Source organism: Hemitrygon akajei, chromosome 14 (genome assembly GCF_048418815.1).
Source record: "Hemitrygon akajei chromosome 14, sHemAka1.3, whole genome shotgun sequence".
Lineage (NCBI taxonomy): Eukaryota > Metazoa > Chordata > Chondrichthyes > Myliobatiformes > Dasyatidae > Hemitrygon > Hemitrygon akajei.
In genome coordinates, this window is record NC_133137.1 from 42,131,836 (window position 1) to 42,403,424 (window position 271,589).

General features: G+C 40.9%; 1 protein-coding gene and 2 long non-coding RNA genes across 7 annotated transcripts; 1 reads left to right on the top strand and 2 right to left on the bottom strand.

The window, feature by feature from the left end:
- Positions 1-265: 265 nt before the first annotated feature.
- On the bottom strand, positions 266-5,265 carry LOC140738524 (uncharacterized). Its single transcript, XR_012101388.1, has 3 exons — positions 4,871-5,265; positions 1,323-1,560; positions 266-1,105 (listed from the first exon to the last, which is right to left on the bottom strand). It is a non-coding gene; the product is annotated as an uncharacterized lncRNA (long non-coding RNA).
- A 253-nt stretch (positions 5,266-5,518) lies between these two features.
- On the top strand, positions 5,519-236,636 carry cdk17 (cyclin dependent kinase 17). Of its 5 annotated transcripts, none has more exons than XM_073065901.1 (18): positions 5,520-5,921; positions 83,995-84,187; positions 128,568-128,716; positions 155,926-156,093; positions 162,489-162,622; positions 180,314-180,439; positions 194,769-194,825; positions 201,652-201,766; positions 201,860-201,954; positions 202,067-202,129; positions 202,217-202,340; positions 204,273-204,393; positions 216,624-216,721; positions 229,698-229,803; positions 231,095-231,137; positions 231,252-231,342; positions 233,296-233,373; positions 234,988-236,636. In XM_073065901.1, the coding sequence occupies exons 3-18, from the start codon at positions 128,590-128,592 to the stop codon at positions 235,023-235,025; spliced, it is 1,584 nt and encodes a 527-aa protein (XP_072922002.1). In that variant the 5' UTR covers positions 5,520-5,921; positions 83,995-84,187; positions 128,568-128,589; the 3' UTR covers positions 235,026-236,636. The 5 variants fall into 5 exon arrangements, with proteins under 5 accessions (XP_072922004.1, XP_072922002.1, XP_072922006.1 ...); XM_073065902.1 differs by lacking the exon at positions 5,520-5,921 and adding an exon at positions 6,211-6,364; XM_073065903.1 differs by lacking the exon at positions 83,995-84,187 and having other exon boundaries at positions 5,519-5,921.
- LOC140738523 (uncharacterized) lies at positions 205,538-215,275 on the bottom strand. The gene is made up of 3 exons (XR_012101387.1): positions 215,142-215,275; positions 206,534-206,745; positions 205,538-206,125 (listed from the first exon to the last, which is right to left on the bottom strand). It is a non-coding gene; the product is annotated as an uncharacterized lncRNA (long non-coding RNA).
- Positions 236,637-271,589: the final 34,953 nt, after the last annotated feature.

Consider the following 271,589-nt stretch of genomic DNA (forward strand, 5'->3'; position numbering starts at 1 on the left):
TCCATCATCCAGGATTCCCTACCTCTTCCAGCCTTACCCATTACTCTAACAGGAATTTGCAGATCCTGAACTTTCAATATAAAAATTTGTCAGTTGTCTCTTTGCTTGTGAAACACTCTGGTTCTGTCAGCTGTGTAAATCTAAGGAAGACAAAATGTGTGAGATTGAGATGTGAGCCCACCCCAAACCCCTGTTTGTGTGGATGCTGTGTGATTTATTACCCTGTTACAAATCAGTACCATGAAATAACAGACATTACACTGCATACAATTAAACGATTCAGTTTATAATTCTTAATTTGACTACAGGGTTAGTGAAGAAAAGGCAAAATAAGAAAAGTACCAATTTTAATGAAACAGTCTAATGTGCACAAGTTGGAGTTCACAATTTCCCCTTTGCCGATCCTCCTTTGATCACCCCAGCCTTCGTTGGATCATGGCTCTGCTCCGGGTCGAGTCCTACGACCTCTTCTCTCCGGTGTCTTCTCTCTTCATCTCCCGCCAAACAAAAGACCCAGATCACCCCAGTGTCAGGCACACGGCACAAAAACACACTCCCGTCATTGGATGGCTCACACTCCAAAGCACCCATTATCTCTAACCATAATCCGAACACAGCTTCTACAAGAGCATTACATCAGCAGTGAAATCTTTCTTCAGGATGTTACACCTGCATACAACCTATTCTAATCTACTTTTGTCAGTTGCTATAGAACTTTAACTTGTGACCCAGTTACGTCCCTTTCCAACATTAATTTAACACTAATAGAACAATGGCTACTGATCCCAAAGTGCTCCTGCACTGACATCTGTCACTTGTCCTGTCCCAGTTCCCAAGAGCAGGTGAAGCTTTGCATGAGACTTTCAATGTAAAACCATAAGACAAAGAAGCAGAGTTAGGCCATTCAGTCCATCAAGTCTGCTCTGCCATTCTATCATGGCTGATTTATTTTCCCTCTCAGCCCCATTCTCCCCACTACATTTGACACCCTTACTAATCAAGAAACTTAACAACCTCCACTAAATAAAAAGTGAATAAAAATGTATCCAATGACTTCACATTCCACATTCATCATTCTTTTTGAGATTTTGATCTAGAGTAGTAACTGTTGAGAAAAAACAGAAGAGAAGAAAATAAATTTGTAAATATGCTTGTAAATGAAATTTATGCTTGTAAATGAAATATTTGTAAATGAAATTTTGCTTTTACCATGAATCAAATGCTTTTCCCAGCATTCTTGCACACCAACAGAAAGATTATTTTCTAATCAGATTCTAGTGTTAAAAGGACAGCTATTTAAAAACAATTGAAGTAATTCTTACATGTTAAGATATGTCAGTTCCACTTCTCAATGAAAAAAAACAATTCTCCCAATCAGAATTGATCCTTTCCTCAGCTTGAAAGTACTTAATCTTCCTCTGTCCTGAAAACAACAGATTCGGCAGATGCTGGAATTCCAGAGTAACACATGCAAAATGCTGGAGGAACTTGCAGGTCAGGCAGCATCTATGAAAATGAATAAACAGTCGAGATGTTTTCGGCCAAGACCCTTCATCAGGACTGGAAAGGAAGGGGAAATGGGCCAGAATAAGGTAATGTGTAAAGAAACTTTCCTGAATACACTTAACAGCTTCCACCCCATCTAAGCTCTTATCAATATGTCAGCCCCAGTCTATACTAGGAATATTATACAGTACTATGACATAAAGGAGCCTGAAGACACACTCTCAATGATTCAGGAACAGCTTCTTCCCCTCTGCCATCAGATTTCTGAATGGACATTGAACCCATGAACACTTCCTCATTACTGTTTATAGTGTTCATGGGTTCAATGTCCGTTCAGAAATCTGATGGCAGAGGGGAAGAAGCTGTTCCTGAATCATTGAAAGTGTGTCTTCAGGCTCCACTACCTCCTTCCTGAAGGTAAATATGAAAACAAGGCATGTCCTGGCTGTTAAGGGTCCCTAATGATGGATACCACCATTTTGAGGCATTGCACCTTGAAGATACCCTGGATACTACAGAGGCTAGTGCCCATGATGGAGCTGACTAAGTTTTCAAGTCTCCACAGCATATTTTAATCTTGTGCAGTAGCAACCCCCTTCCCCGTACTAGACAGTTAGAATGCTCTCCATGTTACATCTGTATAAATTTGAGTGACATACCAAATTTCTGCAGACTCCTAATAATTTCTTTGTAGCTGCACCCAGGAATTTGAAATTGTTCACTCTTTCCACTTCTGAACCCTTTATGAGGACTGCTGTGTGTTCCCTTGTCTTCCCCTTTCTGAAATTCATTATTTGGTCTTACTGAAGTTGTGCTTAAGGTTGTTGCTGCACACGCACACACACACACAGTACTGTATATGTATTATAATTAACATTTTCTCTCTTTTATTATGTATTGTATTGTACTGCCACTATAAAGACAATAAATTTCATGATATATGCTGGTGATAGTAAACCCAATTCTGATTATTTCTCAGTTCCGCCCATAAATCTTCACTGGATGATCCTTCTGTAATTTCTTGTTCTCCTTAATCAGAAATGCAACTCTCCATCCTCTCTTTTCTTCATCTCTATCCTGTAATATTTGGCTGCTAGTTATGTCCCTCCCTTAGCCATGCTTCTGTAAAACTATAACATCTCAGTCCCACAGAGCTATCCATCCCTTGAATTCATTCACCTTACCCATTAGACCTCTTGCATCAAAATAAATGCATTTTAATCTAACAGTTTTCCCTCATTGACCTGCCATTGAATTCTGTTTCAACTTCCAGCCTTCCATCTGCCTCATCTCTGCTCTCAATCCCAACCCACTGCTAATCAAGTTAAAATCCTCCCAGGTAACACTGGCAAATCTGTCCAATAAGATATTGGTCCCACTCCAGTTCAGGTGCAACTTGTCCCTTGTGTAGGTCTCTACTATCACAGAAGTTAACTCAATGGTACACAAATTTGAATCACTGCCCTCTGCACCAGCTCTTTGGCAGCATAATCTCCTATTCTTATCCTCACTAGCACATGGCACTGGGAGTAATCTAGAAATTACAATCCTCAATGCTCTGCTTCTTAACTTTCCTAACTCCTCTTACTCACTGCACAGGACCTCAGCCCTATTGCTGTCTATGTCTACAATGACTTCTGGCAGCTCAACCTCTCCTTGAGAATGTTCTGCAAACACTCAGAGACATCACTGACCCTGGCATCCTAGAGTTCCTTTTGCAGCCACAGAATCTCCTAGCTGTCCACATAATTATCAAGCATCCTATCATTATAGTCTCTTCTGCCTTCATCCTTTCCTAAGAGCCAGTGCTTGTCCCACAGACCTGGCTGCTGCTTTTGCCCTGTTAAACCCTAACAGTATGCAAAATGGTACAATTGTTTTAAAAGAGAATGACCACAGGAGAATACTGTACTGTTTACCTCTCCACCTTTCCTGTTGAACATCCTAATTTCTACAAACCTGTACTCTGGTTGTGACCACCCACTGAAACTCTTATCCATGTTGCTCTTAGTATCACAGATAATTTTAAATGCATCCAGTTCCATCTCCTTAATATATTCAGTTAGGAGCTACAGATGGATACACTTCCCACAGATGTAGTCCTCTGGGACAATGGTCACTGATATCCCACATCCTATAGGATGAGCGTACCACTGTCCTAGCTATAATTACACAGAGCCTTGGTGAGAACATAATTGGAATACTGCATGCTGTAATTGCATGCCTGCTTTCATTGAGTTGTGTACAAGAATATTTATGTCTCATGAAAATATAGAACAGGAACTTCTGCCTTCTGTGGTAAACAATTCCACAGGTTCACCACCTGAAGGAATTTCTCACACGGAGTATTAATCTCCTTAGCAATGAAAGGACAAGAGATTCACCCGATTGATCCATAGAAAAGCAGGATTGTCCTATGAGGAGAGGTTGACTTGGTTTGTAGTTAGAAGAATGAAAGGAAATTAACAAAGTTCTGACAGGGGTAAGAGTGGATGCAGGGAACCTTTCCCTGGTGTGGGTATGGAAGTGGGTCCAAATCCAAAGATCACTATGTAAGAACGATAAAGGCATTTAGGACTGAGTTATGAAGAAACTTCATGCATTAGGCATGAAATTTTCTACTACAAAAGGCAGTGGATCTCAAATCATGAATGTTATTTAAAGAAATAGATTGGTTGACTTCAAGAGTTATGGTGAAAGAGCAAGAATATAGTGCTGAGAGAAAAGGTTAACTGTGAATTCATTGAAAAGCTGAGCAGGCTCAAAGGTGTAAATGGCTTGCTATTCCTGCAAGTTTCAAAGAGATTGAATGTCCTTGTACATAATATGCAGGCACACATATTGCAAGATCATTGTACTATATTTACGTAGGACTTTAGTGAGACAGCACCAGAATATTGTATACCATTTTGGTCAAAAATAATACAACTTCTTAGAAAGGTATTGTTAATTCACCAAGTTGGTCCTTTGCATTTCTGCCTGCCACATTATTACTCTAAATAGAATCAGCCTCTATTCTCCAGTAGTTAGAAAAGTGAAACATGATATTTAGATACCACAAAATTGGTGTATGGAAGATATTTCCCAGGGATAATGAGTCATAAGACTATAGACTCACAATAGTACATCATTTAAGACACAAAAGCTATTTCTTAAAAATGTGAAGATTTGATACTTTCTACCTGGAGGCCTAAGGGGTTTTGGTAATTGACTGAAAACAGAGAGATCTATTGATTTCTGAATATTTATCAGGGGCTATTGATTCAGGGAAGAATACTGGCCATTATATTTTTGAGAAATAGACCTGGGTCAGGGAGCCAAATGGCATTTTCCTTTTCCTGTTTCCTGTGTTCTCAGTCCTTACCACCAAAAGCTTCAAAATGTTGACAAAAGGCTTTCAATGCATTCTACTGATCAAAGGCGACAATTCCTCTTTCCTCGTTGACTGCTCCAAGCTGGCAACTATCCATGGATGTGGAACAGCTTGGAGACCGCCGCCTCTTCCTGTGCGTGAGACTGCGGAACTGCTGTTCTTCATCATAGTCCCAACTGGGGGTAGAGGGGTAAGGGGTAACAGGAGGAGGGTCGAGGAAGGGGTGAATAGGGGCAGGGGAGGGGGTGCCGGGAGAGGGAGGGGTTTGAGTAGGGTGCCGGCAGGATGGGCGGCCAGGAGGGGGAGTGGGGGGCCCGGGAAGGAGGGTGGCTGAGAGAGTGGGGGCCGGGAGGGAGGGTGGGGTTCAGGTAGGGGGAAAAGGGGTAAGGATAGTTGTAGGGGAGGTGGATTATGGAGGGGATGAAAGCGAAGGGACTGTGGTAGGGGAAAGGGTAGGTGCCGAGGTGAGTTTGCAGGTAAAAAGCGGAGGTGACGAGGAAGCGGCAATGGAGTTGGAAGAGGTTGCGATTAGCGTTGTGGGACGCGAGAAGTTTGGGGGTGGGGGACGCAAGGTAAAGCTGGCGGGGGTGGGGCCGTCCGGCTGGCTTCTGCGCACTACAGTGCAGCTATTGTCCCGTGCCGACGCCGTAGCTCTGTGCAGCAGGGGGAGCCTCACCACCCTCTCGACGTTAGTCATCGAAGTCTATGGCGGCCTTTACTCCGGCCTAGGGAATTCTCACGCCTCTCCGCCGCTCTCCAGCATCTCTGAGCGCCCTCGCAGTCTGACGTGTTCCCTTCTGTTTGCTGGCGCCGTCACTAGCGGTTTCCGAGCAGCCGGCGTCGCCGGGAAACGTAGCGGCTCGCGCCCCGCACCACGCCGAGGACTCTGGGATAGAAACGGCCGGAGACCCGCTCGAGACCGGTAACCTGGGAGACGGGCGCGTGGCGACGAGGTCGGCTGCGGTAGCTCCTGTCTCCGATAACGGGCGGGCAGCCCCGGCGCGGTACCAGCCGAGCTCGTTAACGCCATTATCCTACACAGGTAAGGTCTCAGGTTTCGGTTTACAGACGGGGAGTTTGGGGGTGTGGTGAAATGTGGCAGAGTCTGTTTTGTTGCCCTTGGCCTTGGCCTTTTTTTTGATAAGTTGTTTACTTGGCGGGGTTGGGTTTAATGACGGGAAGTGGAGGGTCTGGACTGGCGTGGGCGGTTGGGGTAGGAGTGTGTTACCGGGCGGATGTTCATGTCTCGGCCACTGAGATCAACCGACAACACCGTGGGAGGAGGCAGCTGCCGTAAGATTCCTGGCCAATGATCTCATCCCCGGTGAAGGAGCTCCAGCCCTGTTCAGACTCATCAGTAGTCCCTACCACCCTGGGGCTCAGCCGGTGCCGGGGCACCTCCGAAACACTTGGATCTATGGCACTGCTAGCGGTGTCGAAGTACTTTATGTAAAAACCACAAGGATTCGTCCATTACACCACCAGGTACAAGTGAGAGCTTTGTGTGGATCCCCCTGAGGAATCTTGTAGATCACCATCTTCTCCAAATTGTATTTTAAAATAAGTTGCTTAAACGCTCTATCGTTTAAGATTCGTTAGTTATTTCCATCCAGTGCGTATTTCTTGGAAAACCCTGAATAGTTATCTCTGCAGCCGATGGATTCCAGTGTCACCGATTTATATTTTTAGTACATTTGTCCTTGCATCTTCCTTTATCTTTTGTCAATCACTTTATAATGGTAGATCCTGATCCTTCAACGAGTTGTAAATATTCTGTCTGCTCAGTCCAAAGCCACAGGGATCTTGTTCACCTTTATCAAACTTCCCCCTAGCTTTTTTGTTCAAAGGAAAATAGGCCCAGTTTCTCTCATTTAGCTTGGAGTGAAAATCTCTCAGCTGTGGAATCTTTCCTGGTTCTATGTGGACTTTTCTCAGTTTGTTAATTGATAATTATTATTACTGAAGAATGGGCACCAAAGTTGAGTTTACACCCCCAGTTTTTTCTGAACGTCCATTTTCATTTTCCCTTTTTTTGTTGTATTCCTTTACTTAAGAAACTCAAGATTTGTATATTTCACTTTCATTACTTGAGAGAGCTGCTAGGCTTCAACAGCTAATACTACAAAAGCTGCTGTTCATTCAGTTATATCTTTTGTCAGAAACTTAATGAGTTTGAACTTGGATTCCATTTCAAAATATTAATCAATGGCAGTATGATGTGAATTGTATACAATAACCTGCTGACACTACTGTTGACTGAATCAAAGATTCAGGGAGATTAAAAATCTGGGTGAATGGTGCCACAGCAACCACCTCTAACTCAATGTCAGCAAAACTAGAGAGCTGGTTATGACTACACGAGAAGGAAAGCAGAAATCTCTGACCTATTCCTTAGACAGCACCATGGGAAGAGGCAGCTGCCATAAGATTCCTGGCCCATAATCTCATCCCCAGTGAAGGAGCTCCAGCCCTGTTCAGATTCATCAGCAGTACCACCTAAAGGCTGAGCTGTCAGTACCAGGGTTGCTCTGAAAGACCTGGATTTCTGTGGCACTGTTAGTGATGTCAGGTGTTCCTTCGGACCCTATGAAAGGTGTGCAGAAATTGCCAGGGTCTTAGCAGAGATATTTAAGTCATCCTTAGCGATAGGAAAGGTATTGGAGGATAGCCAATGTTGTTCTGCTGTTTCAAAAAAGCTCTAAAGAAAACCAGGAAAATATAGTTCAGTGATCTGACATCATTTGTGGGAAAATTACTGTATATATGAGTATTTGGATAGACACGGACTGATTAAGGATAGTCAGCATGGCTTCGTGCATGGTAGGTCATGTCTAACCAATCTTATGTAATATTTTGAGGAAGTTACCAGGAAAGTGAATAAAGGCAAGGCAGTGGATGTTGTCTACATGGACTTTAATAAGGCATTTGACAGGATCTCACATGGGAGGTTTGTCAAGAAGGTTCAGTCGCTCGGCATTCAAGATGAGGTAGTAAATTGGATTAGACACTGGCTTTGTGGGAGAAGCCAGAGGGTGGTAGTAGATGGTTGCCTGTTTGACTGGATGCCTGTGACTGGTGGAGTGTTGCAGGGATTGGTGCTGAGTCTGTTGTTTGTCATCTATATCAACGATCTGGATGATAATATGGTTTACTGAGTTGGCAAATTTGCAGATGAAACCAAGATTGGGCATAGTGGATAGCAGGGAAGGCTATCAGGCTTGCAAAGGGATTTGCATCAGCTAGAAAAATGGACTGAAAAACGGCAGATGGAACTTAATGCAGGTAAGTGCGAGATTTTGCACTTTGGTAGGACCAACCAGTGTAGGTCTTACACAGTGAACAGTAGGGCACTGAGGAGTGTGGTAGAATAAAGGGATCTGGGAATATAGGTCCATAATTTGTTGAAAGTGGCATCATAGGTAGATGGGGTCGTGAAGAAAGCTTTTGGCACATTGCCCTTAATAGATCAATGTATTGAGTACAGGAGATGGGATTTTATGATGAAGTTGTATAAGACATTGGTAAGGTCTAATTTGGAGTACTGTGTCATCTCCTATACCGTCTGGGTAGTCTCCAGCCCCTTGGTATGAACATCGAATTCTCCAACTTCCAGTAATTCCCTTCCTCCCCCTTCCCCATCCCACCTCTACTCTTGTTTCCTCTTCTAGCTGCCTATCACCTCTCATGACTCTGCCTTCTACTACCCATAATGCTTTCCCCTTAGATTCCTTCTTCACCTCTCCTGCCTATCCCCTCCCTGCTTCCCCTCCCCCACCCCTTGATCTTTCCTCTGATTGGTTTTCCACCCTCTCCCCACCTTCTTTATAGGGCCCCTGCCCCCTCCTTCTTTAGTCCTGACGAAGGGTTTTGACCCGAAACGTTGACTGCTCCTTTCAATGGATGCTGCCCGACCTGCTGAATTCATCCAGCTTTTTTGTACATCTTGCTAAGTTGTGCATGAGAGCTTGATTTCAATGCTTAAGAGAAGTTTAGATAGCTATGTGGATGGTAGGGTTATGGAGGCCCATGTCCCAGTGCAGGTTGATGGGAGTAGGCAGTTTAAGTTGTTTCAGTATGGCCTGAAGGGCCTGTTTCTGTGTTGCACCTCTGATTCATCAGAGGTGGAGGGGGTCAGTCATTTTAAATTCCACGGTGTTATCATCTCAGAAGATCTGTCGTAGGTCCAGCATGTAAGTGCCACCACAAAGAAAACACAGCATCATCTCTACTTTCCTAGAAGTTTGTGAAGATTTGGCAAGTCATCTAAAACTGACTAATTTCTGTCGTCACGGCCTGGTATGGAAACACTAATGCTCTTGAGCGGAAAAGCCTACAAAAAATGGTGGATACAGCTCAGTCCCTCACAGGTAAAGCCCTCCTCACTATTATGTACATCTACAAGGAGCACTGTCCCAGGAAAGCAGCATCCACCATCAAGGAACCCCACCATCCAGACAATGCTCTCTTCTCGTTGCTGCCATCAAGAAGAAGGTCCCTTACTACCAGGTCCTGGGACAGTTATTACCCTGCACCTGTCATGAACCAGAGTGGATTTCTTCAAGCACCCCAACACTGAACTGATTCTACAAACAATAGGCTCACTTTCAAGGACTCTACAATTCATGTTCTCAATATTAATTACTTATTTATCTCAGTATTTTTCTATTTTTTAGTACCTGTACAGTTTGTTGCCTTTCAGATTTTGGTGGTTTGTCCGTCTTTGTTGTGTGCAGTTCTTCGTTGATTCTGCTGTGCATCTTTGTATTTACTGTGTATGCCCACAAGAAAATTAATCTCAGAGTTGTATATGGGGACGTACATGTACTTTGATAATACATTTACTTTGAACTTTTATGACCAAGGCACCAAAATATGGCCTTTATCACAAAGAGTTACAGTATCATTACACTGGAATTTTGGCCTTGTATTAGTTATTTCTACATGTCCTTTACAGATAGATAGATAGATACTTTATTCATCCCCATGGGGAAATTCAACATTTTTTCCAATGTCCCATACACTTGTTGTAGCAAAACTAATTACATACAATACTTAACTCAGTAAAAAATATGATATGCATCTAAATCATAATAAAGGTGATAGGAAGACAGTAACCTGAATTACAGTTTATATCCCAGAACTGGTCAAGTCAATATTGATCAGTTCATTTAAGGATAAGAAGGCAGCTTAATCAGTTGAGATCCAGTTGTGTGTATATAATGGTTAGTCTTTTTTTAGGAAAAATATGAATTATAGGGCTTGTTTCTTTGGAGGTAGAATTGAAATGCTTTGTTGAGATGCGTTATATAAGAGCAACACTGACCTGCGTTGATCAGATTGAAGAAAGATGATGTATTTATAATTACGAAAGGGCACAATAGATTCAACTTAACAGCAAATAGTTAAAATATTAGATGTTCTACTGGGAGCTGTGGAGGCAAGTAATCTGTTGATTAGTTATTGTGTCATCAGTACTTCATAGCAGCTAATATTGTAATTGTGAATAGGAAAACAAAGACGGTATGTCAGATTTCCTTCATAAATATTATTTTCAAAATCTAAATGCCAAGGTGTTTGATGTGTGACTTTACAAATTATGTAATCAGTAGGTCAGGCTGATCAGCAGCAATAAGACTGACCAGTTTAGTGATACTTTTATTTCTGATGACTGGAAATGTGAGGGTGCAGTTTATTTACTGTAGCTGAGAAATCACATCGACTCGAATGGCATTTGCTTGTGGTTTCATGCTTTTCTTGTCATGTTAGTGGATACATTTGTATGTTTTAAATAGGTTTATTTAAAACAACAGAGTAACTGCAATTGAATACATTGGTGCATCACTATAACACGACAAATTTCAGGGCCTGAAAAGTAGTAAGGTATGATTCCATGCAGTTGATTATTGTACAGTACATTACTATACAATAAAAAATAATAAATTACGATAAGTGTATATAAAGTAAATTAAATACAGTATTTAGTGCAAAGTGAGAGGGGAAAAATAGTATGGTAGTTTTCATGGTGGAGGGGAAGAAGCTGTTCCTGAAGCATTGAGTGTGTGTCTTCAGGCTCCTGTACCACCACCTTAATGGTGGCAATGGGAAGTGGGCACTTCCTGGGTGATGTGACCCCTTAAAGATGGATGCCACCTATTTGAGTCATCGCCTTTTGTATGTGTCCTTGGTGCTGGGGAAGCTAGTGCCCATGATGGAGCTGGCTGAATTAACAACTTTCTACAGCTTTTTCCAATTGTGTACAGTGGTCCCTCCATATCAGGTGGTGATCCAACCAGTTAGAATGCTTTCCACAGTACATCTGTTGAAATTAGTAACATGTTGTAATTAGTGACATACCAAATCTCCTCAAGCTCCTAATGAAATATCGCCATTGTTGTGCCTTCTTTGTAATTGCATCAGTGTCTTGGGCCTTTTCCACTTCTGATCTGTCAAGGAGGACTGGTGTGAATTCCCTTGACTTTCCCCTTCCTAAAGTTCACAATCAATTGCTTGGTTGTGCTGATGTTGAGATCTATCTTGCTCCTGTATGGCTCCTCATTGCCATCTAAAATTCTGCCAACAGTAGTTATTATTTTAATTTTTTTAAATGCTGGAAAATAATCAGAAGATAATGTCGTATCAGTAGAAAGATACAGTGTAAAGAGGTGAAAGGTTTCTGCAATTTTACTTGCTATTTGTTGTTCCGTTGTGGAAGTTTAAGTTAAATTCAATAAATCTAGTCAGGTAATGTTTGGCCTAGAGAGGACTAGGAGAAAAAAATGACTGAGGTCACAATGGATTTTTAAATTAAAACCTCACTGGTTCAGTTATATCTTTCAAAGAGGGGAACTTGCTTAGTCCTGGGCTGGTGAAATTGTTTTTCCAAAAAAATCACATTTCCAAGAGAGTCTATTATCTTTGGTAAACTGGAAATGAGCAATAAATTGCTTTGATATCCGCATCCTGACAACGTTCACATTTAAAGAATTTCAGCTGCTTTTATTTCTGAGAAAAAATGGTGGTGGACATTACAATTCTAATATTTATCTTCCTATTACTGTTAATCAGTAGTCCACTAATTTGGTTTTGATCTTGATCTTTGATTACCTCTTGGTATTCTTTCCATGACCACTGTTTTCTCTAGAGAACATAAGAGCAAAATTTAGGAAATTCAGCCCATCAAGTCTGCTCTGCCATTCATTCATGATGTTCAACACATTATTTTCCCTTCTTGAGTTTGGTGGAACATGTTGGTGACAAATTATGTGACAAACCCTCCCATAATGCAGGGGTCACTTGTTTTATCGTTTGTTATGTAGTGGAATCTATATTAATTGGTGTCGTAGTAACTGTTAATCATGTCCAAACAATGTGAATAGTAATAGTGAATGTATATAATTTAGCTGTATCCAAACCTTGGCTAAATATTAATTATTCTGCAATGTCAGTTTACTGCTATGCACTTTGCATGTGTGCCATATGCTTCTGTAACACCAAAATAACTAATTGATCTTCTTAATATAACGACTGCATATATAAATTGACGGCCGGTGGTGTAATGGCATCAGACTGGACTTCAAAGCGAATAGTCCCAGGTTCAAATCCGACTGGCCCCTTGCAGCTGCTGCTGGGTTGAGCATCGAGCTAGCAACTTGGCCTCGTAAAAAAACAAATGCTAAGGAAATGAAAAAACTGCCACCCAATATGCCTCAAGGTGCGATAAGGAACAACAATATATAAATTGGCAGAAAGAAGTCATACATGCACCCTACTTTTCACTACTTTGTCAAAGTATGATTGAGTAAACCAGCACTTCAAGGTTACAGTACATACAAGCTAATATCTTGGCTTTTATTGTATATGGCATATAGAATGGAACTGCATTGGTTTTAAATCAGTGACGTTTTTGCTGCCATATGTAACTTAATTGCCAAGTGTCTAATGAATTTTGCCTCATGTCTCCTAATTTTTAAAGACAATTATGCTGCTTCATTTAATGAGACAGGTGCTCCCTAAATGCCACAAAAACAAAGGAGCTGGTTGTGGACTAAGGAGAAATGGAGACAGGCTAACGCCTATTGACATCAATGGATCTGAGGCTGAGAGGGTGAACAGCTTTAAGATCCTTGTCATACACATCACCGAAGATCTTACGTGGTCTGTACGTACCAGCTGTATGATGAAAAAAGCACAGCAGTGCCTCTTTCGCCTCAGGCGGTTGAAGAAGTTTGGTATGGGCCACCATATCCTATGAACTTTCTGCTGGGGCGTAATTAAGAGCATCACTGCCTGCTGTAGGAACTGTACTTCCCTCAGTCGTGGGACTCTGGAGAGTGTGGTGCAGACAGACCAGCGTATCTGTAGATGTGAACTTCCCACTATTCAGAGTATTTATAAAGACAGGTGTTTAAAAAGGGCCCGAAGGACCATCCCAACCACAAACTGTTCCACTTGCTATCATCTGGGAAATGGTATTACAGCATAAAAGCCAGGATCAACAGGCTCTGGGACAGCTTCTTCCACCAGACCATCAGACTGATTAATTCATGCTGATACAGTTGTATTTCTGTGTTATATTGACTGTCCTGTTGTACATACTATTTATTACAAATTACTATGAATTGCACATTTAGATGGAGACATAACAAAGATTTTTACTCATGTATGTATTTAAGGATGTATGTAATAAAGTCAATTCAATTCGATTTATTTTGATTAACTTAGTATCATGCAAGAGGAAATTACTGAGGATTTTGGAATGTTCAGTAACAATAGCAGATCAGGCAGCTTTTTGGAAGAAGTGGGTAACATTTCAAATCAGAAGCTGGCCAACGAGTGGTCCTGTGTTTGAATCCAGCTAGTTCCTTGCATGGTTTCATCTGTGCTGGGTTGAGCGTTGATTTTTAAAAAAACAGATAAAAATGCTAAAGAAAAGGCAAGGTTGCTACCCGATGCACCACAAGGCACGGAAAGGAACAACCTTTGTCAAGTCAGTGACTTTTCATCAAATCATTTTGAGAAAAGATCCCTAATCTAAAACAAAAAAAAATATTTTTGTTTCAACTGCTGTAGCCTGGCCTTAACCTTTTTGTTTTATTGCACTATACTTCATTCTACTCTTGTCCTGTGCATTTTGAAGCAAACATGCTTTTTCCTCACAGGAGAATATGAAAAAGACCGGAGGCTACAATTAGGGCTGCTGTTGCAGGTGTCTTTTCCCATTCCTTCACAAGCAAAATCCTCATTTATTTTGTCTCCACACATTTCCATTGTTTAGCTCACTAAATATGCTGACTACCTCTTACTCTCCTGTACAGATGATATTAAACCTGTTGCTGTTAGAGCTAATCTTACTGGTTAGTCTGAATTTGGATGATACACTTTCTTGTAATGTGCGCTGCTTGTTGATGTTAATTTGCCCTATACTTTCATACTATTTTGGCAAATTAGCAGTTCTTTGTCACTGTAGCTGATCGCTCAGAATAATTTTTTGCAGTATGCTGAGAAGAGATTGCTATCAATTGAGAGTTATATTCAATAGCTCGCAAACTACAAATATAAATTTATTGTGATGACAATTAACACTTCTGCTTTAGCCACATGCTCCAGGCATTCCAAAATCATGGACTAAAAGAAGAAAACACTCAGGTGGTCACAAGGCAGTGAGAGATATAATTAACATTTCTAGTTGATGACCTCAGTTATAGGTTTTAAGGAGAGATGGAGAGTATGAAAGGGCAGGGCTATGCGTGGAGGAAAGGAGGTATTGAATGGTGTACATGGTGGTACCACTGGTTGAAGGAAAGTAGTAGAGATGTACAGTGGATGTACAGTTAATTGGGACACTTCAGGACCAGTACTTTTTGACTGAATTAAGCAACTGTCCCAATTAGCTGAAGTTTCATGGAAATACTTAAAAAGGTATATAAAAAGACAAATTATCATTTAACAGAGTAACATATTCTGCATTCATACAAAACACTGTACTGAACAAATTAGAACATTACCAATTCTACTACATTACTATGCAAAAGTCTTAGGCACATACTGTCTATATAGCTAAGGTGCCTAAGGTTTTTGCACAATACTGTATTTGTCAATGTGGACTGGAGAGCAAGTTTGTAAATCTAATAGGAGCAAGAATGTTGGGAATGGTGAGGGTGGAGTGCCATGGAAGGGGTGTAGGACAGGTAGCGGAGGAGTGCCGGGGCAAGAGGAAGTGGCATAGGGATTTGACATGGGTGCAGACACACCCATCCCTGGGTCACCAGGCAAGGTCATTTAATTCCAAACAATTGGTTTATTGGTCATTACAGAATATCTTTCTGGAGCTTCCCGTCTCCCTTCCTCTTTTCTCAACCATGGTTCTACTCTCCCTGACCTCTTCACATTCTCAATCCATAACAGAGATCCATATCAGGATCAGGTTTATCATTGCTTACATATGTCATGAAATTTATTGTTTTTTTGTAGCAGCAGTATAGTGCAATACATAAAATTTGAGTACTGTTCAAAAGTCTTGGGCTCTCTAGCTATATGTATGTGCTTAAGATTTTTGCACAGTACTGAAGTTCCTCATTGTTATTTACAGAGGAACATAAGAAATAGGAGTAGGAGTGGACCGTCTGGCCCATCAAGCCTGCTCCGCCATTCAATAAGATCATGGCTGATGTGACCATGAAATCATATAATGTATGCTGCCATGTGTTTTTGATTGACTGTAAATAACAAAATCAGTGCAGGTACCTAGTACAGACAACGTATTCATTTGACAATTGCATCGTCCAAATCATAATTTTCATTGTAACATTCAAGATGATTGTCAATACCTTCAAATTTTTCATGTCCCTAACTTGTTGGGTAGTGAAATAGTTTCATTTTCACTTCCAGTTGTTTCTATTATATCCACGTGAGCAACACAGTTCTAAATTGTTCTACTACTTATTTCTTGACTTGTAAGAGTAATCAATACTTTTTGAACACAAACACAGAAGCAACTGACGCTATTTAAAAACTGTCTGTTCTAAGCTCAGTGTGGTATCTAATGCCAATACAGAAATCAATTTTCAATAACTTTGAAAATTATGCAGATTCAATTGGCAAATAATCTTATGACTGACAAAAGCTTCATAACAGGTAGGGTAAAAAGTTCACACAGGGAAATTTGGTTTGCTCATACATTGGTAAGTGTAGGCAAAATTTAGTTTTCTCTGCCTTTTTTGATTTTTAAAACATGTAAATAATGACTGCTTTTAGAAAATTACAGTAATGCATGTACTGCTGGTAATCAGAATTTTTATTTAAAAAAGGGCTATTTAGGGAGAAAAGGCAGTTGTTTACTTCCTCTTTAGGACATATCATTATTTCTGCATAAGTTGGTGGAATTGATGAGCATTTTTGTCCTTTACCATAGTTCAAGTTTTAATAAAATGAGGGGGGGTGGTTAAAATGAAAATTTAAGTCCCATTTATGAAAGAAGAATAAGGGAGAATCTCATTGAAACCTACCAAATATTGAAAGGCCTAGATAGAGAGGATGTGGAGAGCACATTTTCAATAGTGGGAGATTTTAGGACCAGAGAGCACAGCCTCCGAATAGAAAGTCATCCATTTAGAACAGATGAGGAATTTCTTAGATTGATTAGTATTTAGATTGTCAGTACTTAATGAAGTGATTGATAAAAAAATAGAATAAATGAATAGTATAAGAAGATGGGAAATTAAAAACTACTTCTTTGCACCCAAGGTAAATGTTTCTGTGGCCTATGTTTATCTTCTACAATTGATCACGAGTTTATTGTAATCTTATATTAATCTTTTTTGTCTCTATATTTATATCAAATCCTCCATATTCCACCACTTACACTAGTGGTCACCAACCTGTCGATCGCGATTGACTGGCCGATCTTTGAGACTTTCCCAGTAGATCCCAAAAAAAAGAAAAATAAATATACAAATACTGTTAAGAGATTATTTCCGGGTTGTGGGGTTTTAGTTCAGTTCTTTCTGCCCAGTGTGCATGTGTGTAGCTCCCCCGCCACACACTACACTGTACTTCAGTGGTCCCCAACCACCGTGCCACGAGGAAATGATATAATTTGGTGATATGAAATTATATGAGTCAGGTGCACCTTTCCTCATTCGCTGTCACGCCCACTGTTGAACTTGAACCCACGCGAGGTCATCAGTTGCCTAAATGTAGTGATACCCTTGTGCCAGGGATCTCTGGTTGGCCTTGGGTAACCGGCCGCCTCACGTAGCCAGCGGGAAGTGCTGATGCTACTGGCCTGGAGTGCAGACAGACGGGCGCTGCCTCTAAACCTGTTTAGCACACTGATTGTTCATGGAGAACCCGGTGCTAAAATATTCGCAGACGACCTAATTTGGACTCAGGGTTCTGTAAGTAGCAGAGCAGCTACCTTGCTGCGATCTGCTGAAGGTCATCCCTCGAGCCAAACTTGTCAGCGGATAGATTCTACGGGGGGGGGGGGGGGGCATGCGCCCTGTCGCACTCCTTGCTTGTTTGGTCACTCTCTTTTTCTTTCTCAATCTTTTTATTATTGTTATTAATATCAACAAAATAAAATTAATACATAGATAATGGGATTACAAACATACACATTTTGACTAAACATGAAAGAATACATAAGCAGTGATTACAGTATAAATGAGTATTCCCAAATCATGGACGATACAATATACAAATAAACAAGACAAACCTAGGTATATCATAGTATATATAAAAAAGACAGAAAAAAGAAAAAGAAAAAAACTATGTAAAAGAAAACTTATCTAATAACTAATAAAGAAAAAAAACAAAAAATGGGAAAAAAAGGGCTGTTTATAATATCTCACAAAAATACAAAATCATCAGTGTCGTCAACTCCGATCCTCTCAAAAACAAATAGGCTTGGAACAGGGTCATGATGAGTCCATCATTGGTAAACCAAAAATTGCAGTAATAGGATGTGGTTGTAAATCAATGTTCAATACCGCAGAAATAATACCAAAAATATCTTTCCAATATTTTTTCAAAAGCGGACACGACCAGAACATATGAGTTAAAGACGCTATCTCAAAATGACATCTGTCACAAATAGGATTTATATAGGAATAAAAATGAGCCAATTTATCCTTGGACATATGAGCCCTGTGCACAACTTTAAACTGTATTAATGAATGTTTAGCACATATAGATGATGTATTAACTAATTGAAAAATTTTATCCCAATTCTCAATAGGGATAGTAAGGTTAAGTTCTCTTTCCCAATCATTTTTAGTCTTATAAAAAGGGCTCTGAACGTATCTTCATAATTATATTGTAAAGTTTTGATATTAGCCCTTTCTGAAAAGGATTAAGTTCAAACAAATTCTCCAGAATACCTGAAGACACAAAATTTGGAAAGGTAGGAAGTACAGTATTTAAGAAATTCCTAATCTGTAAATATCTAAAAAAAATGAAATCTAGGCAAATTATATTTATTAGATAATTGCTCAAAAGACATAAAACAATTATCCAAAAATAAATCGGAAAATCGTAGTAATCCTTTAGTCTTCCAAGCTGAATGAGCTTGGTCTATAATAGAAGGATAAAAAAAGCAATTGGATACAATAGGAATATTTAAAACAAACTGAGTCAACCCAAAAAATTTCCGAAATTGAAACCATATACGTAAGGTATGTTTAACTATTGGGTTATCAATTCGTTTCGGCAATTTAGAACGAGCAAACGGAAGAGAAGTCCCTAAAATAGAACCCAATGCAAATCCTTGTACAGATTTAATTTCCAGGTTCACCCAATGAGGGCTAAAAGATATATCCCAATTCTTCAACCAACATATCAAATATCGGATATTAACTGCCCAATAATAAAATCTAAAATTAGGCAATGCCAATCCACCTTCCTTCCTTGCCTTCTGTAAATAAATTTTACCTAACCTAGGATTTTTATTCTGCCATGTATATGAGGAAATTTTTGAATCAACATTAGCAAAGAAAGATTTCGGAATAAAAATAGGTACCGCTTGAACTATATATAAAAACTTGGGTAAAATAACCATCTTAATAGCATTAATCCGACCTATCAGAGATAAAGATAGTGGTGACCACTTAGTAAACAAACATTTAATCTGATCGATTAAGGGTAAAAAATTAACCTTAAATAAGTCTTTATAGTTTTTTGTGATTTTAATCCCTAAGTAAATAAAAGAGTCATTAACTAATTTAAAAGGTAAATTTCCATGAATTGGAACCTGTCTATTTAAAGGAAACAATTCACTCTTATTAAGATTTAATTTATACCCGGAAAAATCACTAAATTGAGCCAACAATGATAAAACTGCAGGAATGGATTTCTCAGGATCAGAAATAAATAATAATAAATCATCTGCATATAATGATAACTTATGTATATCTGTCCCACGATTAATGCCATAAATGTTCTGTGATTTTCTGATAGCAATTGCCAAGGGTTCTAAAGCAATATCAAATAATAATGGACTAAGAGGACAGCCTTGTCTAGTACCCCGAAATAAACGAAAAAAGGGAGATCTTTGATTGTTAGTGTGATATATCAGTTTAATCCAAGAAATAAATGTCGGACTAAAATTAAACTTCTCAAGCACATTAAATAAGTATGGCCATTCAACTCTATCAAATGCTTTCTCCGCATCTAATGAAATGACACATTCTGAGGTGCTATGTGAAGGGGTATAAACAATATTCAATAATCTCCTAACATTGAAAAAAGAATAGCGATTTTTAATAAAACTGGTTTGATCTTCCGAAATAATTTGGGGTAATACCTTCTCCAGCCTGGATGCCAGTAACTTGGAAAAGATCTTGGAATCTACATTCAATAAAGATATTGGTCTATAGGATGCACAGTCAGTAGGGTCTTTATCTTTCTTCAATATTAAAGAATTGAAATCATTGATTTATTATTATTTATTTCGGATCCTGAGAAATCAATATTAAACAATCTATAAAAAGATTGCGGCAAATTGCCCAATCTAATTGCTTCTTCAAAAACCCTGCATAACCAAGGAGAAAGAGTAGCGGAAAAACATTTTAAAAATTCTACTGTATACCCATCTGGACCTGGTGCTTTCCCAGAATTCATAGAGGAAATAACCCCTTTAATTTCTGCATCCGTAATAGGAGTTTCTAATATTGAAAGATCATCTGATGATAATTTTGGAAAATTCAGTTTCCCAAGAAAATCACGCATGGTATTACGATCATGAGAGAATTCGGAATGATACAGGGAGGTATAAAAATCTTGAAATGATTTATTTATCTCATCATGGTTAACTGTCAGATCCCCATTCTGCTGACGGATCTTAATAATTTGACATTTAACCAAAGCATTCTTCAATTGACTAGCTAACAGTTTACCCGATTTATCACTATGTATATAAAAATCAGATCTGGTTTTCATTAATTGATTTTCAATCGAAGATGTAAGTAATAAACTATGTTCCGTTTGAAGTTCAACCCTTTGTTTGTAAAGCTCCTTACTAGGAGTAATCGAATATTTCTTGTCAATCTCTTTAATTTTATCAACCAATAAAAGAGTTTCCTTCTTGATGCATTTTCTCAGACCAACAGAGTAGGAGATAATCTGTCCACGTATATATGCTTTAAAAGTGTCCCAAAGTGTTCCGCAAGAAATATCATCCGTGGAATTAGTTGAAAAGAAGAAATCGATCTGTTCCTTCATAAATTTAATAAAATCCGGATCTTGCAGTAAGGTAGAATCAAATCGCCATTGTCTAGCACTAGAAGCTGTATCCGTAAATTTAATAGAAAGTTTTAATGGAGCATGGTCAGAGATGGCTATAATATCATAATTACAACCAATTACCGATGGAATAAAACAAGAGTCAATAAAAAAATAATCAATTCTCGAGTAGGAATGACAAACATGTGAGAAAAATGAAAACTCTTTGTCCTTAGAATGCCGAAATCTCCAAATATCAAAAATTCCATTATCAGACAAAAAAGAGTTAATACAAGTGGCCGACTTATTAGGTAAAGTCTGAGTAGATATAGATTTGTCCATCAAAGGATTTAAACCACAATTAAAGTCACCACCCATTATTAACTTATATTCATTTAGATTAGGTAGAGAAGTAAATAAGGACTTAAAAAAATCCGGACAATCCACATTTGGAGCATAAACATTAACCATAGCAAACTTTTTGTTAAAAAGTAAGCCAATAATTAACAAAAATCTACCATTTGAATCCGAAAAGATATCATGTTGGACAAATGCAATAGAGGAGTCAATAAAAATTGAAACTCCCTTTACTTTGGCATTCGAATTCGAATGATACTATTGATCCCTCCAAAACCTAAAAAAATGATAATTGTCCTCTTTCCTCACATGAGTTTCTTGTACAAAAATAATATGAGCATTAAGTCTTTGGAATACTTTGAAAATCTTTTTCCATTTAATCGGATGGTTTAAGCTATTAGTATTCCAAGAGACAAAATTAATGGTCTGAGCCATATTTCTGAAATCAACCCTTTGGTATATAAAGAGTTAACCAAATTATAAACTCATGCACCCGGAAGAGGAACAAAAATAAGGGGAGGACCCGGAAGTGATGACATCGCAGACATTTTTGTAGTTTAAAATCCGCCCCAATGAAAAAACTAAAAAAAACTGATAAAAGAAACATAAGATTTAGAAAAAGACCTCTCACCCCCCCCCACCCAAGAGGAAAAAAAACAAGACTACCCCACCCAGGGATAGGCTGGGAAAAAGAAAAGATGAAACTAAATCTACCCCCATATCAGCAGAAGACAACTCCGTATATAAAGGATAAAAAAAGATCCACCCAAACTCTAAAGAAATAATGATCACTATACTAAAACCAAACCACTTAATATAATTGGTAGTAAAAAAAAACAAAAAGAGTATAATCACTAGTAACTTATAAATCGGGTTAAAACCCAAACAAACTAAAAAAAATTTAAACTGTGATAAGAGATGCATTATAGGAAGAAGACGAGAGAAAATAAAATGGCAAAATCAAAAAAAAAGCCAAAAATATTTTAGAGAAGAAACCGCCATCTTAGTAAAAAAAAAATTCACCTTCGAAGGATTAATAATAATGACCAAAGATAAAGTACAGTGGTTGAAGTAAGTAAAATAAAAAGATTAGCATGTTGAGAAAAAAACAACTTTAACTAGAGTATAAAATATAGAGTAAACCTACACCAACAGCCAGAAACAAAATCTGGTTTTGGAAATAAAAACCATCTTGCACGATCAAAATCACTCATTTATTAGAGATGAGAATCCGTAGCAGTAGGGAAGTTCTCATCCAGAAAGCTTCTCGCTTCAGATGTAGAAAGGAAAACACGCCTTGGTGCATTCGGAGGCGATATTCTGAACTTCGCTGGGTATAAGAGCGCAGGTTTTAGATTTTTCTCATAACATTCAGACATCAGAGGTTTAAAAAGAAGCCTTGCCTTCATTACTTCTGGACTAAAATCTTCTACTAAACGAAAATTGTGATCTTGAAATTTGACCATCCCTACACGCCGAGCCACAAGAATAAGTTGCTCTTTAACATGCACATAGTGAAATCGGACAATTACAACTGGTGGTTTAGCTGAAGCACTTGGTGATCGACGCATAATTCTGTGAGCGCGATCAAGTAACGGAGGACTGTCTGGGAATACTGAAGGGAACGCATCCTTTAAAAGTTGAGCATAGTACTGCGAGGGGTCCCCTTGTTCAATACCTTCCGGGAGACCAAGTACGCGTAGGTTCTGTCTTCTGGACCGATTCTCAAAGTCGACACTCTTGGCTTTAAGTGTTTAATCGTCGAAAGTAAGTTCTGCTCCAATTTTTCAATTATCAAATCTCGCTTCCGAGCGTCGTCTTGCAGAGTTGCGATTAGAACTTGCTGCTGGTTAACTACTGAATCCGTCTTATCCATATAATCTTGAAAAGCCTTTATATCTTGTTTAAAAATTTGTCGTCGTTCTTCAAATTTTTGATTTAAAACCTCCAATAACATTTCATAAGTCAATTCAGTGCCCTTAGGATCAGTTGTCTTCTTCTTCCCGTTGCCGTTAGGATCCTTCCCGAGTTCTCGCCCTTTAGATCTAAGAGCCATTTCTGTATTCCTTTCTTCAAAAATTCACAATAAACCCTTAAAGATAAGTCCAAAAAAGTAACAAGAATCTTTTGGTGTAGGTAAAAATAAGGGTGATCATAGGTTTAAAAAAAGTAAAGGTTATGGAGCGAATCTGAAACAGTGCTCACTCCATGAGCGTCTCCTGCTGACTCCCGCTTGGTCACTCTCTCCGGACTGCAACTGTCACGGCCCTGGTACGGGGACCTCCGGACCTCATCCTGTCCCCTCACCCCACCCACAACCAGCCGCACCTGGCCAAGGTGTCTGGGGGTGGGAGGCTGGAGTTGGGGCCCGGAGGTTGTCTAATGAGGCAATGAAGCCCTCAAAACTGCTTCGGTATCTTGAGTCTAAGCACCCTGTACTTAAAGACAAACCCGCTGAGTTTTTTTGAGTGAAAAAAACGTGAGCAAGCAGGACAGAAGCTAAGTGCTGAGAGCCACGTAAACTAAATTGCGGAATAGACTGAACAGAAGGAACCCCCTTCGAGTATCGCTGTATTCCGGTCGTGTTTAACTCCCCCCCCCCCAGTTGGCCGGTCCACAAGAATATTGTCAATATTAAACCATGGTGCAAAAAAGGGTGGTGACCCCTGGTGTACATACATTATTTCTACTTCTGGGTTGCGGGGTTTTACTTCCAGTCTTTTCTGCCTGGTGTGCATGTGTGTGACTAAACAATTTAGTAGGTCGATCTTGCCTTTCACTAAGGCCGAGGTAGGGGATCTTGGGCTTAAAAAGGTTGGTGACCACTAACTTACACACTAGGGTGGCCACTAATAATCTTCAAGTTGAAGTGCCAAATTTTAACATTTGCTTTCTTTAGGATAAATCACTTTCCTACTTTTTTACTTATAAAGCATCACTTTTAAATATTTCTTTTGACCAGATTTTTCAACTTATTCTTAACCCTTTTGTCTGGTTTAGTGTCCATATGTGCTCCTTAATGCATATAGGTGTTTTGCATGAGCTGTATTAATGTTGGTTCATTGTTACATCATAGATATCAGTGAGTACATCAGATGTTCTTGGCAAGGACACTGCTGCACTTAAATATGTTAGCATGAAGGTGCTTCCTTAATGTTGGCATCACATTAACTGAACAGACTCCTGTGTGTACAAAGAAGGGAAGAATTTCTTGAAATCACCGTGAGATTTAAGTAGGCAAGTCTCAAACTGATATAATGAAATAAGGACATTCCATCAATCTTGAGAATACAAATGTGGCAAGCAAAAGACTATATTCTAACTTTTAGTCCTGCCACTGCTGAAATGCTTGAAGGCATGTTGAAAATCAAACCAGTGTAGGGATTGAGTGAGCACTATGATTAGCATTGACTTGTTGGACTAAAGGTCCTATACTCATGCTGCATTGACTCTGTACTTATTAATAGAAAAAAATATAACTTTGGATTGAGTAAAACAACACAAAAAAAGGACCACTTAGACCATCTCGTCCATGCTGACCACGATGCCAATCTAAGCTAGTCCCATTTCATGTTCTCAATATTTATTGGTTATTTATTTGTTATAAAATGCCCTGGTTTTCTCAGCTGCATGTCTAGGGAAGACAATCTCCAGCCCTGCCAAATGTGTGAGATTGAGGTGTGGGCCCACCCCAAACCCCCTGTTTGTGTGGATGCTGTGTAATTCGTTACCCTGTTACAAATGAGTGCTATGAAATAACAGACAGTACACCGCATACAATTAAAAGATTTAGCTTTATAATTCTTAATTTGACTAAAGGGTTAGTAAAGAAAAGAACAAAAAAAGATAAGGGCCCATTTTAGTAAAACAGTCTAATGTGCACAAGTTGGAGCTCATAGTTTCTCTCAGGCGTCTTCTCTTTTCATCCTTCATGAACCCAAAAAAAAGCCCAAGCCCACAACCTTAGTGTCCCTCACCAGAGAAACCTCCCCTTCAGTTCATCCATCCTAATTGGATGGCAGACATTTCACCTCATCTCTTGTCTTCAACAGTAACCTTGAATGCATAAGCTGAAAACAAGCAGCTCGCACAGAACAGCACAAAATTAAATACCTACAACATAACAGTAAAAAATATGAACCAGGGCATTACAATTAATATTATTGTGTTCTTATAGAGAAAAAGGGTACAGCACAGGAAAAGGACATTCAGCCCACAATATTGTGCCGAACTAGCTAAAAAGCAAATCAAAAATACCAAACACTAATCTCTCCTACCTACACCATGTCTATATCACTCCATCTTTTTTACGTCCATTTGCTTATCCAAACATTTCTTAAAAGTGTCTAATGTATTTGCCTCTACCACCGTACCAGGCAGTCACAAGAGTAAAAGAACTTGCCTCTCACATCCCCCTTGAACCTACCCCCTCTCACCTTCAATGTATGCCCTCTGGTATTAGACATTTCAACCCTGAGAATCTGATGCTGTCTATCCACTATATCTATGCCTCTCCCATCAGCCTCTGATGTTCCAGAGAAAACAACCCAAGTTTATCCAGCCTCTAGTGATAGCACATGCCCTTTCAACCAGGCGGCATCCTGGTGAACCTCTGTTGCACCCTTTTATAAAGTTGCAACATTACCTGACTTTTGAACTCAATGCCTTGATTAATAAAATAAGGGCATTAATAAAAACATTATCGACCTGTGTAGCCACTTTCAAGGAGCTATGAACTTGGATCCCAAGGTCTCTCTGCTCAGCAACATTGTTAAGGACCTTGCCCTGAACAGTGTACTGACACCTTGCATTTGCCCTACAGAAGTGCAACACCTCACATTTACCTAGGTTAAATTACATCTGCCAATTCTCAGCCCGTATCTGCAGCTGGTCTATATTGTGCAGTATTCTTTACCAGTCTTCAACACTATCCACAACTCCACCAATCGTGGTATCATTTGCAAATTTACTAATCCACCCATCTACATTTTCATCTGGGTCATTTATATACATCACGAACAGCAGAGGTCCCAGCATACATCTCCGTGGAACTCCACTAATTACAGACCCAGCTCGAATAAATCCCTTCAGCAGGACTAGAGGAAAAAAAAGCTGAGGAGTAGATTTAAAAGGTCGGCCGAGGGGGAAGAGAAGCACCAGGTGGTAGTGAAACCTGGAGGGGGAGGGATGAAGTAAGGAGCTGGGAAGTTGATTGGTGAAAGAGACAGAGGACATGGAAGCAAGAAAAAGGGGGAGAACCAGAGGGAGGTGATGGGTGGACTCACCTTATCTCCTTGCCGATCCATTGCCTCCCTCTTCAACTTCCTAGCTCTTTACTTTATCCCTCCCCCTCCAGGTTTCACCTATCACCTGGTGTTTCTCTCTCCCCTCCTTTTAAATCTACTCAGCTTTTTTTTTTATCCGCAGTCCTGCCAAAGTGTTTCAGTCCAAAATATCAACTACTTTTTTCCCATAGATACTGCCTGGCCTGCTGAGTTCCTCCAGAATTTGTGTGTGTAATGTATAGGTTGATAATGTGTTCTATAACTATCATGGAGAGATCATCTTGACATTTTCCAAAGCAAACAGTGTTGATATACAGAGGGATCCTATGGTCCAAGTCCATAGCTCCCTGGAAGTGGCCTCACAAGTTGATTGGGTAGTAAAGAAGACATATAGAATTCCTCCTTTTATTAGTTGAGGCATTGAGTTCAAGAATCAGGAGGTTGTATTGAAGCTTTATTAAACTCTGGTTGGGCCTCATCTGGAGGATCGTATTCATGTCTGGACAACCATTATAAGAAAGATGTGGAGCCTTTAGAGAGGATATAGGCAAGGTTTATCAGGATGCTGCCTGGATTAGAGGACAAATGCTATATGGAGAATTTGGACAAACTAGGGTCATTTTTCCCTGAGACTGCAGAGGCTGAGGGGAGATTTCCTAGTAATTTATAGGAAGGGCACAAATGGACAGCCAGTATCTTGCACAGGGTCGAAATGTCTAATGTGAGAAGGCATGTGTATGAGGTGAGAGGGTCTAAGTTCAAAGCAATATGCAGGGCAAATTTATTATTAGCAGTGGGTACCTGGAATACGTTGCCAATGGTGGTGGTGAAGGAGTTTAAGAGACTCTTAGATAAGTACATTGATATGTAAAGAATAGTAGGGATTAGTGTATTTAGACACTTTTAATCTCTTTTAAGTGCCTCCTTGCTGTGAGTCTGCAGCCTGTTGTCATTGTCCTAGGTAAACCAATTCACTTCTCTGTGCACTTTATGTTTCAATTTTCCCCTCTCAAATTCTGTAAGCAACTTTTTATTGTGTATCTCAATTTTCCAGTAGTGATTTATGTGCTCTGTAGGAGCAAATTTTTGTCACCTGAAATGCCAAAATGCAGTGGTATACTGTTTATTTTCCAATTTGCCCTTGAATGAGTAAACAACCTTTCCTATCCTTTTATGAAGCATTTCCTGCTTCCTGAGTTTAACAAAACATAGTTTCCTCTAATCACACTCTAGCTTCTCAATGACTGTTTTAAATTTATTTGATGCCTTATTCCCAAATCAAAGAAGTAGAGATCTTGCATTTCTATAGCTAAGCAAAGCCCCAAAATAATTTAAGGAACCTTTTTACCTTTCTTTACCATGGTGCTGATAGTCCTGGTGGTAAAACTTCCCATTGTAACAATTGTGTCAGTGAAACTACTGTTCATATAGATCCAGAAGACATAGTACATAGTACCAAATGTAAATGTGCAATTAACAAAAGCAAACAGTAGATTCGTATTTATTGTATTAGGATTTCAGTAAAAGAATAATGACTTCTGAATGGAATTGTAATGGATGCTGAAGAGTCTATATCTGGAACCCATATACATGTCTGATCTAATGTATAAAATGATACACTAGTTCACCAGATTGATCCCTGAGTAAAAGGTCTGTCCTCATTGAGTAATGAGGTTTTCTCTTGATGGGGCTTGACATGCAAAGATGCTATTTTCCCGGGCTGTGCTGTCTGGAACTAGGTGTTGGGCATGTTGGACTAAACTAACGAGAAGTTATCACACTGAAGGGGTAGTAAAGCTGAAACATTTTGGAACTTTCTAGCCAAAGGAAGATAGGTGCACTTTTTGGAGTTATCTGGCAGATGAAAGTAGCAAATTAACAGGTGTAGTTTCAAATGCTGCAGGTAAATACTCATAGTGGTATATCAGAACACCCATGTGATTTCCCTATGCAATGGATTCTACGAGGCAGCTGCTTATGTGGGATAACTCTGAAAGAACAAAAACATATTGAGAAAATAGCCGCGTTTCCTTTCATTTATTTGGGACACTATGCTGCCTAATTGGACCAAGAGACTGTTGTCAAACAGTTCCTTATTAGTGGTGTGCACTTGCATGACTGTTGGACAGGAGACAGTTGTTGAACAGTTTTTAACTAGCATCAGTTGCGTGCTTAGAGCAAACAAATTTTAAATAGCATCAGTTGCATGTGTTTGTGTTCAAAAAGGCCATGGTTTTTGTCACTGTTAGTGAGATGTAAGCATTAGGACAATTCAGAACTGTTTTATTCATTGAGCTTTCTTTTTCTTTTTAATTATTTTTATTGATTTCTTACGTAAAAGAATAGAGTACAGTAGGATATATAATATGTATTGATTACAATATATGGGAATCACAAATAGTCTTATTACCCCATATCCATGTAAATTAAATTTAAACATAGTACTGAAAAAAGATAATTTTATTATACAAAAAACATCTAAACCCACTACAAGAACAAAAAACGGCTGTTTGGTTAAAAAAGAAGAAAAGGAAAATAATCCTTATCATATAGTAAAACACATTATTAGCCAACATTTGTGCTTAATAGCAAATCAAAGATTTTGAAAATAATTCAAAATAAGTCCCCAGAATGTTAAAAAAAAATCTTGTTTAGGTTCAGAAATTGAACAGTGAATCGTCTCTAAATTTAAACATGACATCATTTAACCAATGAGTATGAGTAGGCGGAGTGGCATCCTTCCACTTAAGCAACAATGCCCTCCTGGCTATAAGAGAAATAAAAGCCAAAATGTGCAAGTCACGTGTCTCCAAAATAATATAATTTCCTCCAACAATACCAAATAAGACAGTCAAAGGATTAGGTTTAAAATTTACTTTAAAAAGCACTGAAAAAGTTTGGAATACTTCCAATATTTTTCAAGACTCGGACAAGTCCAAAACATATGAATAAGTGAAGCTTCTCCTTTGTTACATCTATCACAACAGATAAAGCTTATCTTTAGCCATTTGGGCCCTATGAACCACTTTAATTTGTAGAAGAGAATGATGGGCACGTATTGATGAGGTATTAACCAATTTAAAAATTTCTTTCCAAGTATTCTCAGTAATTGGAATCTGTAAATCTTGTTCCCAGAGATTTTTAATTATGTCTAAAGGAATATTCCTCTTTCCCAACAACATACCATAAATATTAGATACAGATCCATTATGGAAGGGTTTCAAATTAAAAATTGTATCAAGTAAATTCTTATCTGGACTTTTAGGAAATGTATGTACTTGAGAACGCAAGTCTCTAATTTGTAAATATCGAAAAAAGTGGGTTTTGGGTAGGCTATACTTAGCTGACAGTTGTTCAAATGAAGAGAGACTATCTCCAACAAACAAATCCTGAAAACATTTAATACCCAATCTATTCCACTCTTTAAAAACTACATCAGTCATTGAAGGTTTAAAAAAAATTTAAGAAAAAAGTGGAACTTGAAAGTGAAAAACTCAATAACCCAAAATATTTTCTAAATTGTACCCAAATCCTAAAAGTGTGTTTAACTACAAAATGATCAGTTAAATTACTTAAAGATAGAGGAATTGAGGATCCGAGAAGAGAAATTATAGAAAATTTATTAACAGAATTAAGTTCTAAAGAAACCCAGACTGGACAGTCTCACTGAGTTTTCAAGCATTCAGATTTGGAAACGCCAGAAACAGTCGAGAGTGAAAATGAAATGATTTCACTACTTTGTTAGGAAATGCAAAGAATTCAAATGTATTGACAATCATCTTTAATGTTACCTTTGGTCTCCACCAGAGACTCAGCTCTCATCTGTGGCTCCAAGTGACTGTTTGTATGCAACAATGGCCACACTCTTGTACACCACTTTGACAGGCAAGCTAAACCAGGTGAGGGTAGCCAGCAGGTCATATACCTCAGTGAGATAGGGATGTGCCTGTCCTAGCATCTAAAGTCAGCTCCGGTGGACTGGACAGATGAGATGTACTGTGAGATCCAAAGGTCAGGAAGGCAGTTCTGCAACTCTGTCGAGAATAAAGGGCATGATGAAGTACAGAAGAAGTCATGGTCATCCACTACAACCAGGGAAGACCCCAGTTATGATGCCTACTTGTCCTACTGGATCCAGATGTCCAAGGTCCAGAGGGTGGAACTGTCCCAGAGCATAGTCTTTTCCACTTTAAAAACTCCCACACAGGTTTCCTGTCATTGCCAGATACAACAGACAACCACCAGTACTATTGTTAATGTTCTAATTTGTTCTGTATTTTATTTAAATACCGTAGATGTCGGATTATAAGCCGCTACTTTTTTCCCACATTTTGAACAGCTTTGAACTCTGCGGCCTTTAATACGGTGCGGCTAATGCATGGTTTTTTTCATGCCGCCAAAAACATTTTGCCTCGTAACAGTAGACCAATAAAATTGATGAGTAGTTCACAGAGGTCCAATGAAATTGTACGATAAATCAAGCGCACTTTCACAATTAAATTATTGTAAATCAGTCATTTGTACTCACCCTCATCAACATGGAAAACACTCGAAGAAAAGCATTGTGCTGCCTTTATGGCAGTTATTTAGTTTATAATATTTTCGCTTAGTAATTCATTTGTTAGTTAAAGTTAGAAGTGTTTTAACTATATTTGTTTTCTGTACTACATCGCGGGATGCTATGACGTCACACCCGGTTTCGCCGCGTCTTGTGGGAAATATGCCGTTTGCGATAAACGGGAAGGAGGGGGGGAGCGGCATTACGCGAGCGGCATTGGATCTGAGCGAACGCTGCTTTTAAGTTAAAGGCGATCAATAACTTTTCCTGGTAGGCTGCAGTATATATATTTTTTACCAGTCGTTAGGAGATATTGGAATGTTGTTCAGTAAAAAAGTATACGCAACGTATATTTAAAAGTAGCCGCGTTACAGGCACGGTTCGAAAAAAAGCATTTGCAATATGTATTTGTTTATGTTACCATATGGATTTAATTAAAAGTTAAAAAATCCTCACGTGTAATATCTTTCTGTGTAAATATCTCATATTACAACGTGGGACACCTGCGGCCGAAAATCCGGTGCGGCCTGTACAAGTAAAAAATTGATTTTCTTTCTAAAATTAGAGCCAGCGGCTTTTAATCAGGTGCGCTCTGTAGTCCGGAATCTACGGTACATGATTTGTTAAATTTGTCTTTTTTTAATATCTTTTTAAGTATTTACATGAAATTTCAACTAATTGGGTCAGCTGCTGAATTGGGCCAAAATGTACTGGTCCCAATGTGTCCCAATCAACTGGAATCCATTGTACTCACTAAAAATGAATAATAAAAATATTACAATACATTTAGTGACTAATTTATCTTTGATTTCTCAATGTATTTGAGGAACTTTCACCTGTCTAGTGCTAGATAATGGCTTTTAGTGTATCATTTCAAATTTCAGGATCATTTCTCAACTAGTCTGAAGTGCTGATAAAGCTATGACTTTGTACCCAATAGTTTGAAAATGGCTCACCTTAACTATGGTTCACAGTGTCTTAAAAATGTCCACTGGCATTCAGGTTACTAACTTGAATTTTGTTCTATGATGTTGTTTCAAAGGAATCCAACAATGAAAGGAAAAATAGTTCATTTCTGATGTTTACTTAGTTCTCTATTATATCTAATTGTATCCCACTGGTTCTGGAAACTTGGTACTTGTAAATTGGCTGCCCTATTTCCTACATTAAACTGAATGTAGGACAATGAAAAGTTTTTTTTTCTTTTGCAGTGGTCTGTGTAATTGGAAATTATTAATTCATTCTGTGATTAAAGTACCAATACTCTGTGTTGCATGGATAAAGTTTATGCCCCAGATACAGCTATCTTTACTTTCTGTTTCTCTATTGTTCGCTATTATAACCTCTAAATAGGACGATTATTCTGTTGGATGATGTCAGACTTGTTAAATCAGATTCTATATTTGATACTAATCGGTGTTGTTATCCCTGCTTAACGGATTACTTATCATCTGCTACCATTAATGAATTAGCACTTTATAGATCAAATTCACAGTGAAGCAAACAGGTTTTTGGCACACACGTTCTCTTCGAAAGGGTTTATGAATATGTTACATTTACTGCTACATAGCTTATTAAATGATATCAAAAATAAAAGTGGCCTGAAGTGCAGAAGCCATAATTGGGAATTATTTAATGTGATGGAACTAGAATAAAACACTCATGATTTTCCACTGATGTAGACTGAGTCATCTTTGGTAAGGGCATTTGCAAACTATTTATCCCAGATAGTCACTGATAAAGGGGGAATCATGGTCTAAACTCTTGATACTTTGTAAAACAAAAACTGCCTGGAGTGCTGTTTTATTGCACAGCACTTTGTTGTGGCTTTGTCCAGCACTTGTCCATCTAGCTTTGTATCCTCAGTTGTTAGTATGAGTAGTCTCTCTGAAAAATACAGTAGTCTCAGTATATTTGATGTTTTGTTTTCCATACCACAGTGTGTGTGGGCAAGAATTCAAAACCATCTTGAGGCATATTGTAGCATTCTTTTATAATTTTATTATAACACTAATTTTTCAGTGTTCTTATTTATAAATAATCATGTTTCTAAAGTTAGCTACTCACTACTCATATTGTAATTTTAAATATTTTTATAAGCCATGTCTAATGTATTCTGGCATTGTATTATTCCCAAGAAATCAAAGAATGTGTTGTGATACCTATTTTGCTATTTACAATATATTTTAAGAAATTCTTTAATAAACTTAACACTTTTTCATTTTTAGATATAGTTGTGCTAACTAGAAAGAAAGAGAAAATATAAATTCTACACAACATTATAGTGCCTTGAACATAGCTCTTTTTGTCTTTGTGTCCATTTGGTTGGCTCTTAAACTTCACTCCTGAGAGTGGATTCTTTTTCCTGATACGATACTGTAATCCCTAATTCTGATTAGGGACGGTGGGGGACATTCACTGTCTCACAACTGTTTTTCTCTCCACTTATAACCAATTCTCTTTTCTCTCCCAATCTATGATCCCACCATAGAGTGTCATGCCATTATTTTCCCACTGGATATCTCCCCTCCCCAGCACTCGTTAAATTCTCCAACTGAGCATTGATTGTTTTTATCTCCTCACAAAGATCCGTAACAACGGCTTTTAAATTTGACCCATCATTTTGATCTGTACTTTCATCATTCTAACCAATGTCAACTGCCTTTCATATTTTGTATGGTTTTATTTCACATACATCTGTGCCACTTTTTATTTATGTTTTCAACATTCCTACTTGTTCATTTAATTTCATATTGAAATTTGTAGGTAACACCACCACTTTTATCACTTAATCTTTTCTAGTCTCTACAGATATACTCTAGTTGTTTCCACCTTCCTTCTAACAACTTGAAACTTGTTTAATTTCCAGCTTTTCTTAGTAAGTAAAGAGGTTCCACAATGACATATCTTTATAAGCATTACATTTAAAAATATGTGCTGATATAACTGAAGAGAATATTGATGGAGTCCAACTGGTTGTTGACTGTACAGTTTTTAAGTAAAGAAAGGGACTGAGTTGAGTTAAGGGAAGCTTCGGCAGCAGTTGTGGTTACACACAATTAGATTGCACAGAATGTGTCAAATAAAGATCAAAGGAGTGTGAAACGGTGGAAGAAGTAAGTGATTCTGTTACAAAATGCATGAGACAAAAGAGAAGAATAACGGGACAAGTTAAAAGATAAAATGTGTTCTGTGGAAGTTTTAGTGATTATTGTGGATTTCCTCTGGGTGCTCCAGTTTCCTCCCCTAATCAAAAGACTTGGTAAGTTGTCTTTGTCTTGTGAAAAAGGTCTTTGTCCTGTGATTGGGCCAAGGTTAAATCCGTGGGTTGTTAGGTGGCGTAGCTCGGTGGGCCGGAAGAGCCTGTTACACACTGTATCTCTAAATAAGAAATAAAATAAGAATTAAATATGGCAGGGTGAAAGGAAGTTCGAGAAAATCTCAAAGATGTATTTTGTATCTCAAGACTTCTATGAAACTGTTATCGTGAAGCAATCAAAATGTTTAGAACTTCTTAATTGATCAATCAAGCATTAGTAGATCAAATTATGCAAATATTTTTAGTTCCTGTGGCATAAAAGAACTATTTTAACTAGTATATAATTTCCATTTTTTGTTATTTGATCTCAGCCATCAGAGATTCCCTTTATAAGCTTGTTTCCTTTCTCTCTCTGCCATTTCTGGTGAGGGGGCCTGGATCTGAAATGGTAACGTTCTCTTTTCTAAGCAGCAGCCTGACCTGCTGACTGTTTCTGGCATATTCTGTTTTTATTTCAGATTTCCAGCTTCTTTTATTTTTATTTTCAAGGCTATTTAAATATTTCCCTTTATTGCAAAGGATATGAATGTCCTGTTCATATTATTTATGTTCTTGTTGAAATAACACATACAGTTGCAAGAAAAAGTTCATGAATTCTTTGCAAATACCTGGTTTTCTGCATTAATTACTTGTAAAATGTGGTCTGATTTTCATCTGTCAAACACAAATACAATCTCCCTCAACTAATAACACAAATATTTGTACTTTTCATGTCTTTATTGAACATATTGCTTAATCATTCACAGTCCAGACAGAAGAAAAGTATGTGAAACTTTGTGTTTAATAACTGGTAGAATTTTAGCAGCAATAACCTCCACCAAGCCTTTACTGTAGCTGGTGACTGAACTTGCACAATGGCGAGAAGGAATTTTAGACCATTCCTCCATACAAAACTGTTTCAGTTCATCAATATTTCTGGGATACCTTGCATGAACAGCCCTCTTCAGGTCATGCCACAGCATCTCAATTGGGTTAAAGTGTAGACTCTGACTTGGCCATTCCAAAACACAAATTTCTTCTTTTTAAACCATTCTGTTGTTGATTTACCCTTGTGTTATATATCATTATCTTGTTGCATCATCCAACTTCTATTAAGCTTCAGGTGACGGACTGCTGCCCTGACATTCTCCTGTAAAATGTCTTGATACTATTTTAAATTCATTGGTTCCTCAACGGTTGCAAGCTGTTCAGGTCCTGAGGCAGCAAAGCAGCCCCAATCCATGATCACAAACAAAAGAAAATCTGCAAATGCTGAAAATCTGTGCAACACACAAAATGCTGGCGGAACTCAGCAGGCCAGGCCAGGAAGGGTTTTGGCTTGAAACCTCGACTGCTCTTTTTTCCATAGATGCTGCCTGGCCTGCTGAGTTCTGCCAGCATTTTGTATGTGTTGCCCAAACCATGATGCTCCATCCGCTGTGCTTCAAAGTTGGGATGAGGTTTTGGTGGTGGTGTGCAGTGCCTCTTTTCCTCCAAACAACTGCCAGAAAGTTCAACTTTTGTCTCATCTCTCCATAGAATGTTGTCCCAGAAGTAGTGTGGAACATCCAGGTAGTCTTTTGCAAATTTGAGATATGCAGCAATGTTTTCGTTGGAAAGCAGTGGTTTCCTTCGTGGTGTCCTTCCATGGGCACTATTCTTGTTCAGTGTTTTTTCTTATAATGGACACATGAACAGAGACTTTAGCAAGTTCTAGAGATTTCTGCAAGTCTTTTGCTGTTACGCTTGGGTTCTTTTTCACCACCTTCAGCATTACTCAGTTGTGATTCTGGTGTGATCTTTGTAGGATGCTCACGCCTAGGGAGAGTAGCAATAGTACTGAGTTTCCTCCATTTGTAGACAATTTCTCTTACTGTGGACTGATGAACACTCAGGTCTTCAGAAATAGTTGGTAGCCTTTTTGAGCTTCATGCATTTCTACAATTCTTCTGTGGTCCTCTGAAAGATGTTTTGATCGAGGCATGGTGCACATGAACAGATCTTTCTTGAGAAGAGCAGGATCTGTCAGTAACCTGACTATGTGTCTTTTTTTATATAGGGCGGGCACCTCTATAACCCACACCTCCAATCTCATGTCATTGATTGGAACACCTGACTCCAAATAACTTTTGTAGAAGGCATTACCCCGGAGGTTCACATACTTTTTTTGGACCTAGACTGTGATTGTTCTACAGTTCTTCTACAATGGAGAGCATTCTGACAGGCTGCATCACTGCCTGGTATGGAGGGGCTACTGCACAGGACCAAAAGAAGCTGTAGAAGGTTGTAAATCTAGTCTGCTCCATCCTGGGTCTAGCCTACAAAGTACCCAGGACCTCTTTAGGGAGCATTGTCTCAGAAAGGCAGCGTCGATTATTAAGGACCTTCAGCACCCAGGGCATGCCCTTTTCTCACTGTCACCATCAGGTAGGAGGTACAGAAGCCTGAAGGCAGTGATTTAGGGACAGCTCCTTCCCCTCTCCCATCCAATTCCTAAATGAACATTGAAGCTTTGGATACTCACTCACTTTTTTTTAAAAGTACAGTTTCTGTTTTTGTACATTTTTTAATCTATTCAATATACGTAATTGATTTGTTTATTATTATTTTCTAAAATGTTATTTATTATTACTACTTTTTCTCTGCTAAATTATGTATTGCATTGAACTGTTGTTGCTATGTTAACAAATTTCATTTCACATGCCGATGATAATAAATCTGATTCTGATTTAAGAAGTTATTATTTAGGCAGATTGTGTTTGTCTATTATTGTGACTTAGATGATGATCAGACCACATCTTATGAGTAATTCATACAGAAAACCAGGGTTCACAAACCTCTTCTTGCATCTGTATTCTTATGAGCAGAAGGGGGAGAGTAAATTAATTCTTCAAAGTATAGGAATTATTTTATACAACTTTGTTGGCAAATTAGAAGTAGTGTGTGAGAATATGTTAAGGATGGTGCAGAAAGAGAAGTTTTTATTTGAAAATTATGATGACTACTTAGGGATAATGTAGTCTTTTGGAAACTTACTGAGTTTCTGTAAATATCAATGAAATTAAGTTCCATTATCAGTTTGAAAAATGGCAGTGCCCTAATCTAGAGCAATTTATGGGAGTTTGAGCTAACTGTGCTCCTGAGCTTTTATTAATCTATCATTTTGGCATTTTAACCCATTGCATGCTTATAAAGACATTTGTGACGCAGAGGTTGAAAACACCTTCCTTCTTGGGTTCATTCAATAGCTGGCCATGCAAGTAGTTGAGGAAGGCTTTGTGTTTATTGATGATAAACTATCACAGCAGTGTTGGAACTGATGTGGCATGCATTTATGTTTGAAAAGGGGGAATTGATTTCAAGTTTAGTGGTCACTTCTATAAATGTGTATACATGCTTATTTGGAGAAGTAGAAGGTTAACTTGAAGGCTTGCTGATTCTTCCTGATCATGCTCACATTCAAATAATTGTTCCTTTTTGTAATTACTGGAGTATGACTGGTGTTAAACCATGCTTCAGGAAAGAATACACACAAAATGCTGGAGGAACTCAGCATCTATGGAAATGAATATCGGGCAGTGGGGTGCGATGATAAACAGGCATCGAGAAGAGGGGGACATAGTGGGGATTTGAAGTAGAGGAAAGGGGGCCCTCTACTTGCTGCCCCTCCTTCTTCCCTTTCCCCATGGTCCATTCTCCTCTCCCATCAGATTCCTCTTTTTTCAACCCCTTATCTTTTCCACCTGTCACCTCCCAGCTTCTTACTTATCCTCCCCTATCATCTATCATCTTCTAGCTTGTACTGCTTCCTCCCCCCACCTTATTTGGCTCATTTCTCCTTCCTTTCCAGTCCTGATGAAGGGTCTTGGCCCAAAACATCTCAACTGCTTATTCATTTCCATATATGCTGCCTGACCTAAGTTCCTACAGCATTTTATGTGTTCTGGAATTCCAGCATCTGTGGAATCTGTTGTGTTCAGGAAAGAATAAATACTTTTAGGCTGAGGAAAGGATCAATTCTGATTGGGAGATATTTTTTTCATTGAGGAGTGGGACTAATAAATTTTTAATATATACGAATTAATTCAATTGTTTTTAAATAACTCCTTTTAACACTAGAATCTGATTAGAAAATAATTTTTTGTTGATGTTGATGAATGCTGGGAAAAGCATTTAATCCATGGTAAAAGCAAAATTTCATTTTTGCATGCATATTTGCAAATTATTTATTTCATTCTCCTGTTTTTCTCAAGGTACTACTCTTGTTCAGAATCTCCTTTTTTAGTTATTTCTCTTTACTGCCCTATTTCTCTTTATTACTCTTTGCTGTTGATTTTTCTCTTCCTCCTTTCTCAAATGAAGATGTAACAGTTTGCTGGCTCTTACTGTTTTGTGTTCACTCTGAAGGCTCAATCCCTGTACCTCATTCCCCATGAGGATTGCTGAAGACCCTTTGCTGCTTATTTCATGAAAGTTGGCAGTTCAAAGATAGGGCTAACAGAGAAAGTGGATGACTAGAATTGAGTGCTTCCAGGAAGCTGGAGTGTAGAAGTGTATTTAACTTGGCTATGGATAAGAACTTGCACAGAAATTCTGAATTTGTCTTCTAATCTAGAGGGTTATTTCAAAAAAAATTCTTAACTTGCTCTTGCAGTTCTTACCACACTGTTTTAGCAGCTTTATGGCCTCAGAATAGAAGGGTGTATGTTTAGAACATTGATGAGGAGGAGTTTCTTTGGCCAGAGAGAGGATTGTGAATCTGGAATGTCAAATCATTGGATACATTTTTTTCAATTTTTATTTAGTGGAGGTTGTTAAGGTTCTTGATTATTAAGGGTGTCAAAGGTTATGGGGAGAATGAGGCTGAGAGGGAAAATAAATCAGCCATGATAGAATGGCAGAGCAGACTTAATGGGCTGAATGACCTAATTCTGCTTCTTTGTTTTATTTTACTGTTCTAAATTTCTGTGCAGGCTGTCTCAGGAAACTGCTGCACAAACAGAAACTTGTTGCCTTTGGGACTTGACTTCCTGAGCGTATTGGTAAATCTGCTCAAAGACAGTGAGGGAGTGACCAAAATGTGGCTTTACCAACAATGTTCACATCCTGTATGAATTTAGGAATGGTACATCATTCTTATTACCACATCTTGCAACATATTCCTGTACTTTGTGCATTTGTTTACTTACTGTACTTACAGGTATACAAATAATTCAAGATTCAATATCATAATGCTCTCCATTTTGTTTTTGTTGATGATCATCAGTTTTACCAGTTGTTTTTATTTTAACCACCTGCTCAACTTCCTGATCTCTTGTTTCTATTATATTCTTTTATCTTCATGTTTATTTTTTGTGGTCAAGAAAATTCAGTGCCTCAATTATGTTTTCACCTGATTCTCATCAGATTCAAAGAATCTCTTAATATCAGCCTTCAAGGATTTTGAAAACTGAGTATCCACATTCCTCTGAGGTAAAGAATTCCAAAGATTTACAATTCCTTTTCATAATTAAAAAAAAAACATTCTCAGCATAGTTTTCCCCTGCTATTGAAGGTGGAGCGTTCCTGTGAAACCGTTTGTAAGCTGAAATGTTGTAAAATGAAGAAGCAGTTACCATTAATTTATATGGGAAAAAATTTTGAGCGTTCCCAGACCCTAAAAAAACCTACCAAATCAAACCAAATAATACATAAAACCTAAAATAACATGAACATATAATAAAAGCAGGAATTATATGATAAATATACAGCCTATATAAAATAGAAATATTGTATGTACAGTGTAGTTTCACTTATCAAAATCAGGAAGACAGCGAGTCAAAATCAATGTGGAGAAAAAAAATCAGCATGTACACGCCTATGCGCGTTCATGGATACGCATGTACTCGCATGCGTGCATAACTGCCCACACAAAGCCTCACGGTCATGGTAGTCTTTCTCAGGGTAAACACATGTATAAAGCGGGCATCTTTTTCTTGTAAAAGCGAAAATCCTCTTTGGTTAGCGAAAACAGGTCTACAGGTCTTTCGTAACAGCGAGCTGTCGTAAAGCGAATATTCAAAAAATGGGGGCCACCTGTACTAGCTCCTGGCTCTCTAGTTAGAATGATCAATTTGTTAATCCCTGTCAGAAGCTTGAAAATGCTTTTCATTTGTTTAAGTTCCCAATACTAAGGTTCTTCTCCACATGAGCCTCATTCTCACCGTAGTATATAGGTCCAATGGAGGTCAGCAGGAGACGCTCATGGAGTGAGCATTGTTTCAGATTCGCTCCATAACCTTTACTTTTTTTAACCTATGATCATATAACCATATAACCATATAATATCACCCTTATTTAACTTACTTTTACCTACACCAAAAGATTCTTGCTACTTTCTTGGACTTATCTTTAAGAGTTTATTGTGAATTTTGAAGAAATGAATACAGAAATGGCGCTTAGATCTAAAGGGCGAGAACCTGGGAAAGATCCTAACGGGAACGGGAAGAAGAAAAAGACCGATCCTAAGCGCACTGAATTGACTTATGAAATATTATTGGAGGTTTTAAATGAAAAATTTGAAGAACAACGACAAATTTTCAAACAAGATATAAAGGCTTTACAAGATTATATGGATAAGACGGATTCAGTAGTTAACCAGCAGCAAGTTCTAATCGCAACTTTGCAAGAGGACGCTCGGAAGCGAGACTTGATAATTGAAAAACTGGAGCAGAAATTACTTTAGAAGATTAAACAGGTGGAAACACTTAAAGCCAAGAGTGTCGACTTTGAGAATCGGTCCAGAAGACAGAACCTACGCATACTTGGTCTCCCGGAAGGTATTGAACAAGGGGACCCCTTGAAGTACTTTGCTCAACTTTTAAAGGATGCGTTCCCTTCTGTATTCCCAGACAGTCCTCCGTTACTCACAGAATTATGCGTCGAACACCAAGTGCTTCAGCTAAACCACCGGTTGTAATTGTCCGATTTCATTATGTGCATGTTAAAGAGCAACTTATTCGTGTGGCTCGGCGTGTAGGGATGGTCAAATTTCAAGAATTCAATTTTCGATTAGTGGAAGATTTTAGTCCAGAAGTAATGAAGGCAAGGCTTCTTTTTAAACCTCTGATGTCCGAATGTTATGAGAAAAATTTAAAACCTGCGCTCTTATACCCTGCGAAGCTCAGGATATCGTTTCCCAATGCATCACGGCGTGTTTTCTTTTCTACATCTGAAGCGAGAAGCTTTCTGAATGAGAACTTCCCTACTGCTACGGATTCTCATCTCTAATAAATGAGTGATTTTGATCGTTGCAAGATGGTTTTTGTTTCCAAAACCAGATTTTGTTTCTGGCTATTGGTGTAGGTTTACTCTATATTTTATACTCTAGTTAAAGTTTTTTTTTGATGTACTAATCTTTTTATTTTACTTATTTCAATCACTGTATTTTAGCTTTGGTCATTTTTATTAATCCTTCGAAGGTGAATTTTTTTTTACTAAGATGGCGGTTTCTTTAAAATATTTTTGGCTTTTTTTTTGATTTTGCCATTTTTTTCTCTCGTCTTCTTCCTATAATGCATTTCTTATCACAGTTTAATTTTTTTTTTGGTTTGTTTGGGTTTTAACCCAATTTATAAGTTACTAGTGATTATATTCTTTTTGGTTTTTTTACTACCAATTATATTAAGAAGTTTGGTTTTAGTATAGTGATTATTATTTCTTCAGAGTTTGGGTGGATCTTTTTTTATCCTTTATATACGGAGTTGCCTTCTGCTGATATGGGGGTAGATTGAGTTTCATCTCTCCTTTTTCCCAGCCTTCTCCTGGCTGGGGAGGTCTTTTCTCTTCTTGGGTGGGGGGTGTTTTTCTAAATCTTATGTTCTTTACATCAGTTTTTTTTAGTTTCTTCATTTGGGCTGATTTTAAACTACTAAAATGTCGGCAATGTCGTCACTTCCGGGTCCGCCTCTTATTTTTGTTCCTCTTCCGGGTGCATGAGTTCATAATTTGGTTAACCCTTTATACACCAAAGGGTTGATTTCAGAAATATGGCTCAGGTCATTAATTTTGTCTCTTGGAATACTAATGGCTTAAACCACCCGATTAAAGGGAAAAAGATTTTCAAAGTATTCCAAAGACTTAATACACATATTATTTTTGTACAAGAAACTCATGTGAGGAAAGGGGACAATTATCACTTTTTTAGGTTTTGGAGGGGTCAACAGTACCATTCGAATTCGAATGCTAAAGTAAAGGGAGTTTCAATTTTTATTGACTCCTCTATTGCATTTGTCCAGTATGATATCTTTTCGGATCCAAATGGTAGATTTTTGTTAATTACTGGCTTACTTTTTAACAAAAAGGTTGCTATGGTTAATGTTTATGCTCCAAATGTAGATTATCCGGATTCTGTTAAGTCCTTATTTACTTCTCTACCTAATCTAGATGAATATAAGTTAATAATGGGTGGTGACTTTAATTGTTGTTTAAATCCTTTATTGGACAAATCTATATCTACTCAGACTTTACCTAATAAGTCGGCCACTTATGTTAACTCTTTTTTGACTGATAATGGAATTTTTGATATTTGGAGATTTCGGCATTCTAAGGACAAAGAGTTTTCATTTTTCTCACATGTTTGTCATTCCTACTCGAGAATTGATTATTTTTTTATTGACTCTTGTTTTATTCCATCGGTAATTGGTTGTAATTATGATATTATAGCCATCTCTGACCATGCTCCATTAAAACTTTCTATTAAATTTACGGATACAGCTTCTAGTGCTAGACAATGGCGATTTGATTCTACCTTACTGCAAGATCCGGATTTTATTAAATTTATTGAAGGAACAGATCGATTTCTTCTTTTCAACCAATTCCACGGATGATATTTCTTGCAGAACAGTTTGGGACACTTTTAAAGCATATATACGTGGACAGATTATCTCCTACTCTGTTGGTCTGAGGAAACGCATTAAGAAGGAAACTTTTATTGGTTGATAAAATTAAAGAGATTGACAAGAAATATTCGACTACTCCTGGTAAGGAGCTTTACAAACAAAGGGTTGAACTTCAAATGGAACATAGTTTATTACTTACATCTTCGATTGAAAATCAATTAATGAAAACCAGATCTGAATTTTATATACATAGTGATAAATCGGGTAAACTGTTAGCTAGTCAATTGAAGAATGCTTTGGTTAAACGTCAAATTACTAAGATTCGTCGGCGGAATGGGGATCTGACGGTTAACCATGATGAGATAAACAATCATTTCAAGATTTTTATACCTCCCTGTATCATTCTGAATTCCCTCATGATTATAATACCATATGTGATTTTCTTGGGAAATTGAATTTTCCAAAATTATCATCAGATGATCTTTCAATATTAGAAACACCTTTTACGGATGCAGAAATTAAAGGGGCTATTTCCTCTATGAATTCTGGGAAACACCAGGTCCAGATGGGTATACAGTAGAATTTTTAAAAATGTTTTTCCGCTACTCTTTCTCCTTGGTTATGCTGGGGTTTTGAAGAAGCAATTAGATTGGGTAATCTGCCACAATCTTTTTATAGAGCTTCCATTTCTTTAATATTGAAGAAAGATAAAGACCCTACTGACTGTGCATCCTATAGACCAATATCTTTATTGAATGTAGATTCCAAGATCTTTTCCAAGTTACTGGCATCCAGGCTGGAGAAGGTATTACCCCAAATTATTTCGGAAGATCAAACTGGTTTTATTAAAAATCGCTATTCTTTTTTCAATGTTAGGAGATTATTGAATATTGTTTATACTCCTTCACATAGCACTTCAGAGTGTGTCATTTCACTAGATGCGGAGAAAGCATTTGATAGATTTGAATGGCCATACTTATTTACTGTGCTTGAGAAGTTTAATTTTAGTCCGACATTCATTTCCTGGATTAAACTGATATATCATACTCCAGTAGCCTCGGTGCTTACTAACGATCAAAGATCTCCCTTTTTTCGTTTATTTCGGGGTACTAGACAAGGCTGTCCTCTTAGTCCATTATTATTTGATATTGCTTTAGAACCCTTGGCAGTTGCTATCAGAGAATCACAGAACATTTTTGGCATTAATCGTGGGATGGATATACATAAGCTATCATTATATGCAGATGATTTATTATTATTTATTTCTGATCCTGAGAAATCCATTCCTGCAGTTATATCATTGTTGGCTCAATTTAGTAATTTTTCCGGGTATAAATTAAATCTTAATAAGAGAGAATTGTTTGCTTTAAATAGACAGGTTCCAATTTATGGAAATTTACCTTTTAAATTAGTTAATGACTCTTTTATTTACTTAGGGATTAAAATCACAAAAAACTATAATGACTTATTTAAGGTTAATTTTTTTACCCCTAATCGATCAGATTAAATGTTTGTTTACTAAATGGTCACCAGTATCTTTATCTCTGATAGGTCGGATTAATGCTATTAAGATGGTTATTTTACCCAAGTTTTTAATATATATTTCAAGTGGTACCAATTTTTATTCCGAAATCTTTTTTTGCTAATGTTGATTCAAAAATTTCCTCATATATATGGCAGAATAAAAATCCTAGGTTAGGTAAAATATATTTACAGAAGGCAAGGAAGGAAGGTGGATTGGCATTGCCTAATTTTAGATTTTATTATTGGGCAGTTAATATCTGATATTTGATATGTTGGTTAAAGGATTGGGATTTATCTTTTAGCCCTCATTGGGTGAACCTGGAAATTAAATCTGTACAAGGATTTTCATTGGGTTCTATTTTAGGGTCTTCTCTTCCCTTTGCTCTTTCTAAATTGCCAAAACGAATTGACAATCCGATAGTTAAACATACTTTACGTATATGGTTTCAATTTCGGAAATTTTTTGGGTTGACTCAGTTTGTTTTAAATATTCCTATTGTATCCAATTGCTTTTTTTATCCTTCTATTATAGACCAAGCTCATTCAGCTTGGAAGACTAAAGGATTACTACGATTTTCCGATTTATTTTTGGATAATTGTTTTATGTCTTTTGAACAATTATCTAATAAATATAATTTGCCTAGATTTCATTTTTTTAGATATTTACAGATTAGGAATTTCTTAAATACTGTACTTCCTACTTTTCCAAATTTTGTGTCTTCAGGTATTTTGGAGAATTTGTTTGAACTAAATCCTTCTCAGAAAGGGCTAATATCAAAACTTTACAATATAATTATGAAGATACGTTCAGAGCCCTTCTATAAGACTAAAAATGATTGGGAAAGAGAACTTAACCTTACTATCCCTATTGAGAATTGGGATAAAATTCTTCAATTAGTTAATACATCATCTATATGTGCTAAACATTCATTAATACAGTTTAAAGTTGTGCATAGGGCTCAAATGTCCAAGGATAAATTGGCTCATTTTTATTCCTATATAAATCCTATTTGTGACAGATGTCATTCTGAGATAGCGTCTTTAACTCATATGTTCTGGTCGTGTCCGCTTTTGAAAAAATATTGGAAAGACATTTTTGATATTATTTCTACAGTATTGAACATTGATTTACAACCTCATCCTATCACTGCAATTTTTGGTTTACCAATGATGGACTCACTCCATTTATCCTCTTTTGCTTGTCGAATGATTGCATTTCTTACATTAATGGCTAGAAGATCTATTTTGTTGAATTGGAAAGAAATTAATCCTCCTACCGTATTTCATTGGTTTTCTCAAACTATGTTATGTCTAAATTTAGAAAAAATTAGAAGTGTTGTATTTGATACTTCTATTAAATTTGAAAAGATATGGAGACCATTTATTCAATATTTTCATATGATGTAATATGACCCTGTTCCAAGCCTATTTGTTTTTCCAGTTTCGATTTTATATATGTTGAGAGGATTGGAGTTGACGACACTGATGATTTTATATTTTTGTGAGATATTATAAACAGCCCTTTTTTTCCATTTTTTCTTTTTGTCTTTTTTCTTTTTTCATTTTTTTTCCTTATTAGTTATTAGATTATTAGATTAGGTTTTTTTGCATAAATTTTTTAAAAACTTTTTTCTGTTTTTTTAATATATATTATGATATACCTAGGTTTGCCTTGTTTATTTGTTACTTCTTTCGTCCATGATTTGGGAATACTCATTTATACTGTAACTATTGCTTATGTATTCTTTCATGTTCAGTTGAAATGTGTATGTTTGTAATCCCATAATCTATGTATCAATTTTATTTTGTTGATAGTAATAATAATAATAAAAAGATTGAAAAAGAAAGAAAAATTCCTTCGTGTTATCATTTTAGAGGACCTGTCCTGGGCCCAGAACATAAGTGCAATTACGAAGAAAACACAGCAATACCTCCACTTCCTTAGGAGTTTGTGAAGATTTGGCATGACATCAAAACTTTGACAAACTTCCATAGATGTGTGATGGAGAGTGTATTGACAGGTTGTATCACAGGCTGGTATGGAAACAACAACATCCTTGACTGGAAAATCCTATGAAAATGTAGTGGTGACAACTCAGAACATCATAGGTAAAGCCCTTCCCACCACTGAGCACATCTACAGTAAACGTTGTTGCAGGAAAGCAGCATTCATCCATCCCTCACCAGATTCAGAAACAATTATAAACCCTCAAGCATCAGGCTCTTGAACTAAAGGGGATAACTTCATTCGCTCCATCACTGAAATATTCCCATAATTTATGAACTCGCTTTCAATGCCTCTTCAGCTCATGTTCTCAGTATTTATTTCTTATTTCTTCTTATTATTTCTTTCTTTTTGTATTTGCAGAGTTTGTTATCTTTTGCACACTGATAGAATGCTCAAGTTGGTGCAGTTTTTCACTGAATATGCTTGCATTATACGTAGAGGGTGTTAGTAGGTTATTCCTATGCCACTCAGTTAGCCACTGCCAGGTGGGAGGAATTCATATTACGTATGAGTTATCAATAAAGTTCAGTTGAATATCCTGCAAGTCTGGCGTTCGTGGTGTGCTTTGCACGCTTGCTCAATATCGAACGCAATATAGTGTCAGAAGTAGTTGATCAATGATGAATTGGTATTACAGACTAAGTGAGATCCCCAACAAGACAGAATTTATAGCAAATCTATTCTTGTTCGCATATATCTATGGAAAATAACAAGAGACTTTTCAACCTAAACTGCCTAAGCTAGTTGCTAATTGTATGCACTGCATGAGCTTGGGGGTCCTTAGGACCTAGCAGACCTCGGGACCCGCCGTCCGCAGTGTTTCTGTTCCATTGAAGGGAAGCGATTACGATTGAAAATAAAGTGGAAATAATAAAGCGTTTGGAAAGAGGTGAAACACCATAAGTCATTGGAAAAACATTTGGCTATAGTCGGTCAATGATCGGAACAATTTTAAAGGATAAAGAGAGAATAATGGAGCATTTGAAAGGCCCTGCCCCGATGAAAGCTACAGTTATTACTAAGCAACACAGTGGTTTAATTATTGGAATACATACGTTTCTTAAGTGTTTTATATGCATAGAAAGGTAAAATATATACTAAGAGAAACGTTTGACGCTAAATAATACCGGATGTACTTGTTCCAACTTACGTACAAATCTGACTTAAAGACGGACTCAGGAACGAACTCGTACGTAACCCAGGGACTGCCTGTATAAAGCTATTGATTAACACCGTCTACAGAACCAATAAGTGTTTGTGCAGAAATCAGACATGGGCATTATGAAATAGGATACAAAAGCTGCAGCATCAAGGTATTCAAGATTGCATCAATGCTCCTATATTTTTTTCAGCATCACTTGATGACCATCTGCAGTAAGATTAGGTCTATTGTGGACCTGTTGGTTAAGTTTGCAATTTGTATATCATAAAGCAGACATACATGAGATTATTGTCACAGGACATTTCAATAACCTTGCAGAATAGGTTGATAATTGATGAAGTTCAATGTTGATCTGTGTAAATTGGTGCAATTTAGTACTCAAAACAGGGGAGTTCATTTGTTTCTTAGATGCTATAAGTTCTTGTTGGGGGGAGAAGCAGATGAATTTCTGAAGATGAGTATGCTAGCAATTAAAACTTGACCCACGCATTGGCAAAGCTATTTAAAAAAAGAGTAGAGTGACAGTACTACGTGGCTTTAAAGACTTGTACAAATGTAGGCAATTTGCAATACAAATAGAAACTGATGAAGGTAATCAGAAAGAGAAAGAAACAGTTAACATTTTTGTTCAATGTTTTTTTATATCAGTTTCTTCATGTGCTGTCTTATCTGCTGCATATCTCCATAACTTTGTTTTATGTGAATTGTTATGATCAAAAAGGAACACTGAAGACATGGTAAATGGAACAAGGGGTGGTCATTGACATAGTAGGATGGTAGAGAGGCAGTGAGCACAACAATAAGAGCTGTGGCTTTAGCATTTTTACATGTTTCAAGATGCTTTTTGATTATAAGGTCATGAGACATGGGAGCAGAATTAGGCCATTCAGCCCATCGAGTCCTCTGCCATTTTATTGCAGCTAATCCCAGAACCCATTCAACTCCATATACCTGCCCTCTCATGATATCCCTTGATGTTCCGACCAATCGGGAAACTATCAACTTCTGCTTTAAATATACACACAGACTTGGCTTCCACCACACTGGGAAGGGTGTGATTATCCTGGATAGGGTGCAAAAGAAAATCACCAGGATGTTATCTTGGATGGAACATTTCCATAACAGGAGGCTGGATAGGTTAGGCTGAATTTTCCTTTAGTGGAAGAGACTGAGGGGTGAGATTATGAAGGTATGTCAAGTCACTTTTTATTGTCATTTTGACCATAACTGCTGGTACAGTGCACAGTAAAAACAAGACAACATTTTTCAGAACCATGGTGCTACATGAAACAATACAAAAACTACACTGAACTACGTAAAACAACACAAAAAGCTACACTAGACTACAGACCTAACCAGGACTTCATAAAGTGCACAGAACAGTGCAGGCATTACAATAAATAATAAACAAGACAATAGGCACAGTTGAGGGCAGTAAGTTGGTGTCAGTCCAGACTCTGGGTATTGAGGAGTCTGATGGCCTGCAGAAAGAAACTGTTACATAGACTGGTCTTGAGAGCCCGACTGCTTCGATGCTTTTTCCCAGATGGCAGGAGGTTGAAGAGTTTGTATGAGGGGTGCGTGGGGTCCTTCATAATGCTTTGTGGATGCAGCATGTGGTGTAAATGTCTGTAATGGTGGGAAGAGATCTTCTCAGCTGACCTCACTATCCACTGCAGGGTCTTGCGATCCGAGATGGTGCAATATCAGAACCAAACAGTGATGCAGCTGCTCAGGATGCTCTCAATACAACCTTTGTAGAATGTGGTGGGGGTGTGGGAGATGGACTTTCCTGAGCCTTTGCAGAAAGTATAGTCGCTGCTGGGCTTTCCTTGTTATGGAGCTGGTATTGAGGAACCGGGTGAGATTCTCCACCAGGTGAACATCAAGAAATTTGGTGCTCTTAACTACCTCTACCGAGGAGCTGTCGATGTTCAGCGGAGAGTGGTCGCTCCATGCCCTCTTGAAGTGGGCAAAGAAGGGGCAAATGAAACACAATGTTGGAAAGTGTATGGTCATATACTTTGGTAGAAGAAATAAACGGGCAGACTATTATCTAGATGGGGAGATAATTCAAAATGTGGAGATGCAAAGGGACTTGGGAGTCCTTGTGCAGGGTACCCTAAAGGTTCATCTCCAGGTTGAGTTGGTGGTGAAGAAGGCAATTGCAATGTTGGCACTCATTTCTAGAGGTATAGAATATAAGAGCAGGAATGTGATGTTGAGGTCTTGTGAGGCACTCGTGAGACCACACTTGGAGTATTGTGTGCAATTTTGGGCTCCTTATTTTAGAAAGGATGTACTGACATTAGAGATGGTTCAGAGAAGATTCATGAGAATGATTCCAGGAATGAAACGGTTACTGTATATCTGATTGCTCTTGGGCTGTATTCCCTGGAGTTCAGGAGAATGAAGGGGAATCTCATAGAAACATTCCCAATGTTAAAAGGCCTGAACGGATTAGATATGGTAAAGGAATCTAGGACAAGAGGGCACGACTTCAGGATTGAAGGATGTCTATTTAGAACAAAGTTGTGGAGAAATTACTTTAGTCAGAGGGTGGTAAATCTGTGGAATTTGTTGCCACGAGCAGCTGTGGAGGCCAAGTCATTGCGTGTATTTAAGACAGAGATAGATAGGTTCTTGATTAGCCAGGGCATCAAAGGGTATGGGGATGGGGAGGAGTAGGGATAACTGGAAAAATTGGATCAACCCGTGATTGAATAGTGGAGCAGGCTCAATGGACTGAATGGCCTACTTCTGCTCCGATATCCTATGTCTTATAGTCTTAAATTTGAGCTGCCATCTCAATCAGAGTTACAATATCAAGACAACACTAACAATGCTTTTATTGTATGTCCATGAGCCAGTCTTCATCGGATGGTTAGAGGTGGAGAGGTCAGCAACTTTAAATCTCTCTGTTATTATTTCGGAGGCCTGTCCTAGGCCCACCATGTAAGTGCAATTATGAACTAAGCATAGCATGCCTCTGCTTCCTTAGGAGCCTGATATAGAAACACCAATGCCCTTGAACAGAAAATCCTACAAAATGTAGTGGATATGGCCCAGTCTGTTACAGGTAAAGCTCTTCCCACCATTGAGCAAATCTACATGACCTCAAGAAACTAAAGAGAGCTGTGGATACAGCTCAACACTTCATGGAAGCCACCCTAGTGGAGTAATATTTGCTCCATGGACCAGAAATATGCTGCCACTGTCAGGATATCATAGAGGATTCCAGCTGTGCTCTTGTGATCTGTTAGCCTGAAAACTCAGAATACTGCCATTCAGGATAGAATAACACCTTTGCCTCTCATGGTAAAATAGTACAGTTTAAATGGAGATTAAATTACTGGAATATTTACCAAGACATTCACAATTTCCATCTGGACAGTTTAAATTTAATAAATTACATAAATCTGAAGTTAGAATACTAATGCAAGGGATGGTGACCATTAAACTACCAAATTGTATTGAAAAACTGTGTAGTTCATTAATGTCCATAAGGTCAAGTCATTGTGTCATTTGCTCCTTCATATCAGGGACAGTTAAGGATGAAAATCTGCCAGTGTTGCCTATGTCTTCTGAGCAAATAAATAAATACCAACCACGTCAACCATACCCTTTCAGCAATTAATTAAAAAAGATGTTTGTGGAATTTGTGGCAGATGGCATTGCATTAGATTGAAACTTCCACCAGATCAGTTAAATTTGTAAAAAAACAACTGTTGGGAATCATGAACACAAGAGATTCTACAGGTTCTGCAAATCTTGAGCAATGCACGCACAATGCTAGAGGAATTCAGCAATTCTGATGGCATCTATGAAGTGGTATGTTTTGGGGCAAGATGCAGGAGTCCACTTTTCAAGGAGGATTTGAGTATATCTTTGCAGTTCTGCCTGGTAATGTCTTTCTGTGACTAAGTTCAAAATAATTTCTATTGTGTCAGACAGTCGAAAATGTGAATAGGGAATGGAAAAAGAGAAGAGGGAATGGGACAGAAGTTACCAGAAGGTGGAGAAATTAATGTTCATGGCCTCAGATTTAAGGCCATTCTGATTCTCACCAGTGCATCACCTCCCTCTAGTTCTCTAGATTTCCCTGTGTCCTGATGAAAGGTTACAGCTTTCTGCCTGACTTACATAGTTCCTCCTGCATAATTGTGTGTGTTCCTGTAGTATCCTTCCTCCTTCCATTTCTTCCATGGTTCACTGTCCTCTCCTATCAGATTCCTCCTACTTCTGCACTTCACCTCTTCCACCTATCCCCTCCAGCTTCTATATCCCTCCTTCCCCCAACCACATACCTCTCCACTTATCTGGTCTCGTCTATCACTTACCAAATTGTATTCCTTCACCTGCCCCCTACCTTCTTATTCCAGCTACTGCCCCTTTCCTTTCATTTCTGATGAAGAGTTAGCCTACTGGCCTGGGGTTTACGAATCCTTGTGGTGAATTTGGTGATATTGCTCTAGTGAATTGAGATCAGATCTCAGAATCTCATAAACAGCAGAGATTATGAGTTTTGCATTGCATTTAAGGTCTTGCTCATTAAAACTTTTTTCCCATCCATGAATCAAAGGCTATGCTTGAACATTCAAGATTTTTAGTGAATTTCATCACTTTCCCAAAAGGTGAGAAGTGGTCCACGTTTTCTTGGGTGTTACCTTGAAGCTTTGTTGGAGAGCAGCATGTTGCTGCAGCAGCAAATCAGAAGGCTTTTTGTCGTTGGATGTTAAGGCCTATCTTTTCATGATTCATGAAATCATGATAACTTAGAGCTTGGCCTCAAGTATGCATGAGCAAATGTGTCATCTGGATAAATGAAATGTTGGCCTTCATTGCTAGAGGAGTTGAGTTTAAGGGAAAGGAGCTTATGCTGCAACTAAAGCAGAGCTTGATAGGTTCTTTGTTAGTAAAGGTGTCAAAGGTTATTGGGATGAGGCAGGCTTCAATTTTCAGTTCATTGTGATAGATCTTTTTTTGTTTCGTAATTAGCATACCGTTAAGCACATATGTTCACTCCGATGCTGTTGAATCCACTCTCAATACACAATCGGTCTTTTTTCACTTTATGCAGTGTTTTTCTATTTTTCATTAACTTCTTGTTCATTATATATGTGAGGTCACTTCTCAGAACTGTTTGGTGTGCAGACACCTGTGCATCGCCCGGGAACCTTCCTGTGACCTTGTGGAATTTTATCATTTGTGACACCATATCAGTGCTCAAAAATTTGGATTTTGGAGGCTTTTGGATTTTCAGATAAGGGGTACTCAACTTATACTGCTAATTTTGCAATTTGTACAAACCACTGAGTGAGCTATCAGAAAGTTGCTTAAGGACTAGAAACTGAATGAGCGTAAGCTATGTTCTGTGAAGAGAGGAGGCACAAACACTGGTGAATCAGTCTACAGATGTTGGAATCTGGAGCAGAATACAAACTGCTGAAGAACTGTGTTGAGCAACGTTTGTGCGGAGTGAGGAGGTGGTAAGGAATAGTTGATATTTGGGTCTAGGCCCTGCAATAGCTGGTATGTAGAGGGCAGAGAAGGGTGTAGGTCGGCTGGTGGGCAATTGGACTAAGGAAATGTAAGGGGTAGAGTTGGGAAGCAGATGGATGATAGATGACGCAGATATGGGAAAAGTTAAGGCTGATGGAGCCAGGTGGTGGGAAGAGAATGTAAAGTTAGAGAATGATGCAGTAGTATGATAAGCAGGATCACAAAGGCTAAGTGCAGAGAAATAGTAAGGGAACCATTAGGGGAGGAATAAAGGTCTGATGGAGGGGATCTTGTGGGTGAAGTGTTTGTGGGTAGTAGATGGATGGAACCAAGAGGGGGACAAAAATAGGACTAGAGATGAATTGGAGGGAGGTGGGGTGGACACAAAGTAAAGGGGAAAAATAAGGTAGGGAAAATTCAGTGTTCATATTGTTAGGTTGTAGACTACCAAGGTAGAATATGAGGCCTCAACACATTGGTAATCAAATTACTGGTGTATGATCCACTAGCAAGGTGTTTGCCCTTTAAAAGCTGTAAAGCAGGAGACTTTTAATTTTACTTTTGGGAAATAATTCACTCAAAGTAATATGTTGTCAATATGGAACTTGAAAGTAAAATAATTTGCCTACTAATTCACTGAAATTGATCCTTTTCTAATACAAATACAAAGTTCCCGTATGTTAGTGATAATAAACTTGATTCTACTTATGATTAAGTGGTAAAAAGCTGAAAAATATACATGGAAATGGAACAATTGAAATATAGGCTTTCATCTGATCTGCAAACTGCTAGTCTTTATGTTGGGCCAAAGTTAGTTATACAAGTTACTTGTGAAATGATCTAGCTACATTATTCTGATGTTGATATGATACAAAAAGTGACAGGCCATGGTAGATCGACAGGCAAGAGGCTCAGATTGCCTGCAGGTTCTGATGAACTGCTGAAATCAATAGCAGATGCTAGAGTTCATCCCTGGCAGAACAGATTGACTTTGGGCACAGGGACTGAAGATTTGTCTCACCAATTACCAGGGCACAGACCCATATCCAGTATGTGACATATAGGACACAATGACAGTCTCATTTTTGTTTCAATATCTTTCAAAAGTTGGCATAGTGATTATCTGCAGTAGCAGCTGCTGCATGCCAAAGAATAAATGATTGAGTCATCAATAGCACTTTTAAGTCTGACTATTCTTATTGTGCCATTCAGTGGAACAATATCACTGCACTGATTCATTTCCTAACCTTGAGTGATCATAGATGGCAAGAATTTGGTAAACTTTGTAATCTGAAGTGACATATGTTGGATGTTTGTATTATATACATTTCTTCTTTGAAGCTCTGGTGAGTGCCAATGATTTTAAATGCCAGTTGCAGCTTGATTTTGTGCTTTGCTAGAGTAAGAAGCAAAAAGGAATCTTTTCAAAGTGAAATGGTGAGAGGACAAGATAATGTTCCTAAGATGTGAAGGGTAAGAATGGCAAGTTCCATGTTTAGTGTTCTATGGTTTTATATCACCTTTTAAAAATGCTTGTAAATTTTGATCAAAATTACTCAAATGATTGTTTTTGAACTTCACCCCTCATTTTATTTTATTGCTTCTCAGTTAAGAACATAAGAAATAGGAGCAAGAGTAGGCCATCTGGCCCATCGAGCCTGCTCCGCCATTCAATAAGATCATGGCTGATCTGTCCATAAACTCAGCTCCATCTACCTTCCTTTTCCTCATAACCCTTAATTCCCCTACCGTGTAAAAAAATCTATCTAACTGTATCTTAATTATATTTAATGAAGAAGGCTCAACTGCTTCCCTGGGCAGAGAATTCCACAGATTCACCACTTTCTGGGAAAAATAGTTTCTCCTCATCTCCATCCTAAATCATCTCCCCTGAATCTTGAGGCAATGTCCCCTAGTTCTAGTCTAACCTACGAATGGAAACAACTTTCCTACTTCTATCATCTATCCCTTTCAAAATTTTGTAGGTTTCTATAAGATCCCCTCTCATTCTTCTGAATTCCAGAGAGTATATAGTCCCAGGCACTCAATCTCTCCTCATAGGTTAGCCCCTTCATCTCTGGAACCAACCTGGTGGACCTCCTCTGCACTGCCTTCGAAGCCAGTATATCCTTCCTCAAGTGCGGAGACCCTTGAATTCAATCCCTCTAGCAATGAAAGCCAAACATTCTGTTTGCCTTCTTAATAACCTGTTGTACCTGCAAGCCAACTTTTTGTGATTCATGCACAAGCACCCCCAAGTCCCTCTGCAAAACAGCATGCTACAATCTTTCACCATTTAAATAATAATCTGCTCTTCTACTATTAACCCTGAGTAACTGACACCATTCTTGCTTGGAGTTCAGACAAATGTAATATTAGTTTCCTGTGACATAATTTTATTACTTTACTATCCAAATCATAAACTTTAGTTGCTTAATGCCTTTGTTTGCTATCAAATAGTTTTTTTTAAAAACTTTTTTTTATTGTTTTCAAATAGTTAGAGAATAAATGTGCATGAAAAAAAAGTGTTACCCAGCCCCCCTCCCCTTAACCCCTCCCCCCTAACATCCCTATTAAAAAAATAAGAAAGAAAAAAAAAGGAATGCCTGGATGTTGGAAGATCCCCACATGCTCCACAGAGTTCTCATTTTTTTTTAATATATGTTAAAATTCTTTTTCTTTTTACTGGCCCATTAAGCCCATTAACATTAAAACTTAAAAAATTTAGTAGATTAGTCATTATTTTTTTATTATATTACTCCAATCTATAATAATACCTAATCTTTCCACTTTCGTGGTATCCTGGGAAATCTTTATAAAAATCTCCATGTTGCTATGTGTGTCCCCACCAATCATCCAGGCAAAAAGATAGAAAGAATTAAAATATAAAGGAAAAAAAAAATACCCCCCTACTAATGTTGTGGAAAAAAGACACAACATTACCCCCCTCTACTGTACGGGTCATGGCAACCGCCATGATTACACACGTGAATCCCGCAGTAACCGATCCACAGCCTCCCAGCCCCTCCCGCAACATAAAAAAGTATATGTTTAAGAAGAGAAAAAAAAATACTATTCTCATTTAGTATTTCTAAAATTTTGCTTTTCTCTTCTATAATATCCATAAATGTCCATCGCTTCTGTTCCTTGGGTCTATCTTCATCTTTAATCCATTACGTTTGGAAGCCTCTAATTGTAATTAGCGAATAGATGGAAGTTCTTGTACAAACTCCTCCGCTTTTCGATAATTGGAAAAAAAAATTTTCCCTCCTCCAAAAAAATTATCAGTGTTGCTGGATGACGCATTGTAAATTTATAACCCTTTTCCCATAAGGCTTTTTTCGCTGGGTTAAATTCCTTCTTTCTCTTCAACAGGTTGTAACTTATATCAGGATAAAAAAGAATTGGTTTCCCTGCTATCATCAGTGGCCCGTTTCTATTTTTGGCACTTTGGGCAGCGGCCTTCAGGATCTTTTCTTTGTCTTGGTATCGTAAGCATTTTATCAAAATTGATCGTGAGTTTTGATCAGCTCGAGGTCTTGACCTTAAAGATCTATGCACCCTTTCAATCTCAATTGGAGTTTCTCTTTCCATTTCCAATTTTTCAGGAATCCATTTTTGAAAAAAATTTATTGGATCATCTCCTTCTATATCTCCTTTAAGTCCAACAATTTTAATATTATTTCATCTACTGAGATTTTCAAGCTTATCAATTTTTTCCATAAATTGTTTTCTTTCTGATGTCCAAGCAGTATTTTCCTTTTCCATTTTGTCCATTCTTTCAACCATGTCTTCCGTTGTAGTTTCCAAGTCCGTAATTCTTTTTTCCATTTTTTCCTGTCTCTTTGTCATTTTATCAAGCATAATCTCCATATTGGTCTTTTTTTTTCGAGTATTTTTTGATTATTTTTAATTACTTTTAATGTGTCTAATTTACGCATTATTTGCCTCAAAGTCTTTTCTATATTTCTAGAAGGACTTTTACCTCTTTCTTCATCTGATCCTTCCGAGAGATTTGACTGTCCCTCCGATTCGCTATCACTTTCAGTTGCAGTGGTAGCTGGGCTTTGTAGTTCTTGTTGCTCCCGTTTGCGCATGCTCCATCCTTCGCGTTTGCGCAGTTCACGATGGTTTTTTCCTTTGGAAGTGGCCAGTGTTGCCACAATCTCCTGTTCCGTATCGCCGGTGATATAATGTACCTGAGACCGCGGTTCCTCGGTAGACGTGGGCCTTGTTCTTGTTCCAACTTGCGTAGTCTTCCCGGCATTAGTTTTCTTCATCTTCCTTCCTTGAGGCATAGCTTGACACAGTCCGGAGTCGTTTATAAGTAACTTTTAAAAAGTATTGACTAACTTTTCTTCATTTAAACATTAATTTATTAACTTTTTACGGGAGAGCTGGGTCCCTGCGTCTCGATCCTACGTCATCTATTTGTCCCCTATCAAATAGTTTTTGATCTTTCCCCCACTTTGCGATTCATCTGGATGAAGTAATTGTTTCTTTCAGATTTGAGACAAAGATTGTAGAGGTTGTAGAGGTTAAAGCCTGATTTTCACAGTCACAAAATACACATTTTGTTAATGAATATTTTGAAGACAAGTTGCTGAATATTAAATCCAAACACAGTGCATTCTGGTTAAATTGGACATATTGGGACCAGTACATTTTGGGCCAATTAAGCTGTTGCCTCAATTAGCTGAAATTTCATGGAACTAGTTAAAAAGGTATAAATAAAGACAAACTACCATTTAACTGAGTAACAAATTATGTATTTAAATGAAATAAAGAACAAATTAGAATACTACCAATACTACTACCATATTATAAAACAGTGTGTTAGTTCCTAATATTTATCAACAGAGGAATTCATTCAGTATACACTGCCATGTTCTTTTGATTGTAAATAAACAAAATCAGTGCAGTTTCCAAGTGTGGTTAATGGTATTTCTTGCTGTTTATTTTGCTAAAATATCAAGTGTGCAGTTGTAGATTTTAGCAGCTTTGGGAGCTTCTCCACCAGCTAAGTGGGGTTGCCAGCTTTCTCACTCCCAAATAAAGGACAAAAGTAGCAGTCAAATACGGGACTCTTGTGTTTACACCGAGAAAGACTGCGATGACTATGAAGCCTTGCCTGGGCACGTGTCGTTTGCATACGTGACGTGCGCATGCGTGTACATGAAGATTTTTTTTTTCTACATATTGGTTTTGGCTTAATCTTCCCGATTCTGGTAAGTGAAACTACGCTGTACATACATTATTTCTTCTTCATATAGGCTGTGTATTTATCATATAATTCCTGCTTTTACTGTATGTTAGTGTTACTTTAGGTTTTATGTGCTATTTTGTATGATTTGGTAGGTTATTGTTTTGGGTCTGGGAACGCTCAAAAAGTTTCCCCATATAAATGGATGGTAATTGATTCACTTTACGCCATTTTGTCTTACAAAAGGTTTCATAGAACACTCTACCCTAGTGGGGGAAATATGGGACACAGGCGGTCCCGTATGGGACAAACCAATTTAGCCCAATATATGGGATGTCCCGGCTAATACGGGACAGTCGGCAACCCTACAGCTAAGGATGAGTAATGTTAAGCGAATGTTTTTGTTTTGGTCCAGTAGGGTAATTCTTTTCATGGCATCTCAGCAAGGGTCTGTAACTTAAATTAAAAAGTTACCAAAAATTACTGCCTTTTGAATCAGCGCCCATCAGCCCATATATATAACATATATATATATATATATATATATATATATATATATATATATATATATATGGTAGCTCTGCTGCCACGCACCGCGGCAGAAAAGACCGGAAGTAAAACCCCACAACCCGGAAACAACCTCTCTTTACAAACAGCTTCCATAGCGGGGGGTATTGCTATATTATGAAATGGTCCAGCAACAATTGAGACAGGTTTTTTATAACAAATAAAACATTTATTTTACACTGTAAAAAACCCCAAATGTAAACAAAGGACTAACGTAACCGGAAGTCAGCTGCTGTGCGGCAGTTTGAACAGTTCTTAAAGTAATAATGCGAAAACAGTTCCTAGAAAGTAATGCAAAAGTCCAATGATTTACCCAGTCGCTTGGGAGAGGCTTTCTTTCCCGTACTTAAATCCTTTCCACGTTTTTACTGCTGATCCCAGCCGGAGTATGTTATTTCCCGGAGGATTTACGGTCGAAGGAAATAAAATGGCTTAAAGGCACTGACCTTGCTTTGGTGAAACTCTGCGTCCAACTCTTTCTGCTCTCTTTTGGCAAAGCAGGAGTTAACATGGACACAGGTTACTAATTCCTCGTGCGAAGATTAAACCAAGGTGGAATCTGTTTCACCGACGACATTAACTTTCCCAATCCTTCGGGATTTTCGAACTCCTTTAAAATCTTCACTCTCCACGGACTGGACTGGCAGTATTGGAGCGGAACTGCTGGCAATAACCTTTGAGACTTAAGGCAGAAAATAAAACTCCACTTTAAAATAAAATTGCGTGATACATCAAAATACGCAGCAACGCAGAGTCACTAGTGAAATCAACCACTGACTGCCCTGCGTCACAGGGAGGGATTCTCCTTTTATACCCTGTTGAAAAAAGCTATCACATGACCTCTCACTGGCGGGAAAATGACGTCACTTCCTCATCACAACAAGGTGGATGAATTGAATGTGCAGATAGTTATTAATGAATATGATATAGTTGGGATCACAGAGACATGGCTCCAGAGTGACCAAGGATGGGAGCTCAACATCCAGGAATATTCAATATTCAGGAGGGATAGACAGGAAAGAAAAGGAGGTAGGGTAGCATTGCTGGTTAGAGAGGAGATTAACGCAATAGAAAGGAAGGACATTAGCCTGAAGGATGTGGAATCAATATGGGTAGAGCTGCATAATACTAAGGGGCAGAAAACGCTGGTGGGAGTTGTGTACAGGCCACCTAACAGTAGTAGTGAGGTTGGGGATGGCATTAAACAGGAAATTAGAAATGCGTGCAATAAAGGAACAGTAGTTATAATGGGTGACTTCAATCTACATATAGATTGGGTGAAGCAAATTGGTAAGGGTGCTGAGGAAGAGGATTTCTTGGAATGTATGCGGGATGGTTTTCTGAACCAACATGTCGAGGAACCAACTAGAGAGCAGGCCATTCTAGATTGGGTATTGAGCAATGAGGAAGGGTTAGTTAGCAATCTTGTCACGCGAGGCCCCTTGGGTAAGAGTGACCATAATATGGTGGAATTCTTCATTAAGATGGAGAGTGACATAGTTAATTCAGAAACAAAGGTTCTGAACTTAAAGAAGGGTAACTTTGAAAGTATGAGACGTAAATTAGCTAAAATAGACTGGCAAATGATACTTAAAGGGTTGACGGTGGATATGCAATGGCAAGCATTTAAAGATCGCATGGATGAACTACAACAATTGTTCATCCCAGTTTGGCAAAAGAATAAACCAGGGAAGGTAGTGCACCCGTGGCTGACAAGGGAAATTAGGGATAGTATAAAGTCCAAAGGAGAAACATATAAATTAGCTAAAAAAAAGCAGCACACCTGAGGACTGGGAGAAATTCAGAGACCAGCAGAGGAGGACAGAGGGCTTAATTAGGAAAGGGAAAAAGGATTATGAGAGAAGGCTAGCAGGGAACATAAAAACTGACTGTAAAAGCTTTTATAGATACGTGAAAAGAAAAAGATTGGTCAAGACAAATGTAGGTCCTTTACAGTCAGAAAGAGGTGAATTAATCATAGGGAACAAAGACATGGCAGACCAATTGAATAACTACTTTGGTTCTGTCTTCACTAAGGAGGACATAAATAATCTTCCGGAAATAGTAAGGGACCGAGGGTCTAGTGAGATGGAGGAACGGGGGGAAATACATGTTAGTAGGGAAGTGGTGTTAGGTAATTGAAGGGATTAAAGGCAGATAAATCCCCAGGGCCAGATGGTCTGCATCCCAGAGTGCTTAAGGAAGTAGCCCAAGAAATAGTGGACGCATTAGTGATAATTTTTCAAAACTCCTTAGATTCTGGATTAGTTCCTGATGATTGGAGGGTGGCTAATGTAACCCTACTTTTTAAAAAAGGAGGGAGAGAGAAACCGGGGAATTATAGACCAGTTAGTCTGACATCGGTGGTGGGGAAAATTATTGCTAGAGTTGGTTATCAAAGATGTGATAACAGCACATTTGGAAAGAGGTGAAATCATCAAAGTCAGCATGGATTTGTGAAAGGAAAATCATGTCTGACGAATCTTATAGAATTTTTTGAAGATGTAACTAGTAGAGTGGATAGGGGAGAGCCAGTGGATGTGGTATATTTAGATTTTCAAAAGGCTTTTGACAAGGTCCCACACAGGAGATTAGTGTGCAAACTTAAAGCACATGGTATTGGGGGTATGGTATTGATGTGGATAGAGAATTGGTTGGCAGACAGGAAGCAAAGAGTGGGAGTAAACGGGACCTTTTCTAAATGGCAGGCAGTGACTAGTGGGGTACCGCAAGGCTCAGTGCAGGGACCCCAGTGGTTTACAATATATATTAATGATTTAGACGAGGGAATTAAATGCAGCATCTCCAAGTTTGCGGATGACACGAAGCTGGGCGGCAGTGTTAGCTGTGAGGAGGGTGTTAAGAGGATGCAGGGTGACTTGGATAGGTTAGGTGAGTGGGCAAATTGATGGCAGATGCAATTTAATGTGGATAAATGTGAGGTTATCCACTTTAGTTGCAAGAACAGGAAAACAGATTATTATCTGAATGGTGGCCGATTAGGAAAAGGGGAGATGTAACGAGACCTGGGTGTCATTGTACACCAGTCATTGAAGGTGGGCATGCAGGTACAGCAGGCGGTGAAAAAGGCAAATGGTATGTTGGCATTCATAGCAAAAGGATTTGAGTACAGGAGCAGGGAGGTTCTACTGCAGTTGTACAATGCCTTGGTGCAACCACACCTAGAGTATTGTGTGCAGTTTTGGTCCCCTAATCTGAGGAAAGACATTCTTGTCATAGAGGGAGTACAAAGAAGGTTCACCAGATTGATTCCTGGGATGGCAGGACTTTCAAATGAAGAAAGACTGGATCGACTAGGCTTATACTCACTGGAATTTAGAAGATTGAGGGGGGATCTTATTGAAACGTATAAAATTCTAAAGGGATTGGACAGGCTAGATGCAGGAAGATTGTTTCCGATGTTGGGGAAGTCCAGAACGAAGGGTCACAGTTCAAGGATAAAGGGGAAGCCTTTTAGGACCGAGATGAGGAAAAACTTCTTCACACAGAGAGTGGTGAATCTGTGGAATTCGCTGCCACAGGAAACAGTTGAGGCCGGTTCATTGGCTATATTTAAGAGGAAGTTAGATATGGCCCTTGTGGCTAAAGGGATCAGGGGGTATGGAGAGAAAGCAGGTACAGGGTTCTGAGTTGGATGATCAGCCATGATCATACTGAATGGCGGTGCAGGCTCGAAAGGCCAAATGGCCTACTCCTGCACCTATTTTCTATGTTTCTGTGTTTCTACAAGACCATTACCTCATGTCCAGCATAGCCTCAGTTACATCACGGTCACGTGACAGGTACAAGATACCCACAGGTACATAACAATTATCTTTATCCGACTTCGTATTAACTTATCTTTATAATGCTCATGTTAGAGCACTTCTCCACCTTTAAATTCCAACATTCCCCAAATGTCAATAACTGGGAAATAAAAAACAGTGGTGTCATTATCTTGCGTACCTCTGAAGCTTATACTCGTGTCTCAGTAACAGTTTAAAACACCTGAAAAACGTGGCAGATTCAACATTCAGTCTAACAAAGGAAACTGTCCATTCAAATATTCAGTCTGTCAGGAGGTTTGCGAGGGCGCTGTGCTGCAACAGATGAAAATTATGAAATCTAAGTACAGGAGCTGTCTTACTGACAAGACACCTCACAGATTGTCTCAAACTGGCTGTCTGTAGTTATGAGCCAACTTTCTCACTCCCAAGTAAGGGACATAAGTAGCAGTCAAATACGGGACACTTGTGTTTACTCCAAGAAAGAGTACCATGACCATGAAGCCCTGTGCGGGCACGTGTGTGCGCATGCGTGTATGTGCTGATTTTTTTTCCCCCCCCTATATATTGGTTTTGGCTTAATCATCCGGTTTCTGTTAAGTGAAACTACACAGTGTACATACATTATTTCTACTTCTGGGTTGCAGGGTTTTACCTCCGGTCTTTTCTGCCCAGAGCGCACGCGTGTGACTAACCAGTTTAGTAGGTCGATCTTGCCTTTCACTAAGGCCGAGGTAGGGGATCTTGGGTTTAAAAGGGTTGGTGACCACTAATTTAGCGTCAGTTAGTCAAACATTTGTCTTAGTATATACTATATATTTTACCTTTCTATGCATATGAAACACTTAAGAAATGTATGTATTTCAATAATTAAACCACTGCATTGCTTAGTAATAATTGTAGCTTTCATCGGGGCAGGGCCTTCACATGCTCCGTTATTATCACTTTATCTTTTAAAATTGTTCCGATCGTTGACCGACTGTAGCATAACGCTTTTCCAGTGACCGATAGTATTTCACCTCTTTCCAATGGCTTTATTATTTCCACTTTACTTTCAATCGTGATCGCTTTTCGGAACAGAAACACTGTGGGCAGCGGGTCCCGAGCTCCACTGGGTCCTAAAGTCCACTGCACTGAGACAGGTTAAGTAAGGTCCCGAGTTCCGCTGTGTCTTAAAGTCCACCGACTTGAGCATCCGTGATTTTTGGTATCCGAAGGGGGTCCCGGAACCAATCCCCCGTGGATAAGGAGGGCGGACTGTATTGTGAAGTCTTTTTTTAAAACAGCATATATCCTACTTCTGTTCTATGACTTCAAATTAAAGTGTTGGGGGTGATACAATAGTGTAGTGGTTAGCACAACATTTTACAGTACAGGCGATCTGGGTTCAATTCCCACCATTGCGTATAGGGAGTTTGCACGTTCTCCCTGTGGCTAGATTTCTTCTGGGTGCTCCAATTTCCTCCCACAGTCCAAAGATATACCAGTTGGTAGGTTAATTGGTCATTGTAAATTGTCATTGTCCCATGATTAGGCTAGATTAAATTGGGGGATTGCTGGGCAGTGTAGCTGGAAGGGCTGGAAGGGTATACTTTGTGCTGTATCTCAATAAATAAATAAAATATGAATATTTGTCAGTACATTTGCTAAGCATCGTTGGTCAAGATCAGTAACATTTAGTAATAATGTGGGAGGGATTGTTTTCGGAGTAAACTCCTATGCCTGAGAAATTGGGTATCATTACTGTCTTTTAGAACTATGCAATTTAAATTTTATTTATTTTAGCTGAACTGCAGAAATGTTTTAAGTTTGTTTAAATTGTGCAGTTTGAAATTGTGTTTGGCACTTCTGGTTGCATTCTGACATGGTGAAAGCAATCTGTCAATGCTTGTTTGGAACATTTATTGTTGAAACTGTCCTGTTTGCTTTATCCGGCTTGTTAGCCATTCACAAGGAACCAAAACACTATCGACTGGAGCTGTTTTATTGAAAGGCTTTTAAAAAATTAACTTCCTTCTGCATTCTATTATAGTAAACCTTGTACTTGGTTGGAGTGTTAGTTGTACAGCACAATAACAGGCCCTTTGGCCAACTCGCTCATGGCGACCAAGCTGTCTGTCTGAACTACTTCCATTTACCGTAGATTCTGGATTATAAGCCGCTACTTTTTTCCCACATTTTGAACAGCTTTGAACTCTGCGGCCTTTAATCCAGAGCGGCTAATACATGGTTTTTTTTCATGCCGCCTCGTAAACATTTTGCCTCGTAACAGTAGACCAATAAAATTGATGAGTAGTTCACAGAGGTCCAATGAAATTGTACGATAAATCAAGCGCACTTTGACAATTAAATTATTGTAAATCAGTCATTTGTACTCACCCTCATCAACATGGAAAACACTCGAAGAAAAGCATTGTGCTGCCTTTATGGCAGTTACTTAGTTTATAATATTTTCGCTTAGTAATTCATTTGTTAGTTAAAGTTAGAAGTGTTTTAACTATATTTGTTTTCTGTACTACATCCCGGGATGCTATGACGTCACACCCGGTTTCGCCGCGTCTTGTGGGATACCGGTTTGCGATAAACGGGAAGGTGGGGGCATTACGCGAGCTCATCAGACCCGAGCACATTAGACCCGATTAGACCCGATCGCGTTACGTGAGCTCATCAGACCCGAGCACATCAGACCCGAGCACATTAGACCCGATTAGACCCGATCGGGTTACGCGAGCTCATCAGACCCGAGCACATCAGACCCGAGCACATTAGACCCGATTAGACCCGATCGCGTTACGCGAGCTCATCAGACCCGAGCACATCAGACCCGAGCACATTAGACCCGATTAGACCCGATCGCGTTACGCGAGCTCATCAGACCCGAGCACATTAGACCCGATTAGACCCGATCGCGTTACGCGAGCTCATCAGACCCGAGCACATCAGACCCGAGCACATTAGACCCGATTAGACCCGATCGCGTTACGCGAGCTCATCAGACCCGAGCACATCAGACCCGAGCACATTAGACCCGATTAGACCCGATCGCGTTACGCGAGCTCATCAGACCCGAGCACATTAGACCCGATTAGACCCGATCGCGTTACGCGAGCTCATCAGACCCGAGCACATTAGACCCGATCGCGTTACGCGAGCTCATCAGACCCGAGCACATCAGACCCGAGCACATTAGACCCGATTGCGTTACGCGAGCTCATTAGACCCGAGCACATCAGACCCGAGCGAAAACGCTGCTTTTAAGTTAAAGGCGATCAATAACTTTTCCTGGTAGGCTGCAGTATATATATTTTTACCAGTCGCTAGGAGATATTGGAATGTTGTTCGTGCTGTTCAGTAAAAAAGTATATGCAACGTAATTTGTGTTACCGATACGTATGTATATTTAAAAGTAGCCGTATTACAGGCACGGTTCGAAAAAAAGCATTTGCAATATATATTTGTTTGTTACCATATGGATTTAATTAAAAGTTAAAAAATCCTCACGTGTAATATCTTTCTGTGTAAATATCTCATATTACAACGTGGGACACCTGCGGCCGAAAATCCGGTGCGGCCTGTACAAGTAAAAAATTGATTTTATTTCTAAAATTAGAGCCAGCGGCTTTTAATCAGGTGCGCTCTGTAGTCCGGAATCTACGGTACTTACATTTGACTCCTATCCCTTTAAATGTTTTCTATCCATGTACTTATCTGAATTTATATACTACTAAAACTCTCTTGCTCTGTTTGTCTGTTTGTGACCTCCAATTAGTGCAAACGGTGCATTACAGTGGCACTTTTTTTGGCTAAATTGACTTAAAATGCGCTATCTTACAGAATGCAGGCAAAGTTCAGGGTTATATATTCATATAAAATTGCTCATTCGCAAAAATCAACAGGCTGCCTTTCACCCGAGAGCCGATCCGCCATCATGGAAATCGGAACACAACACCACGACGCATGCGCATGGCCAGCCTCAGCAGCGACGCCAACTGGGGCAAAAGGGCAGGGCAGCTCTATTTCAAGCAGTCACATACTGCTGATCACTATCAGCATATGCAGGATTGGGACAGATTTAACTGCCACCCATCAATAAGAGATCATTAAATCTTATCGTAATGACGTACTACTCTTTCAATATTTTTATTATTTTCTGCATAAAGGAATACAGAGTACAAGAAGGTATACATTATAAGTTAAAAAAAGTACCAAATACATTGTATTAAAAATACACTTACAATCACAAAACCCTGTGTTCATAAAAATTAAATTAAATCATAATATTGAAATATAAAAAAATTTGGTATACAGAAAAAAAATGTAAACCCACTGCCAAAGTCAGAGCTGTTAGGAAAAGCTAGAAAAAAGGGGGGGAACCCTTATCATATAATAAAATATATTATTAGCCACCATCTGTACTTTTACAATAAATGAAAGGTTTTTTAAAGTAACTCACAAATGGTCCCCACAATGTATAAAAGTCTTGAGTAGATTCAAAAGCTGAACATTGGATCTTCTCTAAATTTAAGCATGACATAACATCCCGTAACCCATGATGACATATTTCGAGGCACCCATTAAACCCTTTGCTGCAGTCAAAGGACAGTGGTGACTATATTGCGTCCATTTAGGACAGCGCCAACCACATCATCAAGAATAATCAGCTTCCTTTAGTATTGCTGCTTCATATTTTCTATCCAGCATTAGGGTAAAAAAAATATATAGTCAGCCTAATTATGCCGCGTGGAAAGAGAAGGGGGACATTATGGTCAAGAGATGATGCCAAACGTCGTCGGGACGCGGCAAGGAGAGGGAGAGAACAAGAATCGGATGAAGCCAGGGCCACATGACTCAAGGATCAAAGTGTCAGGATAAAAAAGATGAGAGAATGTTACGAATGTGCCACAACTCTGAGGGGCCAAAGGGTACAAAGTCGCCCCCTCCTTTTTGAGAATCGCAAAATCGCTATTAATTCGGGTCTGGGACCCAGGAAATGAGAGAGAGACACGCAGAATCCACAAGGGTTTGGAATGTGTCCTGGCCTCAGCAAGACGGAACCATTGATAACGGCCATTGTCTCTTGGAGACGGAATTGTGTATTGAGTACTGTACTATTCATTGAAGCCCTCAAGGGATGACCAGAGTGGGCTGGTTGAGGGATTGCATCATCCCAACCTGATTGACATCTGACACCCCGTGAGTAAGGATAAAAGAGGGTCTGGGGAACAACCCCTTCAGACGCACCAGGAAAAACGCTAGAAATCCCGTGACAGCGTTTAATAGCGACAGCCGGTGGGGCTCGCGTGCGTCCTTTTCCCTTGCCTGGGAATTGGCGGGCTCGCCACGGAAGAACGGCTTTAGCTAAAGAAGAGGCCACACCAACGAAACACCAAGGATCAAAATCATAAAAAGGAAAAGCTGGCAAGTTTCTAAAAATCTCTGTCTTGACTCCAACCAAAGGCTGCAGCCTGAATGAACTGAGTGACTTTTATATTTCCATCGGACAATACATTATCCCCTAGACAACGATAGAGCTATTTCATATTGATTATTATTATACCCACACTTTTAGATTTAGTATTGACGACGTATATTATCTGTATGTTTGCATTGATATTATTTTTGTGTATTTTTATCAATAAATACTGTTAAAAATAGTACCATCAGACTTCAATGGACCTCTCTATCTTTGCTGGTAAGTGACCCAGTTACGGGGTTCGTAACAACTTGGGGATCTCGTCTCGAGATTTGATACCAAATTGGAGGGCCAGTGAATTGGGCTTGTAGATAGATAGATAGATAGATAGATAGATACTTTATTCATCCCCATGGGGAAATTCAACTTTTTTCCAATGTCCCATACACTTGTTGTAGCAAAACTAATTACATACAATACTTAACTCAGTAAAAAAAATGTGATATGCATCTAAATCACCATCTCAAAAAGCATTAATAATAGCTTTAAAAAGTTCTTAAGTCCTGGCAGTAGAATTGTAAAGCCTAATGGCATTGGGGAGTATTGACCTCTTCATCCTGTCTGAGGAGCATTGCATCGATAGTAACCTGTCGCTGAAACTGCCTCTCTGTCTCAGGATGGTGCTATGTAGAGGATGTTCAGAGTTATCCATAATTGACCGTAGCCTACTCAGCGCCCTTCGCTCAGCTACCGATGTTAAACTCTCCAGTACTTTGCCCACGACAGAGCCCGCCTTCCTTACCAGCTTATTAAGACGTGAGGCGTCCCTCTTCTTAATGCTTCCTCCCCAACACGCCACCACAAAGAAGAGGGCGCTCTCCACAACTGACCTATAGAACATCTTCAGCATCTCACTACAGACATTGAATGACGCCAACCTTCTTAGGAAGTACATTCGACTCTGTGCCTTCCTGCACAAGGCATCTGTGTTGGCAGTCCAGTCTAGCTTCTCGTCTAACTGTACTCCCAGATACTTGTAGGTCTTAACCTGCTCCACACATTCTCCATTAATGATCACTGGCTCCATATGAGGCCTAGATCTCCTAAAGTCCACTACCATCTCCTTGGTCTTGGTGATATTGAGACGCAGGTAGTTTGAGTTGCACCATATCACAAAGTCCTGTATCAGTTTCCTATACTCCTCCTCCTGTCCATTCCTGACACACCCCACTATGGCCGTGTCATCAGCGAACTTCTGCACATGGCAGGACTCTGAGTTATATTGGAAGTCTGATGTGTACAGGGTGAACAGGACCGGAGAGAGTACGGTTCCCTGCGGCGCCCCTGTGCTGCTGACCACCGTGTCAGACCTACAGTCTCCCAACCGCACATACTGAGGTCTATCTGTCAAGTAGTCCACTATCCAATCCACCATGTGAGAGTCTACTCCCATCTCCGTTAGTTTGTGCCTTAAGATCTTGGGCTGGATGGTGTTAAAGGCACTAGAGAAGTCAAGGAATGTAATCCTCACAGCACAACTGACCCCCTCTAGGTGAGAGAGTGATTTGTGCAGCAAATACGTGATAGCATCCTCCACTCCCACCTTCTCCTTATACGCAAACTGAAGAGGATCCTGGGCGTGCCTGGTTTGTGGCCTCAGATTCTGTATTATCAGCCGCTCCATGGTCTTCATCACGTGCGACGTCAAGGCAACAGGTCTGAAGTCATTCAACTCCTTTGGTTGTGGTTTCTTCGGTACCGGGACAATACAGGATGTTTTCCACTGTAAGTCCAAACTTGGATCTGGTTGCGTGGGTAGCCAGATGGGAAACCAGCAAAGATGGACGTGGATGAATTTTTGAAAACCCGACTCTGGAGGCGCTAGAGGCGGCCACAAAGTCGGACGATAAATATTGCGAAAGGACTAAACCTCGCAGAGGTGAGGTTGTCAATGAAAAAGGGGGATGTGCGGAGGGCCATAACTCAGTATTATATTGTGAAGAATGTGTTTTCAGCTGAGGTATTGGAAAATATCCCTGAAAAGGTACCAGCTAGTGGGACGGCTCAGTTAGAGTTGGAGAAATTGAGGCTGGATGCGGAACAGAGGAAGAGGGAGCATGAGGTTCAGCTAAAGCAGCTGGAAGCAGCTGAAAAGGAAAAGGATCAGGAAAGAGCTGAGAAACAGAGGGAGCATGAAATTATGTTAAAACAGCTGGAAGCAGCTGAGAAAGAAAAGGAAAGAGCCGAGAAGGAAATGGAGGCGGAGAAACAGAGGCAGCATGACTTGGATATGAAGGTTAAGGCAAGAGCGAAGAGTTCAAGGGCCAGACCAAGAGGAGTGGTTTAATGTTAGTCGGGAGTTTAGGTTAGTACCTCCGTTCGAGGAAACGGATGTTGATAGTTATTTCTTGCATTTTGAAAAGGTGGCAGTGAATCAGAAGTGGCCCAAAGAGCAGTGGGTGGCGTTGTTACAAAGTGTGTTAAAAGGGAAGGCACAACGGGCATATGTGGCGTTGTCCATGGAGGAGGAAGAGTCGGAGAATTATGAGAAAGTAAAGGAGGCCATTCTTCGGACCTACGAATTGGTACCTGAAGCCTATAGACAAAAGTTCAGAAATTTAAAGAAAGGGTGGAATCAGACGTATACCGAGTTTGCCTATGAGAAGGGTGTGCTCTTGGATCGCTGGTGTGCAGCAGAAATAGTGGAAAAAGATTTCTGGTGTCTCAGGGAGTTAATTCTGATTGAGGAATTTAAAGGTTGTGTTTCGGATGATATCCGGATGTATTTGAATGAGAAGCCGAATAAGTCCATCTCCAAATTTGCTAGGTTCACAGATGAATATGCCCTAACCCACAAGACAAAGTTTTCCTCGAATAAAAGTTACCAGAGAGACCGTGGGAATGGTAGAGAAAGCCCGCCGGCTGAGGCAGAGGTCCCGCCGGGAGCTAGTGGTAAGATTGAGGAGGAGAGGCAAGACAGCAGGAGAGGTCCTGGCTTGACCTGTTTTAATTGTGGAAAGGTGGGTCATCTTGCATCTAAGTGCCTTGCTCCAAGGAAGGAGACAGGAAAATGGAAAGCAGCAGTCCCTATAGGATGTGCTGTGGTGATCAGTAAATCGATGAGAGAGCCCCAGGTAGACAGAGTACGAGAAGGGTCTGAGACATCTATTTCAGAAGGAACCGTGTCTGTGAGAGAGGAAGACACACCAGTTCCGGTGCGGATCTGGAGAGACATGGGAGCTGAACTGTCATTGATTAGCAGTAAGGTACTAGATTTTGGTCGCCAGACTGGAATGGTAGCTTTGAGAGGAATAGGAAAAGGGACAGAAGCGGTGCCCTTGCATAGGATCATTATAAATTGTGATCTGGTATCTGGACCAGTTGAAATAGGGGTGCGATCAGAATTCCCGAGAACTGACGTGGACGTCCTTCTGGCTAATGATTTAGCCGGTGGTAAGGTTTGGTCAGCAATGAAGCTGACGAGCCAGCCTGTAAGTGTTGAGGACCCGCCCCTAGATTCCAAGATCTATCCCGCGTGCGCGATCACTCGCAGCATGTCGAGAAAGGCAGCTGAGAAAGAGACCAGTTTAAATCGGCCAGTATTGATTTGGCCGAGACATTTTTACCGACCCTGTACCAAGAGAGGTTAGAGGGTGGTAAAACCGAGAATAGGAAAGTGAAAAAGAGTAAGGGCGAGGAGGTAGTCCTGCCCTTAGCCAGGAGAAAATTTATAGAGGGAGGAAGTAAAGATGAGAAACAGATAAGGCTGTTAAAAGGTCCAGGGTTGGACATGGATGATCTGTCTGGTTTGGCAGAACTGTTTGAAGAAGTTGAAAATTCTAAAGGTGTTCCCGATAATGAAATGAGGGCAGTCCTAGATGAAAAGGATGCCATTACCTTGAAGAAGTCTGCTGGGTTGGCAGATGAGGTTGTTTCAGCCCACGGGGTTGAGTTTACTCCGGAAGGGAGTTGCCCAGAGAGTAGTTGGGAGGATCAGGGGAATTTAGAATTTGAAAAGGGTACGGGTATTGAAAGCCTGGAAGAGGCAAATGTCCCGTTTGAGTGTGTTCAAGATGTGGATGCACGTGGTACTGAACCTAGTAATGGAGCTCAGAAAAAGTCTGAGGTATTTGATTCAGTTGAAAAGGAATGCAGTCCTTGTGGGTCAGATGGACTTGGTTCAGTGAAGAAAGGGTTAACCTTGGTAATAGTGGGAAGTGAGAATTCCTAGTTGTTGGTGTTCGAAGGTGTGTTAAAATTAAAAGTTAGTGAGGAGATAAAAGGTGGTGATGTGAATCTTATTATTGAAGGAAAAGGGAAAAGTGTAGTTCCCAAATTGAATGAAAAAAATTTAGAGTCTGGATTGATGTCAGAAGCAGCAACCAGGCTACAGAGACAATGGGTTGGTAACACGTTGCCTGTGAATCAATTACCGGTTGATTTGGAATGTAAAGGTGCCCCACATGCTATTGTTGTTCAAGAGTGTGGTGTGAAAAAGCAGAATTTGAAATGTTGTTTGAACAAAGAGGGATCGCTTGCAGATCTTAAATTGAGAACTAATAGCATGAAGGGTCCTGAAGAGAAAACTAGCAAATTGCTTAAACTTAAAAGAATTGTGTGGAAATTCGGAAAAGGGTCTAAATTTGGAACACATTGTTGATAAAATAACTCCTATGAAAGGAGCGGGCGAAAGCCTATTCCACCCTGGTGCACAAGCTCACCACGTGGGAGTTAACTGGAAAAGGGGCGAGGGTTGACGGGTTGCCGTTTTAACTAACAGGATCCGGTTTTAAGGGATTTCGACAAAGCATGTGAATAATAAAGACAACCCCCATGGAAGATTGACTGTTAAGTTTGAAAGTAACAATAAAGATTAGTATTTGCATGAACTTTTGTAGTATACACGTAAGCTAAGATCACAATTCTTTAGTTTTTGTTTGCTGAAGAAAAGGAATAAAAATGGGTGGTTAGCAAATTGAAGTCTGATGCTACAAGACTTTAGTAAGGTACAAGATGTTAAGATATTAAAGGAAGTGACAATGTAATCGTTAACTGTTTAGATGCGGAATTGAATGTATAGCTGTATTACTCTGTAGTGAAAAAAAACTATTTTGTATTGTGTTAGATTCTAAAATCCTGTAAGACTCTGTATTACTTCATTTTTACCGATGGTAAAAAGGCTTTGAAGGAAGGGGGTGTTACGAATGTACCTCAACTCTGAGGGGCCGAAGGGTACAAAGTCGCCCCCTCCTTTTTGAGAATCGCAAGATCGCTATTAATTCGGGTCTGGGACCCAGGAAATGAGAGAGAGACATGCAGAATCCACAAGGGTTTGGAATGTGTCCTGGCCTCAGCAAGACGGAACCATTGATAACGGCCATTGTCTCTTGGAGACGGAATTGTGTATTGAGTACTGTACTATTCATTGAAGCCCTCAAGGGATGACCAGAGTGGGCTGGTTGAGGGATTGCATCATCCCAACCTGATTGACATCTGACACCCCGTGAGTAAGGATAAAAGAGGGTCTGGGGAACAACCCCTTCAGACGCACCAGGAGAAACGCTAGAAATCCCGTGACAGCGTTTAATAGCGACAGCCGGTGGGGCTCGCGTGCGTCCTTTTCCCTTGCCTGGGAATTGGCGGGCTCGCCACGGAAGAACGGCTTTAGCTAAAGAAGAGGCCACACCAACGAAACACCAAGGATCGAAATCATAAAAAGGAAAAGCTGGCAAGTTTCTAAAAATCTCTGTCTTGACTCCAACCAAAGGCTGCAGCCTGAATGAACTGAGTGACTTTTATATTTCCATCGGACAATACATTATCCCCTAGACAACGATAGAGCTATTTCATATTGATTATTATTATACCCACACTTTTAGATTTAGTATTGACGACGTATATTATCTGTATGTTTGCATTGATATTATTTTTGTGTATTTTTATCAATAAATACTGTTAAAAATAGTACCATCAGACTTCAATGGACCTCTCTATCTTTGCTGGTAAATGACCCAATTACGGGGTTCGTAACAAGAAGAAGAGACAGAGGAGAAGAGACATGCACATCTCCAGAATGACAACAACAGGCACAGGAGGAGGAGAGAGAAAGAGGCAAAGGAGCTGAGAAATGCACGACTCCAAGATCAGAGCCAAAGAACAAACAGCAGAAGAGATGAAGAGACTGCGCGTGAAAGGACTGTACATCTCCAGAATGACAACGAGAGGCACAAGGGTGGCAGATCAACCAGAAATATTGCCATCAGAAGTGTCCTTCATCTTTCTTCTTTAATAACCTGGCTTTACTTCTTCAATTTCCAAAGCAAAGCAATACCAATAGCATTAAGGAAAATTTAATGTTCATTCTGGTCACATCAGACTGCACTACCTTTTTCTCAAAGGGTGCCGCAACCCCATTGTCCAGTGTCTTTTAAACATGGTAATTACACCTTCTTCCACAGCTTCCTTTGGCAGCTTCTTCCATGTACCCAGCACAATTTATGAAAAAAGTTGCTTCTTGTGACCCATTTGAATCTTTTCCCTCTCTCCTTAAATGTTACGTCTTCTAGTTTTAGACTCTGAAACATCTCAGAAGGAGATGTGCCCTTTTAAGGTGCCCTGTTTTTTCACAGGTCCTTTTTTTTGAGGCTCCTTCATGAACTGCAGCTGAAAAGGACAGATGTGGCTGTGGACCCTGAGAGAAGAGGGTTCATGTTTTTTGGGTCCTATTCCAAGGTCCAAGCCTCTCTTCCCAGCTTGTGGAACAACAAATCATTTGGTTGGTGCTGACAGGGGTCTGCGGCCTGAAGGCAGAATTCTTACCATGCTAGGCTGTTTTACCTATCCTGGTATAAGTCATTGTCACCTTCCATTTCCAGTTCTCTGCATCATTCTAGATGGATATGGTTGACCTAAGGGTGCCTAGCATATTGTCTTGAAAGAGTTGTGAATTATGCTTTCCTCTCGTCATCACTTTCAGCACTTGTCATAAATAATTTCACTCCTGAACTTTTAACATTCTGTTTGACAATGATCATGGTCTTAGACCTCATGCTTTCCTTCAAATAAAAATTTGATTGTTTACATTTCTGCAAAATTGCTTGTCTGTACTGAGATCTCACACCCACATTTTCCCTCCTTGTCTACCTTTCTGCAGCTCAAAAGTGATGTGCAAATTTATGCTGTCCACACACTGATCTGTTTACTGACAAACATTGGTTTTCACAACTTGTTTTCTGCTTATTCATATTATAACAATCTAATATTTCTCATGTAAATGGCTACAGACCTAACTAATAACTGGTATTTTATGTAATATATGTAAGTTTTATCTATGTAGGTTTTATATGTGTTTTATGTAATTAAAGTCTAAACAAAACTTGTTTGCTGAGAACCATAAGACATAGGAGCAAAATTAGTTACTCGGCACATTGTCTGCTTCACTATTCCATCATGGCTGATTTATTATCTCTCTGATCTCGATTCTCCTGACTTCTTATAACCTTTGACACTCTGATTAACCAAGAAAAGTTCAAAGGTTATTTTATTGTCAAAGTATGCATGTACAATACAACTCTGATATTTGACTACTCCAGATAGCCATTAAATACAGAATGACCATGGATGTTGATGAAAGAAAATACATCAACTCCCCCAAACCCTGGCATAAAAAAGAAAAGAAACAAAACTCGCAGACCCTAGCCCCGGCTGCACAAAAATATTGACAGTTCACCCACCTGCCAATTATACACAAGAAAGAAAAAACCAAAAAATTGAAGGAAACCAATATAAAGTACAGTCCAACAATCACATAGATCTCAGAAAATCGTAAACATCTTTTCATCTGCTTATGAGAGCAGCTGCATGAACTCAGCCCTTTTGTAAAGTGTGACCACTGACCCAGGACTGAACATACTGTCGACTGCTGACAGTCTCCATAGGGAGCCATCACTGACCCCACCTGCATTTTCCTTGATGCTTCAATCTTTGTCACTGGTTGCTTCGAAATAGAGTCATTTGTGACCCCGCACCTCATCTCTGGTCTTTTCCACAAGTCAGCTTGTGTTCTCAGTCCGTTTTGGCTCCCTATCTCTAATCTCCACGAGGCAGCTTTCCGTACACAGCATAGAGCTGGATCCTTCAATTGAGTCCCAAGCTGAATGTCACAGGCTCCAACAGTTTCTGTAACAGAAAAATACAAAAAGAACAAGCAGAATACATAGGAATCGTGAAATAATTGAAGGGATTTACTATCTAGAAGATGTCGCCTGAGGAATCGTTGTTGACTGGCCCCATCTTGACCAGAAGAACCTATTGACATCTATTTTAAATATACTCAATGACTTGGCCTCGACAGCCGTCAGTGGCAATGAATTCCACAGATTCACCACCCTCTGGCTAAAGAAATTCCTTCTCATCTCGGTTCTAAATGAACCTCCCTCTATTTTGAGGTTGTGCCCTCTGGTCCTAGAGTTGTCCACTTTCAGAAACATCCTCTCCACATCCACTCTGTGTAGGCCTTTCAATAGTCAATAGGTGTCCATGAAATAATTTTTTAAAAACTCCAGCGAGTACAGGCCCAGAGCCATCAAGTGCTCCTTGTATGTTAACCATTTCAGTCCCAGAATCATTCTCGTGAACCTTCTCAGGACCCTCTCCAATGTCAGCACATCTTTCCTTAAATAAGGGACTCTAAACTGCTCACAATACTCCCAAGTGTGTTCTGATCAATGTTATATAAAGCCTCTGCTTTACATCCTTGCTCCTATTTTCTGGGACTCTCAAAATGAATGCATACATTGCATTTTCCTTCCTTACTACTGACTCAACCTGCAAGTTAATCTTTAGGGAATCCTCGGCAAGGACCCCCAGTCTCCTTACACTCTGATTTTTTGAATTTTCTGCCCATTTAGAAAATAGTCTACAGCTTTATTCCTTCTTCCAAAGTACATGACAATACACTTCCCTACACTATATTTCATATCCCACTTTTTTGCCCATTCTCCCAGTCTCAGCAAGTCCTTCCCTGGACTTCCTTCCTGCTTCCTCAATGGTACTTTCCCCTCCATCTATCTTTGTGAAGTCAGCAAACATGGCCACAAAGTCATCCATATTGTTGACATATAATATGAAAAGAAGGAGTCCCAATATCAACCCCAGCGGAACAATACTTGTCACCGGCAGCCAAGCAGAATAGGCCCGACATCTTAATTCTAACTCATTGCCTTCTGCCAATCAGCTATTCTTCTATCCATGCTAGTATCTTCCTGTAAAGCCACGGGCTTTTATCTTGTTAAGCTGCCTCGTGTGCAGCACTTTGTCAAAGACCTTCTGAAAATTGAAGTAAACAACATCTACTGACTTTCTTTTGTCTATCCTGTCTGCTATTTCCTGAAAGAATTCCAACAGATCTGTCAGGCAAGACTTCCCCTCAAGGAAACCATGTTGTCTTTGGCCTACTTTATCAAGTGCCTTGAAGTAACCCAAAACCTCATGCTTAATAATGGGCTCTAACATCTTCCCAACATAAAATCAGGTTAACTGCTTATAATTTCCTTTCTTCTGTCTCCCTCCTTTCTTAAAGAGAGCTTGAGAGGGAAATGTTCATGCAACTGTTGCCTTTCAAAATTAAAGGTATTTACTAGTTAATTGTCTGTGGTTACTTTTCTGTTAACAGACATGACCTCTAAATTGTAGATACGGTCGGCCCTCCTTATCCAAGGGGGATTGGTTCCGGGAACCCCGCGGATGCTCAAGTCAGTGGACTTTAAGACCCGGCGGAGCACCGGAGCTTATTTAACCTGTCTCAGTGCAGTGGACTTTAGGACCCAGCGGAGTTCGGGACCTGCTGCCCGCAGTGTTTCTGTTCTGGAAAGTGATCACGATTGAAAATAAAGTGGAAATAATAAAGCGATCGGAAAGATGTGAAACGCTATCGGTCATTGGAAAAGCGTTAGGCTACAGTCGGTCAATGATTGGAACAATTTTAAGGATAAAGTGAGAATAATGGAGCATGTGAAGGCCCTGTCCTGATGAAAGCTACAATTATTACTAAGCAATGCAGTGGTTTAATTATTGAAATACATACGTTTCTTAAGTGTTTTATATGCACAGAACAGTAAAATATATAGTATATACTATATACTATAGTATTGACTAACTGACGCTAAATAATACCGGATGTACCTGTTCCGATTTAGAGAACTTATGGTTTTTTTTCAATTCCTGATCCACGGTAACCTATGTACATCCTCCCATATACTTTAAATCATCTCTAGATTACTTATAATACCTAATACAATGTAAATGCTACATAAATAGTTGTAATACTGTATTGTTTAGGGAATAATGACAGGAAAAGAAAGTCTGTACATGTTCAAACAACAAGTGCTGGAGAGTGAACTTCTGGGTTTTCTCGATCCACGGTTGGTTGAATCCGTGCATGCGGAACCTGCGAATAAGGAGGGCCGACTGTAATTTTATATGGTCTTACTGGCTTCCTTTTACATCAACTTGAACAGCTAAGCAAGTCAATTCAATGTCTCACTCCAAGCATTTCTAAAATACTTGAAAAAATCTGCGAATGCAGAAGAATGATACTTCTGTGTCAAACCAGCATGTTTGCACAGGCTAAGAATTTTAGCACAATGTTCTATCATTTGCATGCCCAAAGTGGCAAAAATGTTGCTGATAATGAATAGAATGTTCATGTGGCTGAGTAATGAAGAACAACACTGCCGGGATTCAAAATTACTGCTGACTTCATAGGGTCAAGTGAATGTGTTTCACACAAAAGAGAATAGAGAATCCAAATTAGCAGTGCTTGACAAAGGCAAGCCAGTTTAGATTCCTTATGAATGATGTCAGAGGCAGCAACAACTTGAAGCAGGGTGGTGTGACATCCTGTTAAGAATGATCACAGTATTACCGAAGCTAACGAGAAAATCTGCAGATGCTGGAAATCCAAGCAACACACACAAAATGCTGGAGGAACTCAGCAGGCCAGACAACATCAATGGAATAAAAGTACAGTTGATCTTTCAGGCTGAAACCCTTTGCTGGGACTGAAGGTAAATCAGTCACACCAAGAATAGTTGAAGATATCTTATTTATCTTCTTGGCAGCCCTGTGTGCTCATTATCTGGAAGATGTTTGCAGCAGACTTTTGATGTGTTAGCAAATTTAATGAGAAGTATAGTTGTTTAATAATGAATAGTTGTTTATATAGGACATCAGGAGGCATCTTGTATGAATTGTGTTTCTGTATTTATTAAAATCAGAAACTAAAAATGCCCTTGAGTTTGTGCTGCTTTGGTTGGAATTCAGTTTCTGCTACAGTTAATTTAAGATTCATAAACATAAAAGTATTTTCTTAAACTTTTAAATTAAATGTTTTCATGCATTCAGGAAGAGCAAGAATAGATTTTTTTCTCAAAGTAGTAGTTCTGACCAAGGAACCATGGAATGATCAAGCACAAATGAGTCCACTCAGCTTGATGCTGTCCAATAGTTTTTCTCCATTTCCCTTTCCCCAAAGCCAACAGCTTCATTCCTTTAAAAGTCATCCAGCTTCCAGTTTATATCTTGACATAAAATATTGGTCTCAGAACCTCCTTGTGCAATTGTATCCTCAGTTTCCTCACTTGCAAACCCCAGTCAGTTCAGATTGGCAATAACATCTCCTCCATTATCTCCATCAGCAAAAGTGCACCACAAGGCTGTGTGCTTAGACCTTGCTCTACTCACTTCACCCTTATAACTATGGCTAAGCACAGCTCCAATGCCATATTTAAGTTTTCTGACTACACCACAATTATTGGCTGAATCAGAGGTGGTAACGAATCAGCATAGAGGAGGGAGATTGAAAATCTGGCTGAATGGTGACACACCAATGGGCTTTCACTCTATGTCAGCAAGACCAAGGAGTTGATTGTTGACTTCAGGAGGAGGAAACCAGAGGTCCGTAAGTCTTCATTGGAGGATCAGAGCTGGAAAAGGTCAGCAACTTTAAATTCCTCAGTGTTATCATTTCAGAGGACTTGTCCTGGGCTCAACACAAAAGTGCAATTCTGAATAAAGCACAGCAGCCTTTCTATTAGAAGTTTAAAGATTCAACATGATATCTGAAACCTTGACAAACTTGTATAGATGTGTGGTAGAGAATATGTTGACTGGTTGCATCACAGCCTGATATGGAAACACCAATATCCTTGAATAGAAAATCCTATAAAATGTAAGTGGTTGCATCTCAGTCCACCACGGGTAAAGCTCTCCCCACCATTGAGTACATCTACACAGAGTGCTGTTGCAGGGAAGCAGCATCTATCATCAGGGACCCCCACCCCTCAGGTCATGCTGTCCTCACTGCTGCCACCAGAAAGAAGGTACAGGAGCCTCAGGCCTCACACCATCAGATTCAGAAACAGTTATTGCTCTTCAACCATCAAGCTCCTGAACCAAAGGGGATAACTTCACTCAACTTCACCTGCCCATCACTGAACTGTTCCCACAACCTATGGACTCATTTTCAAGGAGTCTTCATCTCATGTTCTCAATACTTATTGCTTATTTTTTTATATATTATTTCCTTTTTTTTGTATTTGCAGTTTGTTGTCCTTGCAGATTGCTACTTGTATGCCTTGAGTGTGGTCTTTCATTGATTCTATTACGGTTATTAGATTTACTGAGTATGCCTGCAAGAAAATTAATCTCAGGGTTGCATATGATGACATATATGCACTTTGATAATAGGTTTACCTTGAACTTTGAAATCTGCTCTCAGCATTCTTTCAAATGTGCTATATTTCATTCCAAGTGTTTCTTTTTGACAAGTAATATAGTTTGGTTATTGACCCTTCAGCTGGAAAAAATAATTCCCCTTGGGTTTATTGAAATCCATTAATTTGAACACCTATTAAATTTCCCCTTAACACTGTATTTTCAAAGAAGAACATCCATTTTTTCCAGTCTATGCCATCCTATCAGATGGTTCAGGTTTATCGTCATTTCAACCATATACATGTATACTGCCAAATGAAACAATGTTCCTCCAGACCAAGATGAACAACACAGTACATATAACTCACACACAACATATAAAATAAAATTACCACAAATAAGTTAACAAATCATAAGGTGCATTTAAGACACAAGTTAAAACGTAAACAGCATAAAGTTATTGCTGCTTCATACCTGATGAGACCTATGTGGTGGCAGGGAGTTCAGTAGTCTCATGTCCTAGGAGAAGAAGCTGCTTTCCATCCTAACAGAACTTGTCCTAATGCTACGGTACCATTTTTTGATGGTAGGGGGTCAAAGAGATTGGTGGACAGATGGGGAGGGATCACTGACAATGTTGCATATGAAGTACCTCTGGTAAATATCTCAGACGGGTGGAAGATGTTTCAGGAAGAACTGCTGTATAAACAGTGAAGATCTGTAAAGTATGGCTACTGAAACTATTGTTGCAGAGGTAATTACTAGAGATGGAACCATGAAAGAACTGTGTCCTTCTGGTGAGATGCATGAGGATCAATGTAAGGAACAGTCATGTTCACACAGAATGATATTTTGAGAAGGTCAGTATTTCACAAATATAATCTGGACATAAATCTGTTTGGAAAGTTTTGAATATGAAGAGGTTGGAACATAATGGAGGCAAAGATACATAAATGTTTATGAAAGTTAATTTATTGCTACTGATTGCTTTAGGGCAGTGGTCCCCAAAGTGGGCGATATCACCCTCCCTGGTTACAGAGTGCACCCTCCCCACATGCCCTCTTTATTATCCAAGGGAGTAATAAAGATAAAGGGGGCACTTGGTAACAAGGGGAGCTGCTGAGGGATTACAGACTTAATTTAAGAAATCTATTAGTTATAGAAATCTTGAAATGCTATCCTACATTGTGGAAAGGGTCAAAATGCTTTTTATTGCCTTTCCAACATCATGTTTAGTGGAGTGTGGTTTTAATGCAGTCCCCAAATGTCTTTCAAAGCAATGGAACAGATTGGAAATTACTGAAAGCAGGGTTCTGAGATTCCTGAGTGGCATTCAGTCTGATGTTGAGAAGTTGATATCACTTCAGTGTGCCCATTCATCTCATTGAAAGATGAAAAAGCAATGTAGTGAATAGTTGAACTATTAATGAACACTAAAATTGTTGATGAGATTCTTTTTACTGTAATTAAAGAAATAATTTTATTTGTAGATTTAATTAGATTTGAATAATTTTTGCAATTATTTGTCAGTGCTTTGAATTTGCAATTCCTATCTTCTTTCTTTGTGCATCATAAATCAAAATTCTTTGTAGTTTTTATGTAATAGCTGGAAAGGGAGCTGGGATTGTGCTGTGGGAGCCAAGTGATCAGTAACCCAAAAAATGATTTGGGAGTCACTGCTTTAGAAGAATAGATACAATGGTATTTTAAAAAAAGACAAGCTACTGATTAACTGAGTAACAAATTATATATTTAAATGAAATACAGTTATCAACAGGGGGAATTCATCCAGTGTATGCTGCCGTGTTCTTTTGTTGACTGTAAATGAACAAAATCAGGGCACAGTGCTTTCAACAATTACCTCCTCCAAATCTTCAATTTCATTGTAACATTCAAGATGTTTGTAGATACCTTCAAATTCTTCATAATTCCTAACTTGCTGAAGTAGTGAAGTCAATTTATTTTCACTCCTGGCCGTTTTTTAGTATCTCCAAGCCTGAATGCTTGAAACTACAGTGATCAAAGCAGTTCTGAATTGTATTACTGTTTACTTCTCTCAAACTATCAGTGACAATTTCCATTGGTTTTTTTGAACACAAATACACGCAAATGATGCTATTTAGAAACTTCACCTGGTGTAGTATGTACACATGGTGTAGTGTCTAGCAGTCACACAGGTGATCGTGACTGTTGCTAGTTAGAAACGAGCTCAGAAAAAGCAAGTCTCCCGTCCCAGTTAAGCAGCATAGTATCCCAAATAAATGTAAGGGGATCCCGGCTATTTATGCAATTAGTTTTTCTTCTTTAAGAGTTGTTCCAAATTAGCAGCTTCCTCAATTAACCAATGACCCAATTAATCAGAATCCATTGTATTTCTGGATTCCTCAGTTTATTATTTTTCCAACTATTATCACAGAAAAAGTTAACTTATTCACTCATCAAATTGCTGCCCTCGAAAAGTAATGTTTATAAAAGTATAACTTTTTTTCTGAGATGTATTCTTTTTAATGACAAAATATATGTCAATTTTACTTATTCCACAACATGTTTTAAGTAATATTCCCAGTACATTCAAGAGATTCAGTGACTTAGACTGATGATAGTGAAGATTATCTTAACCTATTTAAAATATTGTTGTTGGCATCAATTATTGTATTTGTATCAACATTTATAAAACTTGTCTTTCACTTGAGCATGAGACTTCCCTTTACTAGACACATTTGAACGGAAGCCTCAAAGCCTTGAGTTCAATTATTGTTCTTCTAGATGGTGAGGACATAATAAGGTCCTTAATGTTTTGCTTATTAAAAGATTAAAATCAAATTTATTTCTTGACATTTTATCCATTCAGAATTTCAAAAGGATGATGACTCTGTGGAATGCTAGTCTTCGGTACTTCAAAAATTAAGCAACTGGATATAGTAGCCAGAGTGTTTCTGCAGCATATGCACCTAATGTCAGATTCTGAGCTGATAAATTGTATTATGAGCTCAAAATTTGGCGTGTATATGTTACATTTTGCTGAAAAATTAGATGTAACTAAATTGTTGCTAATCACATCCATTATTAATATTTTGTTTTATGTTGCTATAAATAATAAGCCAACCTACTGACAATTATACCACTGTTGTTTCTCATTACAGCACATACTTGCCTGCGAGAATAGAACAACTGTTTGTCATTTGTTGATCCATCATTATTTAAGTAATTTACTGGAAGATTGGAAAGCTGTGAAAGTAGATCCTAGAATTGATTGTTAAACCATGGAATCACACTGAAGAAAATTAATATAAAAGGATGACCAAACTCAAAGACTGGAAGCTGTGACTGAAATATGTGAGTAGCCTTAACTGTAGAGCTTAGCCTTGTTTTCATTATTTGAGATTGGGGAGGGGAGGGAGAAATTGTGTAGTTGGGAAAACAATTTGATTACTTAAAGCAAGAATTCTTGGAATTATCTTTAAAATTAATAACACATCTACACTGTCTGTTTGGAGAACAACCTTAAGGTATATTTTCAACCTCAACTGCTGGAGCCTAGCCATATATCCTAATCAAAGTGTGGTCTTCAGTGTTGGCATTGGTCTAAGTTGGCAGATTCATTTTCCTGTCCTGCTTCCAGTTGACTTCTCATGGAGTCTGAGGGAGCAGCACCAGCTTCTGTAGATTTTCAAGATCTCACTCAGGTTGGAAAATTTGTCCAAGGCTGTGCTAGGTTAGACATGATATAAGGTGTAATAATAACAGAGTTGTCATAATGGGAGATTTTAATTTCCCAAGTATAGACTGGCATCTCCTTAGAGCAAGAGGTTTAGATTGGGTGGAGTTTGTTAGGTGTGTTCAGGAAAGTTTCTTGACACAATATGCCTACAAGAGGAGAGGCTGTACTTGATTTGGTATTGGGAAATGAACCTGGTCAGGTGTCAGATCTTTCAGTGGCAGAGCATTTTGGAGATAGTGATCATAATTCTATCTTCTTTACAATAGCATTGGAGAGAGATGGGAACAGACAAGTTAGAAAAGCATTTAATTGGAGTAAGGGGAATTAATGAGGCTATCAGGCAGGAAATTGGAAGCTTAAATTGGAAACAGATGTTCTCAAGGAAAACTACGGAAGAAATGTGGCAGATGTTCAGGGAATATTTGTGTGAAGTTCTGCATAGGTATTTTCCAGTGAGACAGGGTAGTTACGGTATGGTGCAGGAACCGTGGTGTACAAAGGCTGTAATAAATCTGGTCAAGGAGAAAAGAAGGGCTTACAAAAGGTTCAGAGAGCTAGGTAATTTTAGAGATCTAGAAGATTATAAGGCTAACAGGAAGAAGCTTAAGAAGGAAATTAGGAGAGCCAGAAGGGGCCATGAGAAGGCATTGGCGGGCAGAATTAAGGAAAACCCCAAGGCATTCTACAAATATGTGAAGAGCAGGAGGATAAGATGTGAAAGAATAGGACCTATCAAGTCTGACAGTGGGAAAGTGTGTATGGAACTGGAGGAAATAGTGGAGGTACTTAATGAATACTTCAGTATTCACTATGGAAAAGGCTCTTGGTGATATTAGCGACGACTTGCAGCAGATTAAAAAGCTTGAGCATATTAAGACGGATCTTGGGGTCCGAATCCATAGGACGCTCAAAGCAGCTGCTCAGGTTGACTCAGTGGTTAAGAAGGCATATGGTGTATTGGCCTTCATCAATCATGGAATTCCACATCCCATTCCCATTCTGATACATTTATCCATGGTCTCCTCTACTGTCAAAATGAATCCAAACTCAGGTTGGAGGAACAACACTTTATATACCGGCTGGGTAGCCTCCAACCTGATGGCATGAACATTGACTTCTCTAACTTCCGTTAATGCCCCTCCTCCCCTTCTTACCCCATCCTTGACATATTTAGTTGTTTGCCTGTTCTCCATCTCCCTCTGGTGTTTACCCCCACCCCTTCTTTCTCCCGAGGCTTCCCATCCCATGATCCTTTCCCTTCTTCAGCTCTGTATCACTTTCGCCAATCACCTTTCCAGCTCTTAGCTTCATCCCACCCCCTCCGGTCTTCTCCTATCATTTTGCATTTCCCCCTCCCCCCACTACTTTCAAATCTCTTCCTATCTTTCCTTTCAGTTAGTCCTGACGAAGGGTCTCGGCCCGAAACGTTGACAGTGCTTCTCCTTATAGATGCTGCCTGGCCTGCTGTGTTCCACCAGCATTTTGTGTGTGTGGTTTGAATTTCCAGCATCTGCAGATTTCCTCGTGTTGTGCCTTATGAGCCTGATTGAATTTTTTGTGGATGTGACTAAACATATTGATGAAGGAAGAGCAGCAGATGTAGTGTATTATATAGATTTCAGCAAGGCATTTGATAAGGTACCCCACACACGTCTTAGTTAGAAAGTAAAGAGGCATGGGATCCAAGGGTATATTGCTTTGTGGATCCAGAACTGGCTTGCCCACAGAAGGCAAAGAGTGGTTGTAGATGGGTCATATTCTGCACGGAGGTTGGTCACCAGTGGAGTGCTTCAGGGATCAGTTCTGGGACCTTTACTCTTTGTGATTTTTATAAATGACCCGGATGAGGAAGTGGAGGGATGGGTTAGTAAGTTTGCTGATGACACAAAGGTTGGAGGTGTTGTGGATAGTATGGAGGGCCGTCAGAGGTTACAACGGGACATTGATAGGATGCAAAACTGGGCTGAGAAGTGGCAGATGGAGTCCAACCCGGGTAAGTGTGAAGTGGTTCATTTTGGTAGGTCAAATATGATGGCAGAATATAGTACTAATGTTAAGACTCTTGGCAGACGGATCTTGGGGTCTGAGTCCATAGGACGCTCAAAGCAGCTGCGCAGTTTGACTCAGTGGTTAAGAAGGCGTATAGTGTATTGGCCTTCATCAATCATGGAATTGAATTTAGGAGCCGCGAAGTAATGTTGCAGCTATATAGGACCCTGGTCAGACCCCACTTGGAGTACTGTGCTCAGTTTTGGTTGCCTCACTACAGAAAGGATGTGGAAACCATAGAAAGGGTGCAGAGGAGATTTGCAAGGATGTTGCCTCGATTGGGGAGCATGTCTTATGAGGATAGATTGAGTTCATTCTTAACACTTAAAACTTCTCAAGAGTGGCCGCCATTACAGTAAACATTCAATCATCCAATGAGTGCGCTTTATATATGCTCTGAACCACTCAATTCCATTTTTTTCACCCATAATGTCTGGAAAACTGCATGCAACTTCCATTGAGGGTAGTCTAGGAAAAGCATTAGTATGGATGTGAATCTGCAAGTGATACGGTGTGAGGTTGTTAATGATGGCAACATTGAATAGCTACTGCATTCTCATGGTGAGAGCCCTAATAACAAAGAGTTTTGAGAATTGGCAGAGCAATGCATCTTGGGTGAACATGGATGGAGAGGAGGAAACATTTCCCAGGGCTGAAATGGTTGCCACAAGAGGACACAGGTTTAAGGTGCTGGGGAAGTAGGTACAGAGGAGATGTCAGGAGTAAGTTTTTTTTTACTCAGAGAGTGGTGAGTACGTGGAATGGGCTGCCAGCAATGGTGGTGGAAGCGGATACGATAGGGTCTTTTAAGAGGCTCTTAGGTAGGTACATGGAGCTTAGTAAAATAGAGGGCTATGGGTAAGCCTAGTAATTTCTAAGGTAGGGACATGTTCGGCACAACTTTGTGGGCCGAAGGGCCTGTATTGTGCTGTATGTTTTCTATGTTTCTGTGAATTCTTAGTCGATGAATAGGCAACATTCATTTCTGGGAAATAGTAAACAGTTGAGTTTCTGTAGTTTATTTAACTTTTAATATCATTAGTTGGTTTTCCTGGTGTATGTACATGGAACTAGGGTTTGTTTATTATTGTCACGTGCACCAAGACTCAGTGAAAATTTTTTCTTATATACAGATCAGATCATTATATAGTGCACTGGGATACAACAAGGGAAAACAATAACAATGTAGATTAAGTTGTAACAACTACAGAGAAAGTGCAGGTAAACAACAATGTGCATGATCATAATAAGGTAGACTGTGAGGTCAAGAGTCCAACCTATCATATTAGAAAACTATTTAATAGCTTTATAACAGCAGGATAGACGTTGTCCTTAAACCTGGTGGTATGTACTTTCTGGCTTTTACATCTTCTGTCCAATGAAAGAGAAGAATATCTGGGGTGGGTAGGATCTTTGATTCTGCTGGCTGCTTTACTAAGGTAACGAGAAGTACAGACTGAGTGTAGAGGGAAGGCTACTTTCTGTAATGTGCAGAACAGATACCATCCCAAGCCTTTGCGATTCCAGATAGGATGCTTTCTATGGTACATCGATAAAAATTGGTAAGGGCCGACAGCTGTGCCAAATTTCTTTAGCCTCCTTAGGAAGTAAAGCTTTCTTGGCCATGACATCTACATGGTTGGACAGGCTATTAGTGATGTTCACCCTTAGGACCTTGAATCTCTCAACATCAGCACTTGTAATGGAGACAGGAGCATATGCACCTCTGCCCTCCTGAAGTCAACGACAAATGTTTTGCTGACATTATCATGACACGCACTGCTAAGCTCTCTGTCTTCTTTCTGCACTCCGATTCATCAATATAGCCAACTGTGTCACCTGCAAACTTGTAGATGGAATTAAAGCAAAATGCAGCCATGCAATCAGAAGTGTACAGGGAAGATGCAAACTTGGGGAGCACCAGTGATAAAGACAATTGTGGATGAGGTGTTGCTGCCTACCTTTTACTTATTGTGGTTTGTGTTGTCTTATGGTCTTATAAAAACCAAGGAACCAGATGCAGAGGGAAACATTGACTCCTAGGGTCTGTAGCTGCGTGGCACATTTGTTTAGAATTAAGAGTATTGAAGGTAGAGTTACAGTCAATAAGCAATATTCTGCAATACTCCAGAATGTCTGTAAGTGAGATTTTTAAAAATATATTTGACAAGTGTATTTTGTCTTGAGCATTACCAAATGTTTCTGACTGTTAGAGATGCTCACAGTCAATGGCCTTGACCTCACTGACAGCTGGTGGCCGGGGCTCAACGGTTGTCAGAGAGTCTCAGTGAATGTGACTGGCTATTCTTGTCTTTTGCCGGGCCTTGCTCAGATACCACATGCTGGGTTGTGGAAGGCACTCGGGGTCATGCTGAAACAACTATTAAGGCCTGTGATTTGGTCAAAGACATTTTTGGGGTACCTCAGCCTTTTTGTCATGATTATTGGAACCTTGCAAATTGGAAGAATGGGCAAAAAGGTGGCAGATGGAATACAGTATTGGGAAATGTATGATAATACATTTTGGTAAAAGGAACAATAGTTCAGACTATTATCTAAATGGGGAGAAAATTCAAACATCAGAGGTGCAAAGGGATATGAGTCTTCGTGCAAGATTCCCAGAGGTTAATTCATAGGTTGAGTGTGGTAAAGAAGGCAAATACAAAGTTAGCATTCATTTCAAGGAAAGTAGAATATTAAAGCAAGGAGATAATGCTGAAGCTTTATAAGACACTAGTCAGGCCATACTTGGAATATTGTCAACAGTTTTAGACCCCTTACCTCAGAAAGGATGTATTGTCATTGGAGAGAGCCCAGAGGAGGTTCACGAGGATGATTCCCGGAATGAAGGGGGTTTGCATATGAGGAGTATTTGGCAGCTTTTGGCCTGTCCTCACTGGAATTTAGAAGAATACATGGGGATCTTGTTGAAACCTACCGAATATTGAAAGGACTAGATAAGGTGGATGTGGAAAAGATGTTTCCATTGGTGGGAGTATCTAAAATTAGGGGACACAGCTTCAAAATTGAAGGGTGACCTTTTAGAACAGAAGGATTTATTTTTTTGCCAAAGAGTGGTGAATCTGTGGAATGCTCTGCCACAGACAGTTGTGGAGGCCAAGTCTGTTGGTATATTCAAAGCGGAAGTTGATGGATTCCTCATTGATTGGGACATCAAGGGATATGGAGAGAGGGCAGGTGTTGAATGGGATCAGGGATCAGCCATGATGAAATGGTGGAGTGGAATTGATGGGCTGAATGGTCTAATTCTGCTCCTATGTTTTATGGTCTTATGATCTTATGGTCTTGGATTGTTATGTTAAAAGAATTGTAAGACTCATTTACCTTGACATAGACTCAAATTATGTAACACATAGGAGTGACAGGAGTTCTTCCCTGAATAAATCTGCTGACTTAACTGATGCCAGGTGTTTCAAATTTCTAAAGTGAATATCATTTTCTAGATTTTTTTCAGGACTTAATGCATGAATCTTGTCATCTCAGAATCAGAATCAGGTTTAATATCACTTGAATTTGTTGTGAAATTTGTTGTTTTATGGCAGCTGTACATTGTAATACATAATTTTTAAAAACTACAAATTACGATAATTGTATATAACAATTAAATTAAATAAATAATGCAAAACGAAAGCAAAGAAATCGGAAAAAAGTGAGGTAGCATACATGGGTTCCTTCCCCATTCAGAAATCTGATGGTGGAAGGTAAGAACCTGTCACTGAAACATTGAGTGTGTGTCCTCTGTGTGCAGTATATTCAACTGAACCTTATTGATAACTCTGCTTGTACAATATGTGAGCTCCTCCCATGTGGGACTGAGTGGCATAACTACCACTACGTCTTTCCTTGGAAAAGAAGAGCAAACCGAGGTATGTACTTATGGTCTATAGAACTGCATTGAAATCATAGGCACTGAAATTGAATGATTCAGCTCACTTCTCCCATAGCACATAACTTATACTCCTTAGATAAACATAAAAAAGAATTGCCAACATTATAACTGTCTTTCTTTTCGTTTTTAATTGTCTCTTTCTCTCCCCCTCTCTCACCCCCTCTCACCCCCCTCCCCTCCTCCCTCTCTCCCCCTCTCTCCCCCCCCTCCCCCCTCACCCTCTTTTGTTCCCCCAATTCTTTTTTTTGAAGGAAGTCTCATTTTGCAAAATGTTTTAAATATTCAAACTCTTCTAAAGTAAATAACACTAAGTCTAATGGAGGTCAGGGTAGACTACCTGAAAACTCGGGCAAAGTGAGAGGATTGTTCTGCCTCTTTAGCCATTTGCCCTAAGGTATTAGGCTATGGAATATACCTCTGTGGTGGGACAGATAAGCAACCATATCTGGTTATAGGTTCCTGGAAGTGTTTTTGCAGATGGAGATTCTTCAACAGGTGCATCTACCTTTCATGAACTTTGAAGGTGCACGAGCACACACCTGTTCTGCTTGATTTCATCTCGTGATGTTCTGATCAGAAATGATTTTGGGGCTTGCTGCTGGATTATTGTTCCTTTGGTGAATTGGTCTGATACCCAAACAGCTTCACCACTCTTGATTGACAACAAAGATTATGCTCTGTGTCTGACATCATGTATGATTTTAATTTTCTCACGCTGTGTTGTCTCAAAATTTCTTCCCTTGTCGAAGTCTGGTAAGTGAGTTTGGAAAAGGGAAGGAAAAATGGACAGGCTTTTTCTCAGTTTTTGGCCCATTGAGAGCTCTGATGGACTGTAGCAAGAGGTGTGGAGCGATAAGCTAGCAGTGCTTTGTAGGGGTCTTTTGCCTTCGTTAGGAGACTTAACAGTTTGCACTGCTCTTTTCACTTCTCCATTTATCTGTGGATACTGTGGACTGCATGACTGGTAATCGTATTACCAAAACAAATGCTTTGAATTGTGGACCATTATCTGACACAAGTGTCTCTGGTATTCCATAGTGAGCTTTCCAGTACTGTATAACTGCTAATGAGGATGTAGAGGACAGCTTGGATTTCTCAACATTCCGTGAGTAGTTACCCACAGTGAGAAGATACTTGTCTCTATTTAGCTCAAAAATGTCTGTGCCTGCAATTTGCCATGGAAATGAGACAGAGGGCTTCTGCATGAATTTTGTGCTGTTTTCTGCATGCTTCACATTGTTTTACATAATCTCCCATTTGTATGCTCAGACCAGGCCACCACATGAATTGCCTTGCTCATGGGTGACATTTTTCAAGGCCTCGATGTCTTTGGTGGATTTAACTGATGATTTTGGTGTTCACAGAAGCAGGAATGATGAGTCTGGAGCCCTTTAGCAGCAAATCATCAAGAATGATGAGTGTGTCCTTTTCAAGCTAGTAATGTCTGAGCTTGTAAGCTCCTTTTCTGCGACCGCAAATAAGACTCCAGGATGGTATGTTGCCTCCCTGGTACAAGGGTCAAGGATGTCTCTGAGCGGCTGCAGGACATTCTGGAATGGGAGAGTGAACAGCCAGTGGTTGTGGTGCACATAGCTACCAACGATATAGGTAAAAAACGGGATGAGGTCTTACAAGATGAATTTAGGGAGTTAAGAGATAAACTAAAAAGTAGGACCACAAAGGTAATAATCTCTGGATTACTACCAGTGCCACGTGCTAGTCAGAGTAAAATTGGAGGATATTTCAGATGAATACGTGGCTTGAAAAATGGTGCAAGGGCGAGGGATTCAAATTTCTGGGGCATTGGAACCAGTTCTGGGGGAGGTGGGACCGGTATAAACAGGACGGTCTGCACCTGGGCTGGACTGGAACCAATGTCCTAGTGGGAGCATTTGTTACTGCTGTTCAGGAGGCTTTAAACTATTGTGGCAGGGGGATGGGAACAAGTGCAGAGAGACAGAGGGGTGTAAAATAAGGGTAGAAGCAAAAAGTAGTAAGGTGAAAAGTAAAAGTGGCAGGCAGGCAAATCCAGGGCAAAAAGCAAAAAGAGCCACTTTTCAACATAATTGTATAAGGGCTAAGAGTGTTGTAAAAACAAGCCTGAAGGCTTTGTGTGTCAATACGAGGAGCATTCGTTACAAGGTGGATGAATTGAATGTGCAGATAGTTATTAATGAATATGATATAGTTGGGATCACAGAGACATGGCTCCAGGGTGACCAAGGATTGGAGCTCAACATCCAGGGATATTCAATATTCAGGAGGGATAGAAAGGAAAGGAAAGGAGGTGGGGTAGCATTGCTGGTTAGAGAGGAGATTAACGCAATAGAAAGGAAGGACATCAGCCTGGAGGATGTGGAATCGATATGGGTAGAGCTGCATAACACTAAGGGGCAGAAAATGCTGGTGGGAATTGTGTACAGGCCACCTAACAGTAGTAGTGAGGTTGGGGATGGTATTAAACAGGAAATTAGAAATGCGTGCAATAAAAGAACAGTAGTTATAATGGGTGACTTCAATCTACAGATAGATTGGGTGAAGCAAATTGGTAAGGGTGCTGAGGAAGAGGATTTCTTGGAATGTATGCGGGATGGTTTTCTGAACCAACATGTCGAGGAACCAACTAGAGAGCAGGCCATTCTAGATTGGGTATTGAGCAATGAGGAAGGGTTAGTTAGCAATCTTGTCGTGCGATGCCCCTTGGGTAAGAGTGACCATAATATGGTGGAATTCTTCATTAAGATGGAGAGTGACATAGTTAATTCAGAAACAAAGGTTCTGAACTTAAAGAAGGGTAACTTTGAAAGTATGAGACGTGAATTAGCTAAAATAGACTGGCAAATGATACTTAAAGGGTTGACGGTGGATATGCAATGGCAAGCATTTAAAGATTGCATGGATGAACTACAACAATTGTTCATCCCAGTTTGGCAAAAGAATAAACCAGGGAAGGTAGTGCACCCGTGGCTGACAAAGGAAATTAGGGATAGTATAAAGTCCAAAGAAGAAACATATAAATTAGCAAAAAAAAGCGGCACACTTGAGGACTAATTCAGAGACCAGCAGAGGAGGACAAAGGGCTTAATTAGGAAAGGGAAAAAAGATTATGAGAGAAAGCTGGCAGGGAACATAAAAATTGACTGTAAAAGCTTTTATAGATACGTGTAAAGAAAAAGATTGGTCAAGGCAAATGTAGGTCCTTTACAGTCAGAAAGAGGTGAATTGATCATAGGGAACAAAGACATGGCAGACCAATTGAATAACTACTTTGGTTCTGTCTTCAGTAAGGAGGACATAAATAATCTTTCGGAAATAGTAAGGGACCGAGGGTCTAGTGAGATGGAGGAACGGAGGGAAATACATGTTAGTAGGGAAGTGGTGTTAGGTAATTGAAGGGATTAAAGGCAGATAAATCCCCAGGGCCAGATGGTCTGCATCCCAGAGTGCTTAAGGAAGTAGCCCAAGAAATAGTGGATGCATTAGTGATAATTTTTCAAAACTCCTTAGATTCTGGATTAGTTCCTGATGATTGGAGGGTGGCTAATGTAACCCCACTTTTTAAAAAAGGTGGGAGAGAAAAACTGGGGAATTATAGACCAGTTAGTCTGACATCGGTGGTGGGGGAAATGCTAGAGTTGGTTATCAAAGATGTGATAACAGCACATTTGGAAAGAGGTGAAATCATCAGACAAAGTCAGCATGGATTTGTGAAATGAAAATCATGTCTGACGAATCTTATGAAATTTTTTGAAGATGTAACTAGTAGAGTGGATAGGGGAGAGCCAGTGGATGTGGTATATTTAGATTTTCAAAAGGCTTTTGACAAGGTCCCACACAGGAGATTAGTGTGCAAACTTAAAGCACATGGTATTGGGGGTATAGTATTGATGTGGATAGAGAGTTGGTTGGCAGACAGGAAGCAAAGAGTTGGGAGTAAATGGTACCTTTTCTGAATGGCAGGCAGTGACTAGTGGGGTATCGCAAGGCTCAGTGCTGGGACCCCACTTGTTTACAATATATATTAATGATTTAGACGAGGGAATTAAATGCAGCATCTCCAAGTTTGTGGATGACACGAAGCTGGGCGGCGGTGTTACCTGTGAGGAGGATGCTAAGAGGATGCAGGGTGACTTGGATAGATTAGGTGAGTGGGCAAATTGATGGCAGATGCAATTTAATGTGGATAAATGTGAGGTTATCAACTTTGGTTGCAAGAACAGGAAAACAGATTATTATCTGAACGGTGGCCGATTAGGAAAAGGGGAGATGTAACGAGACCTGGGTGTCATTGTACACCAGTCATTGAAGGTGGGCATGCAGGTACAGCAGGTGGTGAACAAGGCAAATGGTATGTTGGCATTCATAGCAAAAGGATTTGAGTACAGGAGCAGGGAGGTTCTATTGCAGTTGTACAAGGCCTTGGTGAGACCGCACCTAGAATATTGTGTGCAGTTTTGGTCCCCTAATCTGAGGAAAGACATTCTTGCCATAGAGGGAGTACAGAGAAGGTTCACCAGATTGATTCCTGGGATGGCAGGACTTTCATATGAAGAAAGACTGGATCGACTAGGCTTATACTCGCTGGAATTTAGAAGATTGAGGGGGGATCTTATTGAAACGTATAAAATTCTAAAGGGATTGGGCAGGCTAGATGCAGGAAGATTGTTTCCGATGTTGGGGAAGTCCAGAACGAGGGGTCACAGTTTAAGGATAAAGGGGAAGCCTTTTAGGACCGAGATGAGGAAAAACTTCTTCACACAGAGAGTGATGAATCTGTGGAATTCGCTGCCACAGAAAACAGTTGAGGCCGGTTCATTGGCTATATTTAAGAGGAAGTTAGATATGGCCCTTGTGGCTAAAGGGATCAGGGGGTATGGAGAGAAAGCAGGTACAGGGTTCTGAGTTGGATGATCAGCCATGATCATACTGAATGGCGGTGCAGGCTCAAAGGGCTGAATGGCCTACTCCTGCACCTATTTTCTATGTTTTAGAACAGCTGGCTATCTGTGCTCATGGGATTGCATGACCATGCTGCAGATTTGGTCTTTTTTCAACTGAGCACAAATTTCATCCAATTTACTCTAATACAGGAAAGCTTTTATGTACCTCAGCTAAGTATATGTTGGTACCTTCCATGAAGGCAGAGTCAGCTTCTGTCCACTTGCTTTTGCACGGCATCCTCGACAGTGTCTGGTGTTGTGAAAGATTTGCCGGGGACATGTTCAATGTCATAAAAGTATCACATAAGCCTGATTCTTTGCAGAAGTGGAGGTAAGTCATCCAAGTGTTTTGAGCTGAGGAGGCTGACAAATGGCTTGTGGTCTGTTTCAAGTAGGATATTAGTGCCTATCAAGTAGCATCTGAAGCATTCACAAGCCTGCACGAGAGCCTGCAGCTCATTTTCGACAGGAGTCAGTGCTCTTGATGCATATGCTACCAGTTTCCTTACGCTACCGCAGTTTTGTGCTCTCCCTAGGCCAAAGGAAGAGGTGTCTGCTGAGACCTTGAATGACACGCCCCCCCCCCCCCCCCCCATTTCAAATCTCTTACTATCTTTTCTTTCAGTTAGTCCTGACGAGGGGTCTCGGCCCTAAACGTCAACAGTACTTCTTCCTATAGATGCTGCCTGGCCTGCTGCGTTCCACCGCTTTTTGTGTAGGTCATGTAGTGACTTTGTTTTCTCTGTCAAATCTGAAATGAATTTTCCAGGCTGATTTACTATCCCAAGGAAACTACAGATCTCTGATGCATGTTGTTCCATGTTCCAAACTCCTGCCAGTTTGTCCCTCTGAGGACATTGGATGGCTTAAGAGCTTCACCTCCACCTTTGCAAATTCGTATTTCTTTTGGTTCAGGGTGATTCCAAACTGTTTCAGTTTCTCCAAGGCAGCTTCTACTCTTTTGTCATATTCCTTACTTGAACCTCCAAAGATGAGTCTATCGTCCATGTGGCAGTCTGCTCCTTCCAGTTGCTCCAAACTTTGGTTTCTCCTCATCTGAAAGAAATGCGAAAAGGGAGGCTCTTGAAGGCAGCTTCCATACTGTTTGAGAAAAGTTGTGAGCTTCTGTGACTCAGGAGCTAAACAGATCTGCCAGAACCCTGAGTTTACATCTAGTCTGGTGAAGAACTTTGTTCGACCCAGCATTCCCAATGTGTGCTTAACGGAGGGCAGAATAAACTTCTCCCACCTCACTGCATTATTCAATTTTGTTGAGTCAACACAGATCCTTACTGTGCCATAAAGCTTGGGAACAGGAACTATACCCACACACCAATCAGTAGGTCCATTCACTCTAGTTATGATGTCAAGTGCCTCCATTTTCTCAAGTTCAGCTTTGACTTTGTTCATCAATGGGACTGGAATACACCTAACTGTGATCAGGACGTCACTCATGGCCTCAGTTGGATAAGGTACTCTTTCAGTAATCCCAGGCCTCTGAACGACTCTGGGTACCCTCCTGCAACTGAACATTGTATAGTGAATCCAACCTTGCAACGAGGTTTAGCTTCTCGATGGCATGTTGTCCGAATAGTGGTGAGAAGAAATTCTGAACAACCTAGTCGTCCTCTTTTAACCATTTCTCATTTTTATGGATTCTTTCAACACTGAGCTTGTTTTTCCCTTGTCCCATGAGCACTTTCTTTGTGGGATTTAGCATAATACCTATTTTCTTCACCAGTTTTGTGAACAGACATTCGGGGATATCTGTGACATCTGCTTCAGTGTCCACTTTGAACGTCACTATCTCATTTTGCAACTGAACCGTAGTACACCAACCTTGGCTATTTAAATCTTTCCTTGGGGCTCAAGCTCTCTCTTCATCTGAATCATGGTTGGCTTTGACCTCCTGAAGAACTATTTCTGAGTGGCACTGGTTTTTATGATTCTATTGCATTGGTAGCATTTCACTTCTTTTGCTGGACACAGTTTTTTGACATGGAATGGAGACTTACTGCCATCTCCTGCAGTTGGACATTTTACCTGCTCTTCATTTTGCCTATCTGTTTTGATTGAGCTGATCTCAACTGTCACCTCTTTCTGTAGTCTTTCTGACTGCATCTTGTTTCCTCTCATTTCACTTTCCTGTGAAATATTCTTTGAATTTGTTCCACACCACTGTGTGCTCCTTTTCCTGAGCAGCTGTCAGTCCTAATCCACCCATGATGTCATCTGCTTTGTCCCCATGCAGTATATCAGTGTGCTTACTTGATGCTCTTCTGAAGCTTGAATGAGATTGCTTGCAATCCTAATTCTCTCAAAGCATCTGAGCCATATCTCAACGTCCCCTAGTTTACAGAAATCAAATGTACCGATGGGGTGGGGAGGGGTTTATTAGGTAAGTAGATGTAGGTATTGCAGGTATTCGCTCCATTTTCCCATTTGTTCATTTATTTATTTGGACTGTAAACATTTTATTTTCTTTCCCTGAGTGGTTGATTGACTCCTCTGCTGCGTCTTTGTCTCTGTGCACTTCCCCAGGCTAGTGGCCCACTGATTTGGGCACAGCTTGAAAGCAGCTCATGCAGTGCATACAATTAGCAACTAGCTTAGGCAGTTTAGGTTGAAAAGTCTCTTGTTATTTTCCATAGATATATGCGAGCAAGAATAGATTTGCTATAAATTCTGTCTTGTTGGGGATCTCACTTAGTCTGTAATACCAATTCATCATTGATCAACCACTTCTGACACTATAATTGTGTTCGATATTGAGGAAGCGTGCAAAGCACACCATGAACGCCAGACTTGCAGGATATTCAACTGAACTTTATTGATAACTCGTACGTAATATGAATTCCTCCCACATGGCAGCGGCTAACTGAGGGGCATAGGAATAACCTACTAACTCCCTCTACAAGTATAATGCAAGCATATTCAGTGAAAAACTGCACCAACTTGAGCATTCTACCAGTGTGCAAAAGATAACAAACTCTGCAAATACAAAAAGAAAGAAATAATAATAAGAAATAAGAAATAAATACTGAGAACATGAGCTGAAGAGGCATTGAAAGCGAGTTCATAAGTTATGGGAATATTTCAGTGATGGAGCAAGTGAAGTTGAATGAAGTTATCCCCTTTAGTTCAAGAGCCTGATGCTTGAGGGTTTATAATTGTTCCTGAATCTGGTGAGGGATGGATGAATGCTGCTTTCCTGCAACAACGTGCTCAGTGGTGGGAAGGGCTTTACCTATGATGTTCTGAGTTGTCACCACTACATTTTCATAGGATTTTCCAGTCAAGGATGTTGTTGTTTCCATACCAGCCTGTGATACAACCTGTCAATACACTCTCCATCACACATCTATGGAAGTTTGTCAAAGTTTTGATGTCATGCCAAATCTTCACAAACTCCTAAGGAAGTGGAGGTATTGCTGTGTTTTCTTCGTAATTGCACTTATGTTCTGGGCCCAGGACAGGTCCTCTAAAATGATAACACGAAGGAATTTTTCTTTCTTTTTCAATCTTTTTATTATTATTATTATTAATATCAACAAAATAAAATTGATACATAGATTATGGGATTACAAACATACACATTTCAACTGAACATGAAAGAATACATAAGCAATAGTTACAGTATAAATGAGTATTCCCAAATCATGGACGAAAGAAGTAACAAATAAACAAGGCAAACCTAGGTATATTATAATATATATTAAAAAAAAGAAAAAAGATTTAAAAAAATTTATGCAAAAAAAACCTAATCTAATAATCTAATAACTAATAAGGAAAAAAAACGAAAAAAGAAAAAAGACAAAAAGAAAAAATGGAAAAAAAAGGGCTGTTTATAATATCTCACAAAAATATATAATCATCAGTGTCGTCAACTCCAATCCTCTCAACATATATAAAATCGAAACTGGAAAAACAAATAGGCTTGGAACAGGGTCATATTACATCATATGAAAATATTGAATAAATGGTCTCCATATCTTTTCAAATTTAATAGAAGTATCAAATACAACACTTCTAATTTTTTCTAAATTTAGACATAACATAGTTTGAGAAAACCAATGAAATACGGTAGGAGGATTAATTTCTTTCCAATTCAACAAAATAGATCTTCTAGCCATTAATGTAAGAAATGCAATCATTCGACAAGCAGAAGAGGATAAATGGAGTGAGTCCATCATTGGTAAACCAAAAATTGCAGTAATAGGATGAGGTTGTAAATCAATGTTCAATACTGTAGAAATAATATCAAAAATGTATTTCCAATATTTTTTCAAAAGCAGACATGACCAGAACATATGAGTTAAAGACGCTATCTCAGAATGACATCTGTCACAAATAGGATTTATATAGGAATAAAAATGAGCCAATTTATCCTTGGACATATGAGCCCTATGCACAACCTTAAACTGTATTAATGAATGTTTAGCACATATAGATGATGTATTAACTAATTGAAGAATTTTATCCCAGTTCTCAATAGGGATAGTAAGGTTAAGTTCTCTTTCCCAATCATTTTTAGTCTTATAGAAGGGCTCTGAACGTATCTTCATAATTATATTGTAAAGTTTTGATATTAGCCCTTTCTGAAAAGGATTAAGTTCAAACAAATTCTCCAGAATACCTGAAGACACAAAATTTGGAAAAGTAGGAAGTACAGTATTTAAGAAATTCCTAATCTGTAAATATCTAAAAAAAAAGAAATCTAGGCAAATTATATTTATTAGATAATTGTTCAAAAGACATAAAACAATTATCCAAAAATAAATCGGAAAATCATAGTAATCCTTTAGTCTTCCAAGCTGAATAAGCTTGGTCTATAATAGAAGGATAAAAAAAGCAATTGGATACAATAGGAATATTTAAAACAAACTGAGTCAACCCAAAAAATTTCAGAAATTGAAACCATATACGTAAAGTATGTTTAACTATCGGATTGTCAATTCGTTTCGGCAATTTAGAAAGAGCAAAGGGAAGAGAAGACCCTAAAATAGAACCCAATGAAAATCCTTGTACAGATTTAATTTCCAGGTTCACCCAATGAGGGCTAAAAGATAAATCCCAATCCTTTAACCAACATATCAAATATCAGATATTAACTGCCCAATAATAAAATCTAAAATTAGGCAATGCCAATCCACCTTCCTTCCTTGCCTTCTGTAAATATATTTTACCTAACCTAGGATTTTTATTCTGCCATATATATGAGGAAATTTTTGAATCAACATTAGCAAAAAAAGATTTCGGAATAAAAATTGGTACCGCTTGAAATATATATTAAAAACTTGGGTAAAATAACCATCTTAATAGCATTAATCCGACCTATCAGAGATAAAGATACTGGTGACCATTTAGTAAACAAACATTTAATCTGATCGATTAAGGGTAAAAAAATTAACCTTAAATAAGTCTTTATAGTTTTTTGTGATTTTAATCCCTAAGTAAATAAAAGAGTCATTAACTAATTTAAAAGGTAAATTTCCATTAATTGGAACCTGTCTATTTAAAGCAAACAATTCTCTCTTATTAAGATTTAATTTATACCCGGAAAAATTACTAAATTGAGCCAACAATGATATAACTGCAGGAATGGATTTCTCAGGATCAGAAATAAATAATAATAAATCATCTGCATATAATGATAGCTTATGTATATCCGTCCCACGATTAATGCCAAAAATGTTCTGTGATTCTCTGATAGCAACTGCCAAGGGTTCTAAAGCAATATCAAATAATAATGGACTAAGAGGACAGCCTTGTCTAGTACCCCGAAATAAACGAAAAAAGGGAGATCTTTGATCGTTAGTAAGCACCGAGGCTACTGGAGTATGATATATCAGTTTAATCCAGGAAATGAATGTCGGACTAAAATTAAACTTCTCAAGCACAGTAAATAAGTATGGCCATTCAAATCTATCAAATGCTTTCTCCGCATCTAGTGAAATGACACATTCTGAAGTGCTATGTGAAGGAGTATAAACAATATTCAATAATCTCCTAACATTGAAAAAAGAATAGCGATTTTTAATAAAACCAGTTTGATCTTCCGAAATAATTTGGGGTAATACCTTCTCCAGCCTGGATGCCAGTAACTTGGAAAAGATCTTGGAATCTACATTCAATAAAGATATTGGTCTATAGGATGCACAGTCAGTAGGGTCTTTATCTTTCTTCAATATTAAAGAAATGGAAGCTCTATAAAAAGATTGTGGCAGATTACCCAATCTAATTGATAGATAGATAGATAGATACTTTATTCATCCCCATGGGGAAATTCAACTTTTTTTCCAATGTCCCATACACTTGTTGTAGCAAAACTAATTACATACAATACTTAACTCAGTAAAAAATATGATATGCATCTAAATCACTATCTCAAAAAGCATTAATAATAGCTTTTAAAAAGTTCTTAAGTCCTGGCGGTAGAATTGTAAAGCCTAATGGCATTGGGGAGTATTGACCTCTTCATCCTGTCTGAGGAGCATTGCATCGATAGTAACCTGTCGCTGAAACTGCTTCTTCAAAACCCCAGCATAACCAAGGAGAAAGAGTAGCGGAAAAACATTTTTAAAAATTCTACTGTATACCCATCTGGACCTGGTGCTTTCCCAGAATTCATAGAGGAAATAACCCCTTTAATTTCTGCATCCGTAAAAGGAGTTTCTAATATTGAAAGATCATCTGATGATAATTTTGGAAAATTCAATTTCCCAAGAAAATCACACATGGTATTATAATCATGAGGGAATTCAGAATGATACAGGGAGGTATAAAAATCTTGAAATGATTTGTTTATCTCATCATGGTTAACTGTCAGATCCCCATTCCGCTGACGAATCTTAGTAATTTGACGTTTAACCAAAGCATTCTTCAATTGACTAGCTAACAGTTTACCCGATTTATCACTATGTATATAAAAATCAGATCTGGTTTTCATTAATTGATTTTCAATCGAAGATGTAAGTAATAAACTATGTTCCATTTGAAGTTCAACCCTTTGTTTATAAAGCTCCTTACCAGGAGTAGTCGAATATTTCTTGTCAATGTCTTTAATTTTATCAACCAATAAAAGTTTCCTCCTTAATGTGTTTCCTCAGACCAACAGAGTAGGAGATAATCTGTCCACGTATATATGCTTTAAAAGTGTCCCAAAGTGTTCCGCAAGAAATATCATCCGTGGAATTGGTTGAAAAGAAGAAATTGATCTGTTCCTTCATAAATTTAATAAAATCCGGATCTTGCAGTAAGGTAGAATCAAATCGCCATTGTCTAGCACTAGAAGCTGTATCCGTAAATTTAATAGAAAGTTTTAATGGAGCATGGTCAGAGATGGCTATAATATCATAATTACAACCAATTACCGATGGAATAAAACAAGAGTCAATAAAAAAATAATCAATTCTGGAGTAGGAATGACAAACATGTGAGAAAAATGAAAACTCTTTGTCCTTAGAATGCCGAAATCTCCAAATATCAAAAATTCCATTATCAGTCAAAAAAGAGTTAATATAAGTGGCCGACTTATTAGGTAAAGTCTGAGTAGATATAGATTTGTCCAATAAAGGATTTAAACAACAATTAAAGTCACCACCCATTATTAACTTATATTCATTTAGATTAGGTAGAGAAGTAAATAAGGACTTAACAGAATCTGGATAATCTACATTTGGAGCATAAACATTAACCATAGCAACCTTTTTGTTAAAAAGTAAGCCAGTAATTAACAAAAATCTACCATTTGGATCCGCAAAGATATCGTACTGGACAAATGCAATAGAGGAGTCAATAAAAATTGAAACTCCCTTTACTTTAGCATTCGAATTTGAATGGTACTGTTGATCCCTCCAAAACCTAAAAAAGTGATAATTGTCCTCTTTCCTCACATGAGTTTCTTGTACAAAAGTAATATGTGCATTGAGTCTTTGGAATACTTTGAAAATCTTTTTCCATTTAATTGGATGGTTTAAGCCATTAGTATTCCAAGAGACAAAATTAATGGTCTGAGCCATATTTCTGAAATCAACCCTTTGGTGTATAAAGGGTTAACCAAATTATGAACTCATGCACCAGGAAGAGGAACAAAAATAAGGGGCAGACCCGGAAGTGATGACATCGCAGACATTTTAGTAGTTTAAAATCAACCCAAATGAAGAAACTAAAAAAAACTGGTGTAAAGAACATATGATTTAGAAAAAGACCCCCCACCTCCCACCCAAGAGGAGAAAAGACCTCCCCAGCCAGGAAAAGGCTGGGAAATAGGAGAGATGAAACTAAATCTACCCCCATATCAGCAGAAGGCAACTCCGTATATAAAGGATAAAAAAGATCCACCTAAACTCTGAAGAAATAATAATCACTATACTAAAACCAAACTTCTTAATATAATTGGTAGTAAAAAAACCAAAAAGAATATAATCACTATTAACTTATAAATTGGGTTAAAACCCAAACAAACCAAAAAAAATTTAAACTGTGATAAGAAATGCATTATAGGAAGAAGACGAGAGAAAAAAAATGGCGAAATAAAAAAAAAGCCAAAAATATTTTAAAGAAACTGCCATCTTAGTAAAAAAAATTCACCTTCGAAGGATTAATAAAAATGACCAAAGCTAAAATACAGTGATTGAAATAAGTAAAATAAAAAGATTAGTACATCAAAAAAAAACTTTAACTAGAGTATAAAATATAGAGTAAACCTACACCAATAGCCAGAAACAAAATCTGGTTTTGGAAACAAAACCCATCTTGCAACGATCAAAATCACTCATTTATTAGAGATGAGAATCCGTAGCAATAGGAAAGTTCTCATTCAGAAAGCTTCTTGCTTCAGATGTAGAAAAGAAAACACGCCGTGATGCATTGGGAGGCGATATCCTGAGCTTCGCAGGATATAAGAGCACAGGTTTTAGATTTTTCTCATAACATTCGGACATCAGAGGTTTAAAAAGAAGCCTTGCCTTCATTACTTCTGGACAAAAATCTTCCACTAATCGAAAATTGAATTCTTGAAATTTGACCATCCCTACACGCCAAGCCACACGAATAAGTTGCTCTTTAACATGCACATAATGAAATCGGACAATTACAACCGGTGGTTTAGCTGAAGCACTTGGTGATCGACGCATAATTCTGTGAGTAACGGAGGACTGTCTGGGAATACAGAAGGGAACGCATCCTTTAAAAGTTGAGCAAAGTACTTCAAGGGGTCCCCTTGTTCAATATCTTCCGGGAGACCAAGTATGCGTAAGTTCTGTCTTCTGGACCGATTCTCAAAGTCGACACTCTTGGCTTTAAGTGTTTCCACCTGTTTAATCGTCGAAAGTAATTTCTGCTCCAGTTTTTCAATTATCAAGTCTCGCTTCCGAGCGTCCTCTTGCAAAGTTGCGATTAGAACTTGCTGCTGGTTAACTACTGAATCTGTCTTACCCATATAATCTTGAAAAGCCTTTATATCTTGTTTGAAAATTTGTCGTCATTCTTCAAATTTTTCATTTAAAACCTCCGATAATATTTCATAAGTCAATTCAGTGCGCTTAGGATCGGTCTTTTTCTTCTTCCTGTTCCCGTTAGGATCTTTCCCAGGTTCTCGCCCTTTAGATCTAAGAGCCATTTCTGTATTAATTTCTTCAAAATTCACAATAAACTCTTAAAGATAAGTCCAGAAAAGTAGCAAGAATCTTTTGGTGTAGGTAAAAGTAAGTTAAATAAGGGTGATCATAGGTTAAAAAAAGTAAAGGTTATGGAGCGAATCTGAAACAATGCTCACTCCATGAGCGTCTCTTGCTGACCTCAAAGGAATTTAAAGTTGCTAATACTCTCAACCTCTGATACTCCGATGAGGACTGGCTAATGGACCTCTGGTTTCTTCCTCCTAAAGTCAATAATGAGCTCCTTGATTTTGCGGACATTCAGTAAGAGGTTGTTGTGGCACCACTGAGAGAGATCTTAAATCTCCTGCCTCTACGCTGATTTATCACCACCTTTGATTTGGTCTTTGATAGTGCAGTCAAGCAATCTTGAATATGACATTGGAACTGGGCTTAGCCACGCAGTTATAAATGTAAAGCAAGTAGAGCAGTGGGCGAAGCAGGCAGCCTTGAAGTGCACCTGTGCTGTGGAGATTATGGAGGAGATGTTGTTGCCAGTCCAAACTGACTGGTGTCTGCAAGTGAGGAAATTGAGGATATAATTGTACAGAGAGGTATTGAGGACAATCTCTTGAAACTTGTTGATTAGTTTTGAGGGGATGATTGCTTTGAATGCCGTGCTATTGTCAATAAAGAACATCTTGATGTATGTATGTTTGCTGTCCAGATGTTCCAATATTGAGTGAAGAGCCAATGAGATAGCATCTGTTGTGGACCTGTTGTGCTGTTAGGCAAATTGGAGTGGATCCAAGTCACTTTTCAGAAGGAGTTGATGTGTTTCAACACCAATCTCTCAGAACACTTTATCACTATGGATGTAAGTGTTACTGGATAACACTAAGGCCGTGTTCTTCTTCAGCACTGGTATAATTGAAGCCTGATTGAAGCAGGTGTGTGTCTCAGACTGCTGAAGCGAGAGGTTAAAGATCTCAATGAATACGCTAGCCAGTTGATCAGCATAGGTCTGTGTACCCCATCTGGGTCAGATACTTTTCATGGGTTCACCCTCCTGAAGGCTGCTCACATGTCAGCCTCAGACACTGAAGTCACTGGATCATCGGGGGCTGTGGGAGTTTGTGATGGTTCCTCCACGTTTTAACAGTCACAGCAAGCATTGAAGGTATTGACCTCAACTGGAAGCCAAGCCCTACCACAGCTGTTGAGCATCCTTCATTGATTCAAGTTCAGTCCTAATCCTAATGAATTATAGCCTTTCTAATTGCATCAATATGTTGGGCCCAGGATAAATCCTCAGAGATGTTGTTAACCAGGAATTTGAAACTGCTCACCCTTTCCATTGTTGATGCCTCGATGAGGACTAGTGTATGTTCCTTCGACATCCCCATCCTGAAGTCCACAATCAATTTCTTGGTCTTATTGCGACACTACTCAACTAGCTGATCTATCTCACTTGTGTACGCCTCTTTTGAGATTCTACCAACAATAGTTTTGCCATCACTAAATTTATAGATCACGATTGAGCTGTGCCTAGCCATACAGTTGTGGGTAGAGAGAGGATAGAGCAGTGGACTAAGCACACATCCTTGAGGGGCACCAGTGCTGATTGTCAGTGAGGAGGAAATGTTATTTCTGATCTGCACTGACCATGGTCTCCTGATGAGGAAGTCAAGGATCCATTTGCAGAGGGAGGTACAGAGGTCCATGTTTTGGAGCTTGTTGGTTTAAAAACTGAGGGTATGATTGTGTTGAATGCTGAGCTGCAATCAATAAACTGAAGCCTAATGTAGGTATTGCTGTTGTCCAAGTGATCCATGGCCAAATGGAGAGCCAGTGAAATTGCATCTAAGAATTGAGTGTTCTTTGCAGACAATCAACAAAAATTCACACATAATGGGAGAAAATCAAAAATGAAGCTGCTGCTATTAGTCAAGCGTAATGCTGAGCAACTCCCCCTCCTTTTCTCTTTCCGATCTCACATATTTTTCATCTTATCCCGGTCATTTTCTCATCCTCTCCTTCCTCTAACACTATTTTTCTACTTCCAGTCTTTACAACTGATACTGTCTTGGCAGCACCTGATCCACAATACCCGCACTTTGATAATTCTCATCCTAAATGCTGTCATTGAGGGCATCCTTCTTCCTGCGGCAACAGCTAATTTAAACTATAGCTTCATAATTAACCTTCTTGCACAAAACCTTAAAATATATTCCTAGTCATGCTGGGAGCAATTTTCTAATGTTTTTAAGCCATGCCTTAACAAATAACTCCAATGTTTACATATAATGCTGGTATTTAGTATTGCATTATCACAAGAACACAAAAATGGAGCAGGAGTAAATTACATGGCCCCTTAAGCCTGCCTTGGCATTCTGTATAATCATGGTTAATCTGTCTCGGGCTTCAATTCCATCTCTGTGCCAGCTCCCCACAGACTGAAATCCATTTAAAATACTTATAATGAGCTAGCATCTACAATTCTGGGGCAGAGGATTCCAGAGTTTTGCTACCGTCTATGAAAAGAATCTCCTACATTCCTCAGTTTTAAGGCTGATTTGCCCTTTTAACTATTTTGTTGCACTTCCCTGCTAACATTTTGACGTTCATGCACAAGGATTCCTTTGTTCTTCACTCGTTTGCAACATTTTTCCATTTAGTTTGTTTGCCTTTTGATTTCTCCCTCTGAAGTGCCTGACTGCACTTTTCACTGTTCATATTCCATTTACCAAATTTTTGCCTACTGCCTATTTACTTTTTTGTTTGCAGTTATAATTTCTCATCATAGCTTTCCCTTCTACCTAATTTTGAGGGCCGAGATCTGACCCCTACTGTACTCCACTGGTTACAACCTTCAAACCTGAAAATGGGATTTTAGTTTCAATTTTCTTTTTCCTATGTGTTAACCAATTTTCAATCCATGCTAACACATTTTCTCCAATATCTGAACTCTTAACTTGTGCAGGACCTTTTATGTGGTACTTTTGTTAAAGTGCCATTTGTTTGTGGAGTTTGTGTATTACAAGCACAAACTCCCCCTGCATCTGTTCTGCTTGTTATATCCTCAAAAAAAAAAAGTAAATTTGTCAAAAATAATTTCATGAAACCATGTGACTTGGTTTTGGTATCCTAAGTGATCAGTAAATACTTCTATGATTATTGATATAGCATCTTGCTAACAATAGATGTTAAGCTAATTAGTCTATAGTTTCTTGCCTATTGCCTACCTGCCTTCCTTCCTCCTTGAACAAAGCAATCTTATTTCCTGTTTTATAATCCGCTGGTACCTCCCAAAGTTCAGTGACTTTTGAAAAACATCACCCAATGTGTCCACCGTCTCTGCAGCCATTTCCTTTACTTTACTTTATTGTCACCAAACAATTGATACTAGAGCATACAATCATCACAGCGATATTTGATTCTGTGCTTCGTGCTCCCTGGAGTACAAATCGAAGTAAATATAATAAAAATTTAAATTATAAATCATAATTAGAAAATAGAAAAGGGAAAGTAAGGTGGTGCAAGTCAGGTCCGGATATTTGGAAGTTACGGCCCAGATCCGGGTCAGGATCCGTTCAGCAGTCTTATCACAGTTGGAAAGAAGCTGTTCCCAAATCTGGCCGTACGAATCTTCAAGCTCCTGAACCTTTTCCCGGAGAGAAGGAGGACAAAAAGTGTGTTGGCTGGGTGGGTCGTGACCTTGATTATCCTGGCAGCACTGCTCCAACAGCGTGCGGTGTAAAGTGAGTCCAAGGATGGAAGATTGGTTTGTGTGATGTGCTGGGCTATGTTCACGATCTTCTGCAGCTTCTTCCGGTCTTGGACAGGACAACTTCCATACCAGGTTGTGATGCACCCTAGAAGAATGCTTTCTGCGGTGCATCTATAAAAATTAGTGAGAGTTTTAGGGGACAGGCCAAATTTCTTCAGCTTTCTCAGGAAGTAAAGGCGCTGGGGGGCCTTCTTAGCAGTGGACTCTGCTTGGTTAGACCAAGTCAGGTCATTTGTGATATTCACCCCAAGGAACTTAAAGCTTTTGACCTGTTCCACCTGCGCACCACCGATGTAGATGGGGTCATGCAGTCTGTTACTCCTTCTGAAGTCAACAACCAATTCCTTCGTCTTGCTGACATTGAGGGATAGGTTATTGTCTTCGCACCATGCCACCAGGTTCTTAATTTCCTCTCTGTACTCAGACTCATCATTACCCAAGATACGGCCTACAATTGTGGTGTCATCAGCAAACTTATATATTGAGTTCGATGGAAACTTGGCTACACAATCATGGGTGTACAGTGAGTACAGCAGGGGGCTGAGTACACAGCCTTGTGGGGCAACGGTACTCAGAGTGATTGTAGAGGAGAGCTTATCCCCTATTTTTACAGCCTGGATCCTGTCTGTGAGGAAGTTGAAGATCCAGCTGCAGATCTGAGTGCTAAGACCCAGGTTCCGGAGCTTAGGAATCAGTTTATTTGGAATGATGGTATTAAAGGCAGAGCTGTAGTCAATGAAAAGGAGCCTTACGTATGCATCTTTATTCTCCAGGTGTTAGAATACGTTAAGTCTTTAAAACCCTTAGTTGCAGGCCTTTGGATCCTGGCAACTTGTCTATACTTAGTCCATGAGTTTTTCTAATACTTTGTCCCTGGTAATTGGAATTCTTTCACATTTTGTCTTTTCCTCACTTCCTGATATATTTACACAGCCTCATGCTCTACAGGTCCCATATTATCATTAGTCATTCTCTTCCTTTTTACATATTCAGAGAAGTGTTTTACTGTTCATTTAATATTACAAACATGTTTCCCCTCAAAATTCTTTTTCTCCATGCAAGCTTTTTAATCATTCATTGCTGGTTCCTAAGAAAAATGTACCTAATCTTCTAGTCTTGGCCTTACTGTTTTGGAGGTCCTACTTTCAAAATCAATTATATCCTTAACCACCTTTATTAATCACAGATAGTTCCTCTTTCTCATGGAGCCTCTTTTCTTATTGGATAAATTTATGCTGAGTCTGATGAAACAACTGTTTAAATGTTTGCCACTGCTCATCACTGACCTATTTCTTAACTGACTTAGGTCACTTTCAGTTTCACAATAATGTGAAATTAATTCAGAATTGTTTTTGGTGATGATGTTGTAAGACTAATAGTTCAATTGAAACTTAATGATCAAAAAATTGAATAATGTGCCCTTGATGGTGCATATTGGCAGTTTTCAGGTCAGAGGATTGAGCACTTGAGCACAGAATTAGCAAAATCTTTTTACTTCTAAGTAATTGGGATGCATCAGGACCAGTACATTTGGCTGAATCAAGCAGCTGCCCCAATTAGCTGGTTTCATGGAAATAGTTAAAAATGTACTAAAACAACAAACTACCATTTAACCAAATAACAAAATATGCATTTAAATGAAATACAGAGCAAATTAGAACACTATTAATACTAGTGGTTGTCCATCCTATCCAACAATGACAGAAAACCTTTATGAGAGAGTTTATAGAAAAACCATTGCACAAGGGCAGTTCCACTCATTTGACCTTGGAAGTCTGGGCCAGTGGTACAAGTAGATGTTGTAATTGGGGTCTTCCTTGGTTGCAGTGGATGACCACGATTACTTCTGTGCCTCGTCATGCCCTTTGATTTCCACAGAGTATTGCAGACTCATCTTCCTGTCCATTGGATCCCCATACACTTGCCTTCTCGCCATATCCTTTTTTTCTCTGACCAATCAGCCAACTATCAACTTCCGCCTTAAATATGCCCGTGGACTTGGCATTCACCGCAGCCTGTGGCAGATGATTCCACAGATTCACTGCTTACTGGCTAAAAGAATTCTTCCTTACCTCTGTTCTAAAAGGTCGCCCCTCAATTTTGAGGCTGTGCCCTCTAGTTCTGGATACCCCCATCATAGGAAACATCCTCTTCACATCCACCTTATCTAGTCTAAGCTGCCGTCTGTGTTTCTTTTTTGCATCCACAGGATTGCTTGTCTGCTCCCCTAACTATGGAATCCCCTTTTACTGCTGCCACCCTCTTCAGTTCTCTACCCTTCTGACCCACAGGGCCAGACTCTGTGCCAGAGGCATGGCTTCTGTTTCTTCCCCAAGGTAGGTTGTACCCTGCCCCCAACAGTACTCAAAATGAAGTACTTATTGTTGCGGGGGACAGCCACAGGGGTGCTCTCCACTATATGACGTCCTCCCTTCCCTCTCCGCTCCATTTATCTGTCTCCTGTAGCAGGGCATATCAAAACACAGTAGGACAGGGACTGTATCAGTGCAACTACTCCACAAGGGCCCAGTCGAATTCCTAAACCTTGCATATGCTTCCTTTTTTCTTCCTTCCTGACTAAATTTAGAACCTCTTGGGTCATCCATGATTCCCTTACCTTACCATTCTTGTCCTAGCTCCTTATAGGAACATGCCAATCATAAATTCATATTAGCTGATGTTTAGACAATTCCTACACGTCAGACTTGGACTTGTTTGACAGCACTGCTCCCTATCAGTGGTTCTTAGCTCCTGTCTAATCTTGTAATTTGCCTTCCCCCAGTTTAGTATCTTTCTATATGAACCAATTTTATCCTTACTCATAACTACCTTAAAGCATAATAGTTGTGGTCATTATTTCCCAAATGTTCACCCACTGAAGAAAGCCCACTCCATCTAAGCTTCTTGAATTAAGGAAGTTTGAATCAAAACAGGGGAAGTTAAAAGTTCCCCACTATAACCCTGTTGTTTCTAGTCTTTCCTTAATCTGTCTACATACCTGTTCCTCTCTTGCTGTTTATTGGTGGTCTTATAGTATAACCCCATCTGTGTAATTGCACCTTTCTTATATTTGAGCTTCACCCAAGTTGCCTTTGTGGATGAGCCTGTAGTATGTCTTCTCTTCATGCTGCTCTGACTTTCTCCTTATCTGTAGTGCAACCTCCCCATTTCTTTTATGTTCCCCACTACCCTCCCATCACATTTAAAATGGTGAAACCCAGCAATGTTGAGCTGCCTGTCCTGTCTTTCTATGTAATGAAAGCAACATCCTAATTCCATGTACTGACCCAGACTCTAATAAGTTCATCCTCCATACCTATAATACTGCTACCATTGCAATAAACACATTTCAGTCCATTGGTCGCACTGTTTATTAACCTGTCCTTTAGTCTTGCTTGTGTTACGAACCCCGTAACTAGGTGTCTTACCAGCAAAGATAGAGGCGTCCGTTGGAGTCTGGTGATACTATTTTTAACAGTATTTATTAGTAAAAATACACAAAAATAATATCAATGCAAATATACAGACAATATACATCATCAATACTAAACCTAAAAGTGCAGGTATAATAATAATCAATAAGAAATAAGCTCTATCGTTGTCTAGGGGATAATGAATTGTCCGATGGAAATATAAAGTTCGTTTCAGTTCACACAGGCTGCGGTGTTTGTTTGTCGCTGTGTTGCAATTGTTGGAGAGAGAGAGATAGAAGAATGGGAACAGTTACCGCTATTGTTTTTGCCAACCTTCCTTTATGATTTCAATCCGTCGGTGTCTTGTTGGTGTGGCCATTCAAGTATGACCTCTCCTTTAGCTAAACCGTTCTTCCGTGATGAGCCCGCCACCCAGGCAAGGGAGGACACACACGAGCTCTCACCGGCTTTCGCTATAAAACGCTGTCACTGGATTTCTAGCGTTTCTCCTGGTGCGTCTGAGGGGTGTTCCCCAGACCCGACTTTTATCCTCACTCACGGGGTCTCAGATGTCAATCAGATTGGGATGATGCAATCCCTCAACCAGACCACTCTGGCTGCCCCCTGAGGGTTTTCAATGAATAGTACAGTACTCAATACACAATTCCTTCTCCAAGAGACAATAGCAGTAATCAGTGGTTCCGTTCCGCTTTTGTTAGGAGACATTCCACTTTTTGTGTATTCCTACGTTGTCAATAGCAGCTGCCTTTTCTGTTATCCTGCGTCTCTCTCTCATTACTGACATGATGTGTATCTCTCTCATTTCCTGGGTATCAGACCCGAAATAATAGCAATCTTGCGATTCTCAAAAAGGAGGGGGGCGACTTTGCACCCTTCAGCCCATCAGAGTTGCTCCACATTCGTAACACCCCCATCCTTCTAAGGATTTTTACCACAGGGAAAAATTAACTAATACAGAGTCTTACAGAATTTCAGAATCTAACACAATACAAAAGAGTTTTTTTTCAATAGAGTAATAGTTATACATTCAATTCAGCATCTAAACAGTTAGCGATTACATTGTCACTTCCTTTAATATCTTAATATCTTGTACCTTAATAAATTCCTGTAGCATCAGACTCCAATTTAATAACCACTTATTTTTATTCCTTTTCTTCAGCAAAACAAAACTAATGAGTTGTGATCTTAGCTTACGTGTATATTACAAAAGTTTATGCAAATACTAATCTTTATTTTACTTTCATACTTAACAGTCAATCTTCCATGGTCTTTATTATTTACATGCTTTGTTGAAATCCCTTAAAACCAGATCCTGTTATTTAAAGTGGCATCCCGTCAATCCTCGCCCCTTTTCCAGTTAACTCTCACGTGGTTAGCTTGCTTACCAGTGTGGAATAGGCTTTTGCATGCTCCTTTCATAGGAGTTATTTTATCAACAATGTTTTCCAAACTTAGCCCATCTTCTGAACTTCCACACAATTCTTTATTTTTAAGCAAGTTGTTAGTTTTATCTTCAGGACCCTTCATTCTATTAGTTTTCAGTTTAATATTTGCAAGCGATCCCTCTTTGTCCAAACAACATTTCAAATTCTGCCTCTTCACAGCACACCCTTGAATAACATTAGCGAGTGGGGCACCTTTACATTCCAAATCAAACTGTAATTGATTCACAGGCACCTTGTTAAAAAGCCATTGTTCCTTCAGCCGGGTTACTGCTTCTGACACCAATCCAGACTTTAAATTTTCTTCATTCAACTTAGGAACTACACTTTTCCCTTCTCCTTCAATAATAATATCCACATCACCACCTTTTATCTCCTCACTAACTTCTAACACACCTTCGAACACAAACAACTGGGAATTCTCACTTCCCACTATTACCAAGGTTAACCCTTTCTTCACTGAACCAAGTCCATCTGACCCACAAGGACTGCATTCCTTTTTAACTGAATCAGATACCTCAGACTTTTCCTGAGTTTCATTACTAGGTTCAGTACCATGTGCATCCACATCTTGAACACACTCAAACGGGGCATCTGCCTCTTCCAGGCTTTCAATACCCGTCCTCTTTTCAAATTCTAAATTCCCCTGATCCTCCCAGTTGCTCTCTGGGCAACTCCCTTCCGGAGTAAACTCAACCCTGCGGGTTGAAACAACCTCATCTGCCAACCCAGCAGACTCCTTCAAGGTAATGGCATCCTTTTCATCTAGGACTGCCCTTATTTCATTATTGGGAACACATTTAAAATTTTCAACTTCTTCAAACAGTTCTGTCAAGCCAGACAGATCATCCATGTCCAACCCTGGACCTTCTAACAGCCTTATCTGTTTCTCATTTTTACTCCGTGCCTCTATAAATTTCCTCCTGGCTAAGGGTAGGTCTACCTCCTCTCCTTTACTCTCTTTCACCTCCCTATTCTCCGTTTTACCACCCTCTAACCCCTCTTGGTACAGGGACGGTAAAAACGTCTCAGCCAAATCGATACTGGCCTGATTTAAACTGGTCTCTTTCTCAGCTGCCTTTCTCGACATGCTGCGAGTGATTGCACATGCGGGATAGATCTTGGAACCTAGGGGCGGGTCCTCAACACTTACAGGCTGGCTCGTCAGCTTCATTGCTGACCAAACCTCACCACTGGCTAAATCGTTACCAAGAAGGACGTCCACGTCAGCTCTCGGAAATTCTGATTGCACCCCTATTTCAACTGGTCCAGATACCAGCTCACAATTTATAATGATCCTATGCAAAGGCACAGCTTCTGTCCTTTTTCCTATGTCTCTCAAAGCTACCTCTCCCGTCTCAGGACCAAAATCTAGTACCTTACTGAGAATCAATGACTGCTCAGCTCCAGTATCTCTCCAGATCCGCACTGGAACTGGTGTTTCTCCCTCTTTCACAGACACGGTCCCTTCTGAAATAAATTTCTCACGCCCCTCTCGTATTCTATCTACCTGGGGCTTTCTCGTCGATTTACTGATCAACACAATACACCCTGTAGGGACTGCTGCTTTCCTTTTTCCTGTCTCCTTCCTCGGAGCAAAGCACTTAGATGCAATATGACCCACCTTTCCACAATTAAAACAGGTCAAGCCAGGACCCTTCCTGCCATCTTGCCTTTCTTCCTCCTTATTTTTACCACTAGCTCCCGGCTGAATCTCTGCCTCAGACGGCAGGCTTTCTCTACCGTTCCTACGGTCTTTCTGGTAACTCTTATTCGAGGAAAATTTTGTCTTGTGGGTTAGGGCATATTCATCTGTGAACCTGGCAAATTCGGATAGGGACTTATTCGGCTTCTTGTTCAAATACATCCGGATAGCATCCGAAACACAACCTTTAAATTCCTCAATCAGAATTAACTCCCTGAAACGCCGAAAATCTTCTTCCACCATTTCTGCTGCACACCAGCGATCCAAGAGCACACCCTTCTCATAGGCAAACTCTGCATACGACTGATTCCACACTTTCTTTAAATCTCTGAACTTTTGTCTATAGGCCTCAGGTATTAATTCATAGGTCCAGAGAATGGCCTCTTTTACTTCCTCATAATTCTCATACTCCTCCTCTTCCTCCACAGATAACGCCGCATATGCCCGTTGTGCCTTCCCTTTTAACACACTTTGTAACAACGCCACCCACTGATCTCTGGGCCACTTCTGATTCACGGCCACCTTTTCAAAATGCAAGAAATAACTATCAACATCCGTCTCCTCGAACGAAGGTACTAACCTAACCTCCCTACTAACATTAAACCTCTCCTCTCGGTCTGGCCCTTGAGCTCTTCGCTCTTGCCTTAACTTCTCCATGTCCAGCTCATGCTGCCTCTGTTTCTCCTTCTCCCTCTGGTTTTCAGCTCTTTCCTTCTCCTTTTCAGCTGCTCCCAGCTGTTTTAACTTAATTTCATGCTCCCTCTGCTTTTCAGCTCTTTCCTTCTCCTTTTCAGCTGCTTCCAGCTGTTTTAACTTAATTTCATGTTCCAATCTTAATTTTTCCAACTCTAACTGAGCCGTCCCACTAGCTGGTACCTTTTCAGGGATCTGTTCCACTACCTCAGCCGAAAACAGATTCTTCTCAATATAATACTGAGTTATGGCCCTCCGCATCTCCCACTTTTTCATTGACAACCTCACCTCTGCGAGATTTAGTCTTTTCTCAATATTTATCAAGTCCGACTTTGTGGCAGCCTCTAGCGCCTCTGGAGTTGGGTTTTTTATAAATTCGTCTATGTCCATCTTTGCTGGCTTCCCGTCTGGTTACTCGCGCAACCAGATCCAAGTTTGGACTTAAAAGCCCGATTTACTGGCCCTCCAATTTGGTATCAAATCTCGAGACGAGGCCCCAAGTTGTTACGAACCCCGTAACTAGGTGTCTTACCAGCAAAGATAGGAGTAGCCGTTGAAGTCTGATGATACCATTTTTAACAGTATTTATTAGTAAAAATACATAAAAATAATATCAATGCAAATATACAGATAATATACATCGTCAATACTAAACCTAAAAGTGCAGGTATAATAATAATCAATAAGAATTAAGCTCTATCATTGTCTAGGGAATAATGAATTGTCCGATGGAAATATAAAATTCGTTTCAGTTCACACAGGCTGCGGTGTTTGTTTGTCGCTGTGTTGCAATTGTTGGAGAGAGAGAGAGAGAGAGAGATAGAAGAATGGGAACAGTTACCGCTATTGTTTTTGCCAACCTTCCTTTATGATTTCGATCCGTTGGTGTCTCGTTGTTGTGGCCGTTCAAGTATGACCTCTCCTTTAGCTAAACCGTTCTTCCGTGATGAGCCCGCCACCCAGGCAAGGGAGGACACACATGAGCTCTCACCGGCTTTCGTTATAAAACGCTGTCACTGGATTTCTAGCGTTTCTCCTGGTGCATCTGAGGGGTATTCCCCAGACCCGACTTTTATCCTCACTCAAGGGGTCTCAGATGTCAATCAGGTTGGGATGATGCATTCCCTCAACCAGACCACTCTGGCTGCCCCCTGAGGGTTTTCAATGAATAGTACAGTACTCAATACACAATTCCTTCTCCAAGAGACAATAGCAGTAATCAGTGGTTCCGTTCCGCTTTTGTTAGGAGACATTCCACTTTTTGTGTATTCCTGCGTTGTCAATAGCAACTGCCTTTTCTGTTATCCTGCATCTCTCTCTTATTACTGACATGATGTGTATCTCTCTCATTTCCTGGGTATCAGACCCGAAATAATAGAGATCTTGCGATTCTCAAAAAGGAGGGGGGCGACTTTGCACCCTTCGGCCCATCAGAGTTGCTCCACGTTCATAACACTTGTCATACCATGTTTATTGCCCTTATCTCTACCATGTATTGCATGCTGTTGTGGTTCCCATCTATAATTCCCTAGTTCATATTTTTACTGTTATGCTGTATGTATTTCATTTTATAGCAATTCTGTAAGAGTAGCTTGTCTTCAGCTTACTCCATTTTCAGCTTGTTTGGGTTATTGCTGAAGATAAGAGATGAGGATGGTCAAATTTAGGGGAGTTTTCTCTGGTGAGGGACACTAAGGTTGGGCTTGGGGCTTTCGTTCGAGAGGAGATGAAGAAGGAAGACGCAGGATAGAAGAGGTCGTAGGATTCGACTTGGAGCAGGACCATGATTTGACGAAGCCCAGAGTGAAATTGATTGAGGATTGGTGACTTGGAGAAATTGTGAGCTGCAACTTGTGCATATGAGACTGTTTCATTAAAATGGGCCCTTTTCTTTTTTTGTTCTTTACTAATCCTTTAGTCAAATTAAGAATCATAAAGATAATCTTTTAATCTTATGAGGTGTACTATCTGTTATTTCATGGCGCCAGTTTGTAACAGGGTAATGAATTACACAGCTTCCACACAAGCAGTGGTTTGGTGGAGCCAGAGGTTGTCTTCCCCTAGACTTACACAACCAAGGAAACCAAAGAATTTCATTATGGGGGTATCATCCGGGATCGATATCGTTGGATGCCTGATATGTTTAAGTCTGCTAAACTGTTGCCTGGTAAAGTGATTACGATACGTGGTTATGGATGCTGCGGGAGTTGAGTGGTGGTGTGAATCCATAGGGTTACTGGTAATGAATGCTTGTGTATTGAGTGGGGTAGACATTCGTATTCCTGACAAATTGTTAATTCGAACTTTAAGTACTGTTAAAGCACTAGGAGCAGTTACGATTGTGAAGTGGAGGTTTGATAAAATAGTGGGCAAAGATTTTGTTTGAGTTCAGACTAGCGCTGACATAATGGTGGTGGAACTTCCTGGTACTGTTGGGGCCCTGGGAGAGGGGGATCTGTAGGCCGTCCATACTTTCCAGAGGAGGAGAGTGTGGGAGAGTGGGCTGAATTGCAAGCCAAGTTTCCCTTAGTTGGGGGGCGGAGACTTCAGAGACAGGTTGCTCTCGTTTCTGCAGAGTGAGGGGAAAGAGTGGTCTGATTTGAAATGTCTAATGAGTGCCCCAGTGAAGAGTGAGACTCCTGAGTTGGAATCAGCCCCTACCTCCCTGGTGAATAAATGGCCCAGTGCCCAGGTAGCGGCTCCTCACTGTTGAAATCTGAAAAGGAGTATGAGACTTGGGCAGAGCGGACCTCTCAGATGTTAGATGATGTAAAAGACAGTGACTTGTTGAGAGTCTGAGAGGCCGAGCTGCTGATGTAGTGAGATCCGTAAAGACATAGAATCCCTTAGCTACCTCTCTGGGCACATGCAAGCGGTAGAAAATGTGTTTGGCGCAATGGGAAGCCCAATGGACCTTATGATGGGGTTTCAGGAGAAGGGGTAGACGCTTTCTGCCTACATTTTTCAGCTAGAGAGGCAGCTAAATTGCTTGCAGTGTAGAGGGGCCATTGAAGCGGCTGAGAATCTGTTAAGAATGGACCAAATAGCAAAAGGTGCCCAGTCCTAGGACCTGATCGCTTGGGGTCTCTGACTGTCTTGTAATGTGCACCACCCTTTCTCGTTTGTTGAGCTGATCAGAGAAGAGAGGAAGAGAATGTGTCGGAGGTGCAGAGGGGGCTCAGTAAGCAGGGTACAGTCCTCAGTAGTAGCTCCCTGTCCTGAAGTAACCATGGATAGCCCACCCCAGGGAGTTGTAAAAAAAGATCATGGCAGAGTTGAGAACTGAGATGTTCCAGTGGTTACCAGTACCCCGTAGCATAGAACTGATAGGGAGGCATACCACCTAAGGGGACAGACTACGCAGAGGGCTGCTGGTGACTGGGGCCCCGCAAGAAGGGGAGTGGCTGGTGTTGTCTGTTATAACTGTGGTGAAGAGGGACACTTCAAGCGGGAATGTGAATGAGGGGAAACCCTAAGCAAAGAGAGATGTCGGGAAACTTGGAAAAGACCCAGTGAGGGAACAGCCTGGCGTCTTGGGGGAACACGTTCTTAGCAATATATCAAGGAGCACCCTAAAGCAAAAGTCCTTATTCCTGAAGGCTTAGTGGGGCCAAGCTTCAGTGTATCACTACAGATAGGAGGGTATTTATGCTAGAGCCATACTTGACCCAGGGTTGCAGGTCACTTCGCTGTCTCGTTCATTTTACAACCTGTATTTGATGCATTTACCATTGATGCCACTCAGTGCACTGGAGGTCTGGTGTCTTAGTGTGGATGATTATCCATATGATTGTTACTTGTCATTGATGCTGGAGTTTTCAGAGGCAGATGTGGAAGTAGCTAAGGTCCTTGATACATTAGCACTGCTTTGTCCGGACCCTGTTGAGAAGAGCAGAGTTTCAATTCTTGTGGGGACAAATACTCCTGTTGTAAAGAGGCTAATTGGAGCCTGCAAGGAGAGAGTTGGAGAGAGCATTTTGAAAAATTGTCCATTTACCCGGTGATTTGAGTGCTTTTGAGGAAGTGCATGGCCACACTGGGCTAGATAACGAGCTTAGATGAGGGACTGTGTGGTTCACCCAGTTAAAACCAGCCGTGTTACAGCCTGAATAAGTAGCGAGAGTGATGGGAAATCCCTAAATTCCCAGAATGCCTGAGGCCGAGGCCCTCTTGATGGATGCTCCGGAAGACCACAAAGAGGAGTCAGGCTTACCTGCTGGAGTACTGATGAGGCCCGAACTGCAGAAGCCCTCGGTTGTACAGGTGAACAGGATGACAGTGATTGTCAGGAACACTACGAAGAGGGCGGTCACTTTCAAGTGGGGGATGTCCCTGTGAGACAAGCTGGGGAGAAACTCTCTCCAAAAAATGGAAAGTTGACTGCTCAGTCATTCAATTTTGGGGACTCCCCTGTACCTGGAGGTTGGAAGAGGAGGTTGATAGAGAAGATGTTGAAACTGGAAGATGTCTTTTGAAGAGCACTTGCCACACCATCTGGGTGACAGAGGGTTCAGAGAAAGGTTGTGGTGACTGGCACCTGCAGAGGTGGATGATGATTGGTAGCATTTGTGGAACCTGAAGGAAGCTGGGATCATCACTGAGTCCAGCAGCCCCTATGTGTCCCCAATAGTACTGGCCAGGAAGAAGTATGGGAAGTTATTTCTTCAGCGGTTTGATCGAGGCACAACTATGCAAGTGCGTGGACATCAGCCAGTTAGAACATGGAGAATTGTTTAAAAGGAGACAGTTATTTCTTCAGCAGTTTGATGAGGCACGCCTGCACAGGCGCGTGAATGTCAACCAGTTAGAATAGTGAGAAGAGTTTAAAAGGAGACAGCTTTATAGAGCGGGCGACGGAGTAGATGGAGACAGAGTAGGAAGGTTTTGGCTCAATGGGGCCTGGGTGTTAACAGGTCAAGGCGATGTGGGTTGTCTGTGTAGAGTACGGGTAGTGAGGCCAGTGTTCTGTGCTCAGTGTCAGATGTGGAAAGTCTTAGAGACTTCCAGCCTCCCAAACGGCCACATCTGCACCAGGTGCGTCGAGTTGCAGTTTCTTAGGGACTGCATTAGGGAACTGGAAATGCAGCTCGATAACCTTCGTCTGGTCAGGGAGAGTAAGGAGGTGATAGAAAGGAGCTATAGGCAGGTGGTAACACTGGGGACTCAGGAGACAGATAAATGGGTAATAATCAGGAGAGGGAAGGGCAAGAGTCAGATGCTAGAGAGTACCCTAGTGGCTGTCCCCCTAAACAATAAGTACTCCTGTTTGAGTACTGTTGGTGGGGGGGGGGGGGGGGGGGAGACACGGACAACCTACCTGCGGGAAGCAACAGCCTCTGGCATAGAGTCTGGCGCTGTGGCTCAGAAGGGTAGGGAAAAGAAGAGGTTGGCAGCAGTGTTAGTGGATCAGACAGGCAATTCTGTAGACGCAGGAAAGAAACATGGATGGTAGTTTGCCTCCCAGGTGCTAGGGTCCGGGATGTTTTTGATCGTGTCCACGATATCCTGAAGTGGGAAGGAGAACAGCCAGAGGTCGTGGTATACATTGATACAAATGATATAGGTAGGAAAAGGGAGGAGATCCTGAAAACAGACTACAGGGAGTTAGGAAGGAAGTTGAGAAGCAGGACCTCAAAGGCAGTCATCTCGGGATTATTGCCTGTGCCACGTGACAGTGAATATAGGAATAGAATGAGGTGGAGTATAAATGCATGGCTGAGGGATTGGAGCGGGAGCAGAGATTCAGATTTCTGGATCATTGGGACCACTTTTGGGGCAGGTGTGACCTGTACAAAAAGGACAGGTTGCCCTTGAATCCCAGGGGGACCAATATCCTGGCGAGGAGGTTTGCTAAAGCAATTGGGGAGAGTTTAAACTAGAATGGCTGGGGGGGTGGGAACCGAACTGAAGAGAGGGAGGAAGAGGCAGTTGGCTCACAAATCAAGAAAGCTTGGAGGAAGTGCAAGAGGGAGGATAGACAGGTGATAGAGAAGGGACACGCTCAGACCGATGGTTTGAGATGTGTCTATTTTAATGCAAGGAGTATTATGAACAAAGCGGATGAGCTTAGAGAGTGGATCAGCAGTTGGAGTTATGATATTGTGGCCATTACAGAGACTTGGATTGCTTAGGGGCAGGAATGGTTACTTCGAGTGCCAGGCTTTAGATGTTTCAGAATGGACAGGGAGTGAGGCAAAAGAGGTGGGGGCGTGGCACTGTTGATCAGGCTGCTGAAAAGGTGGACACCATGGAGGGATTGTCTATAGAGTCTCTGTGGGTGGAAGTTAGGAACAGGAAAGGGCCTATAACTTTACTGTTATAGACCCCCCCAATAGTAGCAGGGACATCGAGGAGCAGATAGACTCTGGAAAGGTGTAATAATAACAGGGTTGTCGTGGTGAGAGATTTTAATTACCCAAATATTGATCAGCATCTCCCTAGAGCAAGGGGTTCAGATGAGTGTGGATTTTGTTAGGTGTGTTCAGGAAGGTTTATTGACACAATATGTAGATAAGCCTACAAGAGGAGAGGCTGTATTGGGAAATGAACCTGGTCAGGTGTTAGATTTCTCAGTGGGAGGCATTTTGGAGATGGTGATCACAATTCTATCTCATTTACCATAGCATTGGAGAGGGATAGGAACAGACAAGTTAGGAAAGTGATTAATTGGAGTAAGGAGAAACATGAGGCTATCAGGCTAGAACTTGGAAGCATAAATTGGGAATTTCTGATAAGTTCTCGGATAAATGTACGAAAGAAATGTGGCAAATGTTCAGGGGATATTTGCGTGGAGTTCTGCATAGGTACGTTCCACTGAGACAAGGAGAGGATTGTAGGGTACAGGAACGGTGGTGTACAAAGGCTGTTGTAAAACTAGTCAAGAAGAAAAGATTATGAAAGGTTCAAAAAACTAAGTAATTATAGAGATCTAGAAGATTATAAGGCTAGCAGGAAGGAGCTTAAGAATGAAATTAGGAGAGCCAGAAGGAGCCATGAGAAGGCCTTAGCAGACAAAATTAAGGAAAACCCCAAAGCATTCTACAAGTATTAGAAGAACAAGAGGATAAGATGTGAGAGAATAGAACCAATCAAGTGTGATAGTGGAAGTGTATGGAACCAGACAAGATAGCAGAGGTACTTAATGAGTACTTTGCTTCAGTATTCACTACAGAAAAGGATCTTGGCAATTGTAGGGATGACTTACAGCAGACTGAAAAGCTTGAGCATGTAGATATTAAGAAAGAGGATGTGCCGGAGCTTTTGGCATCAAGTTGGATAAGTCACCAGGACCGGACGAGATGTACCCTAGGCTATTGTGGGAAGCGAGGGAGAAGATTACTGAGCCTCTGGCGATGATCTTTGCATCATCAATGGGGATGGGAGAGGTTCTGGAGTATTGGGTGGTTGCAGATGTTGTTCCATTTCCAAGAAAAGGAGTAGAGATAGCCCAGTGGTCTATAATTTATAGACCAGTGAGTCTTACTGCAGTGGTTGGTAAGTTGATGGAGAAGATCCTGAGAGGCAGGATTTATGAACATTCGGAGAGGCATAATTTGATTAGGAATAGTCAGCATGGCTTTGTCAAAGCCAGGTCATGCCTTAAGAGCCTGATTGAATTTTTTTGAGGATGTGACTAAACACATTGATGAAGGTGGAGCCTAAATGTAGTGTATCTGGATTTCAGCAAGGCATTTGATAAGGTACCCCATGCCAGGCTTATTGAGAAAGTAAGGAGGCATGGGATCCAAGGGGACATTGCTTTGTGGATCTATAATTAGTTTGCCCACAGAAGGCAAAGAGTGGTTGTAGACAGGTCATATTCTGCATGGAGGTCAGTGACCAGTGGTGTGCCTCAGAGATCTGTTCTGGGACCCCTACTCTTCGTGATTTTTTATAAATGATATGGAGTGGAGGGATGGGTTAGTGTGGAGGACTGTCAGAGGTTACAACGGGACTTTGATAGGATGCAAAACTGGGCTGAGACGTGGCAGATGTAGTTCAACCCAGATAACTGTGAGGTGGTTTAGTTTGGCAGGTCAAATGTGATGTCAGAATATAGTATTAATGGTAAGATTTTTGGCAGTGTGGAGGATCAGTGGGATCTTGGGGTCTGAGTCCATAGGACACTCAAAGCTCTTGTGTAGCTTGACTCTGTGGTTAAGAAGGCATATGGTGCTTTGGCCTTTATCAATCGTGGGATTGAGTTTAGGAGCTGAGAGGTAATGTTGCAACTATATTGGACCCTGATCAAACCCCAGTTGGAGTACTGTGCTCAGTTCTGGTCGCCTCACTACAGGAAGGATGTGGAAACCATAGAAACGGTGCAGAGAAGATTTAGAAGAATGTTGCCTGCATTGGCGTGCATGCCTTATGAGAATAGGTTGAGTGAACTTGGCCTTTTCTCCTTGGAGCGACGGAGGATGAGAGGTGACCTGTTAGAGGTGTATAAGATGATGAGAGGCATTGATCGTGTGGATACTCAGATGCTTTTTCCCAGGGCTGAAATGGCTAGCATGAGAGGGCACAGTTTTAAGGTGCTTGTATATGGATACAGAGGAGATGTCAGGGGTAAGTTTTTTTTATGCAGAGCGTGGTGAATGCGTGGAATGGGCTGCTGGCGACACTGGTGGAGGCAGATATGATAAGGGTCTTTCAAGATACTCCTGGATAGGTACATAGAACTTAGAAAAATAGAGGGCGATGGGTAACCCTAGGTAATTTTTTAAGGGAAGGACATGTTTGGCACAGTTTTGTGGGCCAAAGGGCCTGTATTGTGCTGTAGGTTTTCTATGTTTCTGTGTATGGATGTGTGGACTATAGGACTCTGAACAGGCGTACCATCCCCGACCAGTATACAGTCCCGAGGATCAAAGATGTGCTAGCCTGTCTGAGTGGTGCGAAGTGTTTCAGTGTGCTGGGTTTGAGGAGTGGGTATTACCAGATCCCTTTAGGTTTCAACTCTAAAACATAGAACATACAAAATTACAACACAGTACGGGCCCTTCGGCCCTTATTGTGCCCATCTTCCAGCCCTCTCTAAGATCACTCCTTCCTAACATAGTCCTACATATTTCTTTCCACGTGCCCATCTAAGAGTCTCTTAAATATCCCTAATGTATCTGCCTCTACCACCCCTCTGTGTGGAAAAAAAACTTACCTCTGACATCCCCTATACTTTCCTCCAATTACTTTAACAATTTGCCGCCTCATATTAGACATTTCTGCTCTGGGAATAAGTCTCTGGCTATGCACTTGATCCCTGCCTCATATCATCTTGTACATATCTTTCAAGTCACCTCTCATCCTCCTTCACTCCAAAGAGAAGAACCTTAGCTCACTAAATGATTCTGTTAAGACATGCTTTTTATTCCAGGCAGAATCCTAATAAACCACAAACATGAGAAAATCTGCAGATGAAGAGTCTCAGTGCGAAACATCGACTGTTTACTCTTTTCCATAGATGCTGCCTGGTCTGCTGAGTTTTTCCAACGTTTTGTGTGTATTACAGCATCATAGTAAATCTTGTCCACATCCACTTTAAACTTCTACATTCCTTCTTAAATGAAACAACCAGAACTGAACATAATACTCCAAGTGTGGTTTAATCAGGGTTTTAATAGAGCTATCACATTATCTCACAGCTCTTAAATTTAATTCCCTGAATATTGAAGACCAACATACCAGAAAGTTTGGTTCACAAGGTAGTGGAAAGGTAAAAGGACAAATGTCACTCCACTCTTTAAGAAGGGAGGATGACAAAAGAAGAAAGAGAGGAAATTATAGGCCAGTTAGCCTAACCTCCGTGGTTGGGAAAGTGTTGGAATCCATTATTAAGGATGAGGTTTCAGGATATGTGGAGACTAATGATAAAAATAAGTTAAAGTCAGCATGGTTTCTGTGAAGGGAAATCTTCCGTGACAAAGCTATTAGAATTCTTTGAGGAATTAACAAGCAGGGTGGACAAAGGAAAGGCAGTGGATGTCATTTACTTGGATTTTCAGAAGGCATTTGATAAGGTGTCGCACATGAGGCTGCTTAACAAGATAAAATCCTATGGTGTTACAGGAAAGATACTGACAAGTATAGAGGAATGGCTGACAGGCAGGGAGCAGCGAGTCCCTTTTCTGGGATCTTTTCTGGTTGGCTGCCAGTGACTAGTGGTGTTCCTCAGGGGTCAGTATTGGGACCACTACGTTTCACATTGTTTGTCAGTGATTTAGATAATCAAGTTGATGGCTTAGTGGCAAAATTTGCAGATGATGGGTGGAGAGGATTGGTAGTGCTGAGAAACCAATCTGATTGCAGCAGGACTAAGACATATTTGAAGAATGGGCAGAAAAGTGGTGGATGGAATACAGTGTTGGGAAATATATGATAATGCATTTTGGTAAAAGGAAAAATAGTGTAGACTATTATCTAAATGGGGAAAAGGTCCAAACATCAGAGGTGCAGAGGGACTTAGGAGATCTTGTGCAGGACACCTAAAAGGTTAATTTATAGGTTGAGTCTGTGGCAAAGAGGGGAAATGCAATGTTGGCATTTATTTCAAGGGGAATGGAATATAAAAACAAGGAAAATGCATTCTAAGACACTAGTTTAGCCACACTTGGAGTACTGTCAACAGTTTTAGGCCCCTTATCCCAGAAAGGATGTATTGTTATTGGAGAGAGTCCAGAAGACGTTCACAAGTTTGATTCCTGGACCGAAGGGGTTAACACAGGAGCGTTTGGCAGCTTTGGGCCTGTAATCACTGGAATTTAGAGGAACGCATGGGGATCTCATTGAAACCTACTAAATGTTTGAAGGACTAGATAAGATGGACGTGGAGAGGATGTACCCTCTGGTGTGGATATCCAAAACTAAAAGGCACAGCTTCAAAATTGAGGGGCAACCTTTTAAAACAGAAGTAAAGAGGTATTTTTTTAGCCAAAGAGTGGTGAATCTGTGGAATGTTTTGCCACAGACTGCAGTGGAGTCCACGTCCATGGGCATATTTAAAACGGAAGTTGATAGATTCCTGATTGGTCGGGGCTTCAAGGGGTATGGTGAGAGGGCAAGTATATGGGGTTGAATAGGATCCGGAATCAACCATGAAGAAATGGCAGAATGGTCTTGATGGGCTGAATGGCCTAATTGTGCTCCTATGTCTTATGGTCTAATCAACAGATGTTTCACCTATGGTTTTATGGGAAAGCTGTCATTTTACAACTGATGGGGTGGAAGAGCAGTCTGAGGTCACGAAGGGAGTGATCCCCATGAAATGCTGATAGGGGAGTGGAGTCTTGTCAGAGCTAGTAAAAATTACAAGAAGTGATTTATTGAATGTGAAGACTGGTGGATAGAAGATATAGACCAGAGCAGAGGAACTCTGCAGGTCGAGCTGCATCTATGGAGCCAAATAAGACGGTCAATATTTCAGGTTGAGACTCTTCATCAAGTGTGGGAAGATAATACTGTGCTGTACTAGTTTTAATGTAAGGTATCTGTTGTACTGTATATGTTTACTTGTGTCTGTGACCCATTCTGTTCTTCAAATCTGGGAAACACTGCTTGAGAGAGCGCTCTCCCAAAACTTATGATTTTGAAGGTGCAAGATTGTTCCTTGTATCACCCGAATCAATCTACCCATCATCTGTTGCCCATTGTTACCTTTCCTCTGCATTTTGCAGAATGCAGGACCTTGGCCCAAAAGACCCCCTGAGTTCCTCTAACAATTTGTTTTCTTTTTCCAGATTACAGTGTCTGCTGACTCTTGTGTCGGCATTACCTCAGTATTACACTGTGTTAGCTTAGATTTTACATTGGTACCAAATTGTATCTGTCTCTGCAGTTCCTTTAGGTTCATAAGATGCCTGGAGAACGGGAGCTTGCTACATGGGCAACAGCTTGCTCTCCATATCATACTGCCTAGGCTTGTATATCTAGACAGCTAGGGCGTGATATCCATGGTCACTTTATTGATGGCACTTTAAATGTGGTAAAATGTGTTTTGTAGTTCTCTAATCATTCTTGATTATGTCACTACATATTCTATCTCTTCATATTAGACCTTCCAACTTCAGAAAATTTAACTTGGAGATTAGGAAACTTATCAGGACTTCTGAAGTTCATACTTTTACTCATAAGAAAATATGACACAAAGTAACATAAAAATGGGGGTGGGGGAAGACCTGTAAGAGAAAGGATATTGAAGGAAAATTTTGGAACAATTTGTCTCAGATTTATCTGGCTTTTCCCAAGTTGTTACATACTAATGGACAAGGATTTCTCTTTGTATGTTACTGACTGAGACTTAAAAAATTATTTAAATAGTAGTAGCTCTGCTAATGTGCAACCTTTTTCAAATTAATATTCTGAATTAATGCTGAAGAATATCAGCAAGTGAATATGATTTTGGCTCATTATGGAGGTTAATGTTAACATTTAATTTTAGGCTTCTCTGAGTGGAAAATTTCATGGAAAAGATGAAAAAATTTAAGCGGCGTCTTTCCCTAACCTTGCGAGGCAGCCAAACAATTGACGAGTCTCTATCAGAGCTTGCAGAGCAAATGACCATTGAAGAGAACAGCAGTAAAGATAATGGTGAGTTATTTTTGTTAAACTGTTAGATTAGCACTGCATATATTCTTACTTAATAATTTTCTTTCCTGCTGGGAGTGCTGTAAGCTTCACTTCTGGTCTGGTGCACTTTTATATCATGCACATTTGATAAAGTATGGACTTTGAATTTACATGATTAATAAACCAAAATGATTGAAGACATGGGTGCTTTTATTACTAATTGGTACAATATTTCCCAAAGATTCCTCTGACTCTGGGTGGATCCACTCCATGTGTAATTTCTTGCTCCTCGTAATTTTCTGAAGCTCAGAGGTTTTATTAGACATGAAAATCCAGATGATTGAATATGATTTTTGTCCTTTCTATGAGACTATTGTTGCAACATAAGGATTTTGAAAATCACTTCTATATTCCTCATTTCAAAAACGCATCATAATAGTCTCACAGAAGAGATAGCACATGCTGGAATCTAAGCCAAAAAAAAAAACTACTCTGGGAACACTGCAAGTAAAGCAGCATTTGTGGAGGCAAAAGGACAGTCAACATTTTGGGTTGAGACATGGCATCCTGTTGCAAGGACGTGGCTACGGGGGGAGCCCAAGTGCTGGATACAGGCACGGAGGCAGGTTTGAGAGGCGTTAGCACAGTCGCAAGCGTGGAATATGTATCCAGGAGAGTCTTGACACGGAGACAAGGTTCACGTAGGGAATCCAGGAAAACGATGCAGAACTTAGAACTGACAGTCCTAAAGCACCATGAAATGAGGTTACTCATACAAGAGTCGACCAACGAACTGGCAGCTCCTTGTGATTACAGGGTTTTTATCCTGCATTTACTGATGGACTGCAGGTGTGTGTAATTAGTGGAACTGGGAATGACTGGAAATTAGACAAGGGGATTGAAGCCCAATTTTTCCAAGATGGCAGCACGACGCAGCTTGCAGCAGTCACTCCGGAGCTGATTATTTGTTATTTGTGAAGTGGGGTGCCATGCGCAATCATAATCGATTGAAAACGGACGTGGAAGCACGGAGGAACATTGGGAAATCTCCAGGAAGATCTTCTTCATTGCTGCTGCTGCTGTGAGGTCCGGGACTCTGCTGGGAAGAACAGGCCCCCAGTCCTTGGGGTCGCATTGCCGATGGCCGTTGGCGGGGACGTCTTAATAAGCTCGGCAGAGGATGGTGCTCTGAGAAGCTGTGCCAGAGGAGATGGTCGTTGACTCGGAGGTTCGACGGACTTGGAGTCCGCTGCAGTCAGGTTGCTTTCGGTGTGTGCTGTGTCTGCGAGGCTGGTTTCAACGGAGCTTTCATAGTGTGCTGCGTCTGCGAGGCTGAGTCGGGCGGCACCATGGAAGTCCATAGCGAGGGTATTCCCTTCTGCCGCCGGCGTGGGATGGCGAGTCTGTCGGGACCCTGGGGACTTGTGGAAACTGTGTGGTGATTTCTTTTGAACTTATAGTCCTTTAACATCTTTGGACTATTTTTACTGTGCCCATGGTCTGTTTTTTTATCAATTATGCTATTGTTTGCACTGTTGTAACTATGTGGTTTTGTAGCTTTAGTTTTTGGTTTTGTTTGGTGGATTTGGAGCTCCTTTCCGGGGAACGCGCTAAGACAGTAGCGTGATATTAATACGCAGCAGCCTCTCCGGACTCTGGACTGGGGATTGCCAAACGTTATGTGGATTTTCTGATGTAGTCTGTTTTGTCATATGCTTTTGTGATATCATTTTGGAGGAATGTTGTCTCATTTTTTAACTGCATTGCATTTGTGGTTTCTAAATGACAATAATCTGAATCTGAATTACTGAGGTAATAGCAAGGTGGGGAATTGCCAGACAGGACCATGACTGTAGCCCCCCCCCCCCCCCCCCCCCCCCCGCCGCCAAACAGGAGCCTCCAGACTTGCCTAGATGTTCCCGATAAAAGTCCTGGATGAGGGAAGGATCCAGGATGAAGGAGCGGGGAACCCAGGGACACTTCTGGATCATACCCTTCCCAGTCTACCAGGTATTGGAAACCCCTGCCCCGACGGCACACATCCAGTAGTCGTCGGACAGTGTATGCTGGATGGTTGTCAATGATACAGGCAGGTGGGGGAGTCTCAGTCAGAGGACACAAGGGGCTGACGGAAACTGGCTTTAATTGAGAAACACGAAAGGTAGGGTGGATGCGCCTAGATCTTGGCTGTTTAAGTCAGATTGATGACCCTTTTGACCTTGAATGGTCCCAGGAAGCGAGGGGCGAGTTTCCTAGGCTCGTTTTTGATGATGTCCTTGGATGAGAGCCACACCATCTGCCCAGGTCAGTACTCAGGTGACGGAGTCCTGTGTCGGTCGGCAGTTATTGCGATCTGCTGATCTGAGCAGGGCCGTGTGTGTCTCCTCCCAAACCTTAAGGCACCGATCAATATGGTCCTGAACAGACGGCACCGCAATCTCCTCTTCTTGGGTGGGGAACAGCGGGGGTTGGTACCCAAGGGAACACTCGAAGGGAGACCTTCCAATAGCAGAACTCACCAGAGAGTTGTGGGTGTACTCAACCCACGGGAGGTGGTCGCTCCAGGTAGACGGGTTGTTTGCCGTCACATAACGTAGCATGGCCTCCAAGTCCTGATTGACCCATTCCGTCTGCCCGTTCATCTGGGTGTGGAAGCTGCATGACAGGCTGACCAATGCACCCAAGGCTCGACAGAAGGCCTTCCACACCTGCGAGACGAACTGGGGACCTCGATCGGAGACAATATCCACGGGGATTCCGTGGAGGTGGAAGACGTGGCGGACGAGAAGGTCTGCAGTTTCCTGAGTGGAAGGGAGTTTAGGGAGGGCTACAAAGTGCACCGCCTTGGAGAACCGGTCTACCACAGTGAGGACAGTGTTGTTTCTGCGGGAAGAGGGTAGACCGGTGACGAAGTCTAGGGCGATGTGCGACCAGGGTCAGGTAGAGGACGAAGTAACCCCTCAGGTGGCCAATGAGAGGCTTTTCAACGGGCACAGATAGAACCTGCTGAGACATAGGAACGGGTATCTGCCTCCATGGAAGGCCACCAAAAGTGTCTTTTCAGGAGAGCCAGGGTCCTATCACTCCCAGGGTGGCAGGCGAACTGAGATGTGTGCCCCCACTGGAGAACCTGGTATCTGATGGAATCAGGTGATTGCCGGGTCTATTGCCAGGGTCAGGGTCATCCCGTAGGACTTCCTTTACTTTGGACCCTATCTCCCAAGTGAGGGTTGCCACCACGCAGGATGGTGGGAGGATGGTCTCTGGGCTGGAAGTATCCTCCTTGGAGTCGTATTAACAGGAGAACGCGTCTGGCTTCCCGTTCTTGGACCCTGGACGGTATGTGAGGGAAAACTTGAACCTTCAAAAAAAAACAACACGGGCCTGGCAGGAGTTCAAATATTTGGCGGTCTGAATATAACCCAGGTTCTTATGATCAGTCCACACAACAAACAGGTGTTCTGCCCCCTCCAGCCTCCATTCTTCCAATGCTAGTTTGACCGCCAGGAGTTCCCAATTCCCCACCTTGTCGTTCCACTCAGCGGGGGCAGTCGGCAAGAAAAGAAGGCACAGCGGTGAAGCTTTTCATCCGAATTTGATCGTTGGGACAGGACTGCTCCTATCCCGGAGTCAGAGGCATCCACCTCAACAATGAATTGGTGGGAAGGGTCTGGATGGATCAGGATGGGAGCGGTTGTGAACCACCTCTTCATGCCAGTGAACACCAAGTCAGCTTCGGAGTCCCAACAAAAAGGGGTGGTAGGCAAGGTAAGCCACTCGACTGTAGTCCCTGATAAATCGGCGGTAGGAGTTCGCAAACCCCAGGAACTGCTGAAGTTGCTTGCAGATCGTGGGCCTAGGCCATTCTTCCACCACCCAGATCCTCTCAGGATCTGCCCTCACCTGCTTGCTCTCAATGATATAATCCAGGAAGCTGACTGAAGGAACGTGGAGCTCACATTTTTCCTCCTTCACAAATAACTGGTTTTCCCACAGTCTCTGGAGGACTAGACGGACATGGTGAATGTGTTATTGGGGGCTGCTAGAAAATATCATCGAGGTAAACGAATACGAAGCAATAAAGTCCCTCAGCACATCATTGATTAGGATTTGAAAAATGGCGGGAGCATTAGTGAGGCCAAACGGGGTAACCAAGTATTTGAAGTGGCCCAGAGGTGTATTAACGGCCGCCTTCCACTGGTCCTCCTCCCTCATCCTGACTAGATGGTATGCGTTATGAAGGTCCAACTTCGAGAAGATGGTGGCTCTATGCAGTGGTTCAAATGCCAAACTAATGACGGGTAGTGGGTACTTATTCTTAACTGTTATATTGTTAGGCCTGGGTAATCAATACAAGGAGGAAGTGACCCATCCTTTTCTACAAAGAAGAAACCAGTGACTACCGGGGAGGATGAAGGTCTAATAATGCCCGCCGCGAGGGACTCATTAATGAATTTTTCTGTGGCCCCTCTCTCCAGTCGGGATAGGTTATAAAGACGACTGGTGGGTAGTGAGGCCCCAAGCAGAAGGTCGATGGTACAATCATAAGGGCGATGCGGAGGCAGGGAAACTGAATACCTGTCCCAGGTCATGTGGGGACTCTGGACGTCAAGGGGTTCCAAGACAGGTAGTCTCCCTGGGAGATGGGGCTGACCGCAAGAGTTGGCATGGCAAAACGGGCTCCAGCTGACTATCTTCCCAGTAGACCAGTCGATGTGGGGATTGTGGTGGTTCAGCCCCATGGGTATCCTAGAACTACAGGGGCTTGAGGCGAATGGATGACATTGAACTGTACCTCCTCCCGATGGTTTCCAGATAGAATCAAGGTCAGGGGCGGCATACAGTGGGTCATTCGAGCCAGCAGTTTTCCGTGCAGCACCTAGGCCTCCAGAGGGGTACTTAACAGCTCCCGAGGTATTCTGGCCTTGGAGGCTATATCCTCATCCAGCAGATTTCCCTCGGCACCGGAATCCACCAAGGTGGATAGGGACAGGGACTGTTGTCGATAGTTCACAGTAGCTGGGATCTGCATCCGAGTTTGGGGAACAGAAGGGAAGGGAGTGTCATCTGACTCACCAGAACAGTAGGTGCGGGAGCTCTGTGAGGAACAGAGTGGAAAGAGAGGTTAGTGCTGGTAGAAAATGGTAAGGTGGGACATGGGCTGACACGAGGAGCTGACTGGTCTTTTCTCTCAGATGCTCTCGAAGTCACTTATCTAGCCTGGTGGCTAGAGAGATCAGAGAGTCCAGGCTGACCGTGTCATCCCTCGCTGCCAGTTCATCTTATCTGAAAGGCCCTGTCGGAACACCTGCCCCAGGGCCTCATCATTCCACCCTGAGTTAGCCATTAAGGTTTGAAACTCGATGGAGTACTTTGCTATGTTCCGCGAACCCTGACAAAGAGCAAGCGCCTTGTGGCATCCTTACCGCAAATGGGCTGTTCGAAGACCTTTTTCATTTCAGAGACGAAGGAGGAACAAACCTCTGGTTGGTTATCCCGTATCACGGTGGTCCATGCCTTCGTAATAGCACCATGATGTACGCGATCTTTGATCTATCCAAAGTGTACGTACATGGCTGTAGCTCAAAGACCAAGGAGTATTGTAATAAGAAAGCCCAACACATCCCTAGGTCCCCGGCTTAGGGTTCCGGCTCAGGTACGTACGGTTCTCGAGGGGATTGTGTTGCTGATCTCAGAGGCGAAGCCATCCCTGGCTGTGCGGTTTGGGCAGTCAGGGTTTTTGGTTTTGGAGGGGACAGAGTAAGGGAAGCGGGTACCCAGTCCACTTATTCACTGACCTTCCTCACATTCGTGGATAGCATATAAAGTTTTTCTGACCTCCCTGAGCAGTTGGTCGTGGGCGCCCAGTAAGTAGCCCTGGCTGGCGATGGCCTGTTGCATGGGGTCCATGTTGCTGGGTTCATTCTTGGCCAGTTCGTTCTGTTGCAAGGACACGGCTATGGGGGGGGACCCCAAGTGCTGGATACAGGCATGGAGGCAGGATTGAGAGGCATTAGCACAGTTGCGAGCATGGAGTAGGTATCCAGGAGAGTCTTAACATGGAGACGAGGTTCACGTAGAGAATCCAGGATATCGATGCAGAACTTAGAACTGACAGTCCTAAAGTTCAGTTTCAGTTTATTGTCATTTAGAAACCACAAATGCAGTGTAGTTAAAAAATGAGACAACATTCCTCCAGAATGATATTACAAAAGCACACAACAAAACAGACTATGCCACAAAATCCACATAACATTTGGTAATCCCCAAATCCAGAGTCCGGAGAGGCTGCTGTGTATTAATATCACGCTACCATTTTAGCGCATTCCCCAGAAAGGAGCTCCAAATCCACCAGCCAAAACAAGACTACCCAGACACACCATGTCAGGAGACCAACTCTACCACCCAATAAACCAAAAACTAAAGCTACAAGACCTACACAAAACCACATATTTACATATAGTTATAGTTAACATATAGTTACAACAGTGCAGACAATACCATAATTGATTAAAAATAAACAGACCATGGGCACAGTAAAAATAGTCCAAAGATGTTAAAAGACTATAAGTTCGAAAGAAACCACCACGCAGTTTCCACAAGTCCTCGGTCCCAATAGACTCGTCATCCCACGCAGGTGGCAGAAGGGAATATACCCCCGCTATGAACTTCCACGGCACCGGACTCAACCTCGCATACACAGCACACAATGAAAGCGCCTGGACCGCAGCGGACTCCGAGTCCATCAAACCTCCGAGCCTCCGACCATCCCCTCCGGCACAGCCTCTCTGAGCACCATCCTCTGCCGAGCGCACTACAACACCCCCACCAACCACCACAGGCAATGCGACCCCAAGGACTGGGGGCCTGTTCTTCTCATCAGAGATGCGGACCTCACAACAACAGCAGCAGCAACAAGAAAGAAGGCCTTCCTGGAGATTTCCAGATGTTCCTCCATGCTCCCACATCTGATTTTCATCAGATTAGGATTGTGCACGAACCATGAAATGAGGTTACTCAGACAAGAGTCAACCAACTGCTTGTTGTGATTACAGAGTTTTTATCCTGCATTTACTGATTGAAGGCAGGTGTGTGTAATTAGTGGCACTGGGAATGATTGGAAATTAAACAAGGGGATTGAAGCCCAATTGCTGAGGTAATAGCAAGGTGGGGAATTGCCAGATGGGATCATGACACATTGACAACCTTGATGCTGCTTGACCCACAGTGTTCCAACAACAGTTTGATTTGATTTAATCATTACACATGATACATATATTTGAGGATGAATTAACATTAATTTATGATCTACCAAAAGTCTGTATTCTGCAGTGGTGTTTCCGGCATTTATTTTGCACTTGCTAATCAATATCAAAGCTTCCATCTAAAATTATTGGAAGGTACTATCCCTTCGATCTGTACTATTGAAATTTCTGTGTGCCATTGTGCAAAGACATGAATAAAGCATTCTGTTCAGAATTTTCTTTTTTCGTCATTTGCAATTCAAAGGGATCCAGAATAGATTAACATTACTCAGAAGGTAGAAAGGAGAAACAAGTTACAAACTAAGATACAAAAAGGAAAATGCCCCAATGTTAGGAATTGCAATAAAAATAGAAAATTTGGCAAAGTTCAACAGGTCAGACAGCAGTGATGCACTAGCATTTCAGACTAACAGCTAACAACTAATAACTTTGATAATAAATTCACTTTGAATTTGTTTCTGTCATCTAAATTGTTATAAATTGTACATAGTGATGCCAAAGTACTGATCCATGCACTACCTGCCAACCATGCATAGCATGCATATGATATGCATATAATCCATGTATAGCCTGCCAACCTTGAAAGCCTTCTCAAAATCTAAATAAATCTACAGCCTTAGGTTTCCCTTTATCAGTTTTATGTGGCACATCTTCAGAGCACTGCAATAGATTAGTTAAATGTGATTTCCTTTTCCTAAATTCACTCAGATTCTTTTCAATCCATTGGTTTTCCATAGTACTCTTATTACAGTATATCATTAAAGATGTTAGATTTCCTGTTTTGTTTCTTCCTCCTTTTTATTACAGTACAATTGTATTTTATATTCTCTAATCTTATGGACAAATTCCACAACCTTCAGAACATTTAAAAATTTTATAACCAGAGTATTCAACATCTCTAAACCATTTCTTTCAGAAAGTACGTGCATCCTTGAAACTTACCAGCTTTTAGGCTTAGCAGCTTCTCCAGTACTTCCCTAATACTTGTTTCCTTAAGTTTCTCATTCTTTGTAAACCCTTGGTTCCCTCTTATTTCAGGCAGGTATTTTCCTAGAAGACAGCTACATAGCATCCAGATCACTTCCAGTCCTGATGAAGGGTCTCAGCTTGAAACACTGATTGTCCATTTCTATCCATAACTGCTGCCTGACCTGTTGTGTTCCTCTAGTATTTTGTTTATGTTATCCCATAGCACTTGTTTAATTTATTTTCCATATCCTTATTTTTTATTGTAAATTCTCCGGTCTCTCTGTTAGGGACCCTCATTTGTCCTTGTTAGTCTTCATTTTTACTCATTAAAAATTTCTACATTCTTGTTGGATTAACTTTCTGTTCTATGTTGCCTTTCTTCAGCCTTGCTTTCAGTACTAAAATGCTCCAGATGTTCAGGCATTATGCTGTTTACCTAGTTGGTTATCCTTTTCAGTATTGAACCAATTGTCATTTGAGTATCTACTGTCTTATTTGATATTAGGACTGAAATAATGGTACATTTTGATTTAGAGACATAGTTGCTGATGCATATTTTGTGTTTGTATTCCTCTATTTTGTAAGTAAGAATACAGTGGATTTCAGTTAATTGGGGCTGCCACTTATTTGAGACAACTCTTAAAGAACAAAATCAAATCGAGAAAATAACCAGGATTTTCCTTCATTTATTTGGGACACTGTGCTGCTTAATTGGGGCAGGAGACTGTAGCCAAACATCTTCTAACTAATGTCAGTTGCGTGCACATTGTGTGATTTTTGTCATTGATAGTTAGCTAGTAATAAATACTGTGGTTTCAAGCATTTGGGCTTTGCAATGCCAGAAACTGCCAGGAGTGATTTCATTACTTCATCAAGTTAGGAACTCTGAAGAATTTGAAGATATTGACAATCATCTGGAATGTTAAAATGAAACTGAAGATTTGGAGGATTCAATCATCGAAAGAAATGTTTGAAGGCCATCCACTTTCTGCAGTAGGTGTTCATTATAGTCAATCGAAAATAACTCGACAACGTACACTAAATTAATTCCTCCATCCATAACTATTAGGAACTAATACACAGTTCTAAAGTACTGTATTAGTTTTGGTAGTGTTTGACTTTATTCTGTATTTCATTTAAGTACATAATTTGTTAATCAAGCTTGTCTTTTTTACACCTTTTTAACTATTTCCATGAAACTTTAGCCAATTGAAGCAGGCCCTTAATTGAGCCAAAATATACTAATCCTGATATGCCCTAATTAACTTGAATCCACTGTAATAGATCCACAATTCAGGTTTATTCCATCCAATATTGTCCTGTTTTTCAAACATCTAGTTTCATCTTACTGAAGCTTACAGCATTTTCAGCTACATGTATTTTTGAGGACAAAAGACATGTTTGTATTAGGTTATTGTGTAAACTTCTATTGAATGTAAACAAAACTTAATGTAAGTTATCATGTCAGTTGATGTTATATGTGCAATAACTTGTTAACTGTAAATGACTATAAGAATGTATGATAGTGAGGTTGACATTTAGTTTTAAATTTTCTTTCAGCTGTTCTTATTAAATTATATAATTAAATTAATTTTGATATTAAGAATATTTCTCACTAACTGATATTTATTTCAGGTTTATGAAGTGGCTAACTGATTTTGTTGAAACTCCCTGGTATAATGTTGCAGCTGAACATAAATTGTCATTGGCACTTCTCCCATTATATATCGCAGTTGTGTTTTTTCTGTAGCAGCAATTTTCCATTGTTAGATTTCCTTGACTCTCTTAGGGTTTAACTGCCAATGAAAGGGTAGAACCTAGTGCTGTAAAGGTAAAATGGACCATTTTATCTATTTCTTCATTTATTGTTGACGTAGTTTATCAAAATTATTAATTAGTTTATCTCAATGCAATTTTGTTCATGGATTACCTATTTTGAGTTGATAATATGTAACTAACTTTATATATGGAAATTTATATTTCATACTCTTTATATAGCCTAATCACTGCACCTTGTATTAAGATGTTGGGGAAACCTAAAATGAAAACATAAAATGCTTGGGATACTCAGCAGGTCACTCAGTATCTATGGAGAGTAAAAGTTAATATTTTAGGTCAAGATTATATCAGAATTGGAAATGTGAAAAATCAAATGTGCTTCAGTTTGTCGGGAGAGCACAGAGAATGTATGTTCTAAAGACTAAGTTTGTTGATCTGATACAGGCTGTTCCCGAGTTACAAACGTCCGACTTATGGACAACTCGTACTTAAGAACCGAGTAAGGAGAACGCCGTCCGCCAATTTAAGTCAGATGGCGATGCCGTCCACCATTTTAAGTCATTGCCATTGACACTGTTTTGAGTGTGTAACTTTGTATTTGGCTTAAAATTTTCTTAGCAAGATTCACCCTGACCCTGCCCCCGTTCCGCAGTTCCACAACCCGCAGTGTTTCTGTTCCATTGACAGGAAGTGATTGCGATTGAAAATAAAGTGGAAATAATAAAGCGTTTGGAAAGAGGTGAAATGCCATCGGTCATTGGAAAAGCATTAGGCTACAGTCCGTCAATGATCGGAATAATTTTAAAGGATAAAGTGGGAATAATGGAGCATGTGAAAGGCCCTGCCCCGATGAAAGCTACAATTATTACTAAGCAACGCAGTGGTTTAATTATTGGAATGCATACGTTTCTTAAGTGTTTTATATGCATAGAAAGGTAAAATATATGCTATATACTAAGACAAACGTTTGACTAACTGACGCTAAATAATACCGGATGTACTTGTTCCGACTTACGTACAAATCCGACTTAAAGACGGACTCAGGAATGGAACTCGTTCGTAACCCGGGGACTGCCTGTACACTTATTGGTGCTGTGAAAGAGAGAAATGAATGCTTGTTAATCATCACTGATCTGTCTAGAGGAGTATAAATAGAAGAAATTGAATAAAAATGGTAGAGGAAAAAAATGCTGCAACTGGACAGATTCAGAATATAGAATTTGCTGGAGTTCTAGAAAAAAATGCTGTTTATACTTACTCAGCAGAAACCTATAATAGTGCCCTTCATCAAAATCCATTGCATATATTCTGTAAGAGAAAATTCATTATTTGTATTAATAAGTTTAAGTTTCAACATCCTGAAGATCTCTTTTGGATGTGCAATATAGAGCTTTAAACAAGTTTCCTGCAGTACAAGCTGACGCTGGGTTCTTGCAGATATCCATACGTTGATTTTTCAAAGTTCAAAGTAAAGTTTATTATCGGAGTGCATACACATCAGTACCTACAATCCTGAGATTCTTTTTCCTGTGGACATGCTTAGCAAATCTATAGAACAGTAACTGTAAACAGGATCAATGAACAACAAACTGTGCAAATGCAAATATGAATAGCAATAAATAATGAGAGCATAAAATAACAAGATAAAAAATCCATAATTTTTTTATCAGAAAGTTGCAAAATTATCAAAAATGACTTGATATGGTAATCATGCAGTGAATTACATCAAAAGTACATAAGGCTGATAAAGAGCTAAAAGTGGGGTGAGAGAGTGAGAGGAAACTAGTTCTGCTATATGTGGAAACAAATCTATGCACATGTATCTGCCTTTTGAATCCAATGCTGTTGGGATCTCATTCATGTGCATGGATGTCATAAATTGGCTGTTTGTAATCTGGGAATAAACTGTACTGTCAGTAACCAACCCACCCCCGGGTCCAATCATTCACTATGATTAAAATTCACATGGATAAGATAAAACAGAAGGATTTCTTATGTGGAATATCAGTCCATTATGCTTTAGTGTATTCTCTGGATGAAAATTAAAGTCAATTCCATGACAGTTTCTAATAGCTTTTAATGAATATAGAAACCAGTGCTATCTGAGATATTTTTAAAAAAAACCAATATCCCTTCTATCTATATTTGGCTTTTATAAACTGTTTAGCAGATTCCTGTCTGGGTTTAAATGAATCTGTATTTGGATGTTTCAAAACTGTTTCAAGTGAATAAAATTGCTATCAATAAAGATTTGGAAGAGTGTTCATGATGATTGCAAATTTTCCCCTAATTTCATATGCACTTGCATGTGCTTTGTTCCTGTTTGTTTCTTATATACTTCTCATATCTAATTATTTTAAAGGGAGATGAAAATAATTGTCAAAGTAATATCTCTTTTGAGAGACCTATGGTACATTCCATAATTTTTAGAGATTACTGAAGCCATTCCTGATCCCATTTCCAGATGTAATTTTAAAGTTTGTTCAAGTCCTGGCAAGGTGTCCACACAGGATTTGGTGCCATCTGGTACTGGAACACCTGGATATCAAAAGAATAAAAATAAGTTTTAAAGCATTTTGAAATATATTAAAGAACTATACACTAGCACTTAGCCAGGGATTAGTGCACTGAAAATAAAAATAAACATTTGGGCTAATTATGTTTGATGTAAATCAGGATTCAGCAAAACAACATTGGAAGTTTTGAATACTTTAGTTACACGCAATACATTGTACATCGAGAAAGTGCTAACATGAGAAAATCTGCAGATGCTGGAATTTCAAGCAACACACACAAAATACTGGTGGAATGCAGCAGGTCAGGCAGCATCAATAAGAAGTACAGTCAACATTTCGGGTCGAGACCCTGCATCAGGACTAACGGAAAAAAGAGATAGTTAGAGATTTGAAAGGGGGAGGGGAGACCCGAAATGATAGGAGAAGACAGGAGAGGGAGGGATGAAGCTAAGAGCTGGGAAGTTGATTGGCAAAAGGGATACAAGGCTGGAGAAGGGGGAGTATCATAGGCCTTGGAAGAAAGAAAGGGAGAGGGGAGCAGCAGAGGAAGTTAGAGAACAGGCAAGGAGTTATTGAGAGAGGGAAAGAGAGAGAAAAAAATTTTAATTAAAAATTCGGGATGCGGTAAGAAGGGGAGGAGGGGCATTAATGGAAGTTAAAGAAATCAGTGTTCATGCAATCAGGTTGGAGGCGACCCAGACGGAATATAATTTGTTGTTCCTCCAACCTGAGTGTGGCTTCATCTCAATGGTAGAGGAGGCCATGGATTGACATATCGGAATGGGAATGGGACATTGAATTAAAATATGTGGCTACTGGGAGATCCTACTTCCTTTGGTGGACATAGTGTAGGTGTTCAGGGAAACGGTCTCCCAGCCTGCATTGGGTCTCACCAATATATAGAAAGCTACACCGGGAGCACTGGACACAGTATATAACACCAAAAGATTCATGGGTGAAGTGTCACTTGGAAGGACTGTGGGGCCCTGAATGGTGGTGAGGGAGGAAGTGTAAGGGCAGGTGTAGCACTTGTTCTGCTTACAAGGATAAGTGTCAGGAGGGAGATTGGTGGGAAGGGATGGGGGTAGAAATGAATGGACAAGGGAGTTGCTTAGGGAGTGATCCCTGTGGAAAGCAGAAAGTGGGGAGGGAAAGATGTGCTTGGTGGTGGGATCCCGTTGGAGATGGCGGAAGTTACAGAGAGTTATATGTTGGCTGATGGAGGCTGGTGGGGTGGTAGGTGAGGACAAGAGGAACCCTATTCCTAGTGGGGCGGTGGGAGGATGGGGTGAGAGCAGATGTGCATGGAATGGGAGAGATGCGTTTGAGGGCAGAGTTGATGGAGGAAAGGAAGCCCCTTTCTTTAAAAAAAGGAAGACATCTCCTTCATCCTGGAATGAAAAGCCTCATTCTGAGAGCAGATGCGGCGGAGACGGAAGAATTGAGAGAAGGGGATGGCATTTTCACATCTAACAGGGTGGGAAGAGGAATAGTCCAGTTAGCTGTGAGAGTCCGTGGGCATCAGTAGATAAGCTGTCTCCAGACATAGAGACAGAGAGATCAAGGAAGGGGAGGGAGGTGTTGGAAATGGACCAGGGCAGGGTGGAAGTTGGAGGCAAAGTTGATGACGTCAACCTGCTCAGCATGTGTGCAAGAAGCTGCGCCAATGCAGTCATTGATGTAGTGAAGGAAAAGTGAGGGACAGATACCAGTATAGGCTTGGAACATGGACTGTTGTATATAGCCAATGAAAAGGCAGGCATAGCTGGGAGCCATACGGGTGCCTATGGCTACACCTTTAATTTGAAGGAAGTGCTGTTAGTGTTCCCTAACCTCTAAATGGGAACTGCCTCTTTTGACCAGAGTATTGAGATTGCAAACAGATTCACTAACAGAAAGGAATTAAATCTTTGGTTGTCTTGTTTATTATAAGTTGGTGCAATATGAATAGTTCCCAGGGAGAGAAAAATAGAAGCTTTCTAGGAAAAGAGTTAAAAGCAGGAGAAAATCATTTAGTCCTTTATGCATCATCTGCCATTTAATAAGCTCATGGTGGTTTTTGCCCTTAGTACCGCCATCCAACATGAACATCATAAACCTTAATATCTAAAAATCACCTTTCAATCTCTGTCAGGAATACCTTCAGCATCTTCCACTGCTCTTTTGGAAGATTATTCACTATGTTCTTTGTGAAGTATACATTCCTGTGCTGAATGTAGGGGTGCCCACTTTTTTACTCTGACTCCTTGTCTTTTTTTCCAGACCTAATGAAGAGACTTGGCCCGAAACATTGACTGTACTCAGTTTCTATAGATTATAGACTTAGTCTATTTCAACTTTACTCATATGGCAAATTTGCCATACTATAAATCAAGCTATGAACCTATCCTTAATCATACTTAGTGCACATATATCCTTCCTGGAATTGATGTTACTCCATCAAGGAGCAATATATCTATTATTGTGCTCAAAACCTCTTACAATAAAGGCTTAACTTGCCTTCTTAATTACTTTCTGTATCTGCATGTTAACGTTCACAGGATTTATCCACAGATGCACCCTGATTCATTTGAGCAGCTTTCATTCTTTAAATAAAAATCAAAAGAATAACTGCAGTTAACTGAAAATCTGAAAATTAAACATTAAATACTAGCAGTGTTCAGCAGGTCAGGCAGCATATCTGGGAGAGAAAGTGTAAGACCCATCATTCAGGTTTTCTGATGAAGCAGTGTGGTCAGTTTCTTTCTACTGATGGTGCCTGACCTATTGAGAAATATTAAGATATATTACGCTTTTCTAATTTTCTACCAAAGTTGATAAACTTACATTTTTCTACATTGCATTCAATCTGCCATGGCCTTGCCAATTCTTTTTGCCTGTCTGTATCCACCTGACGCCCTGTGCATCCTAATCATGTCCCACGCTGCCACCTGGATTTGTAAAAAAAAGATTAAAATATGTACTTAAGTTTTAACAAATACTAATTTATCTTAAGTTGATTTTAGCCCTTGGTGTATTCAATTATTCTAACTAATCTGCATATACTTTAAATAGTAACTTCCTTGTGGCTGTGTACTTAAATTTAATACTTTAAAAATTGTACAAACATAGTTGCATCTTGTGCATCCTATTTTTATGCACTTTTTTTTGTAGTGAATTGCATCTGGCTATGTATCTTTTTAATACTGCTTTGGTCTGCTGACAGGCTTTTTGCTTTAACTGTAGTGTGTCTAATCAAAAACTGGAAAATTAACCATGTTTAATCCACTTCCTTTGCTATGTTATAGAATATTTTCAAATATTAATCTTACAAATTGCCAAGTTAATTTGAAAGAATTATGCATTTCCATAAATTTGTGGTTGCTGGTAGTAACTAGTCTGACAAACAGTTTCTTTTGATCACTGTCCACTTATTCATTGCCATATTCTTTTGATCAATTTAAACTTTATTATAAAACTTTTTTCATTTTCTGCTGTACTTTGTGAAATAATTATTCAAGGCAGTATGTTCTTACTATTTTTTGCCCCTTTTAGTTTGATGGTTACATTTTTTCATTGTTGTTCTTTATGCTGTCTATGTTGGTGACTAATAACTGAATTTTATTCCATCACTAGCTAGGATCATCTTAACTGTTCTGAGACATTTTTCCTCTGATCTCCCATGTTGGAACTGCTTGAATATGACTTCTATTTTCCTCAATGCTTTTCTACGTATTTGCGACTTTTTTTTAATATCTTGTACTTAACCCCTATAGACCTGTGCAGCAATCTATACTAATTCTGAATACTTTTCATTTGAAGATCAGCACTTTCAATACTATTGACTTTCCTAACCAAGCAATAATTGGATTTAGTTTTATTAATACTACATTTGCAAAATGTGTCATTGAAGGTTTATTAATTCAGCTTCATAACTTGCCATTGTAGGAAGTAAGTGAAATTTCTCTGCAATTGATGAGTTTGCAACATCTTTAGATGTTATAGCTGCATTACTGACCTGTAATAATGCAAAGTAAGACTTTGCGTTAAAAAATCTCCCAACTCCTCTGCTTGTCCTAAAACTTTCATTTGAAGATAGTACACTTTGCTTTTGCTTAATGAGGTGATTTAACTATCTTGATGTTTTTAAAACCCCTTGATTGGCTGTCCCCTGTAATGGTATTCAAAGTAAGACAAATAAATTATGAATGCCCTTAAAAATCTTCCAGTGGGTTTTATTCTCTGCTGCACTCTCTGTAGTGCTCAGAAATGAATGCACTACACTGAATGGCCTTCAACTAAGAGGAGCTTCAGTTGTTAATATCCTCTGTATTCCAACCCCTTAATATGATAAAGACTGAATAAATGTGGGTGACTAGGAAAAAATGGAGAAAGAATAGTAGACCTGTCAAAAAGGGAAGTACAGTGCCTATAAAAAGTATTCACCCCCCTTGGAAGTTTTTATGTATTATTTTACAACATTGAATCACAGTGGATTTAATTTGGCTTTTTTTTTAAACACTGATCAACAGCAAAAGACTCTTTCATATCAGTGTGAAAACAGATCTCTACCAAGTGATATAAACTGATTGCATAAGTATTCACCCCTTAAAATGACACACCAAGTCATCACTGATGCAGCCATTTTGTTTTAGAAGTTACATAATTAGTTAAATGGCAATCTGTTTTTGGAGACCTGTTTCAATTGAATGTAGTAAAATACACCTGTATCTGGAGGTGCAACTTCTGGCGAGTCAGTATCCTGGCAAAAGCTAGACCTTGAAGACAAAAGAACACTCCCAAGCAACTCTGTGAAAAGGTTATTGAAAAACACAAGTCAGGAGATGGATACAAGAAAATTTCCTGTCACTGAATACCGTTTGGGGCACTGTTAAGTCAATCATCAAGAAATGGAAAGAGAATGGAACAGCTGTAAATCTGTTTGGAGTAGGCTGTGACCATGCAAGAAGGGAACTGGAGAGGGAGGCCACCAAGAGACCTATGACAACTCTGGAGGAGTTACAAGCTTCAGTGATTGAGATGGGAAAGACTGCGCATACAACAGCTGTTGCCCGGATGCTTCACCAGTCACAGCTTTATAAAAGAGACACAAAGAAAAATCCACTTTTTTTAACAGATAAAAAAACATTCACCTAAAATCTTGGCTAGAGTTTGCCAGAAGGCATGTGGAAAACTGAAGTCAGGTGAAAGAGGGTTCTATGTTCTGATGAAACCAAAATTGAGATTTTTGGCCTTAAGACTAGAATGCTATGTTTGCATAAGCCAAATACCTCACATAATCAAAAATACCCCCATCTCTGCCGTGAAGCATGTTGGTGGCTGCATCATGCTGTGGGGATGCTTCACTGCTGCAGGCCCTGGAAGGCTTGTGAAGGCAGAGGGTAAAATGAATGCAGCAAAATACAGGGAAAACCTGATTCAGTCTGCAAGAGAACTGTGACTTGGGAGAAGTTTTGTTTTCTAGCAAGACAATGACCCCAAACATAAAACCAAAGCTACACAGGAATGGCTTAAAAACAACAAAGTTAATGTCCTGGAGTGGCCAAGTCAGAGTCCAGACCTCAATCCAATTAAGAATTTGTGGCTGGACTTGGAAAGGGCAGTTCACTCATAATCCCCATGCAATCTGACAGAGCTTGAGCAGTTTTGTAAAACAAGAATGGGGAAAAATTGCAGTGTCCAAATGTGCAAAGGTGATTGAGGCCTATCCATACAGACTCAAGGCTGTAATTGCTGCCAAAGGTGCATCCGCTAATTACTGACTTGAAGAGGGTGAATACTTACACAATCAATTACTTTGTGTTTTATATTTGTAATCAATTTCCATCACTTTGTAGAGATCTGTTTTCACTTTGACATGAAAGGGTCTTTTTCTGTTGATCACTGTTAAAAAAAAGCCTAATTAAATCACTGTGTGTGATTTACTGTTGTAAAACAATAAAACATGAAAACTTCCAAGGGGATGAATACTTTTTATCGGCACTGCATACCTGAACTAACCTTGCAGGATTATTTGAAGAAAGTAGCTAAGATGTGTGTAGTAGTGAAGATGTTTCTCAATTCTCTAAAGATATGCCCACATGTAGAGACTAATTATTTCAATACATGTGTAATCAATTGATGACAATGATAGATGGATGGATAGTGGTTATATTTTCAGACTGGGCAGTCTGCATGCACTGTTATTATTTATTTTATTTGGTTTGACTTTGGATTGATGAACACAAATTTTAAAATTATGAAGAAAGCAATACTGAGGAAAATTGGAAGGAATGAAAAGAGAATTTGAATAATTTTGCTGGAAATTTTAATGCTACTGGCCTGCTGAATGTTTCCAATATTTTCTGTTTTTATATTAGTAAACTTATTGCATGTGAATTTAATCTATAAAGGCCTTCAATCATGCAGAAGTGTGAGGTATTAGATATTTGGAAAAATGTAGTGGTTAGTGCAATGCTTTACAGTATAGGTAACCCAGGTTCAATTCCCTCCGCTGTCTGTAATGAGTTTGTACGTTCTTCCTGTCACTGCATGTGTTTCCTCCAGGTACTCCGGTTTCCTCCCACAGGCAAAGTCCTAGGTTAATAGGTCATTGTAAATTATTCCATAATTAGGCTCAGATTAAATCAGGCATTGCTGGGTGGTGTGGCTCGAAGGGCTAAAAGGGCCTATTCCACACTGCATCTCGAAAATAAATAGATTGAACTGAGGAAGTATGATGTAAAAAAATACAAATGCCGTAGGTACCAAGCACAAAGCCATATTAAATATATAGATTACCTTTTATTTTAGGTCAACTGTGTATTTTTTAAAAATTAATACAATAAAATTAAAAATGAAAAGCTGATATCATTTGCAGTGAATTTAATGTTAAATGGAAGCCAATTGAAATAACATTTTTATAAAATTGTTTGCTTAATTGTTTTGAGCAGCAAAATGGACTACTACTGCTCCTTTATTCCTCAGATCCCACAATTTTAAGTTCAATGAATTTTGCTACTTGGTTTCTTTGTTCTTCTTCCTCATCCTCATAAATTTGATAACTTTTAATATATCTTTGCAAAATGGAGAATGAAAAAGAGAAGGGGAAAGTGGGAGAAATGAACACAAGTTAAAGAAATCAGTGTTCATGCCATCAGGTTGGAGCTACCCAGGCGGAATATGAGGTGTTGCTACTCCAACCTGAGTTTGGCGTCATTGTGTACATAATAGGGGAAGCTGCGAGCCAACATGTCAGAATGGGAGGCTGAAATGAAATGTGTGGCCTCTGGGAGATCCCATCTTTTGTGAAGGAGCACAACAAAGCAGTCCTCCAAACTACATTGGGCTTTATTGATGTAGAGGAGGCTGCACCTTCGAGCAATGTTTATGGTAGATGACCCATGTCTCATCTTGCTTATCCTCGATTAATATTATTTTAGAAGCATCCTATTCCTCGGTCAAGGTGGATACAAAATATTTATTTACTATCTTAACAGTACCCTTGGCATCCATGTGCAAGTTCATATTTCCATCCTTTGTAGGCCCCTCTCCCCAGTGCAGTCTTTCCACTGTTTATGGCTATTACTCAGTTTGGTTTTACCATTTATGCTGGTAGCTAACTTTTCTTGTGCATTCTCTTTGTATCCTTAATTTTCATTTCTTATCTAATTCTTTTGTAGTCAGCTCAGTTCTCACTAGTAATTACCTGTCTTGACATAAAATTGCAAGAAAAAGTTAGTGAACCTTTTGCAATTACCTGTTTTTCTGCATTAATTGTTCATAAAATGTGGTCTAATCTTCATTTAAGTAACAATAATAAACACAATCTACCTAAACTAATAAGCACAAACAATTGTACTTTTCATGTCTTTATTGAGCATACAGTATTGTTTAATCATTCACAGTCCAGGCTGGGAAAAAGTAAGTGAACCCTTGTGTTTAATAACTGGTAGAATATCCTTTATCAGCAATAACCTCTGCCAAACCTTTCCTGTAGCTGCTGATCAGACTTGCACAACAGCGAAGAGGAATTTTAGACTATTCCTCCATGGAATATTTCTGGGATACCTTGCATGAACAACCCTCTTCAGGTCATGCCACGGCATCTCAATTGGGATAAGATCTGGACTCTGACTTGGCCATTTCAAAACACAGATTTTCTTCTTTTTAAACCATTCTGTTGTTGATTTACTCTTGTGTTTCAGATCATTGCCTTGTTGCATCATCCAACGTCTATTATGTGTCAGGTGACGGACCACTACCTTGACATTCTCCTGTAAAATGTCTTGATACAATTTTGAATTGATTGTTCCCTCAGTGATTGCAAGCTGTCCATGTCCTGAGGCAGCAAAGCAGCCCCAAACCATGATGCTCCTTCCACCATGTTGCATAGTTGGAATGAGGTGTTGGTGTGCAGTGTCCTTTTTTGTCTAAGCATTGTGGTGTGCATTTCTGCAAGAAAGTTCAATTTTTGTCTCATCTGTCCACAGAACATTGTCTCAGAAGCATTGTGGAACATCCAGATGATCTTTTGCAAATTTCAGATGTGTAGCAATGTTTTTTTTTTGGAAAGCAGTGATTTCATCTGTGGTGTCCTTCCATGGACACCATTCTTGTTCAGTGTTTTTTCTTATAGTGGACACATGAACAGATATTTTAGCAAGTTCTGGAGATTTCTACAAGTCTTTTGCTGTTACGCTTGGGTTCTTTTTCACCTCCTCCAGCATTGCACATTGTGCTCTTGGTGTGATCTTTGCAGGACACCAGGAGACTAGGAAGAGCAGCAACAGTACTGAGTTTCCTACATTTGTAGACAATTTCTGTTATTGTGGACTGAAGAACATTCAGGTCTTTAGAAATGCTTTTGTAGCCTTTTCCAGCTTCATTCATCTCTACAATTCTTCTAAGGTCCTCTGGAAGTTGTTTTGATCAAGGCATAGTGCATGTGAACAGATCTTTCTTGAGAAGAGCAGGCTCTGTCAGTAACCTTAGGCAAATTGTTGTGACTTGGATATAGATCAGACAACATTTTATGAGTAATTAATACAGAAAACCAGGTAAGTGCAAAGGGTTAACAAACTTTTTCTTGCATCTGTTCATGTCATGTACAGTCTTCCTTGTTTTGTTTCTTTTTATCTCTTTCATCATCCATTAAGCTCTGACTAGTGAACCAAGTTGAGCTGATACTTCATTTCAAAGGTTGGAAGGTTCATATTATCAAAGTATGTATGCAGTATTCAACTCTGAGATTCTTCTCCAGATAGCTGCGAAACAAAGAAAAACTATGGATCTGGAAGTCAGTTCAGAGAGAAACAGTAAACCCCACTCTCCCCATATGAAACTCATCTTCTACCTTAGGCCACAAACTTATCAATCACCCCAACGAGTTATTAACTTCAGACTTTCTGCATAATCACTCAAAGAGTTGAACTGCACGTGCAGGTAACGAGAGCTGTATGACTGATCTCCTTCTACCTTAGGCCACAAACTTAATCAGTTACTCCTTTCTGGAGGTCCAAGATCTGTATGCTCCACGACCGCTGGACTAAGTGTGTAAATGTAGGAAGGGACTATGTTGAAAAATAAAAGTGCTACGTTTTCTGAAATTGACTCCTTTTACCTTAAGCCACGAACTTATCAATCACCCCATGTATCATGTTTCCTTATTCTCACAATATTAAAATACTCTGTCCCCCACGTGACATGCTCTAGAACTATTTTCATGCATTATTTTTATTTTAGTTTGCCTTCATAAGTATCTTTGCAGTTGAACTGCCACCTAAGATTTCAAGCTTGGTTTTCTCCTTTCTTATTCTACCCTTATGCTCCCACATCCCTTTGCCAAAATTGTTCCTCATTCAATTATTTTGATTTTATTGCTCTTCATCTCTTACAACCTATATCTACTAAACACTTCCCTACTAAAATTTTATGCACTTGATACACCTCATTTTCCAGAGCCAGATCCAGCCTTCCTCGGTGGACAAGAACCATACAGCTCCAGAATATTATTTCTTGAAGATATTTTAGAAATTCTTCTTCCATCCTGTCAAAGGCTGATGTTATGCAAGTGCTCAAAATATTAAGTGTTGCAATTAGTAAACAAGAAACAGCGTACTCCAACACTTTTCAAATCATTGTTCGGGGTTTCATTCAGCCTGTTTGAAGAAATCTCTACCCAATTATCAACATATCACCTGCAGAACCAGGGTTCCCAACACATTCGATCTGTAGACCACATTTTGGGAAATCTGACCATTTGGCTGTCCTTCTACCTGCACACAGACAGAGGCCAAGGAGCACGGCTCCAGCGGTAAGGACAACAAAGAGGTGGTCTTGGGAGGTAGACAAGTGGCTATGGGACTGCTTCGAGTCAGTGGATTGCACCATGTTCAAGGACTCATCAAAGGATCTGAATGAATATTCCATGGTCATCACTGACTTAATAAAGAAAGTTGTAGATGTGTCCCCAGCCAGAAGCCCTGGATAAACCAAGGGATCTGCAATATGCTAAAGACCAGATCAGTGGCATTCAGGGCCTACAACCAAATAAAATGTAAGAGGCCAGGTATGACCTCTGGTATGCGGTAAGATGGTGGCATGTTCCGTTCACTCCGGGTCCAACCACAGGTGCAATTGTTCACCCTTTGTCATTTTTTACAGTCACATGACACTGCCGATTATTGAAACATCAAGTATTGCAGGTCTACGTTATCAGCGAGTTGCTTGATAAAGGTGGAACTGCACTTGGTATGGACCGTTTTGCTGCCTGTTACAGAAAGGTGTCCGTGTGTGAAGGCAGTGCAGTCTAACAGCGAGTGATTGTCTTGGATGTTTTGCTTGTGATCACAAGACCCTGTTGGACCTTGGTAATGTAGGATACTGCAAGTCTGATTCACTGGTTTATCGTAAGACCAAGCTGCGTGGCCTCAATTGTAGCGTGGACTAGGCCCCGTGCCACGGGCTCATCTGTTGCAGCTGCCCTGGAGAAAAGGTGGAGTGGCACTGTGTCATGCTGGGTTGTGAGCTGGCCCCTCCCATCAGTGCTGCTCTCCAGGGTTCACTCGGTGGACATTGAGCTGGATTGCGTTGTCTGCAGATTGCTGCGGGTTTCTTCTTGCTGACAACATTCAAGCACCGTAACTCAACATGACATGACACTCAGGGACTTGGGCTATATTTTTTTGTGTGACTGTATGTTTACTGCAGCCTTATGTGCTCAGTGCATCCTCTGCTGTGTATGACTATCGGTCCTTTGTTTTGCACCTTGGCCATGGAGGATCGCTGTTATGTTTGGCTGTATTCATGTATGGTTGAATGACAACTTTAAACTTGCGAAGTGGCAATTCTGAACCAAACTTGAATCATGGAAGAATGCTCCACAGAAGTGGCAGGCCTTGAACGCTATTACCTCCTGCAAAGTGAAATCAAGTGTGCAGATTTGGCACATCATCTAAAACTTCTATAGATATGTGGTGGATGGTATACTGACTGGTTGCTCCGTGGCCTGATGTGGGGACACCAATGTCTTTGAACAGAATAAATTTTAAAAATTAGCAGATACAGCCCAGTCTATCATAGGTAAAGCCCTCCCCAACTTTGAGAATATTTATAAAGAGTGCTGTTGCTGGAAAGCAGTATCCATCATTAAGGACTCCTACCATCCAGGCAATACTCACTTTTCACTGCTGCCATCAGAAGGGAGGTACAGGAGCCTCAAGTCCCACATCACTAGGCTCAGGAGAAATTATTACCCCCTTAACCATCAGGCTGTTAAACCAAAGTGTATAATTCCACACACCCCAGCATTGAATTGATTCCGCATTCTATGGCCTCACTCTTAAGAACTCTAAAACTCGTGCCATCAATATTTTTATACTTAGTTGTTGTTGTTGTTATTATTTTCTTTATTTTGTATTTGCAGTTGTTGTCTTTTACACATTGGCTGTTTGTCCATCTCTGTGTAAGGTTCTTCACTGATCTTGTATTTCTTTCTATTTATCATGAATGTTCACTAGAAAATGAATCTTAGAGTGGTATATGTTGACATATATGCACTTTGGTCATTTACTTTGAACACACCCAACAACATGATGCTCCCTCTACTGTTTCTTAGCTCTAACCAGATTCTGTCTTTTGATTCCTCTGCAATATCTTGTCTCTCCAATACTTACATTTTCTTTTAATACCAGCTACCTTCCCTTCCTTTCTTTCCTTTCCCATTTTGGGCTAAATGTCTATCCAGGTCATTCAGTGTCTGGTAGGTTTCAATGAAATCATCCCTTCATCCATCCGAAGTCCCAAGTACAGGCCCAGAGACATCAAATGTTCCTCGTATGTTAAGTGTTTCATTCCTGGGATTAATTTCTGAACCTCCTCTGGATCCAGGGTTCAGTGGAATGGAGGACCAACAGGTTTTGCACAGTTTAAAACATATCTTTCAATGAGTTGATAATTTTACAGCAGCACTTGATGTTTATCAGTGTATCCATCCATGGGAATAACCACTGGGCCAGAGAGTCTCATGTTACACAGCTGCTTGGTATGAATGCTAGCAAGGATCTTTGCATCCTTCTCCAGACCTCCTTTGCAAATACACAGTGCACAAAAAAGTGACTCATTGTTTCATCTGCCTCATTGACGCCTCAATGGCTGATCAACTCACCCACCTTGGATATTCTTCTCTTCCATCAGACAGAAAATACAAGTCTGAAAGCACCTACCTCCAAGACGCAAGGACACCTTCTATCCCACTGTTCTAAGACTATTAAATGGACCACTAACATGATAGTGATGAATTCTTGGTCTTTCACTCTACCTTACCATTCCACTTGCACCTTATTGTTTACCATTTTCTCTATAGTTATTGCATTTTATTCTGCATTCTGTTATGGTTTTGCCTTGTACTACCTCAATGAACTGTTGCAATGAATTGATCTGTCACTCTGTCTTGGTATATATGACAATAATAAACCAATTTCAATTCCATTTGGAGTGAGAATGAAATTGTGCAGAAAGCGTCTGATGTAGAATACCTCTCTCCTTACCAGTGAAGTGAGGTCTGACGATGAGGCATTCCGCCAAGTGGATTTGACAGTCTGCTTGGTGAAGCCATCCCATCGGATCCATTGTGTTCTTTTCCCAACATGCTCAGAGAACAATTGATGCTGACCACTGCCTAAAGGATTTGTGGTTGTGTGTTTTTTTCTGAAGAAACATTTCCATAAAGGACAAGTAATGCAGCAAAGTTCATCTGAGTGGAAGATAGTGAGGCCAGGCCCATCAATGCAGTACTTGGGACAGGTAGAACTATTGAACATAGTCACAAATGATGTTACGTATGTTGATTCTATGCACAACTTAATGCAGCTACACACAAAAGTGGCCATCAGGACAAGGAAGATGTCGAGTATGCTCCTCCCAACCCCTCTCTCAGGAGACTTGTGCACAATGATTTGCTAAATATAAACAGGTAAAACAGAAGCTGGTGGCCACAATAGAAAAGCAGGGTAAGAACAGTAAAGCTAAGGTCGCCTTGATTTGATGACTAGGTCCTTGCCTGCTTTGGAGAGGACATAATGGTCCAATATGTACGCAGTTGTTCTTGGGCTTTGCCTATCCACTTCAGTGATTTTTTGCTGCACACCTTGTCTACTCTAAATCTCAAGCATCTTGAGAGAATCATTCTTGACAATGAAGGAATAGAGAATCGGTTGAGTCAGTTGCCAAAGAATGGTGCCTTGCCATTCCTGTAGTTGACTCTAGCCCCTGAGGCCATTTCAGAGGGATCACAGATGCTCATCAATCTGCAGACCAAGTATGGATCAGGAGGTGAATAGAGAGGCTTTGATCTGAATGGCCCCTTTGCCTGGTATTGTCATCCCTCTTAGGTCCATGTCCTTCCTGGTGGATTCAGCTTAAGGTTCTGTGCCACATAAAAGCAAGATGGGAGAGTGCAAAATCTTGTCTAACTTAAGTATTTTATAACTTTGAAATCAATCTGTCAATTCAGTAAGCCTCTTTCTTCACTTCCTGTTTCCCATTGCTTAAAAGGACATTCCAGTTACAATTGAATGAATAAAATTGGACACTTTTACAACCAAAATATCGTTGTCTTTTAAGTGCTGCAGTATAATGTTCTGTGTATGTGTGTGTGTTTTAGATGATAAACTTGAAGTGAAAGTAATAACATTCTTGTTAATTAGAACTCCCATTGTAAATTAACTACCAGCAACCATATAATGAAAAAAGATTTTTTCCAGAAACATATTTTAATCAGTTTTTATTCTTGAAATGTCCATTGAGCAAAGATGAGCTTGCCATAAAAATAATTTAATTGTGTTCTTTTTGCTGATGAAGACTGTACCGGACATAGTTTTGATGGTAAACTTAGTTCATTTCTATAATAGAATTATAGATTTGTTTTGCTGATTATATTTAATAACTACTTTTAAAGAAATTAATTATTGCTGATAATAAGTTTAGAGGTGAGTTCAGATCCGTTATACGTGAGCTCGAAGTGGATTTTCTTCAAAAATGTTGAACATGCTAATTTGATACAGATAGTCAAGGCATTACCTGTCAGACACCAAACAGTATGTTTATATTGTTTTTTTGTTTTAATTTCAATCAACCCCCCTTTCACCTCTCCTTCTGATTTTGTTTCTGCTTTATGGTATACTTCGCTGGGACAAACCCGTTGGCTTTCAAAAAATCACAGAGCCAATTGTGAAGAATGGCAGGCCTGCAACATCGCACAGTATGCACTCCTTTCTCCATCAGTACGCAGGCTCTTTCAAAAAGCCCCCTCTACGGAGACCCCATAGCGTGATTGGTGGGAGCCTCGGCTCTTTCATTTCCATGCCCAGGAATGGTGGTGGTAGACTAGGTGATTACCAAGAGATTGTATGTCTGTATAGTTTTGTTACACCTAATTGTTTTGCGCAATATTAACCTAGCTTGTGCGTGTGGTAGTTTGCTATCATAACCATTGTTTTGTGTATATTGCTGGCTATAACACTGTCAAAACGCATTTTGTTTTTATTTTCTGCATGTTTTTTGTTTCTTTGCAAAATGTCAACATGGATCTTCCAGGTGAGTGCTGGTAAATTAATGTGTAATTTGTGTCTGTCAGTATAAATGAAGTAAATAAATGTGTATATTGTCTTTTAAGGCTGTCTCCAAGAATACTTACATAATTTTGGGTAATTGAACCTAATAATGATTGTCAATGATAACTGACTTACATAATTTAGCAAGAACATATTATGCATGTTAGTTGATTATACAAACATTTGACTTGTAAATGATTTTAAAATGTCATTGTTGATGTTTTATAATATTCTGTAACAGGCATTATCCAGTGAGAAATATATTTATGTGCATCTTAAAAGAAAAAAATTCCTGGAGTTGAACACATTTTGAAAACTTAAAGGCTGCAGTAAAAGGTGTTCCTGAAGAAATAAGTAATCACCAGAAAATTGTCTTGAGTCTCAAAATGTAGTGCACCAATTTTAAGTGTAGCAATATTTAAATACCTAAACATTTGATGAATAACAACATAAGTAATACTGGTCACAGGTACTATTTGGGAAAAATAATGTTCGGCTAATTTTAATGCTAAGTACCGATTACAGTGATAAGGTCATTTAGCCCTCTAATTACAAAAGTGATTGCATTTCAACTGATTCTATTAAAGCTTACAAATTCTTAATGTAATCACTCTTACCATAGACATTTGGATATTTGAAGTCCATGGTGGTACTTCATTCAAGGATCTATTTTTGTGTGATTAAATTATGCATGCTTACATATTGACTTGCATTTACACTAATGAACTTTTGTATCGATTATGTTTTTAAATTATTTGAATAAAACAGGTTAAATCGATTTATGGTAAAAAAAAATCAAAATTATTTCAAATTAAGTGGAATAGCATCCATAAAGAACTTTTCACTTTAAGATGCTTCATTTTGTTAACTAAGCTCCTATTTAGCATTTTGTTGAATGCTAGCTCAAAGTTCATATGAACATTGTCAACCAATATAGAACAGAAAATGCTGGACATACTCAATAACTTAGGTAGGTAATGTTTCAGGTCAATGAATTTTCCTCAGAAGTTGCTTCAGTGTTTTGATGAATATAGTCTCTTGAATTATCCAAGAGGTCAATTTGGAGCACAATTTCACTTTCACTTTCATGCTGACTGGCTGATTTTATATTTTAACCAAATTATAGATTATGCTGATCTTTGCACTACTGTTATTGAGTTAATTGATCTGTGTTCTCTTTTTTTTGGCTTATAAATCTTTTGAGACAGTTCATCTAGATCAGGGGTCCCCAACCATTTTTTAAGCCATGGGCCAATACCCATTTAGGAAGGAGTCTGTGGACCCTAGGTTGGGAACTCCTGTCTTAGATTGATGATGCCTTGCTTCTAGTTCACTTTGTGGATTCTGAAGTCTCAAATTAGTTCAGTTTTGGGAATTATCTTTAGCAGTCTTCCAGTCCTACAGCTCTACTTTAGCCAATGAGAATTTAAAGTCTCTGCTACTTCTAACTTACTCAACCTTTTCACTGGAATAGGTCATCCAACCTTTGAACCTGGTCCTCCATGCATCAGCCATGTCTGATCCATCTCTGTGTCATTTTCTAGCCAAGCATGTTTGAATGAACATATGACAGCTCAAGGGTAGAGAATTCAAAAGGTCCACCACCATCTGAATGAAGAATCTTTTTATCTTGGTCCTTGTAGGCCTACCCCTTCATTCTCAAATTGTGTCCCATTTCCTCTGTTGAGGAAATATCCCCGTGTCTAGATCAGGGTTCCCTGCCGTTTTTATGCTGTGGACTCCCACCCTTAACCAAGCCCATGAAACCTCTGGTCTAGACGAACAAGCCCTTTGTGAATTTAAGTTTTAATGAAATCTCCTCATTTTGATTTCAAACCTTAGAAAATACACACACGACAAATGTAGATTTAGTATGGCAAATCCTCACTGCACTCTGTAGTGTGTACATCCTCTGATGGGTCAAGAGACCGTAAATATATGCAGTGCTCCAGGTGCAACCTCATCAAAATTATATACAATCGAAGTAAATCTTCCTTATTCCTATAAACAAACTCTCTTCTTTTTTGGGCTGACATGCCATTTGCTTGTTACACTTGCACTTTGTTCTTTATTGGTTTGTATATATGTATTCCCAATTCCTTTGAATGTCAACATGACCCAGTCTCTTAAAAGCCATTCTTTTTTGTGCATCTTCTCTACCTAGTTCTATCAAAATATATAATTGACAGATGGAGAATATAATCTCAATATCTGATAGAAAAATGTCCTTTATATGAGTAGAATGAGGAAACAAGGGATATTAATTTTGACAACACACACAAAATGCTGGTGGAACACAGCAGGCCAGGCACCATCTATAAGGAGAAGCACTGTTGATGTTTCGGGCCGAGACCCTTCATCAGGACTAACTGAAAGGAGAGATACTAAGAGATTTGAAAGTAGTGGGGGGAGGGGGAAATGCGAAATGATAGGAGAAGACCGGAGGGGGTGGGATGAAGCTAAGGGCTGGAAAGGTGATTGGCGAAAGTGATACAGAGCTGGAGAAGGGAAAGGATCAAGGGACGGGAGGCCTCGGGAGAAAGAAAGGGGGAGGGAGATGGAGAACAGGCAGAGTGATGGGCAGAGAGAAAACAAACAACTAAATATGTCAGGGATGGGGTAAGAAGGGGAGGAGGGGCATTAACCGAAGTTAGAGAAGTCAATGTTCATGCCATCAGGTTGGAGGCTACCCAGCCGGTATATAAAGTGTTGTTCCTACAACCTAAATGTGGATTTATCTTGACAGTAGAGGAGGCCATGGCTAGACATATCAGAATGGGAATGGGACGTGGAATTAAAATGTGTGGCCAGTGGGAGATCCTGCTTTCTCTGACGGACCGAGCATAGGTGTTCAGCGAAACGGTCTCCCAGTCTGCGTCGGGTCTCACCAATATATAAAAGGCCACACTGGGAGCACCGGACGCAGTATACCACACCAGCCGACTCACAGGTGAAGTGTCGCCTCACCTGGAAGGACTGTCTGGGGTCCTGAATGGTGGTGAGGGAGGAAGTGTAAGGGCAGGTGTAGCATTTGTTCTGCTTACAAGGATAAGTGCCAGAAGGGAGATCAGTGGAAAGGGATGGGGGGGGGGGGGAACGAGTGGACAAGGAAGTTGCGTAGGGAGCGATCCCTGCGGAAAGCAGAAAGTGGGGGGGGGGGGGGGAGATGTGCTTGGTAGTGGGATCCCATTGGAGGTGGCGGAAGTTATGGAGAATTATACGTTGGACCTGGAGGCTGGTGGGGTGGTAGGTGAGGACAAAGGGAACTCTATCCCGAGTGGGGTGGCGGGCGGATGGGATGAGGGCAGATGTGCGGGAAATGGGAGAGATGCGTTTGAGAGCAGAGTTGATGGTGGAAGAAGGGAAGCCCCTTTGTTTAAAAAAGGAAGACATCTCTTTCGTCCTGGAATGAAAAGCCTCATCCTGAGAACAGATGCGGTGGAGACGGAGGAATTGTGAGAAGGGGATAGCATTTTTGCAAGAGACAGGGTGGGAAGAGGAATAGTCCAGGTAGCTGTGAGAGTCTGTAGGCTTATAGTAGATATCAGTAGATAAGCCGGCTCTAGAGATGGAGACAGAAAGATCAAGAAAGGGGAGGGAGGTGTTGGAAATCGACCAGGTAAATTTGAGGGCAGGGTGAAAGTTGGAGGCAAAGTTAATGAAGTCAACGAGCTCAGCATGTGTGCAGGAGGCAGCGCCAATGCAGTCATCGATGTAGCGAAGGAAAAGAGGGGGACAGATACCCGTATAGTGTTGGAACATGGACTGTTCCACAAAGCCAACAAAAAGGCAGGCATAACTGGGACCCATACGGGTGCCCATGGCTACACCCTTGGTTTGGAGGAAATGGGAGGAGCCAAAGGATAAATTATTGAGAGTAAGAATTAATTCCGCTAGACGGAGGAGAGTGGTGGTAGAGGGGAATTGGTTAGGTCTGGAATCCAAAAAGAAGCAAAGAGCTTTGAGACCGTCCGAGTGGGGGGTGGAGGTATATAGGGATTGGACGTCCATGGTGAAAATAAGGCAGTGGGAGCCAGAGAACTTAAAATCACTGAAAAAATTCAAAGCATGAGAAGTGTCACGAACATAGGTGGGAAGAGATTGAACAACGGAGGATAAGACAGTGTCAAGGTATGCAGAAATGAGTTCAGTGGGGCAGGAGCAAGCTGAGACAATAGGTCTACCTGGACAGGCAGGTTTGTAGATCTTGGGTAGGAGGTAGAAACGGGAAGTGCGGGGTGGGGGAACTATGAGGTTGGTGGCAGTGGATGGGAGATCCCCAGAGCTGATAAGGTTGGTGATGGTATAGGAGACAATGGCCTGGTGCTCCTTAGTGGGGTCATGATCAAGGGGTAAATAAGAGGAGGTATCAGAGAGTTGTCGCTGTGCCTCAGCCAGGTAGAGGTCAGTATGCCAGACAACAACAGCTCCCCCCTTATCAGCGGGTTTTATAGTGAGGTTGGGATTGGTGCAGAGGGAGCGGAGAGCAGAGTGTTCGGAAGGAGTTAGGTTGGAATTGGCAAGGACTCTCCTACCCCTACCGATGACCCCTTCTCCCATCTTCAACCCTCCTCCTCTTCATGGACACCCCGCTCTGGTCTTCTGCCTGCTCTGGATCTCTTTATTGCCAATTGCCGACGGGACATCAACCATCTCGACTTCACCTAACTCCTTCTTTTCCCTGATCTGAACTTACCCACTTTTACTCCTTTTTGCTGGTTTGAGAGTTCAGATATAGAACAAACATTTCAGTTAGACCTTTTAGGAATGGATTTTTAAAACACCTTTATATGGCAGCAGTTTGGAAAGTAGTTGTGTAAATAGGAATTTATGCTGATCAAATTATTCTAAACCTGTCATTCAGGTTTTCATTAACCAGAGATATTGAGGAATATATGCCAAAATTTGGCATTTGTGACATTAGTTGTCACCTTAATAAATATGTCAGTGTAGGTCTAAAAAGTCAAAAGCCTATATTCCTCCCTCCTGCAGCTAGTTTGTTCAGTTTAAGTCATTGACTCATCAATATTATTTTCTATTCTTGCAATGAATTTTGCAGTTGTGTGTTTACTGTTACCTAAATGTTGCCCTGCTGTCTCATCTGCCCACACCTTCTCAGAAATAATGCCAGCAGTGCTTACCTAATAGAGTAAAATGCTCCAAAAATCAGTCCTTGTATGACATTGAAAATAGAATAGGATTAATTAATTGTGTGCTACCATACAGATGCTACTCTGCATATATTGTTATTAATACCTAGTCTTTGTTGTTACTGTGGTGTAGTGAAGAGGGAGAAAAAAATGTTATTTAAAATGTGAATAATAATTTTCTTCCATAATCTGCCATTACACGGTAGTTGTTCTCCCTTTAAGTGTAAAAGCAATGCCAAGTTACTTGTCAAAAACAAGAGAAATTCTGCAGATGCTGGAAATCCAAGCAATACACACAAAATATTGGAGGAGCTCAGCAGGCCAGGCAGCATCTTTGGAAAAGAGTACAGTCACCGTTGTGGGTCGAGACTATTCAGCAGGAGGGTCTTGGCTAAAAACGTCAACTGTACTCTTTTTTATGGATGCTGCCTGGCCTGCTGAGCTCCTCCAGCATTTTGTGTGTGTTGCCAAGTTATTTGTGTTGTGAATGAATAAGTGTAATAATTAGTGTAATAATGAGTTATCACATCAACCATTAACTAACTGGGTTTCAAAAAATATAAAACAATTTTAAAGAAAATTTAGTTCCCAGCAGAGTTTTATATTAGAAGGCCTGACAAAGTATTTGACAAATATTTTATTCAAATTCAAGCAGTTAAACCTAATAACTAAGCATTTTTTATCTGAAGCAATTTTAAGCATGTAAATGCATTTGACAAATAAAACATGTTAATGGGAAAATATTTCCACACACAGAAAATAATGGTTATAGAATAAAAATAGTTTTTGAATCTTTCTAAATGTTATTATTGCAATTAATATAAATAAATGTAGGAATTGCATATATATTGTAATGAAGCATATTATTGTACAGGGTACTGAGACAGAAGGTTGCTACATTTGACATCCTACCTTCCCTATGTATTTTTAGAACAATCGCTGTTAGCATGAAAACCTGATCTTTGTGTCTTTCCAATTTTCAAGAAAATGTGGTTGATTTTACTTTCTGCCTTCCTGTTCAGATATAGTACATGAGAATTTGAAAATAGGTTCAGATGGCGAGAGTGATCAAGCTTCTGGAACATCATCTGATGAGGTGCAGTCACCTACACGTGTTCGAATGAGAAATCACCTGCATAGGAGAATCTCCATGGAGGTAAGGTTTTGTATAACAGTTCAGTAGGTATTACTATTTAAAGTTGCAGTTTAATTGTAAGATTAAAGCTATATGGTATAGTTTCGAAATCAGAATCAGGTTTAATATCACTGGCATCAACATATCACCTGTGGAACCAGAGGAGACAAGTGTCTTAAGGCTTCTATATGCTTCATCATCACTATTTGAAACTCTGCCAACAATAGTTGTGTTGTCAGCAAATTTATAGATGGTGTTTGAGTTGTACCTAGCCACTCAGTCCTGGGTATAGAGAGAGTAGAGCAGTGGGCTAAGCATACATCCTTGAGGTACACAAGTGTTGATTGTCAGCAGGGAGGAGATGTTATTTCTGATCCACACAGGCTGTGGTCTCCCGATGAGGAAGTCAGTGATTCAGTTGCAGAGGGAGATACAGAGGCCCAGGCTTTAGAGTTTGTTGAGTATGAATGTGTTGAAGGCTGAATTGTAATCAATAAGCAGCAGCCTAATATAGGTATTACTATTGTCCAGGTGATCCAAGACCAAGTGGAGAGCCGGTGAGATTGCATCCATTGTGGACCTATTGTGTCCTGATGCCTTGCGACTGTTCACCCTTTCGAAAGATGTTCTGACATTGGCCTCCGAGGCAGAGATCACAGGGTCACCAGTTGCTGCAGGGATTCGCACGGACGTAGTTTTATTTTCCCTTTAAAAGCGTGCATAAAAAATATTGAGTTCATCTAGGAGTAAGGCATCACAGCCATTCATGATATTAGGTTTCACTTTGTAGGAAGTAACAGCCTGCAACCCCTGCCAGAGCTGATGTACGTCCAGTTGTGTCTCTAACCACAATTGAAATTGTCTTCCAGCTTTTAAAATAGCCATCTATAGGTCGTACCTGGATTTCTTGTATAGTTCTGGATAACCAGTCTTGAATGCTACAGATCTAGCCCTTAGTAGATTACAAGTCTCCTGGTTCATCCATTGCTTTTGGTTTGGGTATGTCCGGTGTGTTCTCAAAGGCACACACAGATTGATGAAATTGGTGACAACTGTGGTGTATTCATTCAGATTTGAAGATGAATACCTGAATGTGGTCCAGTTTACTAATTCAAAGCACCTCCTTTGACCACACCTTTTTGGTCCCCACCACTGGTGCTGCATTCTTTAGTCTCTGTCTATATGCTGGGAGTAGAAGTACGGCCAAATGATCAGATGTTCTACAGTGTGGGTGTGGGATTGGACGGTACTCGTTATTGTTGGTGGTTTAACAGTGGTCAAGTGTGTTGTCTCTGGTTCTACAGGTGGTATGTTGGCAGTAGTTGTTTAGAGATTTGTTCAGGCTGGCCTGGTTGAAATCCCTTGCAATGATAGGGGGAGCATCAAGGGTGTGCTGTTTCATGCCTGATGATTTACAGTGCTCAGTTCCTCCAGTTCCTGCCGGACGTTGGGCTGAGGTGGAACATACACCACCATCAAGATGATGGTGGAAAACTCCTTTGGCAGATAAACAGGAGAACATTTGACTGCTAGATGTTCCAGGTTGGGTGAGCAGAACTGAGACAGAACCGCCACGTTTGTGCACCACAATAAGTTAATTATAAAAGCATACTCACCTCCTGTACCTTTAAAAGAATGAGCTATTCTGTCTTTGCGGAGAATGTTGAAGCCATCGCTCTGAAATGGTGGGGGACAGCTATGTATCCTTGAAGCGATATACACGGCAATCCCTGATGCCTCTCTGGTATCGCAATCTTGCTCTGAGGTCCTCTTTTTATTTTGCAGAGACTACATTCGCCAGCAGGATAGTTAGGAGTGGGTGTCTAAGGTCTTAGCATTTCAATCATACCCGTAAACAAGCACGCCATCCCCACTTTCGTTTTCTTACACAGAACTGCACTCTCAACCTAAGTCTGCAGTACTAGATCCGTCAAATTTGATTTTTCAAACATCTTAAAACAATGCTTCTTACTGAAGTACAGATGGCTGTGCCTGTGGATTTCAGCTGTAGTAGTCGTAAACAGGAATATTTGATGATTCCCATCAGAACTGCACACAGGGTTGCCACTTAATGGCACCATCTTAACCATACTCTATGCTGCTTTAAGAGTCAAGAACAATTAAACACAACTCTAACAAGCTAAGCCTTGAATGTTTGATGATGATGCATTAAATATATTCATGCATGTTATTAATGTCTCAGCCTTCAAGTGCTTGACATCTTGACCCACAGCATCAAAATACAGAAACTTGGCTTTCAGCAAATTATCATGTTTAATTCTATGTCCACTGTGATTTTATACTGAAAAATATGAACAAATCAAAAGTAACCAGCAAGCTTGAATAGAGTTATTCAGCTACGAGCATGAAAACAGGCCACTCAATCCACCAAATTTACATTAACCAGTGGGCATCCATCGATAATTAGTATCACCTTTCAGCTCTTGGTCAGAGCAATTCAGATGCTCATCCGGACCCTGTTTAAATACTGTCATTCAGTCACAGTTATATAGGACTCTGTCCTTCAGTCCAACTTTTCCATCCTACCAAGAAACCTTTTTCTGCTAATTCCTGCATTTGGCTCATATCCCATTGTTCATTTCTGTTCATGTCTAAATGCTTTGTAACTGCTTTGATTGTACCCCCCTTTTTACCTCCTCTCTTAGCTTGTTGTGTATACTATCACATTCTGTATGGTAAACTTGCTCCTCAGATCTCCTTTAAATATTTTCCCTCTCATTTCTGATTTGTACCACCTAGTGGGAATAAAAGGATCCTTTCCTGGTTGGCTGCCAGTGTTCCGCACGGGTCAGTGTTGGGACCACTTCTTTTTATGCTGTATATATCAATGATTTAGATGATGGAATAGATGGCTTTGTTGCCAAGTTTTGCAAATGCTACGAAGATTGTTGAGGGAACAGGAAGTGCAGAAAGACTTAGACAAATTAGGAGAATGGGCAAAAAAGTGGCAATTGAAATACAATGTTGGAAAATGCATGGTTATGCTTTTTGGAAGAAGAAATAAATGTGCAGACTATTTTCTAAATGGGGAGAAAATCCAAAATCTGAGATACAAAGGGACTTGGGAATCCTTGTGCAGAACACCCTAAAGGTTAACTTACAGGTTGAATCAGTGGTGAGTAAGGCAAGTGCAATGTTAGTATTCATTTCAAGAGGTCAAAAATACAGGAGCAGGGATGTGATGCTGAGGCTTTGTAAGGCACTGGTGAGGCCTCACCTTGAGTATTGTGTTTAATTTTGGGCTCTTCATCTAAGAAAAGATGTGCTGTCATTGGAGAGGGTCCAAAGTCAGTTCACAAGGATGATTCTGGGAATGGAAAGGCTTATTATATGAGGAATGTTTGATGGCTCCAAGCCTGTACTCACTGGAATTTAGCAGGATGGGGGTGGGGGGGGGGGGGGATCTCATTGAAACCTTTCAAATGTTGAAAGGCCTAGACAGAGTGGAAGTGGAGAGGATGTTTCCCATGGTGGGGAAGTCTAGGACAAGAGAGCACTACCTCAGAGATAAGAAATTTCTTTAGTCCAAGGGTGGTGAATTTGTGGAAATTGTTACCACAGGCAGCTGTGGAGGCCAGGTCATTAGGTGTTTTTAAGGTGGAGATTGATAGGTTCTTGATTGGCCATAGCATTAAAGGTTATGGGGAGAAGGCTACGAAGACAGACTAAAGAGATGAATAAAAAAGGATCAGCCATGATTGAATAGCGGAGCAGACTTGATGGGCCAAATGGCCTAATTCTGCTCCTATGCCTAGAGTCTAATTTAAGACTCCCCTATCCTTGCAAAACGACTGTGACTCTCTCCATATTTTTTATAAACCTCTATAAGTCACATCTCGGTTTCATGTGCTCTAGTGAAAACAATTCTGGCCAATCCAATCTCTTCTTGTAACTAAAGCCCTCTGTTGCTAGTATAATTTCTCATTCTTCTTCTTCTGAAGTTTCAGGATGTTCTTTACTGACTGCAGCTTGGCATTCAATACTATCTACCCCTCCCAACTAATCAATAAGCTTCAAGACTTTGGCCTCAATACCTCCTTGTGCAATTGTATCCTGGATTTCCTCACTTGCAGACCCTAGTCTGTTTGGATTGGCAACAACATCTCCTCCACAAACTCCATCAGCATAGGTACACCACAATGCTGTGTCTTAGCCCCATGCTGTATTCACTTTACACTTATGACTGTGTGACTAAGCACAGCTCCAATATTCATTTTCAAGCGGCTGATGATACCACTGTCGTAGGCCGAATCAGAGGTGGTGTTGAATCAGCGTGTAGGATGGAGATCGAAATCTGGCTGAATGGTGCCTCTTACTCAATGTCAGCAAGACCAAGGAGTTTAATATTGACGTTGAAAGAAGGAAACCAGAGGTCTGTGAGCCAGTCCTCAGAGGTGGAGAGGGTCGGCAACTTTAAATTCCTTGGTGTTATCATTTCAGAGGGCCTGCCCTGGGCCCAACATGTAAGTGAAATTATGAAGAAAGCACAGCAGCATCTCTCCTTCCTTCGGATTTTGTGAAGATTCAGCATGACATCTATAACTAACAAGCTTCTATAGATGGTGGAGAGTATGTTGACTGGCTGCATCACGGCCTGGTATGGAAATACCAATGCCCTTGAATGGAAATTCATACAAAAAATAGTGTGTATAGCCCAGTCCATCATAGGTAAAGCCTTCCCTACCATTGAGCACATCTACCCAGAGCGTTGTCACAAGAAAGCAACATCCATCATCAGGGACCCCACCACCCAAGTCATGCGTTCTCCTCACTGCTGCCATCAGGAAGAAGGTACAGGAGTTCCAGGACTCACCATTGAAATGTGACATTAGCTAATTATTGTTTAAACTCTATTGTAAATGTTCTACTACATCAACAAGATTTATCCTTTTGACTTTTTTCCCTCAGCCTGGTACTCACTTATTTCCAAGTCTTCTAGCTATTATTCGATACAATTGCTCAACAGCAGCAGAGTGTAATGTGTAATTTGCTACAAAATCAATTATTCAGTGACTTTAATAATCTGAACCATAATTTAACAACGCAGTCTGAAGCTAAAATATAAAGCCTTTGCTGCCCTCATGTGTTGAATTTTAATTTAAAAATACTGGATTTGTTATATTGTTTCTTTTCCTGTGAAAAGTTCCTATGAAAACTTTCATAAGCCAAAATGGCGTAAAGTGAAGAAGCAATTACCATTAATTTATATGGGAAAACATTTTGAGCGTTCCCAGACCCAAAAAATAACCTACCAAATCATACCAAATATCACATGAAACCTAAAATAACAATTACATATAGTAAAAGCAGGAATGATGATGAACACACAGCCTATATAAAGTAGAAATAATGTATGTACAGTGTAGTTTCACTTCACGAGAATCGGGAAGACAGCGAAGGTTCATGCATTTTTCTATCATACAGTTCTTTGTAAGCACTCAAAGCATCCTGCAAACCTGCCCTAAGCCTACGGGCCCTTTCAAAATTAAAGTCATACTTTTCTGCAATCATTGCAGCACTGTCAATCGTAGCAATCTCACGCAGTTCAAAACTGTAGCGGCTTGATGCTGAGAGCAGAACAAACGCTGAACACTATTTTCACTTTTCGCCACTCTCGCTGCTCAGGGTGCAAGCTGCTTCTGTAACAGCTCGCTGCAGAACGCTATTTTTGCTCTTCGCCACTCTCGTTGCTTGGGGTGCACGCTGCCTCTATAACGGCTCGCTGCAAAACAAACACTGAACGCAATTTTCGCTTTTCACCTTTTTTCGTAAAAGCGAAAATCCTCTTCGGATTTCTTTTGGTTAGCAAAAACAGGTACTAATATAGGTCTTTCATAAAAGCGAAGTGGCGTAAAGCAAACTTTCGTAAAGCGGGGGATACCTGTAAACCATTGCTAAATGAGTTTGAGGTAGTTCACAGACGATACAAAAATAGGTGGAGGTAGGTTTGAGGAAGCAGGGAGTCTGCAGAAGGACTTGGACTTATTGGGAGAATGGGCAAACAAGTGGCAGCTGGAATACAGTGTAGAGAAATATATATATGATCATGCATTTAAGTCAAAAACATATTTTCTAAATGCAGAGAAAATTCAAAAATCAGATGTGGAAAGGGACTTGGGAGCCCTTGTGCAGAATTTCCTAAAGGTTAACTTGCAGGTTCCGTCAGTGGAAAATGTAATGTTAGCATTCATTTCAAGAGGACTAAAATATAAGAGTAAGGATGTAATGCTGAGACTTTATAAAGCATTGGTCAGACCACACTTGGGAGTATTTTGAGCAGTTTTGGGCCCTGTATCTAAGATGTGCTGGCATTGGAGAGGGTCTAGAGGAGGTTTGCAAAAATTATTTCAGGAATGAAAAGGTTAATATATAAGGACCGTTTGGCTGTGCACCTGTACTCCCTAGAGTTTAGAAGAATGAGGGGGATCTTACTGAAACCTATTGAATATTGAAAAGCCTAGATAGAGTGGATGTGGAGAGAATGTAGTGAGTGAGTTTAGGATCTAGTGCACAGCCTCAGAAAATAGAGGGATATCCATTTAGAACAGAGGTGAGAAGGAATTTCTTTAGCCAGGGGTTGGTGAATCTGTAGAATTTATTAGCACGGATGACTGCGGAGGCCAAGTCATTGTGTATAAAGGGGAAGTTGATAGGTCCATAGTTAGACCGTCAAAGGTTATGGGGAGAGGGCAGGAGAATAGGGTTGAGAGAGAGAGACATAGACATAGAAAAACTACAGCACAATACAAGCCCTTTGGCCCACAAAGCTGAGAGGGATAATAAATCACCACGATGGAATGGTGGAGCGGACTCAATAGGTCAAGTGGCCCAATTCTGCTCCTATGTCTTATAGTCTAATTTTGGATAATGAAATCCATAAGGCTAGTCATAATTCATCAATCCACAGACTGCTTTGTTGTCCCATTCCCTCCATTGGAATTGTGTCACTCCCAAATGTTTTTCTATCCCCTCAGACTTGTGTTCTACTTGCAAATATAGTTTTTTTTGTCAGTATCTTACAAATTGGAGAGAATTGATTAAGAATCATTCGGTTTCTTAATCAGGTTGAACATTCAAATTGATATTCGTTGAATTCCATTCACAGTTTTCCTCCAAATCCCTAGATTTAATTTGATCTTCAGCTCCTTTACACCTTTGAAGGAAATGGTATGAGAAATTAAAATTACCTATTGCCTCCTTTGTGAATATGTATACCCCTCTTTAACATTTAAATGGCCTAGGTGTAATATTATTTATCTTTGCTACTGAATTAGTGAGAGAGGGGTGGTGAGAGAGTTGAGGAGTTCCCAACCTGGGGTCCACAAAACCCTTAAAGTTATTGGTCCATAGCATAAAAAAAGGGTTGGGAACTCCTGCTCTAACCACACTGCCTGTTTCTTCATTTGGAAATCAGGAGCTGAAATGTAGAGCTCGCCAGTGCAGCTGCTCACACATGCCATGGGTAGGCTGGAACAAAGATACCAATTGTGATATCAGTTTGTATGTTTTATCATTAAACCTTCAGTAAAGGTGGTTTCTCCTTAATGTATAGCATCATGTATTGCAATGTTAGGTTACTTCAACAAAGTTAAGGCCGGCCATTATTACAGCACTGTAGTTTACTGCACCTCAGCAAATATAGGCAGTTGTCGTGGTTATGGTCTTACATGCAGTCATTCTGTTTGTGCAGCAATTGTACCATTTCATTGACTTGAATATACAGCTCCAGTGACACTTTTATCTCTGAAGTTAGAAGTGGTTGGAAGATCATCTCCTTATAGCAGATGTAATGTACGAAGATGATCCTAGTCTGTTATTCTAGGCAATGATTTGAACTTCTTCAGTGGTGTGGCTGAACAACTCTGTAGAGACATCAGCAAATTTGATTCTTTGCAGATTCTACCATCCACAGTGGGATCGCTTCACCAGCCACATATTCCCCTCCCCTCCCTTCTTCACTGTCTCCAAGGATCGCTCTCTGTATGATTCCGTTATGCATTCATCCCTTGCCAACCAAGACCCTCTTTTTCCAGGCACTCTACCCTGTAACCACAATGGGTGTGATATCTGCTTCCTTTCTCACCATCATTTGGGACCCTGAACAAGTGAGGAGGTCTTTCACAAGGGAAACCCATGACATTTACTGCATCTGATACTTCTGTTACAGACACCTCTACATCAGTGATATTGGACTCCAATTGTGGACCAGATAGATAGATAGATACTTTATTCATCCCCATGGGGAAATTCAACTTTTTTTCCAATGTCCCATACACTTGTTGTAGCAAAACTAATTACATACAATACTTAACTCAGTAAAAAAATATGATATGCATCTAAATCACCATCTCAAAAAGCATTAATAATAGCTTTTAAAAAGTTCTTAAGTCCTGGCGGTAGAATTGTAAAGCCTAATGGCATTGGGGAGTATTGACCTCTTCATCCTGTCTGAGGAGCATTGCATCGATAGTAACCTGTCACTGAAACTGCTTCTCTGTCTCTGGATGGTGCTATGTAGAGGATGTTCAGAGTTATCCATAATTGACCGTAGCCTACTCAGCGCCCTTCGCTCAGCTACCGATGTTAATCTCTCCAGTACTTTGCCCACGACAGAGCCCGCCTTCCTTACCAGCTTATTAAGACGTGAGGCGTCCCTCTTCTTAATGCTTCCTCCCCAACACGCCACCACAAAGAAGAGGGCGCTCTCCACAACTGACCTATAGAACATCTTCAGCATCTCACTACAGACATTGAATGACGCCAACCTTCTTAGGAAGTACATTCGACTCTGTGCCTTCCTGCACAAGGCATCTGTGTTGGCAGTCCAGTCAAGCTTCTTGTCTAACTGTACTCCCAGATACTTGTAGGTCTTAACCTGCTCCACACATTCTCCATTAATGATCACTGGCTCCATATGAGGCCTAGATCTCCTAAAGTCCACCACCATCTCCTTGGTCTTGGTGATATTGAGACGCAGGTAGTTTGAGTTGCACCATATCACAAAGTCCTGTATCAGTTTCCTATACTCCTCCTCCTGTCCATTCCTGACACACCCCACTTCATCACACCAGTTCATCAAGCATATTTACGTTGTCCGCCTTCCCAACCTGGATCTCCTGATGGCCAGTTATTTTAATTCTCCTTCCCATTCTCATACCAACATGTCTGTCTAGAGCTTCCCTTTAGTGCCAAATTGAGGCAAGATGCAAATTTAAGGAGGAACACCACATATTCCATTTGGATAGGCTTCAACCTGGCAGCATGAGCTTCCAATAACACTCCCTTCTATTCCTTTTCATTTCTCTGTCTCCTCTCAATCCACCTGGCACTCAAGCCCCATATGTTTCTCCCACCCCCCACCTCCATCCCTTTGCTCATTACCCACACGTTCTTCTGCTGGTTTCCTTCCCCACCTGTGTCTTTTTATTTATTGCTATACCTTCCTCTCATCAAATTCCATCATCTTCAGCCAGATCTCCTCCCAGATCCTGAAACCTTTTTCTACTCTCTTCCCTTCCTCAACTACTCATCACCACCTTCAACTGCATTTGCCAGCTCTTCGTCTACCCCATCCTTTTTATAATGGCCATCTCTCCTCTTTCTCAACCTGAAACATCAACTGTTCATTTTCTTCCATAGATGCTGCCTGACCTGCTGAGTTACTGCAGTGCGTTGTGTTGCTTCGGATTCCAGCATTTGCAGTCTCTTCTACCTCTTGATATAATTTTTGAAGCGCTAATTAGGATAGAAGATGGTGCAAAAATGGCAATATCTTCAGCAATCCTGCAGGTGGCGTATGGGCTCAATGCATCAATTTTAACCAAGTGGGTCAATCCAGTCCAAATTAGATTTCTTTCTGTCCAGTATTATGCCATTGTTCTTTGATGGAAAGAAATAGAAACTGAACATCAAACTGCTCATCTCAGAAAGCGTCATGGAACACAAAGAGTTTATGCACTTCTTTGATTCCTCAAAGCACTGTTGAGAAGCAGTCAATGTGACTATCAAAAGGTTCTTCACGCTTGAGCATTTTCAGAAACAGAGTCAGAGTGGATCACGCCAAGTCAAGAAAAAGAAACAATCTACGCTTGTGGTCAACAGAAGTGACTGTTGAGAAGGGGCTTCAAGAGGTCAGAATCAGGTTTAATACCACTGGTGTATGTCGAGAAATGTGTTGTTTTGTAGCAGCAGTACACTATAGATTATAATTATATTTCAAAAAAATAAGTAAGTAGTGCAAAAAGAAAGGGGAAACAATAATGAGGTAGTGTTTATGGATTCACTGTCCATTAAATCTGATGGCGGAAGAGAAGATGCTGTTCCTGAAGAGTTGAGTGTGTGTCTTCTGGCTCCTGTACCACCTTCTTGATGATAGCAATGAGAAGAAGGCATGTACTGAGTGATGGGGTCCTTAATGATAGATGCCGCTGTTTTGAAGCATTGCTTTTTGAAGGTGTCCTGGATGCTGGGGAGGCTAGTGCTCATGATGGTTGAGTTTACAACTTCCTGCACCTTTTTCCGATCCTGTGCAGTGGCCCCTCCATACCAGACAGTGATGCAACCGGTTAAAATACTCTCCGTAGTACTTCTGTAGAAACTTACATGTGTTGGTGACATATCAATTATCCTCAGACTCCCAAGGAAATATAGCCGTTGCTGTCCCTTCTTTGTAATTGCATCAACATAATGGCCCAGGATAGTTCCTCCAAGATGTTGACACCCAGGAAATTGAAACTACTCATCCTTTTCACTTCTGATCCCTTGATGAGGACAAGTGTGTGTTCCCTCAACTTCACCTTCTTGAAGTTCATAATTAATTCCTTGGTCTTATTGACATTGAGTGCAAAGTTGTTGCTGTAACACCACTCAGCTAGCTGATCTCTCTCGCTCCTGTACGCCTCCTCGTCAGCATCTGAAATCTTGCCAACAATATTGTTGGCAAATTTATATTTGGTGTTTGAGCTGTGCCCAGCATTTTTGAGGTACAACAGTTGATTGTCAGCAAGGAGGAGATGTTATTTCTGATCTGCACAGATAGTGGTCTCCCAGTGAGGAAGTCAAGAATCCATTTGCAAGGGGAGATACAGAGGCACAAGTTTTGGACCCTGTTATTTAGAACTGAGGGTACGATTGTTTTGAAGGCTGAGCTGTAAACAATAAACAGCAGCCTAATGTATTAGGCTGTTGTTCAGGTGATCTAAGGCCAAGTGGAGAGCCAATAAGATTGATCAGCTGTAGACTTGTTGTGGCAATAGGCAAATTTCAGCGGATCCAGGTCCTTAGGCAGGAGTTGATTATAGCTATGACTAACCTCTCAAAGCCCTTCATTATAGTGGATGTGAGTCCAACAGAGTGACAGTTGGTGAGACAGCTCTTCTTGGGGGGCACTGGTATGATTGCCACCCCTTTGAAGCAGGTGGGAACCAACAACTGCAGCAGTGAGAGATTGAAGATGACCTTGAACACTCCCGCCATTTGGGTGGCACAGGTTTTCAGAGCCCTGCCAGGTACACCACCAAGGCCTGACACCTTGCCAGCATTCACCCTCTTGAAAGATGTTCTGATGTCATACTCCAAGGCAGAGATCATAGGATCACCAGATGCTGTGGACATTTTCATGGTTGTGGTTTTATTCTGCCTTTGAGAGCATGCATAAAGGGCATTGAGCTCATCTGGGAGTGAAGCATTGCAGCCATTCATAATGTTAGGTTTCACTCTGTAGGAAATAAAGGCCTGCTTGAGCTGATGTGCATCTGATTCCGTCTCTGCCCTCAGCTGGATTGGTTTTTCACTCTTAAGATAGCCTTCCATAGATCATATCTGGACTTCTTGTATAGATCTAGATCACTGGTCTTGAATGCCACAGATCTAGCACTTAGCTGTCTAAAAATCTCCTGGTTCATCCACTGCTCTTGATTGGGTATGTCTGGTATGTACTTGAAGGTACACATTCATCCACACAGATTTTGATGAAGTTGGTGACAACTGCGGTGTATTCATTCAGACTCGAAGATGAATCCCTGAATATTGTCCACTCTGCCAATTCAAAGCAGTCCTTTAAGCGCTCCTCCATCTCCATTGATCTTACTTTCTTGGTCCTCACCACTGCTGCCGCAGTCTTTAGCCTCTTGTCTATATGCCGGGAGTAGAAGTACGGCCAGATAATTGGACTTTCCAAAGGGCAGGCATGGGATGGCACAGTAAATGTTATTGATGGTGGTTTAGCAGTGGTCAAGTGTGATGGCTCCTCTGGATCCATAATTGATATGTTGGTGATAGTTGTTCAGAGACTTTTTCAGCTGGCCTGGTTGAAATCCTCCACAATGATAGGGAGTAAGTTGTTTTGTGTCTGCTGTTTATGGATCTTTGCTCCTCAAGTGCTTGCCTGACATTGGCCTAATGTGGAATGTACACCGCTGCCAGGATGATGGCGGAAAACTCCCTCAGCAGATAAGCAGATAAAAAGGACGACATTTGAACTCCAGATGTCCTGGATCAAGTGAGCAGGACTGAGACAGAACCGCTACGCCAGCTCCAACACCATATACAAGTTTGCTGATGACACCACTGCTGAGATTGAAAATTTGGCTGAATGGTGTAATAACAATAGCCTCTCACTCAATATCAGTAAGACCAAGGAACTGATTGTAGACTTCAGAAGAAGGAAACCAGAGGTCAATGAGCCAGTACTCATCTGAGGTGGAGAAGGTCAGTAACTTTAAATTCCTGAGTGTCACTATCTCAGGGAACCTGACCTGGATTCATCATATAAATATAATTGCAAAGAAAGCACTACAGCACCTCTGCTTCCTCAGGAGTCTGCAGTGATTCAGCATATCATCAAAAACCTTGGCAAACTTCTGTAGATGTGTGATGGAAAGTGTGTTGACTGGCTGCATTAAGGCCTGGTGTGGGAACACCGATGCCTTTGAGTGGAAAATCTTACAAAAGGTAGTGGATTTGGCCCAGTTAATAATGGGTAAATCCCTCCCAACCATTGAGCACATCTACATGAAACGTTGCTTTTGAAAGGCAGCATCCATCATCAAAGATCCTCACCATCTAGACCATGCTGTTTTCTCGCTGCAGCCATCAGGTAGATGGTATGTGACTCAGGACTTCTTCCACCAGGTTCAAGAACAGTTACCACTCCTCAGCCATCAGACTCTTGAACAAAAGGAGAAAACTACACTCATTCTATTTCTGGTGTTCCTGCAACTGATGGTCTCACTTTAAGTACAGGAAAAGAATCTCAGGGTTGTATGTGATGACATGTATGCCCCCTGATAATAAATTTTACTTTGAACGTCTGTGCACCACAATGAGTTAATTATAAAGCATACTCCATCCTCTCTGCTATTGTAAGATTGAGTTGTCCTGCCTTTACAGGGAATGGTGAAACTGTCGTGCTGCAGCACTGCATCTGAAATGGCAGGGGATAGCCATGTTTCCATGAAGCAATGTACACAGTAGTCCCTGATGTCCCTCTGGTACAGCAATCTTGCTCTGAGGTCTTTAATTTTATTTTCTGAAGACTATACATTTGCCAGCAGGATAATTGGGCTGGAGGTCTAAAGCTTCTGTGTTTCAATGTTAATTGCATCCCAGCATGCTTTCCTCACTTCCTTTATCTTAAAGGGGAACTGCAGTCGTGACCTGAGTCTGCAGTCCCAGATCTGTCGACTTTTGAGTATTGATAGATTTTTTTAAAAACCATCTTAAGACAATATCGCATACAGTAGTATCCATGGCCGTGACTGTGGATTTCAGGCATAGCAGTCCTAAGCAGAACCATAGAACGTTACAGCACAGAAACAGGCCTTTTGGCCCTTCTTGGCTGTGCTGAACCATTTTTCTGCCTAGTCCCACTGACCTGCACCTAGACCATATCCCTCCATACTCCTCTCATCCATGTACCTGTTCAAGTTTTTCTTAAATGTTAAAAGTGAGCCTGCATTCACCACTTCAACTGGCAGCACATTCCACACTCCCACTACTCTCTGTGTGAAGAAGTTTCCCCAAGGTTCCCTTTAAACTTTTCCCTTTTCGCCCTTAACCCATGTCCTCTGGTTTATTTCTCCCCTGGCCTCAGTGGAAAAAAACCTGCTTGCATTCACTCTATCTATACCCATCATAATTTTATATACCTCTATCAAGTCTCCCCTCATTCTTCTACGCTCCAGGGAATAAAGTCCTAACCTATTCAACCTTTCTCTGTAACTCAGTTTCTTAAGTCCCGGCAACATCCTTGTAAACCTTCTGTGCACTCTTTCAGCCTTATTAATATCCTTCCTGTAATTCGGTGACCAAAACTGCACACAATACTCCAAATTCGGCCTCACCAGTGTCTTTTATACAACCTCACCATAACATTCCAACCCTTATACTCAGTACTTTGATTTATAAAGGCCAATGTGCCAAAAGCTCTCTTTACAACCCTATCTACTTGTGATGCCGCTTTTAGGGAACTATGTATCTGTATTCGCAGATCCCTCTGTTCTACTGCACTCCTCAGTGTCCTACCGTTTACCTTGTATGTTCTATCTTGGTTTGTCCTTCCAAAGTGCAATACCTCACACTTGTCTGCATTAAACTCCATCTGCCATTTTTCCACCTGGTCCAAATCCCTCTGCAACCTTTGAAAACCTTCCTCACTGTCCACTACACCTCCAATCTTTGTATCATCAGCAAATTTGCTGATCTAGTTTACCACATTATCATCCAGATCATTGATATAGATGACAAATAACAATGGACCCAGCACTGATCCCTGTGGCACACCACTAGTCACAGGCCTCCACTCAGAGAAGCAATTCTCCAATACCACTGTCTGACTTCTCCCATTGAGCCAATGTCTAATCCAATTTACTACCTCACCATGTATATCTAGCGACTGAATCTTCTTAACTAATCTCCCATGCGGGACCTTGTCAAAGGCCTTACTGAAGTCCATGTAGACAACATCCACTGCCTTCCCTTCATCCACTTTCCTTGTAACCTCCCCGAAAGTCTCTAATAGATTCTGAAATAATATCAAGAAAACATTCAGCCTCATCTGTAAACATCAAAGACACTGCAGTATTAACTCTGCCTTTCTTTTCTAGAGATGTTGCATGACTCGTTGAGTGTTTCTAGCATTTCCTGTTTTCATTTTAGATTTCTAGCATCTGCAGTTCTTTAATTACTAGAAGTTTCTGTCTTCAATCTTGGAGGTTTAAGATGACCTCATAAGGGAAAATCTAGAACAATTGTTGATCCAGGGCTAGTTCATTCCTTCAAGGTAGGTAAAAACACCCGGAAGCAATGGCTGTCAGTTGAGTTCTACTCGAGACTAAGATTAGAACAGACCAGACCTCCTGAATGTGTCATCAAAGGACATCATCACCCAGATCTCCGAGCCGGGGAAAAGGAGAAAGGCATCCAAAAAGGTAACCCATCTCACTGTCAAATGTGGATTATGGGATTCAGTCCAAGATCATTGCTAGTTGAGTCAAGTCTTCTGGGTCTGATTCACCTGAACCCGACCTGTACCATTTCTCAGGGATGCCTCAAACAATTTTGTGCTGAACAAGAGGTACTCACTTCATCAGATTGTTGCTGTCCTGGGCACAAGCTCATAAGTGCAATTATAAAGAAAGCACAGCAGCACCTCTGCTTCCTTAGAGTTTGCAAAGATTCAGCATGATATCTAAAACTTTTGTAAATGTGTGGTGAGAGTATATTGACTGGCTGCATCACAACCTGATATGGAAACACCAATACTGTACCCTTGAATGGAAATTCATACAAAAAGTAGTGGATATGACCCAATCTATCACGGGTAAAGCCCTCCCCACCATTGAGCACATCTACGTGGAGCATTGTCAAAGGAAAGCAGCATCCATCATCGGGAACTCCAACCACTCGGGTCATGCTGTCTTCTCACTGCTGCCATCAGGAAAAAAGTAGAGAAGCCTCAGGAGTCATGCCACCAAATTCAGGAACAGTTGTTATCCCTCAGCCATCAGGCTCGTGAACAAAAGGGGATAAATTCACTCAACCTGTGGACTCACTTTCAAGGACTCGTATCATTTTATGTCATGATCTCGATATTTATTGCAACACACATAAAATGCTGGAGGAACTCAGCCGATTAGGCAGCATCTATGGAAAACAGTTAACAGTTGACATTTTGGGCCACGACCCTTCTTCAGGACTAGAAAGGAATGGGGAAAGATTTCTCCCCTTCCTTTCCAGTCCTGGAGAAGAGTCTCAGCCTGAAACATCAACTGTTTACCTGCTGAGTTCCTCCATCTTTTTGTGTGTGTTTGGATTTCCAGCATCTGCAGATTTTCTTGTGTTCTGTGTGTGTATTTGCACAGTCTGTTGTCTTTTGCACACTGGTTGAATGCTCAAGTTGGTGTGCTCTTGAATTGAATCTCTTATAGTTATTCTATTACGGATTTATTGAGTGCTCGCAAGGAAATTAATCTCATTGTTATATATGTTGACATATATGTACTTTGATAATAAATTTGCTGTGAACTTTGAAGGCCTTTAATGGAATGTAAATATCATTGCATGTAAATAATGATTATGCTCTCCAAAATTGACTTAGTAGAGGAATCTTTAATTGGTTATGACTGCTTTGCATACTAATCAAGGAGTAGAAAGTATTCCAACCAAATCTATATTTAGGGAAGGTTGTCCTCTCTCCTCTATCTTGTTTTTTTGTTGCATAAAAATGTTTTAGCTAGAACTTAGCTGAAATGTGTTTATAAAGATAGGAATATGATGACAAGGATGTTGGAGTAACAGGACAAACGAAGGCCATGAATGATGATAGAGTTATCTGGAATGAATTAACTGACAAGTAAGGCTTGATATGCAATAGGATGAAGAGGCAGAGTTTGAATGAGCTGAAGTTTATGGATGATAAGAGCCTTATAAGACTTCCTTAGCACTCAGGTGAAGACATCAAGGGAACAGGTCAGGATTTTAATAGCAGATGAGCAAAAAGAATGGCTGAAGTGGGATTGGTCAAGCAGGTTTAAATTGTTTGGCTGAGTGATAGAAGAGAAAACTATCCAGAAAAATATGGTGAAATTGCACTTAAATAAACTATAATGTGTTTAAAATTTATATTTGAGTTGGAAAGTATTTCAAGCCACTTGACAAAATGTTTAATCTTAAAATGAGGAAACAGTGGTTTGGAGAGGTAAACCCAGAGCTAAGGATATGTGATTGAAAGTACAGCTTCCAGTGGAGTTGTTATATTTGCTGATGATCAGGGACCAAAGCAGTTAGGAGCACAGATACTGTGGCACGAGTAGAGGGATCGAGAAGATTACAGAAATGGATTACTAGTGACCTGAAATGATAGCTGGGTGAAATGTAGGGTTGATTATGAAGAAGCAAAATTTGAAGATAGGATGAGGGTAATGGCTTCACTCAGTCTAAAGCTGAGCTAAGGAAAAACAATCCTGACTTAAAGATTGTTAGATAAGCTTTCAACTGATGGGTAATAAAAAGGGAGGAAAGCTAGTGCTAAGGAGCATCATCAGCCGAGATGTAAAAAATTACTGAAGGCAGCAAGAGATTTCACTAAGTATATAGATAATAAAGAGATTTGATTGGATGTTTTAAGGACGAGGAAACTATTCAGGTATTTGCAGTTGGGTAAATGATTGCGTTGTTTCCTTTGTTTTTCAGGATGTCAACAAACGGCTGTCATTACCTGCTGATATTCGGTTGCCTGATGGATATTTGGAAAAACTGCAGATGAGCAGCCCACCTTTTGACCAGCCAATGAGTAGGAGATCTCGCAGAGCTTCTTTGGTAAATTTGCTTTGTTGCTGGTTGTTTTATATCGTTTCCAGTCCAAGAAAGCTTAGGTTAAATTTTGACAATGTTTCTTTTATTTAAAGTGGTACAACTAGCAAAGCAGCTGCCTCATAGAGTCAGATACTCAAGTTCGATCCTGTCCTTGGGTGTCTGTTTATGTGGGTTTTTGATGTTCTTCCTGTAACTAAGTTTCTTCCGGGTGCTCTGGTTTCACATCCCAAAGACATTGATTTTATAGGTTAATTGGTCAGTACAAATTGTCCCTAGTGTGTAGGTGCATGATAGAAACTAGGGTAAGTGTTGAAAGTGTGGGGAAAATAAAAATGGGATTAGTGTAAATGGACAAAATTTGCAGATGCTCGAAATCCAAAACAACACACATAAAATGGTGGAGGAACTCAGCAGGCCAGGCAACATCAATGGCACCAAATGCTGGAGGAACAGATGCTGCCTGGCCTGCTGAGTTCTTTCAGCACTTCGTGTATGTTGATTTGGATTTCCAGCATTTGCAGATTTTCACGTTTGTGATAATAATAATATTACTGCTGCTGCGTCTCTTCAAGGGATGCCTACCTTGAAGAAGTTTAAATCTTCCCTTCAATGAGAGTTTAGTGAACCCTCTCTCACTGCTCCCCGTCTGTGATTCTGCTGCCCTCCAACTTGTCAACCATGCTCACCCAGACCCACCACCACAGTCACATATCCTTCCTGGGGACTTGTCTTCGTTGCCATCTTGTGCCACCATATTCAAGCTTCTTAGTTCAGACCCACTGAAAACCCCAGTACTCACATTCAATTGACTGCTTCTCCCTCTGTATTCTACGTGACACCCTTTCTGCCATGAGGAGATATCTGGTACCCTGTCCGAGTCACTGCCACAGCTCCAGATTTTCTCTCCTCCGCATGCGATGGACCTCTCAAATACTTCATTCTCCACCAGCTCCACACTTTCAATTTGCCTTTTCGTGTCCAGCAAGGATCGGAAGATCACCTATCTGCAGACTGCAGACCCCATTATTTCCAATGCCATCGGCTCTGGATGCCCCGAGGTCTCTGGACACCTCATACTAATATTGTCAACATCGGTTCCAACGATCCCAAGTGGATTCAGAACCCGAATTCCACCACCATCAATGCTGATTCTCTTGACCCTGGACGCATTCAAACTGCTAATTGTGCAACCTCTAACACCAACTCCAGTCTGGAGCATGTCCAGGCCAAGACTGCACACGCTGCTGCTGGAACCTCAGTCTCTCCTTCCCCCACCACCACTCTGCAATCCCATATCTCAGCATAGATGTTGCTTAGCCTGCTGAATTCCTCCATCACTTTGTGTATATTGTCTTAGTGTAAATGGATAGTTGATGAGAGAAATGAAAACATCACTGTTCAATCTTTACAGTAATGTGTAGAGCACAATATAAAGATAATCATATGCAGTTTTTCAAAATTTTCAGTTAAGTTTGATTAGCACCTAGTTTGAGTGACAAGCAAGTTTAAGTGAACAGCCAAAAAATTAATAATCAAAAGTATTAAACTTTGGCTTCTTTTACAAATTTGAACACACAAAATGCTGGAGGAACTCAGCTGGTCAGGTAGCATCTATGGAAATGAAGCGTCCACATTTTGGGCCAAGGATCTTCTTCAGGACTGGAAAGGAAGGGGAAAGACGCCAGAATAAAAAAGTGGGAATGGGGAAGGAGGATAGCCAGAAGGTGATAGCCGAGTGGGTAGGAAAGCTAAAGGTTTGGAGAGGAAGGAATCTGATAGGAGGGGAGAGTGGACCATAGGAGAAAGGGAAGGAGGAAGCAGGAGGGCTCCCAGAGGGAGGTAATAGGCCAGTGAGAAGAGGTAAGAGGCCAGAGTGTGAGTGGGAATAGAAGAAAATGGGGGGAAGGGGATTTTTTTTAGCTGGAAGGAGAAATCAATATTCATGCTATCAGGTTGGAGGCTACCCAGATGGAACATAAGGTATTGTTCTTCCACTTGAGGGTGGCCTCATCATGGCACGAGAGGAAGCCATGGACAGGAATGGGATTAGGAATTAAAATGTTTGGCCACTGGGAAGTTCCAGTTTTGGTGAATGAAGCGGAGGTGCTTGATTAGCGAGCTTAAGGTAAAGGTACCCTTAGGAGGCTTGATCATAATATGATAGAATTTGCCCTGCAGTTTGAGAGGAAGAAGATAAAGTCAGGTGTATCAGTATTTCAGTGGAGTCAAGGATATTACAGAGGCTTGAGAGAGGAGCTGGCCAAAGTTGATTGGATGGGGACACAAGCAGGGATGACAGCCAAACAGCAGTGGCTGGAGTTTTCGGGGGCAATTCGGAAGGTGCAGCTTAAATGCATCCTAAAGATGAAGATATGTTCTAAAGGGAGGATGAGGCAATTGTGGCTGAAAAGGGAGGTGAAAGACAGCATAAAAGCAAAAGAGGGAGCATGTAGTACAGCTTTTAAAAAAACAATAGAAGGCAACAAAAATACCTTAAGGAAAGAAAATTTATATATTAAATATGAAGGTAAACTTGCCAATAATATGAAACTGGCTACCTAAAGTTTTTTCCAGATATATAAAGAATAAAAGAGAGGTAAGAGTGGATACTGCAGTGCAAAAGATGATGCTTGAGAGGTAGTAATGAGGTACAAAGACATGGTGGATGAACTTAATATGTATTTTGTGTCCGTTTTTTTCTGTGGAAGACACTAGCAGCATGCCAGACATTTGAGAGTGTCAGGGGGCAGAAGTAACTGCAGTTGCTATTTCTAAGAAGGTGCTTGGGAACCTGAAAGTCTTGAAGGTAGAAAAGTCACCTAGACCAGATGGACTTGACCCTGGGGTTCTGAAAGAGGTAGCTGAAGAGATTGTGGAGGCATTATATAGATAGATACTTTATAGATCCCAAAGGAACTTACAGTATCACAGCATTACAAGTGCAAAGATATGTAAATATTAGAAGAGACATAGAAAGAATAAAAAAAAGTAAGTTACCTCAAACAGTCTACAGGAAGGTGTCATCACTTCCTCGGCTATAAGTTGACTCATTATAGAGCCTAATTGCTGAGGGGAAGAATGACTCATATAGCGCTGTTTGGAGCAGTGCAGTTGTCTTAGTCTGTCACAGAAAATGCTCCTCTGTTCAGCGATGATGGCATGCAGAGGGAGAGAAACATTGTCCAGAATTGCCAAGATTTTCCATAGCATCCTTTGATCTACCACAGCCTCCAGTGTGTCCAGTTTGACTCCTATAACAGAGCCAGCCTTTCTAATCTATTTATTGAGCCTGTTGGCATCATCCATATTAATGCCATTGCCCCAGCACACTGCCGCATAGAAAAAGATTATACTGGCAACAACAGACTGGTAGAACATGTGAAGGAGAGGCCTGCATCCTGCAAAGTCTCCTCAGGAAGTAGAGGCAACTCTGGCCCTTGTTGTACGCAACTTCTGTGTTAATCTTTGTAATGATCTTTCAAGAATCACTAGATTCTGGAATGGTTCTGGAGGACTGGAAAATTGCAAATATCACTCCACTCTTTCTGAAGGTAGGGAGGCAAAAGACTGGATATTATCAGCCAGTTGGCAACTTCAAGAGTTGGGAAGATGTTGGAGTCCATTACTAAGGATGAGGTTTTGGGGTACTTGGTAGTAAAGTAAGCCAAAGAAGTCAGGATTTTCAGAAGGCCTTTCACAAGTTTCCCTACATGAGGCTGTTGAACAAAATAAGAGCCCATGGAGAGCCTAGATAGAAGATTGGCTGATTGGCAGGAGGCAAAGGGTCAGAATAAAGGGGGCCTTTTCGAGTTGGCTGCTGGTGAATAGTGGTGTTCCTCAGGTGTCTGTACTGGGACTGCTTCTGTTCATGTTATATAATTTGGATTCATGTCAATAATTTGGATGATGGAATTGATAGCTTTGTGCCCAAGTTTGCAGACAGTACAAAGGTAGGTAGAGGGATAAATAATGTTGAGAAAGCAGGGACTCTGCAGAAGGACTTGGACGGATTGGGAGTATAGGAAAAGATGTGGCAGATAGAATATAGTCAGGGAAGGTGTATGGTCATGCACTTTGGTAGATGGAATAGGTTATTTTCTAATTGGGGAGAAAATTAAAAATCAGTTGTGAGTTGTTGTGCAGATTGAGTCGGTGGTAAGGAAGGCAAATGCAATGTTAGCATACATTTCAAAAGGACTAGAACATAAGAGCAAGGTTGTGATCCTGAGGCTTTTTAAGGTACTGGTCAGACCACACTTGCAGTATTTTGAGCAGTTTTAAGACCATAAAGTATAGGAGCAGAATTAGGGCATTTGGCCCATTGAGTCTGCTCCGCCATTTCATCATGGCTGATCCATTTTACCTCTCAACCCCAATCTCCTGCCTGCTCCCCATATACCTTCATGCCTTGACCAATCAAGGTTTCAATTAGGTCATCCTTCATTCTTCTGAATTCTAGTGAATACAGGTCATGTCACAAGCCTTTCAATCATTTGTGTGAACCTCTTTTGAACCCACTCCAATTTCAGAATGTCTTTTTCAAGAGGCCCAAAACTGCTCACAATACTCCAAGTGAGGCCTTACCATTGCTTTATAAAGTCTCAAGATTACGTCCTTGCTTATACAGGTTTCCCCCACTATCGGAAGGTAGAGCATTTCTATGAACTGGTTCGTAAGCCAGAATGTCATAAAGTGAAGAAGCAATTACCATTTATATGGGAAAAATTTGTGAGCGTTTGCAGACCCAAAAAATAACCTACCAAGTCGTGCCAAATAACACATAAAACCTAAAATAATAGTAATATATAGTAAAAGCAGGAATGATCTGATAAATACGCAGCCGAAATAAAGTAGGAATACTTTTCTGCAATCTTTGCAGCACTGTCCACTGTAGCAAAAATCTCACGCAAGTGCTCTTGGCAGGAAACACTCGGCGCAAGCGCTCTCGGCAGAAACACTCTCTCCAGTAACCTTTAAGCTATGAAGCTGCCAAATCATACCAAATAACACATAAAAATACACAGCCAGTATAAAGTACAAATAATGTATGTACAGTGTAGTTTCACTTACTGGAATCGGGAAGACAGTGAGCACACTGATGATGGTGTGTTAGGCTGAGTCATCGGAGGTTGGGGTGGTTGGAGACTGGGGTGTTACCTCATCGTCATCTGTTTCCATCAGGACAGGCAAATCATCTTCTTCTATGCCTGCCTGCCTCGATGTCGAAGATCGAGGTTCGTCGTCTGCTGTGGCTGATGTGAAAGGCTTGAAAAACGACAGTATGCTTGACTGCTCAGCCTTGCGCATTTTTCTGTCATACAGTTCTTTGTAAGCACTCAAACCATCCTTCAAATATGCCCTAAACCTATGTACCCTTTCAAAATTAAAGTCATACTTTTCTGCAATCATTGTAGCATTGTCAATCACAGTGAAAATATCATGCAATTGCTTCATGTTCAGTTCCTGGACGACTTCACTTTCAGGCCGTTCGCTACTGCATTCGGTTTCAATTGTTATCCTTTCCTCTTCATCAGCTCTTCATTTGTCAGTTCTTCTTCATGGGATGCCAAAACCTCTTCAACATCATCTTTGTCAACTTCCACAATCTCAGCCTCCTTAGCCAAACTCACTATGTCCTTACTTTGTACACCACAATTGAAACACTTAATTATGTCTAGTTTTACGCTAAGTGTAACAGCCTTACGAGCTCTTTTAGGCTTTTCCAATACCTTAGAATTCATCTTGCTAACGGATGCACAAAATAAATCAAGATAAAGCACAGATGCTCATAGGCACGTGTTTAAGCAATGTCGGCTAGAATGTAGTTCCGGGCAAGGAGCTTGGCTGCTCGGTGCGCGCGCTGCCTTTTATCACCCACTGCCTTTTAGCGAAAACAGGTAATTAATGTAGGTCTTTTGTAACAGCGAGGTGGTGTAAAGCGAATGTTCGAAAAACGGGGAACACCTGTATATTCTAGTCCTCATGAAATTAATGCTAACATCACATTTACCTTCCTCACCACAGACTCAACCTGCAAATTAACCTTTTGGGAATCATTCATGAGGACTCCTCAGTCCCTTTGCACCTTGGTTTTTCGTATTTTCTCTTCATTTAGAAAATAGTCAGCTCTTTCATTTCTTCTACCAAAGTGCATGACCATACACTTCCTGATTTGTATTCCATCTGCCACTTCTTTGCCCATTCTCCTAATCTGTCCAATCCTTCTGTAGCCTCTCTGCTTACTCAACACTACCTGCCCCTCCATCTATCTTCATATTGCCTGCAAACTTGGCCATAAAGCCATCAATTCCATCACCCAAATCATGACATATAATGTAAAAAGAAGTGTTCCCAACACAGACCCCTGAGGAACACCACTAGTCACTGACAGACAACCAGAAAAGGCTCCCTTTTCCCACTTTTACCTCCTGCCAATCAGCCACTGCTTTATCCATGCTAGAATCTTTCCTGTAATTCCATGGGCTCATAGCTCGTTAAATAGCCTCGTGTGTCACCTTGCCAAAGACCTTCTGAAAATCCAAGTACAGAACATCAAGCAAATCTCCTTTTGTCTATCCTGCTTGTTATATCTTCAAAGAATTCCAACAGATTTGTCAGGCAAGATTTTTCCTTGAGGAAACCATGCTGACTACAGCCTATTTATCATGTGTCTCCAAGTATCCTGAGACTTCATCCTTAATAATTGACTCCAACATCTTCCCACATACTGAGGTCAGATTAATTGGCCTATAGTTTATTCTGTCTCTCTCACTTCTTCAAGAGTGGAGTGACATTTGCAATTTTCCAGTCTTCCAGAACCCTTCCGGAATCTAGTGATTCTTGAACGATCATTACTAATGCCTCCACAATCTCTTCAGTCACCTCTTTCAGAACCCTAGGGCAGGGGTAGGCACCCTTAAGCACAAATGATTTTCTAGCATGCGTTATTCATTAATTTGAGGCCAAACATAGCTAGATGTATTTAAATGGATAATTCCCATATTTCAAGTTTTTATGGCATTTATCTGACCCACCGTCAACTCATTAATACGCGATCCGGCCCACCAACCAGCTGAATAGTAGTGCATACACAGACGGAGCATTCCTATTTTAACATGTAACCCCCTGGGTCGCCTCAGGCTCGCTCAGCTCGTTCTCGTCTAGGGGAAGCAGCCTTCGGCCCCACCAAACTGGGTAATCAGCTGGTGTGGATGCTGTGTGATGTCCCCGCCTCGCCCAAAAACAGACAGTACACCATATGCGATTAAATGAGTACAATTTATAAAGGTTACTATAACTAAGTGATTAATAATGATACAGTATATATGAAGGAAAAACAATTAAGAAAAGGCGCCAAACTTATCAAAGTCCAAACCACTTCGTGCACAACCGTTGGAGCTCAATTACTGAAGTCTTCTGGCCACCATTCGATCCCCTCCGAACTCCTCGACTCGCAGCTTAGGACCACCCGAAGTGGTCAACCAAGCACATCTAGCTTTATCTCCTCTCCTCGGAGTACCTCCTGGCCTTGGACCCCTGCTTGGGGTCCGTTCCTCACCCAGCTTACAGCATCGCGTCCTCTCTCTCTCAACCCCTGGTGCCGATCTCCCCAAAAGCCCGCCAACAATAGCTTACAGACTCAGAAGAAAGAACAACATTAATCCCAATTGGTTTACAAAGGAATACAATTCTCGTTATCAGTAAAATTTTAACCCAAACAAGCTTCCAGCACTCTCTCGCAACAAAGAAGCATTCCTGCTTTTAACAAAACAAAGAAGCCATTTTGATTACATACACAGTAACAAAGAAAAAAGAAGAAACCCCCTTTACAAACAGAAGATCTTTTAAGTTAGATATCAAATTTGTCCACATTAAGATTGTGTATGGTTGTGCATCATTTACTCTTGCTGAGCATAATTCCAGGTAAGAACTGTCCAAAAAGCTCCAAAGCCAGTGAGTACTTGAAATATCATGAGGAGGTTTCCAATCTTCTTAGCTGCAGTCAGGCCTGCCAGCCAGATTTTGTGTGTTTTTTCTGTAAGGGAAGGTGGCAGTCATCATTTAGAAGATGTACAGCGGGGTCCATTGGTAATTGTACCCCCATTAGTTCTGTACTAACCATAGTACAGTACTGATAATCTTCCCCCACAAACCAAAAACCCCTGGACATTCCCATACAACATGTATAAAAGAGCTAACGGTTCCGTGGGGGCAAAATGAACAATATGGGTCAGGAACCAGTCCTGTTTGATGTCTAATTCTCGGTGTTAGATATTCTCTATGACAAAATTTCAAGTGTATATACTGATGATTTGGGCTTTTCGAAGCACCGGCAGCATTATCCCAGATCGCATCCCAGTCTAAGTCTTGTCCCAATTCAGATATGCCCCTATCCCAGGTTTTCATTCCTGATGTGGGCATATATTTCTGCGAGTTTATCATAGATAAATGACACTATCTGTATTTGATTTCATTTTTAATCAAAACAGCAACACTGCCTTCTCCACCTGCCTTCTTGCCTGTCCTTTCAATGCATTGTGAATCCTTGGACATTAGGCTCCCATCTTCTTTCAGCCATGATTCAGTGATACCTATGTCATAAGTGGCAATCTGCAACTGTGCTCTAAGTCTCTCTTACTCTCTACCATCTCTCTTATTCCATATACTGCATGCATTCAAATATAACACCCTCAGTCCTGTATTCACCCTTTTTGATTTTGGTCACCTTTTACATTGCATCTCATTTTGTTGACTGCAGTTTTGTTCTATCAACAGCCTCTCCTCACTACACATTGCCTCTGTTTGTAAACCAGCTACCTCATCTTCAGCATTATTACTCTTGTTCCCATCCTCCTGCCAAATTAGCTTAAACCCTTCCGAACAACTCTAGCCAACCTATCCACAAGGATATTGGACCCCTCCTCTGGTCAAGGTGTAACCTGTCCCTTTTGTATAAGTCATACTTTCACCAGAAGAGATTCCAATGATCCATAAATCTGAACCTCTGCTGCCTGCACCTGTTCCTCAGCCACGCATTCCCCTGTCAAATCATCCTATTTCTACCCTCACTGGCACATGGCTCAGGCCACAATCTAAGTGATTACTACCGTGGAGATGCTGTTTCTCAGCTTTCTACCTAGCGCCCTAAAATCTCTCTTCAGGACCTCCGCACCTTATCTACTTCTGTCATTGATGCCAATATGCACCAAGACTTCTTGCTGCTTACCCTCACCCTTGAGAATGCCATGAAACCAATCCAAGACATCCCTGATCCTGGCATCAGGGTGGCAACATAACATCTGGTCATCCTTATTGCACCCACAGAACCTAGTCTGTTCCTTTGACTAAAGAATCCACTAACAGCACTGCAGTCCTCTTCACTTCTCTGCTCTTCTGAGCCCCGGCACCAGACTTAGTGCCAGAGACCTGGTCACCGTGGCTCATCCAGTAGATCATCCCCCTCGAAAGTATCTAAAGTTGTATACTTATTATTGAGGGGAATGGCCACAGGAGTACTCTGCACTGGCTGTGCATTTCCCCCTCCTTCTCCTAGATAGAGTTACCTATCTCCTGTGACGACCTCCCTGTCTATCATTCTCCCGTATGAGTTGAAGGTCATTGAGCTGCAGCTCGGTACACCTGGTACAGATGTGTTTATCTAGGAGACTGGTTGTCTCCCAGATTTCCCACATCCCACACACAATACAAAACACTGCCCTTAGAGCCACTCTCACTAAACTATGCCCTAACAGACAAAGAGTGATGAGCCAAAGCCGCTCTTAAACACTGCCACACTGAAAAGGATGGCTGCTCTGTTTGCCCCTATGCTATTTTTATTGGCCCTTTCTAATGAATCCTTCTTGCTGATTGGTCACTCCTCAACTCTGAGTAACTGCCACTAAGTTCTGCCTTTAAAACCTCAATCGCCTTCCTGATGTCATTCACCTAGCTCTTCTTACACACTCCCTGACATCAATTGTCTAATTCAGAGAAAACTGCTGTGAAGCTCTGCTTATTAAATTTTGATCGTGAACCTGACAAAGGTAGCTCTTTTTACACACTGCCTTCTGCTATTTGGTCACTCCTCAACTGAGAGAAACCACCGCAAAGCTCTGCCTTTAAAATCTTGATCGCCTTTTTGATTGAAAACTAGCTCTATTTAAGCACTCTCTGAAATTGGTTGTCCAACATCAACTTTGGGCCCCTTATCTAAGAAGAGATGTGCTGGCATTGGAGGGGGTCCAGAGGAGGTTCACGAGAATGATTCTTGGAATGGAAGTGTTAACATGTGAGGAGTGTTTGATGTCTCCGGACCTCTGGAGTTTAGAAGAATAAGGGTGGGGGGGGGGGGGGGATCTCATTGAAACCTATTGAAAGGCCTAGATCGAGTGGATGTGAAGAGGATGTTTCCTGTATTGGGGGAGTCTAGGACCAGAAGGCACAGTCTCAGAATAGAGGGCCGTCCATTTAGAACAGAGGGCAAGACAAACTTTTTTTAGCCAGTGGGTGCCACAGATGGCTGTGTAGGTCAGGTCATTGAGTATATTTGAAGTGGAAGTTGATAGGTTCTTGGTTAGTTGAGGCATCAAAGGTTGAAGGTAGGAGAATGTGGTTGAGAGAGGGATAATATGCTCCAACATGACTTATGGACTTTTATGCTCAGTATCAAGACTGATAAAGGCAAGCATGCTATTATCTTTCTTTACCTCTATTTTCAGTTGTGTTGACATTTTTAGGGAGCATATTTTGGCATCAAAAGAAACTGATTTTACTGGATGAGACACTCCTGGAATTGAACAGTGAAAGACTGAATTTTAACAGGGCCCAGAATAAGTAGGATTGTAGATGGATCACAATAAGCTGCTTTACCAAAGCTCCTCTGGAAATCTTCAGGCTGTAAAAGGGTGGAGTGGAATGACTTATTTTGCCCCCTAAACATCCCCAACTGCATTTCTCTATCCTAGGAGAATCTTAGCCAGCAATATCAGCCTTTTGGACCAGAGTATATCATCCACTCTCCTCTATCAAATATTTCTGTTCTCGTGATACTTTCTCAGGCAACCACATTACCCATCCCAGGGTCTAAATGAAACAATAATTAACTTGTACTTGCATTTGGGTGTATAACATTTTATTCTTACAATGTATGTCTCCTCTGCATTGGAGAAAACAAATGGAGATTAAGTGACATCCTTGCAGAACACCTTTATTCATTATACAAGGATGACTGAGTTTCCAGTTCCTTGCCACTTATATTTTCCATCCAAATCCCACACTGATGCCAGCATAAGAGAGGAGATGAAGCCTGGCGATCAGCTATGGTTGGTCTGAGTAGCTGAACAGGCTTGAAGGGCCAACTGCTGCTCCTCTTTCCTTAAGTTTCTGATCTCCTTGTCTTTCACATCTTCCAAAATTCCAACAAAATCCATTATCTTTGAATAAGCCTCAGGACTCAATATTGAGTTCAACTTTTTTGAATAATGACCCGTATTTGTTTGTGTAAGAATTAGCCAGTTCTGCATGCCACTTAACTGTAACATCTCATTTTTATTCCTTGAGCACATGCTTTCTGGCCCACTGAGTATTTCTGGCATTCTCTTTTATTTCATATTTTGCATCAACTGTGCAATTTTGTATCTTTAACTGCCAGCATTGTTTATTGTTTTTTTCTTTGCCCTCATTCATCTTCTTTCATTTACACTTGCCACAGACAGGCCACCTTTAGCTGGTGCCAACATCTATGTCCCCTGGAGTCTCTGCATGAATTGACATTACCTTTGTTCTTTTCTCCTTTCTCATTTCTACAGCTGAAAGCGCACTTGTTTTCTTACCTTTCCAGTTCTAAGTAAGGATTATTGATCTGAAATTTCAAATTTCTCTCTACAGATCTTTCCTGACCTCCTGTGTATTTCCTAGTTTCTGAATATCTTCAATATTCATAATAGTGCAAAAATTACTGAGCCACACTATGCTACACCCAGCTCACTGACTGGCTTTGTGCCAATCATAGCTACCACTTGCATTTTCCATGGAAACAGGCCAATTGACTTGATCCTCCATACCACTGAGTTGGAGCAACCTTTGAGTGCAGGAAATCATGGATTGTGCCTCACTCAGGCACTGTTATCTTAAACTCTTTGACAATTTGTCATTGCCAAATTATTTGATCCATTTTAAAATGTTTCTCTGTTGGGTGAAGGCACATAAAACTCCAAGTTGAGTTAAATAATTTTAAAAAATGAAAATTGATAAAAACCAAAAATACCAAGAATTGATTAAAACTATTAAATGACTCATATACTTACCCTCACATTTTTTACTGGATGAAAGAATTGCCATTTGAAAGGCAGACATTCAGTCTATTGATGTTCTGCCATTAAGATCAATGGCAAACAAGCCTTGTCATTACAGGAGCCAAGTGCACCAGATTGTCTCAGACATGCTTCTGTTGAGTGTGCACAGAAGTTAAAAATGGCCTTGCAGAGTTTATCATTTTATCTAGCCATTTAAAAAATGATATAAACAACTACTTGCATAAAACTGCATGTCAACTGGAAATACTTGAAAATTTAAAGTAAAGCCATTAAAGCAAATGAATATAATCCAGACACAGGCAACTTTTTCAAAAGATTTGATGCTTTAACAAAAAATCACTTAGCAGTAAATTACACATTTTTCAGACTTCTAGAACAGGCAGGTTACAGACTGATCAGTGCATATTACTAGTTATGCAAGTATCAAAGTTCAAAAGTAAATTTATTATCAAAGTTGATATATATCACCATATACAACCCTGAGATTCATTTTCTTGTGGGCATACTCAATAATTCTATTGAATAATAACTATAACAGAATCAATGAAAGACCACACCATCTTGGGTGAGAGTTTATTTAGATATACACCCTGCATATTTCCAAGTAGCTTTGTGGTGGTGGAGGAAATTGCTTGACCATTCGCAGTGCTTTGTGGATAACTATTGATTGCTTTGTAGATGCCTGTTTTGTCTGATTTCTGCAGCTTCTCATTTGATATTAGGTAAATTGCTTCAGCACACGGATATTTCACTGCAGCAGACCTTTCAGTAATTCAATGTATAAATCAGTGGCATAGCAGAACTGTATGTTGTGCCAATTTTGACATGCCTAGAGACCAATTAAATTTTAGATTTTTTTTTACTGAATAAATGTGATTCACAGTTCATTTTTAAGATTGTTCTATTTAGCCTGATTATATAGTTATGCATGGTGCATAATAAACCTTTTGCAAGAAAGCTCTTGGATATTCCAATATGGTAACAGATACTTCAAGGACCATTTTCAAGTAAACAAATAGGTCTCCTGTAATTGGGAAGCAAACCACATGAGTGAGACCTTGATAATTTTGTTGGTTATGATCACGGTTCTTAATCAGGAGCATTGTGTATCACTGGGCGAGTGATAAAACTCATATAGAAAAAATAAAAACAATAAATACGGTACTTACTTAGCAGTTCTATATTAACTTCCCTTGCTTTTAGGAGAACAAATATCATACTTTGTGAGGGAGTATTCTGTGAAAATGCAATTTCAGAAGCAATGTTCAATGTTCAAAAACAGCAAGGATCTCAAACCTATTTTATCAGTCAGTGGGATTGTGACATAACCATGACCTGATTACCTTAAGGGAACTGGGCTTTTGCCCCACATCCCTAAACTTTTTTGCATTAATAAACCAAACAACTGATCAATTATCAATACTTTACCGTATTTTATTATGGCAGTGAATGAAGCTGTCTAGCCTGAGTCTTCGCCAGCTTTCAGAGCACTCCCATCCTCCACTAGTTTTATCTGTAACCTATTCTTCCCATATTCTTGTCATTACACCTACCTCTCCACCCTACTCCTTCACATAGAATTTACAGCAGCCGAATAACTACCAACATTGGGAAGTTCAAGAAAACCGAAGCATCTGGAGGAGACACACATGATTGCAATGTACAAGCTTCACACAGCTAACACCAGAGCTCAGTGTTAAACTCCAGTCACTCTGCAGCACAATTAGCTTTTGCATCATTGAAAGACTTGACTCTAATTTCCAAGAGGAGGAGGGGTAAAATATAGTGCTTTAACAAATACTTAATCATTTAGACCAAAGCAGTAAAACTCAGAGCAGTTTCTTGTGGTAAATCAGTAAATGTTCTTTTGAGTGGTGCAATACAATATGTAAATATATTTTGGAATTGATCTTGCTTAGATTGTGTATGGCCATTAGGAAAATAAACACATTCATTGTTACCCAAAGTTGATAACTATAGCAGAATATAAGCTTTAACCATTCTGTATTTTTTTGTAGTCTGAGATCGGATTTGGGAAACTAGAAACCTACATTAAGTTGGACAAACTTGGAGAGGTAAGAAGTTCTGCTGCTTTTCAGTAATTTGCCAGTAAGAGGAGATAATTTGAGCAAAGAGTAAATTATGGTAAATAATGGAAACTTCCTACTGGGAACTACACTTAATTACTATTGAACCAAACAGATTGAGAATTTTACTATTTTGGTGCTAACTAAATGCAGTGATTGTCAAGTTCAAAGTAAAATTTATTATCAAAGTACATATATGTCACCACATACAACCCTGAGATTCTTTCTGTGGGCATACTTAGCAAATCTATAGAACAGTCACTGTAAACTGTAAACATCAGGAACTGTTAACTGTAAACAAACTGTGCAAATGGAGATATAAATAAATAATAATAAATAACAAGCATGAAATAACAGATAAAAGAGTCCTTACTTGAGTATAGTAATCCCCTGTTCAAGACCCTGATGGTTGAGGGGTAGTGACCGTTTCTGAAACTGGTCGTGAGAGTCCTGTACCTTCTACCTGATGGCAACAGTGAGAAAAGAGCATGGTCTGGGTGGTGAGGATCTTTGATAATGGATGCTGCCTTTCTGCGGCAACATTTCATGTTGATGTACTCAGTGGTTGGAAGGGTTTTACTCATGATGTACTAGGCCAAATCCACTATCTCTTGTAGGATTTCTGCTCAAAGGCCATAATGCCAGGCCATAATGTAGCCAGCCACACATCTACACACTTTTTTACCACACATCTATAGAAGTTTGCCAAGGTTTTTGATGACTTACAGAAGTTCTGCAGACTCCTGAAGAAGTTGATGCACTGTTGTGTTTTCTTTGCAATTATATGATGGGTTCCGGACAGGTTCTCTGAGATAGTGACACTCAGAAATTTAAAGTTACTGACCTTCTCCACCTCTGATCCTCCAATGATTACTGACTCATGGACCTCTGGTTTCTCTCTCCTGAAGTGTACAATCATTTCCTTGGTCTTATTGACATCGAATGAGAAGTTGGTGTAATTACACCACTCAGTCAAATTTTCAGTCTCCTTACAGAATACTGATTCATCACCACCTTTGATATAGTCCACAACAGTAGCATCATCAGCAAACTTGTATATGGTGTTGCAGCTGTACTTAGCCACATAGTCATAAATGTAAAGTGACTAGAGCAGGGGGGCTAAATTCCTATTCCAGCAGGTGCTGGTAAGATGTAATGCATGTTTTGAATAGTCTGGTACTAAATATAATACCACATCTACCTTTTCTGGAATGATGCATACAAATTGTCATGGCACTTCTTTGTTGAAAGCAGAACTATAGTATTACAAGAATATGTTCTTGTCAATTTTTAGAATTGTGTCTAAAGTACTGGAAAATGTTCACCTTTGGGTACTGAGCTCTTTTTAATTATTAATAACCCAAAAATAAGCTATTATTATTAGATGATTTTTATCCTATTTTTTTCAATAATGTTTGAACTTGGGAGTCATAATTGGAGCAGGTACTGACTTTGTCAATTCAGTGAAGACTGAATTAAATCAGAGTACAGAAGATATTGAGCAGATTGTGCAGAATCTACAAGGAGAGAAACAAAGTTAATGTTTCAAAGCATTGAAACTTCATCAGATCTAGCAAAGTGAGAAAACATATTTACATCACAGAATTTGAAGTTTTAGAAAGATTTGAGGAGACAAATAAGAAAGAATGGCCTGGAAGTTACAGAGTGAACTACAATAAGAATTCCAGAATTATAGACAATAGACAATAGGTGCAGGAGTAGGCCATTCGGCCCTTCGAGCCAGCATTGCCATTCACTGTGGTCATGGCTGATCATCCACAATCAGTACCCCATTCCTGCCTTCTCCCGATACCCCGTGACTCTGCTATCTTTAAGAGCTCTATCTAACTCTTGAAAGCATCCAGAGAATTGGCCTCCACTGACTTCTGAGGCAGAGCATTCCATAGATCCACAACCTACTGAGTGAAAAAGGTTTTCCTGAACTGTGTTCTAAATGACCTACCCCTTATTCTTAAACTGTGGCCTCTGGTTCTGGACTCCCCCAACATCAGGAACATGTTTCCTGCCTCTAGTGTGTCCAATCCCTTAATAATCTTATATGTTTCAATCAGATTCCCTCTCATCCTTCTAAATTCCAGTGTTTACAAGCCCAGTCACTCCAATCTTTCAACATATGATAGTCTTGCCATCCCGGGAATTAACCTCGTGAACCTACGCTGCACTCCCTCAATAGCAAGAATGTCCTTCCTCAAATTTGGAGACCAAAACTGAACACAATTCTCCAGGTGTGGTCTCACCAGGGCCCTGTACAACTGCAGAAAGACCTCTTTGCTCCTATACTCAACTTCCCTTGTTATGAAGGCCAACATGCCATTAGCTTTCTTCACTGTATGTAGGAATATATAGGAATTCTGATGTTTCTGCAAATGTCCATCTTACTCTCAGTTTCACAGGACTTTTCTCTTTCTTGATATCTCTATCTCAGAGGATAGTTTAAGCAACCAAAGTCTGTTATAAGCCCAGTGACGCACTCTCCATCTCTTTCCCCTCCACCTTCCTCCCCCCACACCCTCACAAGTATGTAGACAACTCTTCCCACCCTATTTTCAGGTAACAACTCCATTTGCTCCCTTTCTCCCATTTGCTCTGTCTGTATTGCAGTTATTTTAATTATAAGACTTTCCACAGTGGTGCCTTTAAGATGACTAGCCTTCTTTATAATCATTTCTTCCTCCTCTACCATTGTTGAAATGGCTCTCAATTGTGTCTACTTCTCACTTCTTCTCTCAGCCTGTAGAATTCCCTTGTTCTTATTTTCACCCCATTAGTTTCCACATTCTGTGGATTATTATCCATAATTTCAGTCACCTTGAGCGGATTTCCTTCACCAGAGGTATCCTACCCTGCTTTTGCAGTATGTTCAAAGGGACTGTTCCCTCCATAACTCCTTTATCTGTTCTTCCATTTCAATCAATCAATCTCTTTTTCACAACATTTTTCTATACAGCCACTGTAGATACAAAACCTCTCCTTTCACCACTTCTCATCGTCCAGAGGCCAATGGGTGAATCAGGAATTTGCTTGTACTTCCCACTTAGTGTGTACATTCTGCTCCTGATCAATGTGCTATTTATTAGCAAATCTGCATATTTGTGGCATCAGCCCAGGTCCCTTGATTTTTTCCCCCCAAACAAATACATCTTGTGCATGTGTATGTAGAGGAACTGATCATTGTATAAATTTACCAATCATTTTCCTGACCACTTAATTAAAGTGGCTTCCTGCACTCTGCAATTCTAATAGAGGGTATTCTTTGTTTACTCAAGTGCACTTATGATTTACAAATGAATAACTAGTTTTAATTTTCAGTACATTCAGTGGAAGTTGCTTGTTGGCTAATATTTTCTAAAGATATTTAAAGATTTCAGTGAGTTTATAAATATAAATTAAGTACATTAATGTTTTAGAACATTGTTGGCATATTTATGAATATTGGGGTGGTTGTTTCATACAAAGAAGCAAGAGTTGGTGTTACCAACAATTTTGTTTTCCTTAGGAAATTTGTTTATCTACCGCTCATGGATAATGAGGACATAGTGCATGATTCTTTATATATGAGAAACTGGATTGGGTGATCGCTCAGTAGAACACCTCTGTTCAGTTCACAAAGGCAGCTGTCACCCATCTCCACCCATTCCGTCCTGACCCCCTCTTCTCAGCCCCAAGTATTGATCAAATGATACTAGTGTCCTCCAGACAAACAGCACTTCCTACTCTGCCTGAGCATGCTGCACCCTTCCAAAAACAATTCTGTATTTTGAAACTTAGGATAATTATCTTTTTTCTATATGCACGGATGGGGTTGTACCTTTTTAGTTTTGACACAATAAGTTTTGAAACAATATTTGTTAATTTATCTCATCATTATTAGATTCTGCATTCCTATTGATACAAGCTATCTCATTGTCTCTAATAAGAAAAAATCTGCAGATGCTGGAAATTCAAGCAACACACACAAAATGCTGGAGGAGCTCGGGAGGCCAGGCTGCATCTATGGGAAAAAGTACAGTCAATGTTTTGGGCCGAAATCCTTCGGCAGGACTGGAGAGAACAAAAGCTGAGGAGTAGATTTGAAAGGTGGGGAGAGAGAAACACCAAGCGACAGGTGAAACTTGGAGGGAGAAGAATGAAGCAAAGAGCTAGAAAGTTGATTGGTAAAACAGACAGAAGGCCATGGAAGAAAGAAAAAAGTGGGGGTGGGTGGACCATAGGGGGGCGATGGGCAAGCAGTGAGATAACATAAGAGAGGGAAAAGAGGATGGGAAGGGGAGAGGGGGGAAGCATTACTGGAAGTTTGAGAAATCATTGTTCATGCCATCAGGTTGGAGGCTACCCAAACAGAATATAAGGTATTGTTCCTCCAACCTAAGTGTGGCCTTATCACGACAGTGGAGGAGGCCATGCATGGACATATGGGAATGGGAAGTAGAATTAAAATGGGTGGCCACTGGGTGATCCCACTTGCCCTGCCCCTACACCTCCTTCCTCACTACCATTCCTAGCCCCAAACAGTCCTTCCAGGTGAGGTGACACTTCACTTGTGAGCCTACTGGGGTCATTTACTGTGTTCGGTGCTTGTGATGTTGTCTCCTGTATATCAGTGAGACCCAACATAGATTGGGAGACCACTTCACTGAGCATCCACGGTCTGTCTGCCAGAACAAATGGGATCTCCCAGTGGCCACCCAGTATAATTCCACTTCCCTTTCCCATTCTGATATGTCTGTCCATGACTTCCTCCATTGTTGTGATAAGGCCACACTTAGGTTGGAGGGACAACATCTTATATTCCATTTGCGTAGCCTCCAACCTAATGCCATGAACTTTGATTATTCAATCTTCTACCCATGCTCCCCCTTCACCATTTTCCATCCCCTTTTCCTTCTCTCATGTTATCATCTCCCTATGGTGCTCCTCCCCCACCCTTTTTTTCTTTCTTCCATGGCCTTCTGTCTCTCACCAATCGACTTCCTAGCTCTTTGCTTCATCTCTCCCCCTCCAAGTTTCACCTATCGTCTAGTGTTTCTCTCTCCCCTTCCCCCCACCTTTCAAATCTACTCCTCAGCATTTTTTTTCCAGTCCTGCTGAAGGGTTTCAGTCTGAAATGTCATCTGTACTTTTTTCTATAGATGCTGCCTGGCCTGCTGAGTTCCTCCAGCATTTTGTGTGTGTTGCTCTTTATCTTTAAAGTACTTTTGAACATACTGGGTGTGGAAGTTAGATTTCTCTGACTATTTGAAAAAGACATATTTTAGATGGAGCCATCATATGAAATGTTCATTTTTCTGACTTCCCTAGTGCAAACAGGGAAAATAAGCATGAGAATAAGACAATCAATTAGAGGAAGCACACTGAAATGAAGGAAAGGGAGCATAAACAATGTTGGATTGCAAATGAAAGAAAAAAATATATATGAGGGAAGACTTGACATGCAAAATGGAGAGTATTAGTGGGAATCCAGGCCAAAATACACTCAGACCCCACTTAACGCTGAGGGTGTGTTCCACAGAGGTGGAGCACTATGTAAATCACTGCTGTGCGGGGTCATTATAATATTACGTAAATGGGTATGTGTGCCTGATTTTTTTTAAAAATCAAACCCAAGATATATGATGTTATTTTATGTATACACAGCAATTCATGGAGTAACAAACATGCAAATAGGCCTAATCTCTACATCAGTGGAGCAGCAACACATCGCAGCACCAGTGGAGCGAAGTGGGTAGTGGTTATGTCGCAGAGGAGGGACCAGCTTGTGGGTCCTCTTCTAACTTTGGTTTCTTCTTCAAGTAGGCATCAAGATTTGATGCCTTTTCTTAAGTTTCCTCTCATGAAACAATTCTCAGTACCGGAAAATCATGTCAAGAACATTTCTCTTTGCTTTTTTCCTTCGCTCCCAGTCAGGGTCATAATCGATGAACGGTCCATGATTTTTATGATCGCGGTGACGCTAATGCTGAGCAATTTTGTGGTGAGGTTTCTTGCTGGAGTTTCATAGAAACATAGAAAACCTACAGCACAATCCAGGCCCTTTGGCCCACAAAGTTGTGCCAAACATGTCTCTACCTTAGAAATTACTAGGCTTACCTATAGCCCTCTATTTTTCTAAGCTCCATGTACCTATCCAAAAGTCTCTTAAAGGACTCTATTGTATCTGCCTCCACCACTGTTGCCGGCAGCCCATTCCACGCACTCACCACTCTCTGAGTAAAAAACTTACCCCTAACATCTCCTCTGTACCTACTCCCCAGCACCTTAAACCTGTGTCCTCTTGTGGCAACCATTTCAGCCCTGGGAAATGTTTCCTCTTCTGCATCCATGTCCTCAGGTTCACCCAAGATGCATTGCTCTGCCAATTCTCAAAACTCTTCGTTATTAAGGCTCTTGCCATGCGGATGCAGTACCTTTTCAATGTCACCATCATTAACAACCTTACACCGTATCACTTGCAGATTCAGATCTATGCTAATGCTTTTCATAGACTACCCTCACTGGAAGTTGCAGGCCGTTTTCCAGACATTATGGGTGAAAAAAATGGAATTGAGTGGTTCAGATCGTATGTAAAGCGCACTCATTGGCTGATTGAATGGTTACTGTAATGGCGGTCACTCTTGAGAAGTTTTAAGTGTTAAGAGTGAACTTTTGTTGTTTTTAAAAATTTAAATAAAGAATTGGATAATTGTGTTTTAACAAATTAGCGCTATGCAGGGTCTGAGTGTCATCTGAAAATTTGTCTTTAGTTACATAGATTACTGGGAATTCATATGTTTCTTCTTTATGTTCCTTTATATAGGGTACCTATGCAACAGTATTTAAGGGAAGAAGTAAGCTGACTGATAACCTGGTGGCACTGAAAGAAATCAGGTTGGAACATGAGGAGGGTGCTCCTTGTACAGCAATTCGAGAAGGTAAAGTTGACCTTTTTTAGGAAGTGCCATTGTTATTTATGTTAGATGTGATTTCTTCTTATATTTTTTATGGCTTCTTTGTTTTCTTTCTAGTGTCATTACTGAAGGACTTGAAGCACGCAAACATTGTCACTTTACATGATATTATCCATACAGAAAAATCATTGACACTAGTCTTTGAATACTTGGTAAGGTTTATTTCTTGCATTATTTGGACTAGTCAATATGTTTATATCAAAAATTATTACAAAATTAACCAAAGGAATCTGACTCACATTTTGATTTTTCCCTGTCTTGTAGGACAAGGACCTGAAACAGTACATGGATGACTGTGGAAATATAATGAGCATGCACAATGTGACGGTGAGGGCTAAATTTAACAAGCAACTGCTGTGAGTTATTTGTTGCAGGCAAGTTATGTTAGATTAATCTTATTGCTACGCTTTGTAGATATTTTTATTCCAGATTTTAAGGGGCTTGGCCTACTGTCACAAACGGAAAGTGTTGCACCGAGATCTGAAACCACAGAACCTACTGATTAATGAAAGAGGGGAGCTGAAGCTTGCGGATTTTGGTATGAAACATTAATTAACAATTATATATAAAGTCTAAGTTAATTTCCATCATTCATTTTCAAATTTTTTCTCACATAACAGCTACATGTAAAAAGATTAGATTAGCCTTTTTCTATTATATGTACATCAAAACACACAGTAAAATATGTTGTTTGCATCATCAACCCACATAGTCTGAGGATGTGTTTTGGGCAACCCGCTAATATTGCCATATGTACAGCACCACATAGCATGCCCACAACTTACTCACCCTAACCCTTTGGAAAGTGGGAAGAAATTGGAGCACCCAGAGGAAACCCATGCAGTCATGGACAGAACGTACAGCCTCCTTACAGACAGAAGCTAGATTTGAATCTTGATCACTGGCTCCATAAAATGTTAAACTAACCACTAGGCTACCATGTTGCTACTGTTACAGCAGATGGATGGAAGCTAGGTCAATGCTGTTTCAATGGAGTCCTTTCAAGTACATTTGTATTCAGTAGAAATAGAAAGTAAGGAAGCAAGTAGTTGAGAAAAGATTAGCAAGTAATACATAAGTTTTCATAAATAGTACAAGGATAGTCTAAACAACAGAGCCTATTGCAAACTTAAGAGGAAACTGGATTGGGGAGCATGCCTTATGAGAATAGGTTGAGTGAACTCAGCCTTTTTTCCCTGGAGCAACGGGGCATGAGAGGTGACCTAATAGAGGTGTATAAGATGATGACAGGATTGTGGATAGTCAGAGGCTTTTTTCCCCAGGGCTGGAATGGCTAGCACAAGGCGGCACATTTTTAAAGTGCTTGGAAGTAGGTACAGAGGAGATGTCAGGGTTAAGTTTTTTACACAGAGAGTGGTGAGTGCGTGGAGTAGGCTGCTGGCGATGGTGGTGGGGGTGGCTATGATAGGGTCTTTTAAGAGACTTCTGGACAGGTACATGGAGCTCAGAAATATAGAGGGCTATGGGTAACCCTAGATAATTTCTAAGGTAAGGACACGTTTGGCACAGCTTTGTGGGCCGAAGGGCCTGTATTGTGCTGTAGTTTTTCTATGTCTCTAAACTGTGGAAGGATTGACTGAGGTATTTTAAGAAGAAAGTACTTAGCATTGGTCTTCAATAGAGTCAATGTTACCTTCCTCTTGCTAAAGGAGGGATTGGGAAATTAGATCAGAATAAGATATTAAAAAATGACCAAGTTGCCCAGTCCCTGTATGGTGCTCTGCAGATTTCATAAGGAATAGAGGGAAAAAAGTAACAGTGGCTTTGGCTACCATATTTCAAATCTGCTTCAATATGGGAATTGCTCTATGGAGCCAGAGGGATGAAAAGGACTAGATGTTACACGTAGGTAAATGTAAGTGTTCGTGAAACTTTTAGACATGGTAATACAGGATGAAGGTAATTTTCAGAGTAATAATCAATTCATACTCTTATGTATTGAAGAAATGATAACAAACAATCTTGAATTTCAACTTGGAGAACCATGGGTTAACATGTATTGCATAATATTTTTGTAAAATTTGAAACTCATTGGATTGAGGCTAAAGTGGTGAATTGACAATAGAGTTAAATTCCTTCTGACCATGGCAGCTTTGATGAATAAATGGTCCCACTTAATCAGGTATGTTAAATGTATTATATCTTACTTTTTGATTTTTTTTTTCCTTATGATTGTTTCAGTTGGCATTTCTTTGGAATTTGCCTATCACATTTTTTGAAAGGGAAAAAGCTGGATGCATGATGGATTAGCTCTTTATGTGTATTTTAGATAGCAATCTAACATCATTGAAGATAGGATTTTAGGTCAGTGTTTCCAAGAAATCCCAAGGTTAATGTTGCTTTGGCTGTTTAAGCTTATTTCACAGCATCATTTTAATGTTAATGATTTATCTACAGTTTGCTACATTTTAAAACCATTGTTCACCATGTCATTGCTTCTTTACTGCAGGTTTGGCAAGAGCCAAGTCAGTTCCTACAAAGACATACTCAAATGAGGTCGTAACATTATGGTACAGGCCCCCAGATGTACTCCTGGGTTCTTCAGAGTATTCAACACAAATTGACATGTGGTAAGTTTCACTAACTTGAGCTAACAATAGAACTCTGATAATTTGCTCATCATTTCGTTTACCAAGGTATTGTCTAGTGCTCCCTTTCAACTTACCTGATTCACTGGGATATTATTAAAATGAATTAAAAATGGGTGCAGAGGGGTTCTGGGAACTGCAGTCCGGATAAACTGCTAGTCCAACAGCACTGAAATTTTAAACATGCCAGATTATCAGATTTTTATTTTTGTCATTTTGGGAAGACAAATCAGGATAGGACATTTACAGTTAACAGTAGGGCATTGTGGAGTGTTCTAGAACAGAAGGACCTAAGAGTATAAGTACATGATTCCCTGAAAATAAAATTACAGGTAGATAAAGTGATAAAGGTTTTTATCATGACGTTCATCAGTCCAGGCACTGTAGATGTTATAGATTCAAAGAGCACTACAGCACAAAAACAGGCCTTTCAACCCATCTAGCCTATGCTAGTCTAGTTTTGTGCCTAATCTTGTCTACCTGTAACTGGACCATAACCTTCCATGTACCATAACCATCTCTCATCCATGTACCTTTCCAAACTTAAATGGTATAGTTGAACTTGCGTGTACTACTTGTGTTGCCACTACCCTCTGAGTGAAGCATTTCTCCCTCAGATTCACTTTTCACCCCAAACTAAAGACGTCTAATTTTAGTCTCACCCAACCTGAGGGGAAGAGCCTACATGCATTCACCCTATGTATACTCATCACAATCTTGTATACCTCTACAAAATCTCCCCACATTCTCCTGCACTCCAGGGAATAAAGTCCCTAATCTATTCAACCTATCGTCGAGGGTATGTAATTAGTTTCTCTGATGACATAGATAGCTATTGTCTGGCATTTGTGTATTGCAAACATTACTTTCCTGTAATCAGCCCATAAGTGAATGTTACCATGATTCTGTGTCAAAGGTTTTTTTTAATTGCCTGAGGAACTGTGAATAGAATTAAACATTGCAATCAGTGAATATTCCCATTTCTGACCTCGTAGTGAAAATAAAGTCATTGATGAAGTGGCTGAAGGTGTGTCAGCTTATGACACTGCCCTGAAATTGAGATGATTGACCTATAATAACCTTTGTGTACAGTATGAATACTAATAGTAATAACAAGATATCCATTCAGCAGCATTCCTTAATGCTTTATTTGGCTAAATACTTGCTGACATTAAGAGCAGGCTGTAATGAATCTGAAACTTAAGCAGGTAACCCTGTTAACAACAGCTTTCATTACATTTCTGATGATTGACTGTGGACTAATTGGAGGTGGGGGGATAACTGTATGGATTGGATTTGTCCTGGTTTTTGAGAGTCAGGATGGTGCATATTGTCAGATGCTGATGTTACCTGCAATGTAACTATGCTGCAAAGTTTGGCTGAAGTCACATCCAGTCCTGGCATGCAGGGCTTCAACGTTACAATAGTGGTGATGTCTCATCCCTTGAACTTTGACCATCTAATGCTTGGAAATTTCTTAACATAACATGGAGTAAATTGACGTAGACGGCAGTCCAGCTGCTGTTAAGATTCATCAATTCTTCACTTCTGCAAATTTGCTTTTCTTCATCCTTCCCGTTGGGTGACAGGTGGTAGAGTTTGACATTGTTGATGATGTGAGACAATGGCACTTGGCACTGAGTTTCTTGAGTGTGTTTAACACTACGCCCATCCACACCAGCAATTTGCTTACTGAACCTGTACAAAGTTTGAACTGGCAAGAGAAGAAGATGCCTGATTATTTTCACATTAAAAAAAAGCTGCAATGGGGAAGGAAGTTTAAAGTACATTTATTATCAAAGTATTTATACTGTATACAGCCTTGAGATTTGTCTCCATACAGGCAGCCACAAAACAAAGAAACCCAATAGAACCCTTTTTTTAAAAAAAAGACCATCGGACACCAAATGTGCAGGAAAAGGAACAAGTCATATCATGCAAACAATAAAAGTAAGCAAATAACATTCAGAACTGAAATTTGCAAAAGTGAGTTCACAGCCATAAAACCAGTCATCACTTCAGCTGATCCAGGGGCCTGTTAGTTGTAGGCCACAGCCTCAGTTTAGTGCAAAGACAAGTAAACTGCGTGGAGCAGCTAGCTGAACACTGACCCGCCCCTCACCTCCAGCGCTGACCCCTGTCCTTTTCGATCTGGTCAGGTGCTTAAATTGGCCCAACAGTGGGTTGATCCTTCTTGGACCTGGGTCCTGTTGCTTCAATACGTTCTTGGGCCCTGCACCCGCCGCCTTGATTCAGCTCATATCCAACCTTTTGGCCCAGCACTTGAATCGGTCAAACCTCCACTTGTTCTTCGTTCTCGTTTTTTGTTCATTGCTGTTTTTAGTATGAGTTTAGTTTAATAAGTTAAACACTATCATAATTCAAACAGTTAACTAATGTAATTGCCTTTAATTATTTCAGTTTTCATCAAACTAAATTAACTTAATAATCAACTTAAAATTTCTTTGCATGTTTCTGAATGTTAGGCACCTTCAAAAACACCAAGTCCATAGAACCATCAAACACTATAGCACAGAAAACAGGCCATTTGGCCCATCTAATCTGTGCCGAAACTTTATTCCGCTAGTCCCATTGACCTGCACCCAGTCCATAACCCTCCAGACCTCTCCTATCCATGTATCTATCCAATTTATTCTTAAAACTTAAGAGTGAGCCCGCATTTACCATGTCAGATGGCAGCTCATTCCAGACTCCCACCGAGTGAAAATGTTCCCCCTTAACCTTTCCCCTTTCACCCTAAAGCCATGTCCTCACATATTTATCTCTCCTAATCTAAGTGGAAAGATCCTACTTGCATTTACTCTGTACCCCTCATAATTTTGTAAACCTCTTATCAAATCCCCCCTCATTCTTCTACACTCCAAGGAATAGAGTCCTAACCTGTTCAATCTTTCCCTGTAACTCAACTCCTGAAGACCCAGCAATATCCTAGTAAGTCTTCTCTGCACTCTTTCAATCTTACTGATATCCTTCCCATAATTAGGTGACCAGAACTGCTCACAATACCCCAAATTTGGCCTCAATATCTTATACAACCTCACCATAACATCCGAACTCCTATAGTCAATACTTTGACTTATGAATGCCAGGATGCCAAAAGCCTTCTTTACAATCCTGTCTACCTGTGATGCCACTTTCAAGGAATTATGTATCTGAACTCCCAGATCCCTTTGTTCATCTGCACTCCTCAGTGCCCTACCATTTACTGTGTATGCCCTACCTTGATTTGTCCTTCCAAAATGCAACACCTCACACTTGTGTGCATTAAATTGCATCTGCCATTTTCTGGCCCATTTTTTCCAGTTGGTCCCGATCCCTCTGCAAGCTTTGAAAGCCTTCTTCGCTGTCCACAACACCTCCAATCTTAGTGTCATCAGCAAACTTGCTGATCCAATTTACCATATTATCATCTAGATCATTGATATAGACAACAAACAACAATGGTCCTAGCACAGATTCCTGAGGCACACCACTAGTCACAGGCCTCCAGTCTGAGAAGCAATCATCCACTACCACTCTGTCTTCTCCCACACAGCCAATTTCGAATCCAGTTTACAACCTCTCGATGGATACTTAGTGTCTGAACCTTCTGAACTAACCCCCCCCCCCCCCCCATGTAGGACCTTGTAAAATGCCATACTAAAGTCCATGTAGACAACATCCACAGCCTTTCCTTCGTCTACTTTCTTGGTAACCGCCTCGAAAAACTACAAGATTCGTTAAAACACTATCTACCACGCATGAAGCCATGGTGACTATCCTTAATCAGCCCTTGGCTGTCCAAATACTTGTATATCCGATCTCTCAGAACACCTTCCAATAATTTAATTATTACTGATGTCAGGCTCACTGGCCTGTATTTACCTGGTTTACTTTTGGAGCCTTTTTTTAAAAAACACTTTATTGTCACCAAACAATTGATACTAGAGCGTACTATCATCACAGTGATATTTGATTCTGCGCTTCGTGCTCCCTGGAGTACAAATCGAAGTAAATATAATTTTAAAAAATTAATTATCAATCATAATTAGAAAATAGAAAACAAAGCAAGGTAGTGCAAAAAGAAACAGAGACAGGTCCGGATATTTGGAAGGTCCGGGTCAGGATCCATTCAGCAGTCTTATCACAGTTGGAAAGAAGCTGATCCCAAATCTGGCCGTATGAATCTTCAAGCTCCTGGAGGGAAGAGGGATAAAAAGTGTATTGGCTGGGTGGGTCGTGTCCTTGATTATCCTGGCAGCACTGCTCTGACAGATTGCGGTGTAAAGTGAGTCCAAGGATGGAAGATTGGTTTGTGTGATGTGCTGGGCTATGTTCACGATCTTCTGCAGCTTCTTCCGGTCTTGGACAGAACAACTTCCATACCAGGTTGTGATGCACCCTAGAAGAATGCTTTCTACGGTGCATCTATAAAAATTAGTGAGGGTTTTAGGGGACAGGCCAAATTTCTTCAGCTTTCTCAGGAAGTAAAGGCGCTGGGGGGCCTTCTTGGCAGTGGACTCTGCTTGGTTAGACCAAGTCAGGTCATATGTGATATTCACCCCAAGGAACTTAAAGCTTTTGACCTGTTTCACCTGCGCACCACTGATGTAGATGGGGTCGTGCAGTCCGCTACTCCTTCTGAAGTCAACAACAAATTCCTTTGTCTTACTGACGTTGAGGGATAGGTTATTGTCTTTGCACCATGCCACTAGGTTCACAGAACAACATTAGCTACCCTCCAATCCTCCAGCACCACTCCTGTGGCTAAGGACATTTTAAATATTTCTGCTAGGGCCCCTGCAATTTCTATACTTGTCTCTCTCAAGGTCCAAGGAAATATCATGTCAGGCCAGGGGGATTTATCTACCTTTCTTTGCTGTAAGGCAGCAAGCAGCTCCTCCTCTTTAATCTCAAAATGTTCCATGACACTACTGCTTGTTTCTCTTCTTTCCATATACGCTATCCCAGTTTCCTGAGTAATACTGATGCAAAAAAACTGTTTAAGATCTCCCCCATCTCGTGAGGCTCCACACATGGACGACCACTCTGATCTTCTAAGGGACCAATTTTGTCCTTTACTATCCTTTTACTCTTAATATACTTCTAGAAACCCTTCGGGTTTACCTTCACATTACCTGCCAAAGCAACCTCATGATTTTTGCCTTCCTGATTTCCTTCTTTAGTATATATTTTTTTTACATTTTCTGTACTCGTCAAGTACCTCATTTGTTCCTTGTTGCCTATACCTGATAAACACCTCTCTTTTACTTAGCAGATCGCCAATATCCCTTGAAAACCAGGGTTCCCTATGCCTGTTAACTTTGCCTTTAATCCTGGCAGGAACATGCAAACTCTGCACTCCCAAAATTTTGCCTTTGAAGGCCACCACTTTACTATCCTTGCTAGAAAACAACTTATCCCAATCCACTCTTCCCAGATCCTCTATTATTTTCACAAAATTGGCCCTTCTCCAATTTAGAACTTTAACTTGAGGACCAGACCTATTCTTACCCATAATTAACTTGAAACTGATGACATTATGGTCACTGGATGCAAGATGCTCACCTACACATACTTCTGTCACCTGACCTGTCTGGTTCCCTAATAGGAGATCAAGTATTGCATCATGTCTCGTAGGTACCTCTATATATTGATTTAGAAAATTTTCCTGAACACATTTGACAAACTCCAAGCCATCTAGCCCTTTCACAGTGTAGGAGTCCCAGTCAATGTGGAAAGTTAAAACCCCGTACTAAATCAGTCTGCTATCTCTCTACAGATTTACTCCTCCAATTCTGACTATTGGGCAGTCCATAATACAACCCTATTAGTGTGGTCACACCTTTCCCATTCCTCAACTCCACGCATATGGCCTCTGTAGACAAGCTCTCCGGGCTGTCCTGTCTACGCACAGCTGTGATATTTTCCCTGACTAGCAATGCCACTCCTCCCCCTTTCATCCCTCCCCCCATCACATCTGAAACAACGGAACCCCGAAACATTAAGCTGCCAGTCCTGCCCCTCCTGCAACCAAGTCTCACTAATAGCAATAATGTCATAATCCCACATGCCAATCCACGCCCCAAGCTCATCTGCCTTACCTACAATACTCCCTGCATTGAAATGGATGCACCTGAGAACATTTCTATCACGTACAAACCTTTGATTTCTGCCTATACATGCAGACCTCACATGACCTTTATCCTCCTCCACCTCACTATCTGGTCTAATACTCCGGTTCCCCTCTCCCTGCAAATCTAGTTTAAACCCCCCCCCCCCGGAGTAGCACTAGCAAATCTACCCGCAAGGATGTTAGTCCCCTTCCAGTTCAGGTGCAAACTGTCCCATCGGAACAGGTCCCCTCATCCCTGGAACAAAGCCCAATTGTCCAGAAACACAAAGCCCTTGTTCCTGCACCATCTCCTTGAACATAGAACAGTACAGCAGAGTACAGGCCCTTCAGCCCACAAAGTTGTGCCAACCCTTAAACCCTGCCTCCCATATATCCCCCCCCCCCCACTGTAAATTCCTTCATATACCTGTCTAGTAGTCTCTTAAATTTCACTAGTGACTCAGGTAGTGCATTCCATGCACCAACCACTCTTGAGTAAAAACCTTCCTCTAATATCCCTCTTGAACTTCCCACCTCTTACCTTAAAGCCATGTCCTCTTGAATTGAGCAGTGTTGCCCTGGGGAAGAGCTGTTGGCTGTCCACTCTATTCCTCTTAATATCTTGAAATAACTCTATCATGTCTTCTCTCATCCTCTTCTCCAAAGAGTAAAGCCCTAGCTCCCTTAATCTCTGATCATAATGCATACTCTAAACCAGGCAGCATCCTGGTAAATCTCCTCTGTACCCTTTCCAATGCTTCCACATCCTTCCTATAGTGAGGCAACCAGAACTGGACACAGTACTCCCAAGTGTGGCCTAACCAGAGTTTTATAGAGCTGCATCATTACCTCGCGACTCTTAAACTCTATCCATCGACTTATCAAAGCTAACACTCCATAAGCTTTCTTAACTACCCTATCTACCTGTGAGGCAACTTTCAGGGATCTGTGACATGTACCCCCAGATCCCTCTGCTCTTCCACACTCCCAAGTATCCTGCCATTTACTTTGTACTCTGCCTTGGAGTTTGTCCTTCCAAAGTGTACCACCTCACACTTCTCTGGGTTGAACTCCATCTGCCACTTCTGCATCCTGTCTATGTCCCTCTGCAATCTTCGACAATTCTTAACTACCCTATCTACCTGTGAGGCAACTTTCAGGGATCTGTGACATGTACCCCCAGATCCCTCTGCTCTTCCACACTCCCAAGTATCCTGCCATTTACTTTGTACTCTGCCTTGGAGTTTGTCCTTCCAAAGTGTACCACCTCACACTTCTCTGGGTTGAACTCCATCTGCCACTTCTGCATCCTGTCTATGTCCCTCTGCAATCTTCGACAATCCACAACACTACCAACCTTTGTGTCGTTTGCAAACTTGCCAACCCACCCTTCTACCCCAACATCTAAGTCGTTAATAAAAATCACGAAAAGTAGGAGTCCCAGAACCGATCCTTGTGGGACACCACTAGTCACAACCCTCCAATCCAAATGTACTCCCTCCACCACGACCCTCTGCTTTCTGCAGACAAGCCAATTCTGAAACCACCTGGCCAAACTTCCATGGATCCCATGCCTTCTGACTTTCTGAATAAGCCTACCATGTGGAACCTTATCAAATGCCTTACTAAAATCCATGTAGATCACATCCATTGCACTACCCTCATCTATATGCCTGGTCACCTCCTCAAAGATCTCTAACAGGCTTGTTAGACACGATCTGTCCTTCACAAAGCTATGCTGACTGTCCTTGATCAGACCATGATTCTCTAAATGCCCATACATCCTATTTCTAAGAATCTTTTTCAACAGCTTTCCCACACAGACACAAGGCTCACTGGTCTAATTACCCAGATTATCCCTAATACCTTTTTTGATCAAGGGGACAACATTCACCTCCCTCCAATTCTCTGGTACCATTCCCATGGACAACGAGGACATAAAGATCCTAGCCAGAGGCTCAGCAATCTCTTCCCTCACCTCGTGGAGCAGCCCGGAGAATCTTCCGTCAGGCCCTGGGGACTTATCCGTCCTAATGTACTTTAACAACTCCAACACCTCCTCTCCCTTAATATCAACATGCTCCAGAACATCAACCTCACTCATATTGTCCTCATCGTCATCAAGTTCCCTCTCAGTGGTGAATACTGAAGAGAAGTATTCATTGAGGACCTCGCTCACTTCCAAAGCCTCCAGGCACATCTTCCCACCTTTATCTCTAATCAGTCCTACCTTCACTCCTGTCATCTTTTTGTTCTTCACATAATTGAAGAATGCCTTGGGGTTTTCCTTTACCCTACTCGCCAAAGCCTTATGCCCCCTTCTTGCTCTCCTCAGCCCCTTCTTAAGTTCCTTTCTTGCTACCCTATATTCCTCAATAGACCCATCTGATCCTTGCTTCCTAAACCTCATGTATGCTGCCTTCTTCCACCTGACTAGATTTTCCACCTCACTTGTCACCCATGGTTCCTTCACCCGACCATTCTTTATCTTACTCACCAGGACAAATTTATCCCTAACATCCTGCAAGAGATCCCTAAACATCGACCACATGTCCATAGTACATTTCCCTGCAAAAACATTATCCCAATTCACACCCGCAAGTTCTAGCCTTATAGCCTCATAATTTGCCCTTCCCCAATTAAAAATTCTCCTGTCCTCTCTGATCCTATCCTTTTCCATGATAATGCTAAAGGCCAGGGAGCAATGGTCACTGTCCCCCAGATGCTCACCCACTGAGAGATCTGTGACCTGACCCAGTTCATTATCTAATACTAGATCTTGTATGGCATTCCCCCTAGTCGGCCTGTCAACATACTGTGACCGAAATCCGTCCTGGGAGCACTTAACAAATTCTGCCCCATCGAAGCCATTGGAATTAATCAGGTGCCAATCAGTATTAGGGAAGTTAAAGTCACCCACGATAACAACCCTGTTATTTTTGCACCTTTCCAAAATCTGCCTCCCAATCTGCTCCTTGGTATCTGCTGCTACCAGGGGGCCTGTAGAATACTCCCAATAGAGTAACTGCTCCTTTCCTGTTCCTGGCTTCCACCCATACAGACTCAAAAGAGGATCCTGATACATTACCCACCCTTTCTGTAGCTATAATAGTATCCGTGACCAGTAATGCCATCCCTCCTCCCTTTCCCCCCCTCTCTATCCCTTACCACTGAAATCCAGGAATATTGAGAATCCATTCCTGCCCTAGTGCCAGCCAAGTCTCTGTAATGGCCACTACATCATAATTCCATGTATGTATCCAAGCTCTCAGTTCATCACCTTTGTTCCTAATGCTTCTTGCATTGAAGTACACACACTTTAGCTCTTCTCCCTTACTACCTTTACACCCTTTGTTCTGCTTCTCTTTCCTCAAAGCCTCTTTATATGTTAGGCTTTACTCCATGCACTATACTTGCAGTTCTCGCATAACCTTTATCCTCCTCCACCTCACTATCTGCTCTAACACTCTGGTTCCCCTCCCCCTGCAAATCTAGTTTAAACCCCCCAGAGCAGCACTAGCAAACTTTCCCGCAAGGATATTAGTCCCCCTCCAGTTCAGGTGCAACCCATCCCATCGGAACAGGTCCCACCTTCCCTGGAATAAGGCCCAATTGTCCAGAAATATGAAGCCCTCCCTCCTGCACCAACTCCTTAGCCACGTATTTAGCTGCATTATCTTCCTATTTCTAGCCTCACTAGCACGTGGCACTGGTAGCAATCCTGAAGGTCCTGTCCTTTAATTTTGCACCCAACTCCCTAAACTCTCTTTGCAGGACCTCCTCCTCCTTCCTATCCACATCACTGGTCCCTACATGGATCACAACATCTGGCTGTTCACTCTTCCTCTTGAGAATACTGAGAACTCAATCTGAGATATCACAGACCCTGGCACCAGGGAGGCAATACTCCATCTGGGATTCTCAATCTCTCCCACAGAACCTCTTATCTGTCCTCTAACTATCAAATCCCCTATCACTACTGCTCTCCTCTTTTCCCTCCTTCTCTTCTGAGCTGAGAGTCCAGTCTCAGTGCCAGAGACACAGCCACTGCAAATTGTCTTCAGTAGGTCATCCCCACCAACAGTATCCAAAACAGTATACTTATTGTTGATGGGAATGGCCACAGGGGTGCTCTGCTCTTCCTGTCTATTCCCCTTCACTCTCCTGACAGTCACCCAGCTACCTGTCTCCTGACTATTAGGGGTGACTATCTCCCTGTAACTCCTGTCTATTTCTGCCTCACAAATAATCCAAAGTTCATCCAGTTTGTCAGGAGCTGCAGCTGGATGCATCTTTTATAGATGTAGTTATCAGGGACAAATGTGCTGTCCCTGACTTCCCACATACTGCATACAGAGAACTCAACTGCCCTAACTGCTGCCTCCATTACCTACTCCTAAGTTAATTAAATTATTAAAGGAACTTACCCAGCCTTACCTCACTGGGACCAAGCTCATCCTCAAAGCTCCACTCCTCACTGGCCACTCTTCTTCAGTTACCCCTCCTTTTATTTGTCCCTGCCAATTATCTCAAGTACTCACTCCCTCTAATCAACTAATCAACACTCTGTTTAACCCTTCAATTGCCCTCCACACTCCTTTTAAAGCACACTCACCTCAGCTCCTCAGCTACCTCCCAGCACTCAGCGCTTTCCTGAGCCCCACGCTCCTCCTCCTGCTGCGATGGTCCGCGATCACACTGCCCCAAGTCCCCACTCCGTGCTCCTTTTAAAGCACACTCACCTCAGCTACTCAGCTGCTTCCCAGCAACCCAGCGCTCTCCCGAGCCTCTCGCTCCTCCTCCTGCTGTGACGGTCCTTGAAAGGGTAAACAAATAGCAAGATCTAAGATTGCGACATAACCAGCTGTTGACACATTTCAGCTGCTAGGTCAGCTGGGCTTCTAGACCATCCATAAAATGACCTTGGGCCCCACCACCTTAATGCAGGAAATCGACACACGTGGAAATGACATGTTCACTTATGCCTCATTTATAGATCTACAGCAAGCAAGAGTAGCTTACTGCTAGCAGTGAGTGCTAGCTTAATATTTTTTGGTGCACAATGTATTTAATACAAAGAGATAAGCAGAAAAAGAAGCAAAAGATGAACCTCTCCCTTTCCTCCATGTTATAGACAGCAATTAGAAGTACCAGAAAGCTGGCATAAACTGCTGTAGTAGCAGAGCCAGCTTGTGTGAATAAGCAAAATACCATTTTCACACAGACACTTACAGTAACACAGAAACACTGAGAATAGCAGCTGGTATAGGCCATTGGGCTTTTCTGACCTGCCCTATTCTTTCAAATTCTAGCCTTTTCTCCCTGTGCAACCAGCCCTAAGAACAATATCTAACACCTTGCATATATTTCATGATTAGACTTCAGCTGCTTTCTGTGATAGATTCCCACAAGTTCACCACTCTCCTGGAGGAGAATTTCTCGTCTTCTCAGTCTTAAATGATTCACTATTTAACCTTAGAATGTGTTGCCTGGTCGATGAACTTGTACTTGAAGATACTTCCCGTAGCAAATCTGTCGGTCCTGTTAGAATTTTGGAGGTTTCTGTGAAATCTTCTCTCATACTTCTAACCTCTAGTGGATATGAGTTTAATTAATGCAATCTCTCTTCATTTGTCAGTCCTGCCATTCAGAAATTAGTCTGGTGATCCTTTGCTAAACTCCATTGATAGCAGTAATACAGTTTGATTCACTAACTAATGGAAGAGATTTGCATTTACTCTTCTCTCATAGAAAGGAAAGGTTTGGATATTTGTGCATCATAAAGTAACTGCTGGGTGATACACGTGTTTGGCTGTTGGGGGAATGGTCATATGAATTCTAGTCAAGATGGGTTTGTCACATCATATGTATAATTAATCAAGATAGAATCATTGTCAACAATGTGTCATGTGAATTTTATTTAAAGAATTACAGGCACAGTGAATGACTACTCAGACCTCTTCATTGAGGATCTTTTTTGGTGGGTGTTGGGGAAATCCAAATTCTTTTATTATATTTGTCAGAAATGTTGAGTATGTTACAGTATACAAATTCTTTAAAATTCTTTTATGGCTGTATTTGCTGTGATTCTTTTCAGGGGTGTTGGGTGTATCTTCTATGAAATGGCAGCAGGAAGACCTCTTTTTCCTGGTTCCACTGTAGAAGATGAATTGCACTTGATTTTCAGGTTACTAGGTAAGCTTATAAATTCCATTTGATTGTAACACAGTTTGATCAAACCTTAGCTAGTACAGTTTTAAAGTTGGATTTGGTATTAATCTTATGGCCAACACATTCATCATGATTGATTATAAGTGACTGTCATATTTTGGAAATAATTGCTTCTGGTACCAAGATGCATAATATAACAATTGGATCAAACTTAGTATACACTTAAAATATAACCAGTCAAAAACAGTTATTTCATTCTCAAAAGGCAATTTCTCCTGAAAAGGTGAAATTATCATATTCCTGAGGAATAGTTTTCAACATTTTTCCACTGACTGTTATTTTGCTACCAACCTCTAAGGAGAAGAGGTGCATTGAGACTAAACATGCAGAAAGTAGAGGAGGTGTAATTGAGATGCTTTACATTTCTGGTAGAAATAAAACTATAGTTAAAGAAAAAGGAAATAATCTGAAAGGCTCTGGTGCGGAAAACATCATCAGAGTAGATAGAAAATCTGGCTGGATTGGCATGGAGTCCCAACAAGAAGTAGAATGAGGTTCATTTGAGAAAACCAAGAGCCGGTAAGCTTTTAGTGGGTTTTAGTAGCTGACCTGTTGCCTGAAATGGCGATAGAGATATTGGGAAAGAGAAAGGAAGATTCAGAAGTGGACCATGTCAATGTGAGAACAAGGAGGAAATTAAATCTTGAGATCTATGTGAATGCAGGAAGCAAAGCAGTTATCAATGTGAGCAACAAGATTTGATTGTGGGAATCTGAATAGGCTGACACAAGGACGCTGGAGGAACTCAGAATCAGCCCGAAATGTCGACTATACTTTTTTTTATATATAGATGCTGCATGTCCTGCCGAATCCCTCCAGCATTTTGTGTGTGTTGCTCGGATTTCCAGCATCTGCAGATTTTCTGTTGTTCGTGAGGCTGACACAAGGACTGTTCCATATACTCAGTAAAGAGATGAGCATAGCTAGAGTCCCTGCAAGTTCCAATATTTTTAACTTGGAGAAAGTGAATGGACTTGAAGGAGAGGTTCAATGGAAGGATGACTTCAGTCTGGTGAAGGGAAATGATGGAATAAGAAAAAGTGAAGGGCCAGCAGACCATCTTGGCATAGGATGGAGTTATAGAGAATTTACACATGCATTGATAATAATGAGCCGCTTGGGACCAGAGCACAGTGTTAGAAGGCATTGAAAATGCCTTAGATGTCAGTAGTAAGAGTCTGGATGGTGCAGAGAAGAGATCTTTTACCCCAGAGATGGAAAATCATGGAAACACTTTGTAACTCAGGCAACAACAGTGGAAAGAGAAAAGTTTCAGATTGAATATGCATATTGGAACTGTCCAGGCAGGAAAGGAAATAGGACAAAATAACTATCGCCTGATTAGATGAGACCATGAGGATAAGCAGTAAATTTTGGGTCTCAGTAGATGACAGTTAGAGAGAGACAATCTGAACAAAGGAACATCAAAGCTATGAAATGAGGGATGTTAAGAGAGTGAAACACAAAAGCATGTACGAATTGTGATACCACTTTCAATGAGCTATACTCTTGTACTCATAAGTCCCATAGTGCCATTACACTCCCTTCTGCCCCACCATTCTTGTCGAGTCCTATGCTTTTTTACCTTTCCAAACTAAAGCACCTCACACTTATCTGTATTGAGATTCATTTGCCAATCCTTGGTGCACTTTCCAAACAGATCAAGATCACCTTATAATCTATGACAATATTCTTCACTATCAACAACATCTCCTCATCATGCCCTAGGAATTTATGCACTTCAACATTCTTCAAGTGTCCCAAAGTCACTTATTTATCTCAAAATGCCCAAGCATATTAGCATGTCCCATAATGATCTCATTATCCTCCATGTCTTCCTCCTTAGTGAATGAGGATGCAAAGTATTCGTTTAGGACTTCGCTGTTACCTTCCACGTCCAAACATATGCTTCCTCCTTTATCTGTGAGTGGTCCCATCCTTTCCCTGGTTATCATTTTGCTCTTGTTGTCTGTATAGAATCCCATGGAATGCCTTAATCCTACTTACCAATCACTTCTCATGGCCCCTCCTGGGTCTCCTAATCCCCTTGAGTTCTCTGCTGGATTCATATTCTTCTAGGGCCCTGTTCAGTTTTAGCTTCCTAAACCTTACATTTTGTTCCTTTATTTTCTTGAATAAATTTGTATCCTCTCTTGTTGTCTAAGATTCCCTTACATTGTCATCCTTGCCCTTTCTTCTTAGTGGAACATAATGGTCCTGTATTATGTGCAGTTAATCTTAAAACAGATTCCAAATGTGCCATTCCCCAAAAACAGTTGTTAACAATTAATTCAAAGTTCAAAGTAAAACTTATTATCAGCATACATACATGTCACCACATACAACCCTGAGATCCTCTTTCTGCGGGCATACTTAGCAAATCTATAGGACAATAACTGTAAATATAAAGAACTGTTAACTGTAACAAACTGAGAAAATGCAGATATAAATAAATAGCAAGAAATAATGAGCATGAAATAACAATACAGTCCTTAAATGAGTGTAGCTATCCCCGTTTGTTCAATAGCCTGATGGTTGAGGGGTAGTAACTGTTCTTGAACCTGTTGGTATAAGTCCAGAGGCACCTGTGCCTTCTACCTGAAGGCAGCAGCAAGAAAAGAGCATGGCCTGGGTGGTGAGGATCTTAGGTGATGGATGCTCCACGTTTCTTGTATATGTGCTTAATGGTTGGGAGGGCTTTACCCGTGATGTACTGGGCTGAATCCATTACCTTTTGTAGGATTTTCCACCCAAAGGCGTTTGAGTTCCCATACCAGGCCGTAATGCAGCCACCACACATCTATAGAAATTTGCCAAGGTTTTCGATGACATGCCGTACCTCCGCAGACTCCTGAGGAAGTACAGACGCTGTTGTGGTTTCTTCGCAATAATATTTATATGATGGATCCAGGACAAGTCCTCTGAGATAATGTATCCAAGAATTTAAAGTTACTGACCCTCTTCATCTCTAATCTTCTGATGATTCCTGGCTTCCAATCTCCTATTTAATATGCTCACAATATAGAACTTTTCTTCTTCCATTGTGCTTGCACCTTTTTTGGATCTAGTGATCATGATGCCATTGGTTTCAAGATAATCACAGAGAATGATAGGTCTGGTCCTCGGGTTGAGATTCTAAACTGAAAAAAAGCAAATGTTCATAGCATCAGAAGAGTTCTGGTAACTGCGAATTGAGACAGGTTTTTCTGGCAAAGGTGTGCTTGGTAAATGGGAGTCCTTCAAAAGTGAAACCGTGCGAGTACAAAGTTTGCATTTCCTGTCAGAATAAAAGGAAAAGATTTAGGGAACCTTGGTTTTTGACAGATATTGTGGCCCTAATTAAAAAAGGAGGAGGAGGTGCATAGCAGGTATAAGCACAAAGAAGCAAATGAGGTACTTAAGGAGTACAGTCGGCCCTCCTTATCCGCGGATTCAACCAACCGCAGATCAGGAAAACCCAGAAGTTCTCTCTCCAGCTCTCATTGTTTGAGCATGTGCAGACTTTTTTCTTGTCATTATTCCCTAAACAATACAGTATAACAACTATTTACATTGTATTAGGTATTAAAAGTAATCTAGAAATGACTTAAACTACAAGCAGTCCCCGGGTTATGAATGAGTTCCGTTCCTGAGTCTGTCTTTAAGTCAGATTTGAAGTCGGAACAGGCACATCCGGTAGTATTTAGCATCAGTTAGTCAAATGTGTTTCTTAGTATATAGTATATAGTACATATTTTACCTTTCTATGCATATAAAACACATACGTATTTCAACAATCAAACCACTGCGTGGCTTAGTAATAATTGTAGCTTTCATCGGGGCAGGGCCTTTCACATGCTCCATTAAAATTGTTCCGATCGTTGACCGACTGTAGCCTAACGCTTTTCCAATGACCGATCGCGTTTCTTTCCGATCGCTTTATTACTTCCACATTATTTTCGATCGTGATCGTGATTATTTACGTGAAAAGAAACACTGCAGATTCAGAGTTGCACCGCCGGGTCCTAATATAAAAGGATAGTAAAGGACAAAATTGTTCCTCTTGAAGATCAGTGTGGTCATCTATGCATAGAGTGGAAAGAGATGGGAAACATCTTAAATTGATTTTTTTTTTACATCTGTATTTACTCAGGAGATGGACACTAAGTGTATGGAAGTGAGGCAGAACTGCAGTGAGGTCATGGATTACGGAGGAAGGAGGTGTTCGCTGTCTTTAGGCAAATTAGGGTGGATCGATCCCCAGAAACTGACCAGGTGTCCCCTTGGCTGGTGCAGAAATTGCAGTGGCTCGGGTGGTGTGAAATTTCCTTTCCTTTTGGAAGGAGACAGCGAGGCTTTGAGAGGAAGTGCAGCGGCGGCCATTTTCAAATTGCTTCTCAGATCGGAGTTCTGAGAGGCGGGACTGCGCAGGCGCGTGAAGGAGGCCTGGGAAGGAGGGAAGATATAAAAAAGAACGCAGCCTTAAGCAGCGAGCAGCTTCGTTTGCGGGCAGCGGAGTGAGCCGGGAGCAGAGTGTAGGGCTTGGGCTCAGAGGGCTTAGGCGGAAGAGGACACAGTAGGCTTATCTTTTAGTTCTTGTTATTTTCAGTTATTCGGGAAGTATGAGTGTGAGGACAGCTTGTTGTTCTCGGTGTCGGATGTGGGAGATCCTGGAGTCTCCGAACCTCCCGGACGTCCACATCTGCGCCGGGTGTGCCGAACTGCGGCTCCTGAGGGACCGAGTTAGGGAACTGGAGCTGCAGCTCGATGACCTTCGCCTGGTCAGGGAGAGTGAGGAGGTGATAGAGAGGAGTTACAGGCAGGTGGTCACTCCGGGGCCACGGGAGGCAGATAGGTGGGTCACGGTCAGGAAGGGGAAGAGGCAGGTACTAGAGAGTATCCCAGAGGCTGTACCCCTTGACAATAAGTACTCATGTTTGAGTACTGTTGGGCGGGACAGCCTACCTGGAGGAAGTGACAGTGGCCGGGCCTCCGGCACAGAGGTCGGCCCTGTAGCTCAGAAGGGTAGGGATAGAAGAAAGAGGACCATAGTAATAGGGGACTCGATTGTCAGGGGTTCAGACAGGCGGTTCTGTGGAGGTGATCGGGAGTCCCGGATGGTAGTTTGCCTCCCTGGTGCCAGGGTCCGGGACGTTTCTGATCGCGTCCAAGATATCCTGAAGTGGGAGGGTGAGGAGCCAGACGTCATGGTACATGTAGGTACCAATGACATAGGTAGGAAAGGGGAAGAGGTCCTGAAACGAGAGTATAGGGAGTTAGGAAGGCAGTTAAGAAGAAGGACCGCAAAGGTAGTAATCTCAGGATTACTGCCTGTACCACGCGACAGTGAGAGTAGGAATGGAATTAGGTGGAGGATGAATGCGTGGCTGAGGGATTGGAGCAGGGGGCAGGGATTCAAGTTTCTGGATCATTGGGACCTCTTCTGGGGCAGGCATGACCTGTTCAAGAAGGACAGGTTACACTTGAATCCTGGGGGGACCAATATCCTAGCGGGGAGGTTTGCTAGGGCTACAGGGCAGACTTTAAACTAGTAAGATGGGGGGGCGGAAATCAATTTGAGGAAACTATGGGAGAGGAGGTTAGTTCACCAGTAGAGCAAGTAAGTAGACAGTGTGTGAGGGAGGAAAGGCAGGTGATGGAGAAGGGATGCGCTCAGTCCGAAGATGTAGGGGAGAAGAAAGAAAAGGATAATAAATTTGAATGCATTATTAGGGATGAAAAGAGAGGAGGAGGTGGAGAGTATCTTAAATGTATCTATTTTAATGCTAGGAGCATTGTAAGAAAGGTGGATGAGTAAGAAAGGTGGATGAGCTTAAAGCGTGGATTGATACCTGGAATTATGATGTTGTAGCTATTAGTGAAACATGGTTGCAGGAAGGGTGTGATTGGCAACTAAATATTCCTGGATTTAGTTGCTTCAGGTGTGATAGAGTAGGAGGGGCCAGAGGAGGAGGTGTTGCATTGCTTGTCCGAGAAAATCTTATGGCGGTGCTTTGGAAGGATAGGTTAGAGAGCTCCTCTAGGGAGGCTATTTGGGTGGAATTGAGGAATGGGAAAGGTGTAGTAACACTGTTAGGAGTGTATTATAGGCCACCTAATGGGGAGCGTGAGTTGGAAGAGCAAATGTGTAAGGAGATAGCAGATATTTGTAGTAAACACAAGGTGGTGATTGTGGGAGATTTTAATTTTCCACACATAGATTGGGAAGCACATTCTGTAAAAGGGCTGGATGGTTTAGAGTTTGTGAAATGTGTGCAGGATAGTTTTCTGCAACAATATATAGAAGTACCGACTAGAGATGGGGCAGTGTTGGATCTCCTGTTAGGGAATGCGATAGGTCAGCTGACAGATGTATGTGTTGGGGAGCACTTCGGGTCCAGTGATCACAATAGCATTAGCTTCAATATAATTATGGAGAAGGACAGGACTGGACCTAGAGTTGAGATTTTTGATTGGAGAAAGGCTAACTTTGAGGAGATGCAAAGGGATTTAGAGAGAGTGGATTGGGTCAAGTTTTATGGGAAGGATGTAATAGAGAAATGGAGGTCATTTAAGGGTGAAATTATGAGGGTACAGAATCTTTATGTTCCTGTTAGGTTGAAAGGAAAGGTTAAAGGTTTGAAAGCGCCATGGTTTTCAAGGGATATTAGAAACTTGGTTCGGAAAAAGAGGGATGTCTACAATAGATATAGGCAGCATGGAGTAAAGGAATTGCTCGAGGAATATAAAGAATGTAAAAGGAATCTTAAGAAAGAGATTAGAAAAGCTAAAAGAAGATACGAGTTTTGTTTGGCAAATAAGGTGGAAGTAAATCCAAAAGGTTTCTACAGTTATATTAAAAGCAAGAGGATAGTGAGGGATAAAATTGGTCCCTTAGAGAATCAGGGTGGTCAGCTATGTGTGGAGCCGAGGGAGATGGGAGAGATTTTGAACGATTTCTTCTCTTCGGTATTCACTAAGGAGAAGGATATTGAATTGGGTAAGGTGTGGGAAACAAGTAAGGAAGTTATGGAACCTATGACAATTAAAGAGGTGGAAGTACTGGCGCTTTTAAGAAATTTAAAAGTGGATAAATCTCCGGGTCCTGACAGGATATTCCCCAGGACCTTGAGGGAAGTTTGTGTAGAGATAGCAGGAGCTCTGACGGAGATCTTTCAGATGTCATTAGAAACGGGGATTGTGCCGGAGGATTGGCGTATTGCTCATGTGGTTCCATTGTTTAAAAAGGGTTCTAGAAGTAAGCCTGGCAATTATAGACCTGTCAGTTTGACATCAGTGGTGGGTAAATTAATGGAAAGTATTCTTAGAGATAGTATTTATAATTATCTGGATAGACAGGATCTGATTAGGAGTAGCCAGCATGGATTTGTGCGTGGAAGGTCATGTTTGAGAAATCTTATTGAATTTTTTGAAGAAGTTACGAGGAATGTTGACGAGGGTAAGGCAGTGGATGTAGTCTATATGGACTTCAGCAAGGCCTTTGACAAAGTTCCACATGGAAGGTTAGTTAAGAAGGTTCAGTTGTTAGGTATTAATGCTGGAGTAATAAAATGGATTCAACAGTGGCTAGATGGGAGATGCCAGAGAGTAGTGGTGGATAATTGTTTATCGGGATGGAGGCCGATGACTAGCGGGGTGCCTCAGGGATCTGTTTTGGGCCCAATGTTGTTTGTAATATACATAAATGATCTGGATGATAGGGTGGTAAATTGGATTAGTAAGTATGCCGATGATACTAAGGTAGGAGGTGTTGTGGATAATGAGGTGGGTTTTCAAAGCTTGCAGGGAGATTTATGCCAGTTAGAAGAATGGGCTGAACGTTGGTAGATGGAGTTTAATGCTGAGAAGTGTGAGGTTCTACATTTTGGCAGGAATAATCCAAATAGAACATACAGGGTAAATGGTAGGGCATTGAGGAATGCAGTGGAACAGAGAGATCTAGGAATAACAGTGCATAGTTCCCTGAAGGTGGAGTCTCATGTGGATAGGGTGGTGAAGAAGGCTTTTGGAACGCTGGCCTTTATAAATCAGAGCATTGAGTACAGAAGTTGGGATGTAATGTTAAAATTGTACAAGGCATTGGTAAGGCCAAATTTGGAATATTGTGTACAGTTCTGGTCACCGAATTATAGGAAAGATATCAATAAATTAGAGAGAGTGCAGAGACGATTTACTAGGATGTTACCTGGGTTTCAGCACTTAAGTTACAGAGAAAGGTTGAACAAGTTAGGTCTCTATTCATTGGAGCGTAGAAGGTTGAGGAGGGATTTGATCGAGGTATTTAAAATTTTGAGAGGGATAGATAGAGTTGACGTGAATAGGCTGTTTCCATTGAGAGTAGGGGAGATTCAAACAAATGATTTGAGAGTTAGGGGGCAAAAGTTTAAGGGAAACACGAGGGGGTATTTCTTTACTCAGAGAGTGATAGCTGTGTGGAATGAACTTCCTGTAGAAGTAGTAGAGGCCAGTTCAGTTGTGTCATTTAAGGTAAAATTGGATAGGTATATGGACAGGAAAGGAGTGGAGGGTTATGGGCTGAGTGCGGGTAGGTGGGACTAGGTGAGATTAAGAGTTCGGCACAGACTAGGAGGGCCGGAATGGCCTGTTTCCGTGCTGTGATTGTTATATGGTTATATGGTGAGGTGTCAGAAGATTGGAGGATAGCTGATGTTCTTCTGTTGTTTAAGAAAGGCTTTAAGAATAAGCCAGGAAACTATAGGCTGGTGAATCCGATGTTAGTAGTGGATAAGTTATTGGAAGGTATTCTAAGGGTCCAGATGTATGAGTATTTGGATAAACAGGGACTGATAAGGGATAGTCAACATGGTTTTGTGTATGGTAAGTCATATCTAACCAATCTTATAGTGTTTTTCGAATAACTTAATAGGCAAATTGATGAAGGAAAGACAGTGGACGTTGTCTACATAGGCTTTAGTAAGGCCTTTGACAAGATACCGCATGGGAGGTTGGTCAGGAAGGTTCAGTCACTTGGCATACAGGATAGAGGTAGTAAAATGAATTCCACAATGGCTTCATCTGAGAAGCCAGAGAGCAGTAGCAGATGGTTGCCTCTCTGACTGGAGGCCTGTGACTAGTGGTGTGCCGCAGGGAACAGTGCTGGGTCCTTTGTTGTTTGTCATCTATATCAGTGATGCAGATAAAAATATGATAAACTGAATCAGCAAATTTGCATATTGCACCACAATTGGGGGCATAGTGGACAGCAACAAAGACTATCAAAGCTCATAGCAGGATCTACATCAGCTGAAAAAATGGACTTTAAAATGGCAGATGGAATTTAATGCAAGATGTTGCACCTTGGGAGGACAAATCAAGGTGGTGGGAATTCTACAGTGACCTGTTGGGCACTGAAGATTATAGTAGAATAGAGGGATAGAGTAAAAGAAAAGTATAGCACAGAAACAGATCCTTCAGCCCACCTAGTCCATACCAAACCATTTAAACTGCCTATTCCCATTGACCTGCATCTGGACTGTAGCCCTACATACCCTTATCATCTATGTACATACTGGTATGGATATCCAAACTTAAACGTTAAAATCGAGCTTGCATGCACCACTTGTGCTGGCAGCACCTTCTACACTCTCACTCCCTCTGAGTGAAAAAGTTTTCCCTCATGTTCCCCTTAAACTTTTCACCTTTCACCCTTAACCCATGACTACTGGTTGTAGTCCCATCCAAACTCAATGGAAAAAGCGTGCTTGCATTTACCCTAGCTATACCCCTCATAATTTTGTATGCCTCTATCAAATCTTTCAATCTTTTATATTCCAAGGAATAAAGTCCTAACTTACTCAATCTTTCCTTATAACTCAGGTCCTCCAAACCCAGCAACGTCCTTGTAAATTATCTCTGTACTTTTTCCAATCATACATCTTTATGTGTTTCCTGTAGGTAGGTGGCCAAAACTGCACACCATACTCCAAGCTAGACCTCTCCAATATCTTGTACAACTTCAACATAATATCTCATCACCTGTACTTAATACTTTGATTTATGAAGGCCAATGTGCCAAAAGCTTTCTTTACAACCCTATCTACCTGTGACATCACTTTCAATGAATTATGGACCTGAGGTAGATAACCTTTATTCTACCACATTCCTCAATGCCCTACCACTCACTGTGTAAGACCTACCCTGATTAGTCCTACCAAATTGCAACACCCTGCACTTGTCTGCATTAAATTCCATCTGCTATTTTCAGCCCATTTTTCCACCTGATACAGATCTCTCTGCAAACCATGATAGCCTTCCACTACACCCCCAATCTTGGTGTCATCTGCAAATTTGCTGATCCAGTTAACTACATTACCATCCATATCATTGATATAGATGACAAACAACAATGGACCCAGCAGCATTCCTTGTCGCACAGCCCTAGTCACAGGCCTCCAGTCGGAGAGGCAAACATCTACCACTCCTGGGTTTCTCCAACAAAGCCAATGTCTAATCCAGTTTACTACCTCATCCTGAATGCTGAGCAATTGAACCTTCTTAAGCAGCCTCCCATACAAGACCTTGTCAAGTGCCTTACTCAAGTCCATGTAGACAACATCCACTGCCTTGCCTTCATCCACTTTACTGGTATCTTCCTTGAAAAACTCTAGAAGATTGGCTAAACATGACCTACCATGCACAAAGCCATGCTGACTGTCCTTAATCAGTCCATGTCTATCCAACTACTTGTATCCAGACCCTCAGAATACCTCCCAATGACTTTCCCACTAGTTATAGACTCATCAATCTATAATTTCCTGGTTTGTTTTTAGAGCCTTTTTTGAACAGCGGAACAATACTGGCAATCCTCCAGTCCTCTGGTACCTTACTTGTCACTAAGGATGATTCAAATATCTCTGCTGAGGTCCCGGTAATTTCTGCACTTGCTTCCTGCATGGTCCAATCCTTGGGGATTTATCGACCCTAATTTGCCTCAGGACAGCAAACACCTCCTCCTCTGTGATCTGTCCATGAAATTGATGCCACTTTGCCTCACTTCTATAGACTCTGCATCCTACTCCTGATTACATACAGATACATAAAATTTAATTTAAGATCTTCCCCAGCTCTTTTGGATTCACACATGGATTACCATTCTGATCTTCCAGAGGACCAATTTTGTCCCTTGCAATGATTTTGCTCTTAACATATCTGTAGAATCCCTTAGGGTTCTCCTTCACCTTGTCTGCTGTAAGGACAAGGAATACAGGTCCATAATTCCTTCAAAGTGCTATCATAGGTAGATACAGTTGTAAAGAGAACTTTTGGCATATTGGCCTTCATAAATCAAAGTATTGAATACAGGAGTTGGGATGTTTTGTTGAAGTTGTATAAGACGTTGGTGAGGACAAATTTGGAGTATTGTTTGCAGTTCTGGTAACTTATGGTTATGGTTTAAGGGTGAAAAGTGAAATGTTTAAGGGAATCATGGGGTGGAACTACATCACTCAGAAGGTGGTGAAAGTGTGGAATGAACTGCCAGCGGAAGTGGGAGATGTGGGTTCAATTTCAACGTTTAAGAGAAATTTGGAGAGGTACATAGATGGTAAAGGAATGGAGGGCTTTGGTCCCGGCTCAGGCCAGTGGGAATAGTCAGTTCAAATGGTTCGGTATGGACTAGATGGGCTAAAGGACCTGTTTCTGCACTATACTTTTCTTTGACTCGATGACTCTATGCATTGAATCTTCACCCCAAACTGTGGACCCTTTCTTCCCTCTCCAGAATTCTCAATCTAACTGGTCTTTTCCTTATGGGTTTTTACCCTCTCTGGAGCTATTCATTATAATCTGCTAATAAGGGTTTACTGGCTCAAATTTTCCTTACTCTGATCTTGATACCACAAAGCTTGTGATACATTGTTCATGAAAGACCAATAAGCACCTCAATCACCAAAGCTGCTGCAACATAGTTATGTTTGTCAACCCAAAATCTTGCAGAAGTTTAAGCTTTTCAGACCTTTTAAACAATGACCCCTCTGCATGCAGTGTAATGAAAAAGGCATTTAGCACACTGGTCTTCATCAGTCAGGCTTTGATATAGGAGATAGGATATTAGATTGTAGTTGTGTAAGTCATTGATGAGGCCACACTTAGAGTATTGTGTCCAGTTTTGGTCACTCTGTTATAGGAAAGATATGGTTAAACTGGAAGGAGTACAGAAAAGATTTACAAGGATGTTGCCAGGACTATAGGGCCTGAGTTATAGGGAAGGTTGGCCAGACTAGGTCTTCGTTCCTTTGAATGCAAGAGAATGAGGGGGTATCGTATAGAAAAGATTAAAATTATAAGAAACATAGATAAGGTGGATGGTAACAGACTTTACATTAGTAGTAAACAGATAGAGATTTGAGATGAGAGGGAAAATATTTAAAAGGGACCAGAGGGGTGACCTTTTCCACTCAGAGGTTGGTGAGTGTGTGGAATGAGCTGCCAGAAGTGGTTGAGGCAAGTACGATAGCATCACTTAAGAAGCATTTTGATAGGTACATGGAGGGGTGGGGCTTACACTGCAAAATGGAGTGAACACAGCATATTAGACTGATAATCTGCTCTATTGCTGTATGACTCTATGTGCCCCAGATTATTGGAAGAAGCAAGAGATGAAATTACAGGGGCCTTGACCAAGATCTTTGAGACCCTTCTAGCCACAGGTAAGGTCCCAGAAGACAGGCAAGCTTTATTGGAAATGGAAAATAGGGATAATCCTGGGAATTATAGATCAATAAGCTCACAATTGTGCTAGGGAGAGGATTCCTAATGATAGAATTTATGACCATCTGGAAATTCACGGCCTAATTAGGAGCCATCAGCATGGCTTTGTCGTACTGGCATTTCAGCAAGATGATCGCTGAACCTCAGAATCAGGTTGGCATGTTTTACCAGTTTCTGCATCTTTATTTATAATGGACATTATTTATTGCAGGAACGCCCACAGAGGAGGAATGGCCAGGAATATCTTCAAATGAGGAATTTAAGACTTACAACTTTCCCAAATATAAACCACAACAAGTGATAAATCATGCACCAAGGTAGTGTTGGTATGGCGCAATTATGAATAGGCTTGATTCTATGTCCTATGAAATGAGCTGTGATTCAGATTTTAATATTCATGGGCAAAACGTGTTTGAACTATGAAAATTGAAATATATTGGCTGAAAGGCTAGATAGAGTATAGACCAACTTAAATGTGCAAACAGAATATACCCAAGTGTAGCAGATGTCATTCAATTCAATCATTTTAACAATCTGTGCTTTTGTTGTTGAAGTTGTATTTAGAATATCTCGACTATTTAAAAAGACAGTGAAGTGTTTTTGTTTGGGGATCTTGATAAAAATAAAAAGTTGTCTTGTTTTAACTCTCAACCATTTAAGCACCTGACTAGCTTTAGCAAATGAATAATATAACCAAATTTGTAATGAAATGTGAGCAGTGACAAAATTTGATACAAAAATCCGTGTTCAAGAACAAGAGTGTAGGTTTCTCAACATTTCAAACAGTGTAGATCAATATACTTTCAAAGCCAAGCAGAATTTATTTATGAATGACGTTGAATATTATTTCAGTAATGCTGAAATGTTCATGGGTAGATCATCTGAAGAATTCAATGATCAGAATACATTCATATTTTATGTTTCATTGCCTTTAAAAGATTAGGTCAATTGGATTGATCCTTACTGTGGCTTTGACCTACATTTAGTTGGTTCTAAGAATAGACTGGAGTAGACAGAATCCATGACTTGCCCTTTGTATGAAGTTGTTCGTTTTATTTTTGCTTAACTGCCCACAGTACTAGTAATTTTTACTGCTGCCACACAAAAAAAAATCTCATGAAATATGTGAGTGATAATAAACGTGATTCCAATATGGGCCTTTATTGTGGACTGAGAGTGGGAAGGGGGCAGGGAGAGGAGAATTGTGGTTAGGAAAAGGGAAGGAAGAGGGGAGGGGGTGGGAAGCAGCAGAGAGACGTTCTGTAATGACCAATAAACCAATTGTTTAGAATCAAATGACCTTGCCTGGTTTCTCAGGGCTGGGTGTGCCTGCCACCCTTGGTACTCCTTCTCTACCAACTGTCCCACACACCTCTTGCACCACTCCAACCTTGTCATTCCTAACATTCTATGTTCCCACCAGGTTTACCAATTTGTTGTCTGGTCCACTTTGACGAATACAGTACCGTACTCCCCCTCATATATGTATCTTACAATTTTGCATAGTACTGTATTTGCCACTTTCTGTGTCATCTGTGCTATAATTAAAAGGATGGTTATTCGTGGTAATTAAATCCCTTCAAATTGAGTCTTATTTTTTCTTCACAGATTGGACACAGAAGGAATTGATCTGTTATCGAGTTTTTTACAAGTAAGCTAATTTATATTGCTAAATTGGAATATTTATTATTGCTTAAAATTAGATCAAAAACTGCTGTCATAAATAATCTTTATGTAACTAATAAATACTTAATCTTCTTTGCAGTACCAAGCCAAGAAGAGAATTTCTGCAGATGATGCCATGAAGCATCTTTATTTTAAAAGTCTTGGAGCAAGGGCACACACTTTACCAGATGGTAAATCACTCCTTAATTAGCTATAAACTGATAATCCTTCAAGAATTTTGGTTCAAATATTCCATAGCATTATAATGGTTGCAGGTAACACGTAGTTAGAAGCTAATTAATTTGATGAATTTGCACTGATCCAATTAAATCCCTGTTTTATAACCAAAACATACCCAGCTCTTCATCATATTTTCATTTTATATTTCGGTTTACATTTATATAAAGAAGGTTGCCTGCTGTAGCTTACTCCTCTAGAATGACACCCTCCTACTGGTCAGCTAATGTTACACTGACAGAATCTTTTCACCCTTCTCCTGAGGTGTTGAGGTCCTGCAGCAGATTGTTGCTCCAGATCCTGCAATTCTTTAACTCATCTCCAAAACAGTTTGGCTGAGAATTAAAGTATTAATTAAAGTTCTCATAATAGATCAATATGTTCTGCTTATTGAAGAGTTTCAAGGATATGAATCAAAGATGATTAGGACATAGAATAGTACAGCACAGTACAGGCCCTTCAACTACGATGTAATGCTGACCTACAGCAAGATCAATCTAACGCTTGCCTCCCACATAGGCCTTCATTTTACTTTCATCCACGTGCCTATCTAAGAGTCTCTTAAATGTCCCTAATGTATCTGCCTCTACCACCTCCTGTGGCAATGTGCTCTTTTCACTTCCAGTCTCTGTCTACCTCTGACATTCCCCCAATCACATTAAGAGTATGCCCTCACCTATTAAAGATTGCTGCCCTGGTTAAAAGGTGCTTGCTGTTCATTCTGTCTATGCCTCTTATCATCCTATACACATCTATCAAGTCACCTCTTATCCTCCTTTGCTACAAAGAGAAAAGCCCTAGCTAGCTCAACTTTTCTCATAAGACCTGGTCTCTAATCCAGGCAGTATTCTGGTAAATCTCTTCTGCTTCCATACCCATCCTGTAGTGAGGCAATCAATACTGAACACAATACTCCGTGTGGTCTAGCCAGAGTTTTATAAAGCTGCAACATTACCTTGTAGCTCTTAAACTCAATCCTCTGATTAATGAAGGCCAACACAGCATACGCTTTCTTTACTTCCCTATCAACTTTGAGGGATCTATGAATATGCACACCATGTTCTGTTGCTCCACACTGCTAAGAATCCTGCAGTTAACCCTGTACTCTGCCTTCGAGTTCAACCTTGCAAAGTGTGTCCATTCACACTTTTCTGTATTGAATTCCATCTGTCACTTCTCAGCGTCCTATCAATGTCCGTTGCAACCTGCGACAACCTTCCACACTATCCACAACACCACCAACCTCCAGTCATTTGCAAACTTACTAACTCACCCTTCCACTTCCTCATCCAAGTCATTTATAAAAATCACAAAGGGTAGGGGTCCCTGCAGAACACCACTGGTCACTGACCTCCAGGCAGAATGTGCACCTTCTACGACCACCCCAGTCCTTCTTTGGGCAAACCACTTTCAAGCCCACCCAGCCAAGTTTCCCTGGATCTCATGTTCTTGACTTTCTGAATGAGCCTACCATGGGGAATCTTGTCAAGTGCATATTATAATCCATATACGCAGCATTCACCGCTCTATCTTCATGTTTAAATGGAACTGAGGCAACAAATTAGTAATAACCTAGTGGAAAAGCCTACCCTCCTGTTCCATTGACTCTGGCCACAGAATGTGGCAACATAATCTTCAGTGCAATAAGCAGGATAAGTATTAGTAAGTGTCATGCAGTGTTTGTTCACTATGACTGTTATGAATAGCTGGTAATTTATATATCTGCTGTATAATGGTGAAACAATTCTTTGAAGAATTGGAAAATGAAACACTAGCTGCAAAATACCAATGCTTCCAAGAAAACTATGACAATGGCTGACCCACTTAAATGTTATTCTTACTTCTCGGTATATATGAATACTAGCACTGGGTGACTAAAGTGTTTTTGTTTTATTTATTTATGCCAGGAGCTTCAGTATTTTCATTAAATGAAATTCGATTGCAAAAAGATCCTGGCTACAGAACCTCATCATATCCAGAGACAGGTGAGACCCTTTTATAACACAACTAAAATAGTGATAGGTTCTTGATATGTAAGGGTGTCAAAAGTTTTGTGGAAAAGGCAGGAGAATGGGGCTGACAGAAAATAAATCAGCTGTGATTCAATGGTGGAGCAGATTTGGTGGGCTGAATGGCCTAATTCTGTTACTTTGTCTTATGGTATGTCTGAAAGAAATTGTGGCATTTCACTTGCCATTCAGTTCCATCCAGGAAACCAATTTGTTGGTAATTTATTTTACGAAAAGCTCAGCATATGAACTTTTTTATCAATTAAAAAAAATTACACTCTGTACAGAGTAACATCATATTTTGTTACATATTTGATAATGAGACATAAAGTATAATAAAATGAACTCTTAAACTTAGCATTAAGTGCGTTTTTGATCCTTGTGTACAAATTGCTGTGTCATTTGGTCTTAGTGATATATTCAGCAGTTGTGCTAAAGTGGCTCATTCCAAATTTGGGAGCACAAGAAGTATCTCCAGCACAAAACGTGGAGTGACTTGAGAAGGCAATTTAAATGCAGGTCTTCACAGGGACCCCCATATCAATACTCTAAATAAACAAAACAAGCTTGAGCTCAGACCCAAATCCTCACTGAAGACCTCTGGGTAACAATTGTGGCTATAAGCACTATATTTTGCAATTTAAAAATAAAGCATTTAAAGCAATACTTTTTCAGTAAAGAGAACTTTTAAGAGTCAGCACAAATTAAAACAATACTGTATACACTCAGTGTCTCTTCACTCAACCCTGAAACATCTTAACAGCAAAGATGCATACATCAAGATGCTCTTAAACATAGAAACATAGAAAATAGGTGCAGGAGTAGGCCATTCAGCCCTTCGAGCCTGCACCGCCATTCATTATGATCATGGCTGATCATCCAACTCAGAACCCTGTACCTGCTTTCTCTAACCCTGTACCTGCTTTCTCTTCATTGACTACAGCTCAGCATTCAATACTGTCATCGCATCACAACTAATCAAGTTCTAAGACCTTGGCCCCAATACCTCCTTGTGCAATTGGATCCTGGATTTCCTTACTTAAACAGACCCCAGTCAATTCAGATTGGCAACAACATGTCCTCCATAATCTCCATCAGCACAGGTGCACCACAAGGCTGGGTGCGGTCTTTCATTCATTCCTTTATGGTTGGTTAGTCTATTATGAATTTATTGAGTATGCCTGGAAGAAAATTAATCTCAGGGTTATATATGGTGACTCGTATGTTCTTTGATAATAAATTTACTTTGAAAATCCCAGGAGATCAGCAATTTCTGAGGTACTCAAACCACCCTGTCTGGCATCAACAATTATTCCAGGGTCAAAGTCACTGAGATCACATTTCTTCCCCATTTTAGTCTGAACAACAACTGAGCCATTTGACTATGGATGAAGTTGCTGCTGCATGATTGGCTGATTAGATATTTATTAACAAGCTGGTGTACAGGTGTAGCTATTAAAGTGGCCACTGAGTATAGTATTTGACCACTTTTGCTATGATATATGAATTGTCAGTTATTCTGTGTGACTGCTGTGCTTACATCATAAGGAAACATAAGCTGATTTTAATGCATCCTTTTGTATTTTCTAGCACATGGGAAAAACAGAAGACAGAGTATGTTGTTCTAGACTGTCGTGAAAAGTAATAGAATTGAGTTCCATTGGCTTGCTATTTACATTGGAATTTTGATTCTGAAGATACTACTTTCCATAACACAGAATGGATTGGACTTGAACGACAACACTTTTCCTTTACTGCCCTTCTTGCGATAGTCTTTTCTTGAGATACAGTATATAGATTGTTTTATAAGGGTCACAGTGTGACATTTTTATTATATATATTGTACACATGTGTATGTATGTGGGTATATATAATATATGCATGTACATACACACACTGAGAGAAAACAGTTCTATGATTCACCTCTGCTGTTAATAGCCAGTAAGTTCCAGCAGCTGTTGTAACTTTAGCTGCAGTTTTGTGCGGTGATGAAAACAAAAGTGCTTATTTATTGGGAATCATTGCTGCTAAAAGACTACTGTCCATAAACCACATTGTGGTGGTATAGAGAAAAATGTGAGTGGCTTGTGAATGCATCTGTTTCTCCCAGTACCTTTTTCCAGCATTTTGCAAATTTGATTGTGCTGTTTAGTTGCAAATGCTCTGATATTAGAACTGTCTCACCTTTTAAAATATGATTTTGATGAGCTATCTTGCAACCTCAAAGCTCATAGGTTACAGCATTTAAATTTATTTTGAAATTATGTGGCCAACAGATTAATTGATTAGTGTATTTTTTTAAAAATGTAATTAATTAAGCTGTCAACCTGCACTTCCATTACTGAACATTGTCAAATTAATTGCACCTATTATTTTTCCATGTCACTATGAAGACTTTGAAATTCAGCGAGTTCAGTTTTGTCTCTGATCTCAGCTGTTACTACTTCTACATCATTTTATAATAATTTCACTACAAAACGCTTATCTCGATGTATGTCATAAGTAGGCTTTTGTTAACAGTATTTGACTTTCCAAATAATGGTTTCAGTGGACCTACATCTTAGGATTACTGTTAATATATAATTGTCGAGATATTGGACTTTTAGCAAATGTGCTTAATCATTGACAATATTTTTGGACTTCTAAACTTATTCAGGGTCCTGCCATTTTCATAAATTTCAATAGGTTGTTATTTAACAGTGTTAATATTTTCTATGTTTAATTTTATTTGTGAACTGTGATGATGGCATGTTGTAAAAGTGTTTATTTGTATTTTGCGTTATGACTGACTGATTTTAATTGGAATTTTGTAAGAGAAAAAAAGAAATAGACTAATTAGTAACATCGTGTATTGGACCACTACTGCTTATCAGAATGATTCCGGGCTGAAGTCTGTATATCTAACTAAAACTGCTGTGCTATTTATGATTGAGTGCTACTTTTGCTTGAAATTATAAATATTACAGTGCATTCCTTGTTTTAATTGATCACAATTCTTTGGTGTATAGTGTGGCCTTTCAAATTTTAACAAAAAAATTGTTGGTTAATTTTAATAATTGGTAGCATTCAACTTTAAAAAAAATGTTTCTAAGTAACAACTTATTCTGGAACACTTTGTTGACCTTTAGAAAGTTTCCCAGGAACAATTTAGTCAGAGTTGGTGAAACTCCTCTGATGTAACTTTCTAAGAAATGCGAAGAAAGGTCAATCTTCATTGGAATAAAGACAAAGATGATGTACATTTATTCTACCTTAATTCCTCAATTTACAAACTTCTACAATAATGCCATTAACTATTAGGGTGCATGTAATCAATTTACAAAGCCATTGTTCATTATTACAAACTGTGTGCAATTCTCCTTGTGTAGGAATGCACTTTTTCTGAATTGCAATCCATTTTGCTTAGTCTTCGATTTTCAAATGTCAATTAAGAAACCATTTTCCAAGAAAAGACCCCTTTCATAAATAGAAGGAAAGCTGTAAATGCTTAATTAGCAGCAAACCAATCATATAACCGTATAACAATTACAGCACGGAAACAGGCCATCTCGGCCCTTCTAGTCCGTGCCAAACGCTTACTCTCACCTAATCCCACCTACCTGCACTCAGCCCATAACCCTCCATTCCTTTCCTGTCCATATACCTATCCAATTTTACTTTAAATGACAATACCGAACCTGCCTCTACCACTTCTACTGGAAGTTCGTTCCACCCAGCTACCACTCTCTGAGTAAATAAATTCCCCCTTGTGTTACCCTTAAACTTTTGCCCCCTAACTCTCAACTCATGTCCTCTTGTTTGAATCTCCCCTACTCTCAATGGAAAAAGCCTATCCACGTCAACTCTATCCCCCTCATAATTTTAAATACCTCAATCAAGTCCCCCCTCAACCTTTATGCTCCAAAGAATAAAGACCTAACTTGTTCAACCTTTCCCTGTAACTTAGGTGCTGAAACCCAGGTAACATTCTAGTAAATCATTTGATCATTTTCAGTAATCAAAAATAGTAATCATTTGATTACTATTTTGCCATCTCTTCATGTTGGTCTAAAGACAGTTGGACAGATAGTGTCAGAGAACATTACTTCCAGGTGAAGCCCAGCAATGCTTCCTAGCAGCAAATAAAACAACTAAATACTTTATTATTAACACTTTTTATTATAAAACATGTGGTAAATGATCACTGCAAACAATGGAGAGGCGAGCAAAGGCGTGGCTGAGTCAAGGGTCAATGCATGCAGTGCAAAGCTAGGTTGAGGTATATTCAAGGCAAAGTCAGGGCGAGTGGAGTGGAACGAAGTTGAATCACAGGGGGGGCAGATTAGAGTCCTGTCCACCTAAATTTGATCAAGGTTCGATCGAGCTAAGCACCAGGCCAACTTGGAAAGTTCAGTTACGGGCCAAAACATGGCAGCAAGGTCCAGGCCCAGCATATATCAATGTGACAGGGCCTAGGTCCTATTGCGAGTACCTACCTGATGTTTGGATGATTTAAACACTGGGCCAGATGGATTGAAAAGGTATAGCATTGGGACAAGAGACAAGAGTCGGGCCAGTTCTGCTCACTGCTCTACAACGTTTAGTCAGCTCTGCACTGAACTCAGGTTAAGACTGGACTGCTCCAGGCTTTGTGCCTATGGACTCACTTTTGTTCTGAATGTTAATTGCTTATTTTTATTGTTTGCACAATTTGTTTATTTTCTCTCTCTGTACAATAGGTGTTTTACCATCTTTTTTCATGGATTCTTTTGGGTTTCTTTGTGGCTGCCCATAAGGGGATGAATCTCAAGATTGTATAATGTTTACTTACTTTGATAATGAATGTACTTTGAACAACTCCAAACCAGGCTCTTTGGCCCATTAGGACCATGCCAAACTATCATTCTGCCCAATCCCATTGACCTGCACCTGGACCATACCCCTCCCATAAATGTACTTATCGAAATTTCTCTTAAATGTTGCATTCAAACCCACATCCACTACTTCCACTGGCAGCTCATTCCACATACTCACCACCCTCTGAATGAAATAGTTCCCTTTCAAGTTTCCCTTAAGTATTCACTCTTCACCCATAATCTATGACTCTAGTCTTACCCAACCTCAGTGGAAAAGGCATGCTTGCAATTACATTATCTATACCCCTCTTAATTTTGTATATTATCAAGTCTTCCCTCATTCTTCTATGCTCTAGGAAATAAAGTCCTAACCTATTTAATCTTTTCCTATAACCAAGATCCTCAAGTCCTGGCAACATCCTTGTAATTCTTCTCTGTACTCTTTCAATCTTCTTGATATCTTTTCTATAGGTACAAGACCAGAACTACACACAATACTCCAAATTAGACCTCACCAACATCTTATGCAACTTCAAAATAAGATCCCAGTCCCTATACTCAATACTTTTGAGTTTTAAAGGCCAATGTGCCAAAAGCTCTCTTTACAACCTACCTACCTGTGGATCACTTTCAAGTATTATGGAACTATATTCCCTGATCCCTCGTTTCTACCACACTCCTCAGTGCCTTATCACTCACTGTCTTAAGTCCTACCTTGGTTGGTCCTCCCAAAGTGCAGTACCTCACACTTCACTGAATTAAATTCCATCTGCCATTTTTCAGTCCCATTTTTCCACCTGGTCCAGATCCCACTGTAAGCTTTGAAAGCCTTCCTCACTGTCCAGTACACCCCCAATCATGGTGTTATCCACAAATTTGCTGATCCAGTTTACCATATTATCCTCCAGATCATTAATACTGGCAAACTACAAGGGACCCAACACTAATCCCTCAGCATGCCACTAGTCACAGGCATCTGTTTAGAGAGGCAATCATCTATTACACTCTGGCTTCTACCTTGAAGCCAATATCAAATTCAATTTACTACCTCATCATAAATGCCATGTGATTGAGCCTTCTTGACCAGCCACTGATCGGGACCTTGTCACAAGTCTTTCTAAAGTCCACGTAAATGCCACCTTTTATCAACTTTCCTGGTAGCCTCCTTTTTAAAAAAAAACATAAGATTATACAGACAGAATCTACCACACTAAAAGACATGTTGACTATCCTTAATCTGAAACATAGAAAACCTACAGCACAATACAGGCCCTTTGGCCCACAAAGCTGTGCCAAACGTGCCCTGTCCTTAGAACTACCTAGGCTTACCCATAGCCCTCTATTTTTCTAAGCTCCATGTATCCATTCAGGAGTTTACTCAACCTATTCTCATAATGCATGCTCCCCAATCCAGGCAACATCCTTGTAAATCTCCCCTGCCCCCGTTCTATGGTTTTCACGTCCTTCCTGTAGTGAAGCGGCCAGAATTGAGCACAGTACTCCAAGTGAGGTCTGATCAGGGTCCTCCTATATAGCTGCAATATTACCTCTCGGCTCTTAAACTCAATCCCACGATTGATGAAGGCCAATGTACTGTATGCTTTCTATCAGGCCTTATATATCCAGTCCCATATAATACCTTCCAGTAATTTACCCACTACTGCCATCAAGCTCACCAGCCTATAATATCCTAGTTTATTCCAAGAGTTTTTTTTGTAATTTATTTTTTATTGAAGTTCATCACATTTCCATAAGATGTATTTCAGATATTGTACATAACTATCATATAGTCATATATGCCACAAATCTCCACATATTTATCTGAGGTATACACCTTTAGGAAAGAGAGGAAGAACAGAACAACATTAGCTATCCTCCAGCACCTTATCCATGGCTAAGGACATTTTAAAACTTCTGCTAGGCCCTTGCAATTTCTGCACTAGCCTCCCACAAGATCAGAGAGAACTCCTTGTCAGGCCCAATAGATAGGAAAAGTTTGGAGGAATATAGGCCAAGCACAGGCAAAGTGTCTCAGCCTTTTCTAATAACTCAAGCCTTCCAGTCCCTGTAACATCCTCGTAAATCTTTTTTGCATGTGTCATCTTAATGATACCTTGAAGGTCACAATCTAAGTTCATTGACTCGAACTGTGTTTCTCCCTACGGATGCTGCCTGACAATCTGAGTATTTCAGGTACTTTTTCTATTTATAATGGTATCTCTCACCTGATTATATTGCCATAGTACACTTTCCTGTTTGTTTGCCTCTCTTCATCCCCTGCAGGCACTCCTGTACGTTATTGTATTCAGATTTTCTATCCTGCCAACTCTCCTTCTTCATATCTGGCAGGTAACGCTGTTGCATGCTGGGTCTTCATACCTGTCTGACCCAAAAAACATCTTGGCCACTGCCTAAATCCATGGTATTCTGGAACCTAACGGATATGATTGCCTCCTGGATCAAACTATTTGGGTTCTTCTCTCGTCATTGTGGCTATCCCTTGAGGTCAAGGATGATGGTCTTCATTCCATTGATCTATCACAGAGCGAAAACGCCTGTGCATGTACTTGTTTAATGTGTACTTGATGTTGCACTCCAGGAAGCACATGATACTTCACAAATCAACCAACTGATTCCAATGGCATGGAAACCACAACGATTGGAGCTGATGGATTTGTTGCAGCCCTTCATCCGCCTTCACAGCTGTTGAGTTTGAAGTAACTTCATCTGCCTGTTCCACCGTTGAAGTCTTGGTTGGATTGTTCTTTGTCAGGGACCTCACCCTTACTCGACCTTACCACCATTGGTGACCCTACCAGGAGCATAGTTCCAGAAGGCATCGCTCAGGATCTCAGGACCACACAAGCTTCTCCACCATAACAAGGTGACAATCCACAGAGGAGACTCTTCTCTAATGTAACATTCAAAGCACATACATCAGATGAATGAGTCTGAACCAAGGTCCCTCAAGTAGCTGATGCTAAGTACAGATGTGGTTGCTGCATGTAATGACCCGGCAGTTCCAGCGATTGTGTTCAGTTCTGATCGCCTCCTTACAGAAAGGATGTAGAGGGTGCAGAGGAGAGTTACCAGGATGTTGCCTGGATTGGAGTGTGTGTCTTATGAGAAAACTAATTTGGGAGCTGGATGGGAACTGGAATGATTGGGCAGAGGATGGTGCAATTGGTATACAAGTAGATACAGCATGTAGTGATACTGTGAGGAAGAATGGGCAGTTGATAAGGCAGAACTACAGTCAGTGCTATGGGTTGAAGTGAAATAGTGGGGTGTGGGTTGGTTCACTGAAAAAGTGGGGATAGAGTAAAAGGGATGGAGGTTGCAGAAGAGGTTACAAAAGTCTACAAAAGAATAAATAAAACAGCAAAATGTTAGGAATAAAAATTAAATTTCCATAACATGGAGGCTAAATTGAAAAGGGTGATGAATACAGGACTGGAGGTATTATATTTGAATGCACACAGTATACAGAATAAGGTAGATGATCTTGTAGCGCAATTAGAAATTAACATATTACGGTGTAGAGATCACAGTTGGGAACTTAACATCCAGCAATGCTCATTGTATTGAAGGGACAGGTAGGTAGGGTGACTGTTGGTAAGAAATGAAGTCAAATTCTTAGAAGGGGAGATGTAGGATAAAATTCACTCCACAGTTTGAGAGTGAAAAGCTAAAATCAGATATCAATATTACAGTGGAGTAACGGGAACTACAGAAGCATGACGGAGGAGCTGGCCAAAGTTGATTGGAAGGGGACACTAGCGGGTTGATGGCAGAACAGCAATGACTGGAGTTTCTGGGAGCAGCTTGGAAGGTGCAGGATAGATACAGCCCAAAGATGAAGCAGTATTCTAAAGGGAGGATGAGGCACCTGTGGCTGACAAGTGAAATCAAAGACAGCATTGAAACAAAAATGCGGTGGGGTGGCGCATATAATGTAGTAAAAATTTGTGGAAAGGTAGAGGATTGGGAAGCTTTTAAAATCCAACAGGACTACTAAAAAGGCAATAAAGAAAAAAAAGTAAAATATAATAATATAAATGAGGACACCAGAAGTTTTTAAACATATTTAAAGAGTAAAAGAGAGGTGAATGTGGATATGGGGCCACTGAAAAATGAAGCTGGAGAATTAGTAGTGGGGGCAAAGAGATGTCAGACCTACTCAATGAGTTTATGTTTGTCTTCACTGTGGAGGAGACCAGCAGTATGCTAGAAATTCGAGGGTGTCAGGTGGCAGAAGTGTGCGTAGTTTTTATTCCTAAGAAGTTGTTTTGGAAGCTGAAATGTCTAAGGGTAGTTAAGTCACTTGAACTAAATGGATTATACCCCAGAGTTCCAAAGGACGTAACTGAAAATATTGTGGAGGCATTCGTAGTGATCTTTCAAAAATCACTAAATTCTGTAATGGTTGCGGAGGACAGGAAAATTGCAAATGTCACTCCACTCTAAGATGTGAAGAAGACAAAAGACAGGATATTATAGGCAAGTTAGCCTGACTTCAGTGGTTGGCAAGATGTTGGAGTCCATTATTAAGGATGAAGTCTCAGGGTTGTTACAATACGGCAACAATGAATCCAGTTGCCGTATTCATTTGAATCCAGTTTTATAAACAAATAAACATTTATTAAACTCTGCTCAATAAAATGAAAAGTAAACAAACGACTAACTTATCTGGAAGTTAACTGCTATACGGCAATTTGAACAGTTCTTAAAGCGATAAATGCGAACACAGTTCTTAAAGTGGTAAATGCGAAAGTCCAAATGATTTATACAGTCAATTAGGAGAGACTTTCCTGAAGTAACAAATTCCTCGACGATGTGACATTACTGCTGATCCCAGCCAAAATATGCCTTGCCCGAAGGATTTACGACAAACAAAATAAAAACAGCTTAAAGGAACTGACCTTTCCTTGGCGAATAACATTGCGCCCAACCCTTTCTGCTCTTACAGCAGGGAATATCTCAGATGCAGGTTACTATTTCTTTGAATGAAGATCCAATTATGTCAATCCTGTAGTAAATTGCCGAACTTTACTCGATCCTTCAGGTTCCCATACTTCAATAAATTCTTCACTCTCCAACTGAATTGCAAAGGTAGAAACCAAACCACAACTGGCAGTGTTTGGCGAAACTGCCAGCAATAACCTTTGAGACTTAAGACAGAAAGTAAAACTCCACTTTAAAACAAAACTGCATCATGAGACAAATATGCAGCATAACGGAGTAACTGACAAATTAAACAATGAACTAACCTGTGTCACAGCAAGGCTTCCCCGTTTTATACCTGTTGGAACAGGCCATCACATGACCTCCCACTGGTGGGGAAATTACACCATGTGACCTCACACTGACGGGAAATTGCATCACCCCACCATCACAAGACCATTACATCATGCTCACCAGATACTCAATGACATCATGGTCATAAGACAGTCACAAGATACCCACGGGGTATGTAACAGGGTACTTGGAGGATACTTAGGACGGCACAGTTAGCGTACTGGTTAGCACAACACTTAGCAGTACAGGTGATCCAGGTTCATTTCCCACCACAGCCTGTAAGGAGTTTGTATGTTCTCCCCATGACCACATGGGTTTCCACCAGGTGCTCCCACAGTCCAAAGACATACTGGTTGGTAAGTTAATTGGCCATAGTAAATTGTCCTGTGATTAGGCTAGGATTAAGTCGGGGGATTGCTGGGAGGCACAGCATGAAGGGGCTTTTCTGTACTGTATCTCAATACACAAACAAACAAATAAATATGATAAAATAGGCCAAAGTCAGAATGGTTTCCTTAAGGGGAAATCTTGCCTGACAAATCTGTTGGAATTATTTGAGGAAATAACAAAAGATAGACAAAGGAGAGTCAGTGAATATTGTTTACTTGGATTTTCAGAAGGCCTTTTTGACAAAGTACCACATATGAGGCTGCTAAGCAAGATAGGACCCCATGATATTACAGGAAAAAATACTAGTATGGTTAGAAGATGGGCTGACTGACAAGGCTAAGGGCTGGAATAAATTGAGCCTTTTCTGGTTGGCTGCTGGTAACTAGTGTTGGTCCACAGGTGTCGGTGTTGGAACCACTTATTTTATCCTTACAGTACCTATAAATAGTATTCACCCCCCTCCCTGCCCTTGGAAGTTTTCATGTTTTATTGTTTTACATCATTGAATCACAGTGGATTTAATTTGGCTTTTTTTACACTGATCAACAGAAAAAGACTCATCGATGTGAAAACAGATCTCTACAAAGTGATCTAAATTAATTACAAATATAAACACAAAAAATTGGTTAAATATTCACCCCATTAATATGACACACCAAGTACACACTGGTGCAGCCAATTGGTTTAGAAGTCACATAATTAGTTTAATGGAGATTTAATGGAAAAAATTTCCAAGTCATTGAATATCCCTTGGAATATAGTTAAATCATCCAGAAATTGAAAGAAAATGGCACAGCTGTAAACCTGCCGAGTGTAGGTCATCCTCAAAAACTGAGTGACTATGCAAGAAGCGAACTAGAGAGGGAGGCCACCAAGAGACCTATGACAACACTGGAGGAGTTACAAGTTTGTGTCTGAGATGGGAGAGACTGCGCAGACAACAGCTGTTGCCTGGGTGCTTCACCAGTCGCAGCTTTATGGAAGAGATGCAAAGAGAAAACCACTGTTTAAAAAAAACACATGAAATCTCAGCTAGAGTTTGCCAGAAGGCATGAGGGAAACTGAAGTCAGCTGGAAGAGGGTTCTATGGTCTGATGAAACCAAAATTGAGCTTTTTGGCTATTAGACTAAATCCTATCTTTGGCGTAAGCCAAACACTGCACATAATCAAAAGCACACCATCCCTATCGTGAAACATAGTGGTGGCTGCATCATGCTGTGGGGATGCTTCACTGCAGCAGGACCTGGAAGGCTTGTGAAGGTAGAGGGTAAAATGATTGCAGCAAAATGCAAGGAAATCATGGAGGAAAACCTGATGCAGTTTGCAAGAGAACTGTGACTGGAGAGAAGATTTGTTTTCCAGCAAGACAATGGCCCCAAGCTTAAAGCCAAAGCCACACATGAATGGCTTAAAAACAACAAAGTTAATGTCCTGGAGTGATTAAGTCACAGTCCAGACCTCAATCCAATTGAGAATTTGTGATTGGACTGGAAAAGGGCTGTTCACTCACAATCCCCATGCAATCTGATAAGAGCTTGAGAGATTTGTAAGGAAGAACAGGGAAAAATTGCAGTGTCCAGATATGCAAAGCTGACAGAGTCCTATCCACACAGACTCAAGGCTGTAATTGCAGCCAAAAGTGCTTCTACTAAATACTGACTTGAAGGGAGTGAACATTTGTGCAATCAATTATTTTGTATTTAGTAATTGTTTATAAATTTAGACCAATGTGTAGAAATCTCTGTTCACTTTGACACGGATAAGTCTTTTCTGTTGATCAGTGTCAAAAAAGCCAAATTAAATCCACTGATTCAATGTTGTACAACAATAAAGCATGAAAACTTCGGGGGTGGGGTTGAATACTTTTGATAGGCACTGTATATGTCAATGGATCGATAGCCTTGTGGTAAAGTTTATCGTCATACAAAGACAGATGGAGGGGTAGGTAGTATTAAGGAAAAAGAAGTCTGCAGAAGGACATAAACAAATTGGGGAAATGTGCAAAGAAGTGGCAGATTGAATATTGGCAAGAAAATTATGGCATCCTCTAATGTTAGTGGCTTTACATTTCCTTGTTTTGAACACTGTGGTCTGTTTACTTTCATTAATCTTCAAGCTTGAACCAGTCTGCTGATCTTAATCTATCAGAGACAGAACTGGTACAAATCATCCATTTGTAGCAGTTCTGTCTCTACTGAATACACAGCTGGGCTCTGCATCCTCTCAACTAGGGGGCCTTGCAAAAATGCTCAGTGAAGTTTTAAATCCTAATTCCTTAATTTCATAAGAATTTCAATGCATGATTACCTCCTATTATAACCTGCAAATATTGCCATGCCTCACCTGAGGTTACAGCTCCCCTTCTAACCCCTTTCCCTGTCTTATTGAATTCTAAATTTACCATGTTAGTTAGGAGCCCAATCCCATGAATCTTGCAGGCACGTGCCAGAGCCATCTACCACATTACAGCCTCCTAATTACACTTGTATTTCTTTCCATTTGCTCCTTGTACTCTCGTGTGTTTATATAGACTATTAAGCAGCACGCTCTAATCTGTAATATTTTAGTATTAATTCTTAATCTTTTTCCCATTTCACTCTTTTAGCTTTCACTTTATCATAAGACCATAGACCATAAGACATAGGAACAGAAATAGACCATTAGGCCCATTGAGTCTGCTCGCTATTCAATCATGGCTGATCCTTTTCTCTGACCCAGAGTAGGCAAATGTTCTTCATATGATAACCCTTTCATTCCCAGAATGACCCTTGTGAACCTCCTCTGGACCCTTTCCAATGCCAATGCATCTTTTCTGAGGTGAGGAGCCCAAAACTGTTTACAATACTCAAGTGAGGCCTTACCAATGCCTTACTAAAGCCTCAGCATCACATCTCTGCCTTTGTATTCTAGACCTCTTGAAATTAATGCTAACATTGCATTTGCCTTCCTCACAACTGACTCCACCTGCAAGGTGTTCTGCACAAGGACTCTCAAGTCCCTTTGCATCTCAGATGTTTGGATTTTTCCCCCATTTAGAAGAAAATAGTCTGTACATTTATTTCTACTACCAAAGTGCATGACTGTGCATTGTCAAACATTGTACTTCACTTGCCACTTTTTTGCCCATTCTCCTAATCTGTCTAAGTCCTTCTGCATCCTACCTGTTTCCTCAACACTGCCTGTCCCTCCACCAATCTTTGTATAATCTGCAAACTTGGCAACAAAGCCATCTATTCCATCATCTAAATCATTGATGTACAGCATAAAAAGAAACGGTCACAACACCAACCTCTATGGAACACTACTAGTCACTGGCAGCCAAGCAGAAAATGATCCTTTTATTCCCACTCACTGCCTCCTATTAATCAGCCAATACTCTAACCAGATTAGTAATTTCCTGTAAAACCATGGCCTCTTTACTTGGTAAGCAGCCTCATGTGTGGCACCTTGTCAAAAGCCTTCTGAAAGTCCAAATATACACCATCCACCACATCCCCTTTATCTATTGTACTTGTAATCTCCTCAAAGTATTCCAACAGGTTCGTCAGGCAAGATTTCCCCTTAAGGAAACCATGTTGACTTTGTCCTATCTTGTCCTGTGTCACTAAGTACTCCATAACTTCATCCTTAACAACTGACTCCAACATCTTCCCAACCACTGAGATCAGCCTAAATGGTCTATAATTTTCCTTCTACTGCCTTCCTCCTTTTTTAAAGCGTGGAGTGATATTTTCAGTTTTCCAGTCCTCTGGCACCATACCAGAGTCCTGCCCCCTGCACCAGCTTCTCAGCCACACATTAATCTGCCAATCGTCCTGTTTCTACCCTCAATGGTGCATGGCACAGATAGCATTCCAGAAAGTAGTACCCTGGAGGTCCTGCTTCTCAGCTTTCTACCTGCCTCTCTAAATTCTGTTTAAATTCTGTTTTCAAAACCTCTTTGCTTTTCCTTCCTATGTCATTGGTACTAATATCTACCAAGACATCTGGCTGCTTTCCCTCTTCCTCCAAAATAATGTCGACACGTTCTGAGATGTCCCTGATCCTGGCACTGGGAAGCAACATAGCATTTGGGTGTCCGTTCACGTCCACAGAATCTCCTGTCTGTTCCCCTGAGTACTGAGTCCCCTATCACTACCGCTCCTCTCTTCTCCCTCTTTCTTTTCTGCACCACGGACCTATGCTTAGTGCCAGTAACCCGGTCTCCGTGGCATTCTTCTGGGAGGTCATCCCCCACAACAGTATCTAAAACAGTATATTTATTATTGAGAGGAATGGCCACAGGAGTGCTCTGCACTAACTGCCATTCACATTCCCAGTTATCCTGACAGACACCCAGCTACCCGCCTCCTGCAACTTCGGGGTGACTACTTCCCTGTAACTGTTTGATTATCTCCTCACTCTCCCGTACAAGCCAAAGATCATCCAGCTGCTGCCCAAATCCCTAAGACTGTCTTCAAAGAGCTGCAGCCCGATGCACTTCACACAGTAGTTCCCTGGGAGACTCTGGATACCCGGAATGAAGAACACACAACGGCCATTTACTACTCTAGGTATAGAAAGAGAAAAAAAAGGGGGAAACTTAACAGAAGCGTACCCAGAGTTAACACCTCTTTCGAGCTGAAGCCTCCTTTGAACCAACACCTGACACTCCTACTCTCACCACTAGCCTTCTCCCAACAATGGCTTGTCCCTTCCGTGCTTTTAAACAAGCATCGCCATTTGTGAGAAAGCTCGTCTGTGTAGCCTGCTCCTGCCGCTGACTGGGCCTCCAGAATGACATTATTTCTACTAACCCATATGCTTCAAATACCAGCAGTGGTTGTGAAGAGTTTAGTTAACTAGCTGAGGATCAATTCCACAAAATATAATGACAATTCTCTGGAAGTAAACCCGGATGAAAAATCCGGAGTCGGAGTCCCGAAGGCGGCTGACCGCTGTACCCAGCACCGGCACAGCAACTCCTGTACCCAGCACCGGCACGGCAACTCCTGTACCCAGCACCGGTACGGCAACTCCTGTACCCAGCACCGGCATAGCAACTCCTGTACCCAGCACCGGTACGGCAACTCCCGTACCCAGCACCGGCATAGCAACTCCTGCGATGCTGCTGGCACTGAACTGTATCGACTTTTGCCGTTCCTTTGAACCTGTCATCAGCATGGAGAGGGGGGTCCCACTGCATGGGCAACAGATGGATCTCCATATCAACTCTGCCCTGGAGTAGCCACTCCAGCTTCGCTTTACAGCGTCGGACAAACATGGGAGGCAGCAGTTACCAGTTACGAGTCATAATGCTTGATTGGCGTAGAGCATGGCGCCAGGGCTTGCTTCCGACGGTGGGAGAGACCATCGCCCGCCTCAAGCTGGGCAGCCCCCAGCCAAAAAGGTGCTGTCTCGCCACAGTCAGTCCTCCTCATTGGGTGCATGGGGATAATGGATTATTCCACAAAGAGCTGACTGTAACTACTGCACCAGACAAGAAAAAAAATCAAATCGAATAAGACAACACCCCTCAAGTTGGGATGTTGGATTGATCACACAATGATGCCTGGACTTGACCAAAACCTCAAGGATATGAAAGATGCCCGAAAAACAGCAGCCATTAACAATGAGCTACTAAGGCTCAAGGTAGATATAGCTACCCTACAAGAAACACGTTGGGCAGATTCAGGTACACTGAAGGAAAGGGACTACACATTTTTTGGCAGGGAAAGAACCAAGGCAAGCCCTGCGAGCATGGAGTAGGTTTTGCTGTTGGGAACTCCTTGTTGCAAATGGTGGAGCCACCAGAAAATGGATCAGAATGACTTATGACTCTCCACCTACACACCAGTCATGTCCCAGTATCTCTTGTCAGTGTGTATGCCCCTACCTTGAACTCCAACTCTGAGGAAAAAGACATGTTCTACAAAAAATTAGAAGCTGTTGTTGGGAATTTTCCCAGTGATGACCACCTCGTTCTCCTTGGTGACTTCAATGCCAGAGTGGGAGCCGATAACGATTCCTGGCCGCCTTATCTTGGCCACTTTGGAATTGGCAAAATAAATGACAATAGACAACGTCTCCCGAGTTCTGCTCCTGTCATGGCCTGTGTGTAACTAACTCCTAATTTCAGATGAAGTCGCAGTACAAGGTTTCATGGCGACATCCACGATCTAAACACTGGCACCAACTAGACGTGATCATCACCAGGTGCTCTTTCATCAACTCTGTACTAATCACCCGTTCATGCCGCAGTGCAGACTGCGATACGCATCATGCTACAAGATCAAACTACATTCGAAGAAAATCCACCACCCCAAGCATACTGGAAAATCTCACATCAACACAACAGAGATGAGACAGTCAGAAAGGGTTGACCAGTTTGCCAAGTCAGTACAGGGTGCTATGACTACCTCCTCACAAGGAGATACTGCAACAGAACAATGGTCATACCTTCGCAACACCATTCGCGAATCAGCACTCTCTATCTTTGGAAGAAAGACCACAAAGAGCAGTGACTGGTTTGAGGCAAAGTCCAACATCATGACTCCTGTCATCGAAGCCAAGCGTGCGGCTCTCACAGAGTACAAGCGCTCCCCATCCGACCAAACACTCCAGGCACTTCGAGCTGCTAGAAGCAAAGTGCAATAGACTGCAAGGCAGTGCACAAGTAAGTACTGGCTCCAGTTCAGTGAGGACATTCAGACAGCAGCTGTGACAGGCAACGTCAGATCGATGTCTAAAGGGGGTTTCTTCTTTTTCTGCCAATGTTAATCAAAATGGCTTCTTTGTTTTGTTCAAAGTAGGAATGCTTCTTTGTTATGAGAGAGTGCTGGAAGCTTGTTTGGGTTGAAATTTACCGATAACGAGAATTGTATTCCTTTGTTAACCAATTGGGATTAATGTTGTTCTTTCTTCTGAGTCTGTAAGCTATTGTTGGCGGGCTTTTGGGGAGATCGGTGCGAGGGGGTGAGAGAGAGAGGACACGATGCTGTAAGCTGGGCGAGGAACGGACCCCAAGCGGGGGTCCGAGGCCAGGAGGTACCCCTGAGGAGAGGAGACGAAGATAGATGTGCTTGGTTGACCACTTCGGGTGGTCCTAAGCTGCGAGTCGAGGAGTTCGGAGGGGATCGAATGTTGGCCAGAAGACTTAAGTAATTGAGCTCCAACAGTTGTGCACAAAGTGGTTTGGACTTTGATAAGTTTGGCGTCTTTTCTTTATTTTATTTTCCTTCATATGTACTGTATCGTTATTAATCACTTAGTTATAGTAACCTTTATAAATTGTAATCATTTAATCGCATATGGTGTCCTGTCTGTTCTTTGGCGAGGCGGGGACATCACACAGCATCCACACCAGCTGATTACCCAGTTCGGTGGGGCCGAAGGCTGTTCCCCCTAGACGAGAACGAGCGAGCCTGAGGTGACCCAGGGGGTTACAGATGTATGATGGTATCAAGAAAGCCCTTGGCCCATCGCAGAGCAAGACAGCACCTCTGAAGTCATCCAGCGGTGAAATAATCACCGATAAAAGCAAGCAGATGGAACACTGGGTAGAACCTACTCTGAGCTCTACTCGAGGGAAAATGTTGTTGTTAACTCAGCCATTGATGCCATCGATTGTCTACCAGTTATAGATGAACTCGACTCCCAACCAACCATTGAGGACCTCAGCAAGGCAATTGACAGTCTGGCCCCAGGGAAAGCTCCTGGCAATGATGGGATTCCTCCAGACCTGATCAAACACTGCAAGAGCGCACTCCTCCAACCTTTACACAAGGTCCTCCGTCAGTGCTGGGAGGAAGGAACCATAGCACAGGATATGCGCGACTCCAAAATCGTCACTTTGTACAAGAACAAGGGTGATAGGAGCGACTGCAACAACTACATGGGTATCTCCCTCCTGAGTATTGTCGGCAAAGTCTTTGCTCTGGCACGTCTACAAACTCTGGCAGAACGGGTCTACCCTGAGTCCCAATGTGGTTTTCGCGCAAGGAGGTCAATTGTATGTGGTGAACTACATATACCTGTCTGGACACGCCCCCTGATGACTGCTCCTGTGGCTCCTCCCACAGACCCCTGTATAAAGGTGATGGAGGTCTGAGCCTGGCCTCTCTGTCTCCAGGATGTAGTATAGTGGTCACTCACTGCTTGTTCCTTCTTCCAGTCAATAAAAGCCGATATCTCACCTTTATGTCTCAGAGTGAGTTATTGATGGTGCATCACTGTCGACATGATTTTCTCACTCCGTCAACTCCAGGAGAAGTGCAGGGAACAGCAGAAACCCCTCTATGTCGCTTTCATCGACTTGACCAAGGCATTCGACCTTGTCAACAGGGATGGGCTGTTTCAGATTCTCCAGATCGGCTGACCCCCGAAACAGCAAAGTATCATCAAGTCATTCCACAACGACATGAGGGCTACTGCTCAGTACAATGGCAGCTCATCAGAACCCTTTGCTATTCGTAGTGAAGTCAAACAAGGATGCGTATTGGCCCCAACATTATTCAGCATCTTCTTCTCTCTGCTATTGAAGCATGCGTTTGGGACATCAACAGAAGGCATCTACATGCACACCAGGTCTGATGGGCGGCTGTTCAACCCTGCACGCCTGAGAACAAGAGCAAAGGTGCGAAAGATCTTAATACGTGACGTGCACCTTGCCGATGACGCTGCTATAACCTCGCACACCAGACAGCAACTACAAACTCTCATGGACCATTTCTCTAAGGCATGCAAGGACTTCGGGCTTACCATCAGCTTAAAGACAACAAATGTCCTTGCCCAGAACGTAGTGGAGACACCAGTCATTACCATCGACAATTACGATCTAGAAGTGGTCCACGAGTTCACATACCTGGGGTCGACCATTAGCGACACTCTCTCCCTCGATGCTGAAATCAATAGGCATATCAGCAAAGCAGCATCAATCCTTGCTCAACTCTCCTCGCGGGTCTGGGAGAACCCGAAACTCGCTACGAAGACCAAAACTGCTGTGTACAATGCATGCGTTATCAGCACCCTCCTGTATGGTAGTGAGACTTGGATCATCTACTCCAAACAGGAGAGGAAACTCAATAGTTTTCACCGACACAGCCTTCGCCGCATCCTCAGCATCACCTGGACAGACAAAGTCCCAAACTCTGAGGTCCTCTCCCACGCTGGGCTTCCCACAATGTTTACGCTTTTAAGACAACGCAGACTGAGCTGGCTGGGCCACGTCCGTCATATGAAGGATGGTAGACTGCCAAAGGACATCCTCTACGGAGAACTAGCAACAGGCTAGAGGAACGTTGGTAGACCCCAGCTTCGCTTCAAGGACCTCTGCAAGCGCGACATGAAAGCAAAAATCAACAGGGAGGATACAGCAGATAACGGCAACAAATGGCGAGGTACTCTTCAGCAACACCTAGAGCAAGGCGAAAGAGTGACCCTGAGTCAGTTTCAGGAGCGGAGAGCACAGCGAACAATTCCACGACGCCCTACACATGCAGCAACTGGGGAGCCTACCATTCCAGGGTCGGCCTCAATAGCCACAGTCACTAGACACTAGAATAGACACTTGAATACTACAGCACAGTACAGGCCCTTCAGCCCTCGATGTTGTGCCGACTGATATATTCCTTAAAAAAAGTACTAAACCCACACTACCCCATAACCCTCTATTTTTCTTTCATCCATGTGCCTGTCCAAGAGGCTCTTAAATACCCCTAATATTTTAGCCTCCACCACCATCCCTGGCAAGTCATTCCAGGCACCCACAACCCTCTGTGTAAAAAACACCGCTGATGTCTCCCCTAAACTTCCCTCCCTTAATTTTGTACATATGCCCTCTGGTGTTTGCCATTCGTGCTCTGGGAAACAGGTACTGGCTATCCACCCTATCTATGCCTCTCATAATCTTGTAGACCTCTATCAAGTCCCCTCTCATCCTTCTACACTCCAAAGAGAAAAGTCCCAGCTCTGCTAACCTTGCTTCATATGACTTGTTCTCCAATCCAGGCAACATCCTGGTAAATCTCCTCTGCACCCTCTCCATAACTTCCACATCCTTTCTATAATGAGGTGACCAGAATTGAACACAGTACTTTAAGTGTGGTCTCACCAGAGATTTGTAGAGTTGCAACATGACCTCTCTACTCTTGAACTCTATGCCCCTGTTAATGAAGCCTAGCATCCCATAGGCCTTCTTAACTACCCTATCAACCTGTGCAGCGACCTTGAGGGATGTATGGATTTGAACCCCAAGGTCCCTTTGTTCATCCACACTCTTAAGTAACCGACAATTAACCCTGTACTCAGCCTTCTGGTTTGTCCTTCCAAAATGCATCACCTCACACTTATCCAAATTGAACTCCATCTGTCACTTTCCTGCCCAAATCTGCATCCTGTCTATATCCTCTTGTAACCTTCCACATTAATGAATTCTTCATTAAGATGGAGAGTGACATAGTTAATTCAGAAACAAAGGTTCTGAACTTAAAGAAGGGTAACTTTGAAGGTATGAGATGTGAATTAGCTAAGATAGACTGGCAAATGATACTTAAAGGGTTGACGGTGGATATGCAATGGCAAGCATTTAAAGATCGCATGGATGAACTACAACAATTGTTCATCCCAGTTTGGCAAAAGAATAAACCAGGGAAGGTAGTGCACCCATGGCTGACAAAGGAAATTAGGGATAGTATCAAGTCCAAAGAAGAAACATATAAATTAGCAAAAAAAAGCAGCACACCTCAGGACTGGGAGAAATTCAGAGACCAGCAGAGGAGGTCAATGGGCTTAATTAGGAAAGGGAAAAAAGATTATGAGAGAAGGCTAGCAGGGAACATAAAAACTGACTGTAAAAGCTTTTATAGATACGTGAAAAGAAAAAGATTGGTCAAGACAAATGTAGGTCCTTTACAGTCAGAAAAAGATGAATTGATCATAGGGAACAAAGACATGGCAGACCAATTGAATAACTACTTTGGTTCTGTCTTCACTAAGGAGGACATAAATAATCTTTCGGAAATAGTAAGGGACCGAGGGTCTAGTGAGATGGAGGAACTGAGGGAAATACATGTTAGTAGGGAAGTGGTGTTAGGTAAATTGAAGGGATTAAAAGCAGATAAATCCCCAGGGCCAGATGGTCTGTATCCCAGAGTGCTTAAGGAAGTAGCCCAAGAAATAGTGGATGCATTAGTGATAATTTTTCAAAACTCCTTAGATTCTGGATTAGTTCCTGAGGATTGGAGGGTGGCTAATGTAACCCCACTTTTTAAAAAAGGAGGGAGAGAGAAACCAGGGAATTATAGACCGGTTAGTCTGACATCGGTGGTGGGGAAAATGCTAGAGTCATTTATCAAAGATGTGATAACAGCGCATTTGGAAAGAGGTGAAATCATCGGACAAAGTCAGCATGGATTTGTGAAAGGAAAATCATGTCTGACAAATCTTATAGAATTTTTTGAAGATGTAACTAGTAGAGTGGATAGGGAGGAGCCAGTGGATGTGGTATATTTGGATTTTCAAAAGGCTTTTGACAAGGTCCCACACAGGAGATTAGTGTGCAAACTTAAAGCACATGGTATTGGGGGTATGGTATTGATGTGGATAGAGAATTGGTTGGCAGACAGGAAGCAAAGAGTGGGAGTAAACGGGACCTTTTCAGAATGGCAGGCAGTGACTAGTGGGGTACCGCAAGGCTCAGTGCTGGGACCCCAGTTGTTTACAATATATATTAATGATTTAGACGAGGGAATTAAATGCAGCATCTCCAAGTTTGCGGATGACACGAAGCTAGGCGGTGGTGTTAGCTGTGAGCAGGATGCTAAGAGGATGCAGGGTGACTTGGATAGGTTAGGTGAGTGGGCAAATTCATGGCAGATGCAATTTAATGTGGATAAATGTGAGGTTATCCACTTTGGTTGCAAGAACAGGAAAACAGATTATTATCTGAACGGTGGCCGATTAGGAAAAGGGGAGGTGCAACGAGACCTGGGTGTCATTGTACACCAGTCATTGAAGGTGGGCATGCAGGTACAGCAGGCGGTAAAAAAGGAAAATGGTATGTTGGCATTCATAGCAAAAGGATTTGAGTACAGGAGCAGGGAGGTTCTACTGCAGTTGTACAAGGCCTTGGTGAGACCGCACCTAGAATATTGTGTGCAGTTTTGGTCCCCTAATCTGAGGAAAGACATTCTTGCCATAGAGGGAGTACAGAGAAGGTTCACCAGATTGATTCCTGGGATGGCAGGACTTTCATATGACGAAAGACTGGATCGACTAGGCTTATACTCACTGGAATTTAGAAGATTGAGGGGGGATCTTATTGAAACGTATAAAATTCTAAAGGGATTGGACAGGCTAGATGCAGGAAGATTGTTTCCGATGTTGGGGAAGTCCAGAACGAGGGGTCACAGTTTAAGGATAAAGGGGAAGCCTTTTAGGACCAAGATGAGGAAGAACTTCTTCACACAGAGAGTGGTGAATCTGTGGAATTCTCTGCCACAGGAAACAGTTGAGGCCGGTTCATTGGCTATATTTAAGAGGAAGTTAGATATGGCCCTTGTGGCTAAAGGGATCAGGGGGTATGGAGAGAAAGCAAGTTCAGGGTTCTGAGTTGGATGATCAGCCATGATCATACTGAATGGCAGTGCAGGCTCAAACGGCCGAATGGCCTACTCCTGCACCTATTTTCTATGTTTCTATGTTTCTATGACAACTTACAGCTCCATCCACAACTCCTCCAATCTCCGTGTCATCCGCAAACTTACTCACCCATCCTTCCACCTCTTCATCCAGGTCAGTTATAAAAATCACAAAGATCAGGGGTCCCAGGACAGATCCTTGTGGCACTCCACTAGTTACCGACCTCCAGGCAGTATACTTTCCTTCCGCTACTACCCTCTGCTTCCTTCCTGTAAGCCAATTTTTTATCCATACAGGCAAGGTTCCACTGATCCCATGCCTCATGACTTTCTGGATGTCTCTCGTGGGGGACAAATGCCTTGCTAAAATCCATGTAGACCACATCTGCCGCCCTACTCACATCCATTTCTTTTGTTACCTCTTCAAAATACTCAATTAGGCTCGTGAGGCATGACTTTCCCTTCACAAAGCCATGTTGACTATCTTGAGTAGACTGTACTTCTCCAAATACTCGTAGATCCTATCCTTAAGAATCCTTTCCAATATTTTACAAACCACCGACGTAAGACTCACCGGTCTATAGTTCCCAGGGTTCTCCCTATTACCTTTTTTAAACAAGGGAACTACATTTGCCATTCTCCAATCCTCCGGCACCTCCCCTGCAGCCAAAGAGGATTCAAAGACCATAGCTACTGCTCCAGCGATCTCTTCTCTCACTTCCCACAGCAACCTGGGATATATCACGTCCAGCCTTGGGGACTTATCAATCTTGATGTTTTTAAGAAGATCCAACACTTCTTTTTCCTTATTCTCCACATTGTCTAGCACACAGGCCTGTTCTATTTCGACCTCACCCTGATCAAGGTCCTTTTCACTTGTGAATACAGATGCAAAGTATTCATTTAGGACCTCCCCAACCTCCTTCGCCTCCAGGCACATGTTGCCTTCTTTATCTTTTAGCGGCCCCACCTTCATTCTTGTCATCCTTCTGTTGGTCACATATGCACCTTGGGGTTCTCCTTAATCTTACGTACCAAGGCCTTCTCATGCCCCCTTCAAGCTTTCCTAAGTCCTTTCTTTAGCTCCTTCCTGGCTACCCTATATTTCTCATGAGCCCCTCCTTCTTCCTGCTTCTTATATCTAACATAAGCTTCCTTTTTCCTCTTGACGAGTTGCCTCATGTGTTTTATCAGCCACGGTTCCCTTTTCCTAATTTTCCTTGCCTCAGTGGGACAAACCCATCCTGAACCCAGCTCAAGTGGTCCCTAAACTTCCTCCATATTACTTCTGTGCTTTCCCCTTTGAACATCTGTTTCCAATTTACTCTCGCTAGTTCCTGCCTCATCCCTTCATATTTAGCCCTTCCCCAGTTAAGCACTTTACCATTTCGTCTGATTTTATCTCTTTCCATAGCTATGCTGAAGCTAAGGGAGTTGTGATCACTCTCACTAAAATGCTCCCCCACCAAGAGGTCTGTCACCTGACCAGGTTCATTACCCAGAACTAGATCCAATATAGCCTCTCCTCTCATTGGCCAGTCCACATACTGTGTCAGGAATCCTTCTTGAACACACCTGACAAATTCAGCCCCATCTATCCCCCTTGCAGTTAGGGGGTGCCAGTCAATATGAGGGAAGTTGAAATCACCCATAACTACTACCCTGTATTTCCTGCTCCATTCTAAAATCTGCCTACTTATCTGCTCCTCGGTGTCCCAAGGGCTATTTGGGGGCCTATACACTACTCCCAGCACAGTAATTAATCCCTTCCTATTTCTGACTTCCACCCAGACCGACTCAGTAGACACTCCCTCTGCAGCGTCCACACTTTCTACAGCCGTGACACTATCCCTGACCAGTAATGCTATCACCTCCCCCCCCTTTTCTACCTCCCATCCTATTTCTTTTAAAATACCTAAACCTCGGTACCTGCATCAGCCAATCCTGCCCTTCCTCCAGCCAAGTTTCAGTAAGGGCCACAACATCGTAGTTCCACGTACTGATCCATGCTCTAAGTTCATCCCCTTTATTCTAATACTCCTAGCACTGAAATAGACACATTTCAACCCCTTTAACTGGCTACATTTATGTTCTGTCCCCTGCCTGTCCTTCCTCACCAACTCCGAACACATAGCATCATGCCTGTGTCCTTCTACCCTAATCTCTGCACTCACATTCTGATTCCCACCCCCCCTGCCAAACTAGTTTAAACCCTCCCCAACAGCTCTAGAAAACCTGCCCACCAGGATATTGGTCCCTTTCCAGTTCAGGTGCAGCCCGTCCTTTTTGTACAGGTCAGACCTTCCCCAGAAGAGATCCCAATGATCCAGAAATCTGAACCCCTGGCCCCTGCACCAACTATTCAGCCATGCATTCATCTGCCATGACTTCCTGTTCCTACCCTCTCTGTCTCGTGGCACAGGCAGCAAACCCAAGATTACCACCCTTGAGGTCCACCCTTAATTTCTTTCCTAGCTCCCTATATGCCTTCTTCAGGGCCTCATCCCTACTCCTATCTATGTCATTGGTCCCCACGTGGACCATGACATCTGGCTGCTCACCCTCTGTCCTGAGAATATCAAGAACTCGGTCCGAGATATCACGGACTCTGGCACCAGGGAGGCAACAGACCATCCAGGATTCTCGATCTCTCCCACAGAACCTCTTATCTGTCCCCCTAGCTATCAAATCCCCTATCACTACTGCTCTCCTCTTTTCCCTCCTTCCTTTCTGAGCTGAGGGTCCAGTCTCAGTGCCAGAGACGAGACCACTACAATTTGTCCCTGGTAGGTCGTCCCCACCAGCAGTATCCAAAACAGTATACTTATTGTTGATGGGAACGGCCACAGGGGTGCTCTGCTCTTCCTGTCTATTCCCTTTCCCTCTCCTGACAGTCACCCAGTTACCTGTCTCCTGACTTTTAGGGGTGTCTGTCTCCCTGAAACTCCGATCTATTACTGCCTCTGCCCCCCAAATGATCTGAAGTTCATCCAGCTCCAGCTCCAGGTCCCTAACTTGGTTTGACAGGAGCCGCAACAGGATGCACCTTTTGCAGATGTAGTCATCAGAGACAATTGTGCTTTTCCTGACTTCCCACATCTTACAATTGGAGCACTGGACTGCCCTATCTACTGCCTCCATTACCAACTCCTAAGTTAATTAAATTAATTAAAGAAACTTACCCGGCCTCACCTCATTCGTCCTCCGCCTCTTCTCGCCAAAGCTTCAAAGCTCCACTCCTTCACTGGCCCACTCACTCACTCACTGGCCACTCTGCTTGAGCAACTCCTCTTTTTATTTGTTTGAGCTTCTCAATTTTCAATTGCCCAATCAGCTGCTTTCTGCTGAGTCTAAGCTATTCAAATCTTGATTGACTTGATTGCACAATCCAACTGCCAAATCTGCCAAAAGCTCCACTCTTCACTGGCCCACTCACTCACTGGCCACTCTCAGTCGATGCTGCTCGACAAACCAGTGACTACCAGAGGCGCAGTACCCATGATCGATCACGACCAACGGAGGCCAAACCTAAACACACCTCTCTGGAAGAAACTCAAATAACATAGAACAGTACAGCACTGGACAGGAGAGAAATCCACCGTCAGATGGAGTCAGATTCAAAGTCAGCACTGTTTTCTGCAACAGGATATAGAGTTTTTTCTAAAGATGTAACCACAAAGGTACGTGAGGATAGGGCAGTGGATGATGTCTATTTGGACTTTAGCAAGGCTTTTGACAAAGTCCTGTGTGGAAGATTAGGAGCCCAGGGAGCATTAATTCAGTGGATTCAAAACTGACTCAGAGTTATAAAGCAGAGAGTGGTGGTCGAAGGCTATTTCTTGGAACAAAGACCAGCGACTAGTGATCTGTTGGTGTCAGTAGTGTGCTGGTGTCAGTGATGTGCTGGTGTCGGTGATGTACTAGTATCAGTGATCTGCTGGTGTCAGTGATCTGTTGGTGTTAGTGATGTACTAGTATCAGTGATCTGCTGGTATCAGTGATCTGTTGGTGTCAGTGATCTGCTGGTATCAGTGATCTGTTGGTGTCAGTGATCTGCTGGTGTCGCTGATGTGCTGGTGTCAGTGATGTTGTTTCTTTTTGCACACTGTGGCATTTTGTGAGGTGATGTATTTTGGAAAGTCAAGCCAGTTTATACTGTGAGTGGTAGGGCAATGTAATGTAATTAAGCAGAGTGTAATTAGTACTGCAAGTGTATAGTTTGCCGCAGGTAGAAAGGGCAGTGACAGATGTTTAGCACACTGGACTTCATCATCGGGTCACTGAGTACAGGATTTGGGACATTATGTTACAGTTATTCAAGTCACAGGTGAGACCACATTTAAAGTACTGTGTATAGTTTTGGCCACCCTCTTATCGAAAAGATGTGGTTAAACTGAACAGAGAGTAAAAAAGCAAACACGAGGAAATCTGCAGATGCTGGAAATTCAAGCAACACACACAAAATGCTGGTGAAACGCAGCAGGCCAGGCAGCATCTATAGGGAGAAGTACAGTTGACGTTTCAGGCCAAGACCCTTTGTCAGGACTAACTGAAAGAAGAGATAGTAAGAGATTTGAAAGTGGGAGGGGGAGGGGGAGATCCAAAATAATAGGAGAAGACAGGAGGGGGAGGGATGAAGCTAACACAGAGCTGGAGAGGGGATGGGAGGCCTAGGGAGAAAGAAAGGGAGAGGGGAGCACCAGAGGAAGATGGAGAACAGGCAAGGAGTGATTGTGAGAGGGGCAGAGAGAGAGAAAAAAGAGAGAGAAAAAGGGAAAATAATACATACATAAGTACATAAATAAATAAATAAATAAATAAATAAGGGATGGGGTAAGAAGGGGAGGAGGGGCATTAACAGAAGTTAGAGAAGTCAATGTTCATGCCATCAGGTTGGAGGCTACCCAGATAGAATATCAGGTGTTGTTCCTCCAACCTGAGTGTGGTTTCATCTTGACAGTAGAGGAGGCCATGGATTGACATATCGGAATGGGAATGGGACGTGGAATTAAAATGTATGGCCACTGGGAGATCCTGCTTTCTCTGGCGGACAGAGCGTAGGTGTTCAGTGAAACGGTCTCCTAGTCTACGTCGGGTCTCACCAATATATAGTAGGCCGCACCGGGAGCACTGGATGCAGTATACCACACCAGCCGACTCACAGGTGAAGTGTCACCATGATCTTCTCCCTTCTCCAGCCTTGTGTCCCTTTTGCCAATCAACTTTCCAGCTCTTGGCTTCATCCCTCCCCCTCCTGTCTTCTCCTATCATTTTGGATCTCCCCCTCCCCCTCCCACTTTCTACTCTTACTATCTCTTCTTTCAGTTAGTCCTGACGAAAGGTCACGGCCCGAAACATTGACTGTACTTCTTCCTATAGATGCTGCCTGGCTTGCTACGTTCCACCAGCATTTTGTGTGTGTTGAGAGAGTAGAAAGGATTTATAAGGATGTTGGCAGGACTAAAAGACTTGAGTTGTAGGGAGACGTTGGTCTTTATTCCTTGAAAAGAAGGTAGAATAAAGAAATCTTTAAAAATATGAGAGGAGTAAATAAGGTGAATTGTAGCAGTCTTTTCCCCAGGGTAGGGCAATCCAGGACTGGGTGGCATAGGAGTAAGGTGAGAGTGAAAGATTTAAAAGGGACTTGAGACGCAACTTTTTCCATGCAGACAGTGGTGAGTATACGGAAATGGTTAAGGAAGGTACAACATAAATACTGTGCATGGATGGGTGAGCTTAAAAGGATTTGGGTCAAACACAGGACATTGAGGCTGTCTGGGTGGGAATGGACTGATCGTATCATGATATGTTTTTCTATGATTCTACATTTAAATTAGTGTTTCTGTTTAGGAGTGTGGAGGAAAGTTTAATCAGACTAGATAATGGCACTTCGTACAGTAAGTGAAGGGATGTTCATTAAAACTCCAATAACCAATTTTAAAAAGTAAGTGGGGCCTGTCAGGACTGGTCTGCAGAGCGGGAGATTGAGGAGTAAGTTGGAGACAGTTCCTTGTGGATGTAACACATCAGCTTTAAAATGCAAGCGGGGCCTGTCAGGGCTTGTCTGCGGAGCAGGTTAATAGTAACTTGGCAAGGACCAGTGAGAAGAAATGAGGTTTAAGGGGCATGGCCATTGTTGGAGAGCCACTGTTAAGAGTGGCCAGGATTTGGGGAGAACAGCTGTGTGGTGAACTACACATACCTGTCTGGACACGCCCCCCCTGCTGACTGCTCCTGTGGCTCCTCCCACGGACCCCGGTATAAAGGCGATTGGAGACACAGCCCCGGCCTCAGTCTCCAGGATGTTGTGTGGTGGTCATTTGCTGCTTGTTCTTTCTTCCAGCCAATAAAAGCCTATATCTCACCTCACATCTCCGAGAGTTATTGATGGTGCATCAAGCTGCAGGCTAGAACTTCAGCTTGAGGAGTTACGGGTGTAAGTGCAGGCAGGCGGGATGGTAGCTTAGGCAGTAGAATGCTCCTCCTGTGAAATGTGGGATTTCAGAGTACCTAACAGTATTGAGAGCACCCAATTTCAGCTCCTGACTGGCAACGTCATGGAACTGGAGCTGGATGCACTCAGGGCCATGCAGGACGCGGAAATCTTCATTTAACACCATCATTCCCACAAAACTGATTGAGAAGTTGCAGAACCTCGGTCTCTGTACCTCCCTCTGCAATTGGATCCTCAACTTCCTATCTGAAAGACCACGATCTGTGCGGATTGGTGATAACATATCCTCCTACTGACGATCAACACTGGCGCACCTCAGTGCTTAGTCCACTGCTCTGTTCTCTCTATACCCATGACTGTGTGGCTAGGCAAAGCTCAAGTACCATCTATAAATTTGCTTACGATACAACCACTGTTGGTAGAATCTCAGGTGGTGACGAGACGGCGTACAGGAGTGAGATATGCCAACTAGTGGAGTGGTGTCGCAGCAACAACCTGGCACTCAGCGTCAGTAAGACGAAAGAGCTGATTGTGGACTTCAGGAAGGGTAAGACAAGGGAACACATACCAATCCTCATAGAGGGATCAGAAGTGAAGAGAGTGAACAACTTCAAGCTCCTGGGTGTCAAAATCTCTGAGGATCTAACCTGGTCCCAACATATCGATGTAGTTATAAAGAAGGCAAGCCAACAGCTATACTTTATTAGGAGTTTGTAGAGATTTGGTATGTTAACAAATACACTCAAAAACTTCTATAGTTGTACCGTGGAGAGCATTCTGACAGGCTGCATCACTGTCTGGTACGGAGGGGCTACTGCACTGGACTGAAAGAAGCTGCAGAAGGTTGTAAATCTAGTCAGCTCCATCTTGGGCAATAGCCCACAAAGTACCCAGGACATCATCAGGGAGTGGTGTCTCAGAAAGGCAGCGTCCATTATTAAGGACTCCAGCACCCAGGGCATGCTCTTTTCTCATTGTTGCCATTGGGTAGGAGTACAGAAGCCTGAAGACACGCACTCAGTGATTCAGGAACAGCTTCTTCCCCTCTGCTATCTGATTTCCTAATGGACATTGAATCCTCGGACACTACCTCACTTTTTTTTATATACAGTATTTCTGTTTTTGCACGTTTTACTTTAATCTATTCAATATATGTAATTGATTTATGTATTTATTAATTATTAATTATTATTATTTATTATTATTATTATTTTCCCCTGCTGGATTATGTATTGCATTGAACTGCTGCTGCTAAGTTAACAAATTTCACATCACATGCTGGTGATAATAAACCTGATTCTGATTCTAGAATGGACTTTTGCTGAGGTGGTCTAACCCACAGTTCAGGCTTCAGATAGAAGATGGATGACCACCTGGAGAAGTAGGGGGAGAAAGCAATCTGAGCAGGGTTCCCCTGTGGCCATCCCCACAGCAACAAGGATACCCCTTTGGATACTGCTGGTGTGGTGGTGGAGTGGGAGATGGTTGGGGGTGACCTATTAGGGTATAACAGCAGTAGCAGCCAAGCCAGTGGCACTTTGAGGCTCAGCAGTGAAGGGTAAAGTCAGGCAGTGTGGTAGTGATAGACGTCTCAATAGTTGGGGGAACGGACTGCAGATTCTGTGGCCTTGAGAGAAGCCAAGATGGTGTGTTGTCTCCCAAGTGCTAGGGTCCAGGCTGTCTCAGAGTGGCTGCAGAAGATTTTCAAGAGGGAGTGTGAGCATCCAGAGGTTGTGATGCACAATGGTGCCAATAACATAGATAGAAAGTGGGAAGAGGTCCTGTGCAGTGAGCATAGGGAGTTAGGGAAGAGGCTGAAGAGAAGGCCCTCCAAGGTAGTAATCTCTGGAATACTCCAGTACCAGGTGCTAATCAGGGCAGGTGTAGGATGATAGTACAGATAAATGAGTGGCTGAGAGAGTTGTGCAGGAGTCAGGGTTTCAGACTTCTGGATCATTGGCATCTCTTCTGAGGAAGGTATGGCCTGTACCAAAAGATCAGATAACACCTGAACCCAAGGGGCCCAATATCCTTGCTAGCGCTGTTGTGAACGGGGTGGGGACTGGAGTGAAAGGGCTGAGGAGGGTGCAGCTGGTGTGCAATTCAATGCACTGCGTAATGAGACTGTGAGGAATTTCAGGCAGCTGATAGGGCAAATTGCAGCCAGTGGGATAAGTTGAACTACAACATGGGGACAAAACTGATCAGAACAGAACTGGAAGTGTTATATTTCAATACACACAGTAGATGGAATAAGGTAGGTGATCTTGTAGTACATTTAGAGATTGGCAGGTATGATGATGGTGGCATCACTGACTGGTAGCTGAAAGAAGATCAGAGTTAGGAGTTTAACATCCATTGACACAGATTGTACTGAAAGGACAGGGAGGTAGACAAAGAGAGTGGGGTGGCTCTGATGGTTAAAACATGAAATGAAGTAAACAAGGACATGAGTTGAGACTTAGGGGGCAAAAGTTTAAGGGTAACATGAGGGGGAATTTCTTTACTCAGAGAGTGGTAGCTGTGTGGAATGAGCTTCCAGTAGAAGTGGTAGAGGCAGGTTCGGTATTGTCATTTAATGCAAAATTGGATAGGTATACGAACAGGAAAGGAATGGAGGGTTATGGGCTGAGTGTGGGTCAGTGGGATTAGGTGAGAGTAAGCGTTCAGTATGGACTAGAAGGGCCGAGATGGCCTGTTTCCGTGCTGTAATTGTTATATGGTTATATGGAAATCAGATCCCCAGAAATATGTGATATAGGACCAGAAGACATCGAATCCTTGTGGGTAGAGTTAACGAACTCCAGGGGTAAGAAGACTCTGATGGGTGTTAAATACGGGCCCCCAAAAAGGAGCCAGAAAGTAGGATATAAATTTCAATGGGAAATTGAAAAGGCATGAAAAAGGGGCAAGGTTACAATAGTGATAGGGGATTTCAATATGCAGGTAAATTGGGAAAATCAGGTTGGTGCAGGGTCCCAAGAAACGGAATTTGTAGAATGCCAATGAGATGGCTTTTTAGAACAGCTTGCTGTTGAGCCCACTAGGGGAAAGGCAATTCTGGATTGGGTGTTGTGTAATGAACCAGATTTGTTTAGGGAGCTTAAGGTAATTAAATATTAGGAGGCAGTGACCATAATATGATAGAATTCACCATGCAGTTTGAGAGGGAGAAGCTAAAGGCAGATGTATCAGTATTACAGTGGAGAAAAGGGAATTAAGGAGGCATGAGAGAAGAGCTGGCCAAAGTTGATTGGAAGAGGAAACTATCAGGATGACGACAGAACAACATTGGGTGAAGTTTCTGGGAGCAAGGAGAGGACATATAATATTGCAACAATTAGTGGGAAGTTAGAAGATTGGGAAGCTTTTAAAAACCAACAGAAGGCAAATAAAATGCTCTGGAGAAATTCAGACATGATGTGAACCCCAAGGTCCTGAAGGAGTGTGCTGTGCAGCTGTGTGGAGTTCTCCAGAGCATTTTCAATCTGCGTCTCAGCTTGGAAAGGATCCTGATGTGTCAAGAAGGGTCAACCGAAAGTCTTGAGTGACTACCGTCCAGTAGCCTAATCTCTCATATCATGAAGACCCTAAAGAGGCTGGTCCTGGCTCACCTTCAACCCCCAGTCAGATCAGCCCTCAATCTCCTGCAGTTCGCCTACCAGGAGCACATTGGAGTCGACGATGCTGCCATCTGCCTGCTGAACAGAGCCCACTCCCATCTGGATAAGCTGGGCAGCACTGTGAGGATCTTGTTTTTTGATTTATCAAGTGTCCTCAATACCATTCAGGCCTCATTGCTGGGGGAGAAGCTCTGTCCAGTGCAGGTTGGCACTTCCATTGTATCCTGGATAATGGACAACCTGACTGGCGGCTTCAGAGCTTTGTGTCAGACATGGCTATAAGCAGCAGTGGGGCCCCACAGGGGACTGTATTGGCCCCCTTCATGTGTACCCTGAATATCTCGGACTTCAGATGTAACAATGAATTATGTCATCTGCAGAAAATCTCTGATGACTCAGCATTAGTTGGGTGTATAAAAGGAGGACGGGAGGATGAATACAGGTCCCTGGTAGAGGACTTTGTTGAATGCTGCAAGCTGAATCAGCATTGGTAAGACAAAGGAGATGATGATGGACTTCAGGAAGACTAAGCCTGCACTGCTCCCTGTTACTATTGATGGTGAGGATGTGGATGTGGGAAGACCTACAAGAACCTGGTGGTGCAACTGGATGACAAACTTGAGTGAAGCACAAGACAGAGACAGTGTACAAGAAGGGCCAGAGTCACCTCTACTTCCTGAGGAGACTGAGGTCCTTTGGAGTGTGCAGGCCTCTCCTTCATATGTTCCACCATCTGTTGTCGCCAGTACAATCTTCTGGGTCAATGGCATCAACACGGGTGATGCCAACAGGCTCAAAAAACTAATTAGAAAGGCTGGCTCTGTTATAGGAGTCAAACTGGACACACTGAAGGTTGTGGTGGGACCCTACGGAAATTCCTGGCAATTCTGGACAATGCTTCTCACCCACTGCATGCCACCTTAGCTGAATACAGGGGCACTTTTAGTAATAGACTAAGACATCTGTGCTGCTCCAAAGAGCACTATATGAGGTCATTCTTACCCTTGGCCATTAGGCTCTATAATGAGTCAACCTACAGCTAGGTAAGTGATTAGAATATTTTTGACAAGTACATGCCATTCAGCTCAACAAAGCTTGCCAAATTCCCATTCACATGGCGTGTTGAAATAACGATCAAGTTTAGATTTGGAAGCCTCTAAGGTACTACTCCCAACTATACAACAAGATCGCTTGTTCCATGTGTCAACAACTCACTGCGTAAAGAAGTGCTTCCTGATGTTAGTCTGAAAGGTAGGACAAAGTCAGCAAGATTTTCCTTCTGGGAAAATCTTACCTGATGAACCTATTGGAATTTTTTGAGAAGATTACAAGTAGGATAGGTAAAGGGGATGCAGTGGATGTTGTACATTTGGACTTTCAGAAAGCCTTTAACGAGGTGCCACACATGAGGCTGCTTATCAAGTGAAGAGCCCATAGTATTACAGGAAATTTACTGGCATGGTTAGAGCATTGGCTGATTGGTTGGAGGCAGTGAATGGGAATAAAAGGATCCTTTTCTGGTTGGCTGCCGGTGACTCATGGTGTTCTGCAGGAGTCGGTGTTACTGAATTACAGTAAATATATCTAAAATAGTTAAGTTAAAATAAGTAGTGCAAAGACAGAAATAAATAAAAATTTGTGGGCTGTTGGGTTCAATGTCCATTTAGAAATCCCATAGCAAAGGGGAGGAAGCTGTTCCTGAATCACTGAGTGTGTGCCTTCAGTGTGTACCTCCTTCCTGATGGTAACGATGGATGCCGGACGCAGCAGGAATCCTTGTAGCTGTAGTTCTATTCTCCCTTTCAGAGCAAGCATAAAGGGCATTCAACTTGTCTGGAAATGAAGCATCACTGCCATTCATGATGTTGGGGTTTTCCTTTGTAATAGCCTGCCAGTGTCACTTCTAACCTCTCTCAGAATTGTTTCTTTGATCTTGAGATAGCCCTCTGTAAGTTGTACCTAGTCTGCTTGTATAGTCCTGTATCACCAGACTTGAATGCCTCAGATTTAGCCCTCAGCAGACTACAAACCTCCTGATTTATCCATGACTTTTAATTTGGGTATTTACAGTATGTTCTCGTCAGCACACACTCATCCACACGGGTTTTAATGAAGTCGGTAACAACTGCAGCATACTCATCCAGATTCGAAGATGAATCCCTGAATTCAGTCCAGTCCACAATTCAAAGCAGTCCTGTAGGTGCTCCTGTGCTTCCCTTGTCCATACCTTCTTGGTCCTCACTACTGGTGCTGCAGTCTTCAGTCTCTGCCTATACTGAAGGAGTAGAAGTACAGCCAGGTGATCAGACTTCCTGAAGTGAGGGCGTGGAATAGCACAAAAGGCATTATTGGTTTTAGTGTAACAGTGGTCCAGTGTGTTATTTCCTCTGGTACTACAGATAATAATTATTTAGTGACTTTATCAAGCTGGCTGGGTTAAAATCCCCCAAAAATGATTGGAAGGCATCAGGATGTGCTGTTTCATGCCTGTTGATTATGTCACTCAGTTTGTCTAGAGCCTGTTTGGTATTGGCATGAGGTGGAATGTACACTACCACCAAAAGATCCCTGAAATCTCCCGTGGCTGGTAAAATGGATGACACTTCATTGCGAGATATTCCAGATCTGGTGAACAGAATTGGGACAGGACCACTACATTTGTACACCACAAGAAATTGGTCATGAAGCATATACCTCCACCTCTGCTGCAGAGGAGACTTGACAGACCTATCTTGACTGTGTATAGTGAACCCGTCTATTCGAATCATTGTATCCAGCACAGATGGGGTTAACCAAGATTCCATGAAACAAATGATACAAGCATTTCCAATTTCCCCCTCATACAATACCTGAGGTCTGAGATAGTAAATTTTATTTACCAGAGACTATATGCTTGCCAGCAAGACAATTGATATTGGGAATTAAAAACCTTTTTTTAAAAGGCACACCATTTGTCCAGAGCAGTGGCCTGGCTTCCACCTGTGGCTTAAAGGGATAGTCCACTGGCCACAGTCCGATTTATTTCTGTTGGTTTTGAGCAGTGATACATTGTTTAATCACATTAAAACATTGATACTGATTGTACACATCTTAGATACAGTTATGATTCTCAGCTGTAGCAGGCTAAAATGAGAGTATTTGATTTCCATCATTTCAATCACAGCTGCTGCATCAAGTTGTTCGTGTTTTGGTGTCCTGGATGAGACAGGACAGAATAATAGTTCAGCATGGACGAGATGGACTGTAGTGATCTATTACTCTACAACTCTGGTAGTTTCGAGAATCTGCCAGGACACCACCAAATTCCCATAAGTGCCAGATTATCAGTTTTACATAGAACGTCACATCTCTTGAGCATCATCCTTCCGTAATAATTGACTGAACCTTATTAGAGCGATACATGACACACCATCAACCCTACACTAATCCTATTTCAATCTCTCTTCTTGCCCGCAGATTCTACTATTTTCACACACACATACTGAGCAATTTACATTGGTCAGTTAACCTACTAATACACGTTGTTTGGGATGTGGGATGAAACTGGAAAAAGCCATGTGGTAACAGGGAGGATTGCTCAGGACTGAAACTGGGTCACTGCAACTTAGTCTTAGTTACCAAATATATTATTGGCAAGACCAAGTCATCTCTCCACTTTCACCTGGTAAAAATAAGGTAAATTAAGGAATATAAAAGTGGATAAGTCTCTGGATCCTGGCAGGATATTCCCTAGGACCTTGAGGGAAGTTAGTGTAGAAATAGCAGGGGCTCTGACAGAACTATTTCAAATGTCATTAGAAACGGAGATGGTGCCGGAGGATTGGCATATTGTTCCATTGTTTAAAAAGGGTTCTAAGAGTAAACCTAGCAAAAAAACCTAGGCCTGTCAGTTTGACATCAGTGGTAGGTAAATTAATGGAAAGTATTCTTAGAGATGGTATATATAATTATCTGGATAGACAAGGTGTGATTAGGAACAGTCAACTTGGATTTGTGCGTGGAAGGTCGTGTTTGACAAATTTTATTGAATTTTTTGAAGAGGTTATGAGGAAAGTTGACGAGGGTAAAGCAGTGGATGTTGTCTATATGGACTTCAGTAAGGCCTTTGAAGAGGTTCCGCATGGAAGGTTAGTTAGGAAGGTTCAATCGTTAGGTATTAATATTGAAGTAGTAAAATGGATTCAACAGTGGCTGGATGGGAGACACCAGAGAGTAGTGGTGGATAACTGTTTGTCAGGTTGGAGGCCGGTGACTAGTGGTGTGCCTCAGGGATCTGTACTGGGTCCAATGTTGTTTGTCATATACATTAATGATCTGGATGATGGGGTGGTAAATTGGATTAGTAAGTATGCAGATGATACTAAGGTAGGTGGCGTTGTGGATAATGAAGTAGGTTTTCAAAGTTTGCAGAGAGATTTAGGCCAGTTAGAAGAGTGGGCTAAACGATGGCAGATGGAATTTAATGCTGATAAGTGTGAGGTACTACATTTTGGTAGGAATAATCCAAATAGGACATACATGGTAAATGGTAGAGCATTGAAGAATGCAGTAGAACAGAGTGATCTAGGAATAATGGTGCATAATTCCCTGAAGGTGGAATCTCATGTAGATAGGGTGGTGAAGAAAGCTTTTGGTATGCTGGCCTATAAATCAGAGCATTGAGTATAGGAGTTGGGATGTAATGTTAAAATTGTACAAGGCATTGGTAAGGCTGAATTTGGAGTATTGTGTATAGTTCTGGTCACCAAATTATAGGAAAGATGTCAACAAAATAGAGAGAGTACAGAGAAGATTTACTAGAATGTCACCTGGGTTTCAGCACCTAAGTTACAAAGAAAGGTTGAACAAGTTAGGTCTTTATTCTTTGTGGAGCATAGAAGGTTGAGGGGAGACTTGATAGAGGTATTTAAAATTATGAGGGGGATAGATAGAGTTGACGTAGATAGGCTTTTTCCATTGAGAGTAGGGGAGATT

Bases quoted from the DNA above. Each gene is read 5' to 3' on its own strand.
- cdk17 (XM_073065903.1), top strand. From the start codon at position 128,590: ATGGAAAAGATGAAAAAATTTAAGCGGCGTCTTTCCCTAACCTTGCGA. The intron at 194,826-201,651 runs GTAAGAAGTTCT...TCCTTTATATAG, and splicing joins AGTTGGACAAACTTGGAGAG to GGTACCTATGCAACAGTATT. The intron at 231,343-233,295 runs GTAAATCACTCC...TATTTATGCCAG, and splicing joins GGCACACACTTTACCAGATG to GAGCTTCAGTATTTTCATTA.